The sequence below is a fragment of the Canis lupus genome, chromosome X, assembly GCF_048164855.1.
Source record: "Canis lupus baileyi chromosome X, mCanLup2.hap1, whole genome shotgun sequence".
NCBI lineage: Eukaryota > Metazoa > Chordata > Mammalia > Carnivora > Canidae > Canis > Canis lupus.
In genome coordinates this window covers 81,904,823-82,193,180 of record NC_132876.1, presented here as the reverse complement: position 1 = coordinate 82,193,180, position 288,358 = coordinate 81,904,823, and the positions used below count along the sequence as shown (strand labels likewise).

Below are 288,358 nucleotides of genomic sequence, written 5' to 3'. Positions count from 1 at the left end.
CTGACTGAGCCACCCAGGCAGTCCTCAAGTGTAATTTTACTTTTGACGTTCTTTGTTTGTTTTCCATGGAGAAAAAAACCCATAAATGGTAGCATACTATATTCACAGTCTCTTGCTTTTACCATTAAAAAAATCCATCATTGAGATCATTCTATATCAGCATTACAGCTCTACCATTTGCTTTTAAATAGCTGCTTACTGTTCTTTATTTAAAAGTTTTGATTTAAATTCCAATTAATTAACATACAATGTAATATAAGTTTTAGGTATGCAGTATAGTAATTCAACACTTCCATACAATACTTGGTGCTCATCAAAAGTGCATTCCTTAATCTCCATCACCTATTTCATCCATTCCCCCCCACCTGCCCTCTGGTAACCATCAGTTTGTTCTCTACAGTTCAGAATCTGTTTCTTGGTTTGCCACTCTCTCTTTTTCCCCCTTTGCTCATTTACTATAGTTACTTAAATTCCATATATGAGTGAAATCATATGGTATTTGTCTTTCTCAGACTTATTTCACTTAGCATCATATTCTCTAGCTCCATCCATATTGTTACAAATGGCAAGATTTCATTCTTTTTTGTTGCTGTGTAATGTTCCATTATTAAAATTCTAAAGAATGTTCCATTCTTTAAATTCTATGTCAATCAGAACATAAAGACTCCCAACTCTGGGAAATGAACTAGGGGTGGTGGAAGGGGAGGAGGGCAGGGGGTGGGGGTGAATGGGTGACGGGTACTGAGGGGGGCACTTGACGGGATGAGCACTGGGTGTTATTCTGTAAGTTGGCAAATTGAACACCAATAAAAAATAAATTTATTATAAAAAATTTCTATGTCAATGTCTATCTATATCTATATATCTTCTTTGTTATCCATTCATCCGTTCATCGGTTGATGGACACTTGAGCTGCTTCCTCATCTTGGCTATTGTGAATATGCTGCCATAAACATCAGGGTGCATGTATCACATTGAATTAGGTTTGTTTGTTTGTTTGTTTTTGTAGTTTTGGGTGTAATTACTGGATCATAGGGTAGTTCTATTTTTAACTCTTTGAGGAAACTCCATACTGTTTTCCAGAATGGCTGCAGCAGTTTGGTTTCCCACCTACAGTGCAAGAAGGTTCCTTTTATTCCACATCCTCACCAACACCTGTTGCTTCTTGTATTGTTGATTTTAGCCATTCTGACAGGTGTGAGGTGATATCTCATTGTAGTTTTGATTTGCATTTTTCTGATGATGACTGATGTTGAGCATCTTTCATGTGTTCATTGGCCATTTGGATGTCCTCATGGAAAAATGTCTGTTCATGTCTTCTGCCCATTTTTAAATTGGATTATTGGTTTTTTGGGTGTTGGGTTGTGTCAGTTCTTTATATTTTGGACACTAACCCTTTATCAGATATGTCATTTGCAAATATCTTCTCCCATTCTGTAGTTTGCCTTTTAGTTTGGTTGACTGTTTCCTTCACTAAATAGAAGCTTTTTATTTTGACGTAGTCCCAACAGTTTATTTTTGCTTTTCTTTCCCTTGCCTCAAGATACTTACCTAGAAAGAAGTTGCTACTAAGGTGGCTGGGTGGTGCAGATGGTTAAGCATCCAACTCTTGGTTTCAGTTCAGGTTGTGATCTCAGGGTTGTGAATTCAAGCCCTGCATTATGCTCCATGCTGAGGGTGGAATCTGCTTAACATCCTCTCTCCCTTTCCCTCTGCCTCTCCCCCCTCTATAATAAATAAGTAAATTGTTAAAAAAAAAGAAAGAAGATGCTATTGCCAATGTCAGAGAAATTACTGCCTGTGCTCTCTTCTAGGATTTTTGTATTTTCGGATTTCACATTTAGGTCCTTAATCCATTTACAATTTTTTTTATTATTAAACATTTTTATTTATTTATTTTGGAGAGGGGAAGGGCAGAGGGAGAGAGAGAATCCCAAGCAGGCCCTATGCCCAATGATGGAGCCCTAATCCCACAACCCTGAGATCATGACCTGAGCTGGAATCAAGAGTTGGACCCTTAACTTACTGAGCCACTGGGGTGCACCATGGTCCTTGATCCATTTTGAATTTATTCTGGTGTATGGTGTAATCCAATGATCCAGTTTCATTCTTTTGCATTTGCTGTCGAGTTCTCCCAACACCTTTTGTTGAAGAAACTCTCTATTTCCCATTGCTTATTCTTTCTTCCTTTGTCAAAGATTAATTGACCATATAAATGTTGGTTTTTTTTCCTGGGCTTTTGACTCTGTTCTGTTCATCTATGTGTTCATTTTTGTTCCAGTGGTACACTATTTTGATTACTACAGCTTTGTAATATAACAATATTTTGATAGGTATTGCATTAAATCTGTAGATTGCTTTGGGTCGTATGGACACTTTAACAATATTTGTTCTTCCAATCCATGACCTGGACCATCTTTCCATTTCCTTGTTTCATCTTCAGTTTCTTTCATCAGTGTTTTATAGTTTTCAGAGTACTGGCCTTTTACCTCCTTGGTTAGGTTTATTCCTAGGTATTTTGTTATCTTTATGCTGCTGTAAATATGATTGCTATCTTAATTTCTCTTTATATTGCTTCATTATTAGTATAATAAAAATGTCACTGGTTTCTGTACATTGATTTTGTATCCTGAAACCTTACTGAATTCATTTATCAGTTCTAGTAGCTCTTTTCTGGAGTCTTTAGGGTTTTCTCTATATAGTATCATGTCATCTGCAAATAGTGAAAGTTTGTCTTCTTCCTTACCAATTAGGATGCCTTTTATTCCCTTTTGTTGTCTAATTGCTGAGGCTAGGACTTCCAGTACTATGTTAAATAACAGTGATGAGAGTGAACATCCCTGTCTTATTCCTGACCTTAGGGCAAACACTCTCGGTTTTTCCTCATTGAGTATGATATTAGCTATGAGTTTTTCATTTATGGCCTTTATTATATTGAGATATGTTCCCTCTACATCTATTTTGTTTAGGGTTTTTGTCATGAATTTATCTTTTACTTTGTCAAATGCTTTTTCTGTATCTATTGAAATGATCATATGGTTTTTTATCACTTCTTTTATTGACATGATGTATCACACATTGCCTGTTGTGAACTGTGTTTGCTCTCTGTGGTGTTAGGGAGATCCAGGCCATCTAGCTCAGAGGTAGCATGACCACAGGAGGATTCGGGCAAAGAGGCAGTGTTAGCAAAATTTCTAGTGAGCCGCTAACCCTAGGTTAGATTTCCTGAAATGCAGTGGCCAGAGGTGCTGTGTATATGTGCAAGGTGACTAGGCAGGGCACGTGTACAGTGTTACCAAAATTTGGGCTGGTTCCTGGGCCAAGGCCATCAGGCTTGGATTCAGCGAGTCCTCAGGAGAACCCATGTGCGAGATGGTGCACTGCTGGCAGGTTACATAGCAAGTGTCTGTACAGCACTGCCTCCTGTAGGTGTCTCTGTTTTTACGCTGGAAGGCAGGGGAAAACAATGGCAATTGCCAGCTCCTGTGTTCCTGGAGAAGTTCCCTAACATGCTCCAAAATCATTACAAGCATATCTTCTACTGTTTGTCCTTGGTATTGTGCAAATTGTTGCACAAACTGCTGCCTCTGCATGCAGGCTGCTCTCTCTTTAAGGGCAGGGACCCAGCTATCACTTGTCCTCTAGACTTGGGCAGTGTTGAGTCGGCTGACTTTTAAAGCTCCAGGCTCCAAGTTCCACTGGTTATACAAACTCACAGAATTTAGCATCTTTGGTTTTCAAAGCCAAACATTATGGGGATTTGTCTTCCCCTTGTGGGAGGGTCTGTGTCTCTCCCCTCTCTGTGCCTGCAGCTCCCTTTCTCCTGAGGGCTGCTTCTTACCAATCTCTGCCCTTTCTAACCTCTATGATGTGGCTTCTTCTCTTCATTTAGTTGTGGAGTTTGTTCTATCAGTCTTCAGCTCACTCTCTGGTTTATTTAGACAGATGTGAGTGATATCTAGTTATAAATGTGGGACAGGGTAAGTTTAAGGTCCTTTTACTGTGCCATCTTTCCAAGCTCCTCCCCTATTTTTTTTTTAATTTCTATTTATTTATGATAGTTACACAGAGAGAGAGAGAGGCAGAGACGCAGGCAGAGTGAGAAGCAGGCTCCATGCACCGGGAGCCCGACGTGGGATTCGATCCCGGATCTCCAGGATCGCGCCCTGGGCCAAAGGCAGGCGCTAAACCGCTGCGCCACCCAGGGAACCCTCCTCCCCTATTTTTAATCTACTCTGTCATTATATTTGAAATGAGTTTCTTGTACACATCAAATCGTCTTAAAAGAAATGACAAAATAGAAATCAAAATATAAAGTCAAATGGAAATTATAGAACTGAAAAATAAAATAACCAAAAATTTTTAATCTCCCCATAATGACAGAATGGGGACAATAAAGAGAAGAATCAGTGACCTAGATCGATAGAAATCATCCAGTAAAACCAACAGAAATGAGACAGATTTTTTTTAATGAACAGGGCCTAGAGACATGTGGAACAATAATAGAAGATACAACATTCATATCATCAGAGTCCCGGAAGGAAAAGCTAAAGATGAAGCTGAAAATATTAGAAGAAATACTGGCTGAATTCTCCCCACCCACCCAATTTTGCCAAAAGATATAGCATACAGATTCAAGAAGGTGAGAGAAAACCAAATGGGATAAACCTAAAGAAATTCATGCCCAGACATTTCATAACAAAACTTCTGAAGACTTAAGACAAAAAAAATCTTAAAAGTAATCTTCTACAAGATCACAGGTTCAAATGATAAGTGGAGTTCTCATCAGAAGCCATGGAGGCCAGAAGGAAGTGGCATAACATTTTTTAAGTGCTGAAAAAAAAGGATGGTCAATACAGAATTATCTATCAAATGTATCCTTCAGGAGGGCACTTATAGTGATGAGCACTAGGTATTGTATGTAAGTGATAAATCACTGAATTCTATACCCGAAACTGAAATATTACACTGTATGTTAATTAACTGGAATTTAAATAAAAACTTGAAAAAATTTCCTTCAGTAATGAACGTAAAATAAGGACATATTTAGATAAGGAAAATTAACAAAATTTGTCACTAGTGGAACTGTCTTAAAATAATGACCAAAGGAAGTTCTTCATATAGAAAGAAAATGACAATGAAAGAAAACTCAGAACATCAAGAGTGAAGAAAGACCAACAGAACATGTTAAGGATAATAGACTATACATTTCCTTTTGAGTTTTAAAAATTATGCTGAGAAATGTTTTTATGTTTTAAAAAATGTTATATTATTGAAAACAAAATTATATTGTCTGATGTGGTTCACAGCGTATGTAAAGGAAATATTTAGGATAAGTTAATTATAAAGTGAGGGCATAATTGGACCAAAATGGACCTATATTTCACTTGAAGTGGTAAAATGTCAATACTAGGAAGATGTGATAAGTTACAAGTATATACTGTGATTCCTAGGGCAACAAGTAAAAACAAACAAAAAATAAAGCAAAGCAAAAACATATACAAAGATACCATTTACATCTAGCATTACAATTTACCCTCTAATGTCAGATAACCTTTCTTCAATCATTTCACAATAACTCACAAACTGCAATGTTTCAACATTTTCTTCAACCTTTTATGCCTTTCCTAGATAGCCAATCTTTCTTGAATAAAATATAAGCTCTAAAGGGCATAAACATTGCCTGTTTTGCCCATTACTGTATCCCCAGAATGTAGAACAATGCCTGGCACATAGCAGCTGCCTTGCCACATAACAGATGACAAATATTAATTGAATGAATGAGTGAACTTTAGCAAAAGAGATATAAATGCTAAGAAAGGAAATATAAAACTATCATTATTTGTAAACAATATGACCTTTTACATAAAAAATCCAAGCTAATCAACTGGGAAACCATTAGAACCGATAAAAATAATTAAGTGAAGTGGCAAAATTCAAGAACAACATACAAAAAGCAATAATGTTTTAATATACCAGCAATGATGTGCTAGAAAATGTAATAAAGAAAAGATGTCAGTCACAATAACTCCCAGAGCTATCAATTGCCTAGAGGGACAAAGCTAGCAATAAATGTACAAAATATACATGAAGAAAATATAAAACTTATGAAAATAAGTTGGACATAAAAGAATGTCCCTCTGAATAACATGATAGAAACATTATATTTTAGAATTGTAGAACCAATACTATAAAGACACCAACTACCTTAAAAGGTTTATAAATTTATTTTTTTAAAAAATATTTTATTTATTTATTTAGGAGAGAGAGAGAGAGAGAGAGAGAGAGAGAGAGGCAGAGACACAGGCAGAGGGAGAAGCAGGCTCCATGCAGGGACCCTGATGCGGAACTCGATCCTGGGATTCTAGGATCATGCCCTGGGCCAAAGGCAGGCGCTAAACTACTGAGCCACCCAGGGATCCCAAGGTTTATAAATTTAATCCCAATCAAAATCCTAATAATATTTTTGTTTTTAAAATTTTTATTATTTATTTATTTGAGAGAGAAAGAGAGATAGTGAGAGAGAGCATGAATAGGGGGTGGGGAGAGGGAGAAGCTGACCAACCAGAAATTTAACAGGGACATCTGAGGAACAAGACAGGCATAGTGGACTTTCACAGATTCCTGGTGGTTAGACTATGTACTTGCCCAAAGCTGTATGTATGCTCTGAAGACACCAGACAAGGCCCTATCTCTTTATCCCAGGATGAATACAAGGTCTTGCACACAAAGAAAATAAAAGCTTGGGCAGGCTTGTAAACTGCATGAATGCCAAATGTGTTTCTCAAACCACACTAGATTGATTGACAAAGGGTGGAAGTCTTGTAGCTAAAAGTGTTTAAGCAAAACTTCTAATCAATTATAGGCTGACCATTAAGCTATACTTACTCAGTGGCAGCTTCTATGAAGCCAGGGTTAAAAATAAAAACAAGAATTAAAAAAAATCCCTCAGCAGATATCAGCAGCTATAAACACTGCAGAAGCGGCAGACTCTACAAAATGCATCCAAACAAGCCACGAAATAAATGAACAAACAGCAATGACAATGGCTGCTGGGGGTTGGAATCAAAATTCAGAGTTGATACAATATATTATCTAAAATATCTCGATTTTTTAAAATTATGAAATGTTGGGACGCCTGAGTGACTCAACAGTTGAGCATCTGTCTTTGGCTCAGGGCATGATCCCCGTCCCAGGATCGAGTCCCGCATTGGGCTTCCTGCGTGGAGTCTGCTTCTCCCTCTGCCTGTGTCTCTGCCTCTCTCTCTCTCTCTCTCTGTGTGTCTCTCATGAATAAATAAATAAAATCCTTAAAAATAATTATGAGATGTACAAAGAGATGGGAAAGTGTTAATCATACTGGGTAAAAAGTAGGCAATAGAAACTGCTTTGAGGGAGCTCAAATTGTTGTCTTAGCAAAGACTTCAAAACAGCTATTCTATCATCTATCTATCATCTATCTATAATTATTTATATTTTAATTCCAGTGTAGTTAACATAGAGTGGTATGTTAGTTTCAGACAGACAATACAGTAATTCAACAATTCCATGCATTTGTCGGTGCTCATCAAGATAAGTGTACTCTTAATCCCCTTCACCTATCTCACCATCCCCCCACCTACCTCCCCTCTGGTAGCCATCTGTTTGTTCTCTATACTTAAGAGTCTGTTTCTTGGTTTGTCTGATTTAGTTTCCTCTTTTCATCTGTTTTGTTTCTTAAATTCCACATATGAGTGAAATCATATGGTATTTGTCTTTCTGTGACTGGCTAATTTTGCTTAGCATTACACTCTCTAGCTCCTTCCATGTTGCAAATGGTAAGATTTCCTTTTTATGACTGAATGATATTCCATTGTACATATGAACCACTTCTTCTTTATCTATGCATTTGTCAATGGACACTTGGGCTGCTTCTATAATTTGGCTATTGTAGATAGTGCTGCTATAAACATAGGAGTGCATATATCCGTATGAATTAGTGTTTTTGTCTTCTTTGGGCAGATACCCAGTAGTGCAATTGCTGGATAGTAGAGTAATTCTATTTTTAAATTTTTCAGGAACTTCCATACTGTTTTCCACAGTGGCTGCACAAGCTTCCATTCCTACCAACAATGCAAGAGGGTACTCATTTCTCCACATCCTTGCTAACACTTGTTCTTTCTTGAGTTTTTGATTTAGCATTTCTGACAGGTGTGAGGTGATATCTCATTGTAGTTCTGATTTGCACTTTCCAGACGATGAGTGATGTTGACCATGTAGTTGTGGGTCCATTTCTGGGTTTTTCTATTCTGTTCCATTGATCTATGTGCCTATTTTTGTGTCAGTACCATACTGTTTGATACTACAGCTTTCTAATATTACTTGAAGTCCAGAATTGTGATACCTGCAGCTTTGCTTCTCTTTTTTATGGGTGCTTTGGCTATTCAGGGTCATTTGTGGTTCCATACAAATTTTAGGAATTGTTCTAGCTCTGCGAAAAATGCTGGTGGTATTTTTTTAGGGATTGCATTAAATGTGTAGATTGCTTTGGATAGTATGAACATTTTAACATTTGTTCTAATCCATGAGCATGGAATGTCTTTCCATTTCATTGTGTTGTCTTTAATCTCTTTCATCAGTGTTTTATACTTTTCAGAATACAGGTCTTTCACCTCTTTGTTTAGGTTTTATTCCTAGGTATTTTAGTATTTTCAATGCATTTGTAAATGGCACTGCTTTCTTTTTTTGAAAAAATATTTTAATTTTTTATTCATGAGAGACACAGAGAGAGGCAGACACATAGGCAGAGGGAGAAGCAGGCTCCCTGCGGAGGTGGTGAGAGTGGACATCCTTATCTTTTGCCTGACCTTAGGGGAAAGGATTTCAGTATTTCCACATTGAATATAATGTTAGCTGTGTGTTTTTCATATAAGGACTTTATTATGTCGAGGTATGTTCCCTGTAAGTTTGCTTTGCTGAGTGGTTTTATCATGAATGATGTAATACTTTGTCAAATGCTTTTTCTGCATATTGAAGTCATCATATGGTGTTTATCCTTTTTCCTATTGATGTGATGTATGGCTTTTATTGATTTGCAAATATTGAGCCACCCTTGCATCACAGGAATAAATCCCACTTTATTGTGGTGAATGATTTTTTAATTTTTTAAATTTAAATTTAATTTTTATTTTATTTTTTTTTTTCAGTGCAAAAAGGTGGCTTTATTAAAGCATGGGGACAGGACTGGTGGGGAGAAAGAGCTGCCATGAATGACTTTTTTAGTGTATTGTTGGATTCTGTTTACTAACATTTTGTTGAGGATTTTTGCATAATATGTTTATCAGAGATATTTGCCTGTACTTCTCTTTTTTGTAGTGTTTTTATCTGGTTTTGATAATGCTGGCTTCATAGAATGTTAGGTAGTTTTCCTTCCTCTTCTATTTTTTTTTTTTTTTTGGAAAAGACTGAGAAGGATACGTATTACGATTTCTTTTAATGTTTGATAAAGTTCATTTGTGAAGCCTTCTATCCTAGACTTTTGTTTCTTGGGAATGTTTTGATTACTAATTCAATTTCATTGCTGGTAATTTATCTGTTCAAATTTTCTACTTGTTCCTCTTCAGTTTTGGTAAGTTGTACGTTTTTAGGAATTTATCCATTTCTTCTAGGTTGGCCAATTTGTTGCCATATAATTTTTGATAATGTTCTCTTAAAATTGTTGTTGGTTGTTATTTATCCTCTTTCTGATTTTGTTTATTTGAGTCTGCTCTCTTTTTTATGAGTCTGGCTAGAGATGTATCAATTCTTTTAAGGACCAGCTTCTGGATTCATTGATCTGTTCTATTGTTTTTATGGTTTCTATATCATTAATTTATGTTTTAACCTTTATTATTTCCTTTATCCTGCTGGTTTGGGGTTTTGTTTGTTCTTCTTCAAAGCAACTGTTTTGTTTATTTATTTATTATTTATTTATATATTTTTAAATTTAAATTCAATTTGAACATATAGGATAACAGTGCTCATCTCATAAAGCAGCTGTTTTATTTATTTTTAAAGATTTTATTTATTTATTCATGACACACACACAGAGAGAGAGAGAGAGAGAGAGGCAGAGACACAGGCAAAGGGAGAAGTAGGCTCCATGCCTGGAGCCAGACGTGGGACTCAATCCCGGATCTCCTGGATCACACCCCGGGCAGAAGGTGGCGCTAAACTGCTGGACCACCGGGGCTGCCCAAAGCAGCTGTTTTATTTTATTTTTATTTTATTTTTTATTTATTTATGATAGTCAGAGAGAGAGAGAGAGAGAGAGAGAGAGAGAGAGAGAGGCAGAGACATAGGCAGAGGGAGAAGCAGGCTCCATGCACAGGGAGCCCGACATGGGATTCGATCCCGGGTCTCCAGGATCGCGCCCTGGGCCAAAGGCAGGCGCTAAACCACTGCGCCACCCAGGGATCCCCCAAAGCAGCTGTTTTAAATATGTTTAAGGAACTAGTAGAAACCAGGCTTAATTAAAGAAAGTATGATTACATGTCCCATCGAATAAAGAATATCAATGAAGAGGGAGAAATTATATATGAATCAATGGAAATTCTGGAGTTGAAAAGTACAATATTTGAAATGGAAAGTTCACTAGAGGGACTAAAGAGTAAATGTGAGCTGGCAGAAGTAAGAATCAGTGAATTTGAAGATAGACTGACAGAGATCATGCAATCTGAAGAACAAAGAAGATAGCCCCCGATATTCCCACCTTTAATGTACACTGCTTATATAGTCCTCATTCTTCAAATACAAGCAGAACATGTGAACATGATGAGTTATCACTCCTATAATTAGGTTAGTCTATATGGCAAAGATTAAGGAATTCTGCCACTGTAATTAAGATCCTTATTCAGTTGACTTTTAATTAATAAAAAGGGAGATTGTCCTTGGTTAGACTTGTCTTATTAGATAAGTCCTTAAAAGAGAGAATCCAATGTTGGCCTAGAGGAAGTAACCTATAATCTTGTGAGTGGGCCTGTGGAGGGGGCACATGGCAAGAGGGCCTATAATAGATGGCTAAGAGCTGAGAATAGTACCTGGCAGACAGGCAGCAAGAAAACAGGAACATCAGCCCTACAATGACAAGGAAGTATATTCTGCCAGCAACCGGTGTGCTTGGAAGAAGACCCTGAACCTTAGATGAGATCACAGCCCCAATCAATGCAGCCATTGATTTTTAGCCTGGTGAGACCTTGAGCAGAGACCCAGTTAACAACCTGTACCCAAAATCTTGACCCACAGAAACCATGAGATAATATATAGGTGTTGTTTTGACCTGCTGTGTTTTGTGGTAATTTGTTATAAAGGAATATAAAATACAGCCTTGGACTTAGGTCTTTCTTTTTTTAAAAAAAATATTTTATTTATTTATTCATGAGAGACACAGAGAGAAGCAGAGACAGAGGGAGAAGCAGGCTCCCCCCTGGGATCCCGACCCAAACCAAAGGCAGAAGCTCAACTACCAAGCCACCCAGGTGCCCCAGATCTTTCTTATACTTAGTCCACACACTTAACCACTGCACTATACAGCAAAATTCAGAAAATGGCTTTTCATGTGCTATAAAAAAAAAAAGCCTATAGACATTTTTTTTGTTTGGCTCAGAAAGTATTTTAGAATGTTTTCTAAAATGAGCTGCCAATGTTTAAAAATTAGAAGATTTCACATGGAAGTTCACATTTCTACCTTCCCTTGAAAAATTGGAAGACATGGCATCATTAAGCCCTTACTGCCACCTAGCAAGAACTAGCTTAGAGATGAAGAATTCTTGCCCTGTTTAGATGGGGCCTGAGCCCTGTAGTTCTATACAGGCTAGCTCTACCTAATTGGCATCAGTCCTTTAGGTTACCCACGTGGCCCCAGTTAAGTATTTGAGTATGTAAGTCCTAATATACAACTTCACAGCTAATAACTGATTGCTTCAGTTTTGCTTCCAGTCTAGTCATTTTTTCCATTAGCTCTCTACCTGAAATAGTGCTGCAAGAGTTTGGATTATGAATCCCTTAGGAGTGAATGCCCAGATCAGAATTATGCGTATATTTCAGATGAAATGAAGTTTGATAGAAACTGGGAAACTCACCTATTCATCAAACTTCTTAGTGTAAATTTCAAAATAAAAAATACATTGTGTTGGAATATAAGGTAAAATCAGCAGTATGTTTTGTTTTTTCTTTTCTACTATGAGCCTTAGGGGGGATAAAAGCTTGAAGGCTATAGTCACTGAGATAGTGATGCACAAGGAATGAATGCCTGTTTTTGAGATGGTTGTAAATTAACACAAAATATAAAGCACATTTAAAAAAAAGATTTTATTTATTTATTCATGAGAGACACAGAGAGAGAGAGAGGCAGAGGCACAGGCAGAGGGAGAAGCAGGCTCCATGCGGGGACCCTGATGTGGGACTTGATCCCAGGACTCCGGGATCATGACCTGAGCCAAAGGCAGATGCTCAACCGCTGAGGCACCCGGGCATCCCAATAAAGCACATTTTGGAAGATGGCATAAACCATGCCAATTGTGGCAACTCATGATTTTACTTTTGCTTTATTTAGATTTTTGTTAATACAGATGGGGACACCTGGGTGGCCGAGCAGTTGTGTCTGCCTTCAGCTCAGGATGTGATCTCGGAGTCCCAGGATTGAGTTCCTACACTGGGCTCCTCCTGGGAGCCTGCTTCTCCCTCTGCCTATGTCTCTGCCTCTCTCTGTGTCTCTCATGAATAAATAAATAAAATATTTAAAAAATTAATACAAATGACTTGCATGAAGTTTAACACATGATCTTTGGACTTGTTGTAAGTAAATCTTTCAGAAAAAAAACACATATGAGTGATATGAAATATTTGTATGTGTATACACATGCCATAGCTAACTTAGAATGGAATTCTATATATGTATTCAGTTTTAGAACTTGTTTTGAGTTTTAGAATTTATAAGATTGAAAATGTTTTACCGTTTATATTAAATGTTTTACTGTGTTAAAAGTTACTCCTACAAATCAACATGAGAATATTAATATCCTAATGAAAAAGTGAACAAAGAATATGAATAAAAAATTCACAAAGTAGGCAATAAAAATAACCAGAGGAATATGAAAACATGTTCAATTTTAATAGTGATTAATGAAAGTCAAAATAAAAACAATGAGATTCCCGATTCGGTTTTCAATAACATTGCTAATATCATGTACTTGTGGTAAAGAGAAATGGATATCATACATTGCTGGTGGGTATGTAAATTAGAGCCACCCTCAAGTGCAACTTGGCAGAAACTGTTAAATTTTATGAGAATGTATTTATGCATTACTTGTGGAAAAGAACCTTTTAAAATAAAGAACTGATTCTTTGCTATTTCTTCAAACATTCCCTGTGGCCGTAGTGGTAGGTTTAGAAATACGATCTCAGCCCTGGCCTAAGTCAATTAACACCTAACAGTCACTTGGCCACAGTGATTGATTCAGGAGTGTTGATAGGATATAAACTGGCCCCAAACAGAACTTCTGCTGGGGATGTGGGTGGGACACAAACTCTCTTTTCTGGCCACGAAGAAGGGAACATTGCTATGGGGAACTTCTAACAGCTCTCTTAGGACTATTAAGGAACAGCTTGCCTGGGAATGGAGTCAATGTTAATGTCAATGTTATTTAAGCCAACTCCACCTCTGTACCTATGAGCCATACATTTTGAAAAACCAGTTTCAGTTTTTCTGTTATTTGCAATTGTAAGTATCTTGACTGATACAGTAATCTTTGGCCAATTTCAGTTTTCAGGGTCTGTGACAGATCTTGCGGATTGATTCACCCAACATCCATTCCAACTCCCTCATTGTGTACTTTCCTGTATTTCAGAGGCTGGAAAGCTCAAATCTCTATTTCCTACACTTCCTAGAAGCTGGGGTTCTGGATGTGACTTAAGATCTGCTAATCACAACTAGCTCAAGATTTTAATTTGGATGTGAGTTTAGTGGAGAGAAAGGACTCAAAGTCAAACATTTACTGGTGCAGATCATAGCAGAGATGGTGCAATCTGTGAACCAGTGGCTATGGTGGTAGCTCCCCAGTTTGACAGGCAGCTTCTTTTTTTAAAAATTTCTTTTTATTGGAGTTCAATTTGCCAATATATAGCATAACACCCAGTGCTCATCCCATCAAGTGCCCCCCTCAGTGCCTGTCACCCAGTCACCCCAACCCCCCGCCCACCTCCCTTTCCACCACCCCTTGTTCGTTTCCCAGAGTTAGGAGTCTCTCATGTTCTGACAGGCAGCTTCCTGACCATAACAGGAGTAGCAGCTACATAGATGACCCAGTTCTGTGGTGTGAATTTGGGAGCATTCCTGGAAGCTCGACCTAGATCTTTTTTTCCTCACTTCACCAATGACTCTATAAGCCATCACCTATAAACAAATCTCTTTCTGCTGAAATTAGCTAGAGAAGAATCTGTTCTTTGAAAAGAAACTCTAATCATATAGGATTCAAGGTTGTGAGAGCCAGACTATGTAGCAGAAATAAACCAAAAAGCTAAAAAAAAAAAAATAGTGTACCTGTTTCTTGGCATTTTCAGTTGTCTCTATCCCCACCATCTGAAACTAGGATTTTTATATCCTGTCTGGGGAAGTCCTAACTGGTCTGGTATCTCAGGAATAACCTCTGTATAGTTCCAACATCCCCTTCCCTTTGCTTATACTTTTCTCTCAACCTCCACCATCAATGGTATAACAGACTCCTTGGTTGAGGAACAACCATGAGAGTTACCAGCAAAGAAACTTATAGAGGAAGGAGGACCCAGGGGGATGCCTCTGGAATCTGAATGTTCTCAAGCATTGATCAGACTCAACAAATGTCAGCTCTGCTTGGCCAGAAAAGATGATGCTACACAGTTATTTACAGGAACCATCAATGTAGAAGGTTTAGTAAATGACTCACACAGACCAATTTTCCCAGCCAGAAACTCAGCATTTGATTATGCTTTCAACATAGACTTTGCTTTTTTGTACTCCAGGTTAGGGCACACAGTGGGCGGTCAATACACGTATCTTAGATAAACAAATTTTATACCAGCTCTATGTTCTAGGTTGATGGGTCTGCTCAAAATACACGATGTCAGAGCCAGACTCTGAATTTAGCCAATATAGCTAGTCTTATAAGGCAGCTTATAAGACCTGTAAGAACAAGGCCATGAGGGAGGGATGAGTTTGGTAGCCCCAATTAAAGCCCATCATTCATTCAACAAACATCTACCAAATGTCAACCACAAAGTACTGATGATGGCAGAAATGAACAACATACCATTCTTCTCACAAGGAGTTCAGTCCAATATTGGGAGACACATGGTCAACACCTCATTCCAATTCATTGTGATAAGAACTGGGACTCACAAAGTTCAGCGGAAAGGAACCCTTAACTCTACCCGAAAGAGGGATAAAAGTCAAAAGGCATGGGTCTGAGCCAGAAGGCCTGCCAAAATCTGATAATGTGATGTCATTCACCTAGGGCAATAATAGATCATCCACATAAACAGGTGCCTGGGGTACCAACGAAGAAGAGGCATCACAAAAATTGAAATCACTTGTACATTATATATAAAACATAGAAAATCAGAAATTGGTTATATTTTATTCCATTTATTTAATGGTTTAGTATCATTTTATTTTGAATTATGTTTGGGTAGAAAGTGAGGGGCATAACTTTACCTAAAATATATGGATTATAAAAACTAATAAATATAAAATGTATAAAACATATGTGTACATCTAAAAGTCATTATAAAGGAAACATCATGAGACAACCACTCAGGCATGGAATAGAACATTGCCAGCAGCATCCCAGGAACACCACTTAGGATGGATGACTGCTTGGTTTGCCTTGGACTATTCAGGACTGAAAGTCCTGAATCCCAGGAAACACTTCCCTTGGATGTGAAAAGTCTCAGTTTTTAGTGATGGGTGCAGAATGTTGGAGGGGGAGAGTACAAACCTCCACAGTAGGAGATGAAAACAACAGCTTTTAGTGTGAAATAGATATGGTGCAGATTATCTGCCTTCTGTAGTTATCGTGGCTGTTTTTTCCTCTGACTGCTGATATGGACAACCATGACTTTTGGTTCATGGTAACGGGTCATTCATTGCTATATCACTCGGAATGATACCACTTTAGTATGTAACTTAGGTGTGTTGTAATTGTGAGCACTAGCAGTCTTTAATTTAGCCTGGGTATCTACTATTTGATTTGTATTGAAATAGTGTTGGTTTTACCTTTAACATCATGAATATTGTCACAATGTGTCTCAATATGCCTGGGATACCATAACAAAGTACTACAGACTGAAGTGGCTTAAACAGAAATTTATTTTCTTATGGTTCTGGAGGCTGGAAGGTATAAGCAGGTTTGGTTTCTTCTGAGGCCTTTCTCCTTAGCTTGTAAATGGCAGCCTTCTTGCTTGTCTTCACATGGCTTTTTCTTTGTGTGCACACACTCATGGTGTCTCTCTGTGTGTCCAAAATTCCTCTTGTTATAAGGACACAGTTGTATTGGATTAGGGCCCATCCTAACAGCCTCATTTTAACTTAACCACCTCTTTAAAGGCCCTACCTCCAAATACAGTCACATTCTGAGGTATTAAGGGTTAGGGCTTCAACATATGAGTTTTGGAGGGACACAATCCACTCATAACACCATGTTTTGTAAGAACAAAGATAAGGAAAATGAGATCCATTACAATACTAGTGCTAGAGTCGCTGAAGAAGGCTAAACTGGGTTATTCTAATGACAGATGAAGAACACATACAACTAGATTAGGGAGGTAAATAATCCAAACAGAACTACTGCACAACATAAAGAAAATAATTTGTGATTGGGCATGGTAGAGAAGAATATGTGAAAGCACATATGGAGGCAGAATCTCATAAGCCTGGGATAATACTGACAAGAACTTCTAAATCAATGAAAAATCTCCCCCAAAGATGCAAATGCTCAGTTACAAATAGCGGTTGCTGAATTAGCTTGGGCATATCACCCAAATGAACATGCATTATCGTGTTATTCTCTTGATTGCTTCACGAAACTGAGGAAAGTTACATTTCCCGATTCAGTGGCTGCAACTAAGATGTTCTGTAGGTAAATGAAAAGGAGAAATGTTGATAACAGATGTTGGTCCCTTACAGCACAGAGCTGATCCTCTCAGATATTACCGAAGAGCATGCATTTTATGGTATACCAAGTGATGTATCTGATCACAGCAAGAAAAACAAATGTTCCCCCAAACTCTTAGGTACTTTGATTTTTATAAGATGGAGTTTCATATTATCTTCTTAATTATTATGAAGATGAAGATGTTAATGAAATTACAGAAAATATGAAACAATAAAAACTAGACTTTGCTCATGTATGTGGTTATTGAGCAGGCAGTACAAATGTCATTTTCAAATTCTACTCAGTCTATGAACTTCATACTAAAGAAAATGGAATGCTCTTACCTATTAAATGTCCTGCACACCTTGTATACAACACTGATTAAGAGGAGTGTGTTTTGCTTGCCTATAAAATTAAAGCTTTCTTTTTTTTTTTGGTATACTTTTTATTGGAGATTGATTTGCCAACATACATTATAACACCCAGTGTTCATCCTGACATGTGCCCCCCTCAGTGCCCATGACCCAGTCACCCCATCCCCCCACCCACCTCTCCTTCCCGTACCCCTTGTTCATTTCCCAGAGTTAGGAGTCGCTCCTGTTCTATCACCCTCTCTGATATTTCCCACTCATTTTCTTTCCTTTCTCCTTTAATCCCTTTCACTATTTTTATATTCTCCGAATGCATGAAACCATATAATGCTTGTCCTTCACCAACTGACTTACTTCACTCAGCATAATACCCTCCAGGTCCATGCACTTTGAAGCAAATGGTGAGTATTCGTAGTTTCTAATGGCTGAGTAATATTCCATTGTACATATAGACCACATCTTCTGTTCTGCTTGAATCTCTATTAACTCTCTTCTGTTTGGTGTAGGTTTTTTTTAATTTTTTTTTATTTTTTATTTTTTTTGGTGTAGGTTTTATTTGCTGTTCTTTCTCTAGTTACTTTAGGTGTAAGGTTAGCTTGTGTATTTGATTTTTTTCCAATTTTTTGAGGGCTGCTTGTATTGCAATGTATTTCCCTCTTAGGATTGCTTTTGCTGTATCCCAAAGATTTCGAACGGTTGTATCTTCATTTTCATTAGTTTCCACGAATCTTTTTAATTCTTCTCTAATTTCCTGGTTGATCCATTCATCTTTAGCAGGATGCTCTTTAACCTCCAGGTGTTTGAGCTTCTTCCAAATTTCTTCTTGTGATTGAGTTCTAGTTTCAAAGCATTGTGGTCTGAAAATATGCAGGGGACAATCCCAATCTTTTGGTATCAGTTAAGACCTGATTTGTGACCCAGTATGTGGTCTATTCTGGAGAAAGTTCCATGTGCACTTGAGAAGAATGTGTATTCAGCTGTGTTCGGATGTAAAGTTCTGTAAATATCTGTGAAATCCATCTGGTCTAGTGTATCATTTAAAGCCCTTGTTTCGGGCAGCCCAGATGGCTCAGCAGTTTAGTGCCACCTTCAGCTCAGGGCCTGATCCTGGAGACCTGGGATCGAGTCCCGCATCGGGCTCCTCCCTCTACCTGTGTCTCTGCATCTCTCTCTCTCTCTCTCTCTGTGTGTCTCTCATGAATAAATAAAGAAAATCTTAAAAAAAATAAAGCTCTTGTTTCTTTGGTGATGTTGTGCTTAGAAGACATGTCATTTGCAGAAAGTGCCATGTTGATGTCTCCTACTATTAGTGTATTATTATCTAAGTATGTCTTTACTTTGGTTATTAATTGACTGATATCCTTGGCAGCTCCCACATTAGGGGCATAAATATTCATGATTGTTAGGTCTTCTTATTAGATAGATCCTTTAAGTATGATATAGTGTCCCTCTTCATCTCTTACTACAGTCTTTGGGATGAACTTTAATTTATCTGAGATGAGGATTGCTACCCCTCCTTTCTTTTGAGGGTCATTTGAATGGTAAATGGTTTTCCAACCTTTCATTTTCAGGCTGGAGGTGTCCTTAGGTCTAAAATGAGTCTCTTGTAGACAGCAAATAGATGGGTCTTGCTTTTTTATCCAGTCTGAAACCCTGCGCCTTTTGATGGGGTCATTAAGCCCATTCACGTTCAGAGTTACTATTGAAAGATATGAATTTAGTCATCATGATACCTATTCAGTCCCTGTTTTTGTGGATTGTTTCCTTGGACTTCCTCTTTCTTTTACAGAGTCCCCCCCTTAATATTTCTTGCAGAGCTGGTTTGGTGGTCACATATTCTTTCAGTTTCTGCCTATCTTGGAAGCTCTTTATCTCTCCTTCTATTCTGAATGAGAGTATTGCTGGATAAAGTATTCTTGGTTGCATGTTCTTCTCATTTAGGACCCTGAATATATCCTGCCAGCCCTTTCTGGCCTGCCAGGTCTCTGTGGAGAGGTCTGCTGTTAATCTAATATTTCTCCCCATATAAGTTAGGGATCTGTTGGCTCTTGCTGCTTTAAGGATTTTCTCTTTACCTTTGGAATTTGCAAGTTTCACTATTGAATGTCGAGGTGTTGAACAGTTTTTATTGATTTTAGGGGGGGAATCTGTCTGTCTCCTGGATCTGAATGCCTGTTTCCCTCCCCAAGGTAGGGAAGTTCTCAGCTATGATTTGTTCAAATATGCTTTCTGGTCCTCTTTCCCTTTTGGTGCCCTTTGGAACCTCAATTAAACATAGATTTTTCCTTCTGAGGTTATCATTTATTTACCTTAATCTTTCCTCATGGTCTTTTAATTGTTTTTCTCTCTTTTCCTCAGCTTCCTTTCTTGCCATCAACTTGTCTTCTATGTCACTCTTTCTTATACCTCATTAACCCTCGTCGTTAGGACCTCCAGGTTTTTTTTTAAGATTTTATTTATTTATTAATGATGGGGGGGGCAGAGACACAGGCAGAGGGAGAAGCAGGCTCATGCAGGGAGCCCAACATGGGACTCAATCCCTGGACTCCAGGATCATGCCCTGGGCTGAAGGCAGGCGCTAAACCAATGAGCCACCCAGGGATCCCCGGGACCTCCAGTTTGGACTGCATCTCATTTAATTGGTTTTTAATTTTGGCCTGATTAGATCTAAATTCTGCAGTCATGAAGTCTCTTGAATCCTTTATGCTTTTTTTCCAGAGCCACCAGTAACTTTATAATTATGTTTCTGAATGGCTTTCTGATATCGAATTGTAATCCAAATTCTGTAACTCTATGGCAGAGAGTACTGTTTCTGATTCTTTCTTTTGTGGTTGGTTCTTCTTTCTAGTCATTTTTCTCAGGGCAGAGTCACTGTATGAGTGGGCTGCATCAAGAATATCAACCACGACCTAAGTAAATTTCACCCTAGATGATTCTGACAAGGTCAGAGACAAGAAACTGAAAACAAAGATCAGAACAAAATCAAACAAAAGGACCACTAATGTATAAAACAAAATTTAAAACAAAGTAGTAAAAAATAAAATGCCAAGAATCCCAAAGAAGAGACAAGAAAAAAGAAAAAAAGAGAGTAGGAAATAAAAGGGGGTGGACTGGGAGATGGTGGTGGTGAAGAAGTTGTAGTGGAGGGAGAATGTAGTCTACCTGAGGGCTCTTAGGGTGATCCTCTTGGTTCTGAGTATATTAAGTTCTGTATGTTAGAAGATGCTCAGTCCTAAATTTATATAAACCAGAAATACCTGTAGAAAGCTCCAACATTGACCACCAAAACATAAATGAGATAAAAGAGGGGGGCAGAATGGGAATGAGAAATCTCACAGAATGAAGTAGCATGGTATACCACTTGGTTCTGGGTGCATGCTGTTCATGTTTTAGAAGGTATTATCTTCCACCATTGTAGAATCTAATGAGGCAGAGAAAACAAAAAACACAGAACAAAACAAAACCATATCTTGTACATCTCCCAAAATTAAGTTGAGTATGTTGAAGGGAATCTAGAAGTGGAAAATATATCTAGGACCCATAATTTAGAAATATGAATATTTCTACATGAATAGTTAAGGTGGGAAAAGAGGAAAAAATAGTTAAGGTGGGAAAAGAGGGAAAAAATTGGAAATTTACAGTTTGATATAAAAACAAGTTGTACTGGAAAAAGGAAGAAAAAAAGAGAAAACAAAAAGAGAAAAACAAAAACAAAAACAAGGAGGGGTACCCTCTGGTTCTCTATACTGTAAATCCCTCGACTTCCCTTGGAGTTTTCCAGGGCTACTTGGTCAAGAACTTGCTCTTCCCCTGTCCTTCCAGCTGGTCTTCTGGGGGAGGGGCCTGCTGTGCTGATTCTCAGGTGTGTGCACCTGGGGGAGCCGCCCGGCCTCCTGCCAGGTGCGGGGCTCAGTGGGAGCTGTTTATCCTAGGAGGCCCCTGTTCCCTGGCAGCCCTGCCCTTCCCAGGCCCCAGGCACAGGGTGACACCAGGAGGAACAACACTGGCAGCAGCCCGGTCTCCAGCTCTTGAGTCAGCTGCCGCAGTAGCCACCGCAGCCTCCCAGTCCGCACTGGCTTGGATGCTCCGGGGGTGGGGGGCGCTGACCTGCACAGCTCCGAGGTGCCAGGCGCCAGCAGAGCCCTCGCTGTCCTCCGGCCTCCTTGCCACCGCCTGTCCCGGGGGGGACACAGGATCGTGGGCTGCGTCCCCCGGCGCCCTGGGATCCGGGGCCTGCGCTGCTGGAATCCCACTCTCAGGGCCACGGCTCGGGAAGGCAGGCAGCGGGGCGCAGCGCCCTCGGGCCCGAGCCCCGCCCGCCCGCCCGCCCTGCCTCCCCCCAGGCCCCGCCCGGCGCGCTCCAGCCCTTCCCCGAGCTCCAGCTCGGCCCCCAGTCTGTGGCGCGCTCTCCCCTGGGCGCCGCCTCCTCTGTTAGTGACCCCGGGAACCTGGAGGCCCCGCTGCCCCTCCCGCGACCCTGCCCGAGTTCGCTGCTAAGCGCCTTTCAGCCTGGGAAGAAGCCGGTGCGGATTTTTAAAGTTCCTGCTTCTCTGGGGCTGGGCTCTCCTGTCCCGGAGGCTCTCGCCGCCCCGCCTCAGCCCGGCTCCTCGCGGGGCCCCTCCCCCACCGGATTCTTCTGAACCGTTTGCCCGTCTTCTACCTTGTTAGAAGCGCGGACTCTTCTCTCTGTAGTGTTCCAGCTGGTCTCTCTTTAAATCCCAGGCCGAATTCGTACGTTTTCAGGATGGGGGCCCTACTCCTCCTCCATCTTGCCCCACCCCCCTTTCATAATGAAAGCTTTGGGTCTTTTTCAATTTCTTGAAAACTTGAAGAAATCCATAGGGATATTTTTACTTTATAGAAATAGAAGTACATCACCTCCTTAGATATGCACAAGATGCCTATCATTGTTGCTGGCCGTGGAAGAAATGTTAAAATGTCACCCTGTTATAAAATCATAATTTCAAAATGCAGGACAAGAAGAATGTCCTTTCCTAACTTGGAAATACACTGAGAATATGAATGGATAAAAAGGATTATAGTGAAACAGAAATTGTTCTGCTGTTTTTCTGAAACTGTTTGAAGACCCTTGAAGAGGTCACATGAAGCCTAGAAAAGGATGAACTCACTGCACCTGGGCTGTTGGATGTTATGTATACATTGCAACAAGAATTCATATGGCAAAAATGCCTCAGTTTTTAAAAAAGATTTTATTTTTTAAATTTATTCATGAGAGACACACAAAGAGAGAGGTAGAGATATAGGCAGAGGGAGAAGCCCAATGTGGGACTTGAACCCAGGACTCCGGGATCACAACCTCAGCCAAAGGCAGATGCTCAACCACTGAGCCACCCAGATGCTCCCAAAATGCCTCAGTTTTTAAAGGAGGACTACTTCAGCACTTAAAAATGTTCACAGGGAGGGATCCCTGCGTGGCGCGGCGGTTTGGCGCCTGCCTTTGGCCCAGGGCACGATCCTGGAGACCCGGAATCGAATCCCACGTCGGGCTCCCAGTGCATGAAGCCTGACTTCTGCCTGTGTCTCTACCTCTCTCTGTGACTATCATAAATAAATAGAAATTTAAAAAAAATGTTCGGAGAAAAGCATGGCTACATTAAACAGGACTTTCTCCATTTCTTTTTTTTTAATTGAAGTATAATTAACATACAATGTTATATTAGTTTCAGGTGTACAGTATGGTGATTCTACAATTATTTTTTTTTAATCTACAATTCTATTCACTATTCGGTGCTCGCTAAGATAAGTATAGTCAACATCTGTCACCATACAACATTAATATGATATTATTGACTATATCCCCTATGCTGTACTTTTAATCTCCATGACTTATTTATTTTATAACTAGCAGTTTGTACCTCTTAATCTCTTTTACCTTCTCCATTCCTCAAACAAAACTGTAACTTATTTGGAATCCAATTTTGATTTCACAAGTTCATACTACCTTGTGCTTTAGAACTATTTTTCCTGAGAAAGAGAGGTTTATTATTTTTTAAAAAGATGTTATTTATTTATTCATGAGACACAGGCAGAGAGAGAAGCAGGCTCCATGCAGGGAAACCATGTGGGACTTGATCCTGGGTCTCCAGGTTCATACCCTGGGCTAAAGGCAGTGCTAAACTGCTGAGCCACCCAGGCTGCCCAAGAAAGAGAGGTTTAACTTATGACATCTACTTTGCTGCAGAGTATTTAAAAATGATTGGCATGTCAAGACGTGGATAGCTTGTATATGAATTTAAAAATGGCAAAGACCTGATTGACAAATAGCTGGTTTACCAAAATAATTTTTTTAGTCCTTACAGTCTAGAAGTCTTTTTAAAAACTTATTTATTTATTTATTTATTTATTTATTTATTTATTTATTTGAGAGAGAGAGAGAGAGAGCAGTAGCGGTGGGGGGTGGGAGGAGGTAGGCAGAGGGAAAGGGATAAGCAGACTCTGCTGAGCAGGGAGCCCAACACAGGGTTCCATCCCGGGACCCTGAGATCATGACCTGAGCTGAAGGTCGACAGACAACCGACTAAGCCACCCAGGCACCCTCTAGAAGTCTTAATTTGGTTTTGATCTAGAGTGTGACAGGTGAAGAGTAAAGCGTGTGTTGAAATTTGTCTGGCTGATAATCTCAGGAGGCAACTTTATACCCCTCTCTAGGAAGAGTCCTAGTTATGAGGGGAAAAACCAGGAGCTGAGAATCAATACTCATAGCCTTGGGTTCTGCTACTCTTCATCTCAGCTAACCTCTGAACTTCTATGGATTCCATTCCTATATATTAGCCAAAGGCAGATCCTTTCTTCTCTCTGAGAGTAGTAGCAAGGGCTCAGAAATGTAGAAAAACATGGGGAGGAAGTAACAAGGTCACTACTCTCCCTCACTCAACCTCTTTCTCCTGGAATAGTATTTTTTCTGCTTTGAGAATCACTAGACATTTATTCAATAAGTCTGGAGTGGGGTGTGAGAGTTTTTTACTCTGAAAAAATCGAAGTTCTCATTGGGGAAGGTGCCAATAGTTTGTGTGCGTTTGCCTGTAAGGGATGGGAAAGATAAGGTAGTTGGAGTTGGTGATTAATGAGGACCTAGTTTTCTTCAGAGACCACTCAGGTTAGCTAATAAAAGAGTATGTTAGTTTCTTGGATTCTTCCTACAGGAGGGAAATAAATTCCAACTTCAGAGGAAACCCACAACTCCTTGGAACCAAGAGTCAAAACATAGCTCTGGGCCCAAGCAGATAGCACTTCCCTGCTGGCAGTTCTTTCCTCCAAACTGTAGTACTTTGACTCCATAGAAAGGGGCAAATAGAATACTTCTGATATTTTGATGCTCAGGAATTATGCTTCCCTCAGCTCTGTGTTACAGACTATGAAGTGGTGAGGGGCACTGGCTGGGAAATCAGGAGACTGAGCTTTTCACTCACTCTCCACTCACACCCCACGCAAACTCATCCCTTTTCCCTGCCTCCCTAAGAAATATATCTGCAAAATGGGTCTGATAATACACTCTTCTCTGTGTTGTCAGCAAGATTAACTGCGAGTGGAAGTAAAGCACCCACACACCAGATGCTCAGTGTCTGTTGGCTCTATGGGAATCAACAGTTGCCAGGCCCAGGCTCTTGAAAACCAAGGTGTTTGCCCTCCTTTTCATCTATGATGAAAACAACAATAAACATCACTTTACTTATACCAACACATTTTAACCCTTACAACAACCTGAGTTAGGAACTCCTATCCCCTCATTTATGAGGAACCTGAAACATGGTACTTGACATGTAGAGAGATAAAGTAATTTTCTTAGAGTCACACTAGTAGGTGATGGAGTCATTATGTGAACACAGGTAGTCTGGCTGCACTGTTTGTTCTCTGGGAGGATCCTATGCTGAATGTACCTCTTGCTTTCACCCATGTCTGCATAATTCACCCCCAGGATGTGGCAGCACACAATGTTCCCACCTCAGGAGTTGGAAGTACACAGGCTACCCAGGGGCCCTACTTTGCCTGCTGGTCCTTTCTGGGCAAGACAAACAAATTTAGCCTCATTCCTACTCCTCCCCCCTCACTAAGCCACAGATAAGCCAAGGTCTGAGCCCTGCCCCTGCCCAAATTCACATTTGGGCCATGATGGGGTGGGGGGAACCTCTGAAACCCAGGTTCTTTGGAAGGAAAGTACAGAAGGAGTAAGGTTATGTCTGGGGCTAATGAGCCCCAAGAATGCAAAGATCAACCTCTGCCTGTGCCAGACCCTCCTCAGGGGCACAAGTGGTCTACACTCCAGGGCTCCCAGCTCCCCTCATCCAGAAAATGGACATTGCAAAATAGACGGGCAGGTGGCAAAGGCAACATTCAAGCACCAAAATGACTTTGGTCACTGTGGTGAACCCTATGGAATGGGATAACTTTGTCCTCCCTCCTCCACCAGGCCTCAAAGCTGCCTCTTCCTGACCCTTGACAGCGTCCAGCCTGCAGGCAGATGTGGGACCCATAATACCTTGCTTTTTTGGCAGGGGGTTAGGGGAGAGAGAGAGAGAGAATTTTAAGCAGCATGTAGCCAAATATGGGGCTCAATCCCATGACCCTGAGGTCATGACCTGAGCCGAAATCAAGAGTTGGATACTTAACTGACAGAGGACCCAGGCACACCCCGCCCCTGCCCATAATACTTTGGGCAGCCAGCCACCATACGAGGAAGCAGAGGCACCCTAGCCAGGATTGGTATTTTGCCTAGCAACCCACATAGGGTCCAGTGGCCCCAAGGAATGTTTCCTCTCCTTTGGACTACTCTCCACACAAAGGTAGAAAAAATGTAGGGGGTGGGGGAGGAGGACCGGTGACAGTGTTTTCTTTTTTTTCCTTTTTCCCCCTCTCTTTCTCCTATGACAGAGTCTTTTCTTGCCCAAACTTTAGTCTTGGTCTTCTATCTTCTCAACTCGGCTCTGACTTTTGAGCTTCTATGTTTGTCTCTGCATTGTCTAATGCTAGCAAAAATTTGCTAAATTCATTTATCCAGACTCCCCCAATTCTTGCCATCTGATCACCCTTCATATCTGATTGTGTTCTTCATCCTCCACCATTCCTCAGGTGATGTCTGATCATCCTGGCCTCCTGCAGCAAGAACCCTGCTTCTAGTTATAAAATAAATAAGTCACAGGAATGAACAGTACAGAATAGGAAATATAGTCAATTATATTATGATAAGCATTTTGTAATGTATTGAATTGTCAAATCACTGTTATACATCTGAAATGAATACAATATTGTATGTCAACTGTACTTCAATTAAATTTTTTTTGAAAAGAATCCTGTTGGGCAGCCCTGGTGGCTCAGCGGTTTAGCGCCGCCTTCAGTCCAGGGCGTGATCCTGGAGACCCGGGATGAGTCCCACATCGGGCTCCCTGCATGGAGCCTGCTTCTCCCTCTGCCTGTGTCTCTGCCTCTCTCTCTCTCTCTCTGTGTGTCTCTCACGAATAAATAAATAAATCTTAAAAAAAAAAAAAGAATCCTGTTAGGTCAGTGTAGCCAGAATCCCCTCCTCACCCCTGATGTTTCCGTCTCTACCACCAGTCCACCAACCCCGCCTTTGGGGTACAAATTCCCACTTTTCTTTGTTGTATTCCAAGTTGAGCCCAATCTTTCTCCTCTACTATAAAACCCCATTATAGTAGTTCCCTGCAGAAAGTCTGCCTTACTGTCTTTAATAAGTGTCATGAATAATTTTTTCTTCAGTAGTGGATCGATTGTTCCAAGATGAGGAACTGAAATTGCCAAGTACAAAGTGAGATTTTCCTCATGAAGAGGACCATTTAATAAAAGTTCGTATATAGTAAAATAATTTTTAACAACTACCTGGAGAAACATTGCTAGCCAGCTAGCTATGCATAGCCAGCTCCCCTTGGAGCCCTTTCATGGCCTGCCACACTCCTTGAAAATTCAGAAACCAGGCTGAGTCTTTTCTCTGCATGTCCAGCTCTTTCTGTTGAAAGCTATTTCCAACCTTATTACACTATCATCTTGACTGCAAGGTCCACCTTGTGAACTTTCCTACCAGATATGGACCTCAGTCAAGTGCTGACAAAATGAATAAGGAACTTGTGTCTAGGATATATAAATAGCTCTTTCAGCTCAATAATAAAAAAAGGAAATAATCCAATCAAAACATGGGCAAGAAATTTGAATGTACAGTTCTCTAAATGAGATGTACAAATGGCCAAAAAGCAAATGAAAAGGTATTCAAACATCATTAGTTGTCGAGGAAATGCTACCAATCAAATTCACAATGAGATACTACATCACATAAACTAGGATGGCTAGAACCAAAAATTCAGATAATAAGTGTTGACATAGAATATGTGGATAAATAGGAACCCTCGTACACTACTGGTGGGAACATAAAATGGTGCAGCCACTTTGGAAAATAGTCTGATGATTCCTCAAATGAATAAACATAGAATTACTATATGATGCAGCAATTCCACTCCTGGGTATATACCCAAAAGAAATGAAAGTGGGTGCTCATACAGAAACTTGTACACAAATATTTATAACAGCACTATTCACAATAGCATAAAGTGGAAACAACCCAAATGTCCGTCAACAGACAAATGGATAAACAAGGTGGTAAAACCGTCAAATGAAATATTATTCAGCTATAAAAAGGAACAAAGTATTGATACATATACTACAACTTGGATGATTCTTGAAAACATTATGCAAAGTGAAGGTAGCCAGTCACAGAAAACCACATACTATATAATTCCATTCATACAAAAGTTCAGAATATAGAAATCTATAGAGACAGTAGATAACTGGTTGTTTAGGGCTGGATAAGGGGATGAGGGAATAGAGGGATGATAGTTAAGTGATTTCTTCTTGAGGTGGTAAAATGTTCTAAAATTGATTACAATGGTGACAACAACTTTTTAAATCCATTCAGCCATTGATGGGCACTTGGGCTGCTTACATATCTTGGCTATTATAAATAATGCTGCAGTGGACATGGGGGTGCATTTATCTTTTTGAGTTAGGGTTTTCATTTTCTTTATATAAATGCCCAGAAGTGGAATTACAGGATCACATGGTAGTTCTAATTTTAGTTTTTTGAAAACTTAAAAAAAATTAGTTCTTATCTAGTTTGCATACAGTGTTATATTAGTTTTGGGTGTACAATATACTGATTCAACACTTCCACACATCACCCAGTGCTCATCATGACAAGTGTAATCCTTAATCCCCATCACCTATTTCACTGATCCTCCCACCCACCTCCTCTCTGGTAACCATCAGTTTGTTTTCTTTTTGTAAAACAAGATTTTATTTATTTATTCATGAGACACACACACACACACACACAGATAGAGAGAGAGAGAGAGATAGGCAGAGGGAGAAGCAGGCTCCATGCAGGGAGCCTGACATGGGACTCGATCCCAGGTCTCCAGGATCAAGTCCTGGGCTGTGCCACCCGGGCTGCCCCATCAGTTTGTTTTCTATAGTTGAGTCTGTTTCTTGTTCTCTCTCTCTCTCTCTGCTCGTTTTGTTCCTTAAATTCCATGTATGAGTGAAATCATATGGTCTTTGTCTTTCCCTGACTGCCTTATTTCACTTAGCATTATACTCCCTAATTCCATCCATGTAATTGCAAATGGCAAGATTTCATTCTTTTTTTTTAAGGCTGAATTGTCATTTTTGTGGGAACTTCCATGCTGTTTTCCATAGTAATATATTATATACAATAGAATATTAGTCATATAAGAGTGAAATCTTGCCATTTGCAATAACATGGATGGACTTCAAGGGCCTTATGCTAAGTGAAATAAGTCAGAGAAAGACAATTACCACGTGATCTCTTTTACATGAGAAATATATAAAATAAATGCATACATACATACATAAAACCAAGTTCATAGATAGAGAACAGATTGGTGGTTGCCAGAGGTGGGGGTTGGGGAATGGGAGAAATGGGCAAACTGTTTTTGTTTTTGGTTCAAATAAATTTTTTTTAAGATTTCATTTATTTATTCATGAGAGACACACAGAGAGAGAGACACAGACATAGGCAGAGGGAGAAGCAGGCTCCATGCAGGGACCCCAATGTGGGACTCAATCCCAGGACTCCAGGATTACGCCCTGGGCCAAAGGCAGGTGCTAAATCACTGAGCCACCCCGGTGTTCCCAAATAAATTTGATTTTTAAAAAATAAAGGGAAACTGGGTGAAGAGTATAAATGAGTTGTTGGTACTATCTTTGCAACGTCTATGTAAATCTAAAATTATTCCAAAATAAAGAGTTTACTAAAAATAAAAAGTGGAGGGGTGCCTGGCTGGCTCAATCAGAGGAGGATGCAACTCTACATCTCAGGGTCATGAGTCCAAGACCCACAGGGGGTGTAGAGATTACTTTAAAAAATGAAACCTAAAAAAAAAAAGAGGAATAGTCTCAAGATTCCTTTAACAGGATCTAAAGGATCTTGATTCAACCATCTGTCCAGGACCTTTATAGAGAGAGGCACTAGAACATAATGGTGAAGAGTTGACTGAATCCCAGTTCTGGTGCTTATTTGCTGTATGACCATGAGTGAATGACTTAACCCCTCTGTGCCTCAGTTTACTCAGCTCTAAAATGAGGATGATAATAATAGCACTTACCTCATAGGTCATTTGTTAATGAGGTTGATATTTGTTAATGAGTTAGTATTTTAAAGTCCTTAAAACCATGCCTAGCACTAGTAAATGTTATTTAAGTCTTTGTTAAATAAAATATAAAGTAATACTGCCACAAAAACTTCTGGATAGGCCCTACCTATGCAGCGGGCCATCATATACTCCATGCACATCCATTTGGTTAATATAATTGATCCATAATACAATTTAAGGCTATTTATGAAACTATCATGAGGCAGCCTTCACAATCTCCAAAAAGGCGACTAGAGAAGCTACTTTAGTATAACAGGCTGCCTTAGGGGACCCCCAGATGGAGGCTGGCAGTTAATTATAGATGATGGTATGTCAGGAAGCAACCTATTAGACACTGGTGTGCCCTAGGCTGCATTTGCATTCCTTCCTCTTCATATTCACTTGGGTTGATTTCTCCTTCCAATGCTCTCCCCACTCACTCTCTGATTAATTAAAACTTTTATTTCTTTAACTCCCAAGTTAGATTCTACCTCAGCTCTGAGGCCTCCTGGGCCTGCTGCTGTGTCTCCTCTGAATTCAAGACCGTGCTACCTGGTTCCTTCATGGGGCTGAGAGAACATGCTGTCTTACACATTTCTTTCTCTCCTCTTTCACAGCACAAGTACCTCCAGGGCAGGCACTGCCTTTGTACCCCTCACAGGATAGCCTCCCTGTGGGAAGTGAAGCAAAAGTTAGTATTCAAGACAAAACAGAAAGTCTATTCCTCCCTTCATTCATCACAGGCTTGCTGAGCCCTGTGCTTGGGGCAGAGGATCTGGAGGATGAAAGAGTGGAGTCATTGTCCTCAGGAAGCTGATCTTGGATCAAAACTTTACACACTGAATTTTTCGCCTCTGGTGGGGGTAGGGAATATGGGACAGGGAGAGATGACAAAGGAGGCTTTGTTTGACTTTCTCTGTAATGTTCTTTAATACATAGTTATCTGGAGAGAAAGAGGGAAGAAAAGGCTCCTGAGAGCATAAAATGGGGCAAAAGTGAGAGGAGGGATGATTTTGACAGTAGAGAAAGAGGCATTTGGGGTGTGGGGAGAACATAGGACAGGGCATGGGAGAGAAGCAGTAAGGAAGAGGTAGAAAAGTATGACCCTTCCCCAAAGTCTCTCCACATCTTTAGCAGATTCTCCTCCAAGTCTCATTTTTTTAAAAAAATAAAACCTTTGGTGTAATGGGATTGTTCGTGGGAACCAGAGAGAGCACATATAATACAAAATAAATGTGCTCCTACTGACCGGGGTTGGGCCATAGCAGCTTTGTGTCAATGACTTCCATCTCCACATAGGTGCCAAGAGGGGGAGAAGGACATAGAGTGCCAGCTCTTAAGGCCCCAGCCTAGGGCTGAGACAGATAATACATAAGCAAACAAGTGAATAGGTAACTTCAAATTGTGATAACTCCTAGGAAGAAGGACTACCAAGAGAAGGGAACAGGGCAGAGGGTTTACTTTAGACTCGGTTGCACAGAGGATGGGGTGCTTAAGCTGACTCCTAAAGACCAAGTTGCCAGCGGTGCCAAGACTGGGGTGGGAGTTGGGGAGAGTGCTCCAGTTGAGGGAAGCAAAGGAAAAGAGAGAGATTCGAAAGCAGAAGAAAGCATGAAGGGAAATAGGCAGTAGGAGATACGATGCCCCCTGAGACTCGAGGTAAGTGACTTGCTCAAAATTATACAGCTTGTCGGTGACAAATGAGAGAAATAATGAGCTCCATTCCGACACAAAACTGAACAGAAGGCTTCCAGGGCTTCAAAGAAGCATCCAGCAAGAGGCCCAGGGACAAAACCACAGGGACAGGGACTCAGAGGACTTTCTAAGATCCTGGGAATTTGGTCAATATTCCAGTGTCAGTGACTTTTATTAATCCCCCTCTGTTTCCCCAGAGGGGCTGACAGCAAAACCTTTGAATGAAAATCTCAAAAAGGACCAGATTAATACAAATTTCCAGGTGCCAAGCCACAGCCCTTTGTTTTTTGGGGGAGGGGCAGCCAAGGTGGGGGACCTGCAGGCCTGGATCCCACACCTCACAGTCTTGGGGAAGCTGAACCCCAAGGAGAAGACAACTCCTAAAAGGGAGAAAAACAAGCAAAATGCCTGGATTTGTGGAAGAATTCAAGACAGGGATGCTAAAGAGTTAGAGACATGATGGGGAATTAAAGGGATAGAGGGAGCTTAACAGTTTATCAGAAGGCTCAGACAGAGAAGCTATCTTGCTTGAGGTCACAACCACAACCTTTCTATTAAATCACCTTAGATGTTCTTTCCCACACCTCCTCTTTAATGTTGTTGTTATGTTGCCTCAGGAATAATTTTTTTTTTTTTAAAGTATGAGTGTGTGGGGCACCTGGGTGGCTCAGCAATCAAGCGTCTGCCTTTGTCTCAGGTTGTGATCCTGTGGTCCTGGGATTGAGTCCCACATCGGGCTCCCTGCAGGGAGCCTGCTTTCCCCTCTGCCTATGTCTCTGTCTTTCTCTCTGTGTCTCTCATTAATAAATAAATAAAATTTTTTTTTAAAAAAAGTATGAGCATGTGAGAGAGAGAAGGGTGCGCATGAGTACTGAGGAGAGACCAAATTTAACACAGATATGCTTCTGTCCTTTTATTTGCCTATTTCCTCCAAGTTTACCTGTGACTTGGGGGATTATTAGACAAATGTATTTCTTGCTGGTCAGGCAACCTAATTCCAGGGGAATCAAGAAATCCTCCAACCCGAAGAAAGGGTCCTGAGGAATACTGAGGTGCTCCTGGTGGCGGGAGCCTCTGGACTCCTGGGACAGCCAAGCAAGGGGGAAGGGGAAGCATCCAAGAGTGCCCCCAGGCAGTGGTCCTGAGTTGGGGGCTCATGCTTCATAATTGAGCTTATATGGGAATATAAACCTGGAAGAAAGGTCAGATAGTAACAGAGGGAGACTGCTGTCTGCCAGTGTCAGGGGAGACAAGGCAGTTGAATGTCGAAAGAGCAAGAACCGGATAAGAGGTCTGGGCAGCTTGCCATCTTTCCCGAGTCATTATTTCACTGTTTGGATTCCTTCAGTTGCAAGTACTATCAATTCCCAGCTTCTCAAACACCATATAGATGCTAAGAGCATGAGCTCTGAAGTCTCTAGCAACCTTGGCAAATCACTTAACCTCTCTGTACCTAGGTTTTCCCCATCTGTACACTAGGGGTGGTGATAGTACTCATCTCACAGGACTGCTGATGAGATTAAGTGGCATGGAAAGATTGAAGCAGAGCCTGGCATGCAGGAAGGCCACCAGTGCGTGATATATATTATTTTCTCACACTGAATGCAAATGTAAGTGACTGTTGGATTATTCTGCCACTGTATGCTTCTTTGAGACCAAATTACAGAACCACTGGCCTAGAAGGAATGCTAGATTACCTACTGCTCTTTCTTCATTTTACACATGAGGAACCTGAGACTCAAGGGAGGGAAGTGCATTTGATGACAGGAAAAAAGGTTGTGGACCTGCAAAAAGTTAAAAGAGAATGTGAGGGGATGTTGAATGGCTGCAGTGCCAGGTGAATGAGTGTGTTTTTGAATGTGCTGGGGATGGTGGGGAGAAAGGAGGAAGAGTGGAGAGTAGATAAGACTATATAAGAAGCAGAAACAAGAATAGAATTTGCTTTCATGTGAAAATCAGGAGTTTGCCCTTTACCTAGACTAGCACTGTTATATTAAAAATATAATGTGAGAAGCGCCTGGATGATTCAGTCGGTTAAGCAGCTGCCTTTGGCTCAGGTCAGGATCCCAGGGTCCTGGGATGGAGCCCCACATGGAGCTCTCTGCTCAACAGAAATTCTGCTTCTCTCTCTGCCCCTGCCCCTGCTCATGCGCCTGCATGCTCTCTCTCTGAAATAAAATCTTTAAAAAATTTATAATGTGAGCCACAGATGCAATTTTAAATGCTGTAGTAGCCACATTAAAAAAAGAAGAAACAGATCAAATAAACTCTAAGGTTTTATTTGACCCAATATATCAAAGACATCATTTCGACAGGTGATCAGTATGAACAAGTATTAATGACATATTTTACATTCTTTTTTGAATACAAGCACTGAAATATGATATGTATCTTACACAGAGAGCACTGTCAATTCGAACTAGTCACATCCTGGATGCTCAAGAGCCACGAGTGACTAGTGGCTACTGTATTTGTCAGAACAGATCTAGGCATTAGGGAGCCATTGAAGGGCTTTAAGCAGGCAATGCCAAGGTCTGGTGTGTGTTTCAAAGTAAGACCTCTGGTGGTGATGGGAAAGGTAGATTGGGATAGGGGCCACTTAGGATTGCTAAGCATAGGGGATCCTTGGGTGGTTCAGCAGTTTAGCACCTGCCTTCAGCCCAGGGTGTGATCCTGGAGTCCCAGGATCGAGTCCTGAGTTGGGTTCCCTGCATGGAGCCTGCTTCTCTCTCTGCCTCTCTCTCTGTCTCTCTCTCTCTCTCTCTCTCTCTGTGTGTGTGTCTCATGAATAAATAAATAAAATCTTAAAAAAAAAAGATTGCTAAGCATAGCAGTGCAGGTTGAATATGGTATAGGGAGCATGAATGGGGGCTGAAATCTAGCCCACATTCCATTTATAAAGCCAAGCGCTCTGGCCCAACGCTGACAGCTCAGAGGAAAGTGAGCTTTTCCCTAACTGATTAGCCCAGAGGCAGTACCATTTTTTAAATGTTCACAAAGATGTTATATGTGTAGCAGGAGCTCTGAAGAATACCAAACCAGTGTAGGAGGTATAAGCCTCAGTCCACAACTCAGATGGATAAGAAATGTCACATCTCTTTATAGATCAGAGTTAATTCCATTTTGAGTTCCCAATCCCCATAAGGCTGGAAAGAAACTCAATCTTAGCTATTTGGGGATTTCTCACTCAGAGTTGTGCACAATTCTGGTATTTTATATGCACCAGGGTTTGGGGTATAGACTGGTGGTCATCAAGCCTGGCACACTCTGGTTAATGCTGTGATAGCCGTTGGCCCCTATGCAGGGCCCATCAGGTCTGGGAGCACTCTGATGCTTTTGTTAAAACCCTTTGCTTAGGGTTTCAACTTCCTAGATTCCCCACCTCACTATTTCTCTTTGGGGTCTTCCCTGCACACTGCCCAGAAGCCAAGCCAGGGGAATCTCTTTCCAATCTGGGAAAATCCTATTCATTTTTTCTTTCATCCAAGATGTATTTTTTCTTCACCGGCAAACAGGTTCCTCTCTCTAGGGTTCAACACTGTTGTGAGGAAATACCTGCCTGCTTTTCCTCTCTCTTTTTTCTGTCCCTGGGAACCCCAGGCATTAGGTAGGCCCACAATGGGGGTTGCAGCAGCAGCGAAGAACAGCAGGGAATGAAAAGTGGTAGGGATCAAAACCTGAAGGAGAACTTTCCTCTCTGTCCAAAAGACCGGCAACGCTAAGGAGGGGCCCAAACCCATTGCTTTCTTTTCGCCCCTGCCTCCTCCTCTCTTTGTCCCCTCCCATTTGGCCTCAGCGCAGTCCCAGGCCCATCCGAGCCCAGAGAACCAGAACATACTGGAAAAATAAGGAAGAGTGAGAAGCACAGGAAAGCCGCCCGCCCGGTAAACTGTTTAGGGCTCTACAGTTTATTTAGCCTTGGCATAGTGACAGAGAGAGAGAGAGGCAGAGACACAGGCAGAGGGAGAAGCAGGCTCCATGCACAGGGAGCCCGACGTGGGACTCGATCCCGAGTCCCCAGGATCGCGCCCTGGGCCAAAGGCAGGCGCCAAACCGCTAAGCCTCCCAGGGATCCCCTGTGAACTGAATCTAATTAGCATAACGAAGACTTGGAACTGAGTGAATGGCCCCCCTCCCTCGGGACCCAACTGACAGACCATCGGTTGGCAAATACTAGGAAAACCCCGCTTGATGATGCAAAATGTAAAAAATCCTAGCTGACATTTGAAACACAGCCTGCAAAAGGAACAAAACGAAAATAGCATTCTCTGGGAGTAGGGGAGGGGGCCAGAGGAACTCTAAAGGGGATAGTAAGAGGGAAGTTTTTGGGTGTTGATGGACCTGTTCCGTACCTATACCCATTGTGGTGGTGATTACCTGAATCTCTCTCTACATGGGCCCAAATTCATAGAACTGTAAACCAAAAGAAAAAAAAGTAAATTTGATTGACTAATAATTTAAAAAATATAATTGTTTTAAAAAGCGGAGCCAGAACTACCTCGGTTCAAATTCTGACACCCGGCTTACTACCTGCTTCAGTTTCCTAGCCCATTAAACGGGGGACAATCACAGAAAGTTCATTGAGATGGTTAAATGGTGTCATGTACTTAGAACAGTGCCTGGCACATAGCATATGCTCAATAAATGTCTGTGTCTAAGAGGCGGTTCCATATGAGGGCCTGGGGCACAGGAGACAGAGGAGAAGACAGAAGGAATTCAGCATTTGTAACCAGAGGAAGAATAGCTGCTATGGTCTTGGATTTTTGAGCCATCCAACCTGCCCAGCCACCACCCTTCCTTCACTCTTGATCTCCTTCCAGTTTTTGTACCGTTCCTAACTTTCCAGTTTGGCCTTGGGCCTGCCCTTCAGTTCATTGACTGGTTATGAACTCTCCAAAGTAAAGCACTCTCAAAGCTGTTCTTAAACCTAAGCTGTGGATCAAAATCTTTCAGATGATCTCTAAAACTACCGGCCTGAACTTAAAAAAAAAAATGTCAGTGGCATGAGAGACCAGCAAAATGGCTGCCAAACTGTTCTAGATTATAGGAGACTAGAGGATAAATAAACGCAATGTATGAATTTTGGATGGGATTGAAGGGAATGTCTATAGAGGCCATTATTGGGATATTTAAGGAAAATTGAATATTAATTGTATGTGGAAGGACATACTTTGTCCTAGGGGATACACACTGAAGTATTTAGGGTTGAATATCATGATGTCTGCAACTAATTTTCAAATAGTTTAGCAAAATGATATTTATTATTTAATATAATAAAGATATATGCATGATTTCAGTCAATTGTGTGCTTAGGTAGGTGAAGCGAGACGGTAAAATATTAATAACTGGTGAAACCGGATGAAGGGTATATGGGTACTCATTGTAGTAATCTTACAACTTTCTGTAGGTGTTAATTTTTTCAAAACATAAAGGGTTGGGCAGTCCAGGTGGCTCAGCAGTTTAGCGGCGGCTTCAGCCCAGGGCCTGATCCTGGAGACCCAGGATCGAGTCCCTCATCAGGTTCCCTGCATGGAGCCTGCTTCTCCCTCTGGCTATGTCTCTGCTTCTCTCTCTCTCTCTCTCATAAATAAAATCTTAAAAAAAAAACATAAAGGGTTAATAATAGACTGTCACTTAGAGAAGATTTTCCAAAATACACATGCCCGTATTTCATCCCCAAACTAAGGAAGCAGGACTATTCCCAGACGGGACCTGGGAATCTGCATTTTAAAAGTTCCATGTGCTCCCTCCCTTGTCCCCAACAAAGAAGCATCACTGTGAGAACTTCATCTCAGACCCACCTCCCCTTCCTCCAGTTCTTGGTTTCTTTTATTTTAGGACCCAATCCCCGGCACTAGTTCTTTCTGGCAATGTTGCAGCTGGGCCTTCCTCCAACCCTTTGCATAGCAGGTACAGCTAGGGGCTGGGGTGGCAAGAAGAAGAGTGAGCTGAAGATAGATTCTGGGGTCCTCCAACGTTTATCAGATGGGCAGAGAAAGAGGATTCCATGAGAGACTGAAAAGGGAGGGCTAGGCAAGAGGGGTAGGCTGGAAACCCCAAGAACATACTTGAAGGAAAATAGAGATATAGGGCAAGACAAGTCAGTTTAGGTGTGCCTGGTCTAGAGATTGCATCAGCATGAGGAGAGCCAAGTTGCCATATCGGTTCAGAAGTAGACCATGTAGTGCTGGAGGAGATTTTCCTGGCCAGCCTCCTCCTCCCTTCAGCAGACAGTCTGTGCCATAGGGCTGACTGACAAAGGGACCCAAAATCTCAGGAGAAATTTCTTTTCCAAAAGCAAGGTCTCTGGGAGACATGCTATCAAACATCTGAGAGGAAGATCAGCGGATCAGGGTCTTTGCCTTTCCTTCTTTCTCTTGCTGAGTTCTGGGACAGGATTTATAGTTTCTGGGGAAGTGTTGTGTGAGACCACTTCAGGGTCACCCATTTGTCGTTTGGGGGTGGAGGGAGCATGGAGTCTGAGGTCAACTGCTCCTAGCATCTGATGCGAGCGAAGGTGTCAGTACAGGCTGTTGGACAAAGTGCAGCCTTAGGCAAGGAAGTGGAAACCTAGCATTCTGCCTTCACCAATTGGCTCCACCACACCTGTGGTTTTCCAGCCAGTCATAGGGGGCACCCATAACCTCCTCCTTCTGTCTCCCAGAGATATGTTGGCCCCGAGGTAGATAAATCTTTTCAACCTCCAGTAAAATCTAGTGAGGCTGGCATTTTAAAAATGGGAAATGAAGGAGAAAAAAGAAATAAACAGAGGAAGGAAATAACAGCTGAGTAGCACAATGTTCCCTCCAATCCATCCTCCCACAACAGACTGAGAGAACATTCCAGAACATACATCTCACTGAAACTGCCAGGCTCAAATCTTGGAAATGGTTTTTCACTGGCCTTAGGAGTGAGTCCAAAGTTTTCAACATGATACGTAAGGCCCTTCACAATCCCATGCCAGCTGGATTTTCTAGCTTTGTCACCCATGACTTCTGTTCCGTACAGTCTACACTCCAGCTACCATATGTCTCTCAAGTTCCTAAAAAAGTTACGCTTTATTCATCTCTGAACTTCTGCACATGTATGTCCACCCACCAGCCACTTACATCAAGCACAGTATTTCAGAGTACAGACTCCAGAATCCAGCTGCCAGTGTTGAATCCCAGGTATGGACAAGCAAATTTCTGATCCTCTCTGCTTTCATTTTTTTTCAGTTGCAAATTGGATTACCAATAGGGGTGCAGCAAGCATCAGGTAAGAGGCCTGGCACAAAGTTAGCACACAGTACATGTTGGCTATTACTCAACAAACATTGATTAGCTGGCTTCCCAATAGATGGAAGGCCCTTTCTAACCATCTACTTACAGTCTGGAAGAAAGGCAGATACAGAAACAGGGTATTGTTATACTGTGGGATCAAAGCAAGGATAGAGCTATATGAGCCAGAAAGAGAAACTTGTGGCTTCTCTCCCTCCCACCCTTTCTTCAGCTTGATTCATCTTGGATGTTACTTCGAATTCAATTTTTAGCCAGGCCCTAAGGCATGAGGAAGGTAGGAGAAAGTAGAGGATTTCCACCCTAGGGCTTGTTTTGAGACTTTAGGCACTGGTATAGCCCTACTAGCTGTTAAAATTTCAAAATGCTTTGATACTGGTTGGCAAATGCCCTGAGCACCCCAAGTGGTCCTTAGCCTCTCCTCCCCGACCCCGTGCCTATATAGTTTGGCTCTTGGGAGCGCCCATCAGACACCATCAGGCACTGCCCTTGGTCCCTGCCAGGGCACACGTGTGCTAGCTTATCTGACATTGATCTTTTGCTCTGGTTGGCCAGCCCCACCTACCAATGGTAGAGGCCCTGGGCACTGGGAGCAAATGCAAATTATCATTTTGTCCCACAAAGATGCATTTTAAGCACCACCTCTGCTTACACTTGGGAATATTGCCTGCTCCATGAGTCCCAGGAGCTGTTCCAGCTACCTGATGCCTTAGAATATTTTTTGGCCTTCTTCTGGCCCATGGCCTATGCCTATAATACCCTTTGGAGACCAGTGCCTATCCACCAGCCTAGATTCCTTCCAGGCAACCATTCACACTACTCCAGAAGTTCCTGTTGCCTCCAAGACATGCCTATTCCATTCTGTCAGTATTACCTGCACTATGCCATGACTTATCTTGACATAGGACATGATGGACAAGGTCCAGGTATTCTTTGAAGCAGTACAAAATGGGAGCTTCAGAGCCAGGACTATCTGTTTGAATCCCAACTCTACTACTTCCTAACTGTGTGAACTTGAGCAAGTTACTCAGCCTCTCTGGGTCTCAGTTGCCTCATCTTCAAAATGGGCTAATCAAAGTACCTACCTCAGAAGGTTGGTGGGAGGATCAAATGATATTAAGAGCGGAAAGCACTTAAAAGAATGCCTGACCCACAGTAAAAGCTAAGTAAAAGTTATTATTATTTTAATTATTATTCTGCATTGAATATTTAGTGGGTGCATTTAGTCATATTTTCAAACATTTTCACCTTGCCTCTCTCTTCGATCTGCACAACACCTCTAGAGAAGTCAATATGAAAGGTATTGATTAACATCCTGATTTTTGAGGAGAGGAAACTGACACTTGGCTATATTAAGATGATTAAGTGATATTAAATGGCTGTGGTTAATTACAAAATTTCTCATTCCCCATTTAATATCATTTTGTACCACCAGGGAACACTGAAGTAGGTGGATCACTATTCATTCAATAAACATTTCTTTAAAAAAAAGATTTTACTCAGCATAATACCCTCAACTTCCATCCACGTTGAAGCAAATGGTGGGTATTTGTTGTTTCTAATGGCTGAGTAATATCCCATTGTATACATAGACCTGAGTGAAATAAGTCAATCGTAGGACAAACATTATATGGTCTCATTCATTTGGGGAATATAAAAAATAGTGAAAGGGAATAAAGGGGAAAGGAGAGAAAATGAGTGGGAAATATCAGAGAGGGTGACAGAACATGAGAGACTCCTAACTCTGGGAAACAAACAAGGGGTAGTGGAAAGGGAGGTGGGTAGGGGGTTGGGGTGACTGGGTGATGGGCATTGAGGGGGGCACTTGACGGGATGAACACTGGGTGATATGCTATATGTTGGCAAATTGAACTCCAATAAAGAAATTAAAAAAATAAAATGTGATGGACTTCTACTCTCTGAACAAAAAAATAATAAAAAAATTAAAAAAGATTTTAGTTATTAATGAAAGACATATGGAGAGAGGCAGAGACAGAGAGGCAGACGGAGAACCAGGCTCCCTGCGGGGAGCCCGATGCAGGGCTCTATCTCAGGACCCCGGAATCATGACCTGAGCCAAAGGCAGATGTTCAACCACTGAGCCACCCAGGTGCCCCCATTCAATAAACATTTCTCGAATGGCTACTATGTACCAGGCACTGTCCCTGCGCTCCTGGAGTTGTCATTTTAGTGGGAAAGACAGTTGGTAAGCAAGTAAATAATAACACAAAGGATCTATCAGTTTGGATGATGAAAATAAGCCAGGGTGATATAATAAAGGGTAGCTGTGGCAGAGAGGGCAGTGAAGAAAGTCTTTTCAGAGGAGGAGCTTTTCATAACAAGAAGCTGAGCTGGAAACCTTTTCACCTTGGATACATAGCTGGGATCTGGGAGGGAAATTATCACAAAGAGGGGGCTTCTAAGGCCTGCCCGGGGCCACTACAGCCAAGTGGAAGAGGCAGGAGGGGAGGGTTGGAAGTTAAGCATGGTGCAGAGCCCAAAATCACAAAGAGTTGCTAAGTGGGAGACTTTCTGGAAAGAGGCAGAAGAACAGTAAACTTGTGAAGAGTGGAAGGGGATTTTTCTCCCTACAGATATCAGGTTTAAATATATTTAAAAACCAGCTGTGTTGAAACATAATTTAGATGGAAGAGCATTCACTAGTTTTAATAGATGAGTCTTGAGAAATGGATACATACACCTTTCCTCTCAAGATAGATAGTTAACATTCCCATAACCCTAAAATGTTTCCTTGTGACCCTTTGGGGTCAATTCTGGTCAGGCATTTTGCAAATGTGCCTCAGTTTGGGTTTTTCTGATGGCTTCTAATGATTAGATTGGGGTCATAGGTTTTGGCAAGAATGCTCAGAGGTGGAGGCGGGGCAAGATGGTGGAAGAGTAGGGTCCCCAAGTCACCTGTCCCCACCAAATTACCTAAATAACCCTCAAATCATCCTGAAAATCTACGAATTCGGCCTGAGATTTAAAGAGAGAACAGCTGGAATGCTATAGTGGGAAGAGTTCGTGCTTCTATCAAGGTAGGAAGATGGGGAAAGAGAAATAAAGAAACAAAAGGCCTCCAAGGGGGAGGGGCCCCATGAGGAGCCGGGCTGAGGCCGGGGCGAGTGTCCCCAGGACAGGAGAGCCCCGTCCTGGAGAAGCAGGAGCTGCACCAACCTTCCCAGGCGGAAAGGCGCCCGCAGGGAGTTAGAGCAGGACCCCAGGAGGGAGGGGATGCCCTCGGGCTCCCGGGGACACTAACAGACACCTGCACCCCGGGGAGAGCACGCGGAGCTCCCTAAAGGGCTGCAGCGCGCCCACGCATTGACCCGGGAGCAGCTCGGAGGGGCTCCGGCAGAGGAAGAGGCTCCGTGTGGAGGGGGCTGCGTGGCTCCGGGAGCAGCTGGGAGGGGCTCGGTTGGCTGCACTGCCGGAGCGGCGGCTGCCCGGCCAGAGAGCGAATCCAACAGCACAGGCCCGGGAGCACAGGGCGCGGGGACACAGCCCAGGATCCGACCTCCCCCCAGGACAGGCAGAGGCCGGGAGGGCCCAGCACTGCAAGGACGCTCTTGCCCCGAGCTGAGCAGATCAGCGGCCCCGCCCCCGGAGCCTCCAGGCCCTGCAGACGGAGAGCTCCGGGGTTACTGTGGGAGCTGAATCCAGGTTTCCAGAGCTGGCCCCGCCACTGCGGTTGTTCCTCCTGGGGCCTCACGGGGTAAACAACCCCCACTGAGCCCTGCACCAGGCAGGGGCACAGCAGCTCCCCCAACTGCTAACACCTGAAAATCAGCACAACAGGCCCCTCCCCCAGAAGACCAGCTAGACGGACAAGTTCCAGGGAGAAGTCAAGGGACTTAAAGTATATGGAATCAGAAGATACTCCCCCGTGTATTTTTTTTTTCTTTTGGATTTCTGTTTGCTTCCCCCACCCTTTTTTTCCTTTCTTTCTTTTTCTTTCTCTTGTTCTTCTCTTTTTTCTTCCTTTTTTCTTTTTCTCTTTTCTTTCCTTCTTTCTCTCCTCTCTTTTACTCCTTTTCCCAATACAACTTGCTTTTGGCCACTCTGCACTGGGAAAATGACTAGAAGGAAAACCTCACCTCAAAAGAAAGAATCAGAAACAGTCCTCTCTCCCATAGAGTTACAAAATCTGGCCACTCTGCACTGGGAAAATGACTAGAAGGAAAACCTCACCTCAAAAGAAAGAATCAGAAACAGTCCTCTCTCCCATAGAGTTACAAAATCTGGATTACAATTCAATGTCAGAAAGCCAATTCAGAAGCACTATTACACAGCTACTGGTGGCTCTAGAAAAAAGCATAAAGGACTCAAGAGACTTCATGACTGCAGAATTTAGAGCTAATCAGGCAGAAATTAAAAATCAATTGAATGAGATGCAATCCAAACTAGAAGTCCTAACAATGAGGGTTAACGATGTGGAAAAACGAGTGAGTGACATAGAAGACAAGTTGATGGCAAAGAGGGAAACTGAGGAAAAAAGAGACAAACAATTAAAAGACCATGAAGATAGATTAAGGGAAATAAACAACAGCCTGAGGAAGAAAAACCTAGGTTTAATTGGGGTTCCCGAGGGCGCCGAAAGGGACAGAGGGCCAGAATATGTATTTGAACAAATCATAGCTAAAAACTTTCCTAATCTGGGAAGGGAAACAGGCATTCAGATCCAGGAAATAGAGAGATCCCCCCCCCTAAAATCAATAAAAACCGTTCAACACCTCGACATTTAATAGTGAAGCTTGCAAATTCCAAAGATAAAGAGAAGATCCTTAAAGCAGCAAGAGACAAGAAATCCCTGACTTTTATGGGGAGGAGTATTAGGGTAGCAGCAGACCTCTCCACAGAGACCTGGCAGGCCAGAAAGGGCTGGCAGGATATATTCAGGGTCCTAAATGAGAAGAACATGCAACCAAGAATACTTTATCCAGCAAGGCTCTCATTCAAAATGGAAGGAGAGATAAAGAGCTTCCAAGACAGGCAGCAACTGAAAGAATATGTGACCTCCAAACCAGCTCTGCAAGAAATTTTAAGGGGGACTCTTAAAATTCCCCTTTAAGAAGAAGTCCAGTGGAACAATCCACAAAAACAAGGACTGAATAGATATCATGATGACACTAAACTCATATCTCTCAATAGTAACTCTGAACGTGAACGGGCTTAATGACCTCATCAAAAGGCACAGGGTGTCTGACTGGATAAAAAAGTAGGGCCCATCTATTTGCTGTCTACAAGAGACTCATTTGAGACAGAAGGACACCTACAACCTGAAAATAAAAGGTTGGAGAACCATTTACCATTCAAATAGTCCTCAAAAGAAAGCAGGGGTAGCCATCCTTATATCAGATAAACTAAAATTTACACCGAAGACTGTAGTGAGAGATGAAGAGGGACACTATATCATACTTAAATGATCTATGCAACAAGAGGACTTAACAATCCTCAATATATATGCCCCGAATGTGGGAGCTGCCAAATATTTAAATCAATTAATAACCAAAGTGAAGAAATACTTAGATAATACTACACTTATACTTGGTGACTTCAATCTAGCTCTTTCTATACTCAATAGGTCTTCTAAGCACAACATCTCCAAAGAAACGAGAGCTTTAAATGATACACAGGACCAGATGGATTTCACAGATATCTACAGAACTTTACATCCAAACTCAACTGAATACACATTCTTCTCAAGTGCACATGGAACTTTCTCCAGAATAGACCACATACTGGGTCACAAATCGAGTCTGAACCAATACCAAAAGATTGGGATCGTCCCCTGCATATTCTCAGACCATAATGCCTTGAAATTAGAACTAAATCACAACAAGAAGTTTGGAAGGACCTCAAACACGTGGAGGTTAAGGACCATCCTGCTAAAAGATGAAAGGGTCAACCAGGAAATTAAGGAAGAATTAAAAAGATTCATGGAAACTAATGAGAATGAAGATACAACCGTTCAAAATCTTTGGGATGCAGCAAAAGCAGTCCTAAGGGGGAAATACATCGCAATACAAGCATCCATTCAAAAACTGGAAAGAACTCAAGTACAAAAGCTAACCTTACACCTAAAGGAGCTAGAGAAAAAACAGCAAATAGATCCTACACCCAGCAGAAGAAGAGAGTTAATTAAGATTCGAGCAGAACTCAACGAAATCGAGACCAGAAGAACTGTGGAACAGATCAACAGAACCAGGAGTTGGTTCTTTGAAAGAATTAATAAGATAGATAAACCATTAGCCAGCCTTATTAAAAAGAAGAGAGAGAAGACTCAAATTAATAAAATCATGAATGAGAAAGGAGAGATCACTACCAACACCAAGGAAATACAAACGATTTTAAAAACATATTATGAACAGCTATACGCCAATAAATTAGGCAATCTAGAAGAAATGGGCGCATTCCTGGAAAGCCACAAACTACCAAAACTGGAACAGGAAGAAATAGAAAACCTGAACAGGCCAATAACCAGGAAAGGGAGGAAATTGAAGCAGTCATCAAAAACCTCCCAAGACACAAAAGTCCAGGGCCAGATGGCATCCCAGGGGAATTCTATCAAACGTTTAAAGAAGAAACCATACCTATTCTACTAAAGCTGTTTGGAAAGATAGAAAGAGATGGAGTACTTCCAAATTCGTTCTATGAGGCCAGCATCACCTTAATTCCAAAACCAGACAAAGACCCCACCAAAAAGGAGAATTACAGACCAATATCCCTGATGAACATGGATGCAAAAATTCTCAACAAGATACTAGCCAATAGGATCCAACAATACATTAAGAAAATTATTCACCATGACCAAGTAGGATTTATTCCCGGGACACAAGGCTGGTTCAACACCCGTAAAACAATCAATGTGATTCATCATATCAGCAAGAGAAAAACCAAGAACTATATGATCCTCTCATTAGATGCAGGAAAGCATTTGACAAAATACAGCATCCATTCCTGATCAAAACTCTACAGAGTGTAGGGATAGAGGGAACATTCCTCGACATCTTAAAAGCCATCTATGAAAAGCCCACAGCAAATATCATTCTCAATGGGGAAGCACTGGGAGCCTTTCCCCTAAGATCAGGAACAAGACAGTTCTATTCAACACTCACTATTGCTATTCAACATAGTACTGGAAGTCCTAGCCTCAGCAATCAGACAACAAAAAGACATTAAAGGCATTCAAATTGGCAAAGAAGAAGTCAAACCCTCCCTCTTCGCCGATGACATGATACTTTACATAGAAAACCCAGAAGCCTCCACCCCAAGATTGCTAGAACTCATACAGCAATTTGGTAGCGTGGCAGGATACAAAATCAGTGCCCAGAAATCAATGCCATTTCTATACACTAACAATGAGACTGAAGAAAGAGAAATTAAGGAGTCAATCCCATTGACAATTGCACCCAAAAGCATAAGATACCTAGGAATAAACCTAACCAAAGAGTTAAAGGATCTATACCCTCAAAACTATAGAACACTTCTGAAAGAAATTGAGGAAGACACAAAGAGATGGAAAAATATTCCATGCTCATGGATTGGAAGAATTAATATTGTGAAAATGTCAATGTTACCCAGGGCAATTTACACATTTAATGCAATCCCTATCAAAATACCATGGACTTTCTTCAGAGAGTTAGAACAAATTACTTTAAGATTTGTGTGGAATCAGAAAAGACCCCGAATAGCCAGGGGAATTTTAAAAAAGAAAACCATATCTGGGGGCATCACAATGCCAGAATTCAGGTTGTACTACAAAGTTGTGGTCATCAAGACAGTGTGGTACTGGCACAAAAACAGACACATAGATCAATGGAACAGAATAGAGAACCCAGAAGTGGACCCTCAACTTTATGGTCAACTAATATTCGATAAAGGAGGAAAGACTATCCACTGGAAGAAGGACAGTCTCTTCAATAAACGGTGCTGGGAAAATTGGACATCCACATGCAGAAGAATGAAACTAGACCACTCTCTTGCACCATACACAAAGATAAACTCAAAATGGATGAAAGATCTAAATGTGAGACAAGAGTCCAACAAAATCCTAGAGGAGAACACAGGCAACACCCTTTTTGAACTCAGCCACAGTAACTTCTTGCAAGATACATCCACGAAGGCAAAAGAAACAAAAGCAAAAATGAACTATTGGGACTTCACCAAGATAAGAAGCTTTTGCACAGCAAAGGATACAGTCAACAAAACTAAAAGACAACCTACAGAATGGGAGAAGATATTTGCAAATGACGTATCAGGTAAAGGGCTAGTTTCCAAGATCTATAAAGAACTTCTTAAACTCAACACCAAAGAAACAAACAATCCAATCATGAAATGGGCAAAAGACATGAAGAGAAATCTCACAGAGGAAGACATAGACATGGCCAACACGCACATGAGAAAATGCTCTGCATCACTTGCCATCAGGGAAATCCAAATCAAAACCACAATGAGATACCACCTCACACCAGTGAGAATGGGGAACATTAACAAGGCAGGAAACCACAAATGTTGGAGAGGATGCGGAGAAAGGGGAACCCTCTTACACTGTTGGTGGGAATGTGAACTGGTGCAGCCACTCTGGAAAACTGTGTGGAGGTTCCTCAAAGAGTTAAAAATAGACCTGCCCTACCACCCAGCAATTGCACTGTTGGGGATTTACCCCAAAGTTTCAGATGCAATGAAATGCCGGGACACCTGCACCCCGATGTTTCTAGCAGCAATGTCCACAATAGCCAAACGGTGGAAGGAGCCTCGGTTGTCCATCGAAAGATGAATGGATAAAGAAGATGTGGTTTCTGTATACAATAGAATATTCCTCATCCATTAGAAACGACAAATACCCACCATTTGCTTCAACGTGGATGGAACTGGAAGGTATTATGCTGAGTGAAGTAAGTCAATCGGAGAAGGACAAACATTGTATGTTTTCATTCATTTGGGGAATATAAATAATAGTGAATGGGAATATAAGGGAAGGAAGAAGAAATGTGTGGGAAATATCAGAAATGGAGACAGAACATAAAGACTCCTAACTCTGGGAAAGGAACTAGTGGTGGTGGATGGGAGGAGGGTGGGGGGGTGGGGGTGAATGGGTGACGGGCCCTGAGTGGGGCACTTGACGGGATGAGCACTGGGTGTTATTCTGTATGTTGGTAAATTGAACACCAATAAAAAATAAATTTATTATTAAAAAAAAGAATGCTCAGAGGTGTTGCATTCTTCTCAGGACATCTCATCAGGAGATACATGGTATCAATACATCTTTACTGATGATGTTAAACCTGATCACCTATTTAAGGTGTGATTGATGGGCTCATCTTTTGTGAATTTATGATTTTTCCCTCTGCAATGAATAAACATCACAGGGGAGATACTTTGAGAGTATCCCATAAAGATTTAAAATGGCATTATAGGAGAACTATAATGTCAAATTAAAGAGTGCCATTTTATTTGGTTTTACTAGTCAGGATCATAGTCTCTTTTCCTATTTTTCTGTTTTCCTTTGGTTTCTTTCATTCATGTTTTCTAGTTTGTTTTTAAAAATATACATGAACTCTGAATTATGAGGATGACAGTGTAATAGAATGGAAAGAACATATAAGCATTTGTTGGGAGGCAAACCTGGATTTGAATACTAACTCTCCTGCTTGCTGATCATATGACCTAGAAAGAGGCCTTTTAGCCTGAGCCCCTAAATTCTCATCTGTAAAAACACCTAATAACAAACCATCTCACCGAGCTTTTTGAAAGACTTAAAGCACTATAACTATCTGGCACTCAGTAAGTGCTCTGCAAATGTCATTTTTTTGCCTTCCTTAATACCCAAGTGTTTACTATTGTTGTCACTAGGGTAATTAGACTCTCCTTTTTTGGCTGGGTGGCTCTAGGATATAGAAATTTGACAGATTGTTTTAAATTTTTGTTCATGTTCTGACACCACTAGGAGTTTAGTGAAAGGAAATTGCTGGACTTTTTTTACAGGTATCTGAGTCACTGGGGAGAAAGCAGCTGGAATTGTTAAGTTGATGGTACATTCTTACAGCTCACAAGTATCTTCTATCTTATACCTTTGCAAAACTCATTCAGTACCTCTTGTATTTGAGGATTTGCTTTTTGTGGATGAATAAATAGATATTATGCAAAAGTGGCATTTTTTATTTCTGCCTCTCCTGTGTTCCTAGTTTTTACTTATGTTTCTTCCTTCATTATAGAACTGTCTTAATGTAGAATTTAAGCGGGGCAAATCTCATGTGGTTACTGTCTTTAATCAGAATTAACCTAATATGAGCTTTTGTTTGCAACAATGTAGTCTCAGGTTAAGCAAGAAAGAAAACCCTGCAACACCCCACTCCTCATCCTTGAATTTTTAAAGTTTTTTTAAAACTTAAAATTTAATTAACATATGGTGTATTATTACTTTCAGAGGTAGAGTTCAGTGATTCCTCAGTTGCGTATCATGCCCAGTGCTCATTCCATCAAGTGCCCTCCTTAATGCCCATCACCTAGTTACCCTAATCCCTCACCCACATCCTCTCCAGCGACCCTGTTTCCTAGAGTTAAGAGTCTCTTATGGTTTCTCTCCCCCTCTGGTTTAAAAAAAATGAATTTTTAAAGGCTTAAGTGAAACTTTTTCTTTGTTTTGTCCCCCTTGATCCAAATTTTATTTCCCCATTCCCAAACTTGACTTGTTACTTGTTCTCTTCCTAAGTTTTTAAGGCAGGGATTTACTTAATTATTGCTTTTTTGGTACTGATACAGGTTTTTGGGGCGATACATTCTCTAAATATCGCCCTGGAAATCTCCCAGAAAGTGTTACTCCTATAAAATCAGTCTTGCCAATTTTCCCTTTGATCTCATGCTCCATTATGGTTCTGGCACAGTACTGTTACTGATCTTCTGTATTACCATTTTTGATAGTTTGTTCAGCATGGATTTGGGCGGGCTTAGTTTCAATTTTTTTTAAGATAGTGCATGATAACTTTTTTCCTGATTACTGAGTTTTCAGTTCCGCCTTAAATTTTGTCACTGAGGCAAGTGGCTCTCTCACCTCACTTCAGCTTAGTCCGGGCCCTGTGGTGACCTCCCAGATGAGTTTTGCTCACAACTTTCTTTTGAAATGGAGGCCTGATGTTCAGAGACACCAAGACTGTCAGATATTTCAAGCCAATTCGTCATCTGCGAGGAGATACTCATATATTCCCCCTCTTTTTGCTCCTATTGTCCCTTCCCTATCACATGTGGGACTCTCCCCTCAGCCAAAGTCCTTGTCTATTTTCAACTGCTGCCATTGAGCATGGCCACATTGCCAATAGGGTGCCTGGGATCACTTCTCCATTTAGAGAGGTGAAAGGCCAGGGCCTCGCCCTCCAGGAAAAAACCCCAAATGACTGTTGAGTTCCTCCAGACCCTTGTCAGAGCCCTTTGTGGACCAAAGATTTCTTTCTCTGCTGGAGTCTGTCAGCTCTGGCAAAAATCAAGTTTTCTCACCCTAATCTTACCTCATCCACACAAGTTTCTTTGAGAAACTATGGAAGAGAAAGGCTTTCTTAGAATCCTCAAATGTCAGAACTGGAAGGGCCCTTAGAGACTATTTCGCCCCAACTTCCCTCATTTAGCAGAACATATAACTTCCTTTGCTCTATTTCCACGTTCCAAGGAATCCCCAAGGCCATCTCATAATAAAAATCAGGAGCAAGTCAAGAGCCAAGTTAATCAAGGAAGTAAACTACTATGGGACCAGCTGTGCTCAGGGAGGATTGAGTCATCAGAAATCCATCCCTGGTCCCAGGATTTGTTTATTAGGGATTTTCTTCAAGGAGAAAGGGAAGGATCTGTGGTAGCTCAACATCAAAGCTTTTCATGGGGCCAGTGCGACTGCAAAAGGTTTGATTAGCATGCATCAGCATTGGGTAGTTTTAAAAGTCCTGCTTTGAAGAGGCCTGCCTTTACTTCTGACTGGTCCAGGCATTGTGGAGAAGTGGGCAATGTTTGCCTCTGTGCTGCTCACGTCCCCCCAAAAAGTACCTCACCGGGTCCCGTACTCAGAGCATCTTGCTTTCACTTTGGAAGCACATCAAAAGCCCTTGAGACTGTGCTAGGATGGGCTTTGCAGGGTATAGCTTCCTTCATATAGCTACATTTATAACAAGATTCCCCTGTGTAAAGCATCCTCCCATCCACTGCTCTACTTGAAGCTGTAGTGAAGGTAATTTTTGGCCATACTTTACAGGTAAGGAAACAGGCTGGGTCTAGTTAACTCTGTAAAGCCATGTGACTAGTAAAAGGCAAAAGTTTTGACTTTTGAATCCAGAAGGATCTCACATCCTACGCTTTTCTACTAAGCCATGACACCTCAAAGGCACCAGCATATGCCACAGCAAACTAGCCAACAGAGGACCACGCAGCTGAAACCACTCTCTTGATCTTATTTGCAATTAATTCTAGCATTATGATTGAAACATGCTTCTGAGAAGCATGCAACAAATCTGAGGATTTAGTGCTAGTCTCAAAAGATACATTGGGATTCACATAGGGTGGCTATGAATTTACCATCCTATAGCTTTATTCTCAGAATTTTCCCTCAGACTCATGGAAGACAAAGACATCTCATCAGTTGAAGTAAATGACTTCTAAGAATGCTTTATTCACACCTAAAAGGATCAGATCCAATTGTAGATCTGGATAGTATTTATCCATGTGCAGTGAACAGTGAGGGTGTGCATGAGCAATGTCCATGGGTAATATACTTACTTTTTTCAGTTAGATTTCATGTAAGATAGCCTATCTTCAAGTTCTCAGTAGACACCAAGGAGGCTGCATCCTTGGGATTAGGAGGGGAAATATCAAGTTAGGTGAGCAATTCTGAGAGAAACAGGGAGGCTCCAGGTGGCAAAACTCTAAATAGATTGTGAGCTGAGATCATTTGGACAAACCAAATTACTTAGGGACTTGGGACATATGTCATATCCCTGTCTTGGGTGCTCAGAAAAGAACCCAGGGTGAAATCTGGACACAAGTCCAACACTATCACCAGTCCTTGGAATTAGACCCATTCTCCTCCCTTGCCTTGGGTCTATCTGATCAAAAAAACAATTACACTTTTTTAATTTTTTTTATTCATGTTCTTGCCCAGCTTTTGGACACCCTGTATTTGCACAAACTGCTCAGATGTATTGGGAAATACAATTGTGTGATGTGCAGTTCACTGGCCTGATGGGTGGGGTGTTCAGGCTGGGATGGAATGCTGCTAGGGGGGTAAATGGAGAGGAGTCAAAGGAGTTGTTAGCTCACAGGTTAGTGAGCAACCAGTCTAGCAGTTGTTTCCTAGCCATGTTTCCCACGGCTTCATCCAGTTGTCGTTCCTTGGCAAACTTCATGACCTCTTGAAGAAGATCCCCTACACTGTACCCCTTCTCTGCCGCCTTAGCTGAAACTTCAGGAAGCTGTGGAGAGAGCAGAGGTATTTTGAGTCACATAATAATTTTGGAGAAGGGACCTGGATGGATTAAATGAAGCACTCCACCCCTGTCACCCCTGAACTCATCTTCCCACCCATGCTTCTAGGATTAGAGTAAAGCCTGACACAGATCCAGGACCGGAGGCTCCTGACAGGGCTTTCCCTTTTCCTTGCCCCCCCCCCCTTCAATGACAGATAAAAATGCCACAGGACTTTCTCTTTGAACTTTAGAAAACAAACTCTGGGATCATGTGTGTTCACCAAATACATCTTATAGGTGCTAGGTCCTTCAGTTAGTTTGTGATTATTGCTAGGTCAAGGTTAGGGGTTGCCATTTCCCAACTTCACTATGAAAAAAATATGAGATTGGAAGTAGGGACAATCTCCTGGTCCTGGACTGAAAATAATTTGGTTCAGGATCTTATTTAACTCCATGTAATGTAGAAAACACAGCTGTGGTGTGTGTGTGTGTGTGTGTGTGTGTGTGTGTGTGTGAGAGAGAGAGAGAGAGAGAGAGAGAGAGAGAGAAAGAAGAGAGAGAAGAGAGAACTTTTATGTTTATGAATGCTGGCCTTTATGAAACTGATTAGGGTGAAACAAGTGTGGTGCCTCGGGCAAAAAATTTAAGAAGGCAAGTACTCTTGGGGCACTTGCAGGACCCCTGAGTTTGGGGAGAAGTTCCCTTTTTTTTTTTCTTTCTCCAACCCCTTCAAACTCAAAATGTAAGACTTAAAAATTGCTCCCTGAGATGTGTTACCAAATAGTTTGTTGAAAGGGTCCTGTTAAAATGAGCTAACCTCTCTCCTTGTCTTGGTGGAAATGCACAGGCCTTGAGGTATCCAGATCCCCATTTAGTTCACGGTTAACCCCTTTTGTCTTTGTGTGAAGTGAAAGCAGTTTGTGAAGTGCATAGTAAGGAATAGGATTGGGAAAAAAATTGGACTGCTCCTGAACTCTAAGTACCATGCTGCCTCCCTCCCCCTGCCCATTCCAACCCTCTTTTCTTCTTGTGCTTGTTGCATTGCTTACCTTCTCCAGTTGTCCATCATCATCTCCCATGAAGTAGAGCATGGGAACGTTAAATTGGGAGGCTGCAATCCACTGCAGGACAGCCTGAAGCTGCTTCTGCAAGCTACTTGTTGAGCACTGATTATTAACTATGACTTCAGGTCCAGGAGAGTCCTGATGGTTCTGTGACATCGCACCATCTTGACTACACCTGGAGCCACCAACCTGGTAATTGGGGTTGTTTGCCAAGGCTGCTTGTTCCTCCAACTCAGCGAGGGCTGCCCCATTATTACTATACTTAGCCATGATAAGGCACAACTTCATCACAGATTCTACCAGTTGATCTATAAATTGGCGGTTCACTTGCTTCATCCCACTGATAAAGTCAAGTTCTTGATTGTCCTGGCATTGTTCTTCCCCTCTGTCAGACTTCTTGGACATGGAAGCTGCTTTGTTTGTCCTGGGCTCAGAACGCTTGTTCTCGCTTTCACATAGGTCATCACAGTTGAAGGGGCTCTCACTAAGCAGTTTCTGAATCAGCATTAGAACGATGTTTGACATATCCAGCTTCTGGGAGTCCAGCTGTTGATTGTCCTTTAGAGAGGTAGAGGGTCCAGGAGCTCCATGAGATTCTAGATGTTTCATTGAGAGTGCCTTGGCACTTTGTCCACTTCCACACTTTTCGTATTGGGCACTCTGAGTCATATAGCCTGTGGTAGAGCCAGGACAATCTTCTTCACATGCATCTTTGCCTTTGGCCTGCTGGGTCAGATGGTACTGGATCAGCGTAAGGGCAGACACAATCAAGTCCTTTGCCAGTGAGTCTGTGGAAGGGCTGATCTTTTCTCTTTTTTCCTCTTTATTGGCACATACTTTGCCAGGCATCTTGCCTTGGTTTCCTTGCTTTTGGTTCCACATGGTCAGGCTCTCCTTGAGGATGTGTTCACCGACTTTTTCAGCACTGGTCAATGACTTGCACTGCTCTGGTTTCATTTTGCCTTTGTCCTTCCCCTTCATCTCAGCTTTCACGGCTGAGAATTCAAGACTTTGGTTCTTGCATTTAGGGTCATGGGACCCCGCTTTCAAGGATGCGTATGACAGACTCTGACATTTAGTCTCCTTCTTCTCGCCAAGAAGAGCACTGACCAGACGCTTCAGCATAGCCTCCATGATATCTGCAGCATTTTGTTTTCCGTGGTTGAACAGATTCCTCTTGACAGCTGAGACAAAGTCTGAGTCAGTCATCAGGACCCCAGTGATATTATGCAGGTTCTTCAGGCAGGAATCAATCAAATCAGACACAATTTCTTTGGTGTGCTTTAACAACACCCTCTTCAGGACCACACAGGCCGGAATTGGCTTCCCAGAGCTATGTATTTTCAAGGTTTTCATAACAGAGACCATCATGTCAGATGCCACCTGATTTGCATAAACCATGAGCCCTTTGCTGATACAATCTGCAAATTCTTTGCTATCTCTTTGGCACATCTGTTTGTCTCCACTCTTGTTCTTGTTGGATAGTTCACTATACAGGAAGGTTTTCCGGCCACCTTCCTTACACTCCTCCCCAGTGCCTCGCATTTCTGCAGAGGTCAATTCCACAGCATCATGGGCCATTTCAGAAGCAATCTTGCTCACAGGGCTGCGAGGGCTGTTTTTCCCTTTGTCCCCAGGGGATGGGTAGATTGAATGATGAAGGCATTTGCTTCCACCTTCCAACTTCTCCTTGATTTCCTTACGGGCCATCTGGATTACCAGAGAAGATAGTCGGTTGACATAGAAAGAAAGGTCATCCATAGAACATTCGCCATCAGGGGAAATAACTGCCCTCTGACTGCTAGGAGATTTTGCTGGAGGAGTAGAAGGACTCTGATTATTGTTGGTGTTTTTGGCTGCTGTTATTTCGAGACGTAGACTTTGAGGTCCGTTGGCCATATAATCCATGTTCACTTGATCAGCATAGACGCTGTAGCAGTTCCCGGAGGGTATTTTGTGATATTCGCCATCTGTGTCTCCTACTTTATGTTTACAGCTAGAGGTTGAGGGGCTCAGTGCATGTTGGAAACCCAAGGCATACTTCTGGAGGTCATTGAGAAGCCAATTAAGGACACTTATGGGATCAGAGGGAGCTTGTTTGAAAAGGCACACGGATCCCTCTGTCTAAAAAAAGAAGAACACCTATCCATAAGAGTTTGGGTAGGGTACTTCTTTCTTTTATTTTATTTACTTATTTTATTTACAAAAAAATATTTTATCCCTAATTTTATTTATAAGATAGATCTTCTAAACTGCACAGATCAGGGACTAGGCCTTTAGAATTTGCATGGAACATAATATACAATTGCAATCATTAATACACATTTAAACACAAGTGGCAGCAGCAAAAGCTGAGTATATACATTTGTACACTTAACTATTTATATATCAATTTATTTGTTGATTTCATCTGTGTATGTGTTCTTATCTCAAAATGTATGTCAAAAATGTATCCTTATATCATTGTGTGCATATGCACATCAATATAGCAATTCATAAGTGTGAACATCTCAGTAGATGTGAGAATGTGTCAGTCTGTATTGTGCAATGTGAAAATGCCTATGTGTATGTTTGCCGTATATGTGTATGTCAGTGCACATGTGTATGTGTAAGCACGTGTAATAAATAATATGTTGACATCAATACCCACTGCCTACTGTATAAGCCAACATGTACATGTTAGTGTGTATATTTTGTTATGTGTGTGGGAATATAAACATAAGAGTGTGTATATCAGTGTGTCTGAGAATATGTAAATAAGCAATTGATTTGAAATGATGTGCATATATTTATGATATAAATCCAGTAGCATGTATCATGCAGCTATAAATGCATTTGTGTATATTAGAGCATACACTCACATATTAACATATATGCTCATTAACACATTAATGTATAATTAATGTATGAAATATTAATAAATGTGTATGTTAAAATATGAGTACATATAAATAAGTGAATGTATAATGACTGTGTAGTCTGTCAATTGGCTATCATTTGTTATGTTTATATGCTATGTCTGTGCTTGAGAATGTGTGTCAGTATCACACACACCGTGGCATTTGAGTTTGTGTGTGAGTACATGAGTGGGGATGTTCTTGCATTTGTGTCAATGTATGTATCAATGCATACAAAAATAAGTGACTATCATTTTGTTTAAGTTTCTATGTGTGTGTATCAACATGAAGTATATTTATAAGTGTGTATGCTTATAGCTGAGTCTATATGGTCACTGTGTTTTTATCAAATGTTATGGGTGTGTGAGTATACATTTATGCATGGTGTGCATGGATATATACATGGATGTTTATGTGTGTCATACATGAGCATGTCAAGGTATCTGATTGTATAACTGTGTATCTTTGTGTATGTGTGTAAGTCATTGTTTAAGAATTAAGTTTGTTATATTAGTGCTTGTGTATATTTGTCAATGTCATGTGTAGCCAGACAGGAGTATGCTTTTGCTTGTATAAATTATTTTTTGTTAATATGTATAAATGTATATATCAATGTGTGTGTCACTTTGTGTAGATTTATATGCCTATGACTGTGTATGCACAAGTCTGGATATGTGTATCTGTACTGTACACATCTTCTACTTGGCACTTAGTGCCAATCCCCTCTTTGCCCCTTCCATTGCTTCATCTCCGGTCTTTTCACAGAATTCCTGGAAACATAAGGTCAACAATAAGGTCAACTTTTTGCAAATAGGCTTGATACAATCAAGGAGATCTGCCTTGTGTGCAGGAAATATGGACTACTCTTAAAAATAAATACTAGTTATAATTTATTCCTTTCCTGAGACTCCAAAATGGAGTTGGCCACCCCCAACTGAACCCAAAACTATTTAGAGAATATTTTGTAACTGGCATTTCCTTCCTTAGGGGCCACTCTCATCATTCCAAATGTGTCCGGGGCCAGAAATTACATTTCTCATTATAGCATGAGTCCAAGAAGATAGAAAAAAGAAATATTTGGCTCTTTTGCACCAAAACAAAATATTCTGCTCCAATACCAGCCACTCCAGGCATGTAGGACTGCGAGGGTGACTTCTCATGTGCTTTAATGCCTACCCCAAATGAGGAGCCTAACAGATATAATCTAGAATACTTACACAAAACAAAAGGACTCTGTGTGGAACAGTGGCATGCAAGTCTAATTGGTTCTAACTTTATGGTACCCAATAGCCTAGGTAATCTCTTAGACAAGGGGGTAGGAACCAGGCAACTATAGTACTTGGTCATTGTGGATTCACTCTGCTCCATATCCTTATTCATTCTTCTTGGTTTCTGAGCAATGTAGGGCACTCAAGCCTATTATAAGCCAGCAAAGTACATTGCAAAGGATCTTGCTTATAAGCCCATATCTTCATTATGATAAGAAGAGCATTGAACTTACCGTGCCTCTAAACTTAGGACTATGTTCTTTAGAATGTCGTAGTAATAAAATTTATGGGCCTGTATGACAGTAGTTATCTTACTATCTCTGAACCAGAGTCAGACTCAATATTGGGCTCAGACTCAATATTGGGCTCTGAGAATTAGAAAGGGTGAGCTCAGAAGCTAACCATACCTTAGACTGGTCTTGCTTCTCAGTATCCTTGATCACAATAATCTCTTTTTCTTCCAGATTTCCCAAGTTTAAGTCACCTTCTGAACTGGAACCAGCAGCATCCTATGGAATTAAGGGGTAAGATTTTTATGTACAGTTGCTTTTTGAGACTTTCCTAGGCTACCACTTCAAAATGACTTCAAATGACTGTTATGTCTCTGATTATCCCTCTTCTTTCTGAAGGAGCAGTAGGACTGTAATACCAGCTAGTCTTTGAAGAATGATAAAGTTTCTACCACAAATTACTACTCTCCTTGCTCTAATCCCACTGAAGATATTGACAAAGTTGTCAGTCTCAGGAACTATATTTCATTAATCATCAAACTTTTAGACAGGTTTTTTTTAAATCTCACTTCTCTGATATACTATTTTCCATGCTGCTTTAATTCTTTCAGCCGTACCAACAACTTAAGTGGCTTCTAAAATGAGATTTGGTATCAAGAGTGACCGTAAATTCTGAACTAGGGATCCTGGCTTGCAAAATCAATGGCTTTCCATTTGAGGCTCCTCTACCTTTCCACTCTCTGCCACAAACTTTCCCTTTCCTCATGCTGTTACTGATAACCCTCTCGGCAGTTTTGCACTGATTCCAGATGAGGGAAACAGAGAATACTCACCTTGGAATCTTTATCTTCCACATTCAGGGTGGACACATCAACAAAGCATATCTGCATCAAATTAGAAGAGTAAATTTAGAAAAACTCTAAACACCTTAATCTCATTCTGGGAGATGACAATGCCTACCTTATAGGGTTCTATAAAGTAGAGGATTGATTGATATACTGCATGTAAAGCATTTAGCAGCGTGCCTGTACATAGTAAGTACTCCATAAAATGCTAATATAATTATTATTAGGCACATAGAAACTTAGCATTACTATATCTCCTAAATGAGAATGCCTATCTGTCAGAGAGAGGCCCAAAATATCATATCCACATTTATTAAGAAAACTGAGAAGAAAGGTGGCTTGCCCAACTGACACAAACTCAAAGGTGGAACTTTCTTTTTTTTTTTAATTTTTTATTTATTTATGATAGTCACAGAGAGAGAGAGAGAGAGGCAGAGACATAGGCAGAGGGAGAAGCAGGCTCCATGCACCGGGAGCCCGATGTGGGATTCGATCCCCGGTCTCCAGGATCGCGCCCTGGGCCAAGGGCAGGCGCTAAACCGCTGCGCCACCCAGGGATCCCAGGTGGAACTTTCATTAGAAGTTGATTCTCTGGGCTCCCAGTTTAGAGCACTTTCTGCTATAGTGTTCCCCAAATGTGGTATTTTTACTATTAATGATATAGGATATTTTAGGTGGTACATAAATAGATGTTTGTATTTAATAGGTACATTTGTTGTTTATTTGGAAAATACACCCTAAAACATCAAACCTGTGGCATTGTGGACACTAATGCTTAGGGTGATGGTAATTTTTAAATGTATTTGAATTTAAATTCATTTTTAAAAACATTGCAAAAACACATATTAAGTAAATAATAGTATAAGTGGCACTTGAACATGATAAAAATGTGAAGTACTACGCAAATCACTCAAAGTTTGGGAAGCAGAGCATGAAGCATTTTGCCCTCTTGAGGGAGTCCCACTTTAGTGTAACTTACTGGTAGCTAGGTGACATTGTGACTTCAGAAGTGTTAGGTAATAGGGGCTGGTAACTAGGCAACCACCACTCCTCCCTCCCACAGGCTCCCCCTTAGTCCTCCCTCCCCAGGTCCTTTATATCACATATGGTTCCGCCTCTCCCTTAATTCGTCCTTGTGTGATGTATAAAGCACACTGATCCCCCACAGACCTCATTGAGCTTGGTTGCTTAGAGACATCACAGTATCACTCTCCATTAGTCTATCCTGGGTTCCAGGATATTTATACTTATACACCAAACCTTTCTACTCCTTGGTAATTTTTTATCTTACCACTTTCCGGTCCTGATCTTGCTGTCCTGTTGGGCTGTAGAGATCTACCTTGCACACGCCCCTGCGGCTGTGTAACCAGTCAATATCATCAGACATCTGTAAACAGAAAGAAAAGAAATCCGAATATTTGTATATGGTTTTTAGAAACTAGCTGAGTTTGGATAAGAACCTCTGAAGGGCTTTCTGAAACCCATCTCTTGTCTCAATCAGGTTTAGGTTAGGAACTGTGGGGTGAGCAAAGAAGGAAGGACACTATGAAATGTTTGAGTTTGATAATCAAATCATTATCTTTTAACACGGTCCTTAGTCTCCTTTCATTTATACTCCTCACACCAAGTATTTGGAATCATGGGAGTATTGTATTAACTTGTGAGAAAGCCAGTCAGAAAAATGGCAGGCTGGGAAGCAAACTTAAAGATCTAGAGACTGTGAGGATAAAATTTAATGATTTGCTTCTACCCAACTCCACTAAATCTCATCTGTGTCTGCTCTTGTTTACTCACTCTTGAGTACCTCAAAGAATAAAGCTCACCTCATCCTCTTTAACTGAATTTTAGCTAACTCCAGTTCAATCAGAGTCTTTCTCATTACATTAAAGAAAGTAAAATTAGGTAAATATCCCTAATACTTATTACACAGGGCCATTGGAAAAGATTAGGGTCAATACCAGTACAGTGAATAAATAGTCCTTTTTTTATCAAAACATATAAGATTCCAACATATAGAATGAGTTTCTGAATGTTGAGAAAAGTCTAATAGCTATAAATATAACCAAGAGACAAATGTCTGAGGGAAGACCAGACCCTGATCCTATAGCCCAAGTTTAATTTTAATTTTGAAAGAAAAAAGAACCTCTGCCAACTACCTTTAGCCCCCTTGCCACCTCCAACCCTGGCCCGGAACTTAAAGTCTAAGGGAAATGGCAGAGCCACTAGCTAATTTTTGCTATGTAAGACCTCAGATCTATGTTCAGGAAGATACAGTTAAGAGCTCAGTAGAATTGTTTTGGAGCTTGAATTTGATTTCTTTTTAAAATTTAACAAGAGAGGTTTTTTTGCTAAGTTATTAGAGGGCTGTTGAATTCCTTTCCCCCAACTTCCTTCAAAATGGACACCCCTTTTAACCTCTAGTTCCTTCTCTGTCTCCCTTCTTCCTTTCCCCTCCCTCTCTCTCTCCTTTCCTCCTCCTTCTCTCTCTCCCTCTTTTTCCCCTTCCGCCTTACTCCTCCCTTCCTCCCTCTCCCCTGCCCTCCTCCCTCCTCCTTCCCTCCTCCCCTCCCTCTCTCTCCCTCTCAACATTTTTATGACATCAATCCTCTGGTTATCTTTTCACATGATAATATTACATTTCTATTCTTTGTCATTCCCCTGACACAGATCTTTTTGGGTCCTCACTTCCCTGAAACCCATCCCTGAAAAGGTTTTAGGAAAGGCCTTCCCACACCCGCTCAGAAGAGGGAGTTTCTTAAAAACAAACAAACAAACAAACAAACAAACAAACAAACAAAGCTAAGAGATGACTAGCGTAGAAAAAAAGAAGGGGAGTCATAGAGGTACTTCATATGATTTGGATACAGCCTCAGTCCAAATCCTAAAGAATGAAAAAAATTGTGGACTCATTACCTTGATAATGAAGCTATTTTAGGCTTTTGGCTGAAATTGTGCCACCCAGAAGGGAGATGTGCCCCTTTAGATGGAACTGGGCAGTGCCAAGTTCTTGGGCACCTGCAGCTGGCTGCCACCCCCGTCAGCAGTTGGACGAGACTGATGGGCCAGGCTTTTCCCTGCTGCCTCTGACCCTGGGGTATGACAACATGGTTGGTTGGGTCACAATGCCTGAAACTAGCAACCTCAGCAAAGGCGTGGCAGTCTGGCAAACTCAGTTGCCCTTCACATCAAAAGCACTCAGGCTGTCTACTGTACAACAACCTTTTTCTAGGAGGGCACACATATTTATTTCACATTTTGTCCAATTTATAATCCCTTCAGACTTCCTTTCTCTTTCCTCTTCTTGTTTCCAGAACAATCTAATCATATTAGTTACCAGTTTGGTGGGGGTCTGTATTTTTCACATACAGAATCACCACTAGCCTTTATGAATAATACAGTATTAACTTTCACATCTTGTCTTATTTCTCTTTGGGTTTCCCACTAGAGATTCAGAGTTATGTGGCAAGAGATCTTTGGATTTACGTAGAAACAGAAAAAATGGCTAAGTCCTGTCTGGTTATCCTGAGAGTAAAAATAGAAAGTTGGGAGGCTGCCTTAATAGTTTGTGGTTTCACCTCACTATCAAGACACCCCCTTAGCTAGTCAAAAAGAAGTCAGAAGATGCCCTTACCTTTGTAGTAGCAGAGTAGGCTATTCTGTAGAAGCTTGGAATGATTTCTTTTTTGTTAATTGGGATGCTGTGATGACCCCTCCAGTCTGACCCAAGATGTTACTTCTTTCCTCAACCCTCCATACTCTCCTAAAGCCTTCCCTGCCAGCTGACACCAGAATTTCTACTTCATGACATCGCTGTTTCTATAGAGAACAGTGACAACATAAAGTTGGGGGCTCCATTCTTAGGATTCTGCAAGCTCTAACTTTCATCATGAGACATAATTATCCCAGAAAAAAGGCCAGTCTACCTGGGATATGGTCAGCTTGCACAGACTTTTTTAAGCTATGAAAGGACCTGAGCCCGGCTTATTCTTTTTCATTATATGGCCAGTGCTGGGTTGCAGGCTACCATATTCTTTAGAGGATTTCTGTTAGACTTTGAGATGCCTTTAGTTTAGCCCCAGTTTGGAAACATTAACCCATCATCAAATGGCTCACATTGTGCCCAAGACTTGTCTTATCTTCTTCTTGCCCTTTTCCCACATGTTTCCACTTTAACCTCATGTGTGTGAATAAATGTATCTGAATTAAAAATAAGCTGGGATGATATCCCAAATAATAGAGTTTTGTATTCTTGGTCTACTTCAATTTCTTCCTTTCCTTGTTACCCCTGAGACTGCATATCTTATCCCCACTCTACAGTTTTGATCTTGTTAGTTCATGGCATCAAAGAGAAATAGAGCTATACATTTGTTGAAAGTGGCAAGACAGATTTTATTCAGGCTACTGCAGTAAGGAAGAGTCTTCAAAGGAACAAAGCTCAGATCCACTGAAACAAGAAGCAGAAGGTGTTTTAAATGCTGGGGTGTGCTAAAGGAAAAAATGCTCAGGGGAAGTGTGTGTGTGTGTGTGTGTGTGTGTGTGTGTGTGTGTGTTGGCGGGGGAGGTGTGATCAGTGCGATTAGGGCAACTGTGTGTGCTAACTGGTATCAAAGTTAGGTTCCTACCCTTTCATAGAGATTAGGAAACAAGGGTCCTTCTTTCTTGATGATTACATTTCAAAGGGATGGCTCCCAGGTCCTTGAGAAAAATATTTCTGGGTTGTAGAAGATAGCTCTCAAAGGAACAGAGAAAGGATTTACAATGACAGGTTTTCTAAAGTAAATGTTCTAAGAAAAGGGAGGTCAGGGGCCTATAATCAGGTTTTGGCTGACACAAACAGTAAATTCTTCTGTCAGGGTTGAACTTTCTTAGGCAGGCCTTTAAAGGAGGTTGGGGTCATCATCCTAGGGACGTGGCCTTGAGCTGACAGAAACTGTTAGTGTTTGTTCAAGTCTCTTAATGTACGGAATGGATGATATATTTTTAAAAGATTTTATTTATTTTTCTGAGAGAAAGAGAGAGAGCAGAAGCAAGGGAAGAGACAAAGGGAGAGAGAGCAGACAAGACTCCCTGCTGAGGAGGGAGTCTGACATGGGGCTCAATCCCAGGACTCAGAACCCAGGACCCAGGACTCTGGGATCATGACCTGAGCCAAAGGCTGACGCTTAACCAACTGAGCCACCCAGGCACCCCAGGAATGGATGATATCGTTTGTGCCCAAAGTTGCAGTTGTTATAAGCCAAGGTTAAGGCCTAGTTGAGAAGTCTCAGAGGAGCCTGACTATATCAAATCATCATGTTGTATACCTTAAATATATACAACTTATTTTTTAAAAAAGTACATTTTGGTCAGGACGCCTGGGTGGATCAGTGGTTGAGCATCTGCTTTTGGCTCAGGGCATGATCCTGGCTGGGGTCCCAGGATCGAGTCCCACATCAGGCTCCCTACAGGGAGCCTGCTTCTCCCTCTGCCTATGTCTCTGCCTCTCTCTCTATGTCTCTCATGAATAAATAAACGAAATCTTTAAAAAATACATTTTGGTCAAAGAGAGAGGCTTTGTTGGTGGTGATGAGCTAAAATCTGAAGTACAAGACTTGCTTTTCCTATATCACCTTTTTGTTGAGAACTTTTGATGATTATAGAAAAAGCTGGAGCTCCTGTGTCTGGCTCATGTCTGCAGAATAAAAAGCAAAGGAAGAAAACATGTATTTATTCTCCAAGCAGAAGAATGTATATCCCTAAGATTAAAAAACAAAAAGTCTCTATGTCTCCCAGCCCAGAAGGAAACAACTATGATCTGGGCCTGGAAAATATCTTACCAAATCCCCTGAATGACAAAAAGAGAACTATTACAGATGATTAGAGCCCTGTCCCATGGCACCCCAATCCTGTCATCCTGGAGGCTAACCAGGAGCAAACAAGAGCAGCATTTGGCTGGGAAACCAACAACAAAAATGTGAGGAGTCTCAGTCAGAGGTTACAGTGTATCTTCTGCCTCATCTTTCTTGGGGGCTGCTGATTTTCAGACCAGCTTACACTGACTAGAGGTGAGAACAGATGGGTGAGGGAGAAGGATGTTCAAAGAGTCAAAAGAAGGAGTATGCTATGTTAGTGTGTGAATATGTGTGAAGTTCTATGCACTTAGATTAGCCTTTAAGGGCCAAACATAGAGACGTTAAACATAGAAGCTTTATTGTCTTTTCTTTTTTTCTGAACCATTGTCAACCGTTTTCTAACTTTGTTTATTCTACTCGAACATCTCTTCCATACAAACTTGCGAGTAATTGTACAAATCAACACTTTAAACTATGCTTTCAGTTTACATTTGGTTTGAAAGGGCTATTTAAGATAATAAAAATGGGACCTGTGTAATTGTTATGAATAATAGCAAATTGAAATTTAAATGAGTTGAACTATCAGTCTTCATGAAATCAATGTCTGTCTGTTAGTCTCACCAAATATCTTCTAGTCTCAGATTAGGCAGCCTAATTTAGTTTATGAGATGACACTACTACCATTTGGAAAATGCATGGTGATACCAGTGATTAACAGACATTATTTATTGTGGCCCAACACAAATGGGAACTTCACTTCTCCCTGCCCCCCGAATTATTTTCCAGACATGAAAATACACAATGTCATTTAGAGCAGCTTCAGGCAACCATACTGAAGTGAAAAATCATGGCAATGGTGCTGCACAATTACTTCTGTTAAGTATTTATGTTATGTTTGTATTGTGCATATCTGTCTGGCCTTTTCTATGAGTGATTGAAGCAGTGGAGGGAGAAAATAAAGGACTTTAAAATGCTATTAATATTCTCGTTTTTTATTCTAGAGGGAAGCTGTTAAAGAAAAGGGATCTCTTAGATAATGTTGGGGTTTCCTGTTTGGAAGAGGCTTAATTAGGCAGCTAAGATCTGTTCTATTGCCTTGTTGTAGAAAATGACTTAATAGCTATTTGTGAAAGGTGGGCTTGGCGTGGCAGTGGCCATTTCTGGTCAGGCTCCTCCCTCTTATAATTGGGAAATTTCCCTCCTCTGATTTCCTAGAACATTTGCTTCTTGTCTGTATAATTCATCTGACATTTACTAGATCCGGTCTTGTAGAGTTAATTAACTTTTCCTATCCCTGGATCACCTGCGTTGAAAGCCTGACGGGCAGTTCCTGCGTCTCTCATCGAATCTGCCTGCAATACTGGGCACACGGCTGGGCTCAGGGAGCAAATAATAACGTCTTTGGAATTTCAGGCAGCCAACAGTTCAGAAGCCGCGGAGTCCTGGGATCTGTAATAATATTTCAGTGGGCAGTCTGCTTCTGAGAGACGCAATTCCCACACTGAAAATCTGTTCAGTACTGTTTTACCTGCATCATCTCATTTGATTGTCATACGGCCTTAAGAAACGGATACTATTGTAAACCCGATTTTGTCAATGCGCGGCCCTTTGGCGGAGAGGTTGGGAGAGCCGGCTAGATGAGGCTCTCCCCACTTCCATTATTTTGGAGGTGGGTGTGCGCGCGCGGGGAGTGGCACCCCTTTTCTTTCTTCTGGGCTCCCAAGAGGCAGAAGAGAAATTTCCCTCGAGAAAAAGAAAAGGCTAAGGGGTGGGGGTAGGGGGTACCTACTCTGATCTTTTGGCCCCATCTGGTGGTTTCGAGTGTGACCGAGCAAAGCGTCGATCCGCTACCTCCCCCTGCTGGTGAGAACGGTGGGGTCGGACCGGCTGGCTCCGGGACCCATTTGCTGAGGCGGCATTTTCTGCAGCCGGTCGCTCTGAAGCGGTCAGTCACTTCTCCGGCCCCCTCTCCGTGTTTTGCTTTGTGCCTCCTTTTGTTTGTTTCCCGCTACTTGGGGAGAGTCCCTTTGACAAAGCGAGGCGTTGGTTTCAAGCTGGCTAGGGCTCGCGCGAGGTACAACTTCATTTCCTAGGCGCTCACAGGGCCTTTTGCCTTACGGATGTAAGTCTATAAACGAATTTTCTGGTCAGAGCTGTGGAGAGGTAGCTGAGGAAAGTAGGCTATGAGTCGGATTTTGTCTTTGTTGTTGTTGTTTTCCTTTGAAACCAACAAACGTCTGGAACGTCTGACGAAAGTATATACTTTCTAATACTATACTAAGTATAGCATTAACTGGCGACAGAGTTTTTAATCTTTGTCAGTGAATTGCACGTTTTAAACCAAGACTCTTGGAGGAGAGGAAGGGGATCTGGAAGCCTGTGTAGCCGAGTTCCCCCATAGCATTGGTGGGCGTTCCTCCCTCCCCCTCCCCCCGCCACCGGTTAAGGATGTTAAAATGAAGTGAAGACTGGTCTAGTCCTTTTTTTTTTTTAAAGATTTTATTTATTTACTCATGAGGGACACAGAGACCTAGGCAGAGGAAGAAGCAGGCTCCATGCAGGGGGCCTGACGCGAGACTTGATCCCGACTCCCCAGAATCACACCTTGAGCTGAAGGCGGCGCTAAACCGCTGAGCCACCCGGGCTGCCCTGGCCTAGTCCTCCGCGTGGTCACGTCCTTGCCCCGTGGGGGGTGTCAGGCAGAGACGTGTGCCTGTTGCTCTCAAATCTAGAGGGTGAATGGGGGTAATGAGTTCATGTGGCCACTAGGAGGTCGCAGCTGCTCGGAAAACGTGTTTCGCTCAGGGCACGAGATCCTCCGTTACCGAAGCCCGTTTTTGCCAAGGTGGTCCGCAAATGAAAAGGGGAATTGGTGAGTCCTCCCTCATAGAGTCACTCCCCACCCACAAAACCGCACTTTTTGTGTGTGTGTTATAGTTATTGATACATTTCCTTCAAAAAAGTTGTTTATAGGTTCAAGGAAAGCAAGTGCCTTTTCTTTTCTTTTTTTTTAATATATATATATTTTTTATTTATTTATGATAGTCATACAGAGAGAGAGAGAGAGGCAGAGACACAGGCAGAGGGAGAAGCAGGCTCCATGCACCGGGAGCCCGACGTGGGATTCGATCCCGGGTCTCCAGGATCGCGCCCTGGGCCAAAGGCAGGCGCCAAACTGCTGCGCCACCCAGGGATCCCCAGCAAGTGCCTTTTCTTTTTTTTTTTTTTTTTGCAAGTGCCTTTTCTATTTCGTTATGAGCTTGGCTTTCCAAATGCTTGAGGAGAATGATTGTGTTTTACTGATTTCCATTTACCCTGCAAAGGATAGCACTAGGTTAATCTATGTTAGTGGTTGTTCAAGAAATTGCCATGCTCAGAATCATATAGAAGTGTTTGGCCATAGCTAAAAATGTTCAATCACCTAGGTCCAAAATGCCTGGCTTTTTGCAGTAACTTCCTCGCTGGTTCCACCAAATCTTTTCTTGCTACTCTTAAACAGATTTTTTTTGAAAGAACCAATATATCTCATTAACTAGTTATTTTAAAAACAGCTTTATTGAAATATAATTCAAATACCACATAATTCACCTAAAGTGTATAACTCAATGATTCTTAGTATATTCACAGAGTTGAGGAACTATCACCATAATCAGTTTCAGAACATTTTAATCACGGAAAAAGAAACCTCATACTCTTTATCACACTCCAGCTCCCCGAACCCTATGCTTACCCGGCCTTAGGCAATCACTAACTTGCTTTGTCTCCATAGAGCTGCCTATTTTGGACATTTCGTATAAATGGAATCATTCGGTAGGTGGTCTTTTGTGACTGACTTCTTTCACTTGGCATAACTTTTCCCGGTTTAGAGTTGTGACCACATGTGTGAAATGATGTTTTCGAGGGATTCTTGTTAGATGCTTGGTGCCAAGAATTTTTACTGGAGGCTGGTCGTGCGGGCACCCTCTGCCTAGTTCATACCCAAACTCCAAAGTCCCAGGAGGAAATCTGGTGTACACCATTAGATGTATTGTTTGCACAATTAAGGTACAGTGAGCTACCTTTATCTGTTAGGGTGGTGGGGAACCCTCCCTAAATCCATGTTCCCAGATTCTAACCAAGGGGCTAACCTTGCCTGCAGGATTTTCAGATGATAACATTCTCAGGTCTGCTATGTTAACTACACAGACTTTGAAAGGGATTTCGTTGATTTTGTAGATCAATTTGAGGGGGATGCCATCTTAATATTAAGGGTTTCAATAGAAGAATATGGGATGTCTTTACATTTATTTAGGTCTTTAATTTTTCTTAAAGATATTTTGTGGGTTTCAATGTACAAGTCTTGTACTTCTTTTGTTAAATTTATTTCTATATGTTTTATTTGTTTTGATGCCATTGTAAGTGGAATTGTTTTCTTGATTTTATTTTCACATTGTTCCTTGCAAATCTATAGAAATATAATTGAGTTTTGTATATTGATTTTGTATCCTACAGCCCTGAGCTCATTTATTAGCTCTAATTATTTTTGTGGAATCTTTAGCCTGTTAATATGGTAGATTGTGTGGATTGATTTTTTGAACCAGCCTTGAATCCCTAGAATAAATCCAGATCATTTGGTCATGGTATATAATATTTTTATATATTGCTAAATTGTATTTGCTAATATCTTGCTGAAGATTTTGCATCTCTTTTCATGAGGGAAGATTGATATGTGGTTTTCTTTTTTTGTAGTCTTTGTATGGTTTTGGTATCACAGTAGAAGTGTTTTCATATGAGTTGGGAAGTATTCCTTCCTCTTCTATTTTCTGGAAGAAATGGTGAAGAATTGGTGTTAATTATTCCTTAAACACTTAGTTTAGTTCTCCAGTGAAGTAATCTTGACCAGGTGACACTTCTTTTTTGAGAATTTTAAAATTACAAATTGAATTTCTTTAAAACTATGGAGCTATTCAAACGATGTATTTCATATTGGGTGCATTGTGGTATGTGGTAGTTTGTGATTTCCAGGGAATTTGTCCATTCCAATTAAGTTGTCATATTTATGTGTGTAGAGCTCATAGTATTCCCTCATTATCCTTTGGATGTCAGTAGGGTCTGTAGGGTTGCTGTGTCTTCATTGTGGATTGACCATTTTATCATTATGTAATATTCTTCTCTGCCCCTGGCAATTTACTTTGCTCTGAAGTTTACTTTCTCTGATATTAATAGAGCTACACTTGCTTTTTTCTTTAAAAAAATAATGTATGATACGTCATTTTCCATTTTTAATTTTCAATCTACTTATATTTGAAGCGCACTTCTTGTTGACATTATATCATTGGATCATTTTTATTGAAATGTAGTAAACATAAGATATTATATTTGTTTTGGGTGTACAACATAGTGATTTAACATTTATATAGATTGCAAAGCGATCACCATATTAAATCTAGCTACCATCTGTTACCATACAAAGTTGTTATGATACTATTAACTATATTCCCTATGCTGTACATTGCATTTCCATGTCTTATTTATTTTATAAGTGAAAGTTTGTACCTTTTAATTCTCTTCCTCTATTTCAACCAACCTTCTCTGGAAACCACCAGATTGTTTTCTGTATCTATGAGTCTGTTTCTGTTTATTGATATGCTTTGTTTCTTTAGATTCCATGAAATCAAGTGATATTTGTCTTTCTCTGACTTATTTCACTTAGCATAATACACTTTTGGCTCATCCATGTTGTCACAAATAGCAAGATTTTATTCTTTTTCATGGTCGGGTAATATTCCACTAAAATCTATCTATACCACATTTTCTTTATTCACTCATTTGTTGATGGACACTTTAGGCTGCTTTCATATCTTGGCTATTGTAAATATGCTGCAGTGAACGTAATGGTGCATATATCTTTTAAATTTAGTATTTTTGTTTTCTTTGGATAAATATCCAGAAGTGGAATTGCTGAATCATATGGTATTCTTATTTTTAATTTTTTGAGGAACCTCCATACTATTTTCTACAGTGGTTGCACCAGTTTACATTCCCACAAATGGCACAGGAGGGTTCCCCTTTCTCCACATTCTTGCCAACACTTGTTATTTCGTATTTTTTTTGATACTAGCCATTCTGACACATGTGAGGTGATAGCTCATTATGGTTTTATTTGCATTTGCCTAATGATTAGTGATGTTGAGCATCTTTTCATAAGTCAGTTGGCCATCTGTATGGAACCACAAAAGACCCCAAATAGCCAATGTGATCTTGAGAAAGAAGAATAAAGCTGGAGGCATCACACTCCCTGATTTTAAACTATACTACAAAGCTATAGTAATTAAAGCAGTATGGTACTGGCACAAAAACAGATGCATAGATCAATGGAACAAAGTAGAGAAAAAATAAACCCATACTTATGTGGTCAACTAGTCTATGATAAAGGAGGTGAGAACTTGTGATGGGGAAGAGAAAAAATCTTTTTAATAGATGGTCTTGGCAAAACTGAACAGCTACATGCAAAAGAATGAAATGGGACTACCTTTTTACACCAAATATAAAAATAAAATGGATTAAAGACTTAAATGTAAGACCAGAAACTATAAAACTCCTAAAAAATAAAAAAACAGGCAGCGAGCCCTTGCACATCAGTCTAAGCAGCAGTTTCTTGGATCTGTTCCTAAGGCAAGGGAAAGCCAAAGCAAAAATAAACGAATGGAACTGCACCAGAATAAAAAGGTTCTGTATAGTAAAGGAAACCATCAACAAAGTGAAAAGACAACCTGCTGAATGGGAGAAGATATTTGGAAATGATATGACTGATGGGGTTAATTTCTAAAATATATAAAGATCTCAAACAACTCAATAGAACCCCCCCACACAAATAATTCAATTAAAATATGGGCATAGGACCTGAATAGGGTCATGTGTTTTTTTCAAATCCACTGCCAATCTCTTTGAATTCCTCTACTTAAACAATTTACACTTAACATAATAATTTATCTGTTAGGGTTTATTAATTAACTATGTACTTATTAAGATTTTATTTATTTATTCATGAGACACACACAGAGAGGCAGAGATATAGGCAGAGGTAGAAGCAAGCTCCTACCGTGGGGAGCCCGATGTGGGACTCGATCCCAGGACCCCAGAATCACGGCTTGAGCCAAAGGCAGACACTCAACCACTGAGCCACCCAAGTGCCCAGATCTGTTAGGGTTTAAGTCCACCATTTTATTTTTTGTTTTCAGATTATTTACTCTGTTTCTCATTTATATGTTTTCTTTTACCTGCCTTCCAGTCAGTTACTTGAACATTCTTTTGAATTCCATTTTGATGTATCTATAGTGTTTTTAGTGCAAGTTTGAGGTATTAAATGATATATGCACAATTATCACAATCTATTGGATTGACATTTTACTAGTCAGTAAGGAGGTATGGAAGGAGGTGTAGAAACTGTGTTCTTCTGCCATCCTCCATCTATATTATTTTAAACATTTCCTTCACATACAATGAGAACCCATTAAGCAGTGTTACAATTTTTGCTATAGCTCTCAAACATACTGACAAGAGAGCATCAGAAGGAGAGCCTATTATGTCCACCTTTAGTTTTGCTCCTTCTACTATTCTTTCTCCCTAATGTTACAAGACTCTTCCTATTACTATTTCTTCTGTTTTGTGAACTTTCTGTTCTTTTAAGGTAAGCCTCTGAGAATGACTTGATTTGCCCTTCACTCCTGAAAGTTATTTTTCTTGGATATAGCATTCTGAGTTTACAGCTTTTGTGTTGTAGTACTTGAAAAATATTGTGTCATCTCCTCTGGCCTACATGGTTTCTGTTGAGAAATCCATCATCATTCAAAAACATTTTGTCCAATTAAAAAGGTGTCATTTCTCTCTTGCTGCTTTTAAGGCTCTTTTCTTTGTCTTTTAGTTTTCAGGAATTTATGATATGTTTTTCTTTGAATTTCCTTGGGTTTATCCTGTTTGGATAAACATTATCCTGTTTGGGGTTTGCTTAGCTTCTTGAATATGTAGGTTTATGTCTCTCTCAAATTTGGGAAAATTTCATCCTTATTTCTTGGAATAAGTACAATCTCAGGGTAAAAGGGTTCAAACATTTAAAATTCTATAAGTATTTTCAAATAAACCTCCCAAAGTTTATGGCAGTTTTTACTGCTGCTGACAGTGAATAAAGTGCTTGTTTACCCATTCCTTTTTCAATAGCAGTTATTGTTACGCTATTAAGCCTTTGTTGATGTTTTAAACAAAAACAATGCATTGCTATTTTAATTTGTATTTATTTTTTGTAAAATTGAGCATATTTTCATTTTTATCGATCGTTTTTATTTCTAAGTGTTCATTTCTTGACAGCATTTTTGATGCATGGTTCATCTTTTTCTTGTTGATTATGAAGTTGTCTTTGTATCTTTTAGAAATTAGTCTTTTGTCATTTGTATTGCCAATGATTTTTTCCAGTTTGTTTTTAGGTTTTTAATCTTGTTTTTGTTTTTTATTTGTTTTGCTAAACACATTTTCAATTTTTAGCTATTAAAATTTACCGAAGCTTTTGCTATCTTTAATATTTTTGTTCTGTTTAGAAAAGTTTTTCCATCTGCAAGATTATAAAAGTATTCTTTTATATTTTGTTTAGTATTTCCATGGTTTCATTTTCACAATTAAATCTTGGGTCCATCTGGAATATATTTTCATGTAAAAGTGAAGTAGAAAAAAAATAAAAGTGAAGTAGATAATAGCAGATCTTTTCTATCGGGGGAAGGAGAAAGAAGAGTTTATGAGAATGTAGTCTGCCTGGGAGGAGGGAAATACTGGAAAGTGATAGACTATTTCCTATTTTCTATTTCCTATTTTCTCAGTGTTCTCTCTGATTGCAACACAAAGGAGAGGTTAAGTCAACTGGAGCCATGAAGGTTGAGAGAAAAACAAATTTAAAGATTTTGGGAAATTTATATCTTTTGCTCAATAACTTTTTGTTTTTGTGAAAATCTGGGAGGAAATAGGAAAAATGAAATAGGCTCTTTTGTAATTTTTATATTACTGTTATTTTGATAGATAGAACTTCTCTTCTCTTGACTAAAGAAAGGCTTACAGTCCTTTATTTACCTTAGTACTGGAAATCTTAGCTATAGAAATCAGATAAGGAAAAGAAATATAAGTCACTCAAGTTGGAAAAGAACTAAAACTGTCATTATTTGCAGATGACATGATACTATATATAGAAAACTCTAAATATTCCACCAGAAAACTATTAGAACTAATATATCAGTAAGATTGTCAGACACAAAATTAATATACAAAAATCTGTAGCATTTCTATACACTAATAATGGAGTAGCAGAAAGGGAAATTAAGAAAAACAATCCCATTTACAATTATACCAAAAAGAATAAAATATGTAGGAATAAATTTAATCAAAGAGGTAATAGACCTATACTGTGAAAACTATAAAACATTGATAAAAAATTGAAGACAACACAAACAAATGGAAAGATATATCATGATAGGTTGGAAGAATTAATATTGTTAAAATGTCCAGGGTGCCTGGGTGGCTCAGTTGGTTAAGTGTCCAATTCGATTTCAGTTCAGGTCATGATTTCAGGGTGGAGAGACAGAGCTCTGCGTCAAGTTCCAGACTGAGTGTGGAGCCTGCTGGAGATTATCTCTCTCTCTGCCCCTAACCGTACTAATGCTCTCTCCCTTAATAAAAAATATTGTTAAAATGTTCATAATAACCCAAGGAATCTATAGATTCAATGCAATACCTATCAAAATACCAACAGCATTTTTTACAGAACTAGAATAATCCTAAAATTTATATGGAAACACAAAAGACCCCAAATAACCAAAGCAATCTTAAGGAAGAAGAACAAAGCTGGAGGTATGCTCCCTGATTTCAAACTATACAACAAAGCTATAGTAATAAAAATAATATGGAACTGGCACAAAAATAGACACATAGATCAATGGAATGGGATAGAGAACCCAGAAAATAAACCCATGTTTATATGGTCAATAAAACTATGATGAAGGAGGAAAGAATATACAATGGGGAAAAGACAGTCTTTTCAATAAATAATATTGGAAAAATGGGACCCCTTTCTCTTACACCATATATAAAAACAAAGTATATAAAAGACCCATATGTGAGACCCGAAACTGTAAAATTCCTGAAATAAAACATAGGCAGTAATATCCTGGGCATCAGTCTTAGAAACATATTTATGTTTCTCAGGCAAGGGAAACAAAAACAAAAATGAACTATTGGGATTGAACCAAAATAGAAAAAGTTATACACAATGAAAGAAGAAGTTGTTGTTTTCATCAACAAAATGAAAAGGCAACCTACTGAATGGAAGAATATATTTGCAAATGTTATGTTTGATAAATAGTTAAAATCCAAAATATATAAAGAACTTATGAAACCCCACACCAAAAAAACAAATAATCCAATGAAAAAATAGGCAGAGGACCTGAGTAGACATTTTTCCCATGAAGACATACAGATAGCCAACAGACACATGAAGAGATGCTGAATAACACTGATTATCAGGGAAAAGAAAATCAAAACCACAATGAAATCTCACTTTGCAATGGGTCAAAATGGCTAGTATCAAAAAAATAAACAAGTGTTGGCAAGAATGTGGAGAAAAGGGAACCCTCATGTGCCATTTGTGGGAATGTAAATTGGTGCAACTACTGTGGAAAATAGTATGGAGGTTCCTCAAAAAATTAAAAATAGAAATATCATATTATCTAGTAATTCCACTACTGGGTATTTACCCAAAGTAAATGAAAACACTAATTTGAAGAGATATATTTGTGCTCCTGTGTTTATTGCAGTATTACATACAATAACCAAGATGGAAGCATATATGTATATATAATAGAATATTACTCAGCCATAAAAAAGAACAAGCTGTTGGCATTTATGACAAAATGAATGGACCTAGAGGGTGTAATGCTAAGTGAAATAAGTCAGACAAAGACACATACCATATGATTTCACTTATATATAAATCTCAAAAACAAAACAAATGAACAAACAAAAAATAGAAACAGATTCATAAAGAGAATAAATTGGTGGTTGCCAGAGGAGGGGATGAATGAAGTAAGTGAAGGTTCAAACTTCCAGTTTTAAAATAAAAAAGTTAGGGAAATTAAAAGTACAGCACAGGGAATATAGTCAATAATATGATAACTGTGTTGTGTATTGATAAATGGTAACTACAGTTATCATGGTGATCATTGTGTAATGTATAGAATTGTCAAATCACTATATTGTACACCTGAAAGTAAGATAACATTGTATGCAACTATACTTGAATAATAAAAATTAAAGAAAATAAAGAAGACTTAAAGTGACTTGGGTTAATAATGTATTTCTTTTTTAGTGCATCCCAGTGGGGCATTTGTCCATAGTGATTACCCTCAAAAGAAAATACTAATTTGCTTAGTTAGCAAATATTTTTAATCATTTGTCAAAGAGGCAAGTATAGGGTAATGATTATGTGTCTGTTTCTGGAATCAGATTGCTTGGATTTAAATCCCAGTCCAATAACTTGCTAGCTGTGTAATCTTGGGCAAGTTACTAAACTTCTCTGTACTCTAAGTTTCTCTTCCGCAAAATGAGAATATTAACACCTCATTTTATTATTGTGAGTCTCAGAACAGCATCAAACATAGAATAAACAATTGTTAAATATGAACTATTGTTAATGCTAATGACTGGAGATAGAGCACAATTGATATGGCCCTTATAGTTATGGGCCCTGTATTCTTTTTGTTTTATTTTTTATTGTACATTGTAATTTTTAGAATTTAAAAAATTGTAATTAAGGTATAGTTGACGTATATTAGTTTTAGGTATATGATTAGATAATTATATACATCACAAAATGCTCACCATAATAAGTGTAGTTACCATCTGTCACCATACAAAGTTATTACAATATTATTGGCTATATTCTCTATGCTGTACTTTTCTTTTTTTTTTTTCTATGCTGTACTTTTCATTCTCATGACTTATTTGTCTTATAGCTGGAAGTTTTTACTCCTTAATTCCCTTTATCTATCTCCCCTCACACAACTACCAATTCATTCTCTTTATTTATGAGTCTGTTTCTGTTTGTTTTTTGTTTGTTCATTTGTTATACATATATTTTTTCATTTGTTATATTTTTTAGATTCCATATGTAATTGAAATCATATGGTATTTGTTGTTCTCTGTAGGACTTACTTCACTTAGTGTAATACTCTTTAGGTAAGGACCTTGCATTCTTGAGTGAGAACATAGGTTAAAAAATTACAAATAGCAATAATTACTCTAAAATAAATGTAAGGGGCCGAGATAGAGTATAAAGGAATGGGAGGAGAATCCTACATTAGATAACATGGTCAGGGCAGGCCTCTGAAGAGGGGGCATTTGAGACTTGAAGCATCAGGAAAAAAAACCAAGTAATTTAAAGAATAGAGGGAAGAATGTTCCAGGCAGTGGAAATAGCATGTACAAAGATCTGAGGAGAAGAGTTTTATTATATTCAAAGCTTTGAAAGAAGACCATTATGGCTGGAATGTAGTGAACAAGAAAGAGTGGTGTGAGAAGAGGTTGATGATATAGGCAGGACCTTGTAGACCAGAGTAAGGAGTATGGATATTAAGTTCTGTGGGAAACCACTAAAGCATGAGAGAGATGATATAATTTTCTTTTTTTAAGATTTTATTTATTTATTCATGAGAGACACACAGAGAGAGGCAGAGACATAGGCAGAGAGAGAAGCAGGCTCCATACAGGGAGCCTGATGTGGGACTTGATCCCCAGACTCCAGGATCATGGCTTGGGCCGAAGGCAGGCACTCAACTGCTGAGCCACCCAGGCATCCCTAATTTTTCTTTTTTTAAAAAGATTGATCTTGTATTGTATTCACATTAGAGATCAAGATTGGAAAGGGGGAGAGCAGCTTGGAGGTTCTTGACAATGGTCCAAATGAGAGACTGTGGTGGCAGTGGAGGTGGAGAGAAATGGATGGATGTAAGGTATGGTTTTAAGGTAGAATCAAAGGTCTTGCTGAAGGATAGGATATGGGAAGGTAAGGTGATAGAAGAGAGTTTGAATCAAGGATGATACCCAAGTTTCTGGCTTAACAGGCTTGATGTGGTACAAATTTTGGAAATGGAAGATATTGGAAAAAGGATCAGGTTTGGTTAGCATTGTGAAAATGTTGAGTTTGAGGTTGTCTATCAGACATCCAAGTGGATATGTGTAGTAAGTTGGATTTATGAATCTGGAGTTCAGGGCCAGTTTTTAGATGATATTTGAAGTTGTGGATCTTGGGACGCCTGGGTGGCTCAGTGGTTGAGCATCTGCCTTTGGCTCAGGATGTGATCCCGGAGTTCTGGGATCAGGTCCCATGTAGGGCTCCTGCACGGAGCCTGTTTCTCCTCTCTCTGCCTATGTCTCTGGCTTTCTCTGTGTCTCTCATGAATGAATGAATGAATGAATGAATAAATAAATAAATAAATAAATAAATAAATAAATAACATCTTAAAAAAATTAAGTTGTGGATCTGGATGAGAAAACCTAGGGAGATTAAAAAGAGAAGAAGGCCTGGGATCATGTGAAAATTCCAGCTTTTTTTAAAAATATTTTATTTATGAGAGAGAGAGAGAGAGAGAGAGAGAGAAAGAGAGAGTGTGAGCAGGGGGGAGAGGCAGACTCCCTGCTCAGCAGGGAGCCTGACTTGAGACTCCATCCTAGGACCCTGAGATCATGACCTGAGCTGAAGGCAGAGGCTTAACCGACTGAGCCACCCAGGTGCCCCTGAATATTTCACCTTTAATGTAGAAGCTGTGAGATCCTAAAGGAAGAATGGTCTGATAATAAAGGCAGGAAAGTAGTTTAGTGGTAGAGTAGCTGCTGTATATCCAGCAAGTCCTAGATTTTATCCTCGGTATCTCCATTTACTCTTAACATCTTCAGAGGACAGGGCAAGGCTATTGATTCTTGCTTTTGTCAGTTACTCATATATAGTTTTTCTAGCTCCTGGAAGAAAGCAGGTACTCAATAACTGGTGAGTGAATGAGTGAGTGAAATGAATGAGAATATCTGAGTTGTAATACCTGCTTTGCCACAATGCAGGTTTGTGGTATCGGGCAGTTAGCAAGCTACTATTTTGTTATCTGTAAAGCAGCACTAGCAAAAGTACCTATCTTTTTGGACAGGAATTTAAACAATAAAAATTTATAGCAGCACAGAGCTAGTGGTAAATTGATGCTATTATTAGGTCTACTGCACTTATGGGTGCTTAACCATAAAATAGGGGCAATAATTTCTGCCCTGTTTCCCTCACAAGGAGATATGTGAAGCCAGCAGGAGTTAACATTTGACTCTACGAAGGGTTATTAATATTAATATTTTAATTGGTCTGAATCTGCATTATGCAGCCACTCTCCCGCACCATCTTCCAGCAGGATTATTTAAATGAAAACACCTCTTTAAATTGACCCAGTGCTCAGCTGGTTAGTCCAGCGGGTTCAACCAATTGTACTCGAAACCACGCCCCAATGCGAAGTCTATTAGCCGCGGAGTTCAATTTAAAAACACCCAGCCCCGCCCCTCCTTCCTTAGGGGAGCACGCGCCCCAACTGTGCACGCTGATTGGCCCCTGCTGGCCAATCACCACCGCACTTCCTTCTGAGGCTGTAATTTTCAAAATTCGCTGTTCGGCAGATTGGAGCGAGCACAGGCCGGTTTGAGGAGGACACGGGTCACTACAACACGGAGCTCCGTTCATTTCCCGGAGCCTCTCCTGGTCTAGGAGTGCAGTGCGTCCATGATCTTTCCTGTTCTGTCCTCAATCTTGATGTGAGGTAGGCGCCTTTGGGCTTACACTGCCCGCTCGAATGTCCGGCCCTATCGCACGCGGGTTGATGCCTGAGCACCACTCCAGCCCCATGTTAACATACTCTTCTCTCGCCGGCGAGCACGGCATCGGCATCTCCTGTCCATGAAATCTTTGTTTTGTTCTGATGTCAGCAGTTTGTACGAAGTTGGGCAGGGACTGTGTTTTAGAGGGTGAGATGGAAAAAGAAAGGAGACTGGGTCCTACCTTTTAGATAGAGCGACCAGTACACGTGCCTGAATCAGAGTACATTTAAAAAACGTCTTTTCACAAGTGGAAGTGTGGAGGATCAAGTTCATCCACGGGACGTATTTAAGTCAGAGAGTGCATACTTGCAGGATGTCTTTGGAATTACAGGTTCGATGGAGGATATGAAGGAGGATGGAAACGGGTGCTCTTTCCTTTGTTATCCCCTTTATCTGCACTGGCTCTCTTCTATACCCTACCCCAACTGCTGCAGCTCTGGCTTTCCCACTGCTCTGTGCTTTGGTTCACTTAGGATCCTAGAATGTTGGAGGTCGAAGGACCCTAGAACAGTGCTTCTTAAACTTTGAAATGCCTACAAATCACCTGGGGATATTGTTAACTTGCACTTTTCAGATTTGGTAAGTCTAGCTGGGGTCCTAGGATTTTATTTTATTTTATTTATTTTTATTTTTGGGGGGGCCCTAGGATTTTAAATTGCTAGCAGGCTTCCAGGTGATGCTAATATTGCTGGTCTATTGACCGTGGTTTCCGGAGCTAGGGCTCTGGTCCCATTGCCTCATTTTCTTAGGTGGGGAAACGACCTAGAGAGGGAAAAGGGATTTGCCTAGAATCATCCAGTCAACTAGGGGCAAAGTCAGAGCTAGACCCTAGGCATCCTTTCCAGCCCAGCGCTGGTTTTGTGGACACTATGCTACATTCTCTCCCCTGTGTCATGCTGCCTGTAACCTGCTTTTATATGTAAAATGAAGTTGCTGTTGTTTCCTGTACACTGTCTTGATCTATGGTTTTGGAGGCTAAGCAACTGGGCTTCTAAACAAGCCAGCTTGCCCTTGTTTGTGTTTTTAGCACCAGCCCTGGGATGCTCAGTGGGGTCTCCAGCACTTAATCGTGTGTGTATATAGGGAAGATGGAAAGTCTGGAAGGTGGAAAGGATTTTAATTTTCTCGTCCAAGTGTGGCTCCATTCTGTAGGTGGTAGAATTTGAGATGTTCTGTTGAATGTCCCTTAATGAAAGCTTGTTTTTAGTGGTGTCAATGGCCTCTCCCTTCCCAATGGCAGAGAAATTAGTTCCTTAAGTCACTTTGTGTGTCCCCGAAAGCAAGTGATTAGTGTTTAGGATAAAGAAGGTGGTGTATGAATATCATATGAAAAACCTTATTCTCTCTGAGGTTTAGTTACCTGTGATATCATCAGATGAATGTTTTTTTAGCCTGTTGAGTCCACTCTATTTTTTCTTTCCCCTTGAAAGGTAAAAGTTTCAGAACACGAGTCTTTTGTCATCCATAAAACATTGTATGAGGTGTGAATAATAACAGGAGAGTAAGTGGTTTTCGTACCATGCAGTTAAGGGTGGGTAGACCCAATTTAGCTTTATTGTTGCTTGGCTGAGTTTTGAGAGATGAGATGGAAAAGAGGTATTTAGGGGAGAAGAAGGAAAGTAAGACGGACCTCTTATTTTGAGGGCCTACCATGGGTTTGGTTTTGCCCATACAAATTTGCTTTTGAGCCATACAATGCTTCTGCAAGTAAATGGTGGTATTCCTCTATTGCAAATGAAGAAATTAAGGCTCAAAGATGCTAAGTTGTCCTGTGTAGAAATCCAGTTGTTTCCTAAAAAATCTACTCATTCTGTCTCCTTCCACTACCACATTACAGCCTTTCACTTTGGATCATAGATGGTTTTGGAGTGCTTTTGAGTATGCTTGGAGAAACATAATGGTGTTTTAGAAAGAGCCCTGGAAAGAGCTGGATGATCTCTGCTGCTTAATCATTTGTTCTGTGTAGTAAGTCACTTAACACATTAAGGCCTCTAAAATGGAAAGAATTATATTTATACTGTGTATCTTTTTTTGTGAGGACCCAACTGACATAATAAAGTGTGAAGGCACATATGCTGACTTTTCCTAACAAAATGTGCAATACTTCTTCATCCAAAGCAAAACCTAAATCAGCTTTTCTCCTTTTTAAAACCCCTCAAGCTGCAGTCTTCTCCACTTCCCCTTCTGAACAGCCTGGCCCCAGCCTAGCATTCAGCCCCTTTCTAACTCCTCCCCAATATATTCTTTATACTCCATACTCCAGGCAACTGGGGTGTCCCTGCACCTGCCATGCTCGACTTGTTCAAGCCTGATGTTCTGCCTGGGCTAAGGCTTTCTTTTCCAGGAATGCTCCCCAGTCTACTTGGAAACCTCTTTGTCATTTAAGTCTAGATCATATATAACCTCCACTATAGAGTCTTCTTCCACCCCTTTCCCAGACAAGTTTATTGGCTTCCCATTGTGTTTTTGTAGTACTTTGTAGTTACCTTTATTAAATCGTTTGTCACATTTTTATGTTACTGTTAGAGCTATGCATGTGAATACTTATAAGATGCATGATTTATTTGCATTAGTATTTTCCATTGCCTGAAATATCTGGTACAGAATGGTAAGCTAAGCTTATTACATTACCTTTAGGGTCTTTCTTAGAAGAGCCTGTTCTTTTTCAAATGCATTTGAATTTGGAGATTGAATATGGGTGAGGTTGGAAGGGCAGTTTCATCTGAGTGGGAAGAGTCTCATAAATCCAAAAACCAATTCCTCCTAATAATGCATTTGCTTGTGAGACACATAAGTGTATCCTAACTATTGAACACTCACAAAAAAAGAACCTTAAGGAATGTAGAATGGGGTACCCTACTGATAGGGAACAAAGATAAGACTCTCCCCAAGGCTGTAACGACGGTTAAATTTTTATGTTGAGTGATTTTCAGTAAGTTAGTTCCTTTATTGTTATCTCATCTTTTGAATTTTTTTTTCCTACCAGGTGTCTCTGGAACTGGATTACAGTTTCTTCTGATTGAATGCAGTCTTTGAATACTCTGGCCTATCATGCATTAGTGTGTGTGTGTGTGTGTGTGTGTAGTGCATTCTTGTATCTTCTCTGTAGCATCATTATAATTGCTGTGCCAGGACCCTGTGCCTTTTAAAGAATATTAACCCTTCCAGTTGGCTTCCATACTATATGATCTGTGATATTCTTGATCTTTTTTAATGCAAAATACTCATGTGACTTGTTCCCAATGTTTCCAGGCCTAAACTAGGAGGTGGGCCACAGTTCCAGTGCCCACAGAGGATGGCAAGCATTGTGCTAGGCTTTTTAGATAGAATATCTTATTTAATTTGAACAGTATACCTACCCTACAGAGGTAGGTATACTTGTCTCCATCTGAAGCCCAGGGAGTGTATCACTTGCCCAAGGTTAATTGTGATAGAACTAAGATTTAAAGACAGACCTGCCTAACTCAAAGTATGTTTACTTCTAGATATGCTCTAGAGAGATTGGGTATTAATTATGCGATGTTTCTGGTGAATGGTGTTTTTTTAAAGAGTCCCTTTCTGATTGCAGCTCTATCTTGGATAGATACTGCCGAACCTGTGAGATGCCACTGCCACTACCATCCCGAAGCTCCAAACCTGAGACTAAGAAATCTCGGTCCAGCAAAATTGTGCCCAGTGGTAATAATGGCCAATCCGAAAAGGTTAGAGCAAGCTGCCTCTCCCAATGGTGTCTCAGGTAGCTTCTTCCTATGTTGAGTCAGTCCCTATTCTCACTTCTGAATCATTCTGAGTATGTGTTGTTTAACCTGAGAAATTGGGAAGGAGCAGTACCCCTTGTAGCTGAAGAAGACCAGCAAATTAGAACTTGGGTTCTAAGTGTGAACTCTCCTTTCCCATAATGCATAGCTGAAGTGAAGGGTGTCCTTCACAACCTTCAAAAGCAAACAATGCTCAGCTCTTGTTAATGACAACCTCTACACTCTTAGTTTCTGGGAGATGCTCATAGTACCTTGCTGGGAGTCTGCTTAGTACATCCTGGGGAGAGTACGAAGATTAGGTCAACAAGTATGTTATGCTTTTTATAGCTGTTAAATTTGAAGAAGGGGTCCATTTTGATTTTGCTGTTTTGACCTTGTGGATAGTTTGACATTGTCATTCCAACCCTGGGTTGTTCTTTGTTCATCATCATACATATTTTAATCAGAGTTTTACTAAAACTGATGAATTGTCATTAAGGGAGTATTTTCTGGAGCAAACATCATTAGGCCAATTTAATTTCCTTGATTGGTTTTCTCTCAGCACAGATAAACATTTTCTAATGATTTTCATTTTTTATTTTATTAAAATGATTTTCATGGAGGTGCTAAATGTTTTTTTATATATAAATTTGGCAAGAAAGATTTGATACATTGATCAGATTTTTGTCTATATCAAATTTGCTGATTAGAGTTCTGCCATAATAAGTTTTCTTTTGTGGTAGTTATTTTTCCCAATCCAGCTTTCTTGGGGCACATTTTATAAATCTAAACTTTACTGAGTTCACTTTCACCTGTGGATTTTATTTGGGGCTGATTATTTCTACTGGTAATATTAAGTGGGAATTGGATAGCAGACGGATATTTTATTTCTTAGCTAATTTGTGAGTTTTGTGTAACCACCAAATATTATTTATCATGAACTAGATAAAAGACTAATAGTTTACTGATTTCTTAGCTTAATCAATTCAAAAATAGAGGTAATTCTTAGCTCTTTCAGGATTGTTCTGCTGTGTTAGATTGGTCTATTGTACTGATTCCAATTCTCTAAACTTCTGATCACTTACTGTGATCAGATCATATACTAATTGTTCATGATGTAGATGAACAGAGTAAATAAATGATGTGACCCTAATGCTTTGCTTCACATTATAATAACTGATATAAGTAGGGCAAGGTTCTTACTTCATAAAGGAGATTTGATACTTAGGAGGTTTTCGCTAAAGAAAAACTGTTAGGGTGTAGAAGAGCCCTACAGTGTGATTTACCCTAACCTCTAGTCCCATAGAGATGGTATTATTCACTTGGGAGTTGGATAAGGCATGCACAGATAAATAATACCTAGAAATAAAGCCGCCTTTGCTCCAAAATATTTACCTCACTTCCTGTCTACTATCTCTCCTTCATATATACTAACAATTAGAGGTTAATATGGATTACCAAACTCCTTTCTCAAAACACAAAATTTATATGTTGGCAAATTGAATTTAAATAAAATTAATTAAAAACAAAACCCCACAAAATTTGGGGTACCCGGACGGCTCAGCTGGTAGGGCATCTGACTCTTTTTTTTTTTTTTTTATAATTTTTTTTTTTTTTTTATTTATGATAGTTACACACAGAGAGAGAGAGAGAGAGAGGCAGAGACATAGGCAGAGGGAGAAGCAGGCTCCATGCCGGGAGCCCGACGTGGGATTCGATCCTGGGTCTCCAGGATCGCGCCCTGGTCCAAAGGCAGGCGCTAAACCGCTGCGCCACCCAGGGATCCCGGCATCTGACTCTTGATCTCAGGGTTGTGAGTTCAAACCCCATGTTGGGTGTAGAGGATACTTAAAAAATAATAATGATAAAGAAATCATGAATATGTATACTTTAAAAAAATTCAAAATTTGGGATGCCTGGGTGGCTCAGTGGTTGAGCATCTGATGCCTTTGGCTCAAGGCATGATTCCCGGGTCCCGGGATCAAGTCCCACATCAGGCTTCCTGCATGGAGCCTGCTTCTCCCTCTGCCTGTGCCTCTGCCTCTCTCTCTCTGTGTCTCTCATGAATAAATAAATAAAATCTTTAAAAAAAATTCAAAATTTTCCCTATGAGGCTTAAAATCACATTATTTAAAAATATGATTTATGTACATTTATAGTTTATACAGATTTTTATTCTATTTTATTTATTTTTTAAAGATGTATTTATTTGAGAGAGAGCATGCAAATGGGAGGAGGATCAGAGGGAGAGAGAGAATCCTCAAGCAAACTCCCCATTGAGGGCGGAGCCTGATGTTGGGCTTGGTCCCAGGACCCTGGGATCATGACCTGAGTTGAAATCCAGAGTTGGATGCTTAAGTGACTGAGCCACCCAGGCACCTCTATACAGACTTTTAAAAATACGTATTTTCTCATTTTATCCTCAAATAAGGTTATCATTCCAATTTTACTGATAAGAAAATTAAGGCTAAGAGAGTAAGTGATTTTTCCAAGGTTAACAGCTAGTAATAGTAAAGAGGTTATCCTGGACCAGTACCTAGGTATGCATGTTATTGTCCTTATTGGGAATGTCTTAAATACTCAACACAAGAGATACTTAAATATTTGTTAAATTATTGAACTAATTCACTTGAGAGCATCCATATTAAAGGAATGACTGGGAGAGAGGCAGGGTGGTCGTGATAGTTGTTAATCTTGGATCAGATAACCATAAAGATGAGAGAACTAAGAGGGAAAACTAGCTTTACCAAGTTATTTTGCTCATTCTAAGGGTTACACTGAAGGTCATCATCTTAGTCTTGTCCCCATGATCAATGATTACCTCCTTCAGGGACTCTCTAAGCAGCAGTGAGTGCTAACATTTCCTTGTGTTATAGTTTGTTATATGCATCCCCAGTTGCTTGGAGATTCTGGAGTTTCCCCCTGAGCCCCATAGATGACCCAATAGTCCCTGAAAAGTGTTCGTGATTGGATATACTCATTTACCTCTTTTACTTTTTTAGAGAGGGGAGAATTATCAAGAAAAGATATCTTCATCTTCACCTAGAAGACTATGCAAAAAAAGATCAGCTTTTGAAGATCTCACCAATGTGAGTATGCTAGTCTAATTCTCTGCTGTGGTTTTGCATAAGGTTTAGATAACCTCTTCCTTAAGGGACCTTCGTGGGTTACCAGACCCTGACCCTCTCTAGAATTTTGAGAGCAAATTTTACTTGGAATTAATGAGCCAATTTCAGATACCACAGGAGCTCTTCTATTGGCACATATCATCGGGATTAATTGGCTGAACTTTCTGGAAGCAGCAGACAGAGTGACTATCAGATATGAAATTATAGATAAATATAAGAGCTATGGGATCTTACATTTAGATAAAGTCCAGATGTGGCTCAGCTAGCTCCCTAGGCCTTGGAGGTAAGTATCTTGATGGATTCATTGTAGTTCAAGGCACTGTTTATCAATTCTAGCACTATGAGCATTTGGTGCAGTAGTTTTTCTATTGTATATGGTTGTCCTCAGCCACAGCATCTCTGGCTCCTGGCATTAAATTCCAGCAGCAACCCATTCATAGTGACAATCAAAATGCCACCTGATGTACAGAACCATTGAGGACCACAGTTCCGTGACCTGGTCTTCAGTTGTGGAGACTGAGAAACTCAATTTTGATGAGAATTGTTGAGTTTACTTCCAAGTTACTTCTTTTCTGGTATTATTAAGATACCAGCAAAACCCAGAATTGATAGTTAAACTGTTACTAACTGAATGTGGAATTGGGCCAAAGCACTAGGCAGGATGAGCACTGAGTGTTATGCTCTATGTTGGCAAATTGAACTCCAATAAAAAGAAATAAATTTTAAAAAAGGCAAAGCAATACTGGAAGTTTTAGCTAGAGCAATCAGCCAAGAGAAATAAGTAAAAAAAACATTAGGATATGACAGAAAGAAGTAAAATCATCACCATTTGCAGATGAAAAAACAAAGGAATTGGGCCAAAGGTAATTTTTGGTCTTAGATAATAATAGATGATGACTACTGAGTGCTTAACATGTGCTTTGCACTATTCTAAACACTTTCTCCTGTATCTGCTCCCTTAATCTTCATTCATTTCTATAAGGTATATACCATAATTATGTCTACATATTAGGACTTGCTCAATGTTGCTTTATAAGTCTGTTTCATCTAGGATACAGAGAATCCTAGTGAACTATTCCTGCCCTCCATAATAGAGTGTCCTTCTGTGGCTACCAGAATACTTGTATCTACTAGATAATATTTTACTCCCTTGAGCAGGATTGGATAAGCATTGGTAATGTTCTGTCCTTTGGGTCTCTGCTCTTTAGATGCTGCTGTGTGACTACCTTTGTACTAACATAGTCTCTTCCCCATACAGATTACAACATATATGCTTAGGTTACAGCTTTCTGAATAATTTCTGATTTGCTGTAGACTGGTTGAAAGACTCTTTCCACACAGGCCTGTAAGGTTAGATTTGTTTCCTGACTTATTTAACCATGGATCTAGAAACTTGGCTGAAATAAGGTAGCCATACAAATCGGAAACAGATACAGCTCACATTAGTGCAGCTTCCCTTGGTCCCCAGAGTCCCTGATGGAAGGAGTGGTGACATTGTGCAAAAGCAAGGTCTCATAGCATAAGAGAAATTTTTTTCCATGCCTCAGTCCTTTTTTTTCCCATGAAGTTTATATTGCCATTCATAAAGAACAAACACAAACAAATAGGAAATATGTGCAGATATCATCCATAGCCCTCTGGTATCTGTTAGGCTACATCCTTATCCAGGGTGAGAGTGGGAAAAGCAAGGCATCTCTGAGCAGTAGCTCTGCCTCTAGCTTCCCAGAAACTCAGCCCAATTCCCTTTGGAAGTCAAGTTTATTTTATATATATATATATATATATATATATATATATATATATATAATATAATATATATATTATATATATTATATATTATTTTATATATAAATTATATATTTATATATATTTTTATATTTTTATTGGAGTTTGATACCCTAAAAACTACAGAACACTTCTGAAAGAAATTGAGGAAGACACAAAGAGAGGGAAAACTATTCCATGCTCATGGATTGGAAGAATTAATAGTGTGAAAATGTCAATGCTACCCAGGGCAATTTACACATTCTATGCAATCCCTGTCAAAATACCATGGACTTTCTTTAGAGAGTTGGAACAAATCATCTTAAGATTTGTGTGGAATCAGAAAAGACCCCGAATAGCCAGGGGAATATTGAAAAAGAAAACCAGAGCCAGGGGCATCACAATGCCGGATTTCAGGTTGTACTACAAAGCTGTGGTCATCAAGACAGTGTGGTACTGGCACGAAAACAGACACATAGATCAATTGAACAGAATAGAGAACCCAGAAATGGACCCTCAACTCTATGGCCAACTAATATTCGATAAAGTAGGAAAGACTATCCACTGGCAAAGGGACAGTCTGTTCAATAAATGGTGCTGGGAAAATTGGACAACTACATGCAGAAGAATGAAACTAGACCATTCTCTTATACCATGCACAAAGATAAACTCAAAATGGATGAAAGATCTAAATGTGAGGCAAGATTCCATCAAAATCCTAGAGGAGAACACAGGCAACACCCTTTTTGAACTTGGCCGCAGCAACTTCTTGAATTCAAGTTTTGAAGATTCACTTTGGTAGCCTTGAATGGTCCTTGGTGTTTTCCAGAGAAATTTCAATCATTACAGTGTGCCTAAGCCATTCCTAGGATTGGGCATTTCTGCAGATGTCTGAGTTCATCTATTTGAGCTCTGAATTTTGGGGATTCCCTATATGATTATTTGCTTTTTCCTGTCTGTATTCCTGTCAGTATACTAAGTCTACATGTCCACATACCTGTTTTCTTTCCTCAGCATTCACTAGTGAGGTCTGGGTCTGTCAAAAGAGTTGATCTGTTTTAATTTATCTGCTGTGTTTTTCTTTTCCTCTCCTTTATCATTCCAGCATGGGAAAGGCTTTTGATGTATAAGAGCTGGTTCTAAGCCAGTAGACAAGGAGATAGGAATATATTTACATTTACCTAAATGGTTTTGTGTCAGTAGGACACATTTTTCTTATTTTTTTGGAGAAATAGTTGAAAGGAAGTTCAGATTAAGGTCCCCTTGAGTTTAGATCTGAGAACATTAGTGCTTTGAACTTTCACATATGGCAAGTAGAGCGTTTCACCCCAGGTGTTGGGGTCTCCATCTCTCTCCTTCCAAGAATGCAACTCTTTTCCAATTCTGAATCTCAGTTCCATATATATAGAGGGTTTGTAAAACTTTAGGTAAGAAGATAAAATGAAAACGGTGCCAAACTATTTGAGGAGCAGAGGTGGATGGCTTGAGGGCCTAAGAAAGATATCCCTGTTGGATCGCAGTTGCTTATTATGATCTGATGATACAAAGGCATATTTTAAAATATTTCATTTGGAAATAATTTCAAGTTTACAAAAAATTGCAAAAATAAAAGTAGTATAAATAATATACATATACTCTTCACTTAGATTAACCTGTAGTCAACATTTTATCCCATTTGCTTACATACATCATGGCTCTTTACTCCTAAGTATTTCAGTGTTTATTTCCTCAAATTGTTTTTTTTTTTTAAAAAAACATTTATTTATTTATTTTAGAGGGAGTGAGTGAGCAAGGGGAGGGACAAAAGGAGGAGAGAATCTCAAGCAGACTCCCCACTAAGCCTAGAGTCCAGTGTGGGGCTTGATCCCATGACCCTGAAATCATGACCTGAGCCAAAACCAAGAGTCAGAAGCTCAACTGACTGAGCCACTCACACCTCCCAGAGAAATTGTCACAGTACTGTTAACAACTTTATACATTTACGTCGATAACATTTTTATGTGATTTGTTATCCATATTCCAATTTTTCCGGTTGACCTTCTAAGGTCAATGTTACAAGCATTTTTATCCTCTAGTAAGGGAATATTTACTTGTCATTTCTCTAGCTGCTTTTAATATGGAACATTTCCATAGCCTGCCTTCGTTTTCTATTGACATTACTATTTTTGAAGAATACAGTCCTACCTAGATACCCTTTTAAAAATAGAACATTCCTCATTTTGTGTTTGTCTGATGTTTCCATGTGACTAGATTGATGTTATACATTCTTGGGCTGGGATACTGTGTAGGTGATACTGGTGCTAGGATATTCTGAGATACTCTGTCCTTCTGAGAATATCACATCTGGAGGCACATGATATCCATCTATCCCTCAATGGTGATATTAAATTTTGATTACCCAGTCAAGGTGTTGTCTGGCTTCCCTCTGTATAATTACTGTTTATTTTTTTCCTTTTGCAACTAATAAGTGGTATGTGGGTCACACTTAAGAGCCTGCAAATAACCTGCTCTTCATCAAAATTTCCCCTAGATTTAGCATCCACTGATGATTTTTGTCTAAACTAAATCTTTATATACACATACACATATATATGTACTTAAACATACATATACATCTATCTACATACACAGATGCACACACATATGTACATATACCTGTCTACTCAAAATGTATATATACATACACCTATTTAAGAAATCATGAATTTGCACAGCTCCCATTCCAATATGTAGGATTTTTCCTTGCATTCCCCAATCCATATTTGTATATTCCTTCTTCTACAATGAAGACATCAACACATTTACTCAATACTATAACACATCTGAAAGGGTTTCAAAATTATTTCATCCATACCACCATAATAAACCTGTTAAAAAGAGTTCCAGATTTATTGCAATATTCTCTGCCACCCCACAAACCCATCCTGATTGAGGATGTGTATGTTGAGGGTATATAGTCCAATACTCTGTTTACTTGGATTAGTTGTTTCTTATATTTTCTTCTGTTTTCTTTCTCCCGTAGGGTATGGTTATGGTATTTATTTGGAATATAATTAGGTTCAGTTTATTTTATTTTAAAAGATTTTATTTATTTATTCATGAGAGATACCTAGAGATAGAGAGGCAGAGACATAGGCAGAGGGAGAAGCAGGCTCCATGCAGGGAGCCTGATGTGGGACTCGATCCTGGAACTCCAGGATCATGCCTGAGCCAAAGGCAGACACTTAACCACTGAGCCACCCAGGCGTACCAGTTTCATTTTAAAGGCATTTTAAATTTATTTTTACTGGGATCCCTGAGTGGCGCAGCGGTTTAGCGCCTGCCTTTGGCCCAGGGCACGATCCTGGAGACCCGGGATCGAATCCCACGTCGGGCTCCCTGTGCATGGAGCCTGCTTCTCCCTCTGCCTATGTCTCTGCCTCTCTCTCTCTGTGTGTGACTATCATAAATAAATAAAAATTTTAAAAAATTATTTTTACTGATATTATTCATAATCTCAGGATCTCCTCTATTGTTTAATAGAATTAGTTAAGATTAGCATTTATGGTGGAGCTCCCCAGAGCCCCATGTTAAATAAATATCCCCTCAATGAAATGGGATAGATGTATTACAGGTAGTGTTGTGTTAGAGGTCTACCCTGAAACGCTAGCTGATCTTGGTATACCCGGGTAGCAAAGCCAGTTATATAATATTTCTCTCCCTCTGAACATTTTATGGAGTGAAAGTGGAATGTGATATTAACAAAACATCATTTGGGGAATTTGCCAGTCCTTATGCCTGACAATGAGATCAGAACTATATTCTATGTATTTTGGAAACATTTAAAGCTGCTTTTTGCCTAATATGTAGCAGTACTACTATACTGCTAGCTTCCATTGTGATTGGTTTGCACAAGTGCCACACTGGTTGTGAAATGTCTTGATTATTATTCCTTGGAACACCCAATGTGTTCATGGTGGGAATGTGAGTCAGAACTTTTCTATAGCTACTTATTAGGTAAATTGTAGTTCTCTAGATTTCCTTTCTTCCTTCTTCCCCAGCCCCTCCCCACTATTTTTATTTACTTATTTATTTTTGCAGGCTTCTCAAAGTCAACCTGCCCAGCTCAAGAAGGAAGCCAATAAGGAGTTTGTTAAAGATGTTCCCAAGAAGATAAAAGGGAACACACCTGCTCTTGGTTTGGCCAAAAGCAATGAGGTGAATATGGTAAGGTGAGTAAGAAGGGACTCAGAAGGTAGTGTTTTAGCTGGTAAAGGAGAGTACATGACATCCTTTGACCTCCTTTTGTTCCACATCGAGAACATGTTTAGTGAGCCATGGTAGTGATTACCACATTAACCTCTGGGTGCTGAGGTGGACCTAGCTGTGGTTACTGAAGTATTATAGGCCTCTTCTCTCTCTTTCCATGGAATGTGCATATTGAAAGAGCTGTTGTCATTGGGAGGTTTACTCAAAGGTCTTGTGCTCATCTTTTTTCTCTTTTAGTAATTCAGTCCCTGTTTGAGCTAGTCTGTGCTTGAGATTGTGGGGGCAACTTTTCGGGGGATACTCAGCAGCTGGCTGATAGCTTGCCAGTCTGCTTATCTCAGAAGCTTTTGGGAGAGGTTTGTCTCTTATTACTAGAGAGAAATTACTATCTCTCCAGGCCAAAAACCTATGTTTTCCAGTGTTATAGGGAATTGCTCACAGGTTCTGCAAATAGATAGGAGTATTCTCATTTGGATTAGAAGAAGGATTTACCCCTAGGAAAACTTTTATTAGAAGAAGAGTTAGAGAGTGGAGTGAGTCCTTTCTATAGCCTCTCCTCATCCCAGTGGGAATTATTTTCAGGAAAAAAGAGAAGGAATTAGCAAGATAGCTATAGTAGGCTGAAGCATGGGTTCCAAAGGGTAAGAGAAAAAGGTTGGGGAATTCCAGAAAATTTTCGTGTTAGGTCCACAGGACACTTTTCTAATTACCTGGCCGAAAGAAACCAAACCAGATTAGCATTTATCCCTACTTAGTTTCTTGCTGAAATGAAATTCCTGGGATTTCTATGTGTACTTTGACTTTAAGTCCCTGTATTATTTTCTTTTGAATTTCTTTTATAATTCTGACTTTAGCAGGGAAATCCTCACAAAATACCATAAACATTCTTGCCTTCATTCAGGGTTCAGTGGAATGGACCTTAATAATAGCACTAGAACTAGTAGCTGACATTTATCAAGAGCTTACTATAATCACACATTATTCTAAGTGGGGCTTTTTGCTAACAGCTTTATTGAGATATAATTTACACACCATACAATTCACCCATTTAATGTGTGTAGTTCAGTAGCTTTCAGTATATTTGAAGTTAATGCAACCATCACCGCAGTGAATTTTAGAACATTTTCATGAATCCGAAAAACAAAACCCAACTAGCCTGTATCTTAAGCTATTTCCTCTCAATTACCCCATCCTCCCCAGCTTAGGCAATCACTAATCTACTTTCTGTTTCTATAGATTTGCCTATTCTGGACATTTCATATAAATGAAATTATACAATGTGTGATCTCATGTGTTTAGCTTTTTTCATTTAGTATAGTGTTTTCAAGGTTAATCCATATTGTTTCAGGTATCAGTACTTCATTCCTTTTTATCGACCAATAATATTCCATTGTATGAATATACCATACTTTTTTATCTAGTCTTCAGTTGATGGATATTTGGATTGTTTTGACCTTTTGGTTATTGTGAATAGTGTGGCTATGACTTATTTTCAGTTATTTTGTATGTATACCTAGGAATGTAATTGTTGGGTCATATGGTAATTCTGTGTTGAACTCAATGAGGAACTGCCAAACTGTATCTCATAGTGGTGGCACTATTTTACATTCCTAACAGCACTGTATGAGGGTTTCCAATTTTCTACACCCTTGCCAACCCTACTATTTTTTTTTTTTTTATTACGGCTGTTCTAGTGGGTGTGAAGTGATATCTCACTGTGCTTTAGATTTGCATTTTTCTGATGACTAATGATGAGCATCTTTCATGTGCTTATTTGCCCACTTGAATACTTTTTTGAAGGAATGTCTATCAGATCCTCTGCCCATTAAAAAATTTAGTTGTTGAGCTTTTCATTATTGAGTTGTAAGAGTTCTTCATATTTTTAGATACAAGTCCTTGATCAGATATGTAATTTGCAAATATTTCCATCTATTATGTGAGTTGTCTTTTCATTTTCTTGTTGATATCATTTTGAGGCACAAAAGTTTTTAATTTTGATGAAGTCCAACTTGTTTTTTTTGCTTTATTGCTTATGCTTTTGGTGTCCTGAGAGACCATTGCCAGATATGAGGTTATAGAGATTTAATATTTTCTTTTCAGAACCTTAAAGTTTTAGCTCTTAGGTTATTGATTCCTTCTGAGTTAATTTTTGTTGTTAGTGTGTGTTAGGGGTCTAACTTCATTGTTTTATATGTAGATATCCAGTTTTCCTGGCACCATTTGTTAAAAAGACTAATCTTTCTCCACCTAATTATCTTGGCATCCTTGTCAAAAATCAAATGACTATAAATGCAAGTGTTTTTTTCTGAAGTCTCAGTTTTATTCCATTGATCTACATGTCTGTCATTATGCCAATACCATATTATTTTGGTTGTTGTTGCTCTGTAGTGCATTTTGAAATTAGGAAGTGTGACTCCTCCAACTTTTCCCTCTTTTTCAAGATTGTTTTGACTATTTTGGGTTCTTTGCAATTCCTTGTAAATTTTAGAATCAGCTTGTCCGTGTCCACTTATAAGCCAGCTGGAATTCTTACAGAAATTGTCTTGAACTTATAAATCAATTTGGGGAGTATTACCATTTTAAAATTAAGTCTTCCAACCCGCAAACATGGGATATCTTTTTATTTATTTAGATCTTTAATTTCTTTCAACATTTTTGTGGTTTTCAGAATATGTTTTGTATTTCTTTTGTTAAATTTATTTCTAAGCATTTTATTCTCCTTGATGGTGTTGTAAATAGAATTGTTTTCCTAATTTCATTTTTATACTGTTCATTGCAAGGATATGGAAACATGTATGATTTTGGTATATTGATCCTTGTATCATGGAACCTTGCTAAACTTGTATATTAGTTCTAATAGTTTTTGTGTGGATTCCTATGATTTTCTATATATAAATCATGTCATCTAATACACATAGTTTTATTTCTTCCTTTTCAATCTGGAGGCCTTTTATTTTATTTTCTTGCCTAGTTTCCCTGGCTAGAACCTCTAGTACTATGTTGAATGGAAGTGTCAAGAGTTGGATATCCTTGTCTTCTAAGAATTGAGTGGCCAACTTATTCTGGTTTTTCTAAGATTTGCCAAGTTTTAATACTGCATACCAGGAACCCTCTCAGTCACAAACAAGGACAGTTGGTCACTCTATCAAGGAAGCCTACTCTGATCACCCCAGACCTATGATATTATAGATACTCAATACCTATTTCCTATACTATTGTTTCTTAAGAGATGAATTTGGAGAGGCAAACAGGAACCAGATCACCAGGGCCTTGCAGATTATGGCAAAGAGTTTGGAATTTATTCAGAGAATTAGAGGGGCATTGTCCTAAAGCTTCAGCAATGTTATATGACTGCTACACTACAAATATCCCATCCCCTAAAGAAGAGTTGGATACCCTTTTCTTTTCCCTGGTTTTATGGGGAAAGCATTAGTCTCTTACCCTTAAGTATGATATTAGCTTTGAGTTTTTCATAGATGCCCTTTATCAAGTTGAGGAATCTCCTTTCTAATCCTAGTCTATTGAGTGCTTTGTCATGAAAGGGTGTTGTATTTTGTCAAATTATTTTTCTGGATCTATTGAGATGATCATGTTGCTTTTGTTTTATATTCCATTAATATAGTTTGATATACGATATTTTGGATGTTAAAATAATCTTGTATTCCTGGGACAAATCCCACTTAGTCATGATGTATAATACTTTTATTTGTTGCTGGATTTGGTTTGCTAGTATTTTGTGGAGGATTTTTGCACCTGTATTTTTAAGAGATACCACATTATAATTTTCTTGTGATATCTTTGTTTGGTATCAGAGAAATACGGTTTTATAGAATGAGTTGGTAACTGTTTTTATATCTTCTATTTCTTGGGTTTCTTTATGACAAACTGGTATTAATTCTTCTTTAGAAGTTTGGTAGAATTCCCCAGCAAAACCATCTCAGCCTAGACTATTCTTCATGGGTAGTTTGTTTTTATATATATATATATATATATATATATATATATATATATATATATATATAACATTTATTTTTTTTATTGGAGTTCAATTTGCCAATGTATAGCATAACACCCAGTGCTCATCCCATCAAGTGCCCCCCTCAGTGCCCGTCACCCAGTCACTCCCACCCCCCGCCCACCTCCCTTTCCACCACCCTTTGTTCATTTCCCAGAGTAAGGAGTCTCTCATGTTCTGTCTCCCTTTCTGATATTTCCCACTCATTTTTTCTCCTTTCCCCTTTATTCCGTTTCACTATTTTTTATGTTCTCATGGGTAGTTTTTATATTAATTCAATGTTTTTAGTTATTATAGGTCTACTCAGATTTTCTGTTTTCTTTTTTTTTTTTCTGTTTTCTTTTTAAGTCAGTTTGTGTCTTCTCAGGAATTTGTCCATTTCGTCTAAGTTATCTGATTAATTGGCATGCAGTTGTTTTGAACTGTTCTTTGTTTTACATGTTTTCATTGCCTATTAATTAATCAAATCTTCACATCAACCGTATGAAGGAGGTAATATCCCCATTGTATAGGTGAAAAAAGTGAAGCACAGATAACTTGCTCAAGGTTACCCAGCCAGTAAGTGGAGGAGCCAGGATTTGAATCCAAGCAGTCCAGCTCCAGAAGGCATACTCTTTATCATAACTAGGTTATCTGAAGACAACCTTTAAAAGTTCTCATCGGGAGGGACCTGGAATCTATCTGGCTATGTGGAATCTCTCCAGGTACTTCTTTTTCTTAAACAATACAGTGGTTTTTAAATTATATTCATTGAGTTGCACAGCCATCACCACTATCTAATTTTAGAACTTTTTAACACGCCCCCAAATTTTATTTTTTTTATTTATTTTTATTTTTTTAAAGATTTTATTTATTTATTCATGAGAATTCACAGAGAGGAGAGAGAGAGAGGCAGAGACACAGGCAGAGGGAGAAGCAGGCTTCATTCAGGGAGCTCGACGAGGGACTCAATCCTGGGTCTCCAGGATCACTCCCTGGGCTGCAGGCAGCGCTAAACTGCTGAGCCAACGGGGCTGCCCACGCCCCCAAAATTGAACCCATTAGTAGCCCCTTTTCATTTCCCAGTCCCCCATTCTATACCCCCCTTCCCTGCCCCTTTCTAGCTATAGGCAACCACCAATATGCTTTTTTTCATGGATATTTCTCTATGGGTATGCCTATTCTGGACATATCTTATAAATGCAATCATATGATATCTAGTTTGGACGCACCTACTCTTATTCAAACTGATGATTGTATTTGCCTTCAGTTCTCATTCTGATTTCTAGTCTTCCAGTGATTTGGTCATACTAGGTTAGTCACTAATTGAATATGAAATCCTGTTCAAAACAAAAGCTTTGAATCTGACATATGTTAAACAAATGTCTATTTTGGTCTTTTTATTCTCTTCACTGCAAAGTATCTCATGAATAGCTTAGGTTGAAGGGGATGTGGTTAGATACCACCAACATTAAGTACCAGCCCACCGTTCTTTTCTAAGACTTCATAAGCCTCTCATAAGCTTCTCTCTTATAATTCTCTCATAAGCCTTCAAGCAGTATTAATTTCAGCCTGCATTTTACCAGATGCCTGGTGGTTATAGACAAAGAAAAATGCAGCTAGTGAGGGAGACTTATATAATAGCAGATAACTCATACTCGTACAATGTGGTATTATAATAAAGACTTTGTATATAAATGAAATAATTCATATATAAGAAAGCCTAACATGGATTTCAGGAAGAATTTTTCAGAAAAGTGTGAGAACCTAGCTAGCCTAGGCCACAGAAATTATACAGTGTACTACTTATTTGATTCACTATGGTACCCATGATTTTTTTTACCCTTTAATCTGTCTCTTGAGGTTGAAGCCCTTTCCTCTTTTATACTTTTGGTAAATACAGCAACAAAGTGAGATGGTTGTTGAGGATTCTAGGAACTATGTTCTTCTTACCCAGACATTGTTTCTTTTACAGTTATAAGCTGGAATCCTCACCAGGAGTAGTCTCTACTACCTTGGTACCAAATATTACAGAGAAACCACTCATTCTGGAGAGATCTACCACCTCCGGAACAATCACTACTGAGGAGGCATCATTTTTCAGAAAGCCATTAATTTTAAAAGAGGAATCCACTACTGAGGACACAGGCCTTATCAAGAGGTCATTGTTTTTAAAGAAGTTCACAAATAAGGGAGAGATATCCCTCATGGAGAAACCAACATCTGTACAGGAGGAGGCTGACAGCAATGATGAGTTTGTTGTAAAGCTGATCACTTTTGGGAAGAAGCATAAAACTGAGGAGGTAGCCATCACCAAAGGAACATTATCCTTAAAGAAGATGTGCACATATCAGGAGGACTTGGCTTTGCAAGACATCGCTGTTGAAGAGAATTCCTTCTTTATGGAACCAACAAACTTCAGAAAGAAGCCTAAAACAGACGATGTAACCCCCACCAAGAAGATGTTATCTTTAAAGAAGAAGAAGTATATCACTCTGGGGAAGGTGTCCCGTATGAAGAAACCACTAGTATTGCAGAAGACCAACTCTGAAGATGAGTCCCCCCTCATTAAGGAGCCACTGGCTTTCAAGAAGAAACCTACCAAGAAGGAGACAACCTTCACCTTGAGGCCATTATCTTTAAAGAAGTGTACTACTCAGGGGAAGATGGCTCACTTGAAAAAGCCATTAGAATCCCAGAACACCTCTGGAGAGAAGGCACTCATTAAGGAGCCATTGTCTTTTAAAAAGAAGCCTATCACTAAGGAGGAGTCTCTCTTCCAGGAGTTTTCTGCATCGCAAGAGAAGCACACCACTGATAGGGAGGTGGTCCTCTTGAAGAAGCCACAGGTACTGCAGGAGGAGAAAGACAGTAAGGATAAATTTCTTATGGAGCCAATGTTCCTTAGGAAGAAATGTACTACCAAGGAGACAAACCCCACCAAGAAGCCATTACCTATAAAGAAGAAGTGTACCATTCAGGGGAAGATGTACTACTTGAAGAAGCCACTAGTATTGCAAAAGACCACCCCTGGAGAGGAGTCATTTGTTAAGGAGCCACTGTCCTTTAAGAAGAACACCACTGAGCTGTCCATGTTGCAAGAGAAGTACACCACTCAGGAGGAGGTGTCTGTCTTGAAGAAGGCCTTGACCTTGCAGAAGACACTTACTGAGGAGGAGTCACATTTAAAGGAGCCTTTGGCTTTTAAGAAGAAACATACCACTGAGGAGGCAACCCCCACCAAGAAACTATCATCTCTGAAGAGGAAAAGGTTTACTGCTCAGGGTAAGAGGTCCTGCTTGATGAAGCCACTAGTATTGCAGACCTCCTCTGGAGAGAAGACACACATTAAGGAGCCATTGTCCTTTAAAAAGAGGTCCGCCATTGAGGAGTCTTTCTTTAAGGAATCACCTGTGTTGCAAGAGAAACATACCATGCAGGGGGAGGTGGCCCTTTTGGAGAAGCCAGGGGCATTGCAGGAGAATGTCAGTAGTGAAGATGAATTTCTTATGGAACCAATTTCCTTTAGGAAGACACATACCACAAATGAGGTGGTCTCTACCAAGGAGCCTTTATCTTTAAAGAAGAAGAAGTGTACCACTCAAATAACGATGTCCATCTGCCAAGAACTGTTGGACTTGCAGAATATAATTAGCAAAGATAAGGCTTCCTTCTTTATGGAGCCAGTGTCACTTAGGGAGAAGTCTTTAGCTGAGGAGGTAATCCTTACCAAGACACCATTATCTTTAAAGAAAAAGGAAATCACTCAGGGGAAGATATTCCTCTTAAAGAAGCCACTGGTCTCAGAGAAGACCACCTCTGAAGAAGAGTCACTCTTTAAGAAGCTATTGCCCTTTAATAAAAAGTCTACAACTGAAGGGGAGTTCCTCTTCCAGGATCCATCAGTACTGCAAGAGAAGCATACCACTCCACAGGAGGTATCCCTCTCAACTAAGCCATTGACCTTGCCAGAAAAGACCACCACTGAAGAAGAGCCCTATATTAAGGAACCATTGACCTTAGAGGAGAGGCCTACTACTAAGGAGGAATTCCTTTCTCAGGAGCCATTTTCATTGCATGCTAAACCTACCAACGAAGATGAATCCCTCTTCTGGAAGGCTTTGGGCTTGCAAAAGACTCAAACCAAGGAGGACTCCTTGAAGAAGCTATTGACTTTGCAGGAGAAAAACACTACTGATGAGGAATCCCTTTTAAATAAACCATCAATTCTGAAGGAGGAGCTCTCCACTAAAGTGGCAACAAGCATTGAGAAGGAATTATCTTTAAAGAAGAAACCCACTGCTCAGGGGGAGGTATTCCTCTTGAAGAAGCAGTTGGCCTTGCAAGAGAACATTACCAATGAAGAATCCCTTATTAAACAGCCACTGGCTTTTCTGAAGCCCAGCATTGAGGAGGCCATCCTAAGGGAGTCCTTGGCCTTGCAGGAGAAGCCCAGAAGTGAGGAGGAGACCCTTTTCAAGGAGCCATTGTCCTTTCAGGAGAAACCTACCCTCAATGAAGCATTCCATTTCAAGGAGATAATTTCCTTGAATGAGAAACACAGCACTGGGAAGGAGTTGTCTTTGAAGGAGCCATTGGCCTTGCAAGAGAATCCCACCCAAAAGGAAGATACCTCTCTTGAAGATTCCTTGATCCTCCAAGTTGAAACCAGCTCACGTGTGCCCAGCACTCCTCCTGAATCCAGAGCAGGCATGTCCAGTGTGGGCAAGTTGAGTACCACAAGCAAGTCCAGTGTTTGTGAATCCAGTTCCAATAAACCTTCCTCATCTTGGGGCGAGAGCTCACAGAAGGAGGTATTCTGTTCTCTCTTCTTAAATTAAATGACGTGTTCTTTGTTGTCCTATAGGTGGCTGCTGGCAAAGAGATTTTTTTCCTGCCTCCCTAAGCAATTGATCTGTATATAGTAAGCTATACTAAATCAAGTTGGCATTGTGGTATCTCTTGACTTTCCATTTGGCATAGAAATGTACTCAATTAGCAAGTATTTATTTCAGAAATACCCACAAGGATCTGGAATATTTGTGTGTGTGTGTGTGTGTGTGTGTGTGTGTACATGTCAGGAAATTGCCTTTCTTATTAATTGCAGTCTGCATTACAGTGGACTCCAGTCAAAGATGGGTAATGTCCACAGAGGCATCTCCCACAGAAGATGGTATTTAATTGTAAATTGGAAGGATGAAGGAATGAGATTTGGCAAGAAGGAGGAGAAATACCCCTGTTGTAGGCAAAATAAACTGGGTAAAGGTGTAGAAGAGAGGAAAAGGCTACCAAGAAGATTAATTGGGTTAGATCAAAGCATTGGAACAAAACAAGTGACATAAGAAGATATGTAACATAAGTTGAAATAGTAAAATAAGAGTATTTTTCCTGAAGAGTCTTGAGCTTACCTGTAAAAATGGTGCCTAGTTCCTAGGGCAGAGCAGGCATGTACAAGAAGGACTAAACATTTCTTAGCCACTTTAGCAGTATGAGGATTGAAGGACCAAGGGGTACTGTGTTGTGGCCCAGGATATATGTCGCTTGAGGAACCTTAGCAGAAGATGACAGTGGGAAGAAAGGAGTGCATGCTTTATGTGTGTGTGCTAAGCCTTCCTTAGAATCTTTATCCTCCTAATTATCTTTTTGGTGATTTCCAAGCAGATGACCCCATTGGAGGATATTGACAGGAACCACGGTGATCCATTTTTCAACTCAATATATGCCAAGGATATCTTCAGTTACATGAAGGAGAGAGAGGTATGTAGGTGGCTGTTGGAGGGGGAGGATTTCTAGGTTTCATATTCTCATCATTCCATCCTTCAAATGCAAGTTGAAAGGGGAGGTAATAATGACGATTAAAATAATAACAGCAACAACTGACATCTACTGGTAGCTTAGTGTAAGTTAGACATTGGGGGCTAAGGGGTTTATAACATTATCTTCTCCCCATAATTTCATGATGGTATTATTATCTCCTTTTTATAGATTGGAGAAACTGCTAAGAGTCACACAGCTAGTATACAGTAGAGCTGGGATATGGTCTAAAAGTCTGAGTACCTTGAAGCCTGCACTCTAATTGTTGAGGAGACAGTGTCTAGTAGTCTCTGAGTGGCTGCTGTCAGAAATCTTTTGCCCTTTCTATGCAAGTATCTGGCATCATATGTAAAATCACTCTCCAACCTGGTGAAATTTTCTTCCTTCTTTGAGATCTGCCGGTCTCCTTGACCACTAAAATTCATTGACTCCAAGTTTTCTTCTCTCTCTCTCCGGAACAGATGGGACCAAGATTATCTACCAACTAAAATTTTAGCAAGCCATGCATAAGAGGGAGGATGAAAATTTTGTCTTTTCTCTAGAGGCATCATGTTTGGTTAACTGATTCCAGATTCTTCACTTTTTCTAGTACAGCCTGGAGGATGTAAGAAATAACTTTGTTATACTACACATATGGGCCTTAGCTCAGCAGTGTCAGTTTCACTTGGGATCTTGTTAGAAATGCAGAAACCTAGCCCCACCTGGCCTTCTAAATTAGAAAGTGAGTTTTAAAGATCCCCAGGTGCTATGTGTTAAAGTTTGAGAAGCACTGCTCTACATAGCATGGCATTGTGCCTTAGATTAAATTGCAAAGAAGGGGCAGAACCTGTTTGGTATTCATCCAGAGTTTTATATGTGCATTCCTGCCCATATTTCCATTTTCTCCCTGGACTCCTCGATAGCCAACCTGATGCTTGAATATGCTGTGCAACCATTTCCTAAGGATAACTAGAACTTGTCTGGAAAAGGATATTCTGATCTGCCCCTATCTGATACCAGCTGAAAATAATGAATTAGAACTGAAGAAGTTAATTATGTTGTTACAGTTTCTTTTTCTGAGATTAGTTGCAAGTACTTTTTTCATAAGTTACCATTTTTGAACTATAAGAAGAGTTTATGGATTAATATTTCGTTTTTATTGCTTCCAGGAAAAGTTCATACTTAAAGAATACATGAATAAGCAGACTGACATCAGTAGTTGCATGAGGGCCATTCTTGTGGACTGGTTGGTAGAGGTGCAGGTAAGCCTGGCAACTGCTGCTTTAAGGGGCTGCTCTTCTCTTTATTGATTATTCATTCAGTATCACCAGATGCCAAGCATGGTAAAAATTTTCCGGATCTACAGAGCTGACCCATGGTTCCTGCCTTCAGGGAGCTTGTGATCTAGGGGACAGGATAAGACATGCAGAAAGATAAGTAAAATTAAAAAAAGAATATATTAGGTACTATAAGAATGTTATACATAAGATACTATGAAAACTCAGTGGAAGGAGAGAATATTTGTAGAAAAGGCAATGATGGTATGGTAGTTTAATCATTCTCAGAATTTTGTAAAAGTCTATCTAGTGATTTGAATAGAGGTCAGTGACAAAGTCTTTCAAGCTGTGGGTGAGACTGGGTAATAGGAAGGGCAGTGTGGCAGACATGGCAGAACCAGACATGGCAGGAGCTATTTATTCAGGGTTGGATGTTGAGAGAATACTGCTGTGAAAACTTAATTATCAGTTTACACAAAGGAAGGATAGTCCAGAATAGTCCCTGGCACATAGTGGAGTGCCAATAAATATTTGTTGATGAATGGCATTGAATGGCTTGCTATGGAGTTTGTAAGAAAATATAAGGCATAGGCTATGTCCAGAAGAGTCTTAACAATATAATTGGAAAGAAAAGGTAATATAGTTTAATATCCTTTATTGAGTGTCAGAGAGTGGTTCAGAGTCACTTCGAAGTAACAGACTAGGAAAATATGGTAGACATGATATATTTGGATATCAGCAAAGCATGAAAATGCTTCTCATCTTATAGAAATAATGAAGAATAATAAATTAGGTAATAGGATTGCCATGGACTTTGTTCTTTTTTTTTCAAAAAAGATTTTATTTATTTATTCATGAGAGACACACAGAGAGAGGCAGAGACATAGGCAGAGGGAGAAGCAGCCTCCCTGTTGGGAGGCTGATGTGGGACTCCATCCCAGGACCCTGGGATCGCGACCTGAGCCAAAAGCAGATGCTCAACCACTGAGCCACCCAGGTGCCCACCATGGACATTGTTCTAATCAACATTTTTATTAGTGATATAGATGAGAACAGAAAACATACCCTCATCAAATATTGCATGGCATGAGACTTGGAATAGGGTTCAAAATAAATGGATATCAGATAAAATACCTCTATTAGCTGGAATGATGAACTGAATCTTTTTTAAAAAAAACTTTATTGTTATTTTTATTGCACATTCACATTTGTTATAGCAAAGTCATAGATAATTACCTGTGATCCTGCAACTCATGATTATTAATATTTGTGCGTGTATATTATCCCTCCTTTTAAAGTGATGAGCATCTACTTTAGGGGTGCACCTTTAGTGCATGGATCATAAAATCACAAATGCCCAGGTCCCATCCCATACTATCAAATCAGAATTGTGGGAGTGTGTCCCAGGCACATACATATATATTTTTTGTTATTTTAAAACATTTCTTATTACTTTATTTTATTCATCATGGTAAGTATGCTCTTTAATCCCCTTCACCTATTTTACCTATCCCCTACCCACTGCCCCTCTGGTAACCATCAGTTTATTTTCTATAGTTAAGAGTCTGTTTCTTGACTTATCTTTCTCTTTTTTTTCTTTACTTCTTTGTTTTGTTTCTTAAATTCCAAATATGAGTAAGATCATCTGATATTTGTCTTTCTCTCATGGACTGACTACGCTTAGCATAATACACTCTAGCTCTATTCATGTTATTACAAATGGCAAGATTTCATTCTTTTTTATGGCTGAATAATACCCCATTATGTATATGTACCACATCTTCTTTATCCGTTCATCTATTGATAGGCAGTTGGGCTGGTTCCATAGTTTGGCTATTGTAAATAATGCTGCAATAAATATAGGGGTGCATGTATCCCTTTGAATTAATGTTTTTGTATTTTTTGGGTAAAGGGGCATGTATATTTTATAAGGCTCCATAAGTGATGTTAATGTATACCTTTTGATAGAGAATAACATTTCTAGAAAATATGTATACTGTTTTTATAACTCTAATTTTTATATTTTTGAACAGTAAAGTGGACCTTTGGATATATAGTTCTATGAAATTTTAACATTTAATTTTTAAAAGATTTTATTTATTTGAGAGAAAGAGAGCGAGCACAAGCACTCATGAGCAGGGGAAGGACAGAGGAAGATGCACACTACCTGCTGGGGCTCGATCCCAGGACTTCGGGCCCATGATCTGAGCCAAAGGCAGACACTTAACTGACTGAGCCACCCAGGCACCCCAATATTTGTTTTAAAGTAAGATTCACGAGAAGTTGCAAAAAACAACTTAAGGAAGTCTTGTATACCCTTCACCTACTTTCTCCCAATGGTAACATTTTACATAACTATATTATAGTGTCATAATTAAGGTCCACAGGCCTTATTTAAATTTAATCAGTTTTACATGTTTTTATTTGTTGTGTGTATTTAGTCTGTATAGTTTTATCAAACATAAAAATCTTATAAGCAAAAAAAAAATCTTATAAGCACTGCCACTACAGTTGAGATACAAAACTATTCCATTACCACAGAGATCCCTTATGTTACCCTTTTATGGCAACAGCCGTCTTCCTCCCCTCACCCTCCTGTCCCTGGGAACTCCTAATTTGTTTTTCATGTCTATAACTTTATAATTTCATAAATGTTATATAAAGGGAATCACACAGTACATAACCTTTTGAGATAACTTACCATTCACTATAATTCCCTTGAGATCCACCTATAGTGCATGAGTTCTAGTTGCTCTGTATCCTTGTCAGCACTTGGTATTAGTATTTATTAATTTTAGCCATCTAATAGGTGAGTAGAAGAATCTCACCATAGTTTTAATTTGCATTTCATCAAGGGCTAATAATGTTGAACATCATACTCACTTGTCATCCAAATATCCTCTTTGGTGAAGTGTTTTAAGTCTTGCCCATTTTTTTAAATGGGGTAGTTTATTTTCTTTGTATCAAGTTACTGAGAGTTCTTTACATATTCTATATATAAATCCTGTGTTGGATATGTTATTTACAAATATATCCTACCAATCTGTAGCCTTTTTATTCTCTTATTTGGGTCTTTTACAGAGCAAAAGTTTTTAATTTTGATAAAGTCTGGTTTTTCAGGATTTTCTGTTATGGATTGTGCTCTTTAAGGATTCTTTCCCAAAACCTAGGTCATGAATATTTTCTCATATTTTATCTACAAGTTTTATAGTTTTAATATTAAATCTGTAATCCATTTTGAGTTCATTTTATAAATAGTATGAATTTTTAAGGTCGAATCCATTTTTTTAATTATTTTTTTTGCGTATGGCTTTCTGGTTATTCTAACACCATTTTTGGGAAAATATACTTTTTTCCCCACCAAATTTCTTTTACAGCTTTGCCAAAAATCTACTGACCTTATTTGTGTGGATCTATTTCTATACTTATTTCTATACTTTATTCTGTTTTACTGATCTCTGTGTCTGTCACTTTGCCAATATCACACTGTCTTTATTCCTGTATTTTATAGTAAGTCTTAAAACTGGGTAGTGTGATCCTTCCAACTCTTTTTTCCCCCAAATTGTTAGTTATTCTAGTTCCTTTGCTTTTCTATATAATTTTAGAATCAATTTGTCTATATATACAAAAAAATCCTGTTGAGATTTTGATTGGAATTGAGTTACATCTTGTGCAGAAAAGAGTTAACAGGCCAAATACTGCTATCCTTAGAAAGTCCTGTTTTGCAAAGTTGGTCCTTGTCTGGGCATCTGAGAAGTTGACTGGTAAACAGTTTGCTGTACTGCTATAAAAACCTCCCTCAATGATAACTGTGCCTAAACTCTTTGTATAAACAGTGTGGTTTATTATGAGCACCTGCTTTCCTTTTGTGAGTCTGAAATTTGGGGACATACTAAGCAGAGGGTGTTTAAATGACCAGCCCACAGTAAAATCTTAGGCATTGAGTCATTAATGAGTTTCCCTGGTAGGCAGAACTTTACTTGTATTGTCACATCTCCTTCCTGGAAGAATTAAACGTATCCTGAGCAACTGACTCTATTGGGGTAGGATTCCTGAAAGCTTGTATCTGGTTTTTGGCAAGCTTTGCCCATGTTCTCATTTACTTGATTTTGCTTTCTATCTTTTGTTATATAATAATCATAGCTGTGATTATGACTATATGCGGAGTCCTGTGACTAGGAATCACTGTACCTGGAGGTGGTCTTGGGGATCATCAACACACATCTGTAGGTGAATTTGGAAGGAATTGACATCTTTTCTGTGTTGAATCTTCCATATCAATGAATGTGACATGTCTTTCATTTATTTCGGTTATCTTTGATTTCTGTCTTTTTACCATATAGATCCTGTACATGTTTCATTACATTTATACCAAAAATTTTTTTCTTGGATCCATTGTAAATGATATTTTTTAAAATTTAGTTTTCCATTTGTATACTACTGGTATAAAATATTGGAATTGGTGTGTTGACCTTGCTAAAAATTACTTATTCATACTTAGGAGTTCTTTTTTTTTTTTTTTTTTTTTTGGATTTTTTAAATTGGAGATCAATTTGCCAACATATAGTATAACATCCAGTGCTCATCCCGTCAAGTGCCCCCCTCAGTGCCCGTCACCCAGTCACCCCATCCCCTCACCCACCCACTTCCCCTTCCACTACCCCTTGTTCCTTTCCGAGAGTTAGGCGTCTCTCAAGTCCTGTCACCCTCACTGAATTTCCCACTCATTTTCCCCTTTCCCCTTTATTCCCTTTCACTATTTTTTATATTTCCCAAATGAATGAGACCATATGTTTGTCCTTCTACGATTGACTTATTTCACTCAGCATAATACCCCCCAGTTCCATCCATGTTGAAGCAAGTAGTGGGTATTTGTCATTTTTAATGGCTGAGTAATATTCCATTGCATACATATACCATATGTTCTTTATCCATTCCTCTTTCTCTTTTTCAAATTTATTTAATCATGAGGGACACAGAGACAGAGAGGCAGAGGCACAGGCAGAGGGAGAAGAGGGTCCATGCAGGTAGTCCGACGTGGGATTCGACCCCAGGTCTCCAGGATCACACCCTGGGCTGAAGGCAGCACTAAACCACTGAGCCACCGAAGCCGCACTCCATTCCTCTTTCGATGGACACTGAGTCTTTTTCCACAGTTGGCTACTGTGGATATTGCTCCTATAAACATCGGGGTGCAGGTGTCTCGGTTTTTCACTGCATCTGTATCTTTTGGGTAAATACCCAGAAGTGCAACTGCTGGGTCGAAGGGTAGCTCTATTTTTAACTCTTTGAGGAACCTCCATACAGTTTTCCAGAGTGGCTGTACCAGTTCACATTCCCACCAACAGTGCAAGAGGGTTCCCCTTTCTCCACATCCTCTCCAACATTTGTTGTTTCCTGTCATGTTAATTTTCCACATTCTCACTGGTGTGAGGTGGTATCTCATTGTGGTTTTGATTTGTATTGCCCTGATGGCCAGTGATGCGGAGCATTTTCTCGTGTGCTTGTTGGCCATGTGTAGGTCTTCTTTGGTGAAATTTCTGTTCCTGTCTTTTGCCCATTTCATGATTGGATTGTTTGTTTCTTGGGTGTTGAGTTTCATAAGTTCTTTATAGATCTTGGATACTAGCCCTTTTTTTAATTTATTTTTTATTGGTGTTCAATTTACTAACATACAGAATAACCCCCAGTGCCCGTCACCTATTCACTCCCACCCCCCCGCCCTTCTCCCCTTCCACCACCCCTAGTTCGTTTCCCAGAGTTAGCAGTCTTTACGTTCTGTCTCCCTTTCTGATATTTCCCACACATTTCTTCTCCCTTCCCTTATATTCCCTTTCACTATTATTTATATTCCCCAAATGAATGAGAACATATAATGTTTGTCCTTCACCGACTGGCTTACTTCACTCAGCATAATACCCTCCAGTTCCATCCATGTTGAAGCAAATGGTGGGTATTTGTCATTTCTAATAGCTGTCCCGGATACTAGCCCTTTATCTGATATGTCATTTGCAAATATCTTCTCCCATTCTGTAGGTTGTCTTTTAGTTTTGTTGACTGTATCCTTTGCTGTGCAAAAGCTTCTTATCTTGATGAAGTCCCAATAGTTCATTTTTGCTTTTGTTTCCCTTGCCTTCATAGCTGTATCTAGCAAGAAGTTGCCTGTCACAAGTTCAAAAAGGGTGTTGCCTGTGTTCCTCTCTAGGATTTTGATTGATTCTTGTCTCACATTTAGATCTTTTATCCATTTTGAGTTTATCTTTGTGTATGGTGTAAGAGAATGGTCTAGTAGGGATTTACCCCAAAGATACAGATGCAATGAAAAGCTGAGACACCTGCACCCCAATGTTTATAGCAGCAATGTCCACAATAGCCAAACTGTGAAAGGAGCCTCGGTGTCCATTAAAAGATGAATGGATAAAGAAGTTGTGGTATAAATGTATATGCAGTGGAATATTACTCAGCCGTTAGAAACAACGAATACCCACCATTTGCTTTGACATGGATGGAACTGGAGGCTATTATGCTGAGTAAAGCAAGTCAGTCAGAGAAGGACAATCATTATATGGTTTCACTCATACAGGGAATATAAAAAATAGTGAAAGGGATTATAGGGGAAAGGAGAGAAAATGAGTGGGAAAAATCAGAGAGGGTGATAAAACATGGGAGACTTCTAACTCTGGGAAATGAACAAGGGGTAGTGGAAGGGGAGGTGGGTGGGGGGATGGGGTGACTGGGTGATGGGCACTGAGGGGGCACTTGATGGGATGAGCACTGGGTGTTATATGTTGGCAAATCTAACTCCAATAAAAATACATATAAAAAAAAACAAAAAAAATATGGGTTTTACAAAAGTCAGGATAGTAAATTACCTCTGGGCGTAGGAAATGGGATTATAATCAAGGAAGGTTACATGGAAGTATTTTTATGGTTTTAGCCATGTGTAATTTATTGACTTGAGTGATGGTTATATGCATTTCACTTCATAAATATTCATTGAATTGTACAAGTAAGTTTTATGCAGTTTTCTCCATATATGACATATATCATAATGGAAAAAATATATTTTCAAAATATACATTTTACTCCTTTGCTAAAAATAAATAAATAAAATCTGTTCTTAGAAGTAACCCTATTGTGAACATGCATATGCTTCCATAGTTCATAATTGTAGTTTTTTTTCTGTAATAAGGAATATAAGTATTAGATTAAAGCAATGTACATTGAGAATGTTTGTACATATAGGCACTGTCCTTCTGAAATGCCCATTGTACTTATACTGAATAAAATTGATTATTTCATCATCTTACCAAAAGAGAGTGTTATTTTTTTGCCATCTGATAAATGAAAAATTTTAATATGTTTTCTTTAAGTTGATGTATAGTAGCATTGGCATTTTGAGTAGTCAAGCCCATCAGTTTTTTTCTTTATGGTTTTAAGATTTGTTTCTTGCTTAGAAAAGTCTTATCCAGTCATAATTATATCAGTATTTCTCTGAAATTTTTTCTAGAACATTTATAGTTTCATGTTTATGTTTATTTTTTTAATATTTTATTTGAGAGAGAGAGAGAGAGAGAGAGGGAGAACAAACAAGCATAGGGAGTTGACAGAGGGAGAGGGAGAAGCTGAGCAGGGAACCTGATGCGGGTCTTGATCCCACAACCCCGGGATCATGACCTGAGTCGAAGGCAGATGCTTGCCTGAGCCACCCAGGCACCCCTCATGTTCACATTTAAATCTTTGTCTGGAATTTATTTTGATATTGGCGTCAGCATCTATACACCTTCCCCCAATGATTATCCAGTTATTCTAATACCAATTATTGGCTTTCATTAATAACATCTACTGGTTTGAAATGACATATTTTAATTATTATTATTATTTTAAAGATTTTATTTATTTATTCATGAGAGACACAGAGAGGCAGAGGGAGAAGGAGAAGCAGGCTCCATGGAGGGAGCCCTGTGTGGGACTCTATCCTGGGATCGCAGGATTACGACCCCAGTCGAAGGCAGATGCTCAACTGCTGAGCCACCCAGGCGTCCTGACGTATTTTTTATTATTGAAGTATAGTTGACATACATACATAATGTTATATTAATTTCAGATGTACAGCATAGTGATTCAGTGATTCTGTATATTACTCCATGTTCACGATAAGTGTAGTTACCATCTGTTATCATACAGCATTATTACAATATTATTGACTCTATATTCTCTATGCTGTACTTCTCATCTCTGTGACTTGTTTTATAACTGGAATTTTGTCCCTCTTAATCTTTAATCACATATACTTTGTTTATGGTATTTCCAATTATATTCTTTAGTACGTTTGTGCTACTGTTAGTAGTATGCTGTTTTTATGATTATGGCTTTGTAACACATTTATTGCCTCTTATTTTACAAAATACTCATGGTTGCTCTAACACATTAATTCTTCCAGATGAGCTGTAGAATAGTTTTGTTAACTTTTCAATAATAGCATGTTGGGATTAATTCAGGGAGAATTCACAGATTTCACAATATCAAACTTTCCACACCAATTATATTGTATCTGTTCAGTTACAAGGTCTTCTTTTACAATTTTAAATTTTAAAATATTCTCTTCATATTGGTCTTACTGAATTGAAAGGTTTTTCTTGGGTATTGAGGAATTTTTTAATGTTATTTTTAAAAATTTTTTTATTTATTTATGATAGTCACACAGAGAGAGAGAGAGAGAGGCAGAGACACAGGGAGGCAGAGACACAGGCAGAGGGAGAAGCAGGCTCGATGCACCGGGATCCCGACGTGGGATTCGATCCCGGGTTTCCAGGATCGCGCCCTGGGCCAAAGGCAGGCACCAAACCGCTGCGCCACCCAGGGATCCCTTTTTTTTAATGTTATGAATGTTAATCATTTTTTCTTTAAGTTTAAAATTCATATATTGAGAAAGCAGTATTTTTTCTGTACTTATTTGTATTCATCTGCTTTGCTGAACTTAGTTTATTTAGTTTATTCTTGGACTTGATGTGCTTATACTTTATTTAGAATTTTTACTTCTGTATTCACAAATAAGATTCCTTTGTAAGTTTTGGTCACAGGTGCTGTCTTTATTAAGTTGTAGTACCAGGACTATTCTAGCTGGACATAACTAGATAAATTTTCCCATAGTACTAAGTTTAACACAGGAATTATTTTCCCTGTTGAACTGGCCCATGAACTTATTGATGCATGCTACCATTTATGTGTGTCATTTTTTGATAAGTCTAGTGATGATTATTGGCCTACTAAGGATTTATTGCTATTCTTGAGTCATTTTTGTGATTTATATCTTTTTTAAAATCCATCCATCTTATAGGTTTTTCACAGTTATTATCATAGACTGTATATGTATTCCTTTATAATCCTTTGTAATTATTTTTTCATTTAAAATGTGTGTGATGTGTTAGCTTGCTTTTGTGTATTTACATACATGTGCATGATGTCCCTTGCAAAAACTTCATTCAGTTTTCTGGTCAAAGAACCAGCTCATGGATATATGTATAACTTTTCCTTTTTAAAAAATTTATTGACATCTTTCATATTTGTTACTTCACTTAGTTTATTAAGGCTTGTTTTGTTGTTTTCCCTGGCTTCTTAAAATGCATGCTTAGTCTATTTTCATTATTTTGACTCCATAATAAAAACTTTAAAGGTATACATTTTCTTCTAAGTAACAGTTCTGAATACCTCCCATTAATTTGGTAAGCTAGTGTTATAGCTATCTTGTTTTTTTCCTCAATAATCTGTGATTGCAATTTTTAATTCCTCATTGACCTAGGTTTTGTTTTTCAAGAATAGTGTTTACTATTTTTTTCAAAGGTTTATCCTTTTATTGCTGATATCTAGGTTTACTGTACTGTGTGTTTAGAATCTGAGCTGAATGATGATTTCTGTTTTTCTTAAGTTAATGAGATTTTCTTCATGGCTTCAGATATAATGGGTTTTTATAAATGATTAACTGATGTTTATAGAAAATAGGTATTCTCTATAGAATACAAAGATCATTATATCAATTAATTTTGACCTAATAATTATATAATTTATATGCTAATTTATTTTTCTGCTTAACTTATCAAAGTCTGGGATCAGTGTGGTAACCATCTACAATCATTGTTTAGTTAAGTTCTCCTGGCATTTCTTCCTCTCCTCCATTTCACCTTAAATTCTCTACCCTATACAAATTTTTAACTACAAAATTAATACAGATTTATAATGTTTATATATATTCATATATATTTGTGTATATGTATATGAATAAAATCAACCCTTCTTATTCCTCAGAGGTAGTAACTATAAATAATTTAGTGTGTATCCTTCCAGATCCTTTTGTGTATTATCACTTTTAAGTTTTTGACTATCCTTTCTTTAAAAATCTTGAATTTTATGAATAATATATGGATGTACACACATATATGCATATATACACATAAAATACAGCTTTTAAAAGAGTGTGGGTTTTATGATATTTTTGTTATATGAATAGGGTCATGCTGTACACATTGCTCTGTACCTTGCGCTCTCAAGAATGTCTTAGTGACCTTTCAATATAATCATAGGGCAGCCCTGGTGGTGCAGCGGTTTAGCGCCGCCTGCAGCTCAGGGCGTGATCCTGGAGACCCTGGATCGAGTCCCACGTTGGGCTCCCTGCATGGAGCCTGCTCCTCCCTCTGCCTGTGTCTCTGCCTCTCTCTCTCTAGCTGTGTCTCTATGAATAAATAAAATCTTAAAAAAAAAGTCAATATAATCATAGATCTACTTTATTCTTTTAAAGTATTGCATCATATTCTTTTATATGGATATAGTTCTTTATTTAGTTAATCAACCCCTCTAGTGTACCTGACCTATTAATTAATTGCCTCTCAAGTAAAATGAGACAATTTGCACACTTTTAGTTTATTTCTGCTTCTATCTTTATAGAATAAAAATAATGGATCTAAAAGTGATCCATATTATTATTTAATACATTACCTTCCTACAAATAATCATTTTTGACATTTCTAGATGTAGATATATTTTCCTTAATTTTGTCCAGTGTATTGTGAATCCTTTCAAGTCTGAAGATTCAATCTTTCTTTAGCTCAGAGAAAATTTTTTAAAGATTTTATTTATTTATTCATGAGAGACACAGAGAGCAAAGCAGAGACATAGGCAGAGGGGCAGAGGGAGGAGGCTCCCCGTGGAGAGCCTGACGTGGGACTTGGTCCCAGGACCCCAGGATCATGGCCTGAGCTAAAAGCAGACGCTTAACCACTGAGCCACCCAGGTGCCCCTGAATTTTTTTTTGAAAGATAACTTTTTATTACTTTTATGTACAGAAAATTCAGCAGCATACACTTAGCCCAGTTTGGTAGCCAGTTCTTTAGCCTTTGTCTTTTCCAACTTGGCAGTGTGATCCACTGACTTTGGACCTAGGACATTGCCTGTCCAGTGACAGTGGATCTCAACATGCCTGTCATTGGAATTGGTCCCAAGAGCTTCCACCAGCTTAGCCAGAGCTGCTTTGTATTCTGAGCTAACCTGTGTGAAGGCAGCAGTGCTGCAGGTCTTCCCGTGGACCAGACACCTCAGCCTGGCCTTCCCCTTGATAATGCAGTAGGGAACCTCCATCTTAAGACGCAGGGCAGGCAGGAAGACAACCAGCTCAATGGGATCCACATCATGTGCAATCACTACCAGCTGAGCCTTCCTGTTTTCCATCAAGGTGGTGAACGTATTAATCCCAGCTTGGGGATCCCTGGGTGGCACAGCGGTTTGGTGCCTGCCTTTGGCCCAGGGCACGATCCTGGAGACCCGGGATCGAATCCCACGTCGGGCTCCCAGTGCATGGAGCCTGCTTCTCCCTCTGCCTGTGTCTCTGCCTCTCTCTCTCTCACTGTGTGCCTATCATAAATAAAAAAAAATAATAATAATAATCCCAGCTTGAAGAACAGGCAGCTTCTTAGTGGGGACATCCTCTTTGCCAGCAGCTTTCTTCTCAGCCTGGGCCAACAATCTGTTGCTTCTCTTGCTTTGTTTTTCATCTGTATTTGTGAGCCAGTGTAAGCAGTCGAGTAGCCGTTTGGTGGTCCAAGGCCTGGATGAACTGGCAGGAGGCACTTTTAGAAGTTTATAATGAATAGCTCTTTGCTGCTGTAGCTGGAGGTAGTGGGGTCATTTGACAAAGCAAGTGAGGACCCTTTTGGGCTGGGTGTCCTGTCTGATGTCAGAATTCTTGGACCTTTTCTAATATGGAGGATTGACTACCTTCTTGGCTTCCTGCTTCTTCACAACAGCAGGGGCTGGGGCTACCTTCTTCTGCTTAACCTTCTTTCCTTTCAGCTTCTTGGATGACTAGAGGAGAGACTGGCTCAGAGAAATTTTTACCTATTATTTATTATTTCTCTTCGCCTCTTATCTCATTCTAAGTGTGTATGTGTGTGCGTGCACATGTGCATCTCCAGAATCTATTCTTTTGTCTCAGGTTTTCATTCATTATCTTCAACTCTCTCATACCTCTCAGTTCTGGGAGAATTTCTTAAAGCAGCCTTTGGAATCATTGATTTGATTTGTCATAACTTAATGTACTATTCACTTACTCTGTTACATTTTTAATTAAGTAATTGCTTTTCCATCAGAAACCAGTCTTTCTGGATCCTGGTGTGTTCTCTTCATAGATTCAGTGTCCTCTCAGATATTGTTGAGAGTATACTTTTTACAAGTTTATTTCAGTTCTTTGAAGTGAAAAGGTTTCATAAGTAAATACTTGCTCTGGTTTCTCAGAACGTTTCTTCTTGAAAAATTACTTGTTCTTTTTCATATAAATGGGTGATTTTCTCCATTTATTCATCTTTGCAGAAGATGGTCTATTGAGTTTTGGAATTTGAGATAAGTTTTGTCAAGTTTGTCTCCTCCTTTTTTTATATGTATATTTTTTATTGGAGTTTGATTTGCCAACATATAGTATAACACCCAGTGCTCATCCCATCAAGTGCTCCTTTCAGTGCCCGTCACCCAGTCACCCCATTCCCTCTACCCACCTTCCCTTCCACTACCCCTTGTTCATTTCCCAGAGTTAGAAGTCTCTCAGGTTTTGTCACCCTCTCTGATTTTTCCCACTCATTTTCTCTCCTTTCCTCTATAATCCCTTTCACTATCTTTTATATTCCCCATATGAGTGAAACCATATAATGATTGTCCTCTGACTGACTTACTTCACTCAGCATAATAGCCTCCAGTTCCATTCACATCGAAGCAAATGGTGGGTATTTGTCATTTCTAGTGTCTGCTAAGAGTAATATTTATATTTTCCATCATTATTTATTTATTACTTCCCTTTTGTTTCTTCTTACCCATCCCCAGATAAGGAGCATTAGAAAGAGCATTTATGAAGCATTAGAAGGATGTGCTAGCCAAAGGCAGCTGTGAGGGAGAGACCCTTGCTTACAGGGCTGAAAGGTTTCTTGTCTTTGTTGTAGCTGCTTGAATTATCCAGATCACTGCTGCTTTTCTCTAACTGGCACCAAGTTAGGCTCCTCATTTGGAGCCTGAGGCTGAGGGGACAGAAAACCATATCATGTGAAGAATAGTTAGAGGAAGTCTAGTTATTTGGTCTAGAATGGAAATTTATGGGAATCATGGTAACTGTCTTCAGAAGCTAACGGGCTGTCACAAGAACAATTAGACTTGCTCTATGTAGTTCTGAGTGGTAGAATTGTTAGTAGAATACTGTCTTCTATTCAAGGAAGGAGGATTGCTATAACTGACACTGCTGCTGATTGGAATATTTATTGCCTCCAGATTTCAACTGTTCATTCAGATACTATCTACACTTTAGATGTTACCATTTCATAAAATGCGTTAGTTACATGGGTGGCCAAGTGCCTAAGAGAGATACTGGAAAGAGGCTATACAAGCATTGGCTTTGTCATTTATTCACAGAGGTTATCATCCTTGGAGAACTGCTACTTTCCATTCTTATTGTCTTTTTTGGGTAATTATTTGACCTCAATTTCTTGATACTTAAGATGGTAATCATTACCCTTCATCTGCATGAACTCTCTCCATCTCTTTCTTAGGACATTCCTTTGGAAGATGTGATAGGCAGAATAATATGTTCACGTCCTAATTCCTAGAACTTAGAATGTTACTTTACATGGCAAAGGGAAATTAAGATAGAATATGGAAATAAGATTGTAAACAGCTGGGATCCCTGGGTGGCGCAGCGGTTTGGCACCTGCCTTTGGCCCCGGGGCGCGATCCTGGAGATCCGGGATCGAGTCCTGCATCGGGCTCCCGGTGCATGGAGCCTGCTTCTCCCTCTGCCTGTGTCTCTGCCTCTCTCTCTCTCACTGTGTGCCTATCATGAATAAATAAAAAAATTAAAAAAAAAAGATTGTAAACAGCTAAATTTAAGATAGGGTGATTATGGAGATCCCTTGGTGGCTCAGTGGTTTAGCACCTGCCTTTGGCCCAGGGTGTGATCCTGGGGTCCCTAGATCGGGTCTCACATCGGGCTCCCTGCATGGGGCCTCCCTCTGCCTGTGTCTCTGCTTTTCTGTGTGTGTGTGTCTCATGAATAAATAAATAAGATCTTAAAAAAAAAAGATAGGGTGATTATCCTGGATTATCCAAGTGGACCAAATATAATTACAAAGGTTCTTAAATGTGGAAGAGGGAGGCAGAGAGTAATTTCAGTGTGAGAAAGACTCAACTGGCCATTGCTGGCCTTGGGGGATGGAAGGGACCACAAACCAAGGAATGTGGGCAGATTGTGGAAGTTAGAAGGATTTTTCTACTGGAACCTCTAGAAAGAAACACAGCCCTGTGAACACCTCAATTTTTGTTTTTTTAGTCCAGTGAGTCTCATTTTGGACTTTTGACCTTGAGATCTGTGAGATAATGAATATGTATTGTTTTAAGCCACTCTGTATGTGGTAATTTATTACATTGCAATAGGAAACTGATAAGGATGGATTTCTGAGAAAATTCAAAGCCATATCTCAGGAACACTAAGAACAGCTTCTTAGTGTTTCTGTTATTCAGAAATTCAATGCATCTGTTGCTGACCTCATGTCTTCAGCCATCTTCTGATAATCATTCACCTATGCAAATATACATCCATTCCTCTGATGCTTCTTACTGACCTACTTTTTGAACATCTAGGCTTCGGTCAATAAGCATAGCCTATATAAAAGGAGGCCCAATGAAGTAAGCAAATTTTACCCGGAAGGTGATTTCAACTCAGTATAAGGAAGAATTTTCCATTAAAACCATTCAAAGACAGATTCAGCTGTATTTGGAGGTTCTATAGCAGGAACTGAACAGTATTTGGGGGAGACATTAAAGAGAAGATTCCTGCATTGGTTGAAGTGTTGGGTTAGTGTAATTTTGTTGCTCTTGAATCTAAGAACCTAAGGGATTGAGAGGAAGATGCATTACTGAGGTTTGGGTAGGACCCTTGTGTGTAATGCAGATTGTGTCTACACAAGGTTTCTAGGCAAGACAAAAGTGGATGATGGAATCTAGCTCATACCATTTGTCAAGCTGTACATTCTGGCCGTGGAGCTGCTCTGCCTTGAGGCAGGGCACCTTTTGCTAATTCATATAAAGGTATAGTTTACTTAATAAAATTTGTGCCTGCAGGGCTGCATTCACCCAAAGAAGTCACTTTTTTCCCTAATATGCACAATAGTGCCATATAGGCCAGAACTAACACTGGGTCTAGAATTACAGGAGGTGGTTTCTTGGAGTTGGCAAAGCCAAGGTAAGGATAGAGAAGAGAAAAAAGGGAAGGAGGATTATACTACTAATGCTTTAATCTCATTCTGGCTTCTCCCTCAGCTCACTTCCAAATGGTGCTATTGGTCCTTTCTCCCAATCCGTATCTTCTAATAGCATATCTATTTGGGAAGAGACACTAGTAAACGAATAATAAACAGGTCTCTGTTTTTTAGAGGTAAATGACATAATCTCTTTGGGGGAGTTCACTGTATAATGTAGTAGCAAATGGGGAGAGCAAGAACCTAAGTATTGTAGCTCAAGGGAAGAGGGTGTGTTCACCCAAGGTGCTCAAAGAGAAGGCAGAGCATCTCTCTCTGATTTATAAGACTGGTCATCTACCTAAATGTGTAGGGATGGATAATGCCAGCGTCCTCAAAGGCACAGGAGATCTAGCCAGGCATCTAGCTGAAGCAGTTCCCACATTCAGAGCTGAGTCTCAGCTGGCCAGGTCTGGTAGTTCTACTGTCCTCAATGCCACAGACCAGGTAGTTCTATCTATTGGATGTGACATTGGGGGCGGGGGGGACGGTATGGCAGATTCCTGTTTGTGTATTCCTCCAGATGACCTTTGAGATGAGTCACGAGACCCTGTACTTGGCAGTAAAACTGGTGGATCACTACCTTATGGAGGTAATATGCAAGAGGGATAAGCTACAACTCCTTGGTTCCACTGCGTTTCTGATTGCAGCAAAATTTGAGGTGAGTCTGAGTTCACAGAGCCTGGAGAAAATTAATCCGGTTTCTATCCAAGTCCAATATATATGTATGTATATATGTGTGTATATATGTACATATATGTGTGTATGTATCCCATACATGTATCTACACACATGCATTTACATTTGCATATATATGCACCTGTGTGTGTGTATAATTACATATATATACCCACAAATAATATTTCCTACCTTTTTTTGTGTCTTTCTTAGCAGAGGCACTGGTTTTGGGTGGCAGTGGTGGTATATTTGTTTCCTGATGACTGCAGGGTTCTTTCATTCTTCTTTGAAGATGTGTGTAGGTGGGCATGCACCTAGTTAAATACATTGTTCTTTGTAAATCTTCCTCCTGATCCACAATTCTCTGCCCACCCTGCATTTCTTTTTCTTTCAACCAACTTCATTTCCACCTAGTGGGATCTTGAACTGCATATATAAGAAAGCAGTTCCAAACCTGGGTGCTGGCAACATTTAAGAGAACACGGCCTCCTACAGATGGTAGTGAGTTCAGATGAAATAGTTATATTTAAAGTATCATATAAAAGAAAGTGGCTGTCTTTCTTTCTTCCTTCTTCTTTCTTTCTTTCTTTCTTTCTTTCTTTCTTTCTTTCTTTCTTTCTTTCTTTCTTTTCATTCTTTTCATTCTTTTCATTCTTTCATTCTTTTACTCTTTCTAACATTTATCCATTCACCTTAGAGAGAGGAAGAGAGTGGAAGGAGGGGCAGAGGGAGAGCTAGAATCCCGAAGCAGACTCCCCATTGAACAGGGCTTGATCCCAGGATCCCCAGATCATGACCTGAACTAAAATCAGGAGTTGGCCGCCTAACCGACTGAGCCACCAAGGTACCCTGCTGGCCTTTCTTTCATAACCGTAATCCATCTAATTTCTCTTATTTTTCCCCTCTTCCTCAGATGCTAAATGATCTTGCTCAGCTGTGATTTTTCCATAGATAGGCTACTGGTATGAAACCTTAGGGTTTAGAAGCAGAGAGGTAGCAACTTTTACTGAATTCAGAGAGCTTTAGAACTGTGGGGGTTTTTTGTGCTCCCTCACTTGCCCCCCCCCATTTTATCCTTAAATTCTTGCCTCCCTCCCTTCTTCACTCCCTCACTCACTACCTAGGTCCTTACCTCCCTCCCTCATTCCAGTCCCCCCTCATTTGCTTCTTACTTGTCTCCCTCTCTCCCTCCCTTTCTTGTAGCTCTTGCTTCACTTCCACCCTTGCTCCCTAACTCCATTCTTTTTTCTAGCCTTCTCTCAGCCCCTCTGTCATCCCTCCCTTCATTCTTCCATCCTTGCCTTGTGCACTCATTCACTACAAACTCTGTTTCCTCCTTGTTGTATCTCCCCCCCGCCACTGGTTTTCCCCTCCCCTCCTCCCATCCTTACTCTATCCACTCCTCCTCCTGTGTCTCTGTTCCTGCCACCTCCTTCTACCACCCTCCCTCACTCTATCCCATTCCATCCTCTTCCTCCTACCTCCCCCTCCCTCCTTTACTTCTTTCTTCCCCTTCTCCCTGCCTTTGCTCTCTTCCCTCTGTCCCATCTCTCCTCACTCCCCACCTCAGTCCTTTCATGCTGCACTCCCTTCCCCTCTTTTACTTCCCCCTTCCATCCTCTCCATCCTCCCTTTTCTGTTCATCCTTTCTCTCCCTTCTGCACATGCTCCTTCCCTCTCTACCTCCCACACTTGCTTCCTAGTACCCTGGCACCATGACTCCCTCTAATTCTAGCTGCCTCCCACCTTCCTTCTCTCCTCTCCTTCTTCTCTTGTTTCTTCTCTCCTCCCTCCTTCCCTTGCTTCTTTCCTCACTGTTTCCCTATGGGATTCACTTCCTTCCCTACTAACTTGCTCCCTGGCTCCCCCTCACTGTCTGCTCCCTCCAAGCTCCCCCTCTTGATAGCTACCTCTCCAGTGTTCACTTCCTCCCACCTGTTATCACTTGCTCCCTTCTATCCTCTTTCCATCTCTCTTTTTCCCTGTCTTCCCTGACTTACTTCCCTCCCTCTGTCCCTTCTTCCCTCACTAGCCTCCTCCCTCCCTTTCTCCCTTACTCTTCTCTCACTCTCTCCCTTGCTCCCCTCCTTTGCTGCTTCCCCTCTGGCTCATTTCCTTGCCTGATCACTCACTCCCTGGTTCATTCCTTTCTCTCCTTCCCTCACTCCTTCCTTTTTTCTCTCCTATTTCCTCCTCCTACCTAGGGCCATCCTTGTGGCTTATCACAAGGTACTAAGTACTAAGGTACTAAATACTCCATGCCTCAGCTTCATGGGGGTTAAAAAGAAGTTGAGGGTCCTTGGCCAACAGCAGAAGGAGGAGCAGAGTGCAAAGAGGTACTTCTTAGCAAATCTGGGAACCAGAAGTACCCCTGTTCTGGTTATCAGAGTGAAGGGCCCCCACTGTTTTTTGGAGAAGGGGTCTTCCCTTCACAGGATTGACAAGTACAGAAACACTTCTGCAAAGGGAAGTATGAAAATGTTATGAGAAGAGAAGAGAGGAAGGAACCACTGGTGAGTCAGGCAAAGAAAGGGAGAGTTTTCTTGCCCTAGTGTTTTTGATATGTTGCTGTGTGAACTGGAGCAATTGGCTCCCTCTTTCTGTGCCTCAGTCTTCTTGTCTGCAAAACTAGAGAGTTGGTCTAGTCTGAGATCACAAAATAGACAGAGAAAGGCATGGGAAGAATGTTGGGGTGGACAGTTAGATGGAGCTGGATAAGAGATTCAGCGGTCTTCCTGCTTACTAGTCTTCTTCCCCAAACCAAGATTCAAACCTGCAGAAGGCAGGGCATATCAAAGTGCTTCCCAGATGGGGGTTGTTCTGACCCTTGGCCTGGTCTGGATCTTCCCAATGTAGCCCGCAAGCGTATCCTCCCACCTTCTTCAGTCCTCAGTCTCTGCTTAGGCTTTTAGTGCCTGTCTGCCTGTCTCTCACTGCCTGCTACCTCAGTAATGCCCCTTCCCAAACATCCCTATTCATTTTTTAGACTGGGAAACAGAGTGCAGGCTTATTTTCCATCTCTAGCTCTGCTTTCTGTGGCCGTCTTTCCTCCGTTCCCCCAGAGTAAGTCTTAGATTTCCTGTTTCAGAATTTCACTCATTAAAAGACTGATCATTGGGATCCCTGGGTGGCTCAGTGGTTTAGAGCCTGCCTTTGGCCCAGGGCGTGATCCTGGAATCCTGGGATCGAGTCCCACGTTGGGCTCCCTGCATGGAGCCTGCTTCTCCCTCTGCCTGTGTCTCTGTCTCTGTGTGTGTGTGTGTCTCTTGTGAATAAATAACTAAAATCTTAAAAAAAAAAAAAGACTGATCATTGCTACCGGTTCCTATGCCATATTATGCCACTTCTAACAGTGTGAAAATCTACCCCCAAAAGCCCTATTCTGTCTCCAGTGGTGCAAATGTGGGGAAGATCTCTCCTATGTCTCTGATTTTGTTTTTCAGATGGGCCACTCAAATTAACCAGAATTTTGCTCTCAGAGCTACCCTGAAGGTTTATGCTGGGAAATGTTATTGCCTCCTATCTTTTGCTTCTCTCCCCCACTGCCTTTTATCTCAAGGCAGAGTGGAGTGGCCTTTTGCCTGATTATGACTATCTCTCCTCTCCACCCCTAGGAGCCCTGCCCACCTTGTGTGGATGACTTCCTATATATCTGTGATGATATTTATCAGCGACATGAGATGCTCAGCATGGAAATCAGCATCCTGCAAACTCTTAAATTTGATATCAACATTCCCATCGCCTATCATTTCTTGCGCAGATATGCTAGGGTAAGAGGGAGGAGGTACATCCTTATTCTCCCACTACTGGGTTAGTCCCCTCCATACCCAGAGTGGCTGTGTGAGTGGTAGGAAAGGAGTAAGGGGCAACGTGGGGGCAGGGGAATTTCTTCTTCAATCCAGCTTCCTAGATTGATAATCTTTATGAAGTGTGTGTGAGGGGGAACAAAATAGAAGATTTTCCTGGTGTGTCTTTAAGTTCTGAGGTGAAGGCAGCATGGGGGGGGGTGCGGAGAAGATTCTTTGGTAGGAAGGGACATGTGGGAAGTTTGGGGGAGATGCTGGTAAGGTTCTCTTCCTTCATCTGAGTATTGGTTACAGGGGAGGTCACTTTATAATTATGTATTCTACAAGTACATGGGTGTACTTTTCTCTACGTATGTGTTATAGGTTATCATTTTTAAAAAAAGATTCAAACAAGAAAAGGAAAATTCCTTTGAAGCATGTGATATTTTCTAGGGTGGAGCCACATGCAAAGTTACAGTTGGGCTTTGGCTCTTCAAAGGATCACTTGCAAAGAAAGAGGAGGTGGGGGAGGGTACCGCAAGGACAATGGATAATTTGGTTAAAAACTCTAAAGGTAGGAAATCCTATTGGCCAATTTCAGAATCCCCGGCCTAAAGGTTCTGTGCTTCGGGGGGTGGGGTCCTTAATGTGAATCATGGTAGCTGGAGAGGTAAATTTAGGCCTGAGGTGTGGGATAACTGGAGAGTGTGAGTACAGGGGATCTTCTGCTTGGTGCTGCTTTTCTGAATTGATTGCTGAGCCAGTCTTCTTGCTACCTTTAGTGTCTGCATGCCAGCATGAAGACACTGACTTTGTCCCGCTTCATCTGTGAGATGACTCTGCAAGAATACGACTATGTCCAGGAGAGGGCTTCCAAGCTAGCTGCTGGCTCCTTCCTCCTGGCCCTCTACATGATGAAGCTCAGATACTGGGTAAACACTTTTTGGGGGCATGGGGTAGAGATTTAAAAGCACAGAGTCAGCAACCTAAGTGTGGATTGATAGATGAATGAATAAAGATGTGGTATACACACACACACACACACACACACACAGAGAGGAATATTACTTAGCTATAAAAAAGAATAAAATCTTACCATTTGTGACAACATGGATGGACCTAGAAGGTATTATACTATGTGAAATATGTTAGAGAAAGGCAAATACTGTTTTATGTCACTTATATGTGGGATCTAAAACAAAAAAACAGATGCAGATTCATAAATATGGAGAACAAACTGGTGAGAAGAGGAGGTAGAGGAATGGGTGAAATAGTTGAAGAGCATTAAAAGGTATAAATTTCTGGTTACAAAGTAAGTATGTCTTGGGGACACAAAGTACAGCATAGGTAGTATAGTCAGTAACATTATAATGTTGTATGGTGACAGATGTTGACTACACTTATGGCGAGCACATTTTGTAATGTATATAAATGCTGAATCACTATGTTATACACCTGAAACTAATGTAGTATTGTATGTTACCAGTACTTCAGTTAAAAGCAAGAAAACACAGGGTAAATTCAGGAGAAAGGTGTAAAGTTAGGGTCATGGGAAGCTTGGTGATAAAATTGGCATGTACCCATAGTTATAAATTCTTTGACATCTCAACGTGTTAGGAGCCTGGCTGCCTGAAGGGTTTTTACAGCAATGGTTTTTAATAATTTTATTTTTCTTAGTCACAGTAAAGCTTTGTTCCTAAAAAAGCTTACTTGAAAGTCCAGTATCAGAAAACAGATGACTATGGAATAATTCTGGTTGCAGTAGGCAGTGGGATGGGCTGCCTTCTTACCTGACCCCATTTTGCCCCTGCCCCTTGCAGTCCTCCCAGCAAAGTTGCCCCCCCCCACTCCCCCCAAGAGAGCTCATTGGAACAGAATTTGAGAAACACAGTACCGGAGAACAAAGTTGTGAAAGCAAATGTCCATGTGTATAATGGGCAACTCAGAGGTATAGTATAGTGGTCTTCTCTGAAGAGGAAGGCCCCTAAAGCCTCCTTCCCCAGTGCAAATAAAACTCACTCCAGCCTAGAAATCCAGCAGCCACTACTGTTGGGAAAACCTCTGTGTACCGAGAAAGACTCCTATCAACAGTTGTGTGAACTTGGACAAGTCATACTGAAGTGTCTTGGGACAGGGAAAGCATTCAGTCAATCGCAGTGATGATAATGAAAAGGGAAAAAATGGCTAGCATTTATTCAGTGCTTAGACAGTGATCTAAGCACCCTGTGTATTAACTCATTTAATCTTTATAAGATCAGTACTATTACTCCTACTTTACAAATAAGAAATAACTTCCCATATTTTGCTAATGAGAGGCAGAGCTAGTCTTTGGGGATTAGGAGTAGTGTTTAAATTGTATGCCTATCGTATAATCAGAATTGATGTGGCCACAGCTTTGGAACTCTAGCCCTAGACGCCCCATGCTGTGCCAGGCTTTGATCTTTGGATCCTAGGGAAATGTGATAGGTTCTCAGGGGAACAACTAAGAGACTCAGGGCAGCAAACTACTTGTAGAAATATTTCTGTGTTTTAATACTTGACATGGTTGTGCCAGACAGTATTGGCTAAGTGTCAGTCCCAATCTGAACCCAGTAGTATGACCCCATAGTCCTCTATGCTATATGTGTACTGCTTCTATAGATAAGAAGGGCTTCACAGAGGAGGTGACTTTTGAGTTGGGTCTTGAAAGATGTATAGGAACCTGTAAGAGAAGACATTTTAGGTAGAGGGAATGATAATTGACAAGATGTGAAGGCAATGAGAGGAATGTGATGTATTGGGGGGCAGAATGTGACACTTCCTATAGATAGAGCAGAGGGTATATTAATAGGGAGTGGTGAGAGATGAGACCAGTATGGTATAGTGTAGTCAGATTGTGAGAGATCTTTGATGCCGAGTAGAGAGACCTACTTTATATTAAGGCATTGGAAGGTTTTGAGGCAGGGGAGTGACCTTGTCTTTGTGTGTTTTGGAAATAGCACTGGTATAGCAGTATAAGAGGTGAATTAAATGAGAGTTAGTATAAAAGTGGGAACACCAGTGAGTAGGCTTTCATAATACTTAAGATGAAGCACTTGGGGCCTGCTGTGCGGTGACAATGGGGCCATTAATCTTATTTGACACACCCAATATAATATGTTACCCCATGTGTTACTCCCCTGCTCAGCCTGCCAAAGATTACCCTTTACCTATGGCAGTGAATTCTAAACAATACCTGGTAGAACACTGGGATTCCTGTAGAAGTGTCTAAGGGGGCATGTAAAAGATGAAGGGATCCAAACTGGTGGGCTTGTTAACTCTCATTCCCAATTTCAGGTAGACATTTGGGCTTGCACTTCCATCGTAGACCTTCCCACACATTCTGTAATTCTCTGTGCGCATGTCTGTCTCCCTCACTACATATTCCTTAAAGGGGAAGGGGCCTTAGTCATCTTTGTATTCACAGCAGCCTATACGCACAGGGCTTGGTAATAATAATAATCCTAGCTAGCATTGTTTGGGTACTTATTTTGTGCTAGGCTCTGTTCTGTGTGCCTTGCATACCTTAACTCATTTAATCCTATGATGCCATTACTATAATTATCCCCATTTGGCATAGAGGGAAACTGGGGCACCAAGAAGTTAATAATGGGCTCAACCCCATGCTGTTGGTGGAGCTAAAATTTGAACCCAAGCCATTTGCCCCTGGAGCCTTTGCTCTCAAACATTCTGCTGTATCATTTCTGCCCCATAATAGGCGCCCTTAAGACTGAATGAGAAAATAAATGCATGGAATGATAACTCTTAGAGCTTGAGAAGAGGAGCTGCCTTCAATTCCTGTTGTCTGTTGACTTGGGATCTTAAGTTTGTTTTGAGGTTTGCCTGGCCATTGGCTCTTGACCTGAGAGTGAGTAAATTACAAAGTCAGTTGTGTTCCTTAGATTATTTAGTGGATTTCAGCTTACATGAATACCTACAACCAGGGCTAATATCCAGCTGGTACTATGGTACCTACATACATATGGGTAGCCATACCATTAGTTTGCAGCTAGAGCCAAGTCTTCTAGGAGGGTGCTCTATACTTGTGCTGTATGTGTTTTTGAAATGCTTGACTTTCTTCTCTGCCTGTACCATGTATAGGAAGAGTTTGGACTTGGGATAGTAGAGACGGAGGAAGGATCTGCTTCCTGTGGTGAAAGTCACTGTTCGTGTTGCTTCTTCCAGGTTCCTGCCCTGGAGTATTACAGTGGCTATAAGACCTCTGATCTTCACCCCTTGGTCAAGCAGCTAAACATCCTGCTGACATTGCGTCCTTCCAATAAGCTCAAGACTGTGTATTCCAAGTATTCTCACCAGTAAGTACCAAGCTCCAGTTGAGGATGGGTTTGTGCTCAGCCATGGGGGAGGCGCAGACTAGCCTCATGTAAGGAAAAAGAAAGATTCAGTACTGTTCACCTTACTTTCTGCTTTTGGGTTAAACCAAGATAGGAAAACAAGAGCCTTGTGTCCCACTTGTTCCGTGGAGTCTCTTTTCTTTGGCCTATTTTACACTAAGCACACCCCCCTCTTTCTTTTGCAGGGTCTTCTTCGAAGTCACCAAAATTCCTCCCTTGGACATGTTGAAGCTAGAGGAGATTTTGAACTACTGCTAATTCTGAGGCTGAGGATCTGGCACTCTGGCAGCAACCACCAGGTCCAGTCAGGCATTTAAATAAGCTGTTATTTATTCTCTTTGAATTTCTCTTTTGATCACTGTTCTTTATTTTTACTCTTTTATTTGTCTTTTCTCATATTGATAATCTTATAAATATTTAAGTTTTTTATGAAAGAAAAGAAATTATTATAGTATTTAAGTGAAATTTAATAAAAAAATTAATGTTTGTTGTTAAAATGGTTCCCCTCCCCTCTTACTGTTCAGGAGCTCCATGCATAGCCCAGGGATGTTTTTTACCCTGTGCCTCAAGGATCTAAGTTATCCAATTTCCTTCTCTGGTTGAGAGACTTTCTCTTCATGAGAAGAAGAATTGAATTAGGGTGTGAATTGAAGGATGAGTCTGTATAAGGAGGATCCTTTGGTGGCGGGGGGACCTTGGTGCCCAGTTCGAAGAGATAGAGCCCTACTGGGCAGACAGGCCTCAGTGTTCAGATCTGGGGCAGCTGGGAGTGTGGGCTAATACCCTTGGTCCGTATATCAGGTTTTTGGCTTTCTTTGTTTCTTCCTGGATGACAAACAGAGAATTAGGATTTTTAACCCCAATATGGCTCTACTTTCATAATTAGGCAGCTTTCTAGAGTCTAAGTTTGGAAAGCTGCTTGGAGTAGCATGCCAGAATCTCTTTTGGACCTTATTTTCTGTCAAGAGGAGATATTTCTGAGGCAGGGCAAGATGGCGGAAGAGTAGGGTCCCCAAGTCAACTGTCCCCACCAACCTAGATAACTTTCAAATCATCCTGAAAACCTACGAATACGGCCTGAGATTTAAAGAGAGAAGAGCTGGAATGCTCCAGTGAGAAGAGTTCTCGCTTCTATCAAGGTATGAAGACGGGAAAAAATAAAGAAATAAAAAGCATCCAAGGGGGAGGGGCCCCGCAAGGAGCCAAGCTAAGGCCAGGCAGCGAGAGACTCCAGGATGAGAAAGCCCCGTCCCAGAGAAGCAGAAACTTTACCAATCTTCCCGTACAGAAAGGCGTTCGCAGGGAACTCAGGCAGGATCCCAGGAGGGGCAGGGATGCCCACAGGCTCCCAGGGGCACTAACAGAGGAACTGTGCCTTGGGGGAGAGCTCGCCACACACTGCCGGCTGAGCTCCCTAAAGGGCTGGAATGTGCACCCAGCTGGGCCCCGGGAGCAGCTCAGACTGTGGCTCCGTGCAGAGGGGGCTGCGTGGACCGGGGAGCGGGATTCCAGCGGTGCAGGTCCTGGAGCCCAGGGTGCTTGGGAACACAGCCAGGATCCAGCGCTCCCCCCAGGACAGGCGGAGGCCAGGAGGACACAGGGCAGCAAGGACACTCCTGCTGCCAGGTGGCCCCAAGCTGTGCAGATTGGCGGCCCCTGCCCCAGGAGCATCCAGGAACCTGTGGACTGGGAACTGCAGTAGTTACTGCAGAAGCTGACTCCAGAGCTGGAAAGCTGAACGCTGCCACTGTTGTTCCTCCTGGTGTCACCTTGTACCTGGGACTGAGCAGGGCCATGAGGGACCAGGTGCCTCACAGGATAAACAGCTCCCACTGAGCCGTTCACCTTGCGGGGGCTGAGCAGCTCCCCCAGGTGCACACACCTGAGAATCAGCACAGCAGGACCCTCCCCCAGAAGACCAGCTGGAAGGACATGGGAAAAGCAAGTTATTGACCAAGCAGCGCTTGAAAGTTCCAGGGGAAGTCAAGGGATTTAGAGTATATGAAATCAGAGGATACCCTCCTTGTTTTTTGTTTTCTGTTTCTTCCCCACCCCTTTTGTTTTCTCTTTTTCTCCTTTTTTCAGTACAACATGTTTTTAGCCACTCTGCACTGAGCAAAATGAGTAGAAGGAAAAACTCACCATAAAAGAAAGAATCAGAAACAGTACTCTCTACCAGAGTTACAAAATTTGGATTACAATTCAAGGTCAGAAAGCCAACTCAGAAGCACAATTATAAAGCTATTGGTGGCTCTAGAAAAAAGCATAAAGGATTCAAGAGACTTCATGACTGCAGAATTTAGATCTAATCAGGCCGAAATTAAAAATCAATTAAATGAGATGCAATCCAAACTGGAGGTCCTAACGATGAGGATTAACAAGGTAGAAGGACAAGTGAGTGACATAGAAGACAAGTTGATGGCAAGGAAGGAAGCTGAGGAAAAAAGAGAAAAAAAAATATCATGAGGATAGGTTAAGGGAAATAAATGACAGCCCCAGAAGGAAAAATCTATGCTTAAATGGGGTTCCAGAGGGTGACAAAAGGGACAGAGGACCAGAAAGTGTTTTTGAACAAATCATAGCTGAGAACTTCCCTAACTTGGGGAGGGAAACAGGCATTCAGATCCAGGAGATAGATCCCCCCCCGCCTAAAATCAGCCAAAATCCTTCAACACCTCAACATTTAATCGTGAAACTTGCAAATTCCAAAAATAAAGAGAAGATCCTTAAAGCAGCAAGAGACAAGAGATCCATAACCTTTATGGGGAGAAGTATTAGGTTAATAGCAGACGTCTCCACAGAGACCTGGCAGGCCAGAAAGGGCTGGCAGGATATATTCAGGGTCCTAAATGAGAAGAACATGCAGCCAAGAATACTTTATCCAGCAAGGCTCTCATTCAGAATAGAAAAAGAGATAAAGAGCTTCCAAGATAGAAACTAAAAGAATATGTGACCACCAAACGAGCTCTGCAAAAATCTTTTTTTTAAATTTTTTTATAAATTTATTTTTACTGGGGTTCAATTTGCCAACATATAGAATAAAACCCAGTCCTCATCCCATCAAGTGCCCCCCTCAGTGCCTGTCACCCGGTCACCCCCACCCCCTGCCCACCTCCCCTTCACCACCCCTAGTTCATTTCCCAGAGTTAGGAGTCTCTCATGTTCTGTCTCCCTTTCTGATACTTCCCACTCATTTTTTCTCCTTTCCCCTTCTATTCCCTTTCACTATTATTTATATTCCCCAAATGAATGAGACCATATAATGTTTGTCCTTCTCCAATTGACTTATTTCACTCAGCATAATACCCTCCAGTTCTATCCACGTTGAAGCAAATGGTGGGTATTTGTCATTTCTAATGGCTGAGTAATATTCCATTGTATGCATAGACCACATTTTCTTTATCCATTCATCTTTCGATGGACACCGAGGCTCCTTCTACAGTTTGGCTATTGTGGACATTGCTGCTATAAACATTGGGGTGCAGGTGTCCTGGTGTTTCACTGCATCTGTATCTTTGGGGTAAATCCCCAGCAGTGCAATTGCTAGGTCGTAGGGCAGATCTTTTTTTAACTTTGAGGAACCTCCACACAGTTTTCCAGAGTGGCTGCACCAGTTCACATTCCCACCAACAGGGCAAGAGGGTTCCCTTTTCTCCGCATCCTCTCCAACATTTGTGGTTTCCTGCCTTGTTAATTTTCCCCATTCTCACTGGTGTGAGGTGGTATCTCATTGTGGTTTTGATTTGTATTTCCCTGATGGCAAGTGATGCGGAGCATTTTCTCACGTGCCTGTGGGCCATGTCGATGTCTCCCTCTGTGAGATTTCTGTTCATGTCTTTTGCCCATTTCATGATTGGATTGTTTGTTTCTTTGCTGTTGAGTTTCATAAGTTCTTTATAGAACTTTTTGCTTTTGTTTCTCTTGCCTTCATGGATGTATCTTGCAGGAAGTTACTGTGGCCAAGTTCAAAAAGGGTTTTGCCTGTGTTCTCCTCTAGGATTTTGGTGGAATCTTGTCTCACATTTAGATCTTTCATCCATTTTGAGTTTATCTTTGCGTATGGTGCAAGAGAGTGGTCTAGTTTCAATCTTCTGCATGTGGCTGTCCAATTTTCCCAGCACCATTTATTGAAGAGACTGTCTTTTTTCCAGTGGACAGTCCTTCCTCTTTGTAAAAAATTAGTTAACCATAAAGCTGAGGGTCCACTTCTGGATTCTCTATTCTGTTCCATTGATCTATGTGTCTGTTTTAGTACCAGTACCACACTGTCTTGATGACCACAGCTTTGTAGTACAACCTGAAATCTGGCATTGTGATGCCCCCAGATATGGTTTTTTTTTTTAATATTCCCCTGGCTATTCGGGGTCTTTTCGGATTCCACACAAATCTTAAAATAATTTGTTCCAACTCTCTGAAGAATGTCCATGGTACTTTGATAGGGATTGCATTATTTATTCATAGAGACACACAGAGAGAGAGAGAGAGAGAGAGACAGAGGGAGAAGCAGGTTCCATGCAGGGAGCCCGACGTGGGACTCGATTAGGGTCTCCAGGATCATGCCCTGGGCTGCAGGCGGCGCTAAACCACTGAGCCACCGGGGCTGCCCTAGAGATTGCATTAAACATGTAAATTGCCCTGGGTAACATTGACATTTTCACAATATTAATTCTTCCAATCCATGAGCATGGAATATTTCTCCATCTCTTTGTGTCTTCCTCAATTTCTTTCAGAAGTGTTCTGTAGTTTTTAGGGTATAGATCCTTTATCTCTTTGGTTAAGCTTATTCCTAGGTATCTTATGCTTTTGGGTGCAATTGTAAATGGGATTGACTCCTTAATTTCTCTTTCTTCAGGCTCATTGTTGGTGTATAGAAATGCCACTGACTTCTGGGCATTGATTTTTGTATCCTGCCACACTGCCGAATTGCTGTAGGAGTTCTAACAATCTTGGGGTGGAGTCTTTTGGGTTTTCTATGTACAGTATCATGTCACCTGCGAAGAGAGAGAGTTTGACTTCTTCTTTACCAATTTGAATGCCTTTTGTTCCTTTTTGTTGCCTGATTGCTGAGGCTAGGACTTCTAGTCCTATGTTGAATAGCAGTGGTGAGAGTGTACATCCCTGTCTTCTTTCTGATCTTAGGGGAGACTCCCAGGGTTTCCCCATTGAGAATGATATTTGCTGTGGGCTTTTTGTAGATGGCTTTTAAGATGCTGAGGAATGTTCCCTCTATGCCTACACTCTGAAGAGTTTTTAATTTTTTTATTTATTTTTTATTTTTTTTCACTCTGAAGAGTTTTGATCAGAAATGGATGCTGTATTTTGTCAAATGCTTTCTCTGCATCTACTGAGAGGATCATATGGTTCTTGTTTTTTCTCTTGTTGATATGATCAATCACATTGATAGCTTTATGAGTGATGAACCAGCCTTGCATCCCAGGGATAAATCCCACTTGGTCATGGTGAATAATCCTCTTAATGTATTGTTGGATCCTATTGGCTAGTATCTTGTGAATTTTTGCATCTGTGTTCATCAGGGATATTGGTCTATAATTTTTCTTTTTGGTGGGATCTTTGTCTGGTTTTGGAGTTAAGGTGATGCTGGCCTCATAAAATGAGTTTGGAAATATTCCATGTCTTTCTATCTTTCAGAATAGCTTTAGTAGAATAGGTATTGTTTCTTTAAACGTTTGATAGAATTCCCCTGGGAAGTATCTGGCCCTGGACTCTTGTGTCTTGGGAGGTTTTTGATTACTGCTTCAATTTCCTCCCTGGTTATCAGCATGTTCAGATTTTCTATTTCTTCCTCTTCCAGTTTTGGTAGTTTGTGGTTTTCCAGAAATGTATCTATTTCTTTATATTGCCTAAATTATTGGCATATAGGTGCTCATAGTATGTTTTTAAAATTGTTTGCATTTCCTTGGTGTTGGTCGTTCTCTCTCCTTTCTCATTCATGATTTTATTAATTTGAGTCTTCTATCCCTTCTTTTTAATAAGGCTGGCTAATGGTTTATCTATCTTATTAATTCTTTCAAAGAACCAACTCCTGGTTCTGTTGATCTGTTCCACAGTTCTTCTGGTCTCTATTTCGTCGAGTTCTGCTCGAATCTTTATTAACTGTCTTCTGTTGGGTGTAGGAACTATTTGCTGTTTTTTCTCTAGCTCCTTTAGGTGTAAGGTTAGCTTTTGTATTTGAGTTCTTTCCAGTTTTTGGAGGGATGCTTGTATTGCGATGTATTTCCCTTTTAGGACTGCTTTTGCTGTATTCCAAAGATTTTGAATGGTTGTATCTTCATTTTCATTAGTTTCCATGAATCTTTTTATTTTTTTATTATTTTTTTAATTTTTATTTTTTATCTTTTATTTATGATAGTCGCAGAGAGAGAGAGAGAGAGAGAGAGGCAGGCAGAGACATAGGCAGAGGGAGAAGCAGGCTCCATGCACCGGGAGCCCAATGTAGGATTCGATCCCGGGTCTCCAGGATTGCGCCCTGGGCCAAAGGCAGGCGCTAAACCCCTGCGCCACCCAGGGATCCCCCCATGAATCTTTTTAATTCTTCTCTAATTTCCTGGTTGACCCTTTCATCTTTTAGCCGGATGGTCCTTAACCTCCACGTGTTTGAAATCCTTCAAAGATTTCAAGTATCAAGAAGATACTAGCCAATAGGATCCAACAGTACATTAACAAGATTATTCACCCCCAGTCTCTCTGCTTCTCTTTGATTGCTGTTCTGAGCTTTTTGCTTGATTTGCAGTACTCGAGTTCACTGCCATGTCTTCTGAAGAAGGGATGCTTTTCTTGGGAGGGTTGAACTTCAACACCAATGAGCAGGCTTTGGAAGACCACTTCAGCAGCTTCGGTCCTATCTCTGAGGTGGTTGTTGTCAAGGACCGGGAGACTCAACGATCCCGGGGTTTTTGTTTCATCACCTTCACCAATCCAGAGCATGCCTCAGATGCCATGAGACCCATGAATGGAGAGTCTCTGGATGGTCGCCAGATCCGTGTGGATCACGCGGGCAAGTTGGCCAGGGGAACTAGAGGGTGTGCCTTTAGGGCCCATGGGCGTGGTCGCAGCTACTCTAGAGGTGGTGGGGACCAGGGCTATGGGAGTGGCAGATATGACAGTCAACCTGGAGGATATGGATATGGAAGGTCCAGAGACTAAGGTGGCAGAAGCCAGGATAGTTTTGACCACTACTCAGGAGGAAATTACAGAGACAATTATGACAACTGAGATGAGGCATGTGCACCTAAAGTAGATACACAAGGAATAAAACTTCTGATCCAGGATCATCCTTCCAAATGGCTGTATTTATAAAGATTTTTGGAGCTGCACTGACACATCTGTTCTAGTACATCAAGTTCTATTTTTTAACTGAGCTCCAGAAGTAGTTTGTTATAGAGACATTTTAGAGAAAGCTCCATTTGATTTCTAAAATTTTCTCCCATTTAAATACTAATCCTGGGACATTGCAGATGCTGGGTATTTTTCCTCAACCTGTTTTTCAGTTTGGGCTCTCAGGATTACTGGTTGTGGCAAAAAAAAAAAAATGTTTGTTCAGACTGCTTTAAAAACAAATAATGTGCATTTAGGGACATTTAAAAGCCTAATGTGATTAGGCTTTTATCATCATTAGGAAGCAATTTCCAAATGCAAATAAAAGAAATCATTGACACGATTAGAGGCGGTTTTCTTTTTTTTTTTTTTTTTAATTCAAGGTTACCACCCTGAGTATACAGAAGTTTCTTAAAAATATTTGTGAATGTATTTTTTAGTACTGGAAGAAAAAAAATCTGTTGTCTCATTTAGCATTTTAGGATATTCTTCACGGAGTTGATTAAAAAGTTGAAACATAAAAAAAAAAAAAAAAAGAAGATTATTCACTACGACCAAGTGGGATTTATCCCCGGGATGCAAGGCTGGTTCAACACTGGTAAAGCAATCAATGTGATTGATCATATCAACAAGAGAAAAAACAAGAGTCATGTGATCCTCTCAATAGATGCAGAGAAAGCATTTGACAAAATACAGCATCCATTCCTGATCAGAACTCTTCAGACTGTGGGAATAAAGGGAACATTCCTCAGCATCTTAAAAGCCATCTACGAAAAGCCCACAACAAATATCATTCTCAATGGGGAAATACTGGGACCTTTCCCCTAAGATCAGGAACACGACAGGGATGTCCACTCTCACCACTACTATTCAACATAGGACTAGAAGTCCTAGCCTCAGCAATCAGGCAACAAAAAGAAATAAAAGGCATTCAAATTGGCAAAGAAGAAGTCAAACTCTCCCTCTCTGCAGATGACATGATACTGTACATAGAAAACCCAAAAGACTCCACCCCAAGATTGCTAGAACTCCTACAGCAATTTGGCAGTGTGGCAGGATACAAAACCAATGCCCAGAAGTCAGTGGCAGTTCTATACACTAATAATGAGACTGAAGAAAGAGAAACTAAGGAGTCAATCCCATATACAATTGTACCTAAAAGCATAAAATACCTAGGAATAAACCTAACCAAGGAGGTAAAGGATCTATATCCTCAAAACTGCAGAACACTTCTGAAAGAAATGGAGGAAGACACAGAGATGGAAAAATATTCCATGCTCATGGATTGGAAGAATTAATGTTGTGAAAATGTCAATGTTGCCCAGGGCAATTTACCCATTTAATGCAATCCCTATCAAAATACCATAGACTTTCTTCATAGAGTTGGAACAAATCATCTTAAGATTTGTGTGGAATCAGAAAAGACCCCGAATAACCAGGGGAATATTGAAAAAGAAAACCATATCTGGGGGCATCACAATGCCAGATTTCAGGTTGTACTACAAAGCTGTGGTCATCAAGACAGTGTGGTACTGGCACAAAAACAGACACATAGATCAATGGAACAGAATAGAGAACCCAGAAGTGGACCCTCAACTTTATGGCCAACCAATATTAGACAAAGCAGGAAAGACTATCCACTGAAAAAAAAGACAGTCTCTTCACTAAATGCTTTTCGGAAATTTGGACAGCCACATGCAGAAGAATGACACTAGAGCATTCTCTTACACCATACACAAAGATAAACTCAAAATGGATGAAAGATCTAAATGTGAGACAAGATTCCTTCAAAGTTCTAGAGGAGAACACAGGCAAAACCCCTTTTGCACTTGGCCACAGCAACTTCTTGTGAGATACATCCATGAAGGCAAGAGAAACAAAGCAAAAATGAATTATTGGGACTTCATCAAGATAAACTTTTGCACAGCCAAAGAAACAGTCAACAAAACTAAAAGACTACCTACAGAATGGGAGAAGATATTTGCAAATGACCTATCAGATAAAGGGCTAGTATCCAAGATCTATAAAGAACTTATTAAACTGAACACCCAAGAAAAAAAATCCAAAAAAAAAAAAAAAAAATCCAACCATGAAATGGGCAAAAGACATGAACAGAAATCTCAGAGGAAGACATAGACATGGCCCACAAGCACGTGAGAAAATGCTCCGCATCACTGGCCATCAGGGAACTCCAAATCAAAACCACAATGAGATAACACCTCACACCAGTGAGAATGGTGAACATTAACAAGGCAGGAAACAACAAATGTTGGAGAGGATGTGGAGAAAGGGGAACCCTCTTGTACTGTTGGTGGGAATGTGAACTGGTGCAGCCACTCTGGAAAACTGTGTGGAGGTTCCTCAAGGAGTAAAAAATAGATCTGCCCTACGACCTAGCAATTGCACTGCTGGGGATTTACCCCAAATATACAGATGCAGTGAATTGCCGGGACACCTGCACCCTGATGTTTCTAGCAGCAATGTCCACAATAGCCAAACTGTAGAAGGAGCCTCGGTGTCCATCGAAAGATGAATGGATAAAGAAGATGTGGTTTATGTATACACTGGAATATTACTTAGTCTTTAGAAACGACAAATATCCCCCATTTGCTTCGAAGTGGTTGGAACTGGAGGGTATTATGCTGAGTGAAATAAGTCAATCGGAAAAGGACAAACATCAGATGGTCTCATTCATTTGGAGAATATAAAAAATTAGTGAAAGGGATAGAGGGAAAGGATAGAAAATGAGTGAAAATATAAGTGAGGGTGACGAAAAAATGAGAGCACCTAACTCTGGGAAATGAACAAGGGGTGGTGAAAGGGAGGTGGGTGTGGTGTTGGGGTGACAGGCACTGAGGGGGGCACTTGGTGGATGAGCACTGGGTATTATGCTATATGTTGGCAAATTGAACTCTAATAAAAAATAATTTAGGGATCCTTGGGTGGCGCAGCGGTTTAGCACCTGCCTTTGGCCCAGGGCATGATCCTGGAGACCCGGGATTGAATCCCACATCGGGCTACCGGTGCATGTAGCCTGCTTCTCCCTCTGCCTATGTCTCTGCCTCTCTCTCTCTCTCTGTGTGACTATCATAAATAAATAAAAAAAATAAAAAAAAATAATTTAAAAAGAGGAGACATTTCCACCTGTGATATCAGTGAGATGTCCCACGAATGTGAACATCAGTAATTTGCCCAGTGTTCATTCATAACACCTTAAGGAAGTTCTACTCTCTCTCCCTATCCTACGTCTGGGGTTATGTGTACTGGTACAGCTATCTTAGTTGTTAACAGAGGGGTTACATTTACTCTGTGCCAGTTGATAAAGAGCCACTGCCTTTAATCATGCCTCTAAGACAGCTGGAACCTCCCCACAATCTAGTAACTGAAGTAAGTAATGTCACAGCAGGAGACCTCTAGGACTCTATTTGAGTACAATGACTGGCAGTTGTGATTGATCTGTGCTCATTTGTCATTACTTGTCACATGTTTTGAATATCAGTCCTGAGGGTGGGAAGCTGGTAGAGGGGACAGTCAGTGGAGAGCTCTTGGGGAAAATACTTCCCCACTTCTAGTCCCAGCTTCTCCTTGCTAGTCTGATCACATTTCCTGTTGTGGTTGGGGACAGAAGGGAGAGCACTCTGAGCCCTTAGATCTCTTAGTGCTTTCTTTCTCCTTGTGTCAGTTTCCCATTCCCCTCCAAACTTGCTTTGCCTTGGTGACCAGATATCCCTGGGTTCCCTCCTGCCTCATTCCACTACTTTGCAGGGTGAGTAAAGGGTAAGGCCAGAGGTCTAAGTTGCCTGGCAGTGATTCACTTTGTATAGCCAACTTTGCATAAACATACTAAAAGCGCTAGGCTTGAATCCTTCTTGCAAATTCCAGCCTCACTGAAAGGAAGCATCTTACACATGCTTTTTAATTCAGGAGCTTCATTGGAGTTAAAAATGAATTGATTTGATTATTCCTCTCCCTCACCTTTTTTCAACTCTGTTCTTTTTTTTTTTCAACTCTGTTCTTGATAAGTGATAATAGAACCATTAATCATTTTTGTTGTGTCATCTGCATGTCTCAGAATTTATTTTACACTTATCACTACTTCAAAATTAAGATAGCTATTAGACCTGGATCTTATTTTTTGTTCTTTTATTAAAGAAGCACATCATATTCTTTGTCAAGAATTCAAGAATTTGTTTTTATATTTGGATGACTCTAAATCAGTGTAATTGGTTTTCTTTGTAACCTTATATAACCGTTTTATTCACATATCATGCAATTCACCAATTTAAAGTGTACAATTCAATAGTTTTTGGTATATTCACAGAGTTGTACATCTGCAGCCATAATCTAATTTTGGAACATTTTCATCACCCCATAAAGAAACCCCGTGCCATTAGCAGTTAACCCCAATCCTATACATTCCCCCACCCCCAACCCTAGGCAACCACTAATTTTTCTGTCTCTATAAATTTGCCTATTTTGGACACTTCACATAAACCAAATCATACAATGTGTAGCCTTTTGTGTCTGGCTTCTTTCTCTTGGCATGTTTTCAAGGTTTATCCATGTTGTAGTGAGTGTCAGTCCTTAATTTCCTTTTATTTATTGCTGAATGATATCCCATTGTATGAATATACAATATTTTATTTAGTCATCAGTTGATAGAAATCTGTTTTTCCCCACTTTTTTGCTATTATGTGTAATTGTGCTATGAGTATTCATGAACAAGGTTTTGTGTGGACATATGTTTTTGTTTCTCTTGTGAATATACTTAGGAGTGGAATTGCTGGATTATGTGCTATTTTACATCCCTATGAGCAGTGTATGAGGGTTCTAATTTCTCTACATTCTTTCCAACACTTGGTATTATCTGTTTTTTTAATTATAGCCATCCTAGTGGGTGTGAAGTGTAGTATCTTACTATGGTTTTGATTTCCATTTCCTTGATGGCAAATAATGTCTAGCAGTTTTTTTTAATGTGCTTATTTGCCATTTGTTTATCTTCTTTGGAGAGATGTCTATTCACATTCTTTGCACATCTTTAATTATTTGTGTCTTTATTACTGAATGGTAAGAATTCTTCATATATTCTGGATCATAGATATGATTTGCAAATATTTTCTCTGATTCTATGGATTGTCTTTTCACAAGACAATCTTGATAGTGCTATTTGTAACATAGGAGTTTTTAATTTTGATAAAGTCAAATTTATCTATTTTTTGGGATATTTTTGCTTTTGTGTCACATCTTAAAAAACATTGCCTAGTTCAAGGTCATGAAGATTTATCCACATGATTTTGTCTAGGAGTTTTATAGTTTAACTCTTTCATTTAAGTCTTAATCTATTTTATTTATTTTTATTTTTTAGAATAACAAAAAATATTTTACTAAAACATAAGATTTACATAAGTTTCCAGACAAGCCATACAAAATGGTCACAAGCTTTTTCTTGAAGGAAGGATTCTACACTTGACAGCAAAGTCACGATGTTATTAGTGAGGGCTGTGATGTTTGTTTACTGTTCCGTTTGGTTCAAACAATCAAGCTTGTCCATCTACAGCATCTAAATAAATTTAGACTTGGCTAGAGAGCATATTCTAAAGAACTGGTTAGCTGCTTTTAACCGATGCAATTAGATCACCAATAAAAAGGGGGAAAGGAGCCCATAAAATTAAAACTACCTCTCCCCCTCAAAAAAAAAAAAAAAAAACACCCATACCTCTGCAGCTGACCCTGACAACTACCTTCATTCCCAGTGCTTTATACTTAAACCATGATGGGCAAAATGAATAAAAGCAGAGAGGGGCCACTGCTTTTAAACGTTTCACAACAATCCAGATGGTACTTCTAGCCTCTACTCATGCTTTACAACAGTGAATCAGGACAAGACATAGATTTGCTAATGTGCATTTATTTTTTTAAGATTCTGTTCGAGAGAGAGAGAGAGAGAGAGAGAGAGAGTCAGAAACACAGGCAGAGGGAGAAGCAGACTCCATGCAGGGAGGCGACGAGGGACTTGATCCGGGGTCTCCAGGATCAGGCCCTGGGCTGGAGGCGGCGCGCTAAACCGCTGAGCTACCTCGGCTGCCCGCTAATGTGCATTTAATCACCAAAGGACTGAAGATGTCTGGGCTTTTATTCTGTAATGTTTCTAAGACTGTGTCCATTAAATGCAAACAAAAAAGGAAGAAGTCTTGGCAGAACAGGAGAAGCGATGCACACTTGATGATTGGATTAATTTTAAATATTCACGGCATATAGCCTAGTCCATGCTCAAGCTATTTCTAAGGCTTGGGCTTCTTTGTTCTCCCATTGCCCCGCTACATCATTTGCTAATGGATCATCTGGATTGGGAGCACTTAACAAAGCCTGGATCTATAGCAGAACTGTGCAGATCTGCAGTGCTGGGGACCACTTATCTATCAAAATATCTAAACATATTCTTCCCAACTTGTCTACGTTAGGATGATAAATTTTGGTCATGAAACGTACTTGAGGGGCTGCCATCAGGTATTCTTCTGGAAGGAATAGTTCGTTTAAAAGTCCCTCCCTCAAGGGGGGAATCCTAGGGGCCTGCAATGACCACAAGAAAATAATGGGCATTGCTCTCATCTGGTTCTGCTTTAATGCCAGGAACTGGTTCTGCCAGCAAACGCTGGGTTTCCTTGATAATCCTGCAGGGCAGCCCGGCCATCTTGTCAGATCCTGAGTTCGGCCTCTGATCTCTGACTCTGGCTCCTCTTGCCTCACGCACGAGTCAAGTCTTAATCTATTTTAAATTAATTTTTATATATGGTGATATGTAGGTGTCCAACTTCATTTTCTTGTGGATATTCAGTTGCTCTAGCACTGTTTTTTGATTTAATTTGATTTAATTATCTTGGCACCCTTGTTGAAGACTAATTGACTATAAATGTGAGAGCTTATTTTTGGGTTCTCAATTCTATTCTGTTTACCTATATGTTTATCCTTATGCCAGTACCACACCATCTTGATTATTATAGCTTTCTAGTAAGTTTTGAAATCAGGAAATTGTGAGTTCTCCCACTTTGCTTCTCTATTTCAAGATTATTTTGGCTATGCGTTTCTAAATGAATTTTCACATCAGCTTGTCAATTTCTGAAAAGAAAGCTGGGATTTTCATAGCAATTGCATTCAATTTGTAGGCCAATTTAAGGAGTATTGCCATCTTAATCATACTATATCTATAAAAACATATTTTGTGCCAGTCTCAGCCTGTTGATAACCTGTGTTGTGGCTGGACCAGCTCTGATCTCTGTGGTTCTTACTATGATTGCAAGTTGCCCTTAGCAGTAACCATCAGGAAATTCTGAGAAAAGGGTTATTACTTACAAGTTCTGGAAATTACATAGCCCATGTAGAGGCACACAGCAAGATCTAGTAATGGTGGGGGAAGATGGAGAAGGAAAGAGAGTGCTTGCACACCCAGGACTAGGGTTCTGCTTCTGTTGAGCTTGAGGGGAGGAACATAGGGTTTTGTGGGCTCATTCCTTATTGGTGAATTTAAAACCTAAAAGCAAGAATTTAAAGTATGGGAAGAGAAAAAAAAACAGTAAGAGAAGAGAAAAAATTGGCCTAAATGATCAGTTATCAAAATCCACCAAGGAGAGATGGAGGGGGTGGGGGGACTAGCAATGTGTTTAAGTCAGACAATTGCATTATGAAAAACAAAACAAAACAACAACCTGTTAGGGATTTAATTATAACATGGTATGTCTTTTATTTAGGTCTTTAATTTTTTTCAACAATATTTTATAGTTATCATAGTATGGCCTTTTTTTATCTTATATTTCTGTTGTTATATTTATTCCTAAGTATTTTTTAATAGAGCCATCAGTCTTGATCACTTTCAATTTCTTGCTTATGCTTACATGTTTTGATTATGGCCTTACACAAAAGATGACCTTATTAAGCCTTGCCAACTTTACCTCCTAACTATTTCTTGAATTGGCATTTTCATTATAATGTCTACTACCACTGCCCAGGTTTGAGATCTTATCTTTTGCTTGGGTTACTTATGGGACTTTTCTAACTGGTCTGCCTATCTTTAGTTTTACTCCCTTCAAATTCACCCTCCCATACAATGACCAGAATGATTTATTTAAAATTCAATTCTTGATTATAGTTCTGGGTAACATGGTTATGTGACTGCTACTCTTTGTCTCTCAGTGAATGCAATCATAAAATCTGGATAGAGTGCATGGCACAGCTATTTGAGAATTCTGAAAAATAAGCAGCTTAAGGCAGATTGGAGAAGATCAAAGTTTGAGCAACCAGCAAACCAGTGGAGAATTTCTACTTTTCCTGCTCTCAGACTCTCCAATCTGAACTTAAGGAGCTGAAAACCTGGAAGTGAGCACTATAATACAGAGAACTCCAAGAGAATTCTCTAGTTCTGGCTTCGAAAATGAGGGGGCAGAAATCCCCCATGTTTTTCCTTATTTATCTCTTTTCTCACATCCCAATCCCTAGGCAACTATGCAGTGACAGCAATTATACTTGCAATGGGTACCTTCAGGAACGAATAGTCTTAGAGAGATGACCCTTAATTATTATTTGATGCAGCTGTGGTCGCAGTGAGTAGAGCCACACACTGTTGCTTTTTAATATCTCTGTCCTTCCACTGTTTGTCTTCAGAGGTGGCACAATTGCAGAAGTGAACAGTTTCTGACCACAAGACTGAAAGAAAGTCCCAAGAATTGGATAGTACTGGGGAGAGGTTGTGCTCAGGAAGGTGACCTCAAAGTTTGTTTGTTTGTTTGTTTTTTTAGAGATTTTCAAACAACTTTCCTTTTTTTTTCTTTGCAAATAATTTTTTTAAAAAGATTTTATTTATTTTTTCATGAGAGTCACACAGAGAGAGGCAGAGACACAGGGAGAGGGAGAAGTAGGCTCCCCTTAGGGAGCCTGATGTGGGACTCCATCCCAGGACCCCGGGATCATTCCATGAGCCGAAGGCAGACCCTCAAACACTGAGCCACCCGGGTTCCTCTGTCTTTTATTTTTTTTAAATATTGTATTTATTTTAGAGAAAGAGCATGAGTGGGGGGAGGGGCAGAGGGAGAGAGAGATTGAGAATCCCAGACTCCACACTGAGCATAGAGCCCAATGCAGGGTGCAATCACCCAGGACCCTGAGATCAAGAACTGGGCTGAAACAAAGAGTTGGATGCTTAACTGACTGAGCCACCCACATGCCCCTCAAAGTTCTTATTTTTCTTTTTTATGAGCTTCTGGGTATGTGCCACTAATCTGTGTATGAATTGATCAGATCCTAATTAGCATACCAAAGAATTTGAGAACTGAGTTGACCGACCACTTAGTGACACACATACCCTAGGCAAAGCTGAAGAACACTGCAAAAGTTTTGAAAACTGAACTGACATTGGACCATGAGCCCACAGAAGGCTAGTGGGAATGTGTGGCGTGAACCTAATCAGATTGACTGCTAAGGAAAACACATGTTTTTCCATACAATTTAAGCAAGTCCTAGGGTTTTATAATGTCATAGTCAAAATATCCAGGAAATACTCTGGAATTAACAGGCATACAAAGAACCGTGTGTATCTCACTTACATGGCAAAGACAACAGATATCAATTACAAGAGGTGATGAATATTGCAATTATCTGACAAAGACTTTAAATCAGCTACTATTAAAAAACAAACAATTGCAAACACCCTTGGAACAAATATTAAAATACAAAGACTCGGAGGGGCGGGCCAAGGGGGTGGAAGAGTAGGGTCCCCAAGTTACCTGGCCCCACCAACTTACCTATATAACTTTCAAATCATCCTGAAAACCTAAGAATTCGACCTGAGATTTAAAGAGAGAACAGCTGGAATGCTACAGAGAGAAGAGTTTGCGCTTCCAACAAGGTAGGAAGGCGGGGAAAAAAAATAAAAAAGAATCCAGTGGGGGAGGGGCCCTGCGAGGGGCCGGGCTAAGGCCAGGGGGCTAGAGCCTCCCAGGACAGGAAAGCCCAGCCCTGGAGAAGCAGGAACTTTAAAAATTCGTACCGGATTCTTCCCAGACGGAAAGGTACTTAGCAGGGAACTCAGGCAGGATCACAGGAGGGGCAGTGGAGCCTCCAGTTTCCTGCAGTCACTAATAGAGGAAGTGCACCCCAGGGGACAGCGCACCACAGACTGTGGGCAGAGCTTGGTAAAGGGCTGGAGAGCGCACCCCGTGGGGATTTGAGGAGAAGACAGCGGGTCAGGCTGGTGCTCCAGACAGAGGGGGCTGCGCCCTGCTGCCTTTGGGAGCCACGTCCCCAAGGAGTACGATTCCAGCAGCACAGACCCCAGATCTCAGGGCGCTGGGGGAGATAGCCCAGGATTCTGTGCTCCCCCGGGACAGGTAGAGGAGAGGAGGGCCCAGGACAGCAAGGAGCTACTGCCGCCCGGCGCCCCCAAACTGTGCAGATCAGCACACCCACGCCCAGGAGCATCCAGGCCAGTGTGGACTGGGAGACTGTAGTAGTTATTGCAGGAACTGACTCCAGAGCTGGAAGGCTGGCCGCCGCCAGTGTTGTTGTTCCTCCTGGTGTCACCCTGTGCCTGGGACTGAGCGGGGGGGGGGGGGGGGGTCAGGGGTCTCACAGGATAAACAGCTCCCACTGAGCTGTGCACCTGGCAGTAGGCAGGGCAACTCCCCCAGGTGCACACACCTGAGAATCAGCACAGCAGGGCCCTCCCCCAGAAGACCAGCTGGAAAGATAGGGGAAGAGCAAGTTCTTGACCACACAGTGCTGGAAAACTCAAGGGACATACAGTATATAGAACCAGAGGATACCCCTGCTTTTTCCCTTCTTTTTTTTTTTTGTCTTCCTTTTTTTTTAAGTACAACTAGTTTTTTAGCCAGTCTGCATTGAGCAAAATGACTAGAAAGAATAACTCGCCACAAAAGAATCAGAAACAGTAGTCTCGCCCACAGAGTTATAGAATTTGGATTACAATTCGATGTCAGAAAGCCAATTCAGAAGCACAATTATAAAGCTACTGGTGGCTCTAGAAAAAAGCATAAAGGATTCAAGAGACATCATGACTGCAGAATTTAGATGTAATCAGGCCGAAATTAAAAATCAATTAAATGAGATGCAATCCAAACTGGAGGTCCTAATGATGAGGGTTGATGAGGTACAAGAAAGAGTGAGTGATATAGAAGACAAGTTGATGGCAAGGAAGGAAGCTGAGGAAAAAAGAGAAAAACAAAAGATGATGAGAAAAGGTAAAGGGAAATAAATGACAGCCTTAGAAGGAAAAAAATCTGCGTATAATTGGGGTTCCAGAGGGCGCTAAAAGGGACAGAGGACCAGAAAGCATATTTGAACAAATCATACCTGAGAACTTCCCCAATTTGGGGAAGGAAACAGGCATTCAGATCCAGGAGGTAGAGGGATCCCTCCCTAAAAGCAATAAAAACCAACAACACCTCGACATTTAATCGTGAAAATTGCAAATTCCAAAGATAAAGAGAAAATCCGTAAAGCAGCAAGAGACAAGAGATCCCGAACTTATATGGGGAGAAATATTACATTAACAGCAGACCTCTCCACAGAGACCTGGCAGGCCAGAAAGGGCTGGCAAGATATATTCAGGTATTAAATGAGAACATGCAGCCAAGAATACTTTATCCAGCAAGGTTCTCATTCAGAATAGAAGGAGAGATAAAGAGCTTCCAAGACAGATAGAAACTGACCACCAAACCAGCTCTGCAAGAAATATTAAGGGGGCACCTGTAAAAGAAAGAGAAAGCCCAAAGAACCCACAAAAACAGGGACTGTATAGGTATTATGATGACACTAAATTCATATCTTTCAATAGTAACTCTGAACGTGAATGGGCTTAATGATCCCATCAAAAGACGCAGGGTTTCAGACTGGATAAAAAAGCAAGACCCATCTATTTGCAGTCTACAAGAGACTCATTTTAGACCTAAGGACACCTCCAGCTTGAAGATGAAAGGATGGAGAACCATTACCATTCAAAGGGTCCTCAAAAGAAAGCAGGGGTAGCAATCCTCATATCAGATAAATTAAAGGTTATCTCAAAGACAGTAATTAGAGATAAAGAGGGACACTATATCATACTGAAAGGATCTATCTAACAAGAGGACCTAACAATCATGAATATTTATACCCCTAATGTGGGAGCTGCCAAGTATATCAATCAATTAATAACCAAAGTAAAGACATACTTAGATAATAATACACTAATACTGGGAGACTTCAACACATTCAGCAAATGACAGACCTTCTAAGCACAACATCTCCAAAGAAACAAGAGCTTTAAATGATACACTGGGCCAGATGGATTTCACAGATATTTACAAAACTTTACATCCAAACGCAACTGAATACACATTCTTTTCAGGTGCACAAGGAACTTTCTCCAGAATAGACCACATACTGGGTCACAAATCAGGTCTCAACTGATACCAAAAGATTAGGATTGTCCCTGCATATTTTCGGACCATAATACTTTGAAACTTGAACTCAATCATAAGAAGAAATTTGAAATAAACTCAAACACGTGGAGGTTAAAGAGCATCCAGCTAAAAGAAGAAAGGGTCAACCAGGAAATTAGAGAAGAATTATAAAGATTCCTGGAAACTAATGAGAATAAAGGTACAACTGTCCAAAGTCTTTGGGATACAGCAAAAGCAGTCCTATGAGGGAAATACATTGCAATAGAAGCATCCTTCAAAAAATTGGAGAATACTCAAATACACAAGCTAACCTTGCACCTAAAAGAACTGGAGAAAGAACAGCAAATATAACCTACACCAAGCAGAAGGAGAAAGCTAATAAAGATTTGGGCAGAACTCAATGAGATAGAGACCAGAACTGTAGAACAGATCAACAAAACCAGGAGTTGGTTCTTTGAAAGAATTAATAAGATAGATAAACCATTAGCCAGCTTTATTAAAAAAAAATAGAGAAAAAAGAAAAAAAGAGAAAAGACTCAAATTAATAAAATCACGAATGTAAAAAGAGAGATCACAACCAATACCAAGGAAATACAAACGATTTTAAAAACATATTATGAGCAGCTATACGCCAATAAATTAAGCAATCTAGAAGAAATGACACATTTCTGGAAAACGACATACTGCCAAAATTGCAACAGGAAGAAATAGCAAACCTGAACAGGCCACTAACCAGGAAGGAAATTGAAGCAGTCATGGAAAACCTCCCAAGACACAAAGTCCAGGGCCAGATGGCTTCCCAGGGGAATTCTATCAAACGTTTAAAGAAGAAACATTACCTATTCTACTAAAGCTGTTCTGAAAGATAGAAAGGGATGGAGTACTTCCAAACTCGTTCTATGAGGCCAACATCACCTTAATTCCAAAGCCAGACAAAGATCCCACCATAAAGGAGAATTATAGACCAATATCCCTGATGAACTTGGATGCAAAAATTCTCAACAAGATACTAGTGAATAGGATCCAACAGTACATTCAGAAGATTATTCACCATGACCAAGTGGGATTTATCCCAGGGATACAAGGCTGGTTCCACACTCGTAAAACAATGTGATTCATCATATCAGCAAGAGAAAAAACAGGAACCATATGATCCTCTCAATAGATGCAGAGAAAGCATTTGACAAAAGACAGCATCCATTCCTAATCAAAACTCTTCAGACTGTAGGGATAGAGGGAACATTCCTCAACATCTTAAAAGCCATCTACGAAAAGCCCACAGCAAATATCATTCTCAATGGGGAGACACTGGGAGCCTTTCCCCTAAGATCAGGAACACGACAGGGATGTCCACTCTCACCACTACTATTCAACATAGGACTAGAAGTCCTAGCCTCAGCAATCAGGCAACAAAAAGAAATAAAAGGCATTCAAATTGGCAAAGAAGAAGTCAAACTCTCCCTCTCTGCAGATGACATGATACTGTACATAGAAAACCCAAAAGACTCCACCCCAAGATTGCTAGAACTCCTACAGCAATTTGGCAGTGTGGCAGGATACAAAACCAATGCCCAGAAGTCAGTGGCAGTTCTATACACTAATAATGAGACTGAAGAAAGAGAAACTAAGGAGTCAATCCCATATACAATTGTACCTAAAAGCATAAAATACCTAGGAATAAACCTAACCAAGGAGGTAAAGGATCTATATCCTCAAAACTGCAGAACACTTCTGAAAGAAATGGAGGAAGACACAGAGATGGAAAAATATTCCATGCTCATGGATTGGAAGAATTAATGTTGTGAAAATGTCAATGTTGCCCAGGGCAATTTACCCATTTAATGCAATCCCTATCAAAATACCATAGACTTTCTTCATAGAGTTGGAACAAATCATCTTAAGATTTGTGTGGAATCAGAAAAGACCCCGAATAACCAGGGGAATATTGAAAAAGAAAACCATATCTGGGGGCATCACAATGCCAGATTTCAGGTTGTACTACAAAGCTGTGGTCATCAAGACAGTGTGGTACTGGCACAAAAACAGACACATAGATCAATGGAACAGAATAGAGAAAGATAGAAGTGCTGAAAAAGTCTTTGAAGAAATAGTGGCTGAAAAATTGAGAATTTTGTTGAAAGACACCAACCAACAAATTCAAGAAAATGAGTAAATTCCAACCAGGATAAACCATAAGAAATCCATAGATAGATACATCATGATTAAATTGATGAAAAATAAGACAAAAGAATCTTAAAGGCATCCAGAGAGAAAAAATGCATTGTATATAGGGGAACAATGATTTGAATGGCTGCAGATTTATTATCAGAAATTCTAGATGAGAAGGAAGCAACATGAAAATTTTCAAGTATCGAAAGATTTGTCAGCCCAGAATTCAATATCCAACAAAAAATATCCTTTAGGGATGAAGATCAAATTTAAAATACAATTCAGATGAAGGAAAACTAAGTAAATTCATTGTAAGCAGACAGGCTGAAAAAGAATTGGTAAAAAGGACTTTCGTCCTACAGAAATGAAATTTTACCAAAAGGGAAATTTGAACATTGGGAATTAAAAAAACAGAAGTAAATACCTGGGTAAATATAATAGACTATTTTTCTTCTTTTGAGTTTTGACTGAATGTAATACAATATTTTCTGAAGTGATTTTCATTATATGTAGATGTAATACATAAGACAATGATAGCATAAAGTGGAGAAGGTAGAGGGCCCAATATGCTGGTAAGGAATTTACACTGCAATTGAATTGGTAAAATATTGATTGTAAATAGACTTTGAAAGGTAGGTATTTTGTAATCTCAGAGCAACTACTAGAAGTTATACAAAGAGATGTCAACATCATAATAGACGTATTACAATTAGATACTAAAAAATGTTCAAATCTAAAAGGAAAAGGGAATCAGGAATAATACCAGAGAGACCAAACAGAAAAATAGTAAAATGGCAAATCTTGATCCAGTCATATCAATAATTATACTAACTGGTCTAAACATATCACTTAAAAGACAGATTGTGGGGCATCCCGGGTGGCTCAGCGGTTTAGCGCTGCTTTCAGCCCAGGGCCTGATCCTGGAGACCTAGGATAGATCGAGTCCCACGTCAGGTCCCCTGCATGGAGCCTGCTTCTCCCTCTGCCTGTGCCTGTGCCTCTCTCTCTCTCATAAATAAATAGAATATTAAAAAAAGACAGATTGTCAGAATGGATTAAAAAACAACACGCAACCATATGCCAATGACAGAAACTAACTTCAAAAATAATTACATGGATAGGTTAAAAGCAAATGAATGAAAACAGATACCATTCAAAACTAATCAAAAGAAATTTGAATGATGTTAATATAACATCAAAATTGACTTCAGAGCAAAGAAATTGCCAGTTAATTATGCATAATTAAACAGGAATATTATATATTAATACAAATGTCAATTCATGAGAATATATAGTAATCCAAACTATGTTTATTCTTAATAAGTTCAAAATACAAGAGGCAAAAATTGACATAGCTGAAAGAACAGATAAGTCTACAATTTCAGCTTTAGTAATTGATGGAAAATAGACAAAATCAGAAAGGATATTGGAACACCATCAATCCACTGACTGCAACTGACATTTATAAAATACTACACACAAGAACAGTAGGAATACACACTCTTCTCAAGTGCACATGGAACATTCACCAAGACAGACCATATCCTAGGTCACAAAAGAAGTCTTTTTTAAAAGTTTTAATTTAAATCCCACTTAGTTAACATACAGTGAAGTATTAGTTTCAGGTAGTATAGTGATTCAACAATTCCATACACTACCTTGTACCTGTCACCTATTTAACCCATTCACCCACCCACCTTCCTTCTGGTAACTATCAATTTATTTCTGTAGTGAAGAGTCTGTTGATCAGAGATATTGCCCTGTAGCTCTTTTTTTTTTTAATGGAGGTTTTATCTGGTTTTGGTATCAGGTTTAGTGCTGGCCTCCTGGAATTATTTTGGACTTTTCCTTCCTTTTTTATTTTTTGAAATAGTTTGAGAAGAATAGGTATTAACTCTTTAAATGTTTGCTACAATTTGCCTGTGAAGCCAGCTGAACTGGACTTTTCTTTGCAGGGAAATTTTTGATTATTGATTCAATTGCTTTGCAGGTTATCGGTCTGTTCAAATTTTCTATTTTTCCTGTTTCAGTTTTGGTAAGTTATATGTTTCTCTGAATTTATCCATTTCTTTAAGGTTGCCCAATCTGTTGGCATATAGTTTTTCATAATACTCTACTATGATTGTATTTCTGTGGTGTTGGTTGTCATTTCTTCTCTCTCATTTGTGATTTTTTTGGGTCCTTTCTCTTTTCTTTTTGGTATGTCTGGCAAGAGGTTTATCAGTTTTATTAATTTTTTCAAAGAACCACATCTGGTTTCATTGATTTGTTCTTTTGGGTTATTTTTAGCTTCTATATCATTTATTTTTGCTCTAATCTTTATCATTTCCTTCCTTCTGGTGGCTCTAGGCTATATTTGTTGTTCTTCGCCTAGCTCCTTTATGTGTAAGGTTAGGTTGTTTGAGATATTTCTTGCTTTTCGAGGTTGGCCTGTATTGCTATACACTTCCTTCTTCGAACCACTTTTGCTGAATCCTAAAGATTTTGGATAACTGTGTTGTCTTATTTGCTTCCATGTATTTTAAATTTTTTCATTGATATCCCCGTTTAGTATCATGTCATTTAACCCCCATGCATCTGTTATCTTTCCAGATGTTTTCCTGTGGTTGACTTCCAGTTTCATAGCATTGTGGTCAGAAAAGATGCATGGTATGACTTTGATCTTCTTGAATTTGTAGAGGCCTGTTTTGTGCCCTAATATGTGATCTGTTCTGGATAATGTTCTATATACCCTTGAAAAGAATATATTCTGCTTTTTTTAGGATGGAATGTTCTTTTTTATTTTTGGAATGTTCTTAATATATCTATTAAGTCCATTTGTCCCCATGTGTCATTCGAAGCCATTATTTCATTTTCTGTTTAAGCAATCTGTCCATTGATGTAAATGTGTTGTGTTAAAAATTTAACATCCATGATAAAAATGATCAATAAACTAAGAATAGATGGAAACTTTCTCAACCTGATAATGATTATCTCCAAAAATCTACATGTATTGTACTTAATGGTGAAAGACTGAAGATGTTCTTCCTAAAATTAGGAACAAGGCAGATACTCACTTTTACCAGTCTTATTCAACATTATACTGGAAATTTTAAGCAGTGTAATGAGACAAGAAAAATAAGTAAAAAGAATACAGATTAGAAAGAAAGGAATAAAATTGACCTTTTTTTTTGCAGATGGCATGATTATGTTGTAGAAAATCTCAAAGAATCTACAAAAAATACCCCTCCTAGAACTAACATATTGTTTAGCAAAATCACAGAACACAAGATCAACACACAAAAATCAATCACAGTTCTATATTCTGGCAATGTACAAGGAAATTAAAGCTTTAAAATGCCATTTATAATAGCTCTTAAAAATGAAATGCTTGAGTATAAATCTATTAAAACATTTATAAAATCTATGTGATGGAAAATACAAACTACTGATGAAAGAAATCATATAAATTGATAGGCATCATGTTTATGGAATGGAAGTGTCAACTTAGTAAAGATGTCCCTCCTCAAATTGGTCTGTAAATTTAACTCAATGCCAGTCAGAGTCCTAGCAGGTTTTCTTCTTGTAGATATAGACAAACTGACTGTAAAATTTACATGGGCAAATGACCTAGAGTAGCTAAGATAATTTTGAGAAAAAATAAGGAATCATATTAAAGACTTACTATAAAACTACAGTAATGAATATGGTATGTTATGATGAAGAAGAGAAAGAACAATGTATGAATAGAGAGTCCAGAAATAGACCCATACAATTATGGATGTAGGTGTAAAAGCAATTCAGTGATAAAGGCAGTCTTTTCAATACATGGCATTAGAACAATTAGACATCCACATAGTAAAAAATGAACCTTCATATAAACCTTACATTAGGGGATCCCTGGGTGGCTCAGTGGTTTAGTGCCTGCCTTCGGTCCAGGGCATGATCCTGGAGTCCCAGGATCGAGTCCCACATAGGGCTCCCTGCATGGAGCCTGCTTTTCTCTCTGCCTGTGTCTCTGCCTCTGTGTGTGTGTGTGTGTCTCTCATGAATAAATAAAATCTTTTATAAAAAATAAACCTTGCATTATACAAAAATTAACTCAAAGTTAGTTATATATCTAAAATTAAAATATAAAACTATAAAACCTTTAGAATTCAACATAAAATCTTTATGACCTGGGGTTAAATTGGATTTTCTGAGCAGCAGTGCTATTGACATTTTAGGCCGGATAAATAATTCTTTGTTTTGGGAATTTTCCTGTGCAGTGTAGGAAACTTAGCAATTTCTCTGGCCTTTATCCATTAAATACCAGTAGCACCCCCCTCTCATGCTATGACAACAAAAAATGTGCCTAAACAATTGCCCAGTGTCCCTGGGGCAAAGTTATCCCTGGTTGAGAACTACTGAGTTAGAGGAGGAATTTTTAGATATGACACTAAAGGTGCAATCCATAGAAGAAAAAAATGAATTATTCTTTCTATAAAAATGTAACATTTTTCCTCTGAAAAATATTCTTGAGAGGATGAGAAGACAAACTACGGACTGGTGAAAGATATTTGTAAATTATATATCTGACAAAAAACTTGGATGCAGAATATATAAAGAATTCTGAAAACCCAACAATAAGTAAATGAAAAACACAATTACAAACACAGGGAAAAGAATTTGAACACTTAACCAAAGAGGATTTAAGTATGACAAGCACATAAAAAGATTTTTAACATCATCTATGATGTTATGATGAGGTGCCTCTAAACATCTTGTAGAATGGCTAAAGTAAAATTACTAAATTCCAAGAGCTGGTGAGGATGTAGAGCAAGTAAAACTCTCAAACGTTGCTAGTTTGGATGCAAAATGGGACACTCTAAAAAATAGTTTGCAAGTTTCTTATTAAATTGAAACATGCATTATGATATAACCCAGCAATCCTACTCCTGGGTATTTATCTTAGAGAAGTGAATACAATAGCCTGAATATTAATGTTTATAACAGCTCTATGCATAATTGTCCCAAACTGGAAACAACCTAAAGGTTCTTTGGTAAATAGATAAACAAATATATCCATACAATGAAATACTATTCAGCAATGAAGAAGAACAAACTTGATTCACATGACAACTTGAAAGAATCTGAAAGCCTTTATACTGAGTTTAATAAGCTTATCCCAAAATGTTACATATTCTATGACATTCTTGAAAGGTCTAAACTGTAGGGATGGAAAATAGTTCAGAGATTAGAGTTAGGGTTAAGGAATATGTCTTTAAATCAGGAATGACTCAAGAAATTTACTGGAGCAGTGGAAACTGTTCTGAATCCTGATAGTAGTAGTGGTTACACGAATGCCTATATGTGTGAAAATTCACTGAATCATACACCAAAAAAAGCAATTTTACTGTATAATAAAAAAACAAGACAAATTGTATTCTGATGGTAATTCACTGGCCTACAGGATTAGTCTAAGCTTCTTAATATGAATTACAGAGCCCACTCTGGTGGTAGTTCCTCAGCAACAGGGCTGATTCCTTCATAAAGCCTAAGAATGTCATTTTTATGTGGGTAGACTGAAATGTGGTCCTGAAGGTCAGAACTTTTCTTTTGGGCAGCCCAGGTGGCTCAGCGGTTTAGCACCACCTTCGGCCCAGGGCATTATCCTGGAGACCTGGGATTGAGTCCCATGTCAGGCTCCCTGCATGAAGCCTGCTTCTCTCTCTGCCTGAGTCTCTGCCTCTCTCTCTGTGTGTGTCTCTCATGAATAAATAAATAAAATCTTTATAAAAATACTTTTTTGTCTTTCAGATTTTAATATTGGAGAGTCAAGGATTTACAAGATCTGAGTTCTCACTCTGGGTTAGCATTTTTGTGGAATCCTGGTCTAATACAGTCTCAGTGACCTACCTATGAAATGTGACCAATAACTGCCCCCACCCCCAGAGTCCCTGTTTGGCCAGAAATTGAACTGATTTTGATCCTAATTGAGCCTAACCCATTTTTTCATCTGAACAAAACTTCTTCCCACCTCAAAACGTTTTGGAACGGAGAGGAGTTACATGATAAATGTCTTAGTGGGGGGCAGATTTTATTTTCAAACGTTTTTCAAGGTGCTTTTTGCACTTATGCATCTATTTAGCAGTCTGGGCTGTACTCCTCTACCTCATTTCACCTTTCCAGTAACTAATTCATTTACTTGAAATCTGGATCCTGCATAAAATTGAATTCTAGAACAATTACAGTTACAGTGGTAGATATTTCCCCACAGGATTGCCTTGAGTTGTGGTTAGATTTTAGAATTTTCTGTGGTAGCTGTTTCAGTGTTAGGATTATCCCGATGGAGACTCTTGGCTTTGTGCTGCTGCTGTCCTCTTAACCTTCTATCCCTATGTGCATGGGACTTATTTAGAGTCTGGATGACTACCCAAGCCCACCTCCCATTTCCATTCCTGTTTGTTTAACTCCCCCCATGCTGAGGTAAATGATGAGACACTGGTGTTTATTACATTTATCCATTTATTAAAATATTTTATGAAGCAAAACTTTATTAATTTTGAGGACTGGTGTTCCATTTTTTTGGGGGGGAGGAGGAATAGGCACACTTTATAGACCTTTTCTTTCTGCTTTTTTTCTATTACCCCTAACTACCCTAGTTTCCTCCCCCAACCAGACCCTGGCCCTACTGTTTATTTGCAGGGACCTGTGAGGAAACAAAAAACACAGAAGAGGAAACAGCATGGATTACAGATTAGCAGACAGACAAATGCAATTCCATAAACCATATAGCCAGTCAGGGTTCTTCACAGGATGGAATGGTGTTCGTGGGTTTGTTTGCTTTGGTATCAGTTTCTACCTCTTATGAAGCTAAAATTCTTCCACTTGTGTCCCAAGGGAAGATGATGTTGACCCTAACTGATTCTTCTGATCAACCTATAACCTAAGTTATTAAGTTCAAAATGCCTTCCTTATTCTTACCCTGCCCTTTTAGACACAGCACAGGCCCTTTTGGGAGTGGGGATTGAAAGCTGCTGGCCTCCTGTAGTATTGATACCAGAAGCACTTGATGGCAGTCCAAATCTATTGGTATTCTCTTTCCCCATGATTCTTCTGGTTGGGAATTGCCCACTCAACCAAACCCTCAGAAAATACTACCAAAGATGCAACCAAACCCCAGAACTTTGGCTCTTAATGGCATCTCTGAACATAATTAAGATGGATATTTGGTGTCTGGTTCCACCACCCGAGCAACTATATTACTGAAATCAGTTAACAATGAAGCTCTAAAAGCAGCTTATGCTTCTAGAGGGTTAGCCAACTCCCTTGAGAAAGAGATCACCACTTCCTGCTTTGTTTCTAAGATAATACATTTAAAGTGCTCAGCAAGCTGTCTTCCTTTTGGGGAATCAATTGGTAATTAGGCAATTTAGGAGGTAACCGAGTGGTTTGGTAAGCCACACCTGCTTCTGGGTATCATCAGCTATCAATTCTCCATGAGTTGACTTCAACCCCAAATCCAAGTGGTTTCATTCAATATCATTCTGACTCAGGGTGAGAGAAGAGGATGGGTGAAAGGGAATCCAGATAGTACCACAGAGCAACAGTAGCATTACAATATACAAAGACAAATATCAAAGTAAGCACAAGAGATGGAGCCCTATTACAGTTTACTATCATCAGTGATAAAGATAGAAGACACAGCCCTGCTTAGGCACTGCCAAGATAAAGCTACCCTCTCCCAGGACTTCCTTCTGTTCCCTAAAATTTGCTCATCTGGAAATTTTCCATTTTGAAATAGCTCTTCTGAGAAAATATGTAACTTGGTTCCCAACTCCGTTAGTCACTATGTGTGCAAGTGTTAATGCGTCAACCACAGAGGAGCCAAGTTGGGCTGCAATGGTGACCTTGCTGATTTGATCTAATACCTTCTCCTAGGAAGAAAGAGTGATGCAGAGAAAGCCAACAATACAGCAACAGCACATTTCCCACTCAAATACATACAATAAGTTAACATATTCTGATGCTTAAATAAGTTTTAAATGTTTTCTCTCATCTTTTTCCATTAACTTTCTTCTCTAGTTGTAGAGCTAGGACTTTTTTGTTTGGCACAGCAATCAGACATGTAGGGACTATCCCCTTGTTAGTATTTTTCTCCTCACCCCTGCAGAGGTGGAACACAGGTGGCTGGTTTAAGTAGGCAAGGCTGGTGGAGTTCCAGAGTTGAGAACCAGTGCTTGGAGTCTGGATTGTGCACCTCGATGAACCAGCCATTGGACTGAGTCAGGAATTGAGCACGCTAAGTTTGTCTGAGAAGTGGGGAGAGGCCAGTTTTCTGGCTTTCTCTTGATAAAGGGGAAGGGACACTTATGAAAGGTCTGAGTTAAAGGGGGTGGAGTGGGAATACAAGGCAGACCAGAGAGAACCTCTCTGGACACTAGTATTTGATTAGATTTGCCTGGCTGTGGGTAGGCATTCAAAAAATGTGAATAGGGATTTGGGGCAATTTTGGCCTAGTTTGTTTTCATGAGAAATTTCAAAGAACCATGGGACAAGCAGAGGCTTTTAGCCTCCATTTCTCTAGGCCCATGTTCTTTCTGATCACTCTGGATGTCCCTCTGTACTCAAAGGAAAGGAGCAAGATGGGAGATTCAAAGGTCATTTGAGGACTGACCCAACAGCCTGTCCAGAAGACTCAGGCCAAGATGGAGCTTGTGGGGAAGGCCTAGGTTGTGACTTGTCAGGCAGTCCCTAGCTCAGGCATCTAAGTCACAGAGCTCAAGGCCTGGTTGCTCCATATAGTCTTTACTGGAGAAGGGGACAGCACAGTTTGTGGCAGTTGCTGATGTAGAGTCCAGGATAAATAGAGCAAAAAAGGCAGAATGCCAGCTAAGCCCCCTTCTCTAGGGCATTGGTGTTTTTGTTCCCCCTTCCGTGGCCTGGCTCAGAATTTTACGGTGGGTGGGGGAAGAGGCGCATCAGAATCAGCTGGGCTATAGGTAGATCCCAGCCACTTCTAAGATGCTGAAAATGCACCAAAAGATCAGAAGCTCCACCAAGAACTAGGGCAGTTGGTAGAGGCATGTATGTGTGGGAGTGGGGGATGGGATCAGGGTGGGGAGGGATTCCTGGGTTAGCACAATAAATAATAGGGTCACTTAGAGGTTGAGTTGTATTTTCAGTTCTTAAAAAGAAAAAATATATATATATATACACACACACACACACACACACATCTTTATGTCTCTGTACATAATCTATACTGCAGCACAGCGGCAAAACATTTAGTTAAAAAATCCAGCGAGAATACAGGCAAACACTCCATGGCGGCATGCAGGCTAAGGTCAAGGCAGTAGCAGGGGATCCTGTATAGTTGCCATAGAGGTGAGCTCCAACCAGTGGGCCCATCCAGCCACCACAGCACCACCTGGACATGTGCAAAGACGTATATGCACACATGGAAAAACACAAAGGGTTTGCAGAGAAAGCAGCCACCATGTCTCCAAGAAAAGATTTCACATGGTTATTATAATGGGCAAATGGACAAGCCCCCAGGACCTAGTTCTCATCTTAATAAAGCCAAGTAGAAGAGACCTCCTGAAGTTACAAGTTGCAACTGGCAGGGATTGGGGTAGAAACAACCAAGCCTGGCTGTCCCCACCCCTCTCCTTATCTCCCTGAGAGTAATTTCTTTCTTTCTTTCATTCCCTAACATCCAATAGTTTCTCTGCTCATCAGAGAAAAGGGTTCCCAAGTTCCCCGAAGAGGTGAACTTTCTTGAATCCTCTGTAGATCCCAGGCCATTCATAATGAGCTTATCCCAAGTAAATACTGTAGTTGCTCAAGCTGCACAGAGAAGGAGAACTGAACAAAACAACTCGGAACAAGAATCTTTGGCCAATGAGAAAATGTAAACCTCTAAGGAGACCTGATTGAGTCCAGGAAAAGCATATTAGTGTAAAGAATTGGAGGATCTTTCTTAGTGGTGTTCATGTTTGCTCTGAAATAATTTAGTCTAGCCTATAGTGAGGTTTTCAGAGTTTTGCAGTGGAATTCTAAACATTGTGAGTTCTCCTTTCCAGCTTTTAAGGACTACAGTTGAAATCCCGATGATGTTGGAGGATCATCATCTTTTGCTTCATCTTCACGATTTCTGTAATGCCACAAACGTCCTTTAGAGAAAAAACAAGTATGGAAATAATGTTAGCACACTGCAGATGCCCAAATGTATGGACCCTAAAGAGAGCTAACAAAGAGCCTGTCAGGAGACAGACTAATTTGTTCCTTTTATACCAACTACCTCTGAATCCTCAAGAATACCAGCTGATACCATGTGAGCCTATCACAAATGGATGAGTTCTCAGAACCTGACACTCCACAGAACTTGTGTTGACCCCTTCAGAGCCTTCAGAAAGACTTTCAAACACCATGGTCTCTGAACTGGAAGACTCTTAGGAAATCAAACCAGTTGAACCAAACTTAAGAAAACAGCTTGATCCAAGAAATTCTCTCTTGGCATCTGTGCAAATTCTCACTTCCTCTGAAACAAACAGCCACCCTCCAGCCCTTTTCCCCCCATGTCAATTATTGGTATATCTCTCAAGCTTCCATGTTATCTAGGTCCCAAATTTAGGATAGACCACTGACATCAGAATTGGCATAACTGACTACTCTAGGAGAACTTTTTTTGAGCCCCACTAACATCAATAATGCTTAAGTCCAACTCCAAAGAAGGGATTCAAATAATGGATTCAAATAATGAAACATAGAAAACTTACATTTCCAGGGATTTACAGATAAGGAATAAAAGTGTTCAGATAGGTCATAGAAGCTATTCTTTACCCTGTAGCTGCCCAGCACTGATAACCCAACCCATCTCAAACAATACTGTTCTCTGGAGCACAACCAAAAGTTTGTAGCTGTATTTGACTGTGAGAGTGATCTAAGTATGCCTATTTTGCCATACTTTTATCAACCAAGGACATGAATGGGCCAAGCAGAAAAGTGACTCCCTGTTTTCATTTTTCTCTTCAGCTATCCATATCACAGAGACCACACAGTGTGGTTCCTTCTCAGGTTCTTCCCACTGTCCATATCACTTTTTAACTCACAGTTTGTCTAAGAGGCTGCTTGGCATTGTCTAAGGTTGGGTCCCAAGCCATCTCCTCCTCCATCACCACAATATCTGTGAACATTTCTAATGGGAGCTCTAGGTCCCTGGGAGGTACCTGGGTTGCTGGGGGAGTCTTCATGACTCCTATTCCTGTGGGTGGGGGGCCACTTACCAATAAAACCCTGGACTCTTTGGCCTGATTTAGGCTTATCTTCCTCTTCTAGCTTCGTCTTCCCCAATTTGGGGAACTTAACTTTCAATCTGATGCTTCTACTGTCAGTGTCTGAAGATTTTTCCTGGGAAACCACAGCAAAAGGAAGGTCAAAATCAGTTGCCTAACATTCAGAAACAATTCCTGGAGGCTTGGCAAGTTGGTGAACAAGGATGGCAGCAGAAAGTAGGTATATTTGCTATCTATCCAAGTGTGGGAGATTATTCCCATGCCCTAGGAAGGTAAATGATCTTTACTAAGATCCTACTCTGTGCCACATTCCTTGCTAAATACTTTAATAAATATTCTTATATAAACCCCCAAACAACCTTGTAAGGTGGCTGTTATCACTCCTATTTTAGAAATGAGGAAGTGATGGCTTGGAGAGGTAAAGTATTTTTCCTGAGGTCATATGGCTAGGGATTGGAAGTGTAAGACTGCTAGGATTACACTGCTAACTCATATGGCACCTCTGCATGAATTAGAAAAAAAGCATCTCTTCTTTCAGACATATGGTTTGATGAGCTGCAATACACTTCCTTGGACAAATACCTTCAATATAAGGAAGAAGCTGCTCCCAAGCCACCTTCTTCCCTGTCTGGAATGCAAAGGGGGTTCTCCACACATAGGTTTTAATTATGAATGTGGGTTCTTTGCTGTCCAGATCATGCAGGCTCTTTAAATCCAGTTTAGTCTTCCAACCTCCCAACCCTCTTATTCCTGCTAAAGTGTGCTTATTTTACCACTGATTTTAGTAAAACATAATTCCCAGGTTAACTTTGTTGCCAGAAAGTCCTGCCAAACACATTCCAGGCAACTTTGGGATTTTAATTTCTTCAAGATATTTATACCTCCAATCCCCTCCATTAGAGAAAGAGTATAAACCTATCCTCCTCCTCTTCCTGATCTGATGTCCAAAAATGACAGCATCCCCACAGCTATATTGTAGCCACTGCTGCCATGACTTTCTTTTAAGCCACATACCTGCTAAGGGAAGGCATTGAGCCTGCTATCTTCCCAGAGTGGGAGGGACAGGAAGCAGCAGAGAGAGATGTTTTAACCACCCATATGGCCCAGACACCAACTATTTAAAACAGATGTTAGCTGCAAACAACTTGTATTGGTCATAATGGTATGTGCCAGGTAAAATCCAGTTCCTAGTAGCAGATATTGGGCAGGGAGTGGGAATTGTGATCAGAGAACAGCATAGAAAAAACCAATCTTGCTTATTCTTTCCCAGTCATCTCTCGCCACAGAGTAGCTCTTCTTTTCGGTTATTTTTCCATGATCATCCAGTTTTTCAATATGCTTTCTGTCATGTCCTGTCTGCTTATGATGAGGAGAGGGCTCATTTAAGCTGAAGCTGAAAGCCACTAGTGGACACCTGCTACATCAGTCCCTATGTCCCGGCCCACACTGGAAGGAATCAAGAGAAGCCCTCTTCCTTTTATTTTCTAATCCCCAGTTAACATACCTTGGGAACAAGGATTGAATTCATCCAGTTGATCTTGGATAGCTTTTCAAACTCCTTATTCATGGTTTCCAGGGCAGTTTGCAGTGTGGCCTCATCCTCAGGATTTCTCAGCTGGTAAAGACAGGAAAAAGAATGAGTGTCCAATGCCTAACACCCTTCATAAACCCTGGCTCCCTCCCACACTCTTAGTCCTTGCTAGTGGCCATGAGACCCCAGGGTGCCAACTTGTATTTCCTTTGGCCATGGGGTCAGTGGAAAGTGTAACTAGCTCTTTATTTGCTCAATAGGGAGATTCAGGAAACAACCATATTGTGGTGATTTCTGTGGAGCTGGGCATGCTCACAGTTTGGCAAAGCAGAGAGGCCTTTTGACCAGTATGAATTAACACTTAAGTTATGCTCCTACAGCTTAGGGTCCAGAAAAAGGGTCTTACTCCTGATCCTCAAGTCCTTGGAGACATCTAAGTGTCCCTCTAAATAACAGCTACCAATTTCTAGTCCATTCTGTATGCCAGTCATTGTGCATATGTGATATCATTCTATCTTCCCAATAACTTTATAATACTTTACAAAGTACTAGTCTCATTTTATAGGCAAGAAAAGAGACTCAAAGTAGTTTGATGCTCAGGATCACATACCTAGACAGAAACTCAGATCTGTTTAACTCTATAGCCCACCTTATATAACACATTGCCCAGAAAGGATATGTGGGGTGGCCAGATGCTGGGGGAATCTTTATTAGACAGTTACCATAATGTAAAGGCTCCTTTGTGAAGCAAGGAGAAAGCTGGAGAGAGATTGGCTCAACTTTTTCCTTTCTGTCAAAGAGGGTCTGCCTCCCCAAGGCTGTGCTTTAGCCCCTATGCTAGTCACTCTTTGTAATTAATAAATGAGATCCAGATGGCTTGTCCCACAGGTTCAAGAAACAAAGCTTAAGCATTCCCTAATAACCCCCAGAACCCACAGGATGAACTCTGTACAGTCCATGGGAGAGTTAAAATGAATTCTTCTGGGGCCATCTCTAACTCAGAAGAACCAAGTCCTAGATCAGCATCATAGCTGAGTTAGTTCATGTTCCATTAACTAGTGACCTGAAAGAACAGATAGATGTGTGTTTCTATCATCAGCCCTGACATGGTTTTCAGCCCACATATTTTGGCCTCACCTCTCCTTCCTGTCATATACTTTACTTTAAATCTGGCACTTATGTAGCTTCTAGCTGTGCATGGGCTACTTGATGCTCCAGCTATAAATGGAGCCTTGCCAACAGTCACAGATGGATGGCAGGTGAATAGGTGGGGGATTTGGTTGGAACAAGGGTTGGGATGTGAGAGAGAAATAAGTCAGTCCTGACAAATAATTTTTTGATTTACAACCAATGATTTAGGACAGTACAGAGTAGCCCAGATGCACAGGACATGTGTGTGCACATGGCAGTAGGATGGGGGATAGCAGGTGTCAGGTAGAAATGGCTATCACTTCAAGGGAGAAAGGGGCAGGGAGTCCATTGGGGGTATACTTACCAAAAATGCTCAAAATGGATTTGGTAGTCAAACCCAAAGCCACAGAGAAGAAAAAGGGATTTGAGGCCTTGGAAAATTATTTCTAATCATAATGAGAGAAGAATAAAATGGCTTCCTAATGACTTCCTATTTAGCATCCAGAGACAGGCTCTGAAAAATTGTAGGTGGTGTGTTTGAGTCTCATGCTCTATCCTCCTCTCCTTCTGTCTCTACTGGAGACTTTGTCCAGAAATCTCTGAGGTAAATATGTGGACTGACTCAGAGGATGTCAATCCTTATTTCTTGGTTCCTGTTCTTTTTTTAAAAGAATGTATTGGGCAGCCCGGGTGGCTCAGCGGTTTAGCGCCGCCTTCAGTCCAGGGCCTGATCCTGGAGTCCCGGGATCGAGTCCCACGTAGGGCTCCCTGCGTGGAGCCTGCTTCTCCCTCTGCCTGTGTCTCTGCCTCTCTCTCTCTCACTCTGTGTCTCTCATGAATAAATAAATAAAATCTTTAAAAAAAATAAGTGGACTACTATTAACTCTTTGATTTATTAAAAAAAAATAAAAGAATGTATTAATTATTCATGAGAGGCACAGGGAGAGGCAGAGACATAGGCAGAGGGAGAAGCAGGCTCCCTATGGGGAGCCTAATATGGGACTTGATCCCAGGAGCCTGGGATCATGACCTGAGCCAAAGGCAGATGCTCAACCACTGAGCCACCCAGGTGTCTGTCTTGGTGCCTGTTCTAATACATCACTGGCCATAGCATAATTGAGGTTGACAAATAAAGAAAGTGGGAATGGGATTTGCTTCATCATAAATCTACATCCCTCTGTCAACACTGAGCTGCTTACTGCCCTCCTTCAAGGGGAAGAATAACAACATCAAAATGAAATAAGCTTTATTTCCATGTCACTTCTGACAGCCTTTCTGGAGATACATGATTATTCTTAGTTAGCTGCTGCCTGCCCCCTATTCTTATTTGGATGGATGTATGTGTGTGTGGGTCCTTATCAGGTCCTTACCCTATGTTAAGTGTGGTATATCCTCAGTTCAGGTTGTTGGTTGGCACAAACCAATTTTCATGCCATGAGCTTCAAGAAAGCCTGACTGGCCATGAGTGGCCAAGCTCCATGTTTCCTGCTGCTCAGACTGGCAAGGCCATTGAGCTCTGCCTATATATAGAGAGTACTTCTGTTGCTGTTGTTTAAGGCTGAAAGATCCTAGCTTGGGGCTCAGATGCTGGGACAGCCTGTCATGATTGCCTTAGCCACCTGTGCAGTGTGTCAATTAGATGTGCAAACGGAAAAGGGGAAGTGGATGCACTTCTTGCAATATCAACTCAGAAGCCCCTCTTCAAATAAACCTTAATTAGATGAGAGGCAAGAACAGCACCTGCCTCAGGGCTTTAGCAGCAAACCCAAAAGTGGGGTGGTCATGATCAGTTGACTCATCAGAGCATACTCATCCAGTATGACTATGGGCTTTGCATTATGAGAAACATTAAACTATTCTTGTAGTTCAAAAAACTGAGTTTCAGTTCATTTTCCCTAACACTAATAAAATCTACCATCTATCAGGCTGCTACTATGTGCCAGGCCAGGTATGCACTTAATATATAATAGTTAATTTAATTCTCACAACAACCTGGAGAGGTAGAGACTACAATTACTATTTTATAGATAGGGAAACTGAGACCCAGATATGTGAGGTTACTTTACACAGCTAGTGTCATGGATTCAATTGTGTACCCCCAAGAAAGATGTGTTGAAATCCTAGCCCTCAGTACTTCAGAATATGACCTTATTTGGAAATGGCATCATTACAGATGAGGTCATACTGGAGTAGGGTAGGCCACTGATCCAGTATCCTTATAAGACAATGGTCAATGGTCATGTGAAGATGAGAAACATAGGAGGAATACCATGTGAAGATGGAGGATTGGAGTAATGCATCTACAAGCCAAGGAACACCAAAGATTGCCAGAAAGTCACCAGAAGCTAGGAAAGGGCAAGGAAGGATTTGCCTACAGGTTTCAGAGGGAATATAGCCCTGCTGACACATTGATTTCAGGATTCTGGCCTCCAAAACTGTGAGATAATAAATTTCTATTGTTTAAGTTACCCAGGTTTCAGTACTTTGGTACAGCAGCCTTAGGAAATGAATACAGTTAGTCTGTGGCAGATTGGGAATTTAAACCCAGAGCTTCCTATTACTGTCTTCCCACGTGGTGACAGAGGTATATGGAAACTTGAGAGAAATGGAGTGGCTCAAAAGAGCTCACCCCTTTCTATTGAACCTGTGTTAGGTATGATGAGAAGACCTTACTTTTGATTGGGCTGGTCTGGATCCAGGAGACATTTGCCAAAGGAGAGGGGAGAGATTTTCTTCAAGGATATCATACTCACTATGAATTAGCATAACCTGTGAATTGATACAATCAATGACAACTCTGGGTGAGGATGACACAGCAGGCACTGCCAGGTAAGCACCTGGCCAAAATGCTCCTACATGTCTTCCAACACCCTAGAACCAAGCATTGACCATGACCATCTTCAAATGGAATATTTTGCCCTCCCTCATTCAACCCCCTCCACTCACCAAGTTTTCATCCAGGAAAGCTTTAGTGTCATCGTAGAGCCCTTTAAGACTAAATGTAACATCTACTGCATCATTTCTGCTTAGAGTCTGAGAGAAGAAAGGAGAAGGAAGGAAGGGAAAGGACAAAGACAGAGGAGTTGTTGGTTAGTAAGCATGCAGCTGTCTTCTCTGTAGGAAGGTAGGAGCAGGCTAGTAGGATATGGCTATAGGTGAAAAAGTAATATTCAAAATATAGCACAAATATTACAGCAGGACATCAACCAGTCAGAACTGACAGAACCAGAGCTGTCAACTACTGGTATAGTTGTATTGGTGTGTCCTGTGAAGTGGTTGGCACACCTTGGCATTTGGTACCATTGATTGACTGGTGTGGATATAGTGAAATAGGAAATATGTAAACCAGAGAGTAAATCTGAGTCTACTTGTTGCTGCTACACTAAAACCACCTTTCCCATTGTAGGTGGGGTTAGGCCCAACCATCTCTTTTTAAAACTCCAGGGTTTTTTTTTTTTTTCATATTATATTACATTTTATTTATTTTTTTTTAATTTATTTTTTTTAATTTATTTTTTATTGGTGTTCAATTTACTAACATACAGAATAACCCCCAGTGCCCGTCACCCATTCACTCCCACCCCCCGCCCTCCTCCCCTTCTACCACCCCTAGTTCGTTTCCCAGAGTTAGCAGTCTTTACGTTCTGTCTCCCTTTCTGATATTTCCCACACATTTCTTCTCCCTTCCCTTATATTCCCTTTCACTATTATTTATATTCCCCAAATGAATGAGAACATATAATGTTTGTCCTTCTCCGACTGACTTACTTCACTCAGCATAATACCCTCCAGTTCCATCCACGTTGAAGCAAATGGTGGGTATTTGTCATTTCTAATAGCTGATTGAGCTTCAGGCCTCCACCAACTAAGTCTGGTTGAAAATAAATAAGCAAACTACTTTTTAGGAGGCCCTGATCCTATATGTGGCCCTTTTGTATTTTGTATTGTTTACTTAGCACTACAGTTACTTTTTAAAAAGAATGACTTCAATCTTCTGGCAGTGGGTAAAGTCATGGGATGGCACATCAAATATCCTCATCTGGACTTTTCCCTTAGGAGGGAAACCAAGGCAGCCTAGAGCTCAGGTTTCAATGGCAAGTGTCACATTAATAGGTTATATAGGGATCCACATGGGATGAGAATGTGCCAATGCCAAGTTTCTCTCCATCCATTGGCTATTTCTCCTGAGGCCAGTGTAGCTACCAGGAAGAGGGCTAGCTCTCACACTGATGAAATCTGCCATGGGATTTCCCCAGTAACCACTCTAAACCTGTAACAAGTCAAGGTATACTTGCTTTCCCTTCTACTTTATTGATCAGTTTCCTGTCATATCATTTGTCCAGTTTATCCACCCAGCCTCTGGCTCACTTTTCTTCACTTTCTTCCCCTTTCCTTTTTGGTTTGACTCCTTCTCTTCATTTTCCCTTTCCTTTCTTACCTCTTGGGGAATGCAGGAAGCTGCACCTGCCTCACTGCCACTGTCTTGGCTGTAAAACATATCATTCAGGATGTTAGCACTGGCATTCACAGAATCCATGAGAACAGACACATGCTGGTGGACCTTGCTCAGGTCAGTAAGTCTGTAATAAAACAAGAACAGATAAATGGGTCTGGAAATTATAAATAAAACTTCTGGCCTGCGGTGCTGGTGAGAGTTGAGATGAAAGTAGAAATGAGAACCCTGGGTAGTTCTGGCCCAACTATGCCAGAAAATGTTTCTGCTTTTCTCTAGGTATTTGTCTTTACCCATCCTTATCTCTGCTGATTTAGATACTGGGTGCTTTGGGAGAGTGGGAGGCCAGGCTAGAGAAGGGAAGCTGACTTTGAGAACTCGGAGGCCCTTTTGATATTTAAGGGCAAGGAAAAATAGTCCTATTGGGTCTGGGGCAGGAGATCAAAGTTCATCTCTGAGGCTAAAAAGGAAGAGGTTCAAACTGGCTTATTGCTGAGCACAAAGACTATTTCCTGCCTGGATTGTCAGGGTCCCCGTCAATCTTCAGAGTTCTGGAAAAGACTCCTTTCTGAGGCCACGCTCTCTAGCAGCCAATAGACACAAGTTAGTTCCTTCTCCCTATCTGTTCTTCGGATTTCCAGCCCTGTATCTGGGCCAGTCCACTTACCTGCTAATGAGGTTTTCTGCAAGTCGAGCTAAGTGCTTCATCTGGGCATACTCCTCATCAGAGAGGCTATCCTGAAATTCCTGGGAGTCCAGCTGGGGTTGAGAGGCAGCTTGAATTTCACTATGCTTGCACTCCCACATTTTCATTGAGTTCTCAAAGTCCTGAAAATGAAGATAGTGGCAGATCCTGATGATCACTATAGCTAAGAAGGTACGTGACAGATTTGTTTATAAGTCTGATATTTGTGGGTATAGAGGGTAAACAAGAAAGAGAATCCCATCCACTCTTCTATATACTCATCTACACACCTCCACATCTATCCTTTATTTTATTCACTATCCCTTTCCTACTAGGCACTGTTAATTGTTGTTGTTACTGTGCTGCATCTTGGGATCACATGCTTCAGTCAGATAGATGTTCACCTTCCAGAAGCTCCTATATGAGGGCATCATAATCATAAGACAATGAAGTACCTTCCATACTCCTTTCTTTGCCAAATCTAGGCCAAATGTGATGGATTATAGGGCCAGATATAACTAGTTTAATTTTGAATTGTGCTTCTGTCATTTACTGGTTGCGTGATCTCTAGCACACATTATTTAACCTCTCTGGTTTTCATTTCCCTCACCTGTAAATCAGGAATGAGAGTATCTATCTCATAGGATTGTTGGGAGGACCTACTTGAGAGAGTACATGTGCCCAGCACAAAATAGGCAGTTTGTAAACTAGACTTCCCATCCCTCACTATTGCTCTTTCTATGGACTATTCACAGGTCAGTCTGTTCACAGGTCAGAAAGCCTCCAGGCACTGAACATCTGATCAATAATGGCTTCTTTCTACCTTTAGATGATTTAACTGAAGTGGGTGACATTTGTAAATGCAGCATTTTAAACTTTAGAGGCACTTAAAGACCATATTCAATGAAGAATCTCTTGTTAAAGGAGATTTCTCCATAGCTACTTGAGGCCTTTAGCTCTCTGTTCAGTGGGAGGAGCAGAACAACTTTGTCTAAAATCAAAGGAGAAAGCTCCTTGTCTCACTCTATTGGACAGTGGTTTGCAGATGTTAGTATATAGCAGAATGTCTCAGAGAACGTATTTACAAATGCAATACCCAGGAACTACCCATCCCCATTCTGATTCACTGAGTCTGGTGTGAGGCCCAGGGATATGCATTTCTAATAAGCATCCAAGGTGACTCTGATATAACTGGCATGCAGACCTCCCTTTGAGTAATTCTGCTTGACTGGACGTATTCAATACTCAAATGACAGCTGTAGATGAGACAATGTAGGAGGAAGGTGAGACTTTCCTTTCTTACCCGATCTCTTGTCAACATTTGGGCAGCATTCTTATATCTAATCTTGATAAGGCCGGGCCTCTGAACCCAGGCCTCCCCATCCACCTGCACTGGAATACCTTCTTCACCATCAATGGTTATCATCACCTCACGGCACTACCAGACAAGAGGAGGGAGAGTGGGGGAGAAAAGTGAGGCAACTACTACAGATCAATCTGATAATCCCACAATAATGGCCTTAATGTGTATCTGAAGCAGGACTGGCAGAGATGTGAATCAGATTATCTCAGTAGACAACACTTGTTTCCTATAGGCTTTTTGCTCCTTTTGGTCCCCACTACCTCTGTCTCCAACCTTAGCCAGCACCTTACCACCCCACCAGATAGCCTCCCTCTACCGTGGCACTCTTACATCTAGTTAATTTGTGGGACTACTCCACATTCTGGGTTGTAGCCACAAAGCCCAGCCTTTACTGGTGCCCATCTGACCCTTGCCTACCTGGGCAATACGATGATGATGCAGGTTAATGATACGGGACATTGCCATTTGTGCAGAACCAAAGATAGCCACTACCTCCAGCTTCCCATCATCTATTGCAGGAGCCTCATATTCCTGAGGAGGAAAAACTGTGTCACATATCCCACCCTTGAGAAACCATTCCCTGTCTATCACAATAACTTATGCTTTGAAGGCTCCTGGTGAAAATTTTTCTAGTTCATGAAGAGTGGAAAAACTACATATTAAAAGGGAAAAGATGAAATAAGGAAGCCACTCTGGGAAAAGGGCACTGAGATCACAATTCTCTGCCCCTTTTGAGATCTCAACTGTTAGCTGGTTCCTTCCTGTCCAATCTAGCATCATAAATTCCCAAGGCCAGTCCCATTGGCCTCATGACCTTCTTGGGTGAGCTCAGAGGAAAGAGGTGATGGCCAATTTCCCAGAAGGTTTTATTGACAGAGCTCCTTGGAGAAATGAAAAACCTTTTAAGGATTTTTCAGGTCTGACAAGTAGAAAATTCAAAGTCCAGGCAGCACCTAAGATTTGATCTGATATTAAGGCCTTTGGTTGATTCTTGTGCTCTGGAATGGCAATTTCCCTAAAAGACTCTGATTACATAGCTGAGCTAATAAAGGTTCTCAGTCTTTCTCCTATTCCCCCGTTGTCTACTTCCTACACCATTCAGTCCAGCTACCCTTTCAGAGAGACCTTGAGGGGTCAAGCCTTTTTCCTTCCCTGTTCCTTGTTCCATACTCACTGTGGTTGCTGTATTACTTCCCCAAAAGTTGACACCTCCAGCATAGCTGGTAATGTTGAGCACTACAATGCCTTGAAGGTTTGGCAAGGAGATGGCTTCTCCATCACACTGAAAGAAAAGAGTAGTTCTCATTGGTTAGCCCTTCAGATACCAATGTGAAGGGACACTTACAGAGATGGGGAAAGGACTCTGTCTTCTCTTCATGCTACCGTTTTCTTATCCATAAAATGAAAATCTATCTTTATGCCTTTCTCCCATAAGTGGTGAGGGAGAATCAGAGTTAAAGCTTGGGAAGAACCAAAGATATGCTGAAAGTTGATTCCCAAAGTAATGAGATTTTCTTTCTCCACACCCAGGAAGTATTGCCCCCTTTTCCACTCACCTCCAGGTGTACTCGTTCTTCCAGTTTCCTATAAGAGCGCTGGAAAAGTTCCTTGCTTCCAAGAAGGCCATACCACATCTTGTTCTTAAGGCGGCTACTATAGGGAGATAAGAGTAGAGAAAGGTAGTCAGAGGGTGAATAATACAAAGATAAATGAATGAAGAAAAGCAAGAGGAGACACCATTTTATACCTCAAGTGCCTTCCTTTTTAAAAAAGGGTTTTTTAAAATTCCAGTATAAGAAATAGTGAAAGGGATTATAAGAGAAAGGAAGGAAAATGAGTGGGAAAAATTAGGGGTGTGTGTGACAAAACATGAGACTCCTAACCCTGGAAAATGAACAAAGGGTAGTGGAAGGGGAGATGGAGGATGGGGTAACTGGGTGATGGGCACTAAGGAAGGCACTTGATGGGATGAGCACTGGGTGTTATACTATATGTTGGCAAGTCGAACTTCAAAAAAAAATTCTAGTATAGTTAACATGCAGTGTTATATTAGTTTCAGGTATACAATATAGAGATTTAACAATTCTATACATTACTCAGTGCTCATTGTGACAGGTGTACTCTTTTTTTTCTTTTTTTTTCTTTTTTTTTCAAGTGTACTCTTTAATCCCTATCACCTATTATATCCATCACTCAACCACCTCCCCTCTGGTAACCATTAATTTGTTCTCTATACTTAAGAGTCTGTTTTTTGGTTTGTCTATTTTTTCTTTGTTCATTTGTTTTGTTTCTTAAATTCCACATATGAGCGAAATCATATGGTATTTGCCTTTCCCCGATTGGCTTAGTATTATAATCTTATATATAAGATTAGTATTATAATCTCTGGATCCAACCATGTTGTTGCAAAGGCAAGATTTCATTATCTTTCATGGCTGAGTAATATGTCATTGTATATATGGAATACCATTATCCATTCATCTATAGATGGACACTTGGGTTGCTTCCATATCTTGGCTATTATAAATAATGCTGCATTAAACATAGGGGTACACATATCTTTTCAAATTAGTGTTCTCATTTTCTTTGAGTAAATAGGCAGAATGAAATTGCTAGATTATATGGTGATTCTATTTTTAATTTTTTGAGGAAACTCCATATTGTTTTTCACAGTGGTTGCATCAATTTGCTTTCCTAACAGTAAAAGAGGGTTCCCCTTTCTTCATATCCTTGCCAACACTTGTTTCTTGGGTTTTTGATTGTAGCTATTCTCCTAAGTGTGAGGCAGTAGCTCATTGACATTTTGATTTACATTTCCCTGATGATTAATGATATTGAACATCTTTTCATGTATCTGTTGGCCATCTGTATGTCTTCTTTGAATAAATGTCTCTTCACATCTTCTGACCATTTAAATTAGATTATTTATTTTTCTGGTGTTGAGCTGCATAAATTCTTTATATAATTCGGATAGTAACCCTTTTTTACAGACAAAAATGAATACTTTTATTAACTATTATCCTATAAGTACATCCAGGCTGATCAATTCATAACACTTTTTTAAAAAAAGTGTTTATTGGAGTTCAAATTGCCAACATATTGCATAACACCCAGTGCTCATCCCACCAAATGCCCCTCTCAGGGCCCATCACCCAGTCACCCCAACCCCCTGCCCACCTCCCCTTCCACTACCCCTTGTTCACTTCCCAGAGTTAGGTGTCTCAAAAGTTTTGTCACCCTCACTGATACTTTCACACATTTTCTCTCCTTTTCCTTTATTCCCTTTCACTAATTTTTATATTCCCCAAATGAATGAGACCATAAAATGTTTGTCCTTTTTTGATTGACTTATTTCACTCAGCATAATATCCTCCAAGTCCCTCCACGTTGAAGCAAATGGTGGGTATTTGTCCTTTCTAATGGCTGAGTAATATTCCATTGTATACATAGACAACATTTTCTTTATCCATTCATCTTTCAATGGACACCGAGGCTCCTTCCACAGTTTGGCTATTGTGGACATTGCTGCTAGAAACATTGGGTGCAGGTGTCCTGGTGTTTCACTGCATCTGTATCTTTGAGGTAAATTCCCAGCAGTGCAAATGCTGGGTAGTGGGGCAGATCTATTTTTAACACTGTGAGGAATCTCCACACAGTTTTCCAGAGTGGCTGCACCAGTTCACATTCCCACCAACAGTGTAAGAGGGTTCCCCTGTCTCCACATCCTCTCCAACATCTGTTCTTTCCTGTCTTGTTAATGTTCACCATTCTCACTGGTGTGAGGTGGTATCTCATTGTGGTTTTGATTTGGATTTCCCTGATGGCCAGTGATGCGGAACATTTTCTCATCTGCTTTTTGGCCATGACTATGTCTTCCTCTGTGAAATTTCTGTTCATGTCTTTTGCCCATTTCATGATTGGATTGTTTGTTTCTTTGCTGTTGAGTTTAATAAGTTCTTTATAGACCTTGGATAGTAAGAACTAAAGTATCAGATACTTTATCTGATAGGTCATTTGCAAATATCTTCTCCCATTCTGTAGGTTGTCTTTTAGTTTTGTTGACTGTTTCTTTGGCTGTGCAGAAGCTTCTTATCCTGATCTAGTCCAAATAATTCATTTTTGCTTTTGTTTCTCTTGCCTTGATGGATGTATCTCACAAGAAGTTGCTGTGGCCAAGTTCAAAAAGGGTGTTGCCTGTGTTCTCCTCTAGGATTTTGATGGAATCTTGTCTCACATTTAGATCTTTCATCCATTTTGAGTTTATCTTTGTGTATGGTGTAAAAGAATGGTCTAGTGTCATTCTTCTGCATGTGGCTGTCCAATTTTCCCAAAAGCATTTAGTGAAGAGACTGCCCTTTTTCCAGTGGATAGTCTTTCCTGCTTTGTCGAATATTAGTTGACCATAAAGATGAGGGTCCACTTTTGGGTTCTCTATTCTGTTCCATTGATCTATGTGTCTGTTTTAGTACCAGTACCACACTGTCTTGATGACCACAGCTTTGTAGTACAACCTGAAATCTGACATTGTGATGCCCCCAGATATGGTTTTCTTTTTTAAAATTCGCCTGGCTAGGGGATCCCTGGGTGGCGCAGCGGTTTAGTGCCTGCCTTTGGACCAGGGCGTGGTCCTGGAGACCCGGTATCGAGTCCCACGTAGGGCTCCCGGTGCATGGAGCCTGCATCTCCCTCTGCCTGTGTCTCTGTCTCTCTCTCTCTCTCTCTCTCTCTGTGACTATCATAAATAAATAAAAAAATTTTAAAAAATGTTAAAATTCCCCTGGCTATTCGGGGTCTTTTCTGATTCCACACAAATCTTAAGATGATTTGTTCCAACTCTCTGAAAAAAGTCCGTGGTATTTTGATAGGGATTGCATTAAACCTGTAAATTGCCCTGGGTAACACAGACATTTTCACAATATTAATTCTTCCAATCCATGAGCATGGAATATTTTTCCATCTCTTTGTGTCTTCCTCAATTTCTTTCAGAAGTGTTCTATAGTTTTTAGGGTATAGATCCTTTACCTCTTTGGTTAGGTTTATTCCTAGGTATCTTATGCTTTTGGGTGCAATTGTAAATGGGATTGACTCCTTAATTTCTCTTTCTTCAGTCTCATTGTTAGTGTATAGAAATGCCAGTGATTTCTGGGCATTGATTTTGTATCCTGCCACACTGCCAAATTGATGTATGAGTTCTAGCATTCTTGGGGTGGAGTCTTTTGGGTTTTCTATGTAGAGTATCTTATCATCTGCAGAGAGGGAGAGTTTGACTTCTTTGAAATTTGAATGCCTTTTATTTCTTTTTGTTGCTTGATTGCTGAGGCTAGGACTTCCAGTACTATGTTGAATAGCAGTGGTGAGAGTGGACATCCCTGTCTTGTTCCTGATCTTAGGGGAAGGGTCTCAGTGTTTCCCCATTGAGAATGATATTTGCTGTGGGCTTTTCATAGATGGCTTTTAAGATGCTGAGGAATATTCCTTCTATCCCTACACTCTGAAAAGTTTTGGTCAGGAATGGATGCAGTATTTGGTCAAATGCTTTCTCTGCATCTATTGAGAGGATCATATGGTTCTTGTTTTTTCTCTTGGTGATATGATCTCTCCCATTGATTGCTTTATGAGTGTTGAACCAGCCTTACATCCAGGGATAAATCCCACTTGGTCATGGTGAATAATCTTCTTAATGTACTGTTGGATCCTATTGGCTATCTTGTTGATCCTATCTTGTTGAGAATTTTTACATCTGTGTTCATCAGGGATATTGGTCTATAATTTTCCTTTTTGGTGGGGTCTTTGTCTGGTTTTGGAATTAAGGTGATGCTGGCCTCATAGAATGAGTTTGGAATTACCCCATCTCTTTCTATCTTTCCGAACAGCTTTAGTAAAATAAGTATGGTTTTTTTTCTTTAAAATTTTGATAGAATTCCCCTGGGAAGCCATCTGACCCTGGACTTTTGTGTCTTGGGAGATTTTGATGACTGCTTCAATTTCCTTCCTGGTTAGTGGCCTGTTCAGGTTTTCTATTTCTTCCGGTTCCAGTTTTGGTAGTTTGTGGTTATCCAGAAATGCGTCCATATCTTCTAGATTGCCTAATTTATTGGCAATAATGCTCATAATAAGTTTAAAAAAATCGTTTGTATTTCCTTGGTGTTGGTGGTGATCTGTCCTTTCTCATTCATGATTTATTAATTTGAGTCTTCTCTCTCTTCTTTTTAATAAGGCTGGCTAGTGGTTTATCTATCTTATTAATTCTTTTAAAGAACCAACTCCTTGTTTTGTTAATCTGTCCCACAGTTCTTCTGGTCTCTATTTCATTGAGTTCTGCTCGAATCTTTATTAATTCTCTTCTTCTGCTGGGTGTAGGATCTATTTGCTGCTTCTTCTCCAGCTCCTTTGGGTGTAAGGTTAGCTTTTGTATTTGAGTTCTTTCCAGTTTTTCAATGGATGCTTGTATTGCGATGTATTTCAACCTCAGGACTGCTTTTGCTGTATTCCAAAGATGTCGAACGGTTGTATCTTCATTCTCATTAGTTTCCATGAATCTTTTTAATTCTTCTCTAACTTCCTGGTTGACACTTTCTTCTTCCAGCAGAATGGTCCTTAATCTCCACGTGTTTGAAATCCTTCCAAATTTCTTCTTGTGATTGAGTTCTAGTTTCAAAGCATTATGGTCTGAACATATGCAGGGGACAATCCCAATCTTTTGGTATCGGTTCAGACCCGATTTGTGACCCAATATGTGGTCCATTCTGGAGAAAGTTCCATGTGCACTTGAGAAGAATGTGTATTCAGTTGAGTTTGGATGTAAAGTTCTGTAGATATCTGTGAAATCCATCTGGTCCAGTGTATAATTTAAATCTCTTATTTCTTTGGAGATGTTGTGCTTAGAAGATCTGTAGATTATAGAAAGCACTGTATTCAAGTCACCAAGTATAAGTGTATTATTATCTAAGTATGTCTTTACTTTGGTTATTAATTGATTGATATACTTGGCAGCTCCCACATTCAGGGCATAAATATTCATGATTGTTATGTCCTCTTGTTGGATAGATCCTTTCAGTATGATATAGTGTCCCTCTTCATCTTACTACAGTCTTTGGGATAAACTTTAATTTATCTGATATAAGGGTGGCTACCCCTGCTTTCTTTTGAGGACCATTTGAATGGTAAATGGTTCTCCAATCTTTCATTTTCAGGCTGTAGGTATCCTTATGTCTAAAATGAGTCTCTTGTAGACAGCAAATAGATGGGTCTTGCTTTTTTATCCAGTCTGAAACCCTGCGTCTTTTGATGGGATCATTAAGCCCATTCATGTTCAGAGTTACTATTGAAAGATATGAAGTTAGTTTCCTCATAATATCCATTCAGTCCCTGTTTTTATGGATTGTTTCCTTGGACTTCCTCCTTCTTTTACAGAGTCCCCCTTAAAATTTCTTGCAGAGCTGGTTTGGTGATCACATATTCTTTTAGTTTCTACCTATCTTGGAAGCTCTTTATCTCCCCTGCTATTCTGAATGAGAGCCTTGCTGGATAAATTATTCTTCGCTGCATGTTCTTCTCATTTAATTACCTTGAATATATCTTGCCATCCCTTTCCTGCCTGCCACGTCTCTGTGGAGAGGTTTCCTCCTTATCTAATATTTCTCCTCATACAAGTTAGGAAATTCTTGTCTCTTGCTGCTTTAAGGATCTTCTCTTTATCTTTGAAATTTGCAAGTTTCACGATTAAATGTCAAGGTGTTAAACAGTTTTTATTGATTTTAGTGGGGGATTTCTCTATCTTCTGGATCGGAATGCCTGTTTCTCTCCACAAATCATGGAAGTTCTCAGCTATGATTTGTTCAAATACACTTTCTGGACCTCTGTCCCTTTAGGTGCCCTCTGGAACCCCAATTAAATGTAGATTTTTTCCTTCTGAGGCTGTCATTTATTTCCCTTTTCCTCATGATCTTTTAATTGTTTTTCCCCTTTTTCAGCTTCCTTCCTTGACATCAACTTGTCTTATGTCACTCACTCATTCTTCTGCCTCTTAACCCTCATCATTAGGACCTCCAGTTTGGATTGCATCTCATTTAATTGATTTTTAATTTCGGCCTGAGTAGATATAAATTATGCAGTCACGAAGTCTCTTGAGTCCTTTATGCTTTTTTCTAAAGCCACCAGTAGCTTTTAATTGTGCTTCTGAATGGGATTTCTGACATTGAATTGTAATCCAAATTTTGTAACACTGGGAGAGAGTAGTGTTTCTGATTCTTTTATTGTGGTGAGTTTTTCCTTCTAGTCATTTTGCTCAGTGCAGAGTGGCCAAAATAAGTTGTACTGGAAAAGGAGAAAAAAAGAGAGAGAAAAAAAAGGGGGGGGGCAAACAGAAAACAAAAAACAAGGGGGAATATCCTCTGATTCTATATACTGTAAATCCCTCGACTTCCCCTGGAACTTTCCAGCGCTGCTTGGTCAATAACTTGCTTTTCCGCTGTCTTTCTAGCTGGTCTTCTGGGGGAGGGTCCTTCTGTGCTGATTCTCAGGTGTGTGCACCTGGGGGAGCTGCCCAGCCCCCTGCTCGGTGCACGGCTCAGTGTGACCTGTTTATTCTGTGAGGCCCCTGCTCAGTCCCAGGTTCAAGGTGACACCAGGAGGAGGAACAACAGTGGTGGTGGCAAGCTCTCCACCTCTGGAGTCAGCTCCTGCAGTAACTACTGCAGCTCCCAGTCTGCAGGGGCCTGGATGGTCTGTGGGCAGGGGTCGCCAATCTGCACAGCCTGGAGGTGCCCTGCGGCAGGAGCATCCTTGCTGTCCTGTCTTCTCCTGGCCTCTGCCTTTCCCGGGGGGTGTGCCGGATTTTGGGCTGTATCCCCCAGCACCCATGGCTCCGGGGCATGCACCGCTGGAATCGCGCTCCCGGGGCCTCACAGCCCCCTCCGCTTGGAGCCGCCGCCTAAGCGGCCGCCGGAGCTACTCCCAGGGCCCTGCTGGGCGCGTGATCCAGGCCAGACACCTGGGCTGAGCTCTCCCCAGGGGTGCAGTTCCTCTGTTAGTGCCCCTGGGAGCCTGAGGGCATCCCTGCCCCTCCTGGGATCCTGCCTGAGCTCCCTGCGAGCGCCTTTCCCTCTGGGAAGATTGGTGAAGTTCCTACAGGACTTCCTACAGGACGGGGCTTTCTTCTTCTGGGGGCACTCGCAGCGCTGCCTTAGCCTGGCTCCTCACGGGGGTGGGGGGCTACCCCTTGGATGCTTTTTTATTTCTTTATTTGTTTTCCCGTCTTCCCACCTTGATAGAACCACAAACTCTTCTCACTGTAGCATTCCAGCTGTTCTCTCTTTAACTCTCAGACCGAATTTGTAGGTTTTCAAGATGATTTTAAAGTTATCTAGTAAGTTGGTGGGGACAGGTGACTTGGGGATCCTACTCCTCCGCCATTTTGCCCCCTCTCTGGATACTAACCCTTTATTGGATATATCATTTACAAATATCTTCTCCCATTGAATAGGTTGTCTTTTTGTTTTGCTGATTATTTCCTTTATTGAGTAAAAGCTTTTTATTTTGATGTAGTCCCAATAGTTTATTTTTGCTTTTGTTTCCCTTGCCAGAGGAGACATATCTAGAAAAATGTTGCTACAGCCTATGTCAGAGAAATTATTACCTGTGCTCTCTTCTAGGATATTTATGGTTTCAGGTCTCACACTTAGGTCATTAATCTGCTTTGAGTTTATTTTTATGTATGGTATAAGAAAGTGGTCCAGTTTCATACTTGTGCATATAGCTGTCCAATTTTCCCAACATCATTTGTTGGGACTTTTCCTATTGCATATTCATGCCTCCTTTGTTGTAGAGTAATAGACCATTTAATCATGGGTTTATTTCTGGGCTCTCTAGTCTGTTCCATTGATCTGTGTGTCTATATTTGTGCCAGTACCATCTTCAAGTACCTTCTTATAGAGAATAGTCATGTCACAATGGTAGTGAGACACAAGAGGGGATACCAGGATAATATAACTGGCATCCCTATGCAAACATCTGCTGAAAGGGTTCGTGGGCCCTCTGGAAGCCTCATCATCACCTCAATTTGCTGCTTTTCCTTGATGCTGATATTAACTCAGAATTAGAAGACGTAAGCTATATTCAGAAAGCAATACTCACAAAAAAGTATGAGAATAACTGGTTTATACACACCAGCTAGTCTGGCAAGTTCCATTCCAGGAGCACAAAGTTTCATCTGCTTGGGATCAATTTCATTTGAAACATATGACTCTAATATGGCAATACACTTGAAGTGTAACTTTTCTGGCAAAGTGGAGGAATTTTCCAAGACCTATATATCAAACCAATGCCATAGAATAGAACTAAGCCTACTAGGCAGATTGTAGAGGAGGAGCCAGTGGAGAGAATATGGGACAGGCAAAGGATATCAGGAGACTTGGGAGGGGGGAGGTGGGAAGGACAGTTTTACTAAATGTAGAATCTCTGATAAAAATAGGCAGGGGGCTTAGGCTTACAATCACTATAAAGGTTGGATAGAGGGCAGCCCTGGTGGCTCAGCGGTTTCACCCTGCCTTCAGCCCAGGGTGTGATCCTGGAGACCCGGGATTGAGTCCCACGTCGGGCCCCCTGCATGGAGCCTGCTTCTCCCTCTGCCTGTGTCTCTGTGTCTCTCATGAATAAATAAATAAAAATTTTAAAAAAGGTTGGGTAGAGTTTACTATGAGCTTTTTAAAATTATTATTTTAATACATTTTACTGGAAAAAATCAGATGTATGTATATTTTAATAAGTATAGTACATAATCATTCTTGTGCTATTCTTGTACAGCATTTTAGACCCTGAGTTTTTACACCTGATTTTGATTTTGATGCCTAATAAAAAGTAATACAGGGGGGAGGAGCAAGATGGCGGAAGAGTAGGGTCCCCAAATCACCTGTCCCCACCAAATTACCTAGAAAACCTTCAAATTATCCTGAAAATCTATCACTTCGGCCTGAGATTTAAAGAGAGACCAGCTGGAATGCTACAGTGAGAAGAGTTCGCGCATCTATCAAGGTAGGAAGAGGGGGAAAAAGAAATAAAGAAACAAAGGCCTCCAAGGGGGAGGGGCCCCGCGAGGAGCCGGGCTGAGGCCGGGGCGAGTGTCCCCAGGACAGGAGAGCCCCGTCCCGGAGACGCAGGAGCTGCACCGACCTTCCCGGGCGGAAAGGGGCTCGCAGGGAGGTGGAGCAGGACCCAGGAGGGCGAGGATGCCCTCGGGTTCCCTGGGACACTAACAGAGGAACTGCGCCCCGGGAGAGTGCGCCGAGCTCCCTAAGGGCTGCAGCGCGCACGGCGGGACCCGGCGGGACCCGGAGCACCTCGGAGGGGCTCGGGCGGCGGCTCCGCGGAGGGGGCAGCGGGGCGGGAGCAGCTCGGAGGGGCTCAGGCAGAGGAAGAGGCTCCGTGAGGAGGGGGCTGCGCGGTTCCAGGAGCAGCTCGGGAGGGCTCGGGTGGCGGCTCCGCGGAGGGGGCTGCGCGGCCCGGGAGCGCGAATCCAACAGCGCAGGCCCCGGAGCACAGGGCGCCGGGACACAGCCCAGGATCCGGCCTCCCCCGGGACAGGCAGAGGCCGGGAGGGCCCAGGACAGCAAGGACGCTCCTGCCCCAGCTGAGCAGATCAGCGGCCCCGCCCGGGAGCCTCCAGGCCCTGCAGACGGAGTTCCTGCTGGAGCTGAATCCAGGTTTCCAGAGCTGCCCCGCCACTGGGGCTGTTCCTCCTGCGGCCTCACGGGGTAAACAACCCCCACTGAGCCCTGCACCAGGCAGGGGCACGGCACCTCCCCCAACTGCTAACACCTGAAAACCAGCACAACAGGCCCCTCCCCCAGAACACCAGCTAGACTGACAACTTCCAGGAGAAGCCAAGGGACTTAAAGTACACAGAATCAGAAGATACTCCCCCGTGGTTCTTTTTTTGTTTTGTTTTGCTTTTTGATTTGTTTCCTTCCCCCACCCCCTTTTTTTTCCTCCTTTCTTTTTCTTTCTCTTTTTCTTCCTTTTTTTTTCGTTTTTTTTCTTCCCTTTTTTTTCTCTTTCTCTTTTCTTTCCTTCTTTCTCTCCTCTCTTTTTCTCTTTTTCCCAATACAACTTGCTTTTGGCCACTCTGCACTGAGCAGAATGACTAGAAGGAAAACCTCACCTCAAAAAAAAAGAATCAGAAACAGTCCTCTCTCCCACAGAGTTACAAAATCTGGATTACAATTCAATGTCAGAAAGCCAATTCAGAAGCACTATTATACGGCTACTGGTGGCTCTAGAAAAAAGTATAAAGGACTCAAGAGACTTCATGACTGCAGAATTTAGAGCTAATCAGGCAGAAATTAAAAATCAATTGAATGAGATGCAATCCAAACTAGAAGTCCTAACGACGAGGGTTAATGAGGTGGAAGAACGAGTGAGTGACATAGAAGACAAGTTGATGGCAAAGAGGGAAACTGAGGAAAAAAGAGACAAACAATTAAAAGACCATGAAGATAGATTAAGGGAAATAAACGACAGCCTGAGAAAGAAAAACCTACGTTTAATTGGGGTTCCCGAGGGCGCCGAAAAGGACAGACGGCCAGAATATGTATTTGAACAAATTCTAGCTGAAAACTTTCCTAATCTGGGAAGGGAAACAGGCATTCAGATCCAGGAAATAGAGAGATCCCCCCCTAAAATCAATAAAAACCGTTCAACACCTCAACATTTAATAGTGAAGCTTGCAAATTCCAAAGATAAAGAGAAGATCCTTAAAGCAGCAAGAGACAAGAAATCCCTGACTTTTATGGGGAGGAGTATTAGGGTAACAGCAGACCTCTCCACAGAGACCTGGCAGGCCCGAAAGGGCTGGCAGGATATATTCAGGGTCCTAAATGAGAAGAACATGCAACCAAGAATACTTTATCCAGCAAGGCTCTCATTCAAAATGGAAGGAGAGATAAAGAGCTTCCAAGACAGGCAGCAACTGAAAGAATATGTGACCTCCAAACCAGCTCTGCCAGAAATTTTAAGGGGGACTCTTAAAATTGCCCTTTAAGAAGAAGTCCAGTGGAACAATCCACAAAAACAAGGACTGAATAGATATCATGATGACACTAAACTCATATCTCTCAATAGTAACTCTGAATGTGAACGGGCTTAATGACCCCATCAAAAGGCGCAGGGTTTCAGACTGGATAAAAAAGCAGGACCCATCTATTTGCTGTCTACAAGAGACTCATTTTAGACAGAAGGACACCTACAGCCTGAAAATAAAAGGTTGGAGAACCATTTACCATTCGAATGGTCCTCAAAAGAAAGCAGGGGTAGCCATCCTTATATCAGATAAACTAAAATTTACCCCAAAGACTGTAGTGAGAGATGAAGAGGGACACTATATCATACTTAAAGGATCTATTCAACAAGAGGACTTAACAATCCTCAATATATATGCCCCGAATGTGGGAGCTGCCAAATATATCAATCAATTATTAACCAAAGTGAAGAAATACTTAGATAATAATACACTTATACTTGGTGACTTCAATCTAGCTCTTTCTATACTCGATAGGTCTTCTAAGCACAACATCTCCAAAAAACGAGAGCTTTAAATGATACACTGGACCAAATGGATTTCACAGATATCTACAGAACTTTACATCCAAACTCAACTGAATACACATTCTTCTCAAGTGCACATGGAACTTTCTCCAAAATGGACCACATATTGGGTCACAAATCGGGTCTGAACCGATACCAAAAGATTGGGATTGTCCCCTGCATATTCTCAGACCATAATGCCTTGAAATTAGAACTAAATCACAACAAGAAGTTTGGAAGGACCTCAAACAAGTGGAGGTTAAGGACCATCCTGCTAAAAGATAAAAGGGTCAACCAGGAAATTAAGGAAGAATTAAAAAGATTCATGGAAACTAATGAGAATGAAGATACAACCGTTCAAAATCTTTGGGACGCAGCAAAAGCAGTCCTAAGGGGGAAATAGATCGCAATACAAGCATCCATTCAAAAACTGGAAAGAACTCAAATACAAAAGCTAACCTTACACATAAAGGAGCTAGAGAAAAAACAGCAAATAGATCCTACACCCAAGAGAAGAAGGGAGTTAATAAGGATTCGAGCAGAACTCAACGAAATCGAGACCAGAAGAACTGTGGAACAGATCAACAGAACCAGGAGTTGGTTCTTTGAAAGAATTAATAAGATAGATAAACCATTAGCCTGCCTTATTAAAAAGAAGAGAGAGAAGACTCAAATTAATAAAATCATGAATGAGAAAGGAGAGATGACTACCAACACAAAGGAAATACAAACGATTTTAAAAACATATTATGAACAGCTATACGCCAATAAATTAGGCAATCTAGAAGAAATGGGCGCATTCCTGGAAAGCCACAAACTACCAAAACTGGGACAGGAAGAAATAGAAAACCTGAACAGGCCAATAACCAGGGAGGAAATTGAAGCAGTCATCAAAAACCTCCCAAGACACAAGAGTCCAGGGCCAGATGGCTTCCCAGGGGAATTTTATCAAACGTTTAAAGAAGAAACCATACCTATTCTCCTAAAGCTGTTTGGAAAGATAGAAAGAGATGGAGTACTTCCAAATTCGTTCTATGAGGCCAGCATCACCTTAGTTCCAAAACCAGACAAAGACCCCACCAAAAAGGAGAATTACAGACCAATATCCCTGATGAACATGGATGCAAAAATTCTCAACAAGATACTGGCCAATAGGATCCAATAGTACATTAAGAAAATTATTCACCATGACCAAGTAGGATTTATCCCTGGGACACAAGGCTGGTTCAACACCCGTAAAACAATCAATGTGATTCATCATATCAGCAAGAGAAAAACCAAGAACCATATGATCCTCTCATTGGATGCAGAGAAAGCATTTGACAAAATACAGCATCCATTCCTGATCAAAACTCTTCAGAGTGTAGGGATAGAGGGAACATTCCTCAACATCTTAAAAGCCATCTATGAAAAGCCCACAGCAAATATCATTCTCAATGGGGAAACACTGAGACCCTTCCCCTAAGATCAGGAACAAGACAGGGATGTCCACTCTCACCACTGCTGTTCAACATAGTACTGGAAGTCCTAGCCTCAGCAATCAGACAACAAAAAGACATTAAAGGCATTCAAATTGGCAAAGAAGAAGTCAAACTCTCCCTCTTCGCCGATGACATGATACTCTACATAGAAAACCCAAAAGTCTCCACCCCAAGATTGCTAGAACTCATACAGCAATTCAGTAGCGTGGCAGGATACAAAATCAATGCCCAGAAGTCAGTGGCATTTCTATACACTAACAATGAGACTGAAGAAAGAGAAATTAAGGAGTCAATCCCATTTACAATTGCACCCAAAAGCATAAGATACCTAGGAATAAACCTAACCAAAGATGTAAAGGATCTATACCCTCAAAACTATAGAACACTTCTGAAAGAAATTGAGGAAGACACAAAGAGATGGAAAAATATTCCATGCTCATGGATTGGCAGAATTAATATTCTGAAAATGTCAATGTTACCCAGGGCAATATACACGTTTAATGCAATCCCTATCAAAATACCATGGACTTTCTTCAGAGAGTTAGAACAAATTATTTTAAGATTTGTGTGGAATCAGAAAAGACCCCGAATAGCCAGGGGAATTTTAAAAAAGAAAACCATATCTGGGGGCATCACAATGCCAGATTTCAGGTTGTACTACAAAGCTGTGGTCATCAAGACAGTGTGCTACTGGCACAAAAACAGACACATAGATCAGTGGAACAGAATAGAGAATCCAGAAGTGGACCCTGAACTTTATGGGCAACTAATATTCGATAAAGGAGGAAAGACTATCCATTGGAAGAAAGACAGTCTCTTCAATAAATGGTGCTGGGAAAATTGGACATCCACATGCAGAAGAATGAAACTAGACCACTCTCTTTCACCATACACAATGATAAACTCAAAATGGATGAAAGATCTAAATGTGAGACAAGATTCCATCAAAATCCTAGAGAAGAACACAGGCAACACCCTTTTTGAATTCGGCCATAGTAACTTCTTGCAAGATACATCCACGAAGGCAAAAGAAACAAAAGCAAAAATGAACTATTGGGACTTCATCGAGATAAGAAGCTTTTGCACAGCAAAGGATACAGTCAACAAAACTCAAAGACAACCTACAGAATGGGAGAAGATATTTGCAAATGACATATCAGATAAAGGGCTAGTTTCCAAGATCTATAAAGAACTTATTAAACTCAACACCAAAGAAACAAACAATCCAATCATGAAATGGGCAAAAGACATGAACAGAAATCTCACAGAGGAAGATATAGACATGGCCAACATGCATATGAGAAAATGCTCTGCATCACTTGCCATCAGGGAAATTCAAATCAAAACCACAATGAGATACCACCTCACACCAGTGAGAATGGGGAAAATTAACAAGGCAGGAAACCACAAATGTTGGAGAGGATGCGGACAAAAGGGAACCCTCTTACACTGTTGGTGGGAATGTGAACTGGTGCAGCCACTCTGGAAAACTGTGTGGAGGTTCCTCAAACAGTTAAAAATAGATCTGCCCTACGACCCAGCAATTGCACTGTTGGGGATTTTCCCCAAAGATACAAATGCAATGAAACGCTGGGACACCTGCACCCCGATGTTTATAGCAGCAATGGCCACGATAGCCAAACTGTGGAAGGAGCCTCGGTGTCCAACGAAAGATGAATGGATAAAGAAGATGTGGTTTATGTATACAATGGAATATTACTCAGCTATTAGAAATGACAAATACCCACCATTTGCTTCAATGTGGATGGAACTGGAGGGTATTATGCTGAGTGAAGTAAGTCAGTCGGAGAAGGACAAACATTATATGTTCTCATTCATTTGGGGAATATAAATAATAGTGAAAGGGAAAATAAGGGAAGGGAGAAGAAATGTGTGGGAAATATCAGAAAGGGAGACAGAACGTAAAGACTGCAAATCTGGGAAACGAACTAGGGGTGGTAGAAGGGGAGGAGGGCGGGGGGTGGGAGTGAATGGGTGACGGGCACTGGGGGTTATTCTGTATGTTAGTAAATTGAACACCATTAAAAAATAAATTAAAAAAAAAGTAATACAACTGTGAGATTTTATAGTTACTATTATTCCATGTACTGTATAATGAGAAATATTCTTCCACTGCACAGCTTCCTTTTGGTAGTTAGCAAGGCCATTTAGAAGTATGACCATGGAACTCAGGTTACTTCCCAAAGTTCTTCACTCACTCACTCACTCACTCACTCACTCACTTACTTTCTTCCATCAGAGGATACTCCCCCTTGTTCATCTGTTTTGTTTCTTAAATTCCACATATGAGTGAAAATCATATGTTATTTGTCTTTCTTTGACTGACTTATTTTGCTCAGCATAATACACTCTAGTTCCATCCACATTGACACAAATGGCAAGATTTCATTCTTTTTGATGGCTGAGTAATACTCCCGTGTGTGTGTGTGTGTGTGTGTGAGTGTGTATCACATTTTTTAAATCCATTCTTCTGTTGATGGAGGCAAACCATAACAGACTCTTAACTCTAGGGAAGAAACGGACTGTTGCTGGAGGGGAGGTGGATAGGGGAGTGGGATAACTGGGTGGTGGGCATTAAGGAAGGCAGTTGATGTAATGAGCATTGGGTGTTGTATGCGACTGATGAATCACTGAATTCTACCTCTGAAACTAAAAACACACATGTCCTTGATGGGATGAGCACTGGGTGTTATTCTGTATGTTGGCAAATTGAACACCAATAAAAAATAAATTTATTATTAAGAAAAAAACAAAACAGATGAACATAGGGGAAGGGAATGGAAAATAAAAATAAGATGAATACTACGAGCTTTTAAAGTGGAGTCACAATAAGTCACTACAAGGCATGAGTTTTGAAAGGTAAGAAGTTCTATGGAAATTCAAAATACCTAGAACAACCAAAACAATTCTGAAAAAGAACAAAGTTGCAGGACTTTCATCTTCCAATTTCAAAACTTACTACAAAGCTACAGTTATTAAGACAGTGTGAGGATAGACATATAGAATAATGGAACAGAAGTGAGAGTCTAGAAAAAACTTACATTTTTCATCAATTGATTTTTGACAAAGGTACCAACACAATTCTTTGGGGGAAAGGATAGCTTCAAAAATGGTGCTGTGCTTAGATCTTCATTTGCAAAAAATGAACTTAGACCCTTACTTCACACCATACACAATACCTAACTCAAAGCAGATCATAGACTTAAATCTAAGAGCAAAAACAACACAAATTTTAGAAGAATACTTAGGATAAAAATTTTAAGACCTTAAGTTAGGCAAAACCTTTTAGATATGGCATCAAAGCATGGTTCATAAAGTAAAACACTTCATCAATTGGAACTCATCAAAATTCAAAACACTTGTATTTTAAAAGACACTATTAAAGAAAATTAAAAGAACAACAACAAAAAAAAAGACAAGCAACGGAATGAAATCTTGTCATTTGTAGCAGTATGGATGTACCCAGAGAGTATTATGCTAAGTAAGATAAGTTTGACAGAGAAAGACAAATCCTGTATAATTTCACTTACATGTAGAGTCTAAAAACAAAACAAACAAAGAAATAGAAAAATATTCATAAATAGAGAGCACAAACTGGTGGTTGCCAGAGGGGATGTGGGCGGGGAGATGAGCAAAATAGATAAAGGGGATTAAGAGGTACAAACTTCCAGTTATAATACAAATAAGTCACAGAGATGAAATATACAGCATAGGGAATGGAGTCAATAATATTTTAATAACATTATATGGTGACAGATGGTAACTATACTTATCCTGGTGAACATTGAGAAATGTATAGAATTGTTGAATCAGTATGTTGTACACCTGAAACTAATATATGTCAATTATACTTCAATAGGGGGGAGGAGCAAGATGGCGGAGGAGTAGGGTCTCCAAATCACCTGTCTCCACCAAACTACCTAGAAAACCTTCAAATTATCCTGAAAATCTATGAATTCGGCCTGAGATTTAAAGAGAGACCAGCTGGAATGCTACAGTGAGAAGAGTTCGCGCATCTATCAAGGTAGGAAGACGGGGAAAAAGAAATAAAGAAACAAAGGCCTCCAAGGGGGAGGGGCCCCGCGAGGAGCCGGGCTGAGGCCGGGGCGAGTGTCCCCAGGACAGGAGAGCCCCGTCCCGGAGACGCAGGAGCTGCACCGACCTTCCCGGGGGAAAGGGGCTCGTGGGGAGGTGGAGCAGGACCAGGAGGGCGGGGATGCCCTCGGGCTCCCGGGGACAGTAACAGCAACTGCGCACCCAGGAGAGTGCGCCGAGCTCCCTAAGGGCTGCAGCGCGCACGGCGGGACCCGGCGGGACCCGGAGCAGCTGAAGGGGCTCGGGGGCGGCTCCGCGGAGGGGGCTGCGCGGCCCCGGGAGCAGCTCGGCCGGGCTCGGGCAGAAGAAGAGGCTCCGTGCGGAGGGGGCTGCGCGGTTCCAGGAGCAGCTCGGAGGGGCTCGGGCGGCAGCTCCGCGGAGGGGGCTGCGCGGCCCGAGAGCGCGAATCCACCAGCGCAGGCTCCGGAGCACAGGGCGCCGGGACACAGCCCAGGATCCGGCCTCCCCCGGGACAGGCAGAGGCCCGGAGGGCCCAGGACAGCAAGGACGCTCCTGCCCCAGCTGAGCACATCAGCGGCCCCGCCCCGGAGCCTCCAGGCCCTGCAGACGGAGTTCCTGCCGGAGCTGACTCCAGGTTTCCAGAGCTGCCCCGCCACTGGGGCTGTTCCTCCTGCGGCCTCACGGGGTAAACAACCCCCACCGAGCCCTGCACCAGGCAGGGGCACAGCAGCTCCCCCAACTGCTAACACCTGAAAATCAGCACAGCAGGCCCCTCCCCCAGAACACCAGCTAGACTGACAACTTCCAGGAGAAGCCAAGGGACTTAAAGAACACAGAATCAGAAGATACTCCCCGGTGGTTCTTTTTTTGTTTGTTTGTTTTTGTTTTTGTTTTTGTTTTTGTTTTTGTTTTGTTTTGCTTTTTGATTTGTTTCCTTCCCCCACCCCCTTTTTTTCTCCTTTCTTTTTCTTTCTCTTTTTCTTCTTTTTTTTTTTTTTTTTTTCGTTTTTTTTTCTTTTTCCTCCCCCTTTTTTTTTCTCTTTCTCTTTTCTTTCCTTCTTTGTCTCCTCTCTTTTTCTCTTTTTCCCAATACAACTTGCTTTTGGCCACTCTGCACTGAGCAAAATGACTAGAAGGAAAACCTCACCTCAAAAGAAAGAATCAGAAACAGTCCTCTCTCCCACAGAGTTACAAAATCTGGATTACAATTCAATGTCAGAAAGCCAATTCAGAAGCACTATTATACAGCTACTGGTGGCTCTAGAAAAAAGTATAAAGGACTCAAGAGACTTCATGACTGCAGAATTTAGAGCTAATCAGGCAGAAATTAAAAACCAATTGAATGAGATGCAATCCAAACTAGAAGTCCTAACGACGAGGGTTAACGAGGTGGAAGAACGAGTGAGTGACCTAGAAGACAAGTTGACGGCAAAGAGGGAAACTGAGGAAAAAAGAGACAAACAATTAAAAGACCATGAAGATAGATTAAGGGAAATAAACGACAGCCTGAGGAAGAAAAACCTACGTTTAATTGGGGTTCCCGAGGGCGCCGAAAGGGACAGAGGGCCAGAATATGTATTTGAACAAATTCTAGTTGAAAACTTTCCTAATCTGGGAAGGGAAACAGGCATTCAGATCCAGGAAATAGAGAGATCCCCCCCTAAAATCAATAAAAACCGTTCAACACCTCGACATTTAATTGTGAAGCTTGCAAATTCCAAAGATAAGGAGAAGATCCTTAAAGCAGCAAGAGACAAGAAATCCCTGACTTTTATGGGGAGGAGTATTAGGGTAACAGCAGACCTCTCCACAGAGACCTGGCAGGCCAGAAAGGGCTGGCAGGATATATTCAGGGTCCTAAATGAAAAGAACATGCAACCAAGAATACTTTATCCAGCAAGGCTCTCATTCAAAATGGAAGGAGAGATAAAGAGCTTCCAAGACAGGCAGCAACTAAAAGAATATGTGACCTCCAAACCAGCTCTGCAAGAAATTTTAAGGGGGCCTCTTAAAATTCCCCTTTAAGAAGAAGTTCAGTGGAACAGTCCACAAAAACAAAGACTGAATAGATATCATGATGACACTAAACTCATATCTCTCAATAGTAACTCTGAATGTGAACGGGCTTAATGACCCCATCAAAAGGCGCAGGGTTTCAGACTGGATAAAAAAGCAGGACCCATCTATTTGCTGTCTACAAGAGACTCATTTTAGACAGAAGGACACCTACAGCCTGAAAATAAAAGGTTGGAGAACCATTTACCATTCGAATGGTCCTCAAAAGAAAGCAGGGGTAGCCATCCTTATATCAGATAAACTAAAATTTACCCCAAAGACTGTAGTGAGAGATGAAGAGGGACACTATATCATACTTAAAGGATCTATTCAACAAGAGGACTTAACAATCCTCAATATATATGCTCCAAATGTGGGAGCTGCCAAATATATAAATCAATTATTAACCAAAGTGAAGAAATACTTAGATAATAATACACTTATACTTGGTGACTTCAATCTAGCTCTTTCTATACTCGATAGGTCTTCTAAGCAAAACATCTCCAAAGAAACGAGAGCTTTAAATGATACACTGGACCAGATGGATTTCACAGATATCTACAGAACTTTACATCCAAACTCAACTGAATACACATTCTTCTCAAGCGCACATGGAACTTTCTCCAGAATAGACCACATATTGGGTCACAAATCGGGTCTGAACCGATACCAAAAGATTGGGATTGTCCCCTGCATATTCTCGGACCATAATGCCTTGAAATTAGAACTAAATCACAACAAGAAGTTTGGAAGGACCTCAAACACATGGAGGTTAAGGACCATCCTGCTAAAAGATAAAAGGGTCAACCAGGAAATTAAGGAAGAATTAAAAAGATTCATGGAAACTAATGAGAATGAAGATACAACCGTTCAAAATCTTTGGGATGCAGCAAAAGCAGTCCTAAGGGGGAAATACATCGCAATACAAGCATCCATTCAAAAACTGGAAAGAACTCAAATACAAAAGCTAACCTTACACATAAAGGAGCTAGAGAAAAAACAGCAAATAGATCCTACACCCAAGAGAAGAAGGGAGCTAATAAAGATTCGAGCAGAACTCAACGAAATTGAGACCAGAAGAACTGTGGAACAGATCAACAGAACCAGGAGTTGGTTCTTTGAAAGAATTAATAAGATAGATAAACCATTAGCCAGCCTTATTAAAAAGAAGAGAGAGAAGACTCAAATTAATAAAATCATGAATGAGAAAGGAGAGATCACTACCAACACCAAGGAAATACAAACGATTTTAAAAACCTATTATGAACAGCTATACGCCAATAAATTAGGCAATCTAGAAGAAATGGACGCATTCCTGGAAAGCCACAAACTACCAAAACTGGAACAGGAAGAAATAGAAAACCTGAACAGGCCAATAACCAGGGAGGAAATTGAAGCAGTCATCAAAAACCTCCCAAGACACAAGAGTCCAGGGCCAGATGGCTTCCCAGGAGAATTTTATCAAACGTTTAAAGAAGAAACCATACCTATTCTCCTAAAGCTGTTTGGAAAGATAGAAAGAGATGGAGTACTTCCAAATTCGTTCTATGAAGCCAGCATCACCTTAATTCCAAAGCCAGACAAAGACCCCGCCAAAAAGGAGAATTACAGACCAATATCCCTGATGAACATGGATGCAAAAATTCTCAACAAGATACTGGCCAATAGGATCCAACAGTACATTAAGAAAATTATTCACCATGACCAAGTAGGATTTATCCCTGGGACACAAGGCTGGTTCAACACCCGTAAAACAATCAATGTGATTCATCATATCAGCAAGAGAAAAACCAAGAACCATATGATCCTCTCATTGGATGCAGAGAAAGCATTTGACAAAATATAGCATCCATTCCTGATCAAAACTCTTCAGAGTGTAGGGATAGAGGGAACATTCCTCGACATCTTAAAAGCCATCTATGAAAAGCCCACAGCAAATATCATTCTCAATGGGGAAGCACTGGGAGCCTTTCCCCTAAGATCAGGAACAAGACAGGGATGTCCACTCTCACCACTGCTATTCAACATAGTACTGGAAGTCCTAGCCTCAGCAATCAGACAACAAAAAGACATTAAAGGCATTCAAATTGGCAAAGAAGAAGTCAAACTCTCCCTCTTCGCCGATGACATGATACTCTACATAGAAAACCCAAAAGTCTCCACCCCAAGATTGCTAGAACTCATACAGCAATTCGGTAGCGTGGCAGGATACAAAATCAATGCCCAGAAGTCAGTGGCATTTCTATACACTAACAATGAGACTGAAGAAAGAGAAATTAAGGAGTCAATCCCATTTACAATTGCACCCAAAAGCATAAGATACCTAGGAATAAACCTCACCAAAGATGTAAAGGATCTATACCCTCAAAACTATAGAACACTTCTGAAAGAAATTGAGGAAGACACAAAGAGATGGAAAAATATTCCATGCTCATGGATTGGCAGAATTAATATTGTGAAAATGTCAATGTTACCCAGGGCAATATACACGTTTAATGCAATCCCTATCAAAATACCATGGACTTTCTTCAGAGAGTTAGAACAAATTATTTTAAGATTTGTGTGGAATCAGAAAAGACCCCGAATAGCCAGGGGAATTTTAAAAAAGAAAACCATATCTGGGGGCATCACAATGCCAGATTTCAGGTTGTACTACAAAGCTGTGGTCATCAAGACAGTGTGGTACTGGCACAAAAACAGACACATAGATCAGTGGAACAGAATAGAGAATCCAGAAGTGGACCCTGAACTTTATGGGCAACTAATATTCGATAAAGGAGGAAAGACTATCCATTGGAAGAAAGACAGTCTCTTCAATAAATGGTGCTGGGAAAATTGGACATCCACATGCAGAAGAATGAAACTAGACCACTCTCTTGCACCATACACAAAGATAAACTCAAAATGGATGAAAGATCTAAATGTGAGACAAGATTCCATCAAAATCCTAGAGAAGAACACAGGCAACACCCTTTTTGAACTCGGCCATAGTAACTTCTTGCAAGATACATCCACGAAGGCAAAAGAAACAAAAGCAAAAATGAACTATTGGGACTTCATCAAGATAAGAAGCTTTTGCACAGCAAAGGATACAGTCAACAAAACTCAAAGACAACCTACAGAATGGGAGAAGATATTTGCAAATGACATATCAGATAAAGGGCTAGTTTCCAAGATCTATAAAGAACTTATTAAACTCAACACCAAAGAAACAAACAATCCAATCATGAAATGGGCAAAAGACATGAACAGAAATCTCACAGAAGAAGACATAGACATGGCCAACATGCACATGAGAAAATGCTCTGCATCACTTGCCATCAGGGAAATACAAATCAAAACCACAATGAGATACCACCTCACACCAGTGAGAATGGGAAAAATTAACAAGGCAGGAAACAACAAATGTTGGAGAGGATGTGGAGAAAAGGGAACCCTCTTACACTGTTGGTGGGAATGTGAACTGGTGCAGCCACTGTGGAAAACTGTGTGGAGGTTCCTCAAACAGTTAAAAATATACCTGCCCTACGACCCAGCAATTGCACTGTTGGGGATTTACCCCAAAGATACAAATGCAATGAAACGCTGGGACACCTGCACCCCGATGTTTCTAGCAGCAATGGCCACGATAGCCAAACTGTGGAAGGAGCCTCGGTGTCCAACGAAAGATGAATGGATAAAGAAGATGTGGTTTATGTATACAATGGAATATTACTCAGCTATTAGAAATGACAAATACCCACCATTTGCTTCAACGTGGATGGAACTGGAGGGTATTATGCTGAGTGAAGTAAGTCAGTCGGAGAAGGACAAACATTATATGTTCTCATTCATTTGGGGAATATAAATAATAGTGAAAGGGAAAATAAGGGAAGGGAGAAGAAATGTGTGGGAAATATCAGAAAGGGAGACAGAACATAAAGACTGCTAACTCTGGGAAACGAACTAGGGGTGGTAGAAGGGGAGGAGGGCGGGGGGTGGGAGTGAATGGGTGACGGGCACTGGGTGTTATTCTGTATGTTAGTAAATTGAACACCAATAAAAAAAAAAAAAAAAATTATACTTCAATAATTAAAAAAAGAAATATATAAAGTAGAAAGCAAACTCACCACAATTGAATCCTTATGAAATAATCACTGGTAACATTGTTTTATAATTATAAACCTTTTTCTATGTACATCTATGTATATCTATTTTAAAATGTTCACTATAAAATGAGTTGTAAAAAAGGCTAGCAGCTGGAAAGTAATATTTGTAAAACACATCTCTGATAAAGACTTGTTTCTCAGCCCAGGTCTGCTCTGAGGAAGAGGTTCTGGCAGCAAGTGGCAGGAGTGGTGGTGGGGCTACTGCTTTTTTTTTTTACTTGTAGATTCAATTTACAAGAACTCAGGATGCCTAGGTTATGTCTGTAGTACAAAAGTACTATAAGAGGGGAGAAGAAACTCCCCTCTCTATATGCAAACACACAATTACAATATACACATATATTCCTACATACCCTAACTTTCAGACAAGCAAGAAAAAGAAAGAGGTTCTTTAGAAGTAAAAAACACTGGTCCCAACATGAGCTTAGTGAGATGTGTTGCTACAAATGTTGACCTGATCTGTGATGACTCCACTGGCATCCTGACCTTGGAGCTGCCTACATAGTATAGACCTATGATTGCTGTGTAACACAGCTCATAGTGTTACTGTTGTTGAAAATAGATTACACTGACTTGATTGAGCAAATTTTCTACCTTTGTTCTGTATATGAGAGCTTGACCAAGTCCTAGTAGTGGCTTAATTCTGTTTTTGCTTGGCAAGGCTATAAATTATCAAATATTGCCCTACTGATTCTTGGTGTTCCTAACCTGATCCCCTGGATCCATTGATTTTACCCCATCTGGTGTAAGGAACTCTCATAGACAGAACAAAGGTAGAAAGTTTCTTCTCCTTACTTGTATTGTCCTGGGTGTTCATCTCTTCTGGTGTTGAATTCCAGAGAAATTTTAGCATCCAATCCAATTCCAAAATAGTTGTTCATGACACACCTTTCTTTGAAGCGTCTGAAATTAGCCAAAGGAAAGAAGACAGACCATTGGTGCAGGAAAGAAGTGCCATTATCATTAGGCTGGAGACTTTATCTGCATGATTGAAAATGACTGGGGAGGACCTCCCCTACATTGGGCACAAAACTTTATGTTCTTAACAGGCAGATATAGATGTCCTATTGTGTTAACAACTAGCTTGTTAGCTTTGAGAGAGGGCACTCAGACAGTTGGGAGGATTTAGTGGAGTTGGAACTCCTAATAAAGAAATCATCTTTGGAAGCCCTTAGATATGAGTGGTCAATATTTTCTTCAAACAGAATAAAGGGAAATAGTAATTGACTTATTCCCATAAAGAACTTTTAAGTATCTCATATAAAAATGTATGATGACATTCTACACTACTGTTTCCAGAGATGTCTGAATTCCTTTGTAGTACTTTCACATCAAAGGGCAAAGTGACCACATATTTGAGGGGAAAGACTGATAAAACAAAGTAGATATATACACAACCAAAAAGCGAGGCAGTTTTTAAAAAATTCTTCTGCATCTATCTTGGGTGTCAACATCAAAACCAGTAGTGTGCTGAAGCCAGTTAGTACCAGCTCATATAAGCTGATTATGCCTATTATGTCCCAAATCTGCATTCAGTGGAATTATATCAGTAGTTTGAAACAGGTCATGGTGGGAGGGATTGTACTTGGAATAAACCAGGACATCCCCTCCCCCAGTTGTTAAACATTTGGCAGTGCACTACTGATCAAAACTCATAATTTACATCGAGACTTCAGACATGAGTGTAAGACAATGGTGAAGTAGAGGGGAGTGGGATTAGAGATACGAATAAATGGGAAGCTGCAGTTAGCTCAAATAATTGCCAACTGTCCTTTTGAGAAACTGAAGATGAATTTAGCTACTCAATCATAGATAATTTTTGTATTCATTACTAAACTGACCTCACATCTGTCACATGAGATTCTCCTCCCTCAACCGCAGTCTAGAGATTGGGATTTCTCTAGCTGATGTCCCAGCTTATCTTCTTAATGGAACTCAAAAGGAGTGAATGTGATGGAATCTGGCTACTGACAATATTTTAAGGAAGCAGCGCTAATGAAAGAGATGCCTTTAGATTTTCTATCCAGCCCTAAATGCTCATTTATTTTTTAGTGCTTCCAATTATTCACTGTTAAAGGCAATGGTGGAAAAACAGATCCTTTGAAATAACAACAGCTAACATTTATTAAGTATTTATAATAAGAATAACAATAATTACTGTTAATATATATAGCACTTAACTATGGGTGCTGAGCACTGTTTAATGCAAGTGCTATGCATATGTAAACTGAATAAACGGAAGAAACATGTGGCTAATTCTACACTTATCTTCACCTTATAATGAGAAAACTAAGGTTCAGATTAGCTGAATTAATTTTGTAAGGACACACAACTAGTGGTAGAGCCAGGATTTGACTCTGGATATCTTTAGATTGTTCTTTTTTGTTTGTTTGTTTGTTTTTTTGGAGAGGAGTTTGTATATTTTTTATTGGAGTTCGATTTGCCAACATACAGCATAACACCCAGTTGTCATCCCATCAAGTGCACCCCTCAGTGCCCGTCACCCAGTCACCCCAACCCCCCCCCAACTCCCCTTCCACTATGCCTTGTTCATTTCCCAGAGTTAGGTGTCTCTCATATTCTGTCACCCTCAGTGGTATTTCTCACTCATTTTATCTCCTTTCGCTTTTATTCCCTTTCACTATTTTTTTATATTCCCCAAATGAATGAGACCATATAATGTTTGTCCTTCTCCGATTGACTTACTTCACTCAGCATAATAACCCCCAGTTCCATCCATGTCGAAGCAAATGGGGGGTATTTGTCATTTCTAATGGCTGAGTAATATTCCATTGTATACATAGACCACAGCTTCTTTATCCATTCATCTGTCGATGGACACCGAGGCTCCTTCCACAGTTTGGCTATTGTGGACATTGCTGCTATAAACATTGGGGTGCAAGTGTTCTGGCGTTTCACTGCAACTGTATCTTTGGGGGTAAATCCCCAGCAGTGCAGATCTAGTTTTAACTCTTTGAGGAACCTCCATAGAGTTTTCCAGAGTGGCTGAACCGGTTCACATTCCCACCAACAGTGCAAGAGGGTTCCCCTGTCTCCACATCCTCTCCAACATTTGTTGTTTCCTGTCTTGTTAATGTTCACCATTCTCACTGGTGTGAGGTGGTATCTCATTGTGGTTTTGATTTGTATTTCCCTGATGGCCAGTGATGCGGAGCATTTTCTCATGTGCTTGTGGGCCATGTCTATGTCTTCCTCTGAGATTTCTGTTCATGTCTTTTGCCCATTTCATGATTGGATTTTTTTTGGGTGTTCAGTTTAATAAGTACTTTATAGATCTAGGATACTAGCCCTTTATCTGATAGGTCATTTGCAAATATCTTTCCCATTCTGTAGGTTGTCATTTAGTTTTGTTGACTGTTTCTTTTGCTGTGCAGAAACTTTTTACCTTGATTAAGTCCCAATAGTTCATTTTTGCTTTTGTTTCCCTTGCCTTCATAGATGTATCTTGTAAGAAGTTACTGTGGCCGAGTTCAAAAAGGGTGTTGCCTGTGTTCTCCTCTAGGATTTTGGTGAATTCTTGTCTCATTTAGATCTTTCATCCATTTTGAGTTTATCTTTGTGTATGGTGTAAGAGAATGGTTTAGTTTCATTCTTCTGCATGTGGCTGTCCGATATTCCCAGTAACATTTATTGAAGAGACTGTCCTTTTTTCCAGTGGATATTCTTCCCTGCTTTGTTGAATATTAGTTGACCATAGAGTTGAGGGCCCATTTCTAGATTCTCTACTTTGTTCCATTGATCTATGTGTCTGTTTCTGTGCCAGTACCACACTGACTTGATGATCACACCTTTGTAGTACAACCTGAAATCTGGCATTGTGATGCCCCCGGCTCTGATTTTGTTTTTCTTTTTAATTTTATTTATTTATTCATGAAAGACAGAGAGAGCGTGGGGCAGAGACATAGGCAGAGAGAGAAGCAGGCTTCATGAAGTGAGCCTGATGTGGGACTCGAACCTGGGACTCCAGGATCACACCCTGGGCCAAAGGCAGGCCCACTCACTGCTGGGCCACCCAGGGGTTCCTGGTTTCTTTTCCATGATCCCCTGGCTATTTGTTTTTTTTTTTTCTGATTCCACAGATCTTAAGATGATTTGTTCCAACTCTCTGAAGAAAGTCCATGGTATTTTGATAGGGATTGCATTAAATGTGTAAATTTCCCTGGGCAACATTGACATTTTCACAATATTAATTCTTCCAATCCATGAACATGGAATATTTTTCCATCTCTTTGTGTCTTCCTCAATTTCTTTCAGAAGTGTTCTGTAGTTTTTAGGGTATAGATCCTTTACCTCTTTGGTTAGGTTTATTCCTAGGTATCTTATGCTTTTGGGTGCAATTGTAAATGGGATTGACTCCTTAGTTTCTCTTTCTTCAGGCTCATTGGTAGTGTATAGAAATGCCACTGACTTCTGGGCATTGATTTTGTATCCTGCCACGCTACCGAATTGCTGTATGAGTTCTAGCAATCTTGGGGTGGAGACTTTTGGGTTTTCTATGTAGAGTATCATGTCATCGGCGAAGAGGGAGAGTTTGACTTCTTCTTTGCCAATCTGAATGCCTTTTATTTCTTTTTGTTGCTTGATTGCTGAGGCTAGGACTTGTAGTACTACGTTGAATAGCAGTGGTGAGAGTGGACATCCCTGTCTTGTTCCTGATCTTAGGGGAAGGGTCTCAGTGTTTCCCCATTGAGAATGATATTTGCTGTGGGCTTTTCATAGATGGCTTTTAAGATGCTGATGAATATTCCCTCTATTCCTACACTCTGAAAAGTTTTGGTCAGGAATGGATGCTGTCTTTTGTCAAATGCTTTCTCTGCATCTATTGAGATGATCATATGGTTCTTGTTTTTTCTATTGGTGATATCCTCTCTCACGTTGATTGCTTTATGAGTGTTGAACCAGCCTTGTGTCCCGGGGATAAATCCCACTTGGTCATGGTGAATAATCTTCTTAATGTATTGTTGGATCCTATTGGCTAGTATCTTGTTGAGAATTTTTGCATCTGTGTTCATCAGGGATATTGGTCTATAATTCTCTTTTATGGGGGGGGGTTGTGTGGTTTTGGAATTAAGGTGATGCTGGCTTCATAGAATGGGTTAGGAAGTATACCATCCCTTTCTATCTTTCCTTTTTTTTCTTTTCCTTTTTTTTCTTTTTCCTTTCTATCTTTCCGAACAGCTTTAGTAAAATAACTATGTTTTTTTCTTTAAACTTTTGATGGAATTTCCCTGGGAAGCCATCTGGCCCTGGACTTTTGTTTCTTGGGAGATTTTGATGACTGCTTCTATTTTCTTCCTGGTTAGTGGCCTGTTCAGGTTTTCTATTTCTTCCTGTTGCAGTTTTGGCAGTTTGTCTTTTCCAGAAATGTGTCCATTACTTCTTAATTTATTGGCATATAGCTGCTCATAATAAGTTTATAAAATCGTTTGTATTTCCTTGGTATCGATTGTGGTCTCTCCGTTTTCATTCGCGATTTTATTGAGTCTTTTCTCTTTTGTCTTTAATAAGGCTGGCTAATGATTTATCTATCTTATTAATTCTTCCAACGAACTGACTCCTTGTTTTGTTGATCTGTTCTACAATTCTTCTGGTTTCTATCTCATTGAGTTCTGCTCGAATCTTTATTATCTCTCTTCTTCTGCTTGGTGTAGGTTTTATTTGCTGTTCCTTCACCAGTTCCTTTAGGTGCATGTTAACTTGTGTATTTGAGTTTTTTCCAATTTTCTTTTTTTCTTAAAGCTTTCATTTATTTATTTTTTTAATAAATTTATTTTTTATTGGTGTTCAATTTACCAACATACAGAGTAACACCCAGTGCTCATCCCGTCAAGTGCCCCCCTCAGCGCCCGTCACCCATTCACCCCCACCCCCCACCCTCCTCCCCTTCCACCACCCCTAGTTCGTTTCCCAGAGTTAGGAGTCTTTATGTTCTGTCTCCCTTTCTGATATTTCCCACACATTTCTTCTCCCTTCCCTTCTATTTCCTTTCACTATTATTTATATTCCCCAAATGAATGAAAACATATGTTTGCCCTTCTCCGATGGACTTATTTCACTCGGCATAATGCCCTCCAGTTCCATCCACGTTGAAGCAAATGGGGAGTATTTGTCCTTTCTAATGGCTGAGTAATATTCCATTGTATACATAAACCACATCTTCTTTATCCATTCATCTTTCAATGGACACCGAGGCTCCTTCCACAGTTTGGCTATTGTGGACATTGCTGCTATAAACATCGGGGTGCAGGTGTCCCGGCGTTTCATTGCATCTGTATCTTTGGCGTAAATCCCCAACAGAGAAGTTGCTGGGTCGTAGGGAAGGTCTATTTTTAACTCTTTGAGGAACCTCCACACAGTTTTCCAGAGTGGTTGCACCAGTTCACATTCCCACCAACAGTGTAAGAGGGTTCCCTTTTCTCCGCATCCTCTCCAACATTTGTGGTATCCTGCCTTGTTAATTTTCCCCATTCTCACTGGTGTGAGGTGGTATAGATACATCCACGAAGGCGAAAGAAACAAAAGCAAAAATGAACTATTGGGACTTCATCGAGATAAGAAACTTTTGCACAGCAAAGGATACAGTCAACAAAAGTAAAAGACAACCTACAGAATGGGAGAAGATATTTGCAAATGACGTATCAGATAAAGGGCTAGTTTCCAAGATCTATAAAGAACTTATGAAACTCAACAACAAAGAAACAAAGAATCCAATCATGATATGGGCAAAAGACATGAAGAGAAATCTCACAGAGGAAGACATAGACATGGCCAACATGCACATGAAAAAATGCTCTGCATCACTTGCCATCAGGGAAATGCAAATCAAAACCACAATGAGATACCATCTCACACCAGTGAGGATGAGGAAAATTTTTCCAATTTTCTGAGGGACACTTGTAATGCGATGTATTTCCCTCTCAGAACTGCTTTTGCTGTATCCCAAAGATTTTGGACAGTTGTATCTTCATTCTCATTAGTTGCCAAGAATCTTTTTAATTCTTCTCTAATTTCCTGGTTGACCCTTTCATCTTTTAGCAGGATGCTCTTTAACCTCCACGTGTTTGAGTTTCTTCCAAATTTCTTCTTATGATTGAGTTCAAGTTTCAAAGCATTATGGTCTGAAAATATGCAGGGGACAATTCCAATCTTTTGGTACCAGTTGAGACCTGATTTGTGACCCAGTATGTGGTCTATTCTGGAGAAAGTTCCATGTGCCCTTGAGAAGAATGTGTATTCAGTTGCGTTTGGAAGTAAAGATTTGTAAATATCTGTGAAATCCATCTGGCCCAGTGTATCATTTAAAGCTCTTGTTTCTTTGGAGATGTTGTGCTTAGAATATCTCTCATTTGCAGAAAGCACCATGTTGAAGCCTCCCAGTATTAGTGTAGTATTATCTAAGTATGTCTTTACTTTGGTTATTAATTGATTGATATACTTGGCAATTCCCGCATTAGGGGCATAAACATTCATGATTTTTAGGTCCTCTTGTTGGATAGATCCTTTAAGTATGATATAATGTCCCTCTTTATCTCGAATTACAGCCTTTGGGATAAACTCTAATTTATCTGATATGAGGATTGCTACCCCTCCATTCTTTTGAGGGTCATTTGAATGGTAAATGGTTTTCCAACCTTTCCTTTTCAGGCTGGAGGTGTCCTTAGATCCAAAAGAGTCTTTTGTAGACAGCAAGTAGATGGGTCTTGCTTTTTGTCCAGTCTGAAACCCTGCGTCTTTTGATGGAATCATTAAGCCCATTCATGTTCAGAGTTTCTATTGAAAGATATGAATTTAGTTTCATCATAATACGTATTCAGTCCCTGTTTTTGTGGGTTATTTCTTTGGACTTTCTCTTTCTTTTACAGGTGCCCCCTTAATATTTCTTGCAGAACTGGTTTGGTGGTCATATAGTCTTTCAGTTTCTGCCTATCTTGGAAGCTCTTTATCTCTCCTTCTATTCTGAATGAGAGCCTTGCTGGATATGGTATTCTTGGCTGCATGTTCTTCTCATTTAGGACCCTGAATATATCTTGTCAGCCCTTTCCGGCCTGCCAGGTCTCTGTGGAGAGGTCTGCTGTCAATGCAATATTTCTCCCCATATAAGTTAGGGATCTCTTGTCTCTTGCTGCTTTAAGGATTTTCTCTTTATCTTTTGAATTTGCAAGTTTCATGATTAAATGTCGAGGTGTTGAATGGTTTTTATTGATTTTAAGGGGGGATCTTTCTATCTCCTGAATCTGAATGCCTGTTTCCCTCCCCAAGTTAGGGAAGTTCTCAGCTATGATTTGTTCAAATACATTTTCTGGTCCTCTGTCCCTTTTGGCGCCCTCTAGAACCCCAATTAAATGTAGATTTTTTCCTTCTGAGGCTGTAATTTATTTCCCTTAACGTTTCCTCATGATCTTTTGTTTTCTCTTTTTTCCTCAGCTTCCTTCCTTGACATCAACTTGTCTTATGTCACTCACTCGTTCTTCTGCCTCATTAACCCTCATTGTTAGGATCTCCAGTTTGGATTGCATCTCATTTAATTGATTTTTAATTTCGGCCTGATTAGATCTAAATTCCGCAGTCATGAAGTCTCTTGAATCCTTTATGCCACCAGTAGCTTTATAATTGTGCTTCTGAACTGGCTTTCTGACATGGAATTGTAGTCCAAATTCTGTAACTCTGTGGCAGAGAGTACTGTTTCTGATTCTTTCTTTTGTGGTGAGTTCTTCTTTCTAGTCATTTTGCTCAGTGCAGAGTGGCTAAAAACATGTTGTAGTGGAAAAATGAAGAAAAAAAGAAAAAAAAAACCAAGGTAGGGTATCCTCTGGTTGTATACACTGTAAATCCCTCGAGTTCCCCTGGAACTTTCCAGTGCTGCTTGGTCAAGAAGTTGCTTTTCCTTGTCTTTCCAGCTGGTCTTCTTGGGGAGGGGCCTGCTGTGTTGATTCTCAGGTGTCTGTACCTGGAGGAGCTTCCCCGCCCCCTTCCAGGTGCACAGTTCAGTGGGAGCTTTTGACTCCTGTTCTCTGGCAGCCCGGCTCCATCCCAGGCACAGGGTGACACCAGGAGAAACAACAGCACTGGTGGCGGCCAGCCAGCCAGCTCTGGAGTCAGCTCCCGCAGTAACTACCGTAGTCTCCCAGTCCACACTGGCTTGGATGCTCTGGGAGCGGAGGGTGCTGACCTGCACAGCTTGGGGGTGCCAGCAGCAGGAGCTTCCTCGCTGTCCTGTGCCCTGTGCACCTCGGCCTGTCCCCAGGGGATGCAGGATCATGGGCTATCTCCCCCAGCGCCCTGGGTTCTGGGGCCTGTGCTGCTGGAATCATGCTCTTGGGGCGTAGGTCTTGAAGGCAGCTCAGCACAGCCCCCTTTGCCCGGAGCCGCCACCTGAGCTTCTCCCAAGGCCCTGCCGGGTGCATGTTCCAGCTCTTTACTGAGCTTGGCCCACAGTCTGTGGCATGCTCTCCCCAGGTGCTCACTTCCTCTTTTAGTGACCCCAGGAGACTGGAGTCTTCATTGCCCCTCCTGCCGTTCTGCCCGAGTTCCCTGCTAAGTGCCTTTCCATCCGGGAAGAAAATGGTGCAGATTTTTAAAGTTCCTTCTTCTCCAGGGCTGGGCTCTCCTGTCCTGGAGGCTTTCACTGCCTGGCCTTAGACCGGCTCCTCGTGGGGGCCCCTCCCCAACTTGATTCTTTTTTATTTTTTTTCTGCCTTCCTACTTTGTTAGAAGTGCAAAGTCTTCTCTCTGTAGCATTCCAGCTGTTCTCTCTTTAAATCTCAAGTCGAATTCGTAGGTTTTCAGGATGATTTGAAAGTTATCTAGGTAGGTTGGTGGGGACAGGTGACTTGGAGACCCTACTTCTCCGCCATCTTGCCCTGCCCCAGATTGTTCTTTTAACCAAAGAACGGAGGAAGTCATAAAATGGTTGTAGGGCTAAATACTTACATAGTTTCAGGAGTAAAATGTAAATGCTCCAAGTTGAGGTTATCTAAGTCTTCACTTTTGAGAGAAGATATAGAAGACAAAGTGCCAGGATGAGAACCTAGACACAAAAGACATTACCTTGATGTCAGATTCAAACAAGAAAGTCCTTCCTCTCATTTGCATTTCACCCTATTTTCTCTGTGGGACCAGGGTCAAGCTCAATGACTTTCTCTTGAGTATAATGAAAGTTCTCAATCCAAAGAGGGATCATCTTAGATGGACAGGGCCTTCCTCTGAGAAAATAGTAAGATTGGGCTGCCTGCTTGCTAGCAGTGAAAACAGCTTTGTTTTTTTTTTTTTAATTTAAAAAGGGAAGTTTCCTTTTTTTTAAGGTTTATTTATTTATTTATTTATTCATGAGAGACACAGAAAGAGAGGCAGAGACATAGGTAGATGGAGAAGCAGGCTCCCTTGTGGGGAGCCTGAGGTGGGACTCAATCCCAAGATCCCAGGTTTGCCACCAGAGCCAAAGGCAGACGCTCAACCACTGAGCCATGCAGGTGCCCTTGAAAACAGCTTTTGATCTTGGGTTTCATCAGGCCAGGTTTTTCAAAGTACCTGATGAGGTCATTACTTCTGGATTTTGGCATGGGATATTATACTGTGACCTTTTTGGGAAAGAGGGAAGGATATCTACTGCAGAACAGGATTATGACTAAAAAGGATATATGGGAACACATCCTTATTCTCTGGGAACTAGAAGACAGTGATGAAGGCTAGAAATAAGAGAAGGAAAGAAAGATTCTTACGGTGTCTTGGGCTCATCTGGCTAATATCTTCTGAGTCATCTTCCAGGAAGAAAGTTGAAGTAAAGTTCTTAACCGATATTGTCTGTCGGCTTTGCTCATCCAGAACTATAGAGAAAAAGTGGAAAGGAAAAGGAAAGAAAGAGCGAAAGAGTAAGCAAGGTAGAGAGGGAAGAAGAGAGGGAGGAAGGAAGGGAAAAATGAAGGTAGGAAGGAAGGGTGGAAGGCAGGCAGGAAGGGAGGGAGGGAGAAAGAAAGAAGGGAGAGAAGAAGGCAAGGGTGTGAGGGAGAGAGGAAAGAAGAGAGGGAGGAAGGAAGAAAGGAAGGAGTATTGTTCATATTTGTTGAGCACTTCTTAAGCATCTCTTTTGTTTAGTTAATGCCAGTCAGTGTGGGTATACAGTGGAGACCCTCAGTTGGCTACGTCCCTTCTCCACAATGTTGTTTGTAGTCTTAGCTTTGTTACAGTGTTGCCCCCATCTCTCTTCATATGCATGCCTGTTTTACTGGTTACTCTTTTTCTGTCACACAAGAAATGTAGTATGAGTAGGAGCTCAGGGCCAGGGGCAGGGGAGCAAGGTGGGAAACCCTCTGTTCTGTTATCACCTCTTTGTTAATTCATTTACTCACATGACTTTTTTTTTCCAAATTTGAGCCTCTAGGACCATGCTATTCTTTCATTCAAATATTTCATTCATTCCAAGAATATTTGAGAAGTCTCCTTCCTTTCCCAGCCTATATATTGTATAGCTCAGATGCTCAAACTGTGCCAATGCTCATAGGTTCAATCCCTATCCTAGTAAGGGTGCCTTTCTCTGTCCCATGGCCACAAGCTGGACCTACAAAGCTAACTTAGGTGTTGTGTTGATGGAGCAGGCTGAGTGTCAATTGTGATAAGATTATGGCTGCATCTTCACTACTTGGAAACTAACTACAGAAATAGAGGCAAACTGGCTGTTTACTATGTTTGTAGTGCAGAATGGACATTTCCTTTCTTTCTGGGAAACTTGGCTGAGGGTATATGTAAAGGTACCAAGGCAGGAGAAGGTACCATGGCTAAAAGTTGGAGGTCAGCCAAGGGGACTTACTTGCTACATGGACTTCTGCTCAGTTCCAAAAGTTCAAGTAGAGCATACTTGGTCTTACACTATTTTTCAAGGAAGCATTGTGGTGAAGAAGTGAGAGCCAGAACGTTAAATTAAGAAGTTGGAGTTGAAAGAGTTTTAATTCTGAGTTGGAAGTTTTTGAATGTCATGAGTTATGGGAAACGGCAGTCAATTCCAGAGATCCCAAGACCATTCTCAGGGTCCTTGTGCCTGATGAATACTATGTAAGACACACAGAGATGAAAATTCTTTTCTTTTAAAAATTGTCACAGGCTTGGTGATTGGAAGGAAATAGGAGCAGGTAGAAAAAAATTCCATGGCTGATGGTGGAAACCGACAGAGCTTTAAGCCAGGTCACTTAGGAGCTGTAATTGTTTAGGATGACTGTTAGTTCTAAAAATAAATGAGTAGCATGATTTGAGTGCCTAGGAGGTAAGAGCTTATTACGACTGAGGCTTTTCAAATTAGCAGTCTGAGGACTGACTTTGAATGCTATATGAATGCAGAATCTAGTCAAGTTTTGGTAGTGGAGTCAAATAGCAGACCCAGAGTGAGGGAGATCAGTAAACCATACACTGGAACTTTCTCTTTCTCTTACCTCAATTACCACAACTCTGGGACCTTACCTTGTTCAACTTGGAATATGATGAGCTTCAAGGATTTCTGGAGATTCCGGGCCTTTGTGGCCAGCTCCAACTTGCACTTGGCTATGTGGTCTATTTGAGGGACGAAGGGCTTTCCATCTACCTTGCCACCGTCTGCATATACTATAGGACTTTTCTCAATTGCTGCCTCTTCAGCCAGGATATCAATCAGGATGCTGAGCTTGTCATACATTATGTCACTCTGTGTAATGATAAAGAGGACAGGACATTGTTATGAGGAACCAGTACTAGAAAGGACAGAATGGGGAACTGGGTGGTATGGGAGAGATAAAGAGGGGTAGTAGTTGGCCAGAAACTCTGGGCAAGGAAAGCTGTGTGTGAGGAAATAAAAGTTTGGGGAAAGAAGTACTTGGTAGATGTAATGAGATAACCAAAGGATGTTAAGTTATCAAACAGATAACATTTGTTTCTGAGTAGCTGTAAGCATCAATGTATGTTGTCAAGTTTTTCTCATGTCAGATTGACCTGTAAAATAATATATAATATGGCAAAATTGAGACAAGATAAACATTTCTGGACTGGTGTTTTCATGGGCATGCTTCTACGGATGTGGATGTGCCTCTGCATGGGTCCCTAGTGTCTGCCTTTGTATATGTTTATGTTTGGGGAATGCACTGAGTGATTATGGCTTGATTTCCAGCTCCATCACTGAATAGTTTGTGACCAAGGCAAGTTTCTATGTGCTTTTATATTCTAGGGTGGTTGTGAAGATTAAATAAATTAATGCATTAAAAATCCTTAAACATTTCCTGGCACAGAGTAAGTGCTAAATAAGTGTTAGCTGTTGTTGCTGTTGTGTTATAGAGGTTAATATGGGTGTATTTCTAGCATGTATTTATACATATTTTCATGCATGTTCTGGTATACAACCATACATACTTAGTGTACACTTGTGTCTAGTTGTGGGTAGATGCTTGATATATGCTTACGTATATGGTACATTTGCTAGAATGCATAATGCCATGTTTCATTTGGTGAAAGCTGGAAATTTTATGAGATTGGACTTTTCCCATAATGGAGACTTACCAGTTTCCTTTTTCTTTTACAATTCTCAGTGAAAGGCACATTTGCTTTTATTAAAAAAGGGGCCCTGGGACTTCCAGGAAGATGACAGAGCAGGAGGATCCTAAACTTACCTCATCCCATGGATACATCTAGATAACAGCCACATTGGTGTAAATAACCCTGAAGATGACCGAAAGACTGGCAGAACAGACTATTCACAGCTAATCATAGAGAAGAGGCCACACTGACAGTGGTAGGAAGGGCAGAGACATGGTTGGGAACCAAACTGACCTGTAAGACTGTACACAGAAGGGAGGGACACGACAGGCATAGAGAAAGGAGAAGAGGAGATACCATACCAGTCACCTCCGGCATGGAAGACGCACACTGGGAAGACAAATCCCTATAACATTTGGTTTTGAAAATCAGAGAGGTTTAACTTTGCAAGTTCCTACAATCAGTGTCAACACCAGAAGCTTTAAAAGTCAGTGGGTTCAACTCTGGAAGAGCCAGAAAGGCAGTAGGAAATTGCCTTTCTGCCATTAAAGACACAACAAAACAACCAACCTCACTGAGATACAGCATTGAAGCAGCAGTTTGAAAAAACACTTGGGGCATACAAAAATATTGATTTACTAATCTCAGAATGTGTGCTAGAAGGGCAAGGATCCTTAGGAGACTTGTCGAAGAACAAAAGAGCTGACAGGTGTCATTTCCTTCCCCCTTCCCAACCTAGATATACAGACATCTGTGGGAACCAACAGGAAAACTTTCTGACTAGCTTGCTAACAGCACACCCCACCCTCATGCACTTCTGTGGACCTGCCCCTTCAACCCATCTTTAGCAGTTCTCCAAATCAGCTACAAGTCTCCTCCCACAGAGATTAGCATATGCTTTGCTAACACCAGGCCCTCTGGCCCCTGCATTTTGCTGCAAACCCACCCCATCCAACATGCCCCTGGCAGAAGTTCATCCAAAGTGGGGCCACAAGCATGGCATTGTGTAAGCAGCTGGGACAGGGGTCATCAGTACCACTCTAAAGTGACTCTTTCCCTGGATAGAGGGGAAGATAACTACATACATCAGTTCAACTGCAACTCCAGCAGTGAGCTGGGGGCAGACATCTAGTCTGACTGCAGGCCCCACCCACCAATGAAAGCTTCTCAGGGAGCAACACAGAGAGAACATCCTGCAGTTTGGTGCCTGCAGTTCTGATAAATGCCTGGTCTGACCCACTTCAAGCTCAATGTGGCCCCACACTGGCCCATTAATAACACAGGGATGAAACACTGCCTGTATCAGGCAAAGCTATTGTGTATGCCTGGACTGAAGGCAAATGCAACTCAGCCACAATAGCAGGGTGCAGACATATAGGAGACACCTTTGAAGTACGGGGTTTGGGGAATAGGAGACATTGCCCTACAGGGCACTATAGGACCTCTTCTTCATAAGGCCACTACTTTCAAGAGCAGGCAGCATAGCCAACTTTCCTAACACATAGAAACAGATACAGAGAGGTAGAAAAAATGATGAGACAGGGGAATATGTTCCAAATGAAAGAACTGGACAAAATCACACACACATACACCCTTAATAAAACAGAGCTAATAATAACCCCAATAGAAAATTTAAAGTAATGGTCATAAAGATAATCACTGGACTTGAGAAAAGAGTGGAGGACCTCAGTCAGACCCTCAACAAAGAGATAGAAAACATAAAAATCAAACGGAGATGAAAAACTCAATAATTGAAATTTAAAAATACGCTAGAGGGAATACGTAGTAGACTAGAAGGAGCAGAATAAATCAGTAACCCGAAAGACAGTAATAGAAAGCAGTCAAACTGAACAGGGGAAAGAAAAAAGAGTAATAAAAAGTGAGAATAGATTAAGGGAACTTAGTGACACCATCAAGCATAATACTGTTTGTATTATATGGATCCCAGAAGGAGAAGGGAGAGAAAATAGGGCAGAAAAGCTATTTGAAGAAATAATAGCTGAAAATACTCCCTATCTGGAGAAGGAATTCTGAATTCCTGGATTTCTGAATCCAGATCCAGGAGGCACAGACAGCCCTCAACAAAATTAACCCAAGGAGGTCCACACCAAGACATATAGTAATTAAAATGGCAAAAAGCAGTGATAAGGAGAATTTTAAAAGCAGCAAGAGAAAGGAAGACCATTACATACAAGAAAAAAATCCATTAGGCTATCAGCTGATTTTTCAGCAGAAACTCTGCAGACCAGAGGAGACTGGCATAATATGTTCAAAGTGGTGAAAGAAAAAAACCCTGCAGCCAAGAATACTCTATCTAGCAAGTTATTGTTCAGAATAGAAGGAAAGGTAGCTTCCCAGAAAAAGAAAAATTGAAAGAATTCATCACCACTAAACCAGCCTTACAAGAAATGTTAAAGAAGACTCTTTGCGTGGAAAGAAAAAAATCATAAGCAGGAGCAAGAAAAGTAGGAAGCACAAAAGCAGTAAAATTAAGTATATCTGTAAAAATCAGTTAAAGGATTCACAAAATGAAATGATGTCAAGTATGACACCATATATCTAAAATGTGGAGTGGGAGAGACGTAAAAATTTAGTGCTTTCAGAATGGATTCAAACTTAAATGATAATCAACTTAAAATAGACTGCTATGTGCTGAAGATGTTATATACAAACTTAATGGTAATCATAAATCAGAAACTAATAGGGTATATGCAAAAAATAGAGAAGGGATCCAAGTATATCATTAAAGAAAGCCAGAAACCCATGAGAGAAAAATCAAGAGAAGAAAGGAACAGAGAAGAAGTACAAAAAACCATAAAATGAATAACAAAATGGTAATAAATGCATACCTTTCAATAAGTACCTTGAATATAAATGGACTGAAGGGATATAGGGCAACAGAGTGGATAAAAAAGCAAGATTCATCTATATGCTGCATACAAGAGACTCATTTCAGACCTATAGACACATGCATATTGAAAGTTAAGCGATGAAAAACCATTTATCATGCCAATAGAAGTGAAAAGAAAGTCAGGGTAGCAATTCTTATATTGGACAAAATAGACTTTAAAACAAATATTCTAACAAGAGCCAAAGAAAGACACAATATAATCATAAAGGAACAATCCAACAGAAAGATATAACAATTGTAAATATTTATGCACCCAACATGGGGGCATCCAAATACAAAAAGCAACTATTAAAAATTAAAGGAAGTAATTGATAGTGATACAATAATAGCAGGTATTTTAACATGTCACATCATTGGATAAATCATCCAAGAGAAGATCAACAAGGAAACTGTGGCTTGAATGACATTTAGGGCCAGATGTATCTAACAGACATATTGAGAATATTCTATCCTAGAACAGTGGAATACATATGAAATACATCTTTTCAAGTGCATATGGAATATTCTCCAGATAGATCCAGATAGATGTTAGGCCATGAAACAAGTCTCAATAAATTAAAAAGACTGAAGTCATATCATGCATCTTTTCTGACACCATCAGACAAAATCAGGAAATAAAAAAAAATACAAAGAGGTTCAATAGCATGCTACTAAACAATGAATAGGTCAGAGGAAATAAAAAAATACATGGAGACAAATGAAAATGAACACACAAAATCTCAAATCTTTGGGATGCAGCAAAAGCTGTTCTAAGAGGGAAGCTTACAGCAATACAGGCCTACCTCAAGAAGCAAGAAAAATCTCAAATCTCAAAAATCTCGAAAACCTAACCTAACATTTAAAGGAGATGGAAAAAGAAAAGAACAAAACCCCCCAAAACAGTAGAAGAATAAATGAAATAGAGACTAAAGAACCAAAAGAACAGGTCAGTGAAACCAGGAGCTGGTTCTTTGAAAAGATAAACAAAATTGATAAACTTTTAGCCAGATTAATAAAAAAATAAAGAGGGAGAGGACTCAAATAAACAAAAGGAGAAATAACAACTGATAACAAAGAAATACAAAGGATTATGAGAAATTTTATGAAAAATTCTATGCCAACAAATTGGACAGCCTAGAAGAAATGGATAAATTCCTAGAAACAAATCACCTTCCTTAACTAAAGTAGGAAGAAATAGAAAATTTTAACAGATTGTTTACCAGCAATGAAATTGAATCAGCAATAAAAAAATCCCCAACAAACAAAAGTCCAGGACCAGCTGGCCTCATAGGTAAATTCGACCAAACATTTATAGAAGAGTTAAAACCCATTCTTCTCAACTATTCAAAAAAAAAAAAAAAAAAGGAAGGAAACCTCCCAAATTCATTTTATGAGGCCAGCATTAACCTGATAAGAAAACCAGATAAAAAAAATACCAAAAACAAGGACTACAGGTCCATATCTCTTATTCACATAGATGCAAAAATCCTCAACAAAATATAGCAAACTGAATCTAACAATACGTTAAAAAAAATCATTCACCACGATCAAGTAGGATTTATTTCTGGGATGCAAGGGTGATTCAATATTTGCAAATTAATCAACATGATATATCACATCAACAAGAGAAAGGATAAAAACCACGTGATCATTTCAACAGATGTAGAAAAATCATCAAAGTACACATCCACTTATGATAAAACCCTCAACAAAGTAGTTTTAGAAGGAATATTACTCAACATAATAAAGGCCATATATGAAAAGGCCACTGTCAACATGTAAATGGTGAAAAACAGAGCTTTTCCTCTAAGATCAGGAACAAGACAAGGATGCCCACTCTCACCAGTTCTATTTAGTATAGTACTAAAAGTCCTAGCCACAGCACTAGGACAACAAAAAGAATTAAAAAGAATCCAGATCGCTAAGAAGTAAAACTTTCACTATCTGCAGATGACATCCTACTATATATAGAAAACTCTAAAGACTCTACCAAAAAACTACTAGGGCTGATAAATGAATTCAGTAAAGTCAGAGGATACGAAATCTATATACAGAAATCTATACACTAATAAGGAAATAGCAGAAAGAGAAATTAAGAAAATCCATTTACTATTGCACCAAAAATAATAAAAACCTAGGAATAAAGTTCACTGAGGCTTTGGGGACGCCTGCGTGGCTCAGCAGTTTAGCCCCTGCCTTTGGCCCATGGTGTGATCCTGGAGTCCCAGGATTGAGTCCCACATCAGGCTCCTTGCATGGAGCCTGTTTCTGTTTCTGCCTCTCTCTGTGTGTGTCTTTCATGAATATATAAATAAAATCTTTAAAAAAAACCTGAGACAGTGAAAGATCTGTACTCTGAATAGTATAAATCACTGATGAAGGAAATTAAAGATGACACAAATGGAAAGACATGCCATGTTCATGGATTGGGAAAACAAATGTTGTGAAAATGTCCATACTAACCAAAGCAATATACAGATTTAATGCAATACCTATCAAATTATCAACAGTATTTTTCACAGAAGTAGAAAAAATAATCTTAAAATTTGTATGGAATGACAAAAGACCCTGAATAGCCAAAGCAATCTTGAGAAATAAGACCAAAACTGGAGGAATTACAATCTCAGATTTTAAGATGTATTACAAAACGGTAATAATCAAAACAGTATGGTACCAGAACAAAAACTGACATGCAGAACAATAGAACAGAATAGAGAGTCCAGAAATAAACCCACAAACATACTGCAACATAGTGAAGATCATTTATCAAAAACTCACAGCTAACATCATTCTTAGGAGTTAAAACTGAGAGCTTCTCCTCTATGGTCAGGAATAAGACAAGGATATCTTATCTTACCACTTTTATTCAACATAGTACTGGAAGTCCTAGCTACAGAAATCAGACAACACAAAGAAATAAAAGGCATTCAAATGGGCAAGGAAGAAGTCAAGCATTCACTATTTGCAGTTTACATGACACTATAGATATATAGACAACCAGAAAGACTCCACCCAAAACAGCTAAAACTGGTAAACCAATCCAGTAAAGTCGCAAAATACAAAGTCAGTTTACAGAAATCTGTTGCATTTTTTTAAAAAAATATTTTATTTATTTATTTGACAGAGAGCACAAGCAGGGGGAGTGGCAGGCAGAGGGAGAGGAAGAAGCAGGCTTCCTGCTGAACAAGGAGCCTGACTTGGGGCTCGATCCCAGGACCCCAGGATCATGACCTGAGTCGAAAATAGACCCTTAAATGACTGAGCCACCCTGGCATTCCTCTATTACATTTCTATGTACTAATAATGGAGTGACAGAAAGAAAAATTAAGGAATCCATACCATTTACAATTACACCCCCAAATAATAAGATACTTAGGAATAAACCTAACCAAAAAGTAAAAGACCTCTACTGTGAAAACTGTAAAACATTGATGAAAGAAATTGAAGATGACACAAAAATGGAAAGACATTACATGCTCATGGATTGGAAGAAAAAATATTGTTAAAATGTCTATACTACCCAAAGTAATCTACATATTTAGTGTAGTTTCTATCAAATTACCAACAGCATCTTTCACAGAACTAGAACAAACAATCCTAAAATTTGTATGTAATCACAAAAGACCCTGAATAGCCAAAGCAATCATGAGAAAGAAAAGCAAAGCTGGAGGCACCATACCATGTTTGTAGTAGTCAAAACAGTATGATACTGGCACAAAAATAGACACATATATCAGTGGAACAGAATAGAAAACCTATAAAAAAAACCACCCCATAATTACTGTCAATTAATCATTGATAAAGCAGGAAAGAATATCCAATGAGAAAAAGACTATCTCTTCAACAAAGTGTGTTGGGAAAACTGGACAGTAACATGCAAAAGAAAGAAACTGGACCACTTCCTTATGCCATACACAAAAACAAATTCGAAGTGGATGAAAAACCTAAATGTGAGACATGGAACCATAAAAATCCTAGAAGAGAGCACAGGCAATAACTTCTCCGACATCAGCTGTAGCAACTATTTTTCTAGCTAAGTCCCCTTAGACAAGGGAAACAAAAGTGAAATTAAATGTTGAGACCACATCAAATAAAAAGCTCTGCAAAGTGAAGGAAATAATAAACAAAAATAAGAGGCTACCTATGGAATGGGAGAAGATATTTGCAAATGACACATCTGATAAAGGGTTAGTATCTAAAATATATAAAGAACTGACACAACTCAACACCTAAAAAACCAATAACCCAATTAAAAAATGGGCAGAAAACTGTGGAAGGAACCTCGGTGTCCAACGAAAGATGAATGGATAAAGAAGATGTGGTTTATGTATACAATGGAATATTACTCAGCTATTAGAAATGACAAATACCCACCATTTGCTTCAACGTGGATGGAACTGGAGGGTATTATGCTGAGTGAAGTAAGCCAGTCGGAGAAGGACAAACATTATATGTTCTCATTCATTTGGGGAATATAAATAATAGTGAAAGGGAATATAAGGGAAGGGGGAAGAAATGTGTGGGAAATATCAGAAAGGGAGACAGAACGTAAAGACTGCTAACTCTGGGAAACGAACTAGGGGTGTTGGAAGGGGAGGAGGGCGGGGGGTGGGAGTGAATGGGTGACGGGCACTGGGTGTTATTCTGTATGTTAGTAAATTGAACACCAATAAAAAAAAAATAAAAAAAAATGGGCAGAAAACATGAAAGACATTTCTCCAAAGAAGACATCCAGATAGCCAACGGATACATGAAAAGATGCTCAACATCATTCATCATCAGGAAAATGCAAATCAAAACATCAATGAGATATTACCTCACACCTGTCAGAATGGCTAAAATCAACAACACAAGAAACAGCAGGTGTTGGCGAGGATGTGCAGAAAGGGGAACCCTCTTACACTGTTGGTGGGAATCCAAACTGGTGCAGCCACTCTAGAAAACAGTATGGAGGTTCCTCAAAAAACTAAAAATAGAACAACCATAGGATCTAGTAATTCCACTACTGGCTATTTACCCAAAGAAAATGAAAATACTATTTTGAAAAGATACATGCACCTCTATGTTTATTGTAGCATTATTTACAATAGCTAACTATCCATCCGTAGACAAATGAATAAAGAAGATGTGGTATATACACACAATGGAATATTATTCAACCATAAAATCAATGAAATCTTACCATTTACAACAACATGGATGGATCTAGAGGGTAAGATACTAAGTGAAATAAATCAGTCAGAAAAAGAAAATACCATGTGATTTCACTCTTGTGTAGAATTAAGAAACAAAACAAATGAACAAATAAAAAATAGACAACCCAAAAAGTATAGAGAACAAACTAGTGGTCACCAGAGGGAGATGGTTGGGGGATCGGTGAAATAGGTGAAGGAGATTAAGAGTACACTTATCATGATGAGCACTGAGTAATGAATATAATAGTTGAATCACTATATTGTATACCTGAAACTAATATGATAGTGTATATTAATTATACTGGAATTAAAATAATAAATTAAAAATTAAAAAATAAAAAGGGGGCCCTGGCTCCACAAAGAATGCAAGATAAAAGGAATGGAAACTTACTTTCAAAATTACAGATTCTATAGCTGTATTGTTCTGTTTTATCCGACTCCAGGCCTTTACAATATCTACCACAAAATCTTCCACTGCTGAGCAGAGGAATCTGCAAAGATAAGATATATGGCACAATATGACATGGAAAATTAGATCCAGAGCCCTTCTCTCTTATGAAGTCCATCTTCCACCTTCTCTTTCTCTTTTCCGATCTATCTTCTCTCTCTCTCTTTCCTCTCCCCCTTTCTTTTCCATTTCTTCATGTACATATGATCAAATACATGAGTACTTAAACGAGTTTAACTAGAACTTCTTAGTCCTAAATTCAGAATTTCCAGAAATGAAAATTCAGTTGATACAACTTGGGTCAAGTTTTGACCCTGGGTCAAATCAGTTATGGTCCAAGAGCCCATATAATTTAGTACAAACATAATGACTTTGGGAAGACTGTCCCAGGGTGAGTGTGTATCAAAGGCAGATATGACAGACTGGTGAGGAACCATCCAAAGAGTCCCAGGAAGAATGAATGACTCACATCTTTGGAAAGGCAGAATGTGTTGTTTAGGCTATGAGAAAGTAGCTGCCATCATTTCTATGGAGACCTTTCCTAGTGTCTGATAGAAAGCAAGGTGTCCCTACTGTAGGGAGTAATGTTATGCTCTTGAATACTGTGGAATGCTCTTTCCCTTCTGTAATCCTTCTCTCAAATCTCTGGCTTGTAATTTTGTCTTTTTGGAATAGCAGTGGTCCTTACCTCAATCTCATCTATTTTTTCCTAAACTTTCCATTTAGGAGGTTTGAGTTGGGAGAAATCTGATATTTTCCTTGGCCTCAATACCCCAAACTATCAAAATGAGCTCCTTTTTGGACTGAAGAATAGCTCACAAAGGGGAAAAAGATACCTCAATTTGAAAGCCAAAGGAATACTGACCTGGTTGCGATGATCATCTCTGTAGGGTACTTGGCCTTCAGGATTTTGTTCAGCTCAGTGGTTGCAGATTCTAGATATTGGATGGCAGCAGCCTAGGAAAAAGAGTGTTCAACTCTGGAATCTTTGCACTGGGACATAGTCTGCTGCTCATTCTTATCCCCTCATTATTTCCTACTGACTCTTTAACAACAACTCAACTGCCTCTCTGAAAATAATCATAATCAAAAATTCTTGTTGATGAGGCCCATAGATAATCTTAGATCTGTGGTCATTCTGAAAATAAGAGATGTATATTGTTTACTCTCATTTAAATAATTCTCAAAAACTCATGGAGGTAACTTTTTGTTCCATGTTTTAAATGAAAATATAATCTCATATTGCATAGCTAGTAAATAATAGATCTGGAATCTGAACCCACATCTTTCCAATGCCAGAGTGTTACCTCTTATTATAATAATATTAGTAATAATAATAGAATTCACTTATATAGTACTTACTATGTAAGTACTTACCAGGCTCTGTTCTAAGCTAGATATAAATATTTTCTCATGTAATCCTTATAACAACCCCATTACACAGAATAGCAAACTGAGGCACAGGAAAGAGGTAGCTAATAAATGGCAGCACCAGGATTTGATTCTAGGTAGTCTGGCTCTTGAGTCTGTGTTCTTTTTTTTTTTTCTGGGCTTCTCGCCCAATGTGGGGCTTGAACTCATGATCCTGAGACTGAGAGTTGCATGCTCTACCAATGGAGCCAGTCAGGTGCTCTGACTCTGTATTCTTAATTACAGCTTCTACTCCACCCTCTCCCATCACCTCTCTATATTCAAACATCTACCAAGTCCTGATGATTCTATCCCTCCCATATGTCTTAAATATGTCCACTTCTTATCCCTGTTACCACTTCACCAGTCCTAATCACCATCATCTTTTGCCTAGACAATTGCAGCATCTCCTCTCTTTTCTCCTTGTCTCTAGTCTTTATTTCTACAACTGTTTTCCCATGTACTATGGAACTCTTCTGCTAAAAACCCTTCCATTAGATAGCAGAATGGATAAATGGACAAATATGTAAGGCAAATATAGTGAAATGTGAATGGCAGACTCTACCATTTTATTTTATTTTACCATTTTATTTTATTTTTAATTTAAATATATATGTTTGTATACTTATTGGCATTATATATCTCAAATTTTAATAGAATGCCTAATAATGTGTACTGTGATATACATATAGTAGATAGCCATTTAAATGTCATTTATATTGAAATAAGCCTTTTTATGTCTTTGAAAGTTATATCCTGCAGGCTAGAGTCCTAATTAATTCTACTATAGAGTTCGAGAAGCTAGTATGTTTGAAAATTCTCAAAATAATGTAAGAAAAAAATCCTTCTATAATTCTCATTAGGATAAATTTATAGCCCAAATTTCCTACCATGGATTACTGGGTTCTTCCTGGCCTGGCCCCTGATTGCTTTTCCGGCCTCATCTTTAGTAATTCTCCCTGCATATCTCCTCCCTGACCCTTATGCTTTAGCCATTAATAAATGTATGTGAATATTCCATTCCATTCTGTGAATATTCTATGCTCTGTCTGCTTTTGGAACAACACATACTATTCCATCTGTTTGGAACAGGCTTCCTCTTTCTTCGTATCCTGGTTAACTCTCTCTAGTCCTTCAATCTCTTCTGAAATGGTGCTTCTGAGAAGTTTTCCTTGATCTTCCCCAGACTCGGTTTGGTACATCTGCTGGGTGTTTCCACCCCTGTCTACTTCCTTATATACTAACACTCATACTACTTTATTAAAATTATTATTTCTACCACTAAACTATGAACTCCATGACAGTGTGAACTATGTCATTCTTTTTTACCACTAGTACATAAGAACAGTCCCTAGAACACATAGTAGGTAATCAATAAATATTTCCATACATATTTTGAATGAATGAAGTAAATGGCTGAATGAATTATATCTCCAATGCCTAACACAGTTCTTAGTAAAAGCTGCTGATTGACAAGTCTAAAACCCCCCCATGATCTCATCCTCATTGAGCCCATGGGCAATATGAAAGCTTCTCTAGTTTTTACTTGTTATTTCACTATGCCACAAAGGCCACAAAGGCCTGAATTATAGCTGGGCAGTAGTTACCTCAAATCGGGGTACATCCATTTCAACCTGTCCTCTTAGCAATGGGGTTTGTCTGGGAGTCTCACGGATCATCACACTCCATCTGAAATGAAGGTCAAAGACAGATATTTAGGGCTCTGTTTCATCACAGGCTGTCATCAAAGCTTCATGTGTCAAGAAAAAAGTCAAAATGTTTATATGGTGAGGGAAGATGAGTTGTAGACATACTCACACTCTCAGGTCACCTGATCTCAAGATATACTATAAGTGGGAGCCTCTGCCTCATGACTTCTCAAGGTCAGTATGATGGAAAGAATTCCATCATAGGGTCAGAGGGCAGTGCTTCTAAACCAGAGAGGTAACTATATCAAGATCACCTCAGATGATTTTGTAAAATGCATATACCAGGGTCCTACTCAAGACCTGAATATGAGTCTTTGTGGTGGGATCAGCTTGGTACCTTGAAAAAGCTTCCCAGAATATCCTTATGGGCAGCCATAAATCAAATACTATGACCCAGCATTGAAAGTCTTTCTTCTCAGGAGATATGATGGTAATACTCATTCTTCTCTAGAGCAGAGACCATGTATGCCAAGTGTTTTTGAACCCTATTTTTAAAAATTTCTTTGAAAAACTGATGAAGCTACAGAATAGTTTCTATACTATTCTAGAATAGAATAGAAATATAGAAACACTCCCAAGAAAAAATATGCTTACATAGATAATTAACTATGCAATTTGAAGGAGGTTCACAGAACCTTTAAAATTTACTTGTGGGGCTCCTGGTTTAGGATCTTTTAAGTTTGAAGAGGGGCTTTAGTGATGTCCAAAGGATACATGGTAGACCCGGACTTCTTCATAGATAAGGCCTTCCCAAGCTGCCCTGCACTGAAGCCAGAGAGGAAATGAGGCTCTGTGCGGGAGGTTAGAACATTCATGGTTGAGATTATGTAACTGAGAGTAACTGATAGGGGACTAGAATAGATACAATGACCTGATCTTTCAGCCACTCACCGGTCTAGAATCCTCACACTAGCCTGCTCCACTTTGTTGAGGATGGTCACAGGTGACTTGTTTTTGTTCCAGAATGCACCCCAGCCTAGGACGCGGGCCAGATCATTGCCGGTTCCAAGTGGGATGACTGCCAACTGACACTACAAAAACAAAACCAGGCACCTTTTTCAGAGAATCCTACCAAGATCCACCCATAAAAGAACCTTGGGAAAGATTGTCTCAAAGCAAGTGGTAATAAGAGACTTTTGAATTTAGGAAGCGTAATAGGAAGATATCTGATGCTGAGTGAACTTTTTCCTAAGAAGTTTGACATCACTCTTGGCAATATAGAACCTACTCAGTAAAGGGGAAAGTTGGAATATGCCAATAATTTATAGCCATGCTTATGATAGAGAAGTATAGCCACAAATTTCTAACAAGGCTTGGCCAAGGAGAAAAGGTGCCTTGGGAGACAAAGCTACTAGAGTCAGAAGAGTACGGAGCTGTCTAGGGAGAGGTAAGTTTTTGCTACTCTTGGGACTCAGAGAAGAAATTCAATGGCCTCAGGAGGAGAAGGAAATTGGTGCTTGAATGTGGCCCGAAGCCACTTCTTTTTTGGCTGCTCTCCTCCCCTTTAAATCTTTACTCTGGGGCCTGAGGAGTAAAGCACTGCTCATCCCTTCTGCTAACTACCTCATTTCTCCTTCCCACAGAAAATGGTTTAGGTGAGAAAGCTTAGATTGAGAATTTGTCTGTCAGATTGACTATGAAACCACTAGAAAACGTGTGATATAGATAAGGAGAGTGAAGACCAGGGACTTTTGGGGATGAGCAGTTCCATACACCCAGTCTCCCTAGCAATGGCTAAACTGAGTCAGCTAGGAACTTACCCTTTCATGTAATCCAAAGGCATCGATCAGAGATAAGACCCAGCTCACACTGCCATCTCCACCACAAACTACAATGCGAAAACGAGCAAAATTCTTGAACATGCATAGGCTGAAAGAAAGAGGGGAAAAGGAGTCATTTTGTGAACTGCTAAGTTTTACAACTCTGCTATACTGTATCAGGAGCTAAGGACTACTGCTTCTGCATCCTGCTAACCAGGCTAACTGCCTTCTTTACTTAGCTCCTACCTCTCTGTACCCATCATCACAGGCAATCCTGGAGATGAGGCCTTGCTTCATTCCACCCTCTTGTATGCTTAACCTTGCTCTGGAAGCTACTAGTAACCTAGCTATACCTACCTGATAAGCCCCAAGAAGAATGCCTTGCACAGTGGCCAGTGGCTTCACAGAAACCAGAGCTGAACAGCCAGATGCTCCCTAAGTAAAACAGGCCTAGAGTGGAGATATGTTTATTTGGCCCCAGTAAAGAATGAGGGACAGGAAAGGTAAACAGCAACATCCATTTGCCTCTTCCTCTGAGGTCAGGAGACAAAGTTAGACTTCTTCCAACCAGGAAAGGTGGAACAAATCTGAGAGCAGGCCATGGGCTTGAAGGGACTTCTGGGATAGGGCTAAAAGTCCTCCAACTAGACAACCCCAAATGCTCTAAAGTTATGTGCCCATGTCCTGACTTGAAAAAATATATCTTTCCTTCCCAGGTACTAGAATGGATTCCAGGAAACCTATCTTAGTCTAGAATGTATAGATCGAAGAGTCTCTTCTATATACCCAACTATATCCCTTAGCCCACGCTTACCCGGCTTCAGGTCCACCCTTTGACAGGTCAAAAACTTGAGATGGGTTAAGGTATTGTTTGAATTTTCGGAGGAAGACGATCCCTTGGTGATCGCCACTTTTGGAGTTGATGAAGATGAGAAGGGGACATGAACAGGCTGATGACCAATCAAGGTTCCAGAAGTCTGAAGATACTACTAATTGGCCTGATATATGCACGCAACAAAAAGGAAAGGAGAAAAAAGAAAGGGGCCGTTGAGATGGAAACAAGACATGACTTGATATCACATTTTGCAACGACTTTTTAAAAACAGCTTTATTGAGGTATAATTGATATACAAAGAACTGCACATATTTAATGTATACAATTTAATGAGTTTAGATATATGTGATATAATCACCACAAACAAGGCAAAAGATATATCCAACAACTCTCAGAGTTTCCTTATGCTCCGGTCTCCTGAGACTGAGAAGCAGAGGGAAATTGAGAACACAAACCAAAGGCTGCTTTCATTTAATGTCTGCCCAGCTGTTGCCAGGCAAACAACATTTGTTGAGCAATTACTACATGCCAGTCATCATGCTAGAAACTGTAGGGATATAGCTTCTGCCCTCAAGCTGGGGGAATAGACTCATATATAATAGTATGTTAGAACACAAAAATTAAGGAAATTAGTGCTACAACAAAGGATTAATAAAACACTGTGGGGAAACTGAAGAAGGAGAGGGTTGAGAGCCCAAGGGGAGGATCAGAGTACCAATTAATCCTCTCTTTGCCTGGGATAGCTCAGTTCCCATAGTGAGAAGATACCAGGTAAGGGGTTTGGGGGGGGGGCTGTCTTTTAGCCAGGAGCTAATGACAGAACATATCAATGTTGGAGGAAGGAGGGAGGTTTAATCACTCCTCTAAGGCTCTGGCAGAGCAATCCCAGTTATCACACCAACTTTCAGGGGAAATAATACTATAGGGAAATTGTCTGAACAAGAGAGAGGCTTTTAATAATCCCTAACTCTGAAGTTCCCTATAGGAAAGTGGAGTTATAGCAGTCTAAATTGCCAATACCTGCCAGCTTATGCTAAGTCTTAGAACCTGTTGACAGGGAGACAGGCAGTGAGCAATGGCTCCCTATGAGATGGTAGACAAATCATGAGCCCCTAAACTCTGAGCTTGTGACTTGCCAGGTATACCCCAGCAAAAATAAATGCAAAAGGCAAAAGGCATGTGGCCCACTCCTGAATGGTGCAGGGCACAGGGATGGAGGTGGGTTGAGATTTCCCATTTGTTGTAACCTGGGTGAAAGGAAGCCTGGAGGGATACTGTTGACATGAGCAGATTTCATGGCTGTTTTGCCTGGAAAACCTAAAGCAGGCTTCCTCTATGGGCCAATACCTACTCACTGGCCAGGAGAACTTTTTTAAAAAATATATTTTATTTATTTATTCATGAGACACACACACACACACACACACACACACACACACACAGAGGCAGAGACACAAGCAGAGGAAGAAGCAGGCTCCATGCAGGGAACCTGATGTGGGACTCGATCCCAGGACTCCAGGATCACGCACTGGGCCGAAGGCAGGCGCCAAACTGCTGAGCCACCCGGGGACCCCTGGCCAGGAGAACTTGAAGGCATCCTAAGCTGGTCAGCCAGCCAGGCACCAAATTTTCAGGGCTCGCTAGGACTCACAGCTATAAGGGGAGTCTGTTATTCCCTTCAGTAGCATAGCTTGGAAATAGTTACCCTTCCTGAACACATCCAAAGGAAGTACCCTGTTATACTATATGTTGGCAAATTGAACTCCAATGAAAAAATATACAAAAAAATAAAAAAAAAACAGTTGTTTTACAAAAGGTAATATGTTGATGCAATGGTAGTTAAGACATTCATTCATTCAACAAATATGTATTGAGGGCATTCTCTGTGCTTGTCCTTCTTATGTTCTGAGAAAACAGTGGTGGGCAAGATAGAAATAGTTTCTGCTCCTATGGAACTTATATTCTAATGGTGGGAGGCACAACATAATGAAGAAATATAGAAAATAATATGATATGAAGAAAAAGAAGTCAGGGAAATGGGATGGAGACTAAAGGGGGTGTTATTTTAGAGTAGTCAGGGATAGGTTCTCTGGGGAGGTGATATTTGAGACTTGAACAAAGTGAAAAAGTGAACAATACAGATACAGGGGAAAAGAATTTTTGGGGCAGAAGAAAGAATAAGGCTAGGACCCAGAGAAGGGAGACTTAGATGTCTGAGGCCCACTGAATAGAATGGCATGACTGTTGTGGAGTGAGTGAGAGGTTAAGTAGCAGAAATGAGGTCAGAGAGATGACAGGAACCATATAAAATTACAAGATGTTAGATAAAGCAGTTAAAAAATAAGGGTGAGACTGTTTTAATATGGTACAAAACATTAGGGATCAGGTCACAAAATATATGATGAAAATCATCAATAAAGGTAGTATCTTTTAATGTTAATTTAATTTAATTTTTTTAGAGAGAGAGTACATGTGCACACACACAGGTGGAAGGGGTATGGCTGTGGGGGAGGGACAAAGGGAGAGGGAGAGAATCTTAAGTAGTCTCCACACTCAGCAAGGAGCCCCATCTCATGACCCAGAGATCATGACCTAAGCCAAAATCAAGAGTCAGGCACTTAACGATTGAGCCACCTAGGCACCTCTAAAAAAATGTAGTATCTTTTTATGTGCTTGCTCCCCTACCAACCAACAATGCCAGCCCCAGCTCATGACCTGGCCTCAGATTTACCTCCCCTTTATTTGAGAACCTGATTCTGCTCAGTGCATCTTTTCTTTATTCAGCAATCTCCTGCTTATACTCTGTATGTGATCATGTGACTTTGGGTATGTACTCCAATGAAAGGATTTATGGAAACAGGTTCATGCTAACATCTAGTGGAAGTGTGAGCTGTGCTTAGAAGTAAGGACTCTCCTTTCAGGGGTCCGAGAATAGACCTGTTTATGCCCAATGATTTTTAACACGATGGGTTAGTCAGTCTCTAAAGGTGAGGCAACAGTGGCAATGAGACTAACTACCATGAGCTGTTTGGGCCTCCATTTCCTTATCTGCAAAGTGAGCCTTCAAAAAACTAACTTGTTTCCTAGTGTTGAGATGAAAATGGGCTATGTGTTACAATGATGAGAAAAGGAAATATAAATTGTTTCTTAAAAGTGAAAAGATGACCAAACTCACCCATAAATAAGAAAGATACTAATTAAAACTAGGCGACTGTATCATTTTTTTTAATTCAGAAGATTGGCAAAAATAAAAAAATAGATGATACACTTGATTGAGGAAGAGATGGAAAATATGAACTCTCAGTCAGTGACACAAGCCCTATGGGCAGCAATTTGACAGCATCTATGAAAATTACAAATGTCTATGTATTATGACCCAGTAGTTACACTTCTGGGAATTTTTCCTATAGATGTATATGTAAAATGACCTGTATTAGATTATTCATGGAGTGTTGTTATAACAGAAGACTGAAAACTACCAAATTATCCACCAATAAAGGACTTGTCAAATAAATTATGGTATGTATCCATATAATGGGATATCTTGTAGCTGTTAAAAGGAATGAGGAGCAACCTTTTGTTGATGCAAAAAGATCTCCAAAATATACTATGAAGGAGAAAAAAAGCAACATCCAGAGGAATGTGTATAGTATTAAAAAGGGGAGGGATAAGAATATATGTTTATATTCACTAGTATATACAGGAAGAAATACTGGAAACTATTCAATAAACTAATGGCAGTAGTCAACTTTCTGTGAGTGGGGATGGGGTGGGGCTATTGGAGATTGAGAAGATTGAGAGTAAGGATAGTAAGTTTTTTTATTAAATATTATGTGCTTATATATTTCTATTTATTTATTTACTTATTTATTTATGATAGTCACACAGAGAGAGAGAGAGAGAGAGAGAGAGAGAGAGAGAGAGAGAGGCAGGCTCCATGCAGGGAGCCCGACGTGGGATTCGATCCCGGGTCTCCAGGATCGCGCCCTGGGCCAAAGGCAGGCGCCAAACCGCTGCGCCACCCAGGGATCCCCTATATTTCTATTTTTTAAAAAATTTGAGCTATGTGAATATATTAACTAGTCAAGAATTAAATTAAGAAATAGGAAAAATAATTATGCTATTGTTATCTATAGATTAAATAGCCATGAGGTTGTAACTGAAATCATTTGGCAGCTTGGAGTGTGGGCTGCCTTCTGCAGTATACTTCCACAACAGAATGCAGCTGTGTACCACAAGCTGGTTGCCCTCCAGATTTATTCACTAACCTATAGCAAACATCTTAACTTCTCTGGGTGTATGCTTCTCAGCCTTTTGGCTAAGATCAAGTGTAGTAACTTTTCTGGGTGTTCATTTCTCCCTATGTGCAACAGCATCATGTTGCAATGATGAATAAAATAATCCAGGATGGAGGTGGAAAACTGAGATAAAGAGAAAATGCTATAATTCACTCAAACTCAAACTTCAGTGTCAAACCTAATTTGGTCACAGATGGGAAGACAAAGGGAAGCAGTGCTGGTAAAAAGCTATTCCTAGGAGAAGACAAGAGCAGCCCTGTCTAACATTTCCTCCAGAGTTAGAGAACATCTGAATTTGAGCAAAGCCAAATTTGCCAAGAGTATATTGTGACCAAGGTGACAAAATTGTGTGGCATCATGGGCTGGAATGTAGCAATGTTAGGCAGATTCATAACCAGGTAAGTGTGCCCACAAAGTTGCTTTTGAATAGGCTGATGTTAACTGTAAGGGAGTTTCCTGTACTACTTAGTAATTTTAATCAACAATTCAAATGAAAACATAGAAGTCTGGCTTCTCAACTTTGAAGAGCTCAAAACTGGAGGGAGAACCATTGGATGCAGAATCAAGACTGAAAAATAACCTCAAGGGTCAGACGGGTCAAAGTCAACAAGATGAAAAGGGGATAAATGTGAAGCTTGGATTTTAGGCTCAAGGACATAAATCATACCAGAACAGGACAATAGGAACTTCGTCTGGCAGCATCAAGTATGAAAAGGGCTTAGAGGATTTAGTTGACTTTAAACTCCAGATGACTCAACATCCTGAAAGAGCCTTTCAAAAAACAAAAACAAAGACAAAAAAACTTCATGCTTATGCTTCTTTGAGCTGCATTAATACAACCACAGTGCCCCCAATACAGGGAGCCTATAGTCTCTCTCAAATTTGTTCAGTTCATATCACTAAAGGGTGTTAAATTAGTGTAAGGATGGCTTACTGATCCCCTTCCTGTATTTTAAAACCATCCCTAACAAATGTCAGTTCATCTAACCTTCATAATGCACCTGAGTACAACTGTTATTGAAAGAAAGTCTCTCAAGAGTGAGATTCAATTGGATCAAGATTGCAGATGACTAGAAGGAAAGGCTCAAAACTATACATTAAATGGGACATTAAATGAGATATTATACAAAAAGAATGGCTTAACTCAGTAGCTTCTAAGCAATAATATTATGTCATTGTTGGAAAGCAAAAGAAAGTAGCAATGCCATTAGTTGATGATCTATAACAAGAATAAGAAGTGATATAGGATAAGAAAACTAAAAAGCCCAACTTCCATAAGGATAGGAAGCACAGAGCCTGTTGGGCTAATTACAAAGAAGAGGTTACAGCCCCTTAATACCCATTTGGGGTGATTGGTGGAATGCTGAGGTGGGCCTCCTTCATTCTGCTAAGGCATCTTCCCTAGATCTCCCTGTTGGGGTGAGCAAAGTCAGATTCAAGACTATATTGGCTTTCATAGCAGCTTGAGTTTTCTTGGCTGACTAGTTTGCCACTCTTTCACTTCTATCAATCCCATTTTCCTGCTAGTCCCTTCCTTCTCCTAACCAATCAAGCATCTCTTATTTACCAAGCCATTTACCTCATCACCTCTTCTGCTATCTGGTAGGTGACTTTATGTGAGTAAACATTTGAGTAGATCTGAGAATAATATATGCATGCATCCTTGAGTGAAGTTAGCGTTGGGTCTATGGAGGTCATTATGGGAATATGTGAGTATGCTTGCCTGCAGAAACCTGTGTGGATGGCTCATTCCCTGTACCAATGTCTATATGGATGTATCTGTATTAGGGTTAGAAAATGAACTGGAAGAGACTAGAGTGGGTCTGAGTGTGTGTATATGTATGTGCACACCTGTGCACATGTGCTATGTCTAGTTCTAAAACTCTGTTGTAATCACTACAGAATCCTTGCCTCTTTCTGTTCTCTAAGGAAACTATATACTTTTCTTTGCTGTCAGCTAATGCTAGTTCTTCCTTGGCAACAAAGTGGGCAGCAAGCATCAATACGGAGATAATTTTTAAGTCAATGAAATGCTGGTTCACTAATCACTTCCCGACCAGTGGACATCACACATGTCAGAAATGGCTAAATTAGCATATTAGTGAAATATGAATGAAAACATTCTGGGAAAGGCTTGAACTTTCCCCTCCAGTAAGTGAAATTGACCATATATAGAGTGAAGCTAACCATACACAAACTGAAATTAATGGGCAGTGTATCTCTCTGCTGGCTTAGTGAAACAGTAGTGTGTCACTTGGTAAATATATTAGATTTCTAAATACCTTAGTGTTGGTAAAATAGGTCAGCTCTTTTTAGCTGTGATATGTGATTTTGATCTTGACAGCTCCCATTATTTAATAATGAGTAATGGGAGAAGCAAATGAACAATTCAGTGGTAAAAAGAAGAGTCTCTCGGGAGCAAAGGAAAAGTGGGGAAGTAGAGGTATGCTCAAAAAGGTATTGTTAGCAATTGCTAAAGAGTGAATTATCCCTGAAGGGGTCTATAGCTTTCATTAGGCTAGAAGACTAGTGATTTAATTTGGTTGTCCTTTGGGTCTATGTTTCTTGATATTTAGGCCCTTTACGTATTTTCCCTTATCCTCATCAGGGCAGGTTGGGGTAATAACCATGCTAGTTTCAGATTTGGAGATGACTTTGGTGTTAGTTTCTATTCTAAAAATAACATAACCTAGGCCTTTATGTACTTTATCCTTGCCCACCTGTATGCAAGCAAACTTATTTTATGGATTATCTAATGTCTGAAAGTCATGAAAAAGTTGGAATCAATTCTGAAAATTCAAAAACAATTGAGACAGAGCCTACAGAGAACATGCCCACATACATATATACCATGAACATCAATAGTCATTATCCCAAAGGTCTCAAAAGAAACATGAACTGTCTCTACATATATGCACATTCCTACTCCCCCAAAATATTTGACTGGTTGAGAATAATAATTTAATTTAAAAATTTCCCCAGTCTTAGCACCTTCCCTCCCTCCCCAATGAAATATATTCTGAAGTTAAAGTTTAGGTACTCACCATCTCCTTTAGGGTCGCTAAGGGCAGTGGGAGGAATGACTGATGTTCGATGACTCCCAAACCAGCATTCCTTGGAAAACCGTCTCTGGCAATCATCATGCACCTGAAATGACAATAGAAGAACAGAGAAAAAAAGGAAGGGGGAGATAAAAGGATATAATTGATTAGTCTTGAGTTCCAGTTCCAAGATTTGAGTCCCCAATGTTAAAATCTCCCTTGCTAAGATTTGGTGCCATACACATTCCCCTGTCTCAACTTGGGCACACTCTTTCCACCTACAGTCTGCACTATCCCTGAAGGTGGCCTCTGAACTCTGTTTCTTTCAAAGATAGCTTTCAGACATCAGAGACATTAAGAAGACACTAGTCGTAGGGCACAATTTTAATGGCCTACAGAATAGGGAGCTTACTTGCATTTTAAGAGTGCTAATCTGGATAATATGCTATTACACTTTAACCCTTACAACTTTGTATGGTAGGGAACACATTATTAGGTTCATTTTAAAAATGAAGATACCAAAGATCAGAGAGGTGAAGAGTCTTGCTCAAGATCAAAAAATTGGGAAGTGGCACAGCTGAGATACTGTTGCCTTCCCCATAAGTGGTCATATTTCTCAAATTTCTGATATTTTTAAGTACCACTTCCTAGACAATTACACAGTTCCTAGAGGATGTGAACCTGGCTTCATTATGCAAGAGCAGTTAAAAGAGAGCCAGAGGACAACCAGAGTTTTTTTTAATTGATATATAATTAGTTGCATGTGTACAACATAATGTTTGATATTTTTATGTATTGCAAAATGATCACCACAATAAGTGTAGTTAATATCTGTCACCTTACATAATTACATTTTTTTCTTGTGATAAGAAATTTTAAGGTCTACACTCTTAGCAACTTACAAATAGGCAAAACACTATTATTAGATATAGTCACCACGCTATTCATTATATCCTGATGACTTATTTATTTTAGAATTGGAAGTTTGTATCTTTTGACCACCTTTATCTATTTTACCCATCTTCCCCTTCTCTGTATCTATGACCTCATTTTTCAAAGATTCCATATATAAATGAGATCATATAGTATTGCTCATTCTCTGACTCATTTTATGTAGCATAATGCCTTTAAGGTCCATCCATAACTGGAGGGTATTATGCTGAGTGAAATAAGTCAATCGGAGGACAAACATTATATGGTCTCATTCATTTGGGGAATATAAAAAATAGTGAAAGAGAATAAAGGGGAAAGGAGAAAAAAATGAGTGGGAAATATCAGAAAGGGAGACAGAACATGAAAGACTCCTAACTCTGGGAAACGAACTAGAGGTGGTGGAAGGGGAGGTGGGCGGGGGGTGGGGGTGACTGGGTGACGGGCATTGAGGTGGGCACTGACGGGATGAGCACTGGGTGTTATTCTATATGTTGGCAAATTGAACACCAATAAAAAATAAATTTACACACAAAAAAGGTCCATCCATGTTGTTGCAAATGGCAAGATTTCTTTCATTTTTAGGGCAAAATAATATTCCATTGCATATACATCTAGCACGTTTTCTTTATCCATTCATCCATCAGTGGACATTTAGTTTGTTTCCATATCTTGATTATTGTAAATAATGCTGTATTGAATATGGGTGTACCTATATCTTTTTGAGTCCGTGTTCTCATTTTTTTCACATAAATACACAGAAGTGGAATTGCTAGATCAGACAGTAGTTCTATTTGTAATTTTTAAAGGAAACTCTGTACTGTTTTCCATAGTGGCTGCACCAATTTACATTCTTACCAACAGTGCATAAAAGTTTCCTTTTCTTCAAATCCTCTTCAATATTTATTTCTTCTCTTTTTGATAATAGCTATTTTGACAAGTGTGAGGTAATATGTCATTGTGGTTTGAGTTGCATTTCCCTGATGATCAGTGATATTGAATACCTTTTCATATACCTGTTGTTCATCTATATGTCTTCCTTAGAAAAATATCTATTCAGATCCTCTCCTGTTTTCTAATTGGATTGTTTGTTTGCTTTTTGCTATTGAGCTGTATAATTTCTTTATTTTGGATATTTACCTCTTATCATATCTATGGTTTACAAATATTTTCTCCCATTCAGTTGGTTGCCTTTTTCTTTTGTTGATGGCTTCCTTTGCTTTGCAGAAGTTTTGTATTATTTTCCCCAAATTTCTATTTAAATTCTAGTTAGTTAAAATATAGTGTAATATTGGTTTCAGGAGTAGAATTTAGTGATTCATCAACTACATATAACTCCCAGTGCTCATCATAACAAGTGCCTTCCTTAATACCCATCACCCATTTAACCCATCCCCCACCCACATCCCTACATCAAACTTCAGTTTCTTCTCTACTATTTAGAGACTCTTGTGGTTTGGTTCCCTCTCGCTTCTTTTCCCTGACCATGTGTTCATCTGCTTTGTTTCCTAAATTTCACATATTAGTGAAATCATATGGTATTTGTCTTTTTCTGACTTATTTCTCTTAGCAGAGTATCTCTAGCTCCATCCACATCATTGCAAATGGTAAGAGTTTATTATTTTCGATGGCTGAATAGTATTCCTTTGTATATATATGACACTTCTTCTTTATCGATTCATCAGTCGATGGATACTTGAGCTCTTTCCATAATTTGGCTATTGTTGGTAATGCTGCTATAAACATCAGGGTGCAAATACCCTTAAAATATGTGCTTGTGGGATCTCTGGGTGGCGCAGCGGTTTGGCGCTTGCCTTTGGCCCAGGGCGCGATCCTGGAAACCCGGGATCGAATTCCACATCGGGCTCCCGATGCATGGGGCCTGCTTCTCCCTCTGCCTGTGTCTCTGCCTCTCTCTCTCTCTCTCTCTGTGACTATCATAAATCAATAAAAATTAAAAAAAAAAGAAGAAAAAAAACGTAAAAAAAAAATCTGTACTTGTATCCTTTGGGTAAATACCTAGTAGTGTAATTTCTAGGTTGTAGGGTAAATCTATTTGTAACTTTTTGAGGAACCTCCATACTGTTTTCCAGAGTGGCTGCACCAGTTTGGATTCCCACCAACAGTGTAAGAGGGTTCACCTTTCTGCACATCCTCACCAACATCTGTTGTTTCTTGCGTTATTGATTTTAGCCATTCTGACAGGTGTGAGGTGGTATCTCATCATTGTTTGGATTTGTACTTCCCTAATTATAAGTGATATTTAGCATCTCTTCATGTGTCTATTAGGCATGTGTATGTCTTTTTTGGAAACATGTCTATCCATGTTTTCTGCCCATTTCTTAACTGGATTATTTGTTTTCTGGGAGTTGAGTTTAATAAGTTTTTTATATATTTTGGATACTAACCCATTTACAGATGTACCATTTGCAAATATCTTTTCCCATTCTGTAGGCTGCCTTTTAGTTATGGTGATTGTTTCCCTCACTGTGAAGAAGCTTTTTAACTTGACGAAGTCCCAATAGTTCATTTTTTGCTTTTGTTTCCTTTGCCTCTAGCAATGTGTCTAGTAGGATGTTGCTCCAATCGAGGTCAAAGAGGTTGTTGCTTGTATTCTCTTCTAGCATTTTGATGGTTTACTGTCTCACATTTAGGTCTTGCATCCATTTTTGGTTTATTTTTGTGTATGGTATAAGAAAGTGATCCAATTTCATTCTTCTGCATGTTGCTGTCCAGTTTTCAATAAGCATCATTTATTTATTGAAGAGACTCTTTTTCCATTGGATATTCTTTCCTGATTTGTTGAAGATTAGTTGATCATATAATTGTGGGTCCATTTCTGGGTTCTCTGTTCTGTTCCACTGACCCATGTGTCTGTTTTTGGGCCAGTACCATACTGTCTTGATGACTATAGCTTTGTAATATAGCTTGAAGTTTGGAATCATGATGCCTTCAAATTTGCTTTTCTTTTTCAAGATTGCTTTGGCTCTTTGGTCTTTTGTGGTTTTGTACAAATTTTAGGATGTGTTCTAGCTCTGTGAAAAATGATATTGGCATTTTGATAGGGGTTGCATTAAATATGTAAATTGCTTTAGGTAGTATAGACATTTTAACAATGTTCTTCTAATTGATAAGCATGGAATGTTTTTCTATTTTTCTGTGTGTTCTTCAATTGCTTTCATATGTGTTCTATAGTTTTCAGAGTACAGATTTTTTACCTCTTTTGTTAGGCTTATTTCTAGGTATCTTATTGTTTTTGGTGCAATTGTAAATTGGATCAAATCCCTGGTTTCTTTTTCTACTACTTCATTATCATTGTATAGAAATGAAACAGATTCTATACATTGAATTCATATCCTGCGAGTTTGCTGAATTCATGTGTTAGCTCTAGTAATTTTTTTTTTGGTGGAGTCTTCCAGATTTTCTACATAGAGTATCATGTCATCAGCAAATAGTGAAAGTTTGACTTCTTCCTTGCTGATTTGGATGCCTTTTATCTCTTTTTATTAATTGATTGCTGCAGTTAAGACTTCCAGTAATATACTAAATTGTAATTGTGAGAGTGGACATCCCTGTCTTGTTCCCGACTATAGAGGAAAAGCTTTCAGTTTTTCACCATTGAGGATGATATTGGCTGTCTTTCCTATAAGGTGCTTATGATGTTGAGATATGTTCCATCTATCCCTACTTTATTGAGGATTTTGATCAAGAATGGATGCTATATTTTGTTAAATGCTTTTTCTGGTTGTATTGAGAGGATCATATGATTTTTATCCTTTCTTTTATTAATGTGGTGTATCACGTTGATTGATTTGCAGATATTGAACCACCCCTGCAGCCTAGGAATAAATCCGTCTTGATTGTGGTGAATTATTATTTTAATGTACTGTTGGGTTTGATTTGCTAGTATCTTCTTGAGAATTTTTGCATCAATGTTTATCAGGGATATTGGTCTGAAATTCTCCTTTTTAATAGGGTTTTTGCCTGGTTTTGGGATCAAGATAATGCTGGCTTCATAGAAGGAGTTTGGAAGTTTTCTTTTCATTTCTGTTTTTTGAAGCCATTTGAGAAGGAAAGGCATTAACTCTACTTTAAATGTCTGGTAGAAGGGTGCCTGGGTGCCTGGGTGGCTCAGTTGGTTAAGTGTCCACCTTCAGTTCAGGTTATGATCTCAGGGTTCTGGGATTGAGCCCATGTCATGCTCCCTGCTCAGTAGGGGAGTGTGCTTCTCCATCTGCCCACCCCTGGTCATCCTTTCTCTCTCTTGCTCACTCTCTCTCAAGTAAATAAATAGATTCTTTAAAAATATTTTTAAAAAATAAATGTCTCATAGGATTCCCCTGGGAAGCCATCTGGCCCTCAATGTTTGTTTGTTGGGAGATTTTTTATTACTGTTCAATTTCTTTGCTGGTTGGGGGTCTATTCAAATTTTCTATTTCATCCTGTTTCAGTTTTGGTAGCTTGTACGTTTGTAGGAATTTGTCCATTTCTTCCAAATTTCCCAGTTTGTTGTCATATAGTTTTTTATAACAGTCTATTATTATTATTTGTATTTCTGTGGCATTGGTTGTGGTCTCCTCTTTCCTTCATGGTTTCATTTATTTGAATCCTTTCTCTTTTCTTTGGGTTATATCTGGCTGGGGGCTTATCACTTTTATTAATTCTTTCAAAGAACCAGTTCTTAGTTTCATTGATCTGTTCTAATTTTTGTTTGTTTCTATAATATATATTTCTGCTCTAATCTTTATTATTTCCCTTCTTTTGCTGGCTTTAAGCTTTATTTGTGATTCATTTTTTACTTCCTTTAGAAGTAAGATTAGGTTGTGTATTTGAGACTTTTCTTGCCTTTTCAGGTAGGCCTGTATTGCAATATACTTCCCTCTCAGGACTGCCTTTGCTGCATCCCAAAGGTTCTGGACTGTTGTTTTCATTTTCATTTGCTTCTATGTGTTTTTTAAATTCCTTCTTTAATTTCCTGGATAACTCATTCATACTTTGGTAGTATGTTCTTTAATCTCCATTTATTTGTGGTCTTTCCAAATTTTTTCTTGTGGTTGACTTAAAGTTTCATAGCATTGTGATCAGAAAATATACATGGTATGGTCTCAGTCTTTTTGTACTTGTTGAGGGTTGATTTGTGACTCAGTATGTGATCTACTGTGGAGAATGTTCCATGTCCACTCAAAAAGAATGTGTATTCTACTGGTTTAGAATGAAATGTTCTGGATAAAGCGGCTAAGTCCATCTGGTCCAGTGTGTCATTCAAAGCCATTGTTTCCTTATTGATTTTCTGCTTAGATGATCTATCCATTACTGTAAATGGGGTGTTAAGGTCCCCTCCCAAGTTGGGGGCATAAATATTTACAATTGTTAGATATTCTTGATGAATAGACCCCTTAATTATGATAAATGCCCCCTTTTTCATCTCTTGTTACAGTTTGATTTAAAGTCTCATTTGTCTGATATAAGTATGGCCACTCTGGCTTTCTTTTGATGGCCATTAGATGATAGATGATAGATGATAGATGATAGATGATAGATGGTTCTCCATCCCCTTACTTTCAATCTGCAGGTGTCTTTGGGTCTAAAATTAATCTCTTATAGACAGTGTATAGATGAGTCTTGTTTTTTATTCATTCTGATGCCTTATGTCTTTTGATTGGAACATTTAGTCCATTTATATTCAGAGTGACTATTGATAGATATGGATTTAGTACTGTTGCGTTACCTGTAAAGTTGGTGTTTCTGGTGATGGTCTGTTCCTTTCTAATCTTTGTTGCTTTTAGTCTTTTGTTTCTCTACTCAGAGTCTCCTTTATTATTTCTTGCAAGACTTGTTTAGTGGTCACAAACTCCTTTAGTTTTTGTTTGTCTAGGTAACCCTTTATCTCTCTTTCTATTCTGAATGACAGCCTTGCTGGGTAAAGTATTCTGCCTGCATATTTTTGCCATTTAGCATGTTGAATATATCCTGCTACTGTCTTCTGGCCTGCTAAATTTCTGCGAACTGATCTGCCATGAACTAATCTATCTTCCCTTGTATGTTAAAGACTTTTTTCCCTTGCTGCTATCAGGATTCTTTATTTGTCTGTGTATTTTGTGAATCTGAATATATGTCTTGGTGATGGCCAGGTTTTGTTTTATTTAATGGGAACTCTGTGTGCTTTTTGGATTTTGATATCTGTTTCCTTTCCTAGATTAGGGAAGTTTTCAGCTATAATTTGCTCAAATAAACCTTCTGCTCCATTTCCTTTCTCTTCTTCTGGGACTCCTATGATATGAACTTTATTACATTTTAAGGAGTCACTGAGTTCTCTAGGTCTACATTCATGATCTAATACCTTTCTTTCCCTCTTTTTTTTTCTTTCTCTCTTTTTTCAACTTAATTATTTTCCATAATTTTATCTTCTATAACACTGATTTGTTCCTCTGCTTCATCCATCCTCATTATCATTGCATCCAGTCAGTTTTGCATCTCAGTTAAATTAAATAGCATTATTTAATTTGGCCTGGCTAGTTTTTAGTTATTTTATCTCTGTAGTAAGGGATTCTCTAGTTTCTTCTATACTTTTCTCAAGTCCAGCTAGTATCCTTATGGTTATTGTTTTAAGTCCTAGTTCAGACATCTTACTTGTATCTGTAATTGATTAAATCCCTGGGTGTGACTTCTTCCTGTTCTTTCTTTCGGGGTGAATACCCTCATCTTGTCATTTTGTCTGGGTCACCGTTTTTTGTTAGGAAAGTCTATTATCTTCCTGCTCTTGAGAGTAATGGATATTAAGAAGAAGTCCAAGAAAAAAAAGGAAGCTAGATCCTACATGTGTTTTGGTCTGCTTGTTAAAAGAAGCTAGATAAAACACACACACACACACACACACACACACACACACACACACTAGATCCTATTTCCCTTAGAGCTGAATCTGTGCAGCATTCTATGATCAAGAGACTTGGTACATGTGAATTTGTGCTGGTCTTCTGGGGGTGGGGTAGGGGGGGCTTGCTGCACTGATTCTCAGGCAGACTTGCCCTAGTTAAGATACACCTGCAGAGCGCAGGGGGGCAAGGTTTGTTGTAAGTGGCTCCAGCCTCCACTGGGTGGCGCTGTGTTGCTCACTGAGGTTATTCAGTGCTGATGGGCAGGGGGGAAAATGGCCTCACCCTGCTCTTTCCTACCTGGAGTAGGGAATTCCCACCCACCACTCTTCAGGAAGCCCTCGTAGAAGAGCAAACAATCACCCCTCTTGTGTCCCCCACTTCCACCAGATCCCTGCCTTCACCCTGTCTGCATCTAGGCTGTCTGCCTGCCAGGTTGCACAGTACTCTTGTGTTTTATCTCAGGCACTCTGCTGGATTTCAGATCTCCAAATTTCAGAGATCTGCATGACACCGATCTTCGCTGATCCTCTTGGGATGGTCTTCCTGCACTGTGGCCAGTGCCGTTTTGTCCAGGAAATTGGTTGTGCAACTGCACAGTGGTTGGGAGTTTATGGTACAGTGCAGCCAAAACCCAGCACCAAGGATTGCTGCCCTCAGCTGGTGTCTCTTTTCCATGCTAGTAACAATGGTGCCGACTGGACTTTTGTCCCTGAAGAGGTCGTGCCACCATTCCCAAATGCACTCCAAGGAGGGGAACTATTTCTCACTGCGTGACCTAGGGTGTCCTCAGACCATGCTGCCCACTCTCAGATCCCTGCCCTCCTCCACTGGAGCACTGCCAAGCCTACCAGGCATGATGCTGGTGATGGTGTGGAACTACAAAGCTTCAGATTTTGTGCTCTGCCACTTAAAAAACTTGCAGTGTTCAGCCCCTCTTCTTTTCCCAGTCAATGGTTTTGGGAAAGAGTTTTTCTTGTGTAACCACCACATGCTTACACTCTTTCTCTGTCTCTCTTTCTCTCTTGCTCCTCTCTCTATTATCAGGGCTCCCTCTCCTTTGCAGCACCTTCAGTTCCTTTCTCCCGCACAATAACTCTGGAGCTCCTACCTTCCATGATGTGGCCATTTGCTACCTCTACTTGTGCAGTTTTGCTCTTTCAGTCCTCAGATTGATTTCTTGAGAGTTCAGAATGACTTGATATTTATCTAGCTATGTTTGAGGGATAAAGCAAGCTTAGGATCCCCCTGCTTCTCCGTCATCTTAACTCCTTTGCAGAAGCTTTGAAGTAGTCTCACTTGTTTATGTTTTTCCACTGTTGCTTTTGCTTTTGGTGTCAAATCCAAAAAAATCCATAACATGCCTGATATCAAGAAACTTACCACCTATGTTTTCTTCTAGGAGTTTTACATTTCAGGTCTTATATTCAAGTCTTGAATCCATTTGAGTTCTTTTCTGTGAGTGGTATAAAATAGTGGTCCAGTTTCATTCTTTTTGCATGTGGATATCCACTTTTCCAGCACAATTTATTGAAGAGATTCCTTTCACCATTGTATATTCATGGCTCCTCTGCCATACATCAATTAACCAGATATTTATGGGTTTATTTCTGTGCTCTTTCTTTTGTTCCATTGATCAATTTGCCTGTCTTTATACCAATACTATACTGTTTTGATTACTATGACTTTGTAATATAGTTTTAAGTTGTGGAGTGTGATGCCTCCTGCTTTCTTCCTCTTTCTCAAGATTGTGTTGAGTATTCAGGGTCTATTGTGATTCTTTTTTTTTTTTTAGAACATAATGAATCACTTTTATTTCGGTTTGTATCCACATCTCAGCATTTAGTGGCGCTGAACAGAAAAATGGAAAAACGCAGCAATTTGCCAGGAAGTCAAGCCCACCAATTTTGGGGATCTGCTGTGCACACTGAGTTCTTTCTCTATCCCTGCTGAGGACCACGAGATGCAGCAGCACCAAAACCAAAGAATGCACCAAATCCAAGGTTCTTTTTGTTCTGGTTGTCAGATTCCAAACTAGACCCAAATGGATTGTAAGATGACCACATGAGAACCCTGTTTAAAACTTCAATTGTTGGGATCCCTGGGTGGCGCAGTGGTTTAGCGCCTGCCTTTGGCCCAGGGCGCGATCCTGGAGACCCGGGATCGAATCCCACATCGGGCTCCCGGTGCATGGAGCCTGCTTCTCCCTCTGCCTGTGTCTCTGCCTCTCTCGCTCTCTCTGTGTGACTATCATAAATAAATAAAAATTAAAAAAAATTAAAAAAATAAAACTTCAATTGTTAAAAGCAAAAGCAATTACAGGAAAATAAAACAATCATTCAGAGGGATCATGTGTGCTTACAAGTGTCTTCTGTGGCCTTTCTCCAAGTTTTACCACCAAGCACTTTGAGAACTGGCAGGTCTGAGTACCCCGGTGACTGTTCCTTTCACTTTATCAAAACCTGAGATAAAAAACGGCATCAGCTGATGATGAGAGCAGAGGGTGGCAGGGCTGAGGACCCAATATTCATTCCCAGGCTGGTGGAGAGTGAGTAAATGTGGTTCCAAACTAAATGAGGAAAGTCAGAGACTCTTTCCAACCTTACCTGATGGCTTCTGGCCAAAGCAAGGAGGTATTGGGTGGTGATGGTGCAAAAAGGGACTTGAGGAGGAAGGAAAAAGCAGCACCCTTGATTAAGGTGGGGGAGAAGATATGGGGAAAGCCCTGAATTCCTCACCAAAGGCTAATTTCAGAGGGGAGCGGGGGGGCGGGGGGGGGTTACAATCCATGTTTCACCGGAGGGTGGTCATGGGAAGTGGAGAAAGGATGATAGCTTGGAGGGGGGAGGGCACAATTTAAGACTTTAAAAAAGAAACCAGGGGTGCAGCTGGAGCACCCTTCCACACCCAGCAGTAGTCCAACAGGCTGCGACCTGAAACCTTCACATGTATTCTAGCAAACCACCCCAAGCTGGAGGGCTGTTGCCGGGACAGAGGGGTGGGTGGAGGGAGGGAGGGAGCCAGCAGGAGGAGAAGGGGAGAAGGCAGAGAACCCAGGCCATGATATCAGCAGCAAGGTGATTGTGTGATGTGTCTTTTCACAGTTGAGTTAGATGTGCCCCACCGGTTATGATGGGAAATTGATTCCCATTTAAATTGTTAAATATACTTTCTTGATCCCAGAAGTTCAACTATGTGGACAGCGGTTACAATTGACAGGATGATTTGTTATAGCACAACTTACATATTTCAAATGGACAAAACATTAGTATCGTTTACAGCATCTTAAGATAAATTGCCTTTGAATGGGAGCTTCCTTTCCAGTACTTTTTTTTTTTTTGAGGTCTACAAGACGTATCTAGAAAATGTACTACTGTGGAAAATGAACAGTAATCTGTCTGTTCATATTTTCTATTTCTTTATGATTCAGTCCTTGTGGTTTTATGTTTCTAGTAATTTATCCATTTCTTCTAGGTTTCCAATTTGTTGGTGTATAATTGATCCTTTTTATTTCTGTGATATCAGTTGCAACACCTCATTAATTTCTGTTTTTATTTATTTGAGATCTTTCTTTGTTTTCAGGGTGAGTATAGCTAAAGGCTTGTCAGTTTTCTTTACCTTTTATTTTTTTTTCTTTACCTTTTAAAAGAATCACCCCAGCTTCAATGATCTACTGTCTTTTTATTATCAATTTCATTTATTGCTGTTCTGATCTTAGCTATTTCCTTACTTTTACTAAGCTTGGGCTTCACTGTTCTTTACTTCTTTGAAGTGTAAAGTTAGGTTGTTCATTTGAGATTTTTCTTATTTTTTCTGGTTTTTATCACTATCAGTCTCCCTCCTAGAACTGCTTTTACAGATCCCATAGGATTTTTTAAAATTAAAGCATACTTAACATACAATGTTATATTAGTTTCAGGTGTACAATATAATGATTCAACAATTTTATACATTATTCAGAGCTCATTAAGAAAAGTATACTCTTAATCCCCTTCACGTATTTCACCCATACCCCCACCCACCTCTGCTCTGGCAACCACTCGTTTGCTCTCTGTATTTAAGAGACTGTTTGTCATTTTATTTGTTTGTTCATTTGCTTTGTTTTAAAAATTCCACATATTGGAAATCACATGGTATTTGTCTTTCTCTGTGTGACTTTTTTTTTTTAAAGTAGGCTCCAGGGATCCCTGGGTGGCGCAGCAGTTTAGCGCCTGCCTTTGGCCCAGGGCGCGATCCTGGAGACGCGGGATCGAATCCCACATCGGGCTCCCAGTGCATGGAGCCTGCTTCTCCCTCTGCCTGTGTCTCTGCCTCTCTCTCTCTTTCTCTCTCTCTGTGTGTGTGACTATCATAAGTAAAAATTAAAAAAAAATAAAGTAGGCTCCACACCCAGCATGGAGCCCAATACGGGGCTTGAACTCCCAACTCTGAGATCAAGGCCTGAGCTGAAATCAAGAATTGGACACCTAACTGACTGAGCCAGTCACCCTTGACTGATCTATTTTGTTTAGTTAGCATTATTCCCTCTAGATCCATCCATGTTATTGCAAATGGCAAGATTTCTTTATTTTCTATAATATCTATCTATCTAGCTAGCTAGCTAGCTAGCTAGCTATCATCTATCTATATTTGCATCCCTTGAATAAATGACACTTGATTATGGCAAATGATTTTTTTGTAGTATTCTTAGATTCAGTTTGATAATATTTTGTGGGGGATTTTTGTATCTGTTCATCAGGGATATTGGCCTATAATTTTTGTGTGTGTGTGTCTTTATCTAGTTTTGGTATCAGGATAATGCTGGCATCATAGAATGAATTTGGAAGTTTTACATCCTCTTCTGCTTTTTGGAAGTTTGAGAAGAATAGGTTTTAACTCTTCTGTAAATATTTGGTAGAATTCATCGGTGAAGCCAAACTTTTGTTTGTTGGGAACTTTTGATTACTGATTCAGTTTCATTGCTAGTAATCAGTCTCTCCAAATTTTCTTTCTGATTCAGTTTTGAAAGATTATATGTTTCTAGGAATGTATCCATTTCTTCTAGGTTGTCCAATTTTTTTGGCATGTAATTCCTTATAATATTCTCTTATTATCCTTTGTATTTCTATGGTGTTGTTTATCTCCTCCTTCAACTCTGATTTTATTTATTTAAGTTCTCTCTTTTTCTTCATGACTATGGCTAAAGAGTTATCATTTTTGTTCTTAAAAAAAAACAGCTCCTGGTTTCATTGATGTCTTCCATTGCTTTATAGTCTCTATTTCATTCATTTCTGCTATAATCTTTATTATTTCCTTCCTTCTAGTGGATCACAGATTTGGTTGTTCCTTTTCTAGATCCTTTAGATGTAAAGTTACATTGTTTATTTAAGGGTTTTTTATTTTTTAGGAAAGCCTATATTATTATAATCTTCCCTCTTGGAACAGCTTTTGCTGCATCCCAAAGATTTTGGGTCATTTTGCTTTCATTTTTATTTGCCTCCATGTGTTTTGTGATTTCTTCTTTGATTCTTCATCGACCCTTCATTATTTAGTAGCAAGTTATTTAACCTCATGTATTTGTGTTCTTTTCACATTTTTCTTGTGATTAATTTCAGTGCAAACTCTATCAAAACACCATGGACTTTCTTCAGTGATTTGGAACAAATAATCTTAATATTTGTGTGGAATCAGAAAAGACCCTGAATAGCCAGGGGAATATTGAAAAAGAAAACCAGAGCCAGGGGCATCACAATGCCAGATTTCAAGTTGTACTACAAAGCTGTGATCATCAAGACAGTGTGGTACTGGCACAAAAACAGACACATACATCAATGGAACAGAATAGAGAACCCAGAAATGGGCCCTCAACTCTATGGTCAACTAATATTTGACAAAGCAGGAAAGACTATCCACTGTAAAAAGGACAGTCTCTTCAATAAATGGTGCTGGGAAAATTGGACAGTCACATGCAAAAGAATGAAACTAGACCATTCTCTTGCACCATACACAAAGATAAACTCAAAATGGATGAAAGATCTAAATGTGAGACAAGATTCCATCAAAATCCTAGAGGAGAACACAGGCAACACCCTTTTTGAACCTGGCCATAAGAACTTCTTGCAAGATACATCTATGAAGGCAAGGGAAACAAAAGCAAAAATGAACTACTGTGACTTAATCAAAATTAAAAGCTTCTGCACGGCAAAAGAAACAGTCAACAAAACTAAAAGACAACCTAAAGAATGGGAGAATATATTTGCAAATGACCTATTAGATCAAGGGCTAGTATCCAAGATCTATAAAGAACTTATTAAACTCAACACCAAAGAAACAACAATCCAATCATGAAATGGGCAAAAGACATGAATAGAAATTTCACCAAAGAAAACATACACATGGCCAAGAAGCACATGAGAAAAATACTCTGCATCACTTGCCATCAGGGAAATACAAATCAAAACCAAAATGAGGTATCACCTCATACCAGTGAGAATGTTAACAAGACAGGAAACCACAAATGTTGGAGAGGATGTGAAGAAAGGGAACCCTCTTGCACTGTTGGTGGATACAGGTGCAGTGAAATGGCAGGACACCTGCACCCCAATGTTTATAGCAGCAATGTCCACAATAGCCAAACTGTGGAAGAAGCCTCGGTGTCCGTCGAAAGAGGAATGGATAAAGAAGATGTGGTCTATATATACAATGGAATATTACTCAGCCATTAGAAACAACAAATACCCATCATTTGCTTTAATGTGGATAGAACTGGAGGGTATTATGCTTCGTGAAGTATGTCAATTGGAGAAGGACAAACATTATATGGTCTCATTCATTTGGGGAATATAAAAAATAGTGAAAGGGAATAAAGGGGAAAGGAGAGAAAATGAGTGGGAAATATCAGTGATGGTGACAGAACATGAGAGACACCTAACTCTGGGAAACGAACAAGGGGTGGTGGAAGGGGAGGTGGGTGGGGGGTTGGGATGACTGGGTGATGGGCACTGAGGGGGGCACTTGATGGGATGAGCACTAGGTGTTATACTATATGTTGACAATTTGAACTTCAATAAAAATATACAAAAAATAAAAATTAAATAAAAACTAAAATATTTATTTATTTATTTATTTATTTATTTATTTATTTATTTAATGGTTTCACTCATACAGGGAATATAAAAAATAGTGAAAGGGAATAAAGGGGAAAGGAGAGAAAATGAGTGGGAAATATCAGTGATGGTGACAGAACATGAGAGACACCTAACTCTGGGAAACGAACAAGGGGTGGTGGAAGGGGAGGTGGGTGGGGGGTTGGGGTGACTGGGTGATGGGCACTCATGGGGCGCTTGATGGGATGAGCACTGGGTGTTATACTATATGTTGGTAAATCGAACCCCAATAAAAATACAAAAAAATAAAAATATTTAAATTAAATTAACATGTTATGTATTATTGGTTTCAGAGGTAGAGGTCAACGATTCATCAATCTTATATAATACCCTGTGCTCATTGCATCATGTGCTTTCCTTAATGTTCATCACCCAGTTACCCCATTCCCCTACCCCACCTCCATCCAGCACCCCTTAGTTTGTTTCCTATGATTAAGAGTCTCTTATGGTTTGTCTCTCTCTCAGATTCATTCTAATTTCATACTACTATAGTTGGAAGGCAAACATAATATGGTTTCAATCATTTTGAGTTTATTGAGACTTGTGGCCTAACGTGATCTATTCTGGAGAATGTTCCATGTGCACTTGAAAAGAATGTATGTTCTGCTGTTTTTGAATGGAATGTTCTAAATATATCTATTAGATCCATCTAGTACAATGTGTCATTCAATGCCACTATTTCTTTGTTTATTTTCTGTCTGGATGATGTATCCATTGATATAAGTGGGGGTGTAAAAGTCCTCTATTATTTTATTTTTATCTCTGTCAATTTCTTCCTTTATGTCTGTTAGTGGTGACACTATATATTTAGGTGTTTCCATGTTGGGTGCATAAATATTTATAATTTTTATATTCTCCTCTAGGTTTTTTCTTTTCTCAGTATGTAGTGTCCTTCTTTGTCTCTTGTTACAGTCTTTGTTTTAATGTCTACTTTGTCTGCCATATGTATTGCTACCCAGCTTTCTTTTTGCTTTCATTTACATGATAAATGTTTTCCCATCTCTTCACTTTCAGCTTGAATGTGTCATTAGGTCTGAAGTGAATTTCTTGTAGGCAACATACAGATTGGTCTTGCTTTCTTTCTTTTTTTCTTTTTTAAAAAATGTAATTTTTTTTTATTGGAGTTCGATTTGGCAACATATAGTATAACACCCAGTGCTCATCCTGTCAAGTGCCCCCTCAATGCCCATCACCCAGTCACCCCATCACCTCACTCACCCACCTCCCCTTCCACTACCCCTTGTTCATTTCCTAGAGTTAGGAGTCTCTCATGTTTTGTTGCCCTCTCTGATTTTTCCCACTCATTTTCTCTCCTTTCCCCTATAATCCTTTTCACTAAAATGGTCCTACTTTCTTACCCATTCAGCCCCTCTATGTCTTTTAAATAAAGCATTTGGTTCATTTACATTGAAAGTAATTATTGATAGGTATGCACTTATTGCCAGTTGTCACTTATTTTATGGTGGTTTTTGTAATTCTCTGTTCCTTTCTTTTCTTGCTCTTGTGCCTTGTGTTTTGATGGCTTTGTTTAGTGATATGCTTGGATTCTTTGTCTTTATTTCTTGTGTATCTATTATAGGTTATTGATTTGTGGCTACCATTAGGTTTGTATATAACACTTTTGCACATAGTTGTCTATATCAGGTTGATGGTCACTTAAGCTTGACTTCATTATGGGGCGCCTGGGTGGCTCAGTTGGTTAAGCATCTGTTCTAGCTCGGGTCATGATCCTGGGGTCTTGGGATTGAGCTCCACGTCAGGCTCGCCGCTCCATAGGGAGTCTACTTCTCTCTCACCCACTGCCCCTTCCTCTCCTCATGCTTTCTCTCATAAATAAATAAATAAATAAATAAATAAATAAATAAATAAATCTATCTTTTAAAAAGTTTGAACTCATTAAAAGCACTAAGTTTTTACTCTTCACTTTACATCTTATTTTGTGAATCTTTTGACTGATTTTTATAGATATAATTGACTTTATTCCTTTTGTGCTTCTAAATTTTTTATAGTATTAAAAAATTTTATTGATTTATTCATGAGAGACAGAGAGAGAGAGAGAGGCAGAGATGTAGGCAGAGGGAGAAGTAGGCTCCATGCAGGGAGCCTGATGTGGGACTTGATCCCAGACTCCAGGATCCCACCCTGAGCCAAAGGCAGATGCTCACCTGCTGAACCACCCAGGCATCCCACTGTTTTTATGCTTTAACCTCCATAATGGTTCTCTATGTGATTACTCTACTACTTTTATTATATGCTTGCAGTTACATGTGAAATTTCTTCTTTTCATAATTTTCTTACTCATGATTATGGACTTTTGTTTAACATTTCTTGTAAGGCTAGCTAAATGGTGATGAACTCAGCTTTTTTTTGTCTGGGAGATTCTCTCCTTCTGTTCTGAATGACAGCCCTACTGGGTAGAATATTCTTGTTTGCAGGTTTTCCCCTTTCAGTTTGAATATATCATGCCAGTATTTTCTGGCCTGCAAAGTTTCTTCTGAAAAGTCAGCTAATAGCCTTATGGGGTTTTCCTTGTATGTAACTGTTTTCTCTTTTTCTTTTAAAATTCTTTCTTTATCACTAGTTTTTGCCATTTTAATTATTATGTGTCTCTGTGTGGACCTCCTTGGACTGATTTTGGTGTGGGATGTCTGTGCTGCCTAGATATGGATCTTTGTTTCCTTCCCAGATTAGGGAAGTTTTCAGCTATTATTTCTTCAAATACATTTTCTTCACCCTTTCTCTCTTTTCCTTCTGGGACCCTTATAATGTGAATGTTATTATGTTTGATGATGTCACTGAGTTCCCTTAACCTATTCTAATTTTTCACTATTTTTTGTTTTTGCTATCTTGGTTGGTTGCTTTCAATTACCCTGTTTTCCAGGTCGCTGATCTGTTCCTCTGTCTCCTCTAATCTATTACCAATTCCCTCTAGTTTATTTTTAATTTCAATTATTGAGGTCTTCATCTGTGACTGGTTCTTTTTTATATTTTCTCTTTGCTGAAGATCTCATTGAGATCCTCCACTCATTTCTCAAGTCCAGTAAGTATCTTTATGACCATTACTTTGTATTCGTTATCAGATATATTGCTTATCTTTGTTTCATTTAACTCCTTTGCTGTGGTTTTTTTCTGTTCTTTTTATTTGAGACATATTCCTCTGTCTCCTCATTTTGTTTAACTCTTTGTTTCTGTGTATTTAAGTCAGTTACATCTCCTGATCTTAAAAAGTAATGGCCCTATGAAGAAGAGATTTTTTTTAAAGATTTTTAAAATTTATTTATTCATGAAAGACACACATACACGCACACAGAGGCAGAGACACAGGCAGAGGGAGAAGCAGGCTCCATGCCGGGAGCCTGATGTGGGACTTGATCCCAGGTCTCCAGGATCACACCCTGGGCCAAACGCAGGAGCCAAACTGCTGAGCCACCCTGGGATCCCCTGAAGAAGGGATCTTATGGTGCCCTGCAGCACAATGTCTCCTGTTCATAAGAACCAGCCACTTTGGTGGTGCCTCCTATGTGGGTTGTGTTTGCTCTTTTTTGTGGCTGAGCTCTGTCTGCCTTTAGTTCAATTGGCTGCAATGGCCCACTTTGCCTGTTGTGGGCATACTAGGCAGGGTGTTGGTTTTGGTCCTGTGCTATTAAGAAGCCAGTGTTAGCAATCAGATTAGATGCCTGCCCTCAGCTCATCTACCAGAGCAGTAGTCACACTGCCCTGCAGGACACTCTCCCTGCATTGTCTCCTGAGAAGCTTTTATTGTTGGGCAAGATCTGCAGCCAGGCCAGATGACTGCTCCTAGTCCATCTGCCAGGATTGCAGTTACACATATCAACAAGATACTCTCTCTGCACTGCCAAGTATAAGGTTTGACTGCTGGAACTGTGGGTGTTCTGGTGTGTGTGGTTATCTTTTACTCTCTCCGAGGTAGGAGTCACTTTGGAGTAGTGCTTTTCCCTGCTAGAGCTGCTTGCAAGATGAGATTTAGCAGGAGCTGCTTTGTAGGAACTATTGGTGAGTTGAAAGGGGGCATATCCACAGGAGAATGGGGGTAGAGTGCACAGTGTAAATAAGCTAGCTGAAGATTGTTCTTGCTGGTTCCTGCAAGTTTCCAACTATCTAGGCTGGGGAGGGTGGGAGAGAAGTGGCAGCTGACGGCTCTTCTGTTGTTAGAGAAGTCTCCTAAAGATTCTTGCTTTTCCAGCACATTTTCTGGGATTAGTAAATAAATATTCACTTATAACCCAGGTGCTTCTCAAACTGTTGCTTCTATGCTGTATCTTGGCTGGGTTATTTGTTATGCTGTCCCTTTAACAGTAGAGACCTAGTTTCCTATCACCCTCTGATTCTCCTGGAGCTAAACCCGCTGATTTTTAAAGTACTCATAAATAAGCCCTGCTGATTGTAAAAACTCATGAAGATAATCCCCCCCCCCCCGTTTTTCAAAGCTAAATGTTATGGGAACTTGTCTTCCCAGTTTCAGGTCCCCTGTGCCTGGGGTACCTGGTGGTAGGGTCCAATCCTCTCACTTCTCTGTACTTTAGGTGTCTTTTTCATGTGTAGTTAATCTCAACAAGGGTTTGGTTCCCAAGTGTCTCTGCCCCTCTTACCCTTTTCATTGTGGCCTCCTCTCTACAATTAACTGTGGAAGGTCTCTTCTGTCAGTATTTCTGTCATTTTCTAAATTAGTTGCACTGATATGGCTTTAACGTAGTGTGTCTGTGGATGAGGTGATCTCAGGATCCTCCTACAGCACCATTTTCTCAGAATTATGCAAGCTATAAGTTTTGGTACACAGTATTTCCATTTTCATGTGTCTCAAGGTATTTTTTATTTCCTTTATTTTTTATTTTTTTATTGGAGTTGGACTTGCCAACATATAGTATAATACCCAGTGCTTATCCCATCAAGTGCCCCACTCAGTGCCCATCACCCAGTCACCCCAACCCCCCACCCACCGTCCTTTCCATCACCCCTTGTTCGTTTCCCAGAGTTAGGTGTCTCTCATGTTCTGTCACTCTCATGATATTTCCAACTCATTTTCTCTCTTTTCCCCTTTATTCCATTTCACTATTTTTTATATTCCCCAAATGAATGAGACCATATAATGTTTGTCCTTCTCTAATTGACATACTTCACTAAGCATAATACCCTCCAGTTCTATCCACATTGAAGGAAATGATGGGTATTTGTTGTTTCTAACGGCTGAGTAATATTCCATTGTATATATAGACCACATCTTCTTTATCCATTCCTCTTTCTATGGACACCGAGGCTTCTTCCACAGTTTGGCTATTGTGAACATTGCTGCTATAAACACTGGGGTTCAGGTGTCCTGCCATTTCACTGCATCTGTATCTTTGGGGCAAATCCCCAGCAGGGCAATTGCTGGGTCGTAGGGTAGCTCTATTTTTAACTCTTTGAGGAACCTCCACACAGTTTTCCAGAGTGGCTGTACCACTTCACATTCCCACCAACAGTGGGTTCCCCTTTCTCCACATCCTCTCCAACATTTGTTGTTTACTGTCTTGTTAATTTCCACCATTCTCACTGGCGTGAGGTGGTATCTCATTGTGGTTTTGATTTGTATTTCCCTGATGGCAAGGGATGTGGAACATTTCTCATGTGCTTGTTGGCCATGTGTATGTCTTCTCTGGTGAAATTTCTGTTCATGTCTTTTGCCCATTTCATGATTGGATTGTTTGTTTCTTTGCTGTTGAGTTTACTAAGTTCTTTATAGATCTTGGATACTAGCCCTTTATCTGACAGGTCATTTGCAAATATCTTCTCCCATTCTGTAGGTTGTCTTTTAGTTTTGTTGGCTGTTTCTTTTGTTGTGCAGAAGCTTTTTATCTTGATCAAGTCCCAATAATTTATTTTTTTAATTTCTTCTTTGACCAATTGGTTGTTCAGTAGTATGTTGTTTAATATCCACATATTTGGTTTTTCCAGTTTTCTCCCTGTAAGTGATTACTAATTTCATACCATTGTGGTCATAAAAGATGCTTTATATGATGTCAATCTTTTAAAATTTATTAAGACTAGTTTTGTTGTCTAATATATGATCTATCCTGGAGAATGGTCTATGTATATTTGAGAATATTCTGTTGCTTTTGGATGAAATGTCCTGTATATATCTATTAAATCCATCTAGTGTAATGTGTCATTTAATGCCAATGTTTCTGTATTAATCTTCTGTCTGGATAATCTATCTATTGATGACAGTGGAGTATTTAAATTCCCTAATATTGTGTTGCTGTGCATTTTGCCCTTAGGTATTCCCATGCTGATGCATAAATATTTACAAATGTTATATTCTCTTGTTGGATTGTCTCCTTTATCATCACATAATGACCTTGTTGTCTCTTATTAGAGTTTTTGTTTTAAAGTCTATTTTGTCTAATATAACTACCCCTCCTCTTTTTGGTTTCAATTTGCATGGAATATCTTTTTCCATCCCTTCACTTTCAGTCTATGTGTATCATTATATCTGAAGTGAGTCTCTTATAGGTAAGATATAACTGGGTCTTTTTTTTTTAATATCCATCCAGTCACTCTATGTGTTTTGATTTGAGAATTTAATTCATTTATATTTAAGGTAATTATTGATAGGTATGTAATTCCTATTTTGTTCATTGTTTTTTGACTGTTTTGTAGTTCTCCTGTTCCTTTCTTCTCTTGCTCTCTTCCTTTATGCTTTGAAGATTTACTGTAGTGGTATACTTATATTCCTTTCTCTTTATCTTTTGTGTATCTACTAAGGTTATTGCTTTGTGGTTACCATGAGGCTTACATATAACAACTTTTGTAGCAGTCTGTTTTAAGTTGATAATAATTAAGTTTGCATTATAAATCTCTATATTTTACTCTCCCCATGTTTTATGTTTTTGATATCATAATTTACATCTTTTTATGTCATGTATCACCTATCAAATTATAGTTATAATTGCTTTTATTTTAAAAAAACTATTTTTATATGTTTAGACATTATAAAAATGTCTATTTTAAAAAATATTTTATGTATTTATTCAAAAGGTACACACACACACACAGAGGCAGAGATATAGTTACAGGGAGGAGAAGCAGGATCCCTGCAGGGAGGCAAAGTGGAACTTGATTTCAGGACTCTGGGATCATGCTCTGAGCCAAAGGCAGATGCTCAAACACTGAGTTACCCAGGCATCCCTATAGTTTCTTTTAATACTTTTGTCTTTTAACCTTCATACTAGCTTTATAAGTAATTTACCAACTTTACAGTTAGATTATTCTGAATTTTACAATATATTTACCATTTCCTGTGAGATTTATATTTTTCATTTGTTTTCCTCTTACTAATTAGTGTCCTTTAATTTCAGTTTAAAGACGTCTCTTTAACATTTCTTTTTTTAGAGGTGAGAAGGGGCAGAGGGAGAGAGAAAACCTCAAGCAAGCTCCATACCCAGCACAGAGCTGGATGTGGGGTTTAATCTCACAACCCTGAGATCATGACCTAAGCTGAAAACAACAGTTGGATGTTTCACAATAACCAAAATATGGAAAGAGCCAAATGTCCATCGACAGATGAATGGGAAAAAAAGATAAAAGATATATACACTATGAAATATTACTCAGCTATCAAAAAGAATGAAATCTTGCCATCTGCATGAACGTGGATAGAACTAGAGGGTATTATGCTAAGCAAAATAAGTCAGTCAGAGAAAGAAATAATACCATATGATTTCACTCATATGTGGAATTTAAGAAACAAAACAGATGGACATAGGGGAAGGGAAGGAAAAATAAAATAAGATGAAAATAGAGAGGGAGGCAAACCATAAGAGGCTCTTAAATCTAGGAAACAAACAGCATTGCTGGAGGGGAGGTGAATGGAGAGAAGAGGTAATTGGGTGATGGGAGTTAAGGAGGGCACTTGATGTAATGGGCACTGGCTATTATATGCAGCTGATGAATGACTAAATTCCACCTCTGAAACTAATAATAAAAAAGGCGTTGGTCTCTTAACTAACTGAGCCACCCAGATGTCACCCCTTTAACATTTCTTATAAGGCCAGTAGAGTGGTCATGTACTTGTTTAGCTTTTATTTGAAAAACTCTATCTCTCCTCCCATTCTGATTGACAGTGCTGTGTAGAGTATTATTTGGAAGTCTTTTTAAAAAATATTTTATTTATTTATTAGAGAGAGAAAGAGAGAGCACGAGCAGAAGGAAGAGGCAGAGGGAGAAGCAGGTTCCCTGCTGAGCAACGAGCCTGATGTCGGGCTTAATCCCAGGACTCCAGGATCATGATCTTAGCTGAAGGCAGACGCTTAACAGACTAAGAAACCCAGGCACCCCTGGAAGATTTTTTTTCTCTCAGCATTTTGAATATATTGTTCCACTCACTTCTGGCCTGCAAATTTTGCTGAAAAAATCTGCTATAGTTTATGGGGGTTCCATTATCATGACAAGTTATTTTTCTCTTCTTGCTTTTAACATTTGTTTCTTGTCTTTAACATTTGATATTTTAATTATAATGTGTCTTTATGTGGGCCTCTTAGGTTCATTTTATGTGCAACTCTCTGGATTTCCTGTATCTGATGTCTGTTTCCTTTCCCAGGTTAGGAAAGTTTTCAGCCATTATTTCTTCAAATAAGTTTTCTGCCTCTTCTCTATCTTCTCCTTCTATAATGAGAACTATATAATGAGAATGTTGGTTCACTTGATGTTGTCTTATAGTTTCTTTAGCTATCTTCATGTTTGTTCATTCTTTTCTTTTGCTGCTCTGAGTGAGTTACACTACCCTGTCTTTGAATCCACTGATCTTTTCTTCTGCTTCATCTAGTCTATGTTGAATCCCTCTAGTGTATTTTTCAGTTCAGTTATTGTATTCTTCAGTTCTGTGACTTCTATTTGCTATTTTCTTATATTTTCCTTCTTTTATTATTAGGTATAATCAACATACAACCTTATATTAGTTTTAGGTGTACAGCATAATAATTTGATATTTAAACACATGGTGATATAATCATCACAATAAGTCTAGTTAACTTCTGTCACCATACATAGTTACAGAATCTTTTTCTTGTGATGAGAACTTTTAAGATCTACTCTCTTAGCAACTTTCCAATATGTAATGTAGTATGATTAACTATAGTTATCATATTGTACATTACATCCCATAAATTATTTCAGAGCTGGAAGTTTAGTATAAACTTCCCATTACCCACTTCACACTATCCTCACGTTGGCAACTACCAATCTATTCTCTGTATCTATGAGCTTGGTTTTTTCTTTTTTTAAGATTTCACATATAAGTGAGATCATATGGCAGTTGTTTTTCTCTGACTTATTTTACTTAGCAAAATGTCCTCAAGGTCCATCCATGTTTTTGCATATGGCAAGATTTTTTTATTCCATACAAATTTTGGGCCTACTTGTTCTAGTTCTGTGAAAAATGCCATTGGAATTTTGATGGAGATTGCATTAAATCTATAGATTACACTGGGTAGTATGGACACCTTAACAATATTAATTTTTCCAGTCCATTAGCACAGACTATTTTTCCATTTATTTGTTTCTTCTTCATTTTTATATGTTTTTTTTGTTGAAGTTCTCATTGTGTTCATTCTCCTGAGCTTGATGAGCATCTTTATGGTCATTGTTTTGAACTCTTTTTTTCTACGGATTTTATTTCTTTATTTGAGAGAGAGTGAGAGTGCACAAGCGGGGGAGGGGCAGAGGAAGAAGCAGAGTCCCCACTGAATAGGGAGCTTGATGTGGGCCTCAATCCCAGGACCCTGAGGATCAAGACCTGAGCTGAACGCAGATGCTTAACTGATTGAACCATCCAGGTGCCCCTATTTTGAACTCTACCAGATAAGACATTTCATTAAGGGCTTTTTTCTGATGTATTATCTTGTTCTTTTATTTAGAATATATTCTTTTGTTTCTTCATTTTCCTTCACTCTCTGCATTGATTTCTATCAATTAAATAACCACTACTCTCAGTCAAGGGTGTGGCCTTGTGTAGGGGATGGACCTTATTGAACCCTGCCCTAGTTTTTGGTTGTCTCTCAAATTTTTGTGATTGTCTAAATAGCCTATTTTATTTCCAGTGGCTGCCAGTAATTGAGGGTGTGCCAAGACATTTCAGGGTCCCAAAGGGGAGGATTTCAATCAGCATCTAGTTCAGGTGATTAGAAGCCAGACCCTTAAACATCAGCTTTTAAAGTATGCAAATATGTAGCTCTGTGGGACTGCAGGCATATGTCCCACTGGCCACCAGAGCTGGGAGACCTAGAAGTGCTCCCTGTATGGCAGTTGCAAATATTGGTGTGCTAGACAAGTGTGCAAGCTCCTTTTTGGGTGGCACTGGTAACCTAGAGCAAGTCAGAAGGAGAGTGCAAATGGCATCCACGGGCTTTCATCCTCAGAGAGCATCATAGTAGGGTCCTAGATGTATGCCAAGCCAGAAGCTTGCCCTTCAGTCTGAAACTCCAGGACAAACAAATAGGCCTCTTTTCAGTCTGCTGTCTGTGCTGTGCACTGCTTATGGTATTTGTCCAGGAACCCTCTCTCCACTTGTTACAGTCCCATAGGACCCAGGAATGCAAGCCCTCCTTGCCAGTAGATCCAGGTAATAAAGGGGCATCACCTGGGCAGCAGTTGCAAAAAACTGGCATACCAGATGCATATAAAAGTTCCTCTCTGGGAGATACTGGCACTCTGGAATGCTGCAGAAAGATAGCGCCAAGTTGGTGCCTATCCTCATAGGTCTCCAAAAAAGTACTACAGTGGGCCCTTAGATATGTGTTTAATTAGAAGCCTGCCCTTAAGGCCATAATTTTGAAGACATGCTAAGAGTCCTCTTTACAGTAACACTGGATTCCTCATACTGTTGCCTCTTGCTGTATCCTGGGTGTGGTAGCTACGTAAGAACTCTCTCTCCATTGGTTACAGTTCTTGGGACCTACACTCACTGGCCACCAGATCTGTATGATCTAGAGATATCCCCTGGGGACAGCTGCAAAAATTGGGGTGCCTGATGAGGGTCCAAGCTCCTTTCCAGGAGAAACTGATGAGCAAAGTAGAAGGACCCAAAGTCTTCTAAAAGGAAGCTCATACTTCAGTTTCTTCTTGTCTAGAATAATCAGTTTGACAGGAGCATATAAAAGTTAAAGTCTAGGAGCACCTGAATGGTTCAGTCGGGTAAGCATCTGCCTTCAGCTCAGGTCATGATCCCAGGGTTCTGGGAGCAAGCCCCATGTCGGGGGTTCCTGCTTGGCAGGGATTCTGCTTCTCCCTCTCTTTCTGCCCCTACCTCTTACTCTCCCTCGGTCTCAAATACATGAATAAAATCTTTGGAAAAAAATAAAAGTTAAGGTCTAAATCAGAGTTTCTCAACCTTGGCACTATTGATAATTTGGTCCAGATAGTTATTTGGCGCTGTCTTATGCATTATAGGAGGTTTAGCAGAATCTCAGGCCTCTACTTACTATAATCCCATAGCACACCCTCTCTCCCCAAGTTGTAACAATAAAAAATGTCTCCAGATATTGTTAAATGTTTCCTATGGGTTGGGCAAAAATCACCCCCAGTTAAGAACTATGGTTTAGAAGCATGGTAGTATTGTAGTTAAAAATACAGCTTTTGCAGAATTATGTATGAATCAAGACTCTTTCTACTTACTGGCTGCATGACCTTGAGCAAATCATCTTACTTTTTTCATCTGTAAATGGGGACAATGAGGCCTAGTTTGTTGTAAGGATTAAATGAGACCACGTATACAAAACACTTTGTACATTGTGGCAATAGTAATGGTGTTAATATTATTAACCATTATTAATTAACAAAGATTACAAGTTCCCAGGAAATAGTGAATGAGAAAGGGAGAAGTTTTCTTAGGGTAGACTCAGAATTTAATTTTTTAATTGCCTATACTGTTATAACAGAATTCAGCTTTTCCCATTTGCTAGTAGACTTCACCAATTAAGAACCATTAAAGATGAGAGTCAAGTCTTTTTCTCTAAGACTCCATAGCCATATCTGGAAAGGTAAGATACTGAGCTCTATACTATGTAATCTGCATAATCTATTTTGGGGCAAGGATCTCTGAGATTTCTATTTATGTGTAGGCACATAGTTTAACTCCACCCCTTCTCTAGAAGTTAAGTTCTCTAAGTATCAAAGAGATGAGAAGAGTCTTACCGTAGAATTACACCAGAGACATCGGAAGTCTTGAAGTCTTTGGTAACTGCCACAGTTTTCATGACATACTGCACACTGAGAACTGACAGATATGTTTCCTTCTACCCATTGATGAGGCATAGTTTTCTGAAGGGCAAAAAAAAAAGATAAGATGTAGAAGTTAGAGATATAAGGAGAGAAAGGGCCAGCTGGAGTAACTATACTACCCCATGGAGGACATTTAGGTTCTTCGTGGTCCTGCCTTCCCCACTCCAATGCTAGCAAGTGATGATAGCTGGAATTGGGGGGCTTTCATTCTTCTAGATTGGTTGGATTGTAGGCCTAGTGAGGAAGTCTACTTGGGTTGTATGGAGACAGGAAGAAGTGCTTCTTCCCCTGAGTATCCTGGCTAAAAAAGAGATTGGAAAGAGTGGCTTTAAGAGAAGATGGCTGGTACTTACTACTTCATCTGCAGGCATGAGGAGGTCATCAGTAATAGACAAAGTATTCCATTTGCAATCTTTACTTGCTCTCAAAGCACATAGTTTGTGAGATTTCACTTTGCACACTATGAAAAAAGGAAGAAAAAAGATGGATGTGAATCTGGTGACAGTGAAGATTCTAAGGCCCTTCCCTAAGCTTCTCTGAAAGTTAGAATTTAGATGCATCTAAATAGTTCTGACCCATCTCCAAAAGCCTATTTCTTATATTATCTAGTTCCTTTTTATTTTTACTGACTAAATTTTATGCTATCTGACTTGAATGGAAACTGATGGCAAAAATGAGGTGATTTCTGTTACTCCAACTCTTGTGATCATGTTGTCCAACCCTCTCAGACCCAACCCTCCATTTAAATCATGAGAATTTTCCCTCATGCCAGCTTCCTCCCATCTCTTTACTTCAGTCTGTTAAGTGTCAGAATTAACCTTACAGTAGAGTCGATGACCTAGTATGAGTCAATGACGCTAAAGCCACATGAGCTCCTTCACCCCTATCTCCATCCACTGGGATCCATTTCCTAAAGTAATCAGAAAGGTACCTTCACAGATGATGACATTTGTAGATAAGGCAGGAATGCTCTCCCGACAGACGTTGCAGTGCTGGGTCCTGGGGCTGTGACTGGAGTACCAATAGTGCATTCCAACAAGGAAAGGGTTGTTTTCTGCTGCAGGTATCTAAAATAAGTCAAAGAGAAGCGAGAATAGAGAGTTAATCACAGAGACATATTAGAAAATCTGCTACTAAGTCTGAAATTGCCTGTTAGATGTCAGAGGTGTGAAGAAGAAGGCTGAATATTGGAGCCAATACCTAACAAATCTCTCACCTCCAATTTTTCTCTCAGTGGTTTTGGAAAGGGAAAAAGAATAGGGATGTAGATCCTGCAATTGGAGCTGGAGACAGGAGCAATGATCTCTATACTGCTTGGCCAAACCACTGTATTGGTTTAGTCTAAGCAAAGTTAGTTCTGTCAGTGTTGGCTTTGGTTCTCTTTGAGTAGACAGCTAAAGGAGGTGGTTAATTGGAAATACCATGATAATCCAAGTCATTTGGCCAGGCAAGAAAGGGAGGAGGCAGGGATCTCTGACTTTGGGCTAAGGATGGTTAAAGAAATGCTTTAAGTATCTCTTGGAGATATACATTCCCCTTCCTGGCCTTACTGCTGGCAGGTAAGCAGAGTAGTACATTGCTTGGACAACAGTTTCATCTCAGGGGCTTCTTGGCCCCAGCATTTTTCCCCTGAATGCTACATTCTGATTACCTGTAGGAGTTTCCTGGCTAATCAATTTAATTCATTCAAAGTTCGTTAAAGAAATGTTTACTGAGTAACTACTATGTGTTTAGCACCTTTTAAGGCATTGGAGCTATATGAATAAGACAAAGTCCCTGCCCTCATGAAATGATATTCTATTTGGTGTCCTATTTCATGGTATTGAATTTGACATTTACTGTTAACCTGCCTGTAAATGCTGCATTTGTTTATCACAGCCTGACTGTTCATGATTGTGGGGAAGGCAGAGGGTATATCAGCAACTAGTTTGGGGGTTGAAAGGAGAAAGGAAAGGGTGGGCATCAAAAACTGCCAAGTTTGTTCTGGGTGTGCATTCTGTGGGACTCTTCTACCTTTTCTCTAATTCCTATGAATGTTTGATTTTTTCCCCTCTATGCCTTCCTCTCAAGTGTAGACATAGGTGTACACATTTAGCTTTTTGTTCTTGACAATAAATAATGGATTATATTTATAATAGGTAGGGTTTGTAAAGGTCTAACAATGCTTTAAAAAGAACAATATATTCTCCCTGATGCCAGCTGACAGTGGTCCATTATATATACAGAGAGCTATTGAGGATTCTAGCACGTTAAGTATTCAGCCTTGATTAATTTAGAGGAATTAGCCATTTAAACCATAGCCTATACATGGCACTCTGATCCCTCCTTCCCCCTTCTGTCATGCTGATCATGTGCTGCTGTTGGATTGACTAGGAAGCTTCCAGAGGAAAAGCTACTTTGATGAGCTAAAAGCTCACCTGATTTGACATCACTTTGTGACTGCAATATTTCTTGCATGCTTAGACCCTGACAAAGCAAAAAGAAAATCAGAGTAGATGGTGAAGAGTCCCGAGGAAGTGACAAAGTCTTGGCTTTGGCAGTCTGAGCTCCCAACACCTTTCTACTTCTCAAGCCACTAAATTATAACTCTACAAGTATGTTCCTACCTTCCTTCCAAACTCCTTTCCTCCTCCAGTAGTTACTAAGACAACTTTGTGTCTTATGACCTGAGTCAAAGGCAGATACTTCACCTACTGAGACACCCAGGTGCCCAAAGTTTGACTATTTTAGATTGCACATATAAGTGAGATCATGCAGTATTTGCCTGTGTTTGGCTTATCTATGATACAAGGCACTGGAGCCATACAGATAAATGATCCAAATTTCTTGCCTCCAGGGAGTTCATAGTCTAGTGGAGGAGACAACTTCCAAAACATATCATTTCATTACAGAATCACAAGTGAGCTCTCCTACAATGTGTAAGGTTCAGTCCATTCCAGAACTATTAGCAAAAAGTCACCAGAATTTGAAGATCTGGGAAATTATTAGTCTACATATATTGCAAAACATGAGAAAATGTGATCTGGAGAGAGCACTCAGAGTGTGGCTGGACAGAGTGTGGCACTCAGTTTGCTGGAGGGATTAGATGTGTGACACATGGATCCAATAAATATCTCAGCAGAAACATTGCTAGCTTGTACTGAAGGGTCAGACATAGGACCAAATGAAGAAAGACTCTCAGACTTTGGAGATTCTATAGGCAGAAAACAGGTTGATAGAGTTACTGGGCTGTGAACATGTGTATTCTTCAACAAAATGGAAAAATGACTCCAAGGGGGCTCAGAGGTCAGCAGAGATGCTGAGGGTGGCTCAGAGGCCAGAGGTGCTACCCTGCCACCACAGATCCAGACAGTGCTGGTCAGGGAGCAGGGGCTCAATATCAGGACCCCAGGATCATGACCTGAGTCAAAGGCAGATACTTCACCTACTGAGACACCCAGGTGCCCAAAGTTTGACTATTTTAGATTGCACATATAAGTGAGATCATGCAGTATTTGCCTGTGTTTGGCTTATTTAATTTAAAATAATGTACTCCAGGTTCATCCATGTTGTTGCAACTGGCAGAATTTCCTCTCTTTATTTTTTTAAAGATTTATTTATTTTAGAAAGAAAGTGAGCAAAGGAGAGGGGGAGGGGCAGAGGGAGAAGAAGAGAGAGTCTTAAGATCTCTTAAGTATTAAGATCTCACGACTCTGAGATCATAACCTGAGCTGAAACCAAGAGTCCAATGCTTAACTGACTGCACCACAGGTGCCCTGAATTTCCTCCTTTTTAAAAGGCTGAATAATATTCCATTGTGTGTGTGTGTGTGTGTGTGTGTGTGTGTGCATTCTTTATCCATTCATCTTTTGAGGGACATTTAGGTTGTTTCCATATTTTGGCTATTGTATATAATGCTGAAATAAATATGGGAATACTGATATCTCTTTGAGATCTCAATTTCATTTCCTTTGGCTATATATCCAGTAGTGGGAATGCTGGAACACAGGAGAGTTCTATTTAAAATTTTTTGAGGAATATCTGTTTTCCATAGTGACTGCATCAACTTACATTCTCACTAACAGTACATAAGGGTTTCCTTTCCTCCCTAACTTCACCCACATTTGTTATCTTGTCTTTTTGATAATAGCAACTCTGAGTTGAGATGATATATAATCTGTGCTTTTCTAAAAATTCCAGTGTAGTTGATATACAGTGTTATATTAGTTTCAGGTATATAATATAGTGATTCAACAATTCTATACATCATCGAGTGCTCATCATGACTAAAAAAAAGTGCAATTAAAGTGCAATCTTCAATACCCATCATGGGGATGGGTAAAATAGATAAAATATCTTTGTGGTTTTGATTTGCATTAGTGATGATTAGTGATGTTGAACACCTTTTCATGTACTTGTTAACCATTTTTATGTCTTTGGAAAAATGTCTATATAGATCCCTTGCCCATTTTAAAATCATGAATTGGGCAAAAGATATGAACAGAAATTTCACCAAAGAAGACATGCACATGGCTAACAAGCCCATGAGAAAATGCTCTGCACCACTTGCCATCAGGGAAATACAAATCAAATCTACTATGAGATCCCACCTCACACCAGTGAGAATGGCGAAAATTAACAAAATGGAAAACAACAAATGTTGGAGTGGATGTGGAGAAAGCAGAACCTTCTTGCACTGATGGTGGGAATGTGAAGTGGTAAGACACTCTGGAAAACTGTGTGGAGGTTCCTCAAAGAGTTAAAAGTAGAGCTACCTTATGGCTCAGCAATTGCACTACTGGGGATTTACCCCAAAGATACAGATGTAGTGAAAAACACCTGCACCTCAGTGTTTATAGCAGTAAAATCCACAATAGCCAAACTGTATAAGGAGTCCCAGTGTCCATCAAAATATGAATGGATAAAGAAGCTGTGGTCTATATATACAATGGAATATTACTCAGCCTTTAGAAATGACGAATACCCAACATTTGCTTCAATGTGGATAGAACTGGAGGGTATTATGCTGAGTGAAGTAAGTCAACCAGAGAGGGATAAACAGTATATGGTTACTCATATGGGGAATATAAAAAAAATAGTGAAAGAGATGATAGGGAAAAAGAGAGAAGATGAGTGGGAAAAATCATGACAAAACATGAGAGACTCCTAACTCTGGGAAACAAACAAGGGGTAGTGAAAGAGGAGGTGGGTGGGGATTGGGGTGACTGGGTGATAGGCACTGAGGGGGGCACTTGATGAGATGAGCAGTGGGTGTTATACTATATGTTGGCAAATTGAACCCCAATAAAAATATACAAAAAATTAGTTCATTGTTTATTATTATAAACCTGGTAGATTGTTGTATGTTGATTTTGCATTCTGCAATTTTACAGAATCCATTTATTAGTTCTAACAATTTTGTTGAGGCTTCAAGTGCCCATCAATAGAAGAATGGATAAGAATGAACAATGGAATATTATTCACTCATTAAAAAAATGAAATCTTGCCATTGCAACAATATGGAGGGAGCTAGAGAGTGTAATGCTAAGCTAAATAATTTAGTCAGAGAAAGACAAATACCATATCATTTCATTCATATGTTGAATTTAAGAAACAAAACAAAGAAACAAAGGAAAAAGTGAGAGAGAAATAAAGAAACAGACTCTTAACTATATAGAGAACAAATTGATAGTTACCAGAGGGGAGATGGGTGGGAAATGGGTTAAGTAGGTGAAGGGGCTTAAGGGAGGCACTTGTGATAATGAGCACTGGGTGATGTATGGAGGTGTTGAATCACTATATTGTATCAATGAAACTAATATAACACTGTATTTTAACTACATTGGAATTAAAATTAAAGCTTAAAAATTTGTTAATTCTTTCAGTTTTCCTATGTATATGATTGTATCATCTGCAGACAGACACAATTTTTGTTTTTCTCAAGATACTTTAAAATTCCCTTTGGATGTCCTCTCTCACCCAATGGTTGTTCAAAACCATACTATTTAGGGGTACCTGGCTGCCTTGGTCAAAAGAGCATCTGACTCTTGATCTTGGGGTTGTGAGCTTGAGCCCCACGTTGGGTGTAGAAAGTACATAAATGAATAAATAAAAATATTTTTTAAAAAGATTGTGCTGTTTAGTTTCCATGTATTCATGAATTTCCCCATTTTCTTGATGTTATTTATTTCTATTTCATTCCATTATGGTCAGAAGAGATACTTACTTAGAATGATTTCTATTTTCTGAAATTTGTTAAGACTTGTTTTGTGGCATAGCATTTTATCTCTCCTGGAGGATGTTCCATGAACCCTTGGAAAAAATGTGTCTTCTGATGCTGTTGGGTGGAAATTTCTGTATATGTTAGTTAGGCCCATTTGGCGAATAGTATTATTCAAGTCAACTATTTGTTGATTTTCTATCTGCTTGTTCTATACATTATTGTAAGTACAGTATTGTAGTTCCGTACAATTATTGTATTGATGTCAATTTCTGCTTTCAGATCTCTCATTATTTGCTTTATGTATTTAGGTACATCAATTGACTACATATATTTTTATAATTGTTATATATTCCTGTTGAATTGACCCTTTTATCATTATATAATGCCCTTCTTTGTCTCTAAAAACAGTTTTCATCTTTTTAAAAAGATTCTATTTATTTATTCATGAGAGACACACAGAGGCAGGCAGAGGCAGAGGCAGAGGGAGAAGCAGGCTCCTCTCAGGGAGCCTGATGTGGGACTGGATCCCAGAACCTGGAATCACTACCTGAGGCAAAGGCTCAGCCACCCAGGTGCCCCCAGTTTTAGTCTTAAAGTATATTTTGTCTGATATAAATATAGCTATTCTTGCTTTATCTTGATTACCATCTGCATAAAATATCTATTTTCAGGGGATCCCTGGGTGGCTCAGCGGTTTAGCGCCTGCCTTTGGCCCAGGGCGCGATCCTGGAGTCTCGGGATCGAGTCCCGAGTCGGGCTTCCGGCATGGAGCCTGCTTCTCCCTCTTGTGTCACTGCCTCTCTCTCTCTCTCTTCCTATGTCTATCATAAATAAATAAATAAATAAATAAATAAATAAATAAATAAATAAATAAATAAACCTTTTAAAAAATCTATTTTCATTCCTTCACTGTCAGCCCATGATTTCTTTAACTCTATAGGGCGTCTCTCGTAGATAGCATATTTCTGGATCTTATTTTTTTATGCATTCAGCCAGTCCACTTCTTTTTAAAAAAGTTTTTATTTAAATTCTAGTTAGTTAACATACTGTGTAATATTTGTTTCAGGTGTACAATATAGTGATTCAACACTTCCATACAACACTCGGGGCTCAGGATGCCTAAGTGACTCAGTGGTTGAGCATCTGCCTCTGGCTGAGGGCATGATCCTGGGGTCCCAGGATTGAGTCCACATCAGGCTCCCCATAGGGAGCCTGCTTCTCCCTCTGCCTATGTCTCTGCCTTTCTTTCTGTGTCTCTCATGAACACTCGGGGCTCATCACAAGTGCACTCCTTGTGACGTGCCCACTACCTATTTAACCCATCCCCTCACCCGCCTCCCCACTGATAACCATCACTTTATTCTCAAAAGTTAAGAATCTGTTTCTTAGTTTGCCTCTCTCTCTCTCTCTTTTTCCCCAATGCTCATTTATTTTGTTTCTTAAATTCCACATAGAGGAGAAGGGGCAAGATGGCGGAAGAGTAGGGTCCCCAAATCACCTGTCCCCACCAAATTACCTAGATAACCTTCCAATCATCCTGAAAATCTACGAATTCGGCCTGAGATTTAAAGAGAGAACAGCTGGAATGCTACAGTGAGAACAGTTCGCGCTTCTATCAAGGTAGGAAGACGGGGGGGGGGGAGAAATAAAGAAACAAAAGGCATCCAAGGGGGAGGGGCCCCACGAGGAGCCGGGCTAAGGCTGGGGCGAGTATCCCCAAACAGGAGAGCCCCGTCCCGGAGAAGCAGGAGCTGCACCAATCTTCCTGGGCGGAAAGGCGCTCCAGGGAGTTAGAGCAGGACCTCAGGAGGGCGGGGATGCCCTCAGGCTCCATGGGACACTAACAGACACCTGCGCCCTGGGGAGAGTGCTCTGAGCTCCCTGAGGGCTGCAGCGCGCACAGCTGGACCCAGGAGCAGCTCGGAGGGGCTCGGGCGGCGGCTCCACGGAGCGGGTGCTGCGCGAACCGGAGCAGCTCGGAGACGGCTCCAGCAGAGGAAGAGGCTCCGTGCGGAGGGGGCTGCGTGGCTCCGGGAGCAGCTCGTAGGGGCTCAGGTGGCGGCTCCTCAGAGAGGCGGCTGCGCAGCCGGGAGCACGAATCCAACAGCGCAGTCCCCGGAGCACAGGGCGCCTGGGACACAACGCAGGATCCGACCTCCCCCTGGGACAGGCAGAGGCCAGGAGGGCCCAGGACAGCAAGGACGCTCCTGCCCCGAGCTGAGCAGATCAGCGGACCCGCCGCGGAGCCTCCAGGCGCTGTAGACGGAGAGCTCTGTAGTTACTGCGGGGGCTGAATCCAAGGCTCCAGAGCTGGCCACGGCCACTGCTGATGTTCCACCTAGGGCCTCACGGGGGTAAACAACCCCCCACTGAGCCCTGCACCAGGCAGGGGGCAGAGCAGCTCCCCCATGTGCTAACACCTGAAAATCAGCACAACAGGCCACTCACCCAGAAGACCAGCTAGAAGGACAAGTTCCAGGGGAAGATAAGGGACTTAAAGTATACAGAATCAGAAGATACTCCCCTGTGTTTTTTTTGTTTGTTTGTTTGTTTGAATGTTTTTTTTTTTTTGCTTTTGATTTGTTTGCTTCCCTCACCCTTTTTTCCCTTTCTTTCTTTTTCTTTCTCTTTTTCTTCTTTTTTCTTTTTTTCTTCCTTTTTTTTATCTCTTTTCTTTCCTTCTTTCTCTCCTCTCTTTTTCTCCTTTTCCCAATACAACTTGCTTTTGGCCACTCTACACTGAGCAAAATGACTAGAAGGAAAACTTCACCTCAAAAGAAAGAATCAGAAACAGTCCTCTCTCCCACAGAGCTACAAAATCTCGATTACAATTCAATGTCAGAAAGCCAATTCAGAAGCACTATTATACAGCTACTGCTGGCTCTAGAAAAAAGCATAAAGGACGCAAGAGACTTCATGACTGCAGAATTTAGATCTAATCAGGCAGAAATTAAAATTCAATTGAATGGGATGCAATCCAAACTAGAAGTCCTAACAACAACGGTTAACCAGGTAGAAGAACGAGTGAGTGACATAGAAGACAAGTTGATGGCAAAGAGGGAAACTGAGGAAAAAAGAGACAAAAATTAAAAGACCATGAAGACAGATTAAGGGAAATAAACAACAGTTTGAGGAAGAAAAACCTACCTTTAATTGGGGTTCCCGAGGGCGCCGAAAAGGACAGACGGCCAGAATATGTATTTGAACAAATCCTACCTGAAAACTTTCCTAATCTGGGAAGGGAAACAGGCATTCAGATCCAGGAAATAGAGAGATCCCCCCCTAAAATCAATAAAAACCTTTCAACACCTCGACATTTAATAGTGAAGCTTGCAAGGTCCAAAGACAAAGAGAAGATCCTTAAAGCAGCAAGAGACAAGAAATCGCTAACTTTTATGGAGAGAAATATTATATTAACAGTAGACCTCTCCACAGAGACTGGGCAGGCCAGAAAAAGCTGGCAGGAGATATTCAGGGTCCTAAATGAGAAGAACATGCAACCAAGAATACTTTAATCCAGCAAGGCTCTCATTCAAAATGGAAGGAGAGATAAAGAGCTTCCAAGACAGGCAGCAACTGAAAGCATATGTGACTTCCAAACCAGCTCTGCAAGAAATTTTAAGGGGGACTCTTAAAATTCCCCTTTAAGAAGAAGTTCACAAAAACAAGGACTGAATAGATATCATGATGACACTAAACTCATATCTGTCAATAGTAACTCTAAACGTGAACTGGCTAAATGACCCCATCAAAAGGTGCAGGATTTCAGACTGGATAAAAAAGCAGGACCCATCTATTTGCTGTCTACAAGAGACTCATTTTAGACAGAAGGACGCCTACAGCCTGAAAATAAAAGGTTGGAGAACCATTTACCATTCAAATGGTCCTCAAAAGAAAGCAGGGGTAGCCATCCTTATATCAGATAAACTAAAATTTACCCTGAAAACTGTAGTGAGAGATGAAGAGGGACACTATATCATACTTAAAGGATCTATCCAACAAGAGAACTTAACAATCCTCAATATATATGCCCCGAATGTGGGAGCTGCCAAATATACAAACCAATTAATAACCCAAGTGAAGAAATACTTAGATAATAATACACTCATACTTGGTGACTTCAATCTAGCTCTTTCTATACTCAATAGGTCTTCTAAGCACAACATCTCCAAAGAAATGAGAGCTTTAAATGATACACTGGACCAGATGGATTTCACAGATATCTACAGAACTTTACATCCAAACTCAACTGAATACACATTCTTCTCAAGTGCACATGGAACTTTCTCCAGAATAGACCACATACTGGGTCACAAATCGGGTCTGAACCGATACCAAAGGTTGCGATTGTGCCCTGCATATTCTTAGACCATAATGCCTTGAAATTAGAACTAAATCACGACAAGAAGTTTGGAAGGACCTCACACACGTGGAGGTTAAGGACCATCCTGCTAGAAGATGAAAGGGTCAACCAGGAAATTAAGGAAGAATTAAAAAGATTCATGGAAACTAATGAGAATGAAGATACAACCGTTCAAAATCTTTGGGATGCAGCAAAAGCAGTCCTAAGGGGGAAATAGATCGCAATACAAGCATCCATTCAAAAACTGGAAAGAACTCAAATACAAAAGCTAACCTTACACGTAAAGGAGCTAGAGAAAAAACAGCAGATAGATCTACACCCAGCAGAAGAAGAGAGTTCATAAAGATTCGAGCAGAACTCAACAAAATCAAGACAGAAGAACTGTGGAACAGATCGACAAACCAGGAGTTGGTTCTTTGAAAGAATTAATAAGATAGATAAACCATTAGCCAGCCTTATCAAACAGAAGAGAGAGAAGACTCAAATTAATAAAATCATGAATGAGAAAGGAGAGATCACTACCAAACCCAAGGAAATACAAACGATTTTTAAAACATATTATGCACAGCTATACGCCAATAAATTAGGCAATCTAGAAGAAATGGACACATTTCTGGAAAGCCACAAACAACCAAAATTGGAACAGGAAGAAATAGAAAACCTGAACAGGCCAATAACCAAGAAAGGGAGGAAATTGAAGCAGTCATCAAAAACCTCCCAAGACACAAAAGTCCAGGGCCAGATGGCATCCCAGGGGAATTCTATCAAACGTTTAAAGAAGAAACCATACCTCTTCTAGTAAAGCTGTTTGGAAAGATAGAAAAGATGGAGTACTTCCAAATTCGTTCTATGAGGCCAGCATCACCTTAATTCCAAAAGCAGACAAAGACCCCACCAAAAAGGAGAATTATAGACCAATATCCCTGATGAACATGGATGCAAAAATTCTCAACAAGATACTAGCCAATCGGATCCAAGAGTACATTAAGAAAATTATTCACCATGACCAAGTAGGATTTATCCCCGGGACACAAGGCTGGTTCAACACTCATAAAACAATCAATGTGATTCATCATATCAGCAAGAGAAAAACCAAGAATCATATGATCCTCTCATTAGATGCAGAGAAAGCATTTGACAAAATACAGCATCCATTCCTGATCAAAACTTTTCAGAGTGTAGGGATAGAGGGAACATACCTCAACATCTTAAAAGCCATCTACGAAAAGCCCACAGGAAATATCATTCTCAATGGGGAAGCACTGGGAGCCTTTCCCCTAAGATCAGGAACAAGACAGGGATGTCCACTCTCACCACTGCTATTCAACATAGTACTGGAAGTCCTAGCCTCAGCAATCAGACAACAAAAAGACATTAAAGGCATTCAAACTGGCAAGGAAGAAGCCAAACTCTCCCCTTCGCGGATGACATGATACTCTACATAGAAAACCCAAAAGCCTCCACCCCAAGATTGCTAGGACTCATACAGCAATTTGGTAGCGTGGCAGGATACAAAATCAATGCCCAGAAATCAATGGCATTTCTATACACTAACAATGAGACTGAAGAAAGAGAAATGAAGGAGTCAATTCCATTTACAATTGCACCCAAAAGCATAAGATACCTAGGAATAAACCTAACCAAAGAGGTAAAGGATCTATACCCTAAAAACTATAGAACACTTCTGAAAGAAATTGAGGAAGACACAAAGAGATGGAAAAATATTCCATGCTCATGGATTGGCAAAATTAATATTGTGAAAATGTCAGTGTTATCCAGGGCAATATACACGTTTAATGCAATCTCTATCAGAATACCATGGACTTTCTTCAGAGAGTTAGAACAAATTATTTTAAGATTTGTGTGGAGTCAGAAAAGACCCCGAATAGCCAGGGGAATTTTAAAAAAGAAAATCGTATCTGGGGGCATCACAATGCCAGATTTCAGGTTATGCTACAAAGCTGTGATCATCAAGATAGTGTGGTACTAGCACAAAAACAGACACATAGATCAATGGAACAGAATAGAGAACCCAGAAGTGGACCCTCAACTTTATGGTCAACTAATATTCGATAAAGGAGGAATGACTATCCACTGGAAGAAAGACAGTCTCTTCAATAAATGGTGCTGGGAAAATTGGACATCCGCATGCAGAAGAATGAAGCTAGACCACTCTCTTTCACCATACACAAAGATAAACTCAAAATGGATGAAAGATCTAAATGTGAGACAAGAATCCATCAAAATCCTAGAGGAGAACACAGGCAACACCCTTTTTGAACTCAGCCACAGTAACTTCTTGCAAGATACATCCACGAAGGCAAAAGAAACAAAAGCAAAAATGAACTATTGGGACTTCATCAAGATAAGAAGCTTTTGCACAGCAAAGGATACAGTCAACAAAACTCAAAGACAACCTACAGAATGGGAGAAGATATTTGCAAATGACATATCAGATAAAGGGCTAGTTTCCAAGATCTATAAAGAACTTCTTAAACTCAACACCAAAGAAACAAACAATCCAATCATGAAATGGGCAAAAGACATGAAGAGAAACCTCACAGAAGAAGACATAGACATGGCTAACATGCACATGAGAAAATGCTCTGCATCACTTGCCATCAGGGAAATACAAATCAAAACCACAATGAGATACCACCTCACACCAGTGAGAATGGGGAAAATTAACAAGGCAGGAAACCACAAATGTTGGAGAGGATGCGGAGAAAAGGGAACCCTCTTGCACTGTTGGTGGGAATGTGAACTGGTGCAGCCACTCTGGAAAACTGTGTGGAGGTTCCTCAAAGAGTTAAAAATAGACCTGCCCTACGACCCAGCAATTGTACTTTGGGGATTTACCCCAAAGATTCAGATGCAATGAAACGCCGGGACACCTGCCTCCCAATGTTTCTAGCAGCAATGTCCACAATAGCCACACTGTGGAAGGAGCCTCGGTGTCCATCGAAAGATCAATGGATAAAGAAGATGTGGTTTACGTATACAATGGAATATTACTCAGCCATTGGAAACAACAAATACCCACCATTTGCTTCAACATGGATGGAACTGGAGGGTATTATGCTGAGTGAAACAAGTCAATCGGAGAAGGACAAACATTGTATGTTCTCATTCATTTGGGGAATATAAATAATAGTGAAAGGGAATATAAGGGAAGGGAGAAGAAATGTGTGGGAAATATCAGAAAGGGAGAGAGAACATGAAAGACTCCTAACTCTGGGAAACGAACTAGGGGGGGTGGAAGGGGAGGAGGGCGGGGGGTGGGGGTGAATGGGTGACGGCACTGAGGGGATCACTTGACGGGATGAGCACTGGGTGTTATTCTGTATGTTGGTAAATTGAACACCAATAAAAAATAATTTTTTTTAATAAAAAATAAATTTATTGTAAAATAAATTCCACATATGAGTGAAATCATATATTTGTCTTTCTCTAACTGACTTATGGGAAATCCTCCCACACTGTTGGTGGAAATGCAATTTTGTGCAGCCACTCTGAAAAAAAGTATGGAGGCTCCTCAAAAAGTTAAAAATAGAACTTCACTATGATTCAGCAGTTGCACTACTAGGTATTTACCCATAGAATACAAAAATACTAATTCAAAGGGGTATATGCACCCCAATGTTTATAGCAGCATTACCTATCATAGCCAATATATGGAAACAGATCAAGTGTCTATTGACTGATGAATGGATAATGAAGAAGTTATATATATATATATATATATATATATATATATATATATATATATATAAAATGGGATGTTACTCAGCCATAAAAAAGAATGAAATCTTGCCATTTGCAATGACATGGACGGAGCTAGAGTCTTATACTCTATGTCTTTTGATTGATGAAGTTAATCCATTTATATTTAAAATAATTATTGGTAAGTGAAGATTCACTATTACCATTTCGATATTTGTTTTCTATGTCTTTCATTTGTTTTGACCCTGTCTTCTCTTGTTGTCTTTACTGTTAATGATTATTTTTTGTATTGATTTGCTTTAGGTTTCTTCTCTTTGTCTTTTGTGTATCTATTATAGTTGTTTTGGTGGGGGTAGCTCAAGGCTTGTATAAAATATCTTGTGTTATAACCTTCTATTTTAAGTTTTAACAATTTAACTTCAATAGCATACAAAAACATTACACTGTTACTCCCCTCAACATATATACATTGTGTTCTTGTATGCAGAGTCTGCTTATTTTTATATTGTATATCCATTGACAAAGTTTTACCTACTAACTTTTATTTTAGGATTATAAGTAATTTATCCACTACATAAATTAATGCATAAATAATCAATGTTATATTAATACTTATACACCTATATATTTACATTTGCTTGTGAGATTTATGCTTTCTTATGCTTTCATATTGTTCAGTGTGTTCTTATTTCAATTTGGAGCACTCCTCTAAACACTGATTGTAAGGCAGGTCTAGTGGTGACAAATTCCCTCAGTTTTTATTTGTTTGGGTAAGTCTTAATCTCTTTTTTCTTAAAGATTTATTTATTTATTTGAGAGAGAGAAAAAGAGAGAGAGAGCATGGGGGAGAGCCAGAAGGAGGGAGAGACAGAATCCCAAGCAGACTCCATGCAGAGCACAGAGCCTGGAATGGGGTTCAGTCCCAGGACCCCAAGATCACAACCTGAGCTGAAACCAAGAGTTGGATGCTTAACTGACTGCGCCACTCAGGCACCCCTCTTTCATTTTAAAGGACAATTCTGCCCCTCTCTCTCCTTGAACTCCCATAATGCATATGTTTGCTTTTATCTATGCTTTTCCATTCTTTTTTCTTCTCTGGTTGATTTCAAATGACCTATTTATGGATTTTTTTTCTTCTGCTTGATCAAGTTCACTGTTAAAGCTCCCTGCTGCATTTTTCATTTCATTTATACTATTCTTCAGCACCAGAATTTGTTTGGCTCTTTTTTAATGATTTCTTTTTGTTGAGCTTCTAATTTTGTTCCTGTGTTGTTTTCCTTGTTTTATTGAATGGTCCATCTATCCTCTTTTGTAGCTCACTTAACTTCCTTTAAACAATTATTTTGAATTATCTTTCAGGAAATTCATAGATATATATTTCTTTGATGCCAATTACTGGAAAACTATTGTTAATTCTTTGATGGTGTTCTTTTTTTCTTGATATTTCATGTTTTTGGTACCCTTATGTTGATGTCTGCACATTTGATGGAGCAGTCACAGACTCATTTTTGGGGATAAAGACATTTACTTACAGTTGGGTCTGAGGGTGCCAATTTGGGTTGGACATGGCAGTTCTGACTCTAAGGTGTGGAGCAGTAGTTCCTGCTTCAGGGAGGGCAGAGCAGCAAAGTCTTTGTGGAGCTCCATCAGCTGAGGCCAATGTTGGCAAAGACTGCAGGGGACCTCATGGGCGAAAGCTGTGGGCTTCCATACTGGTGGTAAGAACTATTGGGATCCTTGGTGGTGAGGGCTGCTTGGTCCTCCTGTTTTCCTTTTCCTCCACAAGGGAAGTCATTGCCAGGAGGATTCCTCTTATTGCTAGGTCCAGTGTGTGGGCACAAATGTGGTTGTAGTAGTACCAGAATCAGGAGCACAAACACATTCACAGAGGCAATGGTGTTGATGTCTTGGGTGTGAGCATCTGTAGAGTGGCCATGGCACTGGGGTTAGAATTCAGGGTCATCCAGAAAAATTTTGTATCTGGGACTGGAGCACAGGTACATTTATCACAGTGCCCTAGTGTGTGAGGCATGAGTGTGTGCTAAGGAGCCATGGAGCTGGGGTCCAGGGTGTGTACATGGTTATAGGAATGGAGGTCATAATTCTAGTTGGATTATTGGAAGCATTTAAAGCAAACTATTTAAGCAACTGCTTCTGAGAATGTTACACAGAGAATTAATTTTTCATACTAACATCAGCAAGATGATAGACTAGGAGGTCCCAATGCTCATCCCCTTTCCACAAAAACATCCAAAACAACAAATAGACAGCTACATGCCAACTAGAATAGCTATGAGAGAGCTCCAGAATATAATAAAGAAGCTGCAGAAACTCTATGAAGCACAGAAACAGAATGGCCGTATAGAAAAGCATAGTAAGCAGATTACTTGCACTGCCCCATCCTCCAGTCTGGCAGAGTTTGGGGCCAGAAAGAATCCCCTCAGCCTGACCTCCCTCCATAAGGGAAAAGAGAAGGAAGATTCCAACAGTTCTCATCAGTTCTCTGAACACATGCAGATGCTCTATAGACTTCAGTGATGCTAAATCAAATCAACCACAGCTGCCTGGAGCCCATGCTGCTGTGGACCTTACCCCCACAAAGAGCTACTGTAGCAACCTCCCTGGAAAAGCTGCTACCACTGTGCCCCAGTGGGAAAGTGCCACTGCATGCACCCCACCAAAGCTGTCATCACTGCCTCCCACTCCCCCCAACAAGAATCATGACCTCCAGTCCTATAACCATGTATACATCCTGGCACCAAGGTGCCTCTGAATGGACTCTTTTGTAAGAAGTTTAGTTCCCCATCTTAGGAAACATTCAAATAGAAGCTACATGACTTTAAAAAGTATCCCTTTGATAAACTCTCATTCTTTTCCAATCTATCTTTAAACTGAACTTTGATATGTTGTAGTTCTTCACCACTTTTTATCCTAGCATTGATAATTCTCCACAATCAGGCTCAGGCAACCTCTCCAAATACTTCTTAAACTAACTTTCCCAAACTCTTCTGGTCAAATGGAGTTTCCTTTTTACTCTATTACAAAAAGTTTGTTTTTCAATTACTCAGCTTTTGCGTATACCAATTCCCCTGTTTAGGACTTCTCCCTTCCCCTAATCCCTTGTTGCTAGTAAAATCCTATTCATCTTTCAAGGTAAATCTCAAATCTATCCTCTATTAACTCTTCCCAGAGAACTCCAGCCCATACTTTTCTCTCCTGAACTCTTATACCACTTTGCTGTCTGTTTCATTCATGTGGCAATCAATTATGCACTGTCTTATAACTCTGAGTCCAAATCCTGCCTTTGCCACTGAGTAGTTATTACATCTTTTGCTGTTTCTTTCTCCTTTGTGAGCCTCAGTTTCATTAGCTGTTACTATAGTCACTCAGCAGACCCAGGGCAAAACTGCTGATTGCAGCTTTGCTAACACAAGAACATCTAAGTTAGCCAATCACATACATTTTGAGTGCCTTATCCACTGGGCATGCAGTGACATCTACATATCAACTGGATGTGTACAAATGTATCTAAGCCACATACTTACCAATGTCAAGTCTAAGTGAATTACCCCTATTTATAAATAGTTCTAAACAAGTTTTCTAATGATAGCCATCTATAATTCCTGACCAGATGGTCTCTACTTCCATCTTATTATTTCCTTGTTTGAAAGGTGGCTTAACTAATGCAATCAATTGTTTACTTCTAGGAGTTGTGTGAATTCTCTACTATTTACCTTACGAATTTCTCCCTGTTGGACAGTCTTTATGACATTAATCCATTCTTCCATATCTTTCCGGTTCGGTGCAGCCAGGGTAACTTTGCGTTGTGGTGTGATCACCTGAACAAAAAGTCACATTATTAGCTGGTTCACATTCCACAACTTTGTCCCCAAAGAGAGCCTCTCCAAGGACTAGACAGGTCTGCAAAGCCACTTCTTAAATCTAAGACAGAAATTCTCAGATACCTACCCAAAATAATAATAATGATAATAGTAATAAATAACACTTTGATGGGACTTACTATGTGCCAGGCACTACTCTATTACACTTCATGTATATTATTTATTTCAATCTTCATTACAAACCCATAAGATGGGTATTATTGTTTTTCTCATTTCACAGTCAGGAAACCCAAGGCAAAGGGGGTTTAATGACCCAGGGCCACCTAGCAGGCAGAAAGCTGGGCCAGAATTAAAATCTAGATTCTTTGGCTCCAGAATACATGTTCATAAGCACTAAGCCATGCACCATCTATCACTTTAGTGAGGTTGCCTGAAAATCCTACTCACTTACTGCTGCTTTGTCTACTTAAAAATTGTAAAAGGGTTTATGCTTCAACAGGGTCTGCCTCTTTCTGTTTGAGGGTAGAGTGAAAATAGTGAAGAATCTAAACCAGTTTCTTTCTTGCTTATGGTCAAGGACAACCTGAAGAGAATTTTACCATTGTGTCTCTTAATCCTGGTTGGTGTATGAACCCTGACAGGAATAATGAGAAAGCCATGATGAGGGTCTAGCAGAGGCAGACCATGGTCAGAACTTGGTCTTTTCCCAGAAGGCAGGAGGGACACAGATGACTATAGCATCAGTGATTGCTTCAGTGGCCCTATTTGCCTTTACTACCAGCCCCCTAAATCTTGGAACTAGAGATCACTACACCAACAAGCAATTTCTCCATTTGCATGTAGCATAGTAGATTCTGAGATAGATGGGAATAGAATCTAGTAGGAATTATGATAAGAACCATTCCTTTGGTCCAAACCCATTCGTTGTGGAGCTGTGTTTTAATTAGGCTAAGAAGCATCCTAGTATTTGAGATTTCTTTGTAGAATAAAGACAAAAAAATTAGTCTATATGCTCATCACCCAAAGGTTGAGATTTGTGGGAATGGATCAACAGAACTCTCAACTTTACCCTAGGTCAGTGCGATGTAATGAGAGAGAAATTATAGTAGGGTCTCCCTCTAATATCCTACTTATTTCCTTTCAAAAGAGAATGGAATATGGACCAGTCACAGAAGCAGGGTGTTGGGCTAGCTAGCCCTTTAGTCTGCTAGGTATTACCCTCCTGAAGAGGAACACCAGTCTCAATAACCCACCATTGAAGCTGGGAGAAGATAGTTCTAGGAGGAGGTAGGTAGGACAATTCCTGAGCCAATGGACTTGCTATTTTTTGTGAACTTTCTGGTCTGGATTCACTTGAATAAGAAAATACTTATGATATTTCAGCAATGCCAAGCCCTTGAATGCATCACTAGAAAATACTCTGCTTTCTTTGAGGTGCTTTCATCAGTAATCTCAGCATAAGGTACCTTTCACTTTGGATATAGGCTCTTATATACCTCCTCAAAGGAGAGAGTATCATGTAGCTTTGATTATCCTGATATGTTCTACAATATATTAGCAGTCTCTTGAAAACCTTCTAGTGATACTCTTCTAAATCACCTTCACCAGGAAGACTGATTTTTTTGTAATGCTCACTCTCCCCGCCACCCCAAAATCACCTCAGCTTTATATCAGGGTCATAATAGAGAATAGGGAACATCACTTTCTTCCCTCTATCAATGGGCTGGTGGAAAATGTTTACGTGAACAATCTTCAGCACTCATTTGCAACGCTACTTTAAATGGATTTCCATACATTTTGGGATCAAAGGAGAAATGGGAAACCTGACCTCCAAAGAGGCAACACATGGGTATGGCAATCCCTCTACCCAGCTAGCTCACACCCTTAACCCATTCAGTCATTTCCAATATTACTTACACAAAAACTATGGCGAAGATTTCTACAGCTGCTTTCTGCCAAGGCGACTTGACACAGATCAATTGTTTCAAAGCGTGCAAACTGGAAAAAGATAAGACGGAGAAGGATGAGAACCATCTGATTAATAATGTCAAGAGCCACTAAAAGGTTAAACACACACACACACACACACACACACAGGCATTTTTGGCAGTCATGAGCCAATCATTTGTTTGACTTGAGTGCTAGAATTTATTTAGCCTCATCATTTATGTTGATACATTATGTGACAAACAAAAACCAAATCAAACTAAAGCAAAACACAACTCTTCTTAAAACTCTTACGTGAATTGACAGGAAGTCTTAGGTGGTTCAGAAATATTCAAACCTAAGGATTTATCTGGAGAAGATAATGGAATATGGTCTAGCTAAGGACCTACTTGAAAAGATAAGAGTTATTAGCTTCTCTTTTTATCAGCTGGCAGCCTTTAACTTTGTTGCCAGTACTGTCCAGTTTGAGGCCTGTATCTCTTTATATGTTGCCTATAATAAGGAATATCCAGCCAGCAATAAGAAAAGCATTCATACAAAACACCATGTTCAGGGGAGGGGCAAGATGGCGGAAAAGTAGGGTACCCAAGTCCACTGTCCCCACCAAATTACCTAGATAACTTTCAAATCATGGTGAAAACCTATGAATTCAGCCTGAGATTTAAAGAGAGAACAGCTAGAATGCTACAGTGAGAAGAGTTCGCGCTTCTATCAAGTACAACTTGTTTTTGGCCACTCTGCACTGAGCAAAATGACTAGAAGGAAAAACTCACCTCAAAAGAAAGAATCAGAAACAGGCCTCTCTCTCACTGAGTTACAAAATTTGAATTATAATTCAATGTCAGAATGCCAATTCAGAAGCACAATTATAAAGCTACTGGTGGCTCTAGAAAAAAGCATAAAGGACGCAAGAGACTTCATGACTGCAGAAATGAGATCTAATCAGGCAGAAGCTAAAAATCAATTTATTGAGATGCAATCCAAACTAAAGGTCCTAACGACGAGGGTTAATGAGGTAGAAGAATGAGTGAGAGACATAGAAGACAAGTTGATGACAAAGAGGGAAACTGAGGAAAAATGAGAAAAACAATTAAAAGATCATGAGGATAGGTTAAGGGAAATAAATTACAGCCTGAGGAAGAAAAATCTACCTTTAATTGGGGCTCCTGAGGGCGCCAAAAGGGACAGAGATCCAGAATATGTATTTGAACAAATCATAGCTGAAAACGTTCCTAATCTGGGAAGGGAAACAGGCATTCAGATCCAGGAAATAGAGAGATACACCCCTAAAATCAATAAAAACCGCTCAACACCTCGACGTTTAATAGTGAAGCTTGCAAATTCCAAAGATAAAGAGAAGATCCTTAAAGCAGCAAGAGACAAGAAATCCCTAACGTTTATGGAGAGAAATATTAGAATAACAGCAGACCTCTCCACAAAGACCTGGCAGGCCAGAAAGGGCAAGCAGGATATATTCAGGGTCCTAAATGAGAAGAACATGCAACCAAGAATACTTTATCCAGCAAGGCTCTCATTCAAAATGGAAGGAGAGATAAAGAGCTTCCAAGACAGGCAGCAACTGAAATAATATGTGACCACCAAACCAGCTCTGCAAGAAATATTAAGGGGGACTCTGTAAAAGAAAGAGGAAGTCCAAGGAAACAACCCACAAAAACAGGGACTGAATAGGTATCATGATGACACTAAATTCATATCTTTCAATAGTAACTCTGAACGTGAATGGGCTTAATGATCCCATCAAAAGGTGCAAGGTTTCAGACTGGATAAAAAGCAAGACACATCTACTTGCACTCTACAAGAGACTCATTTTAGACATAAGGACACCTACAGCCTGAAAATAAAAGGTTGGAGAACCATGTACCATTCAAATGGTCCAAAAAGAAAGCAGGGGTAGCCATCCTTATATCAGATAAATTAAAGTTTATCCCAAAGACTCTAGTAACTAAAGATGAAGAGGGACACTATATCATACTTAAAGCATCTATCCAACAAGAGGAACTAACAATCATGAATATTTATGCCCCGAATGTGGGAGCTGCCAAGTATATCAATCAATTAATAACCAAAGTAAAAAAAAAATAACCAAAGTAAAGACATAATTAGATAATAATATACTCATACTTGGTGACTTGAATGTAGCACTTTCTACAATCGACAAGTTTTATAAGCACAACATCTCCAAAGAAACAAGAGCTTTAAATGATACACTGGACCCGATGGATTTCACAGATATTTACCGAACTTCACATCCAAATGCAACGGAATACACATTCTTCTCAAGTGCACATGGAACATTTCTCCAGAATAGACCACATACTGGGTCGCAAATCAGGTCTTAACCGATATCAAAAGATTAGGATCGTCCCCTGCATATTTTCAGACCATAATGTTTTGAAACTAGAACTAAATCACAAGAAGACGTTTGGAAGGATTTCAAACACATGGAGGTTAAGGACCATCCTGCGAGGAGATGAAAGGGTCAACCAGGAAATTAGAGAAGAATTTAAAAGATTCATGGAAACTAATGAGAATGAAGATACAACTATTCAAAATCTTTGAGACACAGCAAAAGCAGTCCTGAGGGGGAAATACATCCCAGTACAAGCATCCATCCAAAAACTGGAAAGAGCTCAAATACAAAAGCTAACCTTGCACCTAAAGGAGCTGTGGAAAAAACAGCAAGTAGATCCTACGCCCAGCACAAGAAGAGAGTTAATAAATATTCGAACAGAACTCAATGAAACAGAGACCAGAAGAACTGTGGAACAGATCAACAAAACCAAGAGTTCGTTCTTTGAAAGAATAATAAGATAGATAAACCATTAGCCAGCCACACAAAAAAGAAGAGAGAAAAGACTCAAATTAATAAAATCATGAATGAGAAAGGAGAGAGAACCACCAACACCAAGTAATTCAAATGATTTTAAAAACATACTATGCGCAGCTATACGCCAATAAATTAGGCAACCTAGAGAAATGGACGCATTTCTGTAAAACCACAAACTACCAAAATTGGAACAGGAAGAAATAGAAAACCTGAACAGGCCGATAACGAAGGAAGAATTTGAAGCAGTCAGCAAAAGCCTCCCAAGACACAAAAGTCCAGGGCCAGATGGCGTCCCAGGGGAATTCTATCAAACGTTTATTTATTTATTTATTTATTTATTTATTTATTTATCAAACGTTTAAAGAAGAAACCATACCTATTCTACTAAAGCTGTTTGGAAAGATAGAAAGAGATGGAATACTTCCAAACTCGTTCTATGAGGCCAGCATCACCTTAATTCCAAATCCAAAGACCCCACCAAAAAGAAGAATTATAGACCAATAACCCTGATGAACGTGGATGCAAAAATTCTCAACAAGATACTAGCCAATAGGATCCAACAATACATTAAGAAGATTGTCCACCATGACCAAGTGGGATTTTCCCCTGGATGAAAGGCTGGTTCAACACTCGTAAAGTAATCAATGTGATTGATCATGTCAGCAAGAGAAAAACCAAGAATCATATGATCCTCTCAATCGATAAAGAGAAAGCATTTGACCAAGTACAGCATCCATTCCTGATCAAAACTCTTCAGAGTGTAGGCATAGAGGGAACATTCCTCAGCATCCTAAAAGCCATCTACGAAAAGCTCACAGCCAATATCATTCTCAATGGGGAAACACTGGGAGCCTTTCCCCTAAGATCAGGACAAGACAGGGATGTCCACTCTCACAACTGCTATTCAACATAGTATTAGAAGTCCTAGCCTCAGAAATCAGGCAACAAAAAGAAATAAAAGGCATTCAGATTGGCAAAGAAGAAGTCAAACTCTCCCTCTCTGCAGATGACATGATACTGTACATAGAAAACCCAAAAGACTCCACCCCAAGATTGCTAGAACTCATACAGCAATTCGGCAGTGTGGCAGGATACAAAACCAATGCCCAGAAGTCAGTGGCAGTTCTATACACTAACAATGAGACTGAAGAAAGAAATTAAGGAGTCAATCCCATTTACAATTGCACCCAAAAGCATAAGATACCTAGGAATAAACCTCACCAAAGAGGTAAAGGATGTATACCCTAAAAACTACAGAACACTTCTGAAAGAAATTGAAGAAGACACAAAGAGATGGAAAAATATTCCATGCTCATGGATTGGAAGAATTAATATTGTGATAATGTCAATGCTACCCAGGGCAATTTACCCATTTAAGGCAATTCCTATCAAAATACCAAGGACTTTCTTCAGAGAGTTGGAACAAATCATCTTAAGACTTGTGTGGAATCAGAAAAGACCCCGAATAGCCAGGGGAATATTGAAACAGAAAACCATATCTGGGGGCATCACAATGCCAGATTTCAGGTTGTACTACAAAGCTGTGATCATCAAGACAGTGTGGTTCTGGGACAAAAACAGACACATAGATCAATGGAACAGAATCCAGAAGTGGACCCTCAACTTTATGGTCAACTAATATTCGACAAAGCAGGAAAGACTATCCACTGGAAATAAGACAGTCTCTTCAATAAATGGTGCTGGGAAAATTGGACAGCCATGTGCAGAAGAATGAAGCTAGACCACTCTCTTTCACCATACACAAAGATAAACTCAAAATGGATGAAAGATCTAAATGTGAGACAAGAGTCCATCAAAATCCTAGAGGAGAACACAGGCAACACCCTTTTTGAACTCAGCCACAGTAACTTCTTGCAAGATACATCCACGAAGGCAAAAGAAACAAAAGCAAAACTGAACTATTGGGACTTCATCAAGATAAGAAGCTTTTGTACAGCAAAGGATACAGTCAACAAAACTAAAAGACAACCTGCAGAATGGGAGAAGATATTTGCAAATGACCTATCAGATAAAGGACTATTATCCAAGATCTATAAAGAACTTATTCAACTCAACAGCAAAGAAACAAACAATCCAATCATGAAATGAGCAAAAGACATGAACAGAAATCTCACAGAGGAAGACATAGACATGGCCAACAAGCACATGAGAAAATGCTCTGCATCACTGGCCATCAGGGAAATACAAATCAAAACCACAATGAGATACCACCTCACACCAGTGAGAATGGGGAAAATTAACAAGGCAGGACACCACAAATGTTGGAGAGGATGCGGAGAAAAGGAAACCCTCTTGCACTGTTGGTGGGAATGTGAACTGGTACAGCCACTCTGGAAAACTGTGTGGAGGTTCCTCAAAGAGTTAAAAATAGATCTGCCCTACGACCCAGCAATTGCACTGCTGGGGAATTACCCCAAAGATACAGATGCAATGAAATGCCGGGACACCTGCACCCCGATGTTTATAGCAGCAATGTCCACAATAGCCAAACTGTGGAAGGAGCCTCGGTGTCCATCGAAAGATGAATGGATAAAGAAGATGTGTTTATGTATTATACAATGGAATATTACTCAGACATTAGGAATGACAAATCCCCACCATTTGCTTTGACGTGGATGGAACTGGAGGGTATTTTGCTGAGTGAAATAAGTCAATCGGAGAAGGACAAACATTATATGGGCTCATTCATTTGGGGAATATAAATAATAGTGAAAGGGAATAGAGGGGAGGGAGAAGAAATGGGTAGGAAATATCAGAAAGGGAGACAGAACATGGAAGACTCCTAACTCTGGGAAACGAACTAGGGGTGGTGGAAGGGGAGGAGGGCGGGAGGTGGGGGTGACTGGGTGGTGGGCACTGAAGGGGGCACGTGATGGGATGAGCACTGGGTGTTATTCTGCATGTTGGCAAATTGAACACCAATAAAAAATAAATTTATTATTTAAAAAAATCCTAGAGAAGAACAGAAGCAACACCCTTTTTGAACTTGGCCACAGTAACTTCTTGTAACATACATGTATGAATGAAAGGAAAACAAAAGGAAAAATGAACTATTGAGACTTCATCAAGATAAGAAGCTTTTGCACATCAAAAGAAACAGTCAACAAAACTAAAAGACAACCTACAGAATGGGAGAAAATATTTGCAAATAATGTATCAGATAAAGGACTAGTATCCCAGATCTATAAAGAACTTATTAAACTTAACAGCAAAGAAACGAACAATCCAATTATGAAATGGGCAAAAGACATGAACAGAAATCTCACAGTGGATGACATGGACATGGCCAGCAAGCACATAAGAAAATGCTCCGCATCCCTTTCCATCATGGAAATACAAATCAAAACCACAATGAGATACCACCTCACACCAGTGAGAATGGGGAAAATTAACAAGACAGGATGGGGAAAATTAACAAGACAGGAAACAACAAATGTTGGAGTCGATGTGGAGAAACGGGAACCCTCTTGCACTGTTGGTGGGAATGTGAACTGGTGCAGCCACTCTGGAAAACTGTGTGGAGGTTCCTCAAAGAGTTAAAAATAGATCTTCCCTATGACCCAGCAATTGCACTGCTGGGGATTTACCCCAAAGATACACATGCAGTGAAACGCCGGGACACCTGCACCCCAATGGTTATAGTAGCAATGTCCACAATAGCCAAACTGTGGAAGGAGCCTCGGTGTCCATCGAAAGATCAATGGATAAAGAAGATGTGGTCTATGTATACAATGCAATATTACTCAGCCATTAGAAACAACAAATACCCACCATTTGCCTCGACATGGATGGAACTGGAGGGTATTATGCTGAGTGAAATAAGTCAATCGGAGAAGGACAAACATTGTATGGGCTCATTCATTTGTGGAATATAAAAAATAGTGAAAGGGAATAAAGGGGAAAGGAGAAAAAATGAGTGGGAAATATCAGAAAGGGGACAGAACATGAGAGGTTGGTAACTCTGGGAAATGAACAAGGGTGGTGGAAAGGGAGGTGGGCAGGGGGTGCGGGTGACTGGGTGACAGGTACTGAGGGGGGCTCTTAATGGGATGAGCACTGGGTGTTATGCTATATGTTGGCAAATTGAACTCCAATTAAAAAAATATGTAAGAAAAATTTTTAGAAAATTAAAAGAAAAACATGTTCAGAAAAGCACTGTACTTGGTTTAATGTTCTGTAGTTGCAATCTTGACATTTTAAATAATTTTATCTTTGAACATGTTTTGAGGTGGTCTAGTGGGATAATAGTTCATGAACATGAGCAGAGGTGATATGTACAAACTGCATGTCCACCTTATGTTTTGTCACTGAACTTGTATTCATGACGCCCATGAGCATAGAATTTCAGTGGACCCATGATATGTGGGGGTTTAAGGAGACTCAAAGCAAGTACAAGATAAGATTGTTACACCTCTGATTGAATAAGTAAGGGAGTTGATAGCCCTGAGAGGCCACACTTTCTATAGGAACTAGAACTTGCTTCAAATATAGAAAAAGGCAATGTTCTAAGAAACATGATCAACCAAGGTACCCTATTGTCTTCTTTCTTACTTATGTTACTTCCCTATATTAACCAATAATTTATGGTGAAAATGATAACATTGAAGGAAAGGGAACGATAGGGCAGCCAATAGTTCCTTTTCCTTTCAGTCAGGGTGTTGATAGAATGTGTAAGTATCAAGATGTGAAATAAAAACAGTTGAGTTGGTGGTATGCTGGTGAAAACAAAATATATGCGTGTGCATGAGATACCAAATACAAATTATATAATTTGGTGGTTTTTCATGTGAGTTAAATGCTTTCATATTTGCTTTTAAAACTGGCATTGTAGGGTTCCTGGGTGACTCAGTGGTTGAGCATCTGCCTTTGGCTCAGGTAATGATCCCTGGGTTCTCGGATCAAGTCCCACATCAGGCTCCCTGCAGGGAGCCTGCTTCTCCCTCTGCCTATGTCTCTGTCTCTCTCTGTGTCTCTCATGAATAAATAAATAAAATCTTTTTAAAAACTGGCATTGTACAATATACAGAAGAATGGCAAAACTGCTAATAATTTAAAATTTTATTTTTTCTTAGAATGACATTAAACAACAAATAAAAGATGCCATGACAAAATCATTGTATTATATTTTAGTATCTTTAATGACATATTTCCCTTGCTTTTAAAATAAGGGGCCCTGCATTTTCATTTTGTACTGGGCATCACAAATTGTGTAGTTGATTCTGATATAGAAGCAAATTGAAGAATCTATAAAAGAGAGGAGAAAGAAGAAGGGGAAGGAAGAGAAAAATGTCCCCCATTTGGCCCAAAAGGACAAGTTTAAAGGAAAAATAGAAGATCTCTACTTCTACCTTGATGTTTGCTAACATTTCTTTACCTAATTGGCCTATTTCCTCACACAAACATTTCCTGGCATTCCCACCCACTAAACCAAATGACAAGATTATATAGATATACTATAGAATAAATATTCCATATATTCTATATATGTTTTTACCGCAGGATGGTGTGCAAAACAGAGCCTTTGTCCTCGAACCAGAAAATACCTAAGCTTCCATCTCTTGAAGGAATTACAGTTCTTCAGTAGAGGTCCTTCCTTCAGTATTTTCTGAAAGATAGAAGCATAATGTTGAGTAATTAGATGAATTTGCCAGATCATACCACTTGTTCTCTCAGTTAAGAATATCAGATATCTGGAAGACTTCATCTCTATCATATACCTGAGAAATGGCCTGAGGGCCAGACAAAAATACAAGGAAGTTAGTTCAGTCAGAAAAGAAATTGGTTACCCTTGGAAAACACATTCAAGATAATATAGGACCAAGAATCATGGAAAACACCTCTACTGCTGGTAGGGAATGGGGAGGAGGGACATGAACACAAAGATATAAGAATAACATTCCTAGAAGAGAATAATTCATAGGGGAAAAGACTATGTTAAGCAATGGCAGATTTTCGGGAAGGCTCCAGGTTGTAGCTATAGACCATTCCTATAGTTTTAGAGTGTTCCTTTTAGAATATTAAGTTGGATTACATCCCATTTCTGCTCACAAGACTCCAATAGCTTCCTAACATTTTAATAACCAAATCCAAAGTATTTACCATGACCCTCAAGAAATTCATGATCTGAAGAGAAAGAAAAAAAGGTACCAAAAAGGAACGACCTTCTAATTATTTTCTTTATGTATCTCATAGTCTGGTAACTGGACAAAGAGCCAGACTTAGTTTAAGTCACCAACAGAGCTCTACCATGAATTCCATCCATGATCTAAATAAGAATTCACCCCTGAGTGGTTGTGGAAGTGTTTTCGTTTCTTCTTCTTCTTTTTTTTGCTCACGTAGTGTCTTTCAGTTTTTAATTCGTTGATAATATTTAACAGACAATTTCGTTTTTTTCTTGTTTTGTTTTTATTTATTTTTTATTGGAGTTCAATTTGCCAACATATAGCATAACACCCAGTGCTCATCCTGCCAAGTGCCCCCCTCAGTGCCCATCACCCAGTCACCGCAACCTCCCGCCCACCTCACCTACCACTATCCCTAGTTCATTTCCGAGAGTTAGGTGTCTCTCATGTTTTGTCACCCTCACTGATATTTTCACTCATTTTCTCTCCTTCCCTTTATTCCCTTTCACTATTATTTATATTCCCCAAATGAATGAGACCATATAATGTTTATACTATTCTGATTGACTTATTTCACTCAGCATAATACCCTCCAGGTCCATCCACGTCGAAGCAAATGGTGAGTATTTGTCGTTTCTAATGGCTGAGTAATATTCCATTGTATACATAGACCACATCTTCTTTATCCATTCATCTACCAATGGACACCGAGGCTCCTTCCACAGTTTGGCTATTGTGGACATTGCTGCTATAACCATTGGGGTGCAGGTGTCCCGGCGTTTCACTGCATGTGTATCTTTGGGGTAAATCCCCAGCAGTGCAATTGCTGGGTCATAGGGAAGATCTATTTTTCACTCTTTGAGGAACCTCCACATAGTTTTCCAGCATGCCTGTACCAGTTCATATTCCCACCAACAGTGCAAGAGGGTTCCCGTTTCTCCACATCGTTTCCAACATTTGTTGTTTCCTGTCTTGTTAATTTGCCCCATTCTCACTGGTGTGAGGTGGTATCT

At 40.0% G+C, this 288,358-nt stretch overlaps 3 protein-coding genes and 4 pseudogenes across 10 annotated transcripts; 3 read left to right on the top strand and 4 right to left on the bottom strand.

Annotated features, from left to right (window-relative positions):
- Positions 1 to 52,268: 52,268 nt before the first annotated feature.
- On the bottom strand, positions 52,269 to 62,698 carry AKAP4 (A-kinase anchoring protein 4). 2 transcript variants are annotated; one of them, XM_072815211.1, is made up of 6 exons: positions 62,539 to 62,698; positions 60,199 to 60,294; positions 58,896 to 58,946; positions 58,240 to 58,341; positions 53,653 to 55,791; positions 52,269 to 52,609 (listed from the first exon to the last, which is right to left on the bottom strand). In XM_072815211.1, the coding sequence occupies exons 2-6, from the start codon at positions 60,292 to 60,294 to the stop codon at positions 52,454 to 52,456; spliced, it is 2,544 nt and encodes an 847-aa protein (XP_072671312.1). In that variant the 5' UTR covers positions 62,539 to 62,698; the 3' UTR covers positions 52,269 to 52,453. The 2 variants fall into 2 exon arrangements, with proteins under 2 accessions (XP_072671312.1, XP_072671313.1); XM_072815212.1 differs by lacking the exon at positions 62,539 to 62,698 and adding an exon at positions 61,821 to 61,978.
- Positions 62,699 to 66,621: 3,923 nt separating this feature from the next.
- CCNB3 (cyclin B3) lies at positions 66,622 to 156,676 on the top strand. 7 transcript variants are annotated; one of them, XR_012026458.1, is made up of 14 exons: positions 79,439 to 79,593; positions 83,220 to 83,352; positions 86,391 to 86,477; positions 92,361 to 92,491; positions 98,498 to 101,336; positions 102,184 to 102,279; positions 103,485 to 103,577; positions 119,937 to 120,074; positions 123,706 to 123,861; positions 124,659 to 124,808; positions 128,080 to 128,210; positions 128,435 to 128,548; positions 152,190 to 152,234; positions 152,792 to 153,095. XR_012026458.1 is itself a non-coding variant. In XM_072816706.1 (13 exons), exons 2-12 carry the CDS (start codon positions 83,254 to 83,256, stop codon positions 128,505 to 128,507), a joined length of 3,993 nt encoding a protein of 1,330 aa, XP_072672807.1. In that variant the 5' UTR covers positions 79,439 to 79,593; positions 83,220 to 83,253; the 3' UTR covers positions 128,508 to 128,548; positions 155,978 to 156,676. The 7 variants fall into 7 exon arrangements, 5 of the variants coding, with proteins under 5 accessions (XP_072672808.1, XP_072672807.1, XP_072672806.1 ...); XM_072816706.1 differs by lacking the exons at positions 152,190 to 152,234; positions 152,792 to 153,095 and adding an exon at positions 155,978 to 156,676; XM_072816705.1 differs by lacking the exon at positions 152,190 to 152,234.
- LOC140627829 (large ribosomal subunit protein eL8-like) lies at positions 114,951 to 118,678 on the bottom strand (annotated as a pseudogene).
- Positions 134,817 to 135,757, top strand: LOC140627490 (RNA-binding protein 3 pseudogene; annotated as a pseudogene).
- Positions 141,822 to 142,301, bottom strand: LOC140628527 (ubiquitin-conjugating enzyme E2 N-like; annotated as a pseudogene).
- On the bottom strand, positions 156,668 to 260,706 carry DGKK (diacylglycerol kinase kappa). The gene is made up of 25 exons (XM_072817824.1): positions 260,695 to 260,706; positions 259,209 to 259,344; positions 258,631 to 258,737; positions 258,191 to 258,316; positions 231,058 to 231,160; positions 223,695 to 223,878; positions 222,881 to 222,989; positions 222,012 to 222,151; positions 221,019 to 221,100; positions 218,867 to 218,958; positions 217,945 to 218,044; positions 208,428 to 208,647; positions 206,699 to 206,803; positions 205,911 to 206,007; positions 196,755 to 196,862; positions 172,177 to 172,273; positions 171,795 to 171,902; positions 171,038 to 171,151; positions 170,561 to 170,695; positions 169,240 to 169,400; positions 168,558 to 168,699; positions 167,066 to 167,152; positions 162,962 to 163,072; positions 161,449 to 161,572; positions 156,668 to 160,335 (listed from the first exon to the last, which is right to left on the bottom strand). The coding sequence occupies exons 1-25, from the start codon at positions 260,704 to 260,706 to the stop codon at positions 160,256 to 160,258; spliced, it is 2,880 nt and encodes a 959-aa protein (XP_072673925.1). The 3' UTR covers positions 156,668 to 160,255.
- On the top strand, positions 228,014 to 228,182 carry LOC140628932 (U2 spliceosomal RNA; annotated as a pseudogene).
- Positions 260,707 to 288,358: the final 27,652 nt, after the last annotated feature.

Bases quoted from the DNA above. Each gene is read 5' to 3' on its own strand.
- AKAP4 (XM_072815211.1), bottom strand. From the start codon at position 60,294: ATGTCTGATGATATTGACTGGTTACACAGCCGCAGGGGCGTGTGCAAG. The intron at 58,342-58,895 runs GTGAGTATTCTC...TTAATTCCATAG, and splicing joins TGGAAGATAAAGATTCCAAG to GATGCTGCTGGTTCCAGTTC. The intron at 52,610-53,652 runs GTAAGCAATGCA...CTCTCTCCACAG, and splicing joins ATGATGGACAACTGGAGAAG to CTTCCTGAAGTTTCAGCTAA.
- CCNB3 (XM_072816706.1), top strand. From the start codon at position 83,254: ATGCCACTGCCACTACCATCCCGAAGCTCCAAACCTGAGACTAAGAAA. The intron at 103,578-119,936 runs GTAAGCCTGGCA...GTATTCCTCCAG, and splicing joins ACTGGTTGGTAGAGGTGCAG to ATGACCTTTGAGATGAGTCA. The intron at 128,211-128,434 runs GTAAGTACCAAG...TTTCTTTTGCAG, and splicing joins TATTCCAAGTATTCTCACCA to GGTCTTCTTCGAAGTCACCA.
- DGKK (XM_072817824.1), bottom strand. The intron at 218,045-218,866 runs GTCAGTATTCCT...TTATCTTTGCAG, and splicing joins GAGATGATCATCGCAACCAG to ATTCCTCTGCTCAGCAGTGG. The intron at 161,573-162,961 runs GTATGTTAACTG...GTGGTTTCCCAG, and splicing joins ATTCAATCCTTGTTCCCAAG to GAAAAATCTTCAGACACTGA.